This window comes from Urocampus carinirostris, chromosome 3 (assembly GCF_059441175.1).
Source record: "Urocampus carinirostris isolate Australia breed hairy pipefish chromosome 3, RoL_Ucar_1.0, whole genome shotgun sequence".
Classification (NCBI taxonomy): domain Eukaryota; kingdom Metazoa; phylum Chordata; class Actinopteri; order Syngnathiformes; family Syngnathidae; genus Urocampus; species Urocampus carinirostris.
Genome location: NC_142351.1, coordinates 52196131 through 52439923, shown reverse-complemented (window position 1 = coordinate 52439923; position 243793 = coordinate 52196131). Strand labels below are relative to the sequence as shown.

General features: G+C 40.5%; 10 protein-coding genes, 1 long non-coding RNA gene and 3 pseudogenes across 15 annotated transcripts in view; 5 read left to right on the top strand and 9 right to left on the bottom strand.

The window, feature by feature from the left end:
- The first annotated feature begins 939 nt into the window (after window positions 1-939).
- pkig (protein kinase (cAMP-dependent, catalytic) inhibitor gamma) lies at window positions 940-30212 on the top strand. Its single transcript, XM_088332378.1, has 3 exons — window positions 940-1314; window positions 24733-24914; window positions 29712-30212. The coding sequence occupies exons 2-3, from the start codon at window positions 24761-24763 to the stop codon at window positions 29792-29794; spliced, it is 237 nt and encodes a 78-aa protein (XP_088188504.1). The 5' UTR covers window positions 940-1314; window positions 24733-24760; the 3' UTR covers window positions 29795-30212.
- A 1361-nt stretch (window positions 30213-31573) lies between these two features.
- On the bottom strand, window positions 31574-62423 carry ada (adenosine deaminase). 2 transcript variants are annotated; one of them, XM_088332376.1, is made up of 11 exons: window positions 62260-62423; window positions 55699-55760; window positions 52714-52836; window positions 42902-43045; window positions 42714-42829; window positions 38546-38670; window positions 37374-37445; window positions 35714-35815; window positions 34356-34423; window positions 34150-34279; window positions 31574-32127 (listed from the first exon to the last, which is right to left on the bottom strand). In XM_088332376.1, exons 1-11 carry the CDS (start codon window positions 62302-62304, stop codon window positions 32023-32025), a joined length of 1092 nt encoding a protein of 363 aa, XP_088188502.1. In that variant the 5' UTR covers window positions 62305-62423; the 3' UTR covers window positions 31574-32022. The 2 variants fall into 2 exon arrangements, with proteins under 2 accessions (XP_088188502.1, XP_088188503.1); XM_088332377.1 differs by lacking the exon at window positions 31574-32127 and adding an exon at window positions 33642-33826.
- Window positions 46015-47177, bottom strand: LOC148370061 (uncharacterized). The gene is made up of 2 exons (XR_015849901.1): window positions 46797-47177; window positions 46015-46378 (listed from the first exon to the last, which is right to left on the bottom strand). It is a non-coding gene; the product is annotated as an uncharacterized LOC148370061 (long non-coding RNA).
- Window positions 62424-68980: 6557 nt separating the features above from the next.
- Window positions 68981-69101, bottom strand: LOC148370059 (U2 spliceosomal RNA; annotated as a pseudogene).
- Window positions 69102-69683: 582 nt separating this feature from the next.
- Window positions 69684-79405, bottom strand: LOC148370057 (UDP-glucuronosyltransferase 2A2 pseudogene; annotated as a pseudogene). 2 transcript variants are annotated; one of them, XR_015850080.1, is made up of 2 exons: window positions 79355-79405; window positions 69684-72989 (listed from the first exon to the last, which is right to left on the bottom strand). The product of XR_015850080.1 is annotated as a UDP-glucuronosyltransferase 2A2 pseudogene, transcript variant X2 (transcript). The 2 variants fall into 2 exon arrangements; XR_015850079.1 differs by lacking the exon at window positions 79355-79405 and adding an exon at window positions 74434-74545.
- On the bottom strand, window positions 76403-77891 carry LOC148370058 (UDP-glucuronosyltransferase 2A2 pseudogene; annotated as a pseudogene).
- A 1594-nt stretch (window positions 79406-80999) lies between the features above and the next one.
- Window positions 81000-94491, top strand: LOC148370056 (6-phosphofructo-2-kinase/fructose-2,6-bisphosphatase-like). The gene is made up of 14 exons (XM_088332374.1): window positions 81000-81057; window positions 88254-88379; window positions 88443-88539; window positions 88606-88672; window positions 89600-89674; window positions 89761-89817; window positions 90031-90152; window positions 90226-90433; window positions 91000-91146; window positions 91469-91573; window positions 92040-92169; window positions 92236-92298; window positions 92363-92427; window positions 92567-94491. Exons 1-14 carry the CDS (start codon window positions 81000-81002, stop codon window positions 92624-92626), a joined length of 1380 nt encoding a protein of 459 aa, XP_088188500.1. The 3' UTR covers window positions 92627-94491.
- On the top strand, window positions 94484-119996 carry itih6 (inter-alpha-trypsin inhibitor heavy chain family member 6). The gene is made up of 17 exons (XM_088332372.1): window positions 94484-95846; window positions 98580-98621; window positions 101043-101197; window positions 105410-105520; window positions 106812-107062; window positions 108072-108241; window positions 108316-108432; window positions 110299-110470; window positions 111309-112724; window positions 112825-112857; window positions 112940-112957; window positions 113029-113076; window positions 113147-113176; window positions 113311-113352; window positions 113747-113860; window positions 115443-115811; window positions 116287-119996. Exons 1-17 carry the CDS (start codon window positions 95742-95744, stop codon window positions 116562-116564), a joined length of 3471 nt encoding a protein of 1156 aa, XP_088188498.1. The 5' UTR covers window positions 94484-95741; the 3' UTR covers window positions 116565-119996.
- gdi1 (GDP dissociation inhibitor 1) lies at window positions 117304-133901 on the bottom strand. Its single transcript, XM_088332375.1, has 11 exons — window positions 133591-133901; window positions 129800-129907; window positions 129622-129721; window positions 126923-127057; window positions 126646-126844; window positions 122507-122638; window positions 122336-122435; window positions 121843-122014; window positions 120863-121007; window positions 120748-120802; window positions 117304-119795 (listed from the first exon to the last, which is right to left on the bottom strand). Exons 1-11 carry the CDS (start codon window positions 133633-133635, stop codon window positions 119643-119645), a joined length of 1344 nt encoding a protein of 447 aa, XP_088188501.1. The 5' UTR covers window positions 133636-133901; the 3' UTR covers window positions 117304-119642.
- Window positions 133902-141790: 7889 nt separating this feature from the next.
- On the top strand, window positions 141791-153600 carry LOC148370053 (V-type proton ATPase subunit S1-like). The gene is made up of 10 exons (XM_088332370.1): window positions 141791-141953; window positions 143621-143741; window positions 148794-148868; window positions 148946-149139; window positions 149216-149253; window positions 151556-151641; window positions 151701-151933; window positions 152003-152038; window positions 152119-152356; window positions 152849-153600. Exons 1-10 carry the CDS (start codon window positions 141844-141846, stop codon window positions 153059-153061), a joined length of 1344 nt encoding a protein of 447 aa, XP_088188496.1. The 5' UTR covers window positions 141791-141843; the 3' UTR covers window positions 153062-153600.
- taf8 (TAF8 RNA polymerase II, TATA box binding protein (TBP)-associated factor) lies at window positions 153334-163101 on the bottom strand. Its single transcript, XM_088332371.1, has 8 exons — window positions 162934-163101; window positions 160408-160567; window positions 160227-160325; window positions 160100-160162; window positions 159906-160030; window positions 156810-156957; window positions 155845-155987; window positions 153334-153870 (listed from the first exon to the last, which is right to left on the bottom strand). Exons 1-8 carry the CDS (start codon window positions 162979-162981, stop codon window positions 153730-153732), a joined length of 927 nt encoding a protein of 308 aa, XP_088188497.1. The 5' UTR covers window positions 162982-163101; the 3' UTR covers window positions 153334-153729.
- Window positions 163102-172660: 9559 nt separating this feature from the next.
- On the bottom strand, window positions 172661-190255 carry camk1gb (calcium/calmodulin-dependent protein kinase IGb). The gene is made up of 13 exons (XM_088332369.1): window positions 190120-190255; window positions 188114-188234; window positions 185405-185530; window positions 183997-184071; window positions 183755-183893; window positions 181706-181829; window positions 180740-180815; window positions 180168-180280; window positions 180019-180097; window positions 179083-179170; window positions 176794-177134; window positions 176620-176713; window positions 172661-174311 (listed from the first exon to the last, which is right to left on the bottom strand). The coding sequence occupies exons 2-12, from the start codon at window positions 188197-188199 to the stop codon at window positions 176656-176658; spliced, it is 1305 nt and encodes a 434-aa protein (XP_088188495.1). The 5' UTR covers window positions 188200-188234; window positions 190120-190255; the 3' UTR covers window positions 172661-174311; window positions 176620-176655.
- A 3879-nt stretch (window positions 190256-194134) lies between these two features.
- Window positions 194135-231380, bottom strand: mical1 (microtubule associated monooxygenase, calponin and LIM domain containing 1). Of its 2 annotated transcripts, none has more exons than XM_088332368.1 (24): window positions 231289-231380; window positions 225907-226183; window positions 222945-223152; window positions 221716-221823; window positions 221534-221629; window positions 221269-221424; window positions 219640-219740; window positions 219326-219583; window positions 216152-216267; window positions 215949-216075; window positions 214208-214289; window positions 213995-214142; window positions 213751-213929; window positions 210771-210883; window positions 210569-210619; window positions 209637-209850; window positions 208831-208895; window positions 208032-208704; window positions 198847-198926; window positions 198667-198774; window positions 198138-198231; window positions 197576-197669; window positions 197025-197098; window positions 194135-194595 (listed from the first exon to the last, which is right to left on the bottom strand). In XM_088332368.1, exons 2-24 carry the CDS (start codon window positions 226162-226164, stop codon window positions 194402-194404), a joined length of 3597 nt encoding a protein of 1198 aa, XP_088188494.1. In that variant the 5' UTR covers window positions 226165-226183; window positions 231289-231380; the 3' UTR covers window positions 194135-194401. The 2 variants fall into 2 exon arrangements, with proteins under 2 accessions (XP_088188494.1, XP_088188493.1); XM_088332367.1 differs by having other exon boundaries at window positions 231172-231336.
- An 11156-nt stretch (window positions 231381-242536) lies between these two features.
- The window catches only part of LOC148370049 (LIM domain and actin-binding protein 1-like), a 15863-nt gene continuing 14606 nt past the window's right edge, over window positions 242537-243793 (top strand). The window contains exon 1 of the mRNA XM_088332360.1: window positions 242537-242606. The gene's annotated coding sequence lies outside the window, so the exon portion shown is untranslated. The remainder of the gene's footprint in view (window positions 242607-243793) is intronic.

Here is a 243793-nt window from a genome sequence, read left to right as displayed (position 1 = left end):
ATTATTCTACATGGGCAGCACGGTGGAGCAGTGGTTAACGCATGTGCGGCACAGTTCATGTCTTGGGAACCTCCTGCGTGGGTTGAAATCCAGCTCCAGACTTCCTGTGCGGAGTTTGTATGTTCTCCCCGTGCTTGCGTGTGTTTCCTCCGGGCACTCCGGTTTCCTCCCACATTCCAAAAACATCCATTTCAGGTGAATTGGCCGGTGCAAATTGTCCCTAGGTGTGAATGAGCGAGTGAGTTGTCTGTCCCCGAGTGCCCTGCGATTGGCTGGTAACCAGTTCAGGGTGTCCCCTGCTCACTGCCCGATGATTGCTGGGATGGGCTCCAGCACCCCTGCGACCCTACTGAGGATAAGCGGTGTAGCTAATGAGATGAGATAAGATGAGATTATTCTACATAATTATATTTGCATGTATTTTTTCATTCTACAATGAACGTTTAAGCTACTTCATTTTAGCCTAGATGGTAAGGCGCCCGCTTTGAGACTGGGCTGCGGCTGCATCGGCTCGCTACAACGGGTCAGGTGCAATTGACATTTCGTTCTGTGTACATTGTTACACAGAATGACAATACAAGGAAATTATTATTATTATTATTATTATTTTTAACTTTTTTTATAATAAACCTCATTCATGTCGAGCAACTCCGTATCTCACAACAAAATGTTAATTAACAATATATGTGATATAACTAAACACATGTACAATATAACATGTTGAACTACATAAATAAACACGTTTGAGAAAAAATATGGTGTTAGATTATTTTGTATTCTGTAAGGGAAAATACAACATTGTAAGGGCATGGAGCCCTGGAGGTTGACGGGTATGCAGAAATCTTGATGATCACTTGCCGGAAAGGTTCAAACTCGAGACCCCCTATGGGCCAACGGGCTTCCACGCCCCCCAGTTTGTAAACCGTCCCCATTTCCCCGCAGACATTTGCTAGACGAAGACTTGTCACGTGCTCAACATTTTTTAAGGAAGGGGAAAGAAGGGATAAGCTTTCAGGGTGCGGAGCGGGGTAAGCGCCAGCCCACGGAGGAGATGAGTTGTTTCACTTGACGTGGCGTGGGAGCCGCCTCGCTCCATTTTGGAACAAGAAGAGGCGAGGTGTTTGTGGCAAGCTTTTGTTTGGCCGCTGAGATACGCGCTGTTAGCGCTCTATTACGGCGCATCTCACCTATTTGTTCCGCTCTTTTTCCCCTTCACCTCGTTTTTGTTTGCGAGTATCCGGGAAACTCGCTCGAGACTCTATGAAGTCGGCTTTCCTTCGTAACAAGTGGCTAAGAGAAGGCGTGCGGATCAAGGTTAGTGCCATCTCACTTCATGTTGTGTATTTTAAGGCGTCGAACGACGGGGCAACATGTTGGTTCACCTTGCCGCCTCCTTGGTTTGGTCTCTTCATCACACTCGAAATGTACCAGCGCCGTTTAACTGGCAAGAATCTTTTAATGGTCGAATAAAAAGATAAAAGCGTTTGCGTCGCCGTGCTAGCTGGCGTTAGCTTATTTTGTCGGCGCACATCTCGAAAGCGCTTCGACAGCTTTTATTATTGTTGTGATTGTCGTCGCGCTCATCTTCTCTGCAGAGGCGGGTTTGGACGCGCCTCCAAGTGTGGCATGAAATCGGCATTCACACTGTTGTTGGCCTTCGGAAGCGTTTGAGGGGAGACCCCCACTTTGCCTTTCCCTTGCTGGCTCAGTGAAGGAGAAGCTTAAGCGGTTGCAAACGCGGCCTGGCGTCTCGCCTGCCCTGATGCTCTCCGCTGGCCTTCTTTCCTTAGCACCCCCTTTTTTCTTAAGCCCTACCGTTGCCTACCGACGTGAGCGCAAGTTCGACGTAAAATAGAAAAAAATGATATTGTTATAGCAGTTCACGACTTGGTTGATCAATATCTAATTGAAGAAAAATAGGGCACATGCTGCCCATTTGTAGTCGTCTCGACGCTTGTGCAGCTGAAAGGGTGACATCAAGGACATCAAGTGCTCAATCTGTTGCTTCAACCCTCCCGAACAAGAGAAAGGCCTCCCATTTTTAGCATTGGGTAGGGGTGTGCGATCCTGGGAATTTTAGTATTGAGCGATAATGATTCAATACCAATACTTTTTGCTTGGAGATGTCATGATCAGGAAAGATACAGCAGCAGGCCAGGTAGGGAGAGTTGCTATAAGTGTCTGTCAGTCACACAAACAGGCATAGACTTGGAGAGTGGCTGAGGGCGCTGGGTTTGTGAGAGGAAAGTGCTATCTACATGTAGAAGCAGTGCTTTGAAGAATTTTTGTGTATGGGTGAAGTATAGATACAATAAAGTTCTTGCTTCGTATCGATTATGATATTTGGATCGATCCAACCATCCTCAACATTTAGCCAACTGTGGGATTTGACATGCGTTCCACGACATCAACCCATTCGCTCGTCTTTATTCCTCCTTGAAAGCCAAGTGGCGAACTGTCAGTCAGTCCTCCTCTGCGGTGGTATTGGCAAAACCCAAATGGGCCACGTTAAAGAAAAAAACTTTTTATGTCCTGGGCTTGAACAGAACTGTTTAGGAGGTGCATAGTTAGGTCCAAGAAGTGTACGCTTCCCTTCTTCTGACTCATACTGGACCACAAGAATGCTACTCAAGTAGTCCTTGATCGCAAGTAAAGTTTCCTCAAATGTGTTTCCTTCACGTGACTCCCCCCACTCAATGATAAATCTCTTAAACAATGGACACTGTGCAGTATCCCAATGTAGAATGTTCCCTAGAGAAACATAAAATTGTTTGTAACATCGCCACATGACAGCAGCCAATACCAGTATTTGCAGGTGCTATGCCTTCAATCCAAGACCGATTCATCCCACTTTTTGTGAACTGATGTCATTTCGTTCTTATTCTTCAAGCCTTTGTATCATATTATAAAGCATCTGATTGCAAATTCTCAATACTTAAGAGCTTCTGGACATTAACCTTTTATGTCATGATGGGGTTTTAGTTCTGCTGCTCAGGGTAAAAACATGAATAAATGAATCCCTATAAAACTTAAACATTGCATGTTGTGTTTCTAGTACTTGTTAAATGTTGTCGGTGAACATCTGAAATATTTTAATGTCACATGACCAACCCCAGAGAAGGAGCTTGCTTTACTTACTCCCTTTGGGCTTTCATGACAAGATGACCTGAACATAATGAGGTGGTACTGCACGCTCACAACCTGTAATTGTGCTGTTTGGTGTACTTTAGCAGGTGCAGAAGGCCTACCAATGTGAAGTAATTGGTTGCACAATTACCGTATTTTCCGCACTATAAGGCGCACCTAAAAGTCTTAAGTCTTAATTTTTTTCAAAAGCTGACCATGCGCCTTATAATATAGTGCGCCTTATATATATGGCTCAATATTAAATCGCAAGGTCTCGCAACTTACGCAACAGCTGCCGACTCGATTTTCCCCCGAACGTGGAGTAGTCCGCGGTGTATGCTGGGATTTATATACCGGCGTTTCATTGGCTAACCAATGTGTCAATCATCATTTGAATCGATCGCTATTGGCTAAAGTTACTCGGAGCCTCGGATAGGCTAGAGGGCCGAAACAAACCCTGCAATTGGCCGAAAAAGATGTCTCAATCATCAGTTAAATTGATCGTTTTTGGCTGAAGTTATTCGGAGCCTCGGATAGGCTGGAGGGCCAAAACAAACCCTGCAATTGGCCGAAAAAGATTTGTCAATCATCAGTTAAATCGATCGCTATCGGCTGAAGTTATCCGGAGCCTCGGATAGGCTAGGCTAGAGGCCCAAAACAAACCCTGCAATTGGCCGAAAAAGATGTGTCAATCATCAGTTAAATCGATCGCTATTGGCTGAAGTTATTCAGAGCCTCGGATAGGTTAGAGGCCCAAAACAAACCCTGCAATTGGCCGAAAAAGATGTGTCAATCATCAGTTAAATCGATCGCTATTGGCTGAAGTTATTCAGAGCCTCGGATAGGTTAGAGGCCCAAAACAAACCCTGCAATTGGCCGAAAAAGATGTGTCAATCATCAGTCAAATCGATCGCTATCGGCTGAAGTTATTCGGAGCCTCGGATAGGCTAGCAGGGGTGGCCAACCCGGTCCTCAAGAGCCGCATGTCCTGCATGTTTTTGGAGTTTCTCTGTTCAAATACAGACGATCCCAATCACCTGGGTCATTATCAAGCTCCCGCACAGCTTGCAAACAATCTTAAAATTTGCATCACCTGAGAAACCTCCAAAACATGCAGGACATGCGGCTCTTGAGGACCGGGTTGGCCACCCCTGGGCTAGAGGCCCAAAACAAACCCTGCAATTGGCCGAAAAAGATGTGTCAATCATCAGTTAAATCTATCGCTATTGGCTGAAGTTATTCAGAGCCTCGGATAGGCTAGAGGGCCAAAACAAACCCTGCAATTAGCCGAAAAAGATGAGTGAATAGCAAGCTTGCTAAACTACGCCATAAAGAAACATGTTTCATTAGTCTGTATTTGTAAATATTTTACTCTCCTGGATTTACTACACTCACCGTTGTAAAAAGACCATGGTTGCGTATCATTATTGAACGTGAGAACTTACAGTGCGTCCGGAAAGTATTCACAGCACCTCACTTTTTCCACATTTTGTTATGTTACAGCCTCATTTTAAATTGTATTAATTTAATCTCTTATCTCAAAATTCTACACAAAACAGTCCATTATGACAATGTGAAAAAGTTTTTTTTTTTACTTTTTTTGAATTTATTAAAAATAGAAAACCAAGAAATCACATTTACATAAGTATTCACAGCCTTTGCTTAATACTTTGTTGATCCACCTTTGGCAGCAAATACAGCCTCAAGTCTTTTTGAATATGACCCCACAAATGTAGCACACCTATCTTTAGGCAGTTTTGCCCATTCTTCTTTGCAATAAGTCTCAAGCTCAATCAGGTTGGATGGGAGACGTTTGTGCACAGCCATTTTCAGATCTCTCCAGAGATGTTCGATCGGATTCAAGTCTGGACTCTGGCTGGGCCACTCCAGGACATTCACGGAGTGGTTCTGAAGCCAATCTTTTGAGATCTTGGCTGTGTGCTTTGGGTCGTTGTCCTGCTGAAAAATGAACCTTTGCCCCAGCCTGAGGTCAAGAGCGCTCTGGTGCAGGTTTTCATCCAGGATATCTCTATATATTGCTGCATTCATTTTTCCTTCTATCCTGACTAGTCTGCCAGTTCCTGCTGCTGAAAAACATCCCTACAGCATGATGCTGCCACCACCATGCGTCACTGTAGGGATGGTATTGGCCTGGTGATGAGCGGTGCCTGGTTTCCTCCAAACATGGTGCCTGGCATTCACACCAAAGAGTTCAATCTTTATCTCATCAGACCAGAGAATTTTGTTTCTCATGCTCTGAGAGTCATTCAGGTGCTTTTTGGCAAATTCCAGACGGGCTTCCATGTTCCTTTTACTAAGGAGTGGCTTTAGTCTGGCCACTCTACCATACAGGCCTTATTGGTGGATTGCTGCAGAGATGGTTGTCCTTCTGGAAGGCTCTCCTCTCTCCACAGAGGAACGCTGGAGCTCTGACAGAGTGACCATCGGGTTCTTGGTCACCTCCCTGACCAAGGCCCTTCTTCCCCGATTGCTCAGTTTAGAAGGCCGGCCAGCTCTAGGAAGAGTCCTGGTGGTTTCAAATGTCTTCCATTTACGAATAATGGAGGCCACTGTGCTCATTGGGACATTCAAAGCAGCAGAAATGTTTCTGTATCCTTCCCCAGATTTGTGCCTCAAGACAATCCTGTCTCGCAGGTCTACAGACAGTTGTTTTGACTTCTTGCTTGGTGTTTGTGCTCTGACATGCACACTCAACTGTGGGACCTTATATAGACAGGTGTGTGCCTTTCCAAATTATGTCCAATCAACTGAATTTACTGCAGGTGGACTCCAATTAAGCTGTAGAAAGATCTCAAGGATGATCAGTGGAAAAAAGATGCACCTCAGCTCAATTTTGAGCTTAATGGCAAAGGCTGTGAATACTTATGTAAATGTGATTTCTTAGTTTTCTATTTTTAATAAATTCAAAAAAAAGTAAAAAAAAACTTTTTCACATTGTCATAATAGAGTATTTTGTGTAGAATTTTGAGACAAGAGATTAAATTGATACAATTTGGATTGAGGCTGTAACATAACAAAATGTGGAAAAAGTGAAGCGCTGTGAATACTTTCCGGATGCACTGTAGGTGAGCTATGTGGCTTTATATTTTCCCGGTATCTTGTTTTAGAACGATCCTGATGTTTCTGTGATGAGTTGAGTGAATTAAACTCAATTCCAAGTGTTTATTGTCATATGCACAGTAAAGTTGCGAGCGAAAAAGAAAATAGAAACTAAGGAATCGTTGGCATTTCTTGAATCCCAAGACTTTTACCTTCCGAATGATATTTGAAATGATGCATTTAAGTGACATCGTACGGACACCACATCAGCTCGTGTCTACGACACGTATTTGCTTCTTTGCAAGCTTTGGGAATGTTAAGGGGTAATCAGTTTGACTGAATCATCTGACTGTTTTGTCGACGTTCCCATTGTAGCGCCTTATAATCCGGTGCGCCTTATCTATGGAAGATAAAGGACCAAAAACTATTTTTTGGGGGTCCGCCCTATAACCCGGTGCGCCCTATAGTGCGGAAAATACGGTACGCTTACTATTACTGTCAAGTCAACTACTTTTCAAGATTAGTATAGCCACCTAACGAAGGCTTTTCTTCCAGTAGTCAGTCAACCATTAATGGGCAAACGGGAGGTGGAAGCATCCTTACAATGCTGCAAAGAACAACAATGTTACTAATTTTTGTTTTTTTGTACTGTATTAACTGTAGCTTGAATGTAGTGGTTGTCCCAGAATCTGTAGCAACTCTCAACTGAGTAGTTAGCGTCTGTAGGAGCCTTGATTCACTTCAGTGAACTGAGGATATGAGTGACTCATGCAGAAAATGAAATTGTTACATGTTTGAGGGAGGCACTCTATGTTACTAGAATCTCCCTTTGCCGAATCTGCACTTAAATAGGCCCACATTCTGAGGGCAGGTTTTGTAAGTTCAATGGAGCTGACCTCCAAATGCATTCTTTGCAGCGCGCGGCGAGGACTTAAGCTTTTCTGTTTTTTTGCAGCCAGACCTATTACGCCGACCATGAGAGCCTCGTTCGATGACTCAAGCCAGCCAAGCTCAGGCCTTGTTAGACATTCCCTGCTTTTCTATAATTTATGAAGAATGAGTGTTATCCACGCGTTATTCGGGACATCATATGTGAGATCTGCCCGAGGCTGTCTTTGATCGAACTTGTTTTGAGAAATACAGAAGACAAGCAGTGTTTCTTCTCAATGGGAACAAAACAAGCTGCAGGAGTGGATCACATTTGTGTCAATGAAGAAATTAAAAGTAATTGCGTTGAAGACTTGATGAATCATGTCTTCCTTTTTTAATTTAGTTACAATTAGATTTTCAGATTCATTTTTTTAGAGTTATAATAATTTATTTGGGGATTACAAGATTTGTTTAATATTCTTATCCTAAGGTTTGTAGTTGCCATACATTCTTGTCGAAAAGCAACAACTTCCAAATAAAAACATTAAAGGAGGCTTTTAACAAAAAGGCGTGCATTTCAACTGCTGGTGTTAATGTGGAATTCTTACTCATTGACACAATTTTAGAGACATACAATAGCACACCATTTTGTTCAAAAGTTTGGATCCCACTTCCTCCAACCTACTCAAATTTCTCATTGTCTGCTTTTTTGATGACAGACTTTATATGTGTCGGCTGAAAATGGCTTTAGCCCGTCTTCGGTTTGCTAGCCAAACATGAGTTCAGCTTTGAATGGCTGACTGCCCTTTTATCACAAGTAACAAAATGCCTAGTAAGATGTATTGCTTCCCATCAATGACTTGATGCACTTGTGGCTTTGTTAGCATGGATAAAAACAAAGGCTTTGTTTCAGAGTAAAATTTGAAACTCTTTGAATCTGTGTGACTGTGTGATACTGTACTTAAAGTTACAATTGACTGGACTGCCACCTGAGCTCGGGCAGTAGACCACTTTGACAGTTAAATCTTGAAAACTAGGTAAGCAGAAACTCACAACTTTATACGTCTGAATCACAACATTTCACTGCATGTCTAAGACCGTTTGACCCAAAGTGGGTTGTGGGCCCGTTTTTAGTGTGTAGCGAGGATCTACCTTGGTAAGATATTGCTCATAAAAGTGTGTAATTTAAACTTCTTAACAGTAAATGGTGATAAATCAAAGCAATTGCGACTTGACAAACATCATTTCACATCGCAAATAAAGACCGATAAAGTTGGTTTACCACTTTGAGTACGGCCAAACATAGATGCAGTGGAGAAAATATAAGATGGATTTTATTATCTTAAAGACAAAGAAGTGAAGCACTTTGGATTTCATTGGAAATGCGGGTATTGGATCATTATATTATTAGTTGAAGTCGTTTTTTCTGGTATTTTTCTTTTTAATTTGAATTTAATCTATGTATGGTTTAAACTGCACAATCCTTTTATTCTATTTTGTAAATTTGAGAATAGTATTTTTTTTTCTTGATTTGGGTCGCAGCTTTTAATTAGGGTGGGAAAAGTAGTTCCTCAAGTTGAACCAGTTGAGAACCACGGCATAAAATTACCTTTTTCCAGTCCACATTGCCATCTAAAATAGTCAAGTCAAGTCACATTTTTTTTTTGTATAGTCCTTAATCACAAAAACGTCTCAAAGGACTGCACAGGATTACAATTACACAATCACCTGATCTTAAACCAACATGCGGGCAAGGAAAAACTCAAAACCTCAGCGTGAGGAAGAAAGAAACCTTGAGAAGTAGCCTCACAAGTGGTAATCCCCCTTCCAGGATGACCAGGGTGGGATAGATTTAGCATTGGGTCACAGTACACAAACATAGTAAACATAAATAAAAGAGAACACTAGGTAACCTGTTGAAATTTGTCCGGAAAGTGTGCCTCAAGCCTGTAAAATGATAGGGCATGTGAAGAAAAATGTAGATAAAGCAAAAGGCCTCTTGTTCCTATTACTGGATTTTTTTTTTGTCACCCCAAAGGCTCCACCACGACAGGCGTTTGGTGAGCTGGCACGTCTTTTTCTGATTTGCGGCTAGCCGCCAAGTTGGTCTGTGCTCTTGCCAAGCCAACACATTCGCATACATTTCACATGCAGTTTCCACCAGGAGTTGCGTAAACACAGCTTGCCATCTCTTTGGTTTTTAATCAAAGCGGATTATGCTAATGACTGATTCATGGGAACCGGTTTGTAAATCGAAGGTGATGTGTCCGTTTTCTGGCCTGCTATGCTAATCGCAAGAGGGGTGGATCTTTTGTTAACTTTCTAAAGGTGATGTGAGTCAAGTGTTGACGAAGGATTTAAAGTGATGAGATGGGAAAATGATCTAAGGAAGACGTGTGACTGTGAGTAATTGGCTTGTGATCTGCTCTCTGCTTTAAGTGCACCTTGGGAATTTTTGGGATTGATCTGCTTTGAAGTGTGTCAGCACTCTCATAGATTCTCTTTCTTGAGGCTTTTTGTGAAACTGTTTTTTTTCCGTGTCAATTACATATAATTTTGAAACACAGTACATATATGCGAGTATACTTCAAACAATGACAGAGGAACTGATGCCAGAATAAAATGGTAGCAAATTTAAGGCTTTAGTATGGAAAAGGCATCTCTTGGCAAGCTGATGCCCCCATGATTCATTTCCGTTTTTAGTTTTATTTAAAGACTATGCCACGGGCAATAACAGAACGGCAGCTGTGGTGTGTATTGCATCACTCACCTTTGACTAAACTTGAGCCACTGTCGAGTTATGATGTTGTTTTAGTTTCATTGATTTAACGCAATGACTGAAATAGTTTCTGACCTGACTGTGAGGAGAAAAAAATGCTGCATCCGTTTTGAGTGGAGCAAATCGAATCACACAATGCCTCAGTCTTCCACGACATCAGGCTGCAAAGTGTGATTTTCAAATGACTTTGGAACAGCTAACAAATGGGAGGGGGTTAGACTAAGCGAGTTTTCAGCTAGATGCCTTTTTTGCCTCCTTGTGTGCATTAATTAGGCCGCCAAATGAAGGATCTTAGAGTCTGATCTTCGATGAAACACCGCTTTGTGCAGAAAGCAAACAGACTAAAGCTTTTTGGCATTTTCTTGTCGTGCCCTTTTTTATGCGGTTATCTATTCCCTTTGCAGTCCTTGTCCTCCTCACACTCATCAAATTATCCTCCCGTTCTGCAGCCTAATCAGGCCATGGCACCCTGCTCAGCCACGTGTTTGTGTTTGTGTGGATGTGTGTGCATATGCGTGCATATGCGTGTGTCAATGAAGGATTGGGCATAAACAACCCGACAAACAAGCCACCTGCTTCCTGCTGAGCGCTCTTGTTATTTAATGTGTGGATGGAAATAGAACTGGGCAACCTTGCTATCCATTTAAGTGCATTGGGTTGCCAACTGGGAGAAAATCCCTTATGACCTCCCTTTTTTTTTACAACTAAATTCCTTCTTAGATTACAATTTTACTTGAAGCACATTATAATTCAAAATTTCCTTTTTATCAGTGATTTCAATAGAATTTTAAGTGTAGACCATGCATCTCAAATCCTACAAGATGTGGAATTAACACTTTGCCCCAACAGCCATTTTAAATTCTGCTTTTCCTAATGACTGGAACAGAATTCCATCACACAACAAATTCAGCCAAGACATGAGACGGTCTTCATTGACTTTTAATGTATTTTTAAGTTTAGTATTGTCTTTAAATCGTCCTTGTCTTTGCATCACAATAATGAGAACAGTAGCAAGGGACATTTTGATTTATATTTTGTTTTGTTTATACTAAATTGATTTTTTTTCAACTTTGGTTTCCATGGGAAAAGCAGAAGGAAATGAAGCTAATTAAATTGAGCTATTTCAGAGAGGGTTTTATAACAAAAGCTACACAACACCGGTTCTTTCATGGTTTTTTACCTCCAAAGTAAAGAGGAACAACTTTTTTAGGATTAAAAAAGTGCCATGACGAATAAGTTATAAAGTCACGTCATTAAGATCTTTATAGAGGAACAATGGGTAGCTCATGGTAAGCTAGCATGTTTGACAAATATGGTTGTCACCAAAAATGGCAGTGGGGCTAAACACGACACCCACTTGGTCAGTCAATTACAAGATGGCCTGCTGAGGCTCAGAACACGCTCACTTCCGAACCATGCTGATATGGTTCTGGACTCCCAAACATAAAACGGACCTATTAACATCCTGAGGCGTGTTCAGGAGAGTGAGCGATTGCTATCGCTAGCTATCGCTAGCTTCTGAACGGCCAGTGATTATTGAGCGCTCGCGTGCCCGAGTAATCACGGGAGAAAGACCGCTTACTTTGATTTCCAACATGGCGTCGACAGTGCTGAACATGGAGGATCTCACCCTGACGAGTGCTGTTGGCGATGTAATATATCGTCTTACATTGCCTGGTAATGTTTGTGAACAATGCAAGACAGGTATGACCCTTCCACTGCGTTTAGGATAACCTTAACTGTGTCAATATGCGAACTGTCGCTCATATCAGCCAACTCGCTCAAAGCAAGCTGTAGAACGAAATCCATTGTACTGTCGTCGGCCATTTTGGATCAGTAAGGCAATCACAGTGAGCGATTACAAAACGTTCAGCAGTGCGCGGCAAGCGATTAACAAGCGACTACATGTCTGATTACTCTCCTGAACACGCCTCTGGTCTCAACAAGTGTGTCCAGGTGCAAGTCACTATTGTGGAAAAGTAGCAAAATTGTCTGAGCAAGACAACACGTGCAAATCCACTCTGTGTGGTAGGGCTCCACAATTACTCCAAATCTAAATGAAATTGTGATGGTAGGTGGTGCGATTGTGTAATGATAAAACACTGCGTATTTTTTCATGGATTTATAGTTTGTGATTTGAGTAATAGACTGTTTAGCGAAGTGGAATTGCCACAATTCGGGTTGTAACAGCGCTATACAATAGAGAGAACGCGCTGGTGTGCTACTTACAGCCTTTCTTTTTTGTCCACTCACTCGTCAATTGGCTTATTGGCTAATTAACATATTTTTGACTCCCTGCCCAGCTCCTGTTAGTACAGAGCGGGTGGGCGGGGATGATGTGGTCTAATGCCCGCAATCCCCATGCCGGTGTTTGTCAATCTACAGTGAACCTTTACCCAATTTAAACTTTCAAATTGTTAAGACTAAGTAACTTCTTAATGTCCGAATCCCTGAAAAACAAACGACACAAGAAAATGTAAAGTAAAATATTTACTTCTCAGTGCAACAACTAATGCAGTATACAATATAAGAATAAACTGTTAGCTTTTTTTTTTTTTTTTTTTTTTACACAACTTGAAAGAGAAATAAAGATTCCCCAGGCCGCATGTTTGATACTGCTGTCAAAGACTGTCCACCCACTGGGTTCTCACCAAATTCTATGATTTTGCTCACTATGATTAAGTACTCACAAAAAAACAAAACCAGCACTTTTATTTTAAAATCGAATATAGCATTAAAATTGCAAATAGGTCTAAAATATCGCAATAAGTTTTTTTCCAAAACCGTTCACCCCCACTGTGTAAGAAACAAAGGTGTGTCTAAATAAGTAGATTTCAAAGTGGTTGGAGAGATGTATGGTGTAGAAAATTTCTAAAACTAGAACCCAGCTTATTGTTAAAGGTCAACAATTCAACATGGTAGACAACTACTTCCTCGTGCAGCAGCCACTCTGCGTGTCTGACTTGACAATGACCATTTTAACAATATCACTAATCAATCATAATTGTGGATATCCATTTTCTTCGCCCCCTTCCTAGAGGCCTGTAGCACCTGTTGCACACTTGATAATAATGCCAGCGGGTGGTGTTTTGCTTACTGAGCATAGTCTGGCACATTGAACTTCCAGACGTCTGGCCTGTGTTATTTTTTGATCAAATTTGTAGTTTAGTGTATGTCATGAAACCAGTGTTGGGTTTGTTTATACTTCAGGCAACTTAGGACAGTCTCCAAACACTACCTTGTAGCTGCTTATTTATCCTTTAGCAAATATTTTCCCCTTATTTATTTTACGACATGTTTATCCTAATGAGCCACTACTAGTATCATTATTCACTAAATTGTTATCCCTAACAATTCTGATTCAAATGTGATCCAATTTGAACAAAGCCCTAGAAAGAGGGCGAGATTCATAGCTTCAGCGGCACGATGAAGGCACGGGAGACATTTTTGTCAGCGAGATGCAGAAGAACACAGAACAGGAGTCCGCTCACAATACAGTATGAATGATTCTAATATGACTTTGCATCAAATATCTCAAGTCAAGGGTTGCTGGCCGATCAGTGTGATTCTTTGCTAAGTATCCCCTCTACCCTCTTCCGATCAGTTGAGGGAGCAAGCAGACAAAGCGAGGGTCATTTCACGAGAGCAGTGCTGTGTCTGTGTGGGAAGCATTCGTTTGTTTTTTTGTTTGGCCGTTCACTCAAAAAAAAAATCTGCATGAATTGTACTTTTTGCGTCGCTTATCCTCGCAAGGGTCGCGGGAACCACAATGGTCAATCTGTCGTCTTCCATTGTTATGTTTTTGTTTTGTTTTTTACCCCAAAGCTGCATGTTTGTGATTGCGATTCTGACCTAAGTGGTTAACCTTTATCCCTTTACTAAACCGATTGGCTTTCGCCTCAAGTGAAATGAAAACTAAACTTATTTCAACCCTACAGCCTCCTGGTAGCACCTATAAGATTGACTTCAATTTAAACGCACTACCTTAATTCCTCCGATCGTGTACGGTGTGTCCATAGCATGAGGGTATATTGCAACAGGTTGACAGTTTGAAAAATAAACACAATTTTTTTTAATATTTCTTCAGTGTGAGAGTGTGTTTTGTTCATTGAGCGTCAGTGTTTTCTCTGCAGCAAAAAAATAGAATTTGACATTTTCCTGAAAATAGGACAAATATTTGTGGCCACTTCTCCTAAACGCTGATGTCAGCTGAGGATTTTATATGGACTACCTTACATCTTGTGTAAAAAATGGGACATGGTAGAAGAAATGGGCTGGGTTTATCAAGCATTACCTCGAGGTGGCCTCCTCAAGGACCCGCTGGGGACTGACCTGCACATAGTCCAGAGCCTGACATATGTGGGGGCTTCCCAGACGCCTGAGGCCTCTGCTGTGCTGTAAACGGAAGAACATTTTGACCGTAAAAGCTCAGGCTGCCAGCACTTCTTCAAGCTCTTGAAAACCCGCCCTCAATCTCTGAGCACCTCTTGTTTCTTTTTCTTTAGCTTTTGTTATAATTGTACCATGCGCTGAAAGTTACCTTGTTCTTCCCTTTGGGACTAGCACAACTGAGTACATGTATTTATTGCTGGTGGATTACTTTTGGCCCTTGTTTTACGCAGGAAGTTCTTCCCACCGGTTGATGTGGATTTGAGAGCAGAGCTGAGGATCTCGAGAGACTGTTTTGTATCTCCGTGCCCTGTCTTAGACCCCATGTTAGCTCTTTTAACTTTTTTGGACGGACCGATTGCAAATGAACATCCGAGGTGATTATACAGTGGACGCAGTCTGGCGCCGGAAAGCACTGCACTAAAATTGGTGATTAAAGTGAGTGTTTTGTTTAACTCTAGAATCTGTGACATTTGATTGAGCAAATACCTTTTTTCTATTTGACTTACCAGGTTGTTTTTAAACGACAAAAACCTCCATGTTTACTCTGAGATATAGTCTGTTCACTATTTGTTTGCTTAGTTAAATATGATGTTGTAATAAATGCACCATTGTGCAAATCCTTCTTTTGTTTAATCCCAAACTTGTTCCCCCAGGCTAAATAAAAAACTGTGGGCATGAAAGGATTCTTTGGTGAGCAGGGCTCGCTTTATACTCCTCCCACTCATGCTCTATATTGAAATTAAGTAAATAAAACAAAATACAAGTACAGCTCATCTCTTTTAATGTAATCAAAGTACAAATTGGTGACTAACATGTGTTACACATGACTCTCACTTCCTTTCGATGCAAGAATTCTAGACCCAAACCGAAATCTAAACTAAGCCTGTTACTTCCTGTTGGCCGCCTGTTGTATACTGGGAAAACAAAGAAGATTGTCAAGTCATGTTGCATCACATTTATTTGTACAGCCCCTAATCCTAGAGTCTCAAAGGGCTGTAATGGCTAATTTTGATAGTTATAACATCGCCTGAACTCAAACCTACATGAGGACTGTTGCCGACCTAGTGGTGTGGCCAGCTGCGATGCGGAAAAGGTATTGTGGAAAGAAGGCATAAGTGGACTAATTTAGACCTGAGTCAATGTATCTGTGCATTTTCATGAGTGCCAGGCCTTCACAGTCTGCATCGACTCCAAAGGATCGGGTGCAAATGTATGCAGCACCTTTGAATGGAAAAGACATTAAATAATTTATTGAAGGCACATCAGTAAGCTGCAACTATTCCAATAAGGAACCGGAGCTACCTTGTGTTTGTTAGCAACCAGGCAGCTGCAGACATGTGAATAGCCACCACCTTCCACTTGAGGGGATAAACGTCTTGCATGCCAACTTTGACCATAGGAGACATACAGCTTTGTTAAAATAATAGCAGTGCGATTTGACTAAACAGAATATCCCTGTTTTTTATTGTCACATGCCAGAAGGTGCAGTAGTTTCTCAGAAAACAAACAAGATCCAGCATTCATAATGGGCACGCTCTAAAAACTGCAATTGGGCAAATAGTTCATGGTTGTGTTCAGAAAAATAGCAGTATGGCAACCAATCTCTGAATTCATCAATTTTGGGGATGAAAAAAAACGGGAGTGAATCGGGTGGCACGGATTTAAGCATGATGAAGCCAGCACAGATTGAACATGCATTTGAGGAAAACAGGTCGTCTTAGCAAAGATTCACGCTGATTGCTGCCTCATTGTTATGTTTAGATGTAATAAGTTTCCACCTGCAAAAGGATGAATGGATGTTCCTAATAAAACTCAAGTAAAGAAGTAAAACGGTACAAGCATGCATTATTGCCATCAAATACAACCACTCAGATTACCACATTTCCTCTCTGTTTTGGTCCTGACAATAGTTAACCATCTCAAAAAAATCTTAAATAATCCAGACAAAGATAGCATTGCCAAATGTGAAGCGCATTAGTTAAAGTATCTTTTGTGTCTGTTTGTGGCTAGTATTGGCACAAAACGTTTGCCTCTAGCCAACTGATAATGACTCCAAGCAGCATGCCATCCGTCAAACCAGTGCACAATTGTCTGTGTGGGATTATTTTATCCCCACGCCGGAAATATCTTGCTATCAACATGTGCCACATAAGGGGAATGACTTAAGGTCGAGCCCTATTCCTTCCCCTCGTTTTCCATCTTCTATCGATACACTTAAGGGATACTCCCTTTGTCGTAGGGGACTAGAGTCAAGAACACACACAGACTAATCATACATTTATTCCCCTTTGCTCTTCCCAACCTGACACCGAAAATTAAGCCCATATAAAAACAAGGGGCGAGTTGCTCTGCAATGCAACCCTTCATCTGCACAGGGACCCGACAGCATACACTGGTTTACCCCCTCAGCATCATATGCGTCTATCATTCTTAACTGTCATTCGCCATTCACATCTATCCCTAGCACACACACTTGATTAACCAACCTTACCTCCAAAACACGTTTCACCCCATCCATCAAACCATATTTGAAAGGAAGGCCCATTCTATTGCCCACCAACTCTGCCCCACCAACTTTTAGTCAAACTGCCTTCATCCATTCTTTCCATATGTCCAAAACATTTTTATCATTATTTTCATCTTGGATTAAAAACAAATAAATTGACCTAAGTCGCAAAGACTTCATCATGGCGATCACCGGTTCATGGAAACCGCTATCAAGCAAATAGAAGCATTTGTTACACATGAGCAGGGAGGGTAACTAATTGCCATTAGCTGGCTATTCCCATAAACTGCGTCCACAGGAAAAGACAAAACTGGTCGGTGGACTGTGTCACCAACACAACAAAACATCTCGGTCACGTGAAGTCGATGTCACAATCCCACTTGGCTCTTAGACAGGAAGCTCTGTTAGGAAACTTGTGCCTCAGAGTCTCCGTGAGGAATTTTTTCAGCTGGTGACTCTTGCTGTGAACAAGCTTGTACTTACCATCTGTCACGCTAACACTAGCATTAGCAGATGCCATCAATATGATCATTTGTGGCCTGGGAAGATTGTAATGAGTGCCAAACACCCACATACCTGCTCGCTCAGCCCCGGCTTCTACCGTATTTTCTGCACCATAAGGGGCACCCCCCAAGAAAGTCTTTTGTTGCATTTGCTTCCATGTATAAGACACACCGGACTGTAAGGCTCTTGGAATAAAACTGTAAGGCCTAAGCTTGCACAAAAAAGTGGCCTTAAATGTGCACCAGTTGAAACACATCAGTGATCATATTTACATGTAGATTCACCAGGAATCGTACCCATATAGCGGCGTCGAGTGCGCCGGATCCGATCCATTATACCCATGGATCCTTAGATGATGCATACAGTGCATAGGCCTAGGGTCTTACCTATTTAAAATGCACTGAATTATGTGGTGAACATGACATTACATCAATTTTCTCAGCTTGAGTCTTTTTTTGTGCAGCTAGAGATCCAGTAAGCCAACGGCAACGGTCAAACTGAGGGTGTTTTTACATATAGATTCACATTTGCTTTGATTGCTACCAGACAACACCAGAAGAAGTCTGCATTGATTGTGTATTGTTTGCGTATAAATGTGCATGGGCCTAATGAATCGAATTATGATATGAACAATAATTGATTAAAAATACATTGACAGCCCGAAATGTAGTCATAGCTAATCCCAACATTACTTTTTCCATGATATGAGCTTTGTTATAAGATAACAATGACTTTGTGGAGGGATTGGTGTTGTAGTAAAAAGTTGGCGATACATTAGAAAGTACAATGGAAAAACAAAAAATCTAATTCCAACATTTTGAAAGGCAGCATGCTGTTTGTCGTCCTATTAGTTGCTGCAGCACCCATATACATATTTTTATGGGGTTCGAGATGTGCTGCTTCTAATTTTATTGCCTGACGACGATAAGACTGAAACATCAGTACACTGTTCAATCTGTTTTTAGGGCCTGATCTGGCCTGTGGCAGAGAAAATCATTTACAGTTAATTTTCAATAAACAAAATTGATTTTGTTTTCCATTTATATTCCACAGAAGAGCAAACTGACAATGTCTTCCTTTGATGTACTCATGAAAGCCAAAGAATCCAAGTAACTACATTATCTATGTCCATTCCTGGTGGTGCGCTGAGATGGTTAAACAATGCCCAATTATGGTCTGTTGCCGCTCAACTGCAGTTCACAATTTATTTATTTTTTTCATAACCCAAAGCACTGTGGGACTTGTACAACATGGATAAATCATACACGCAAACTCTTTCTTGCTTGCAAAAAAAGCCTTGTATTTTCTCTGGGACATACAGTGACTTGTGAAACTATTTGGCCCCCTTGAACTTTGATCTTTTGCCACATTTCAGACTTCAAACATAAAGATATAAAACTGTAATATGGGACAAAATCATGAAGTGGAACACATTTCATTGAATATTTTAAACTTTTTTAACAAAAAAAAAAAAAACGAAAAAGTGGGTGTGCAAAATGATTAAGCCCCATTATTGAGTTAATACTTCGTAGCGCCACCTTTTGCTGCGATTACAGCTGCAAGTCGCTTGGGGTATTGCACATCGAGAAACAGATATTTTTACCCATTCATCCTTGCAAAACAGCTCGAGCTCAGTGCGGTTGGATGGAAAGAGTTCGTGAACAGCAGTTTTCAGTTCTTTCCACAGATTCTCAATTGGATTGAGGTCTGGACTTTGACTTGGCCATTGTAACACCTTGATATGTTTTTGGCGAACCATACCATTGTAGCTTTTGCCTTATGTTTTGGATCATTGTCTTTTTGGAAGACAAATCTCCGTCCCAGTCTCAAGTCTCTTATGGACTCCATCAGGTTTTCTTCCAGAGTGGTCATGTATTTGGCTCCATTCATTATCCCATCAATTTTAACCATCTTCCCTGTCCCTGCTGAAGAAACACAGGCCTAAACCATGATGCTGCCACCACCATGTTTGACTGTGGGGATGGTGTGTTGAGGATGATGAGCTGTGCTGCTTTTAGGCCAAACATAACGTCTTGCATTGTTGCCAAAACGTTCGATTTTGGTCTCATCTATCCAGAGCACCTTCTTCCACATGTTTGGTGCGTCTCCCAGGTTTCTTGTGGCAAGCTTTAAACGACACTTTTTATGGATATCTTTAAAAAATGGCTTCCTTCGTTCCACTCTTTCATAAAGGCCAGATTTGTACAGTATATGACTGATTGTTGTCCTATGGACATATTCTCCTACCTCTGCAGTTCATCCAGAGTGATCGTTGGCTTCTTGGCTGCATCTCTGGTCAGTTTTCTCCGTGTATGAGCTGAAAGTTTAGGGTGACCGCCCGACCTTGGTAGATTTGCAGTGTCCATTTCAGTATTATTGCTTGCATAGTGCTCCTTGGGATGTTTAAAGCTTAGGAAGTCTTTTTGTATCCAAATCCAGCTTTAAACTTCTCCACAACAGTTTCTCGGACCTGTCTGGTGTGTTCCTCGTTCTTCATGATGCTCTCTGCACTTTAAACAGACCTCTGAGACTATCACAGTCAGGTGCATCTATACAGAGACTTGATTACTCACAGGTGGATTCCATTTATCATCGTTAGTTATTTAGATCAACATTGAATCATTAAGAGATCCTCACTGAACCTCTGGACAGTTTGCTGCACTGAAAGTAAAGGGGCTGAAAAATTTTGCACATCCACTTTTCTCGTTTGTTAAAGTTAAAAATATCTAATAAATTGTGTTCCATCTTATGATTCTGTCCCACTTATTGTCGATGCATCACAAGAAACTACAGTTTTAGATGTTTATGTTTGAAGTCTCAAATGTGGCAAATGGTCACAAAGTTCAAGCGGGCCAAATAGTTTTGTTAGCCACTGTATGTATGTGCTTTATTTTCTGCCTCCATGGTGTAAATGCTGCTGTTACAGATATCCATATTGAGTGGATGCAACCATTGTATCCATCGATATATACATAACTTTAGCCTTGGCCTTAGTGGAATTTGGAAAGTGACTGACTGATTTTACACACATATATATTTACAATCAACGTTTCTTCAGCTACAGTGGAAGTAGCCCATATTGTCCAAAAAATAGAAAGTAAAACTTCAACTGATTAAAAGTAATGATAAACACCGATTTCCATGCTACTAGCCCAATTTTTTCGAAATGTTAGAAAAGCTTTTTAAATCAAGACTAGAAAAATTCCTTGAAAAACATCAATAAGAGTAGATCAGTATAGATTCCAAAGGCTAAAAACCATTGAATGGCGATAATTGTGGCAGTAGAGGAAATCACAAATGCCCTCGACCAGAAAATGTATGCCGTTGGTAGTTTTGGGGATCCTAAGTAGGCATTCGACATGATCAATAGCATTTAAGTGTGCTAGGTAAGTTAGAAAAATTATGGAATTCGAGGCAAAGCTCAAAATTGGTTACAAAGCCGAACAGAACAATATGTTCGCATGCGGCATTACAGCTTAAACAATCTTGGTATCTTGATTGGGGTTCCATAGGGATCCAAAACTTTTCAATGTGTACAAAAATGATATTTATGCAGTGTCTCAAGTACTCTGTCATTCTGTTCGCAGACGACACAAACATATTTTTTAGTGACAATGATCATATTGAACTAGTAACAACTGTTAATAAGGAATTTAAATTTATCAAAAAAATGGATGGTTATAAATAATTTATCCATCCATCTGCACCGCTTATGCTCAGTAGGGTCGCGGGGGACTGGAGCCCATTCCAGCTGTCTTGGGGGAGTGGGCACACAGTGCCAGACAACTCACATCGCTCATTCAAACCTAGAGACAATTTGGACTGGCCAATTAACCTGACATGCATGTTTTTTGAATGTGGGTGCGAACCGGAGCGACTGGAGGAAACCCTCGCAAGCATGGGGAGAATGTGCAAACTGCACAGGAAGGCTGGTAGCTGGATTTGATCCCATGACCTCGGAACTGTGCCGCCGGCGCACTAACCACTCATCCGCCGTGCCGCCCTAAACAACTTATCATGAAATGTAAATAAGACCAAAGAAGTGTTTTTGGCCATTTTAAACAGAACCTACAATTTCCTTTATGATTGTATCAATTGAAAATGTAAGTGAAAATAAATTTCTGGGAGTCATAATTGATAACAAATTTCTTTGGAAACCGCACATCACATAAAAAGGAAAATCTCCAAAAGCCCTGAAGTTTTGAACAAGGTAAAACCATTCCTCTAGAACTGGGGTCAGCAAACTTTTTGGTGTGGAGTGCCTCATTCAAACTTCCTTGTAAATCGTGTGCCGCACCAAGATTAATGACTCGCACAATACTTTTTTAATATTCAACAGAACTGTCATTTTACTCCAATCCAAATATACAACATGGATATACATTTTATCGTATAACTCAGTGTTTTTTAATCCTTTTTGAACCAAGATACATTTTTACTTATAAAAAAGTTCCGAGGCACACCGTCTGTCGAAAATGTTTGAAAATAAAGTTATGTCAAATATTTCACTGTACTAGTCAAGTCAAGTCATTTTTATTTGTATAGCCCTAAATCACGAAGAGTCTCAAAGGGCTTCACGGATTATTACACAGACTATTTTTCAGCCGACAAGAAGAGTAGGTTATTCATATGCTATGGAGCAGAAGTGAGTTTTAAGTTTAGATTTAAACATTTCCACTGAGGTTGCAGATCGGATCTCAGGGGGAAGAGCATTCCACAGCACCGGTGCCCGGATGGAGAACGCTCTCGAACCAGCAGAACACTTCTTTGCTCTTGGGATCACCAGAAGACCGGCACTCTCAGATCGTAGGCTTCGGACCGGGACGTAGGGGCAAATCAGATCTGAAAGATAAGAGGGAGCAAGTCCGAGTATGATTTTGTATAATACTAAGAGAACCTTGAAATCACATCTATGGCTAACTGGGAGCCAATGCAGGTTAGCCAAAATCGGTGTTATGTGATCGTACTTTTTGTCCTAGTTAAAAGCCTCGCTGCGGCATTTTGTACCAGCTGAAGTGACTTGATTCTAGACTTCGGGAGACCAGAGAGTAGTGCATTACAGTAATCGAGACGGGAGGTAACAAACGCATGAATTATAATTTCCGCATCAGACTGAGACAGTATTGAACGGATTTTAGCAATGTTACGAAGATGGAAGAAAGCGGTTCTAGTAATTATCTTTACATGCATTTCAAAGGATAGATCAGGGTCAAATATGACACCTAAATTTTTAACTGAGTCACTCTGTGTGATGTGACATTTGTCAATGTTCACAGCAGTTTTTGAGAATATATCACGGCATTTAGATGGACCAATGACTAACATTTCGGTCTTTTCAGAGTTCAGACGCAAGAAATTAAGTGACATCCACTCTTTTATCTCAATGAGGCAGGCCTCCAAATTTCCACAGTTTAGTGTGGGAGATTCCTCCAACGGAAGATATAGTTGAGTGTCGTCTGCGTAGCAGTGGAAGCTGATATTGTACTTGCGAATAATATCACCTAATGGAAGCATGTAAATGCTGAAAAGAAGGGGGCCAAGCACTGAGCCCTGCGGAACACCGCAGGTAACATTAAAGGGCTCAGATGTCATTTCACCATATTTAACACAGTGCGTCCTATCTGAGAGGTAGGATCTGAACCACGAGAGGACGGTTCCTGAGAGACCAATCCATTTTTCCAACCGTTCTAGTAGGAAATTGTGGTGCACTGTGTCAAAAGCAGCACTAAGATCCAGCAGCAGCAAAAGTGATGAAGCGCCAGAAACCTTTGCCAGTAGGAGATCATTTGTTACCTTGATCAGAGCTGTCTCAGAAGAGTGGTTAGCCCTGAATCCTGATTGCATGGATTCAAAAAGGTTATTCTCGGATATGAAAACATTTAGCTGCTGTGCCACTACTTGTTCAAGTACTTTAGAGAGGAAAGGTAGGTTTGACACAGGTCTATAATTACTTAAGATTTCTGGATCAAGGTTGGGTCGTTTCAGTGTGGGTTTAATAACGGCGGACTAAAAGCTGCTGGAACTACACCTGAGGAGAGTGATATGTTTATAATATTTAGAACTGAAGGTCCAAGGACGCCAAAAAGACTTTTAATAAGTGAACCTGGGAGCGGGTCAAACTGGCAAGTTGTCGGTTTGGCCGCATTCACCACCTGTTTGAGATCATCAAGTGACAGTTCACTAAAACCGGACAATTTCCCAGGACAGCCACCCTGTCGTGCATCTGTAGATTTCAGCCCTTTAGTATGTGTGGTATTAATAATTTCTTTAGCAATTTTTTCCTGTAGACATTGAATCTTCTTAGTAAAGAAGACCATTAAGTCATGAGCAGAGTGCGTCGAACTATCTGCAGTAGTCTGTTGCCTTGTAAGCGATGCTACAGTGTCAAAAAGGGCTTTGGGATTGTTCTTTTGAGACGCAATCACCTTCGGAAGATAGGCCGATTTTGCAGAGGCAAGGGCCGCTTTATACTTTAACAAGCTGTCACACCATGTTTGATGGAAAACCTCAAGCTTGGTAGCGCGCCATTTTCTTTCCAATTTCCTGCATTCTTGTTTAAGGGTTCTAGTTTCATCAGTAAACCAAGGCGTGCGTCTTTTAGGACGTGATTTTAGCTTCATGGGCGCTATTGAATCCAGGACACTAGTCAGGGTGGTATTGAACTCATTCATGAGTGAGTCAATCGAGCCATCATATGAAGGAAAGGACGCATAAAAAGAAAATAATACTTAAAAAAGACTGATGTGCTTTGTTTTTATTTTTTACAGTGCAATCTTAAACTGCTTCGTTAAAAACATTAAGTTATTAAATATACTGCACTACCTCGAGAGCAGATAATTAGTATATAAAAATCTACTGCCACCTACTGATGTGGATGACTATTACAGTTCCTCGTCTGAAGAGTGCAAAAATACTGAGTAATGGCCATGAATTTTTTGAAAGATAAAATTAGGCAAATTCCAGCGGCATACTAGAAAAGGTCTCACGGCACACTAGTGTGCCCCGTCACACTGTTTGAAAAACACTGGTATAACTGAGCAATTTACCTTCACTATTCTTGTTCATCAATCAACTAAAAAATTAATGTGAATAACAAGTGGAAAGGCCTGTAGCCATCCATGACTTCAACCCTTTGCCACAAGAATTAACCAGAATCAACCATTCTTCATTAACAATGAACTACAATCAAAAAACAAGTGTTATGGACAGCTACCGTACCATTCATCAATGATATCTTGTTGCAGAAAATATCAGAACTTGAAATAACAGCAGCAAAGCAGAAGGCACGCGCGCGCATACACTGACACATGCGCACACACACGTTTCTTTAGAATATTCGCCATCAGTAAATGGTTTTCTGTGCTTTGCTATGTGGTGAGCAATGTGATAGCTTGCTTCAGTGGTGGTGTTTTTAGCAGTGGCAATGGTTTTCAGGGTCTTTTTTTTTTAAATCAAAATGTGTGACTTGAGTGGGGAAAATGTTTTTACTGTGCAGGTGTAATGCGAGTGCTGGTCATGGACAGATGATGGACGTGGAGACGTCGTACTCGGACTTCATCAACTGTGATCGTACCGGCCGCAGAAATGCCGTGCCCGACATTGTGGGCCAGGGCAAAACCGAGGCCGGCGCAAGCGACGTCGCCAAAGATTTGGCCCAAATGGACTTGAAAGATGCCGGTCAGTGCACAACTTCACTCATATGACTAACTTTGGCTCCATACAAGGTGGTTTCAAAAAGTAATCCTGTCACTGTCACGAAATGAAGAATTCATAATATTGTAGATAAAAATTGGTTAGACCAGGTATGTCAAACTCCGTTTGGCTTTGGGGTCGGTCCCACACTTTCTATTCTCAAGCAGATCAGTAAAATAATTTCAACTCCACATTTTTAGCTTTGTTTTTCAGTGTTAAGCCTCATCATTCAGCCTACCTTAGTAACCTACCCTACGTATTATAAACACTGATGACGAGAGATATTTTTTACACTCAACCTATTCAATCCCACACATGAATTTTTTTTCCCCCTATTGTTTGTGTATAAATGTCCCTAACTTGTTTGTTTTATTTACAGTTGAAGGAATGCACTGTTACTAGAACCAACTCACCACGCTGTACAAACTCAACACTTCCCGGAAAGAGCATTTTGTTAGCATTTATTAAAAAAAACATAACTTAATAGTAAAGACCTATAGACACGCTTTTTTGTTAAAGTCCTCTAAAATTTAAGGCAGGCCATATTAAATCATCCAACGGGATGGTTCCGCCAAACGGACCATGTTTGACATTCCTGGGTTACATAGTTTCAAGCTATTTCTTATATTTTGTAAAAGTTTTTTTTTTTAATGATGTTTTGTTTAAAGTATTGACAATATCCAAATGTCACAATAATGTACTAATGTGATATTGCCCTTGTGGTATGATAATTATCGCGGGATGGTTTGGGTGTGGCAAGAATATAAAAAAAGCTCATGATAATGTACTAGATCAAAAGATAATACTGTATAGGCATTTTTCTACATGACAGGTACAAGAGGTAAGCTTGGCCTGTCATTTTATTTTGATATAAGGATTTCAGGAATACCCTGATCTAAAAACCTACACGAGGGCAAGGAAAAACTGAAACCCTAAGTTGCACTACACAATACATAGACATTTAGTGGTCAAATAATATGCACTGTCCCCATCAAGGGGATTCAAAGTACACTCAAGGCAGACTACAAGTGCTTTATTGTTTTTTTTTTTTTGTTGTTTTCTAAACAGACCAAAAACTTGCAGAACATCTCAGAGAGATACATAAGGCAGCATAGAAATCGTGAAGAATTCTAGTTCAGTCAAGCTTAAAGGATGAGCCAGTAATGGATCACATAAACAACATTTTCCTTTTCAGGTGAAATGTTGAAGATAAATCGGGGAAGCAACTGTCAATTCAATGCAAATTTGACCAGTAACCTCCTAAATTGTGTGCCTCTATTTGTAAAAAAATCACTGGAAATCAGTCACTTTGTCGTTTACTGCAGTAGCTTGTTATTGAGTCTTTGTGTTCTTGTGAAGCGGCGTTATTAAAGACAATGTTTGCAGAGGGTTCTTTTGCGGCTCATGATACTTTTTGAGATGTTTAAATGACAAATTACTTCTGATGTAACTTGCATATTCTCATTGTATTACGTTTGAATGTGAAGCGCTCCGTGGGCTTGTGTGTCTTGGGTGGAAAATCGTTTTAGAAATGGAGTGCCCTTCACCTTGCCCTTTCCCTTACAAAACTGAAATGATTCCGTTAATGAGATTTCAGTTTCAAACGCATCTGCAAAATCGATGTCTATAAATTTGCAGATCTCTGCCATCTTTATCACCATAGTGCACCAAATTATCCCAATGCTACGGTGATACAAAACATCCTGTTCTATGGTCCTTGTCTAATTTAAAAAGATGCGTTCAACAGGCAGGCAGAAAGTCAGTTTTCTATTAACATCAAAATATGACGACAACATGATGTCCAGGGCAGCACGGCGGCGCAGTGTTTAGCGCGTGTGCGGCGCAGTGTTTAGCGCGTGTGCGGCACAGTTCTAAGGTCTTGGGAACATCCTGTGTGGGTTCAAATCCAGCTACCGGACTTCCTGTGCGGAGTTTGTATGTTCTTCCCGTGCTTGCGTGGGTTTCCTCCGGGCACTCCGGTTTCCTCCCAAATTCCAGGTGGATTGGCCGGTCCAAATTGTCCCTAGGTGTGAATGAGCGAGCGAGTTGTCTGTCCCTGTGTGCCCTGCGATTGGCTGGCAACCAGTTCAGGGTGTCCCCTGCCCACTGCCCGATGGTTGCTGGGATGGGCTCCAGCACCCCCGTGACCCTACTGAGGATAAGCGGTTAAGCTAATGAGATGAGATGAGACATGATGTCCATTTAAATTTTGATTTTGCCAATGGTGTCTCTTTTATGAAAAGCCATCTTTATATGCAGGAAAAAAAATCATTATAATTAGGGTTTGTGTAACAATCTGTTTCTGACATGTGAGAAGAGTTCACCCTGTATACATTGCGTTTGGGAATACCCTGATCAGAGGGGGGACTATGTATAAGTGACATCATTTTTGGGGTCAACTTCTGACATTGATTAAAATATTTTATTTATGTATATCATATTCATGCACAATCAAAGAAGTATCTTAGTTGTTTTATCCGCGTCCTATAAGTGTGTTTCATTGCTTTGTCTTGTCTGTTTCTCAAGTTTAAATTCATTCATCAAGCAAAAATACAATACAGATTAATACATCTATGACATCCATGGTATAATGACAGAAAATAAAAATATTGCAGAGAATAGAGTGCTTATATGTTTATGAACAAAGTAACACAACCCTCTTAGTAGGGCAATAATTATTTAGAACAAAAACAGTCTGATTACAGCAGTGTGTGCGTTTGTATGGCCTTACAAAACCCCAATAATGTTAGTATTCTCATTTTATTCCGAATATTTGAAATGTAACTGAATTCAATGAAAAACAATCCAATTGACTGTAAATGATGATCAGCAAATTATCAGCTTTAGAGAATATATTTAGCTCATTATAAAGATGAGTGCAACTGAGTGCTGCCGCCTCTTTGGTTCCGAGTGCTCGTTGGAAACCACTTAATTGCTCCAGCAAATGCAATCAGCCAGGCGGGTGTTTGTCACAAAATCAGCCGATTCCGTAAAAAGGAAAACCATGACAATTAACTTTGGTAATGTTAATGACGTTGAAACGTCAGCTAGACAGCCCTTTGTATCGTAAGCAATCGGGCCAGCAGCAGTTACAGATGCGATTTAGCCCAGTTTGGGATGTAGAGATACTTGGGGTTAGACGTGCATCTGAGCTCTATTTAGGGGTCGAAAACAAATGGCGCGAAAGCCAGGTGTGGTTCCTGTCATGAGAACATCTGACTTTGAGATAAAATTTACTTTTTTAATGCATGTAGAAGAAGAAGAATTTACTTTTAATGTAATTCTTGTACCCATGCACATAAAACGAAATGTCGATACATCTGACCCGCACAGATAAACTGTAGCGAGTCGATGTAGCCACAGCCGAACAGGGTGCCGCCATTTTAGACCCAACTGCTGTGTTGGGAGTCATTAGTTGACCAAACCCCCCAATTCCAACCCTTAATCCCGAGCGCCAAGCAGAGTACTAATGTTGTAAGTGGGTATGACTCGGCCGAGGCTTGAACCGGCGACCCATTGTAGGCCAAAAGTGCAACACACTAGCGTGGGAGAGCTGTCGTGCTTTTCTACCTTTTTAAGGCTGGGAAGAAGAAATGTCATTAAGATTTTCCCCGTGTCTTTAACCAATAAGATGCCACAGAATACACATGAGTGTAACCTCTGCCTTTTATTTTTCTGGAAAAAAAATTCGAGCGCATACTATAATTTCTGGACTGAAAGCTGCAGTTTTATTACTCAATTTCAACCCTGCAACATATGCTGAGTGCAGCTAATTTATTTTTTTCCAATGTCCGCCAGGGGCGCTCAAGTGGTGTTAAGGAAGATGCAAGTCAAACATGCCAATAAACAACATAAATGAAGTTTAACGTAAGGGAATACAGTTTTTACTTGAACAAAATTGGCATAAACTGACCCTCACCATGGAAAATGCAAAGAGAAAAGCATTTTATGCAGCTTTCAAGGTAAAAACAATAGAGCTGACTGATGCTGATGCATTGAATCTTTGCATTGGTGAATTAGCGGTCAAAACGTTGGAAACGGCAGTAAAAATAACTAAAGCATTATCAAAAGTAAAAAAAAAAAAAAAAAAAGCTTTCAGGTGTAAGAAAAGTTTGGTGGTCTAAACACATTCACAAGAACTGTGACCATGCCACATAGCTAAAGGTCAAACATCTGTATCCTTCTCGTTTGCAGTATTAGGTGTCATTCTTACATAAGAACTCTCCTCGCACCTTGTTTTGAGACCATTCTTGACAACAATAAGACGGTCAAAATGAACCTTAACAATCTGTAGGGACACTGTGCAGTATTTCACCACTAATTGTCGTTGTATTTTGTATTGCAGGGGTTGAAAACCCAAAATATTGAACTAGACATTTATGACTAAAAAAAACAGCATATGTTTGGAGGCACAAAAAATTAAATATAAGCCTTCTAAAGAAGGCAACACATACTGTGTATATCTATACTGTATATATCTAAAGTCATTGGAAAACGTTAAGAATGTTTGTTCTCCTACAGAAAAATATATACTTTTCGCTTTTCAAATATTTTTGAAAAAGAGCCACGTGCTGCTCCAGAGATGCTTGTTGCTGACCTCCGTTGTAGTGCAACCTTAAAACAAGTACTACAGAGCATAAGGAATAACATAAACTGCGAAGATTCAAGTGACAAAACTTAACACATTTTTGAAACGTTTTAAAAAGCAAAACGATTCAAAAGGAACAAAGTCCGCCAGACCCTACCGAGACGTAACTTAATTGTGTCCCTTTTTCCCATCAGCCGAGCCTGGGGCGTCGCCGGCCCCCGAGGCGGACTCCTCCACAAGTCAAGACGGCGAGGGAGCAGGAGGAGGCCCGTCCTAAGTGACCGGCGCTTTAAAATGGACGTAGACAAAGATGGATACGGTGACATATGGGTCGGATGTTTGGAAGTCTATTGTGTGGACACAAGACTCTTGCCTTCCGCATCAGACTCCATTTAGTCCCTTCATATTCCCAATGGGTCGTGGAGGTAGAGACGCCTTGCATTTATGTGAAAACGTTTGAATAGTCCAAACACTTTCCAGTGACGGAGAAGGGAACATCTTTCTGTGAGTGTGTGTGTATGTGTGTGTTTGTAATCCCCTTTACTTGGCCAACTTTCAAGTGTTGTCCTTTTTTCCTGTATCCAAGGTAGTCTCCATTCAACCACCATGTATGGACTCCGTATTTATTGCTAATTGTTCAGTGATAACTTTGTGATAGCGATTTCCTTTGTGTAATTAAAGAAAACAAATCTGAATCTCGGGTTCTGTGGCCGTTTTCATTCTTCTGTGAAGTGAATTAGCCAGTTTGCAGTGAAGATACCAAAAAGCCTTTGCTGTCACATGACTGAATTTTGTTTTCAGGATACCGGTGACCTGTGGCCATAAACAAACCATATTTATTTGTGTATAACGCGGAGTATATTACCGTGTTTGTGCGATGATTAAGCAGTCAAAAAATATTGCTCTCCACAAACGCAAAACATTCTACACAACGGCAATCAAACCCGAATCCCTGCGGTAAGCGTGATAAATCCTAAACCCTAGATCATCTGTGACACAGATTACATGCAAAAAGAAACCTATACTGTCAAAAATAAAAATTCATCAAACCACGAGGAGGAAAACCACTCTTGTATCTGATAATGATTTGGACTTTAAAGGACATTAAATATTTTAAATTTGATGTCGGTATTGTGTTCATAGTCTATTTTGTCAAATCATTTTTATCACAGCCGCACATATTCAGCAAAGTTTGTCACAATGCTTTGTTTGAGATGAGAAAAAGTCAAACACATTTTTATTTTAAAGGAATAAATACGGTAATCAGTATTTTACTCTGACATCAAAAGTAAATATGTTGCAAATGGAGGCAAAATCACTAATTGGTGACATGCAGTGTTTGAACTGAGGAACACAATTACTTCTCTGTGACAGTACTGTCATGCTTTATAAAAAAAAATTGTGATTCTATGGTAGTTACAACTTAACTACGTTACTCCATTACTTTGTAAATGCATTATTTATGGCGTCATCGGATTGATAAGTACTCTTGCTTCAGATACGCTGTCACATACAACTCAAACCGGTAGGTGCCACCTCTGAAGGGTGTCTAAAGGTATATGCAAAATACAACTGATTACTGTTATGGTGGGGTCGTCTCAAGCACACAGTACGAGGGCGCGGAATTTTTCATGCAGATATTCTCCCTACTGTATATACTCTAAGCCGAATTTACAACTAGAAAAGAGAATACTGAAATCACCGAGTCAGCTTTTACAAGCATCTGGTTGTGTGTCACTACTAGCAGATGGTAGCCAGCACATGCGTACGGGATCGTGTCATATAAAGGATGAACAAATAAAAAAATGAAAAAAATCGATGAGGCAAACAAGAAGGCAGAATTTATTGTCACAGTGTTAATTTTGGTTAGATTTTTGCAATACACCATGCCTGGAGAAAAAAAACCCAATATCTTAGACAGTGCCCACAAATGGAGAAGGAGATTTGAGTGGATTAAAGCCCAGAGACAAAATGGATACGAGTGTCTCAGCTAAGTGTTCATTTGCAAGCACAAAAAAATGCCCATTAGGGGCAAAGAGGTCAAGAAATAGGAATATAAACCACAAGTTGAGCTTTTATTGTGTATTGTAAATGACAGGTTGTACCAAGTATGCCGCGAGTCATTTGCTTTCAGACTTTTTCCACCTGATACAAAAAAAATCCTGAGGTTATTTTGTCCGGATCCCTTCAACAGTGAATGTTAACTCCCACACACACCCCTTCCCACGTTGTGGTTGCATGGCAACGTTCTGATTCGAAATTGCTCGCCGCTTCTGTACAAAGCTCAGAGAAAGCTGCGCATCACCGGAATCCCTGAAACATCTCGCCGTGTCAACGCAAGAACACCGGTTTGCTGCTCTGGTGTCAAAAGAAGCGACGAGATCTGCAACAGGGGCAGCAGCATGGCTTGTCTAAGGAGAGGCAAGAAGATGGCGCTTGCAGGAACGAGCATGGCTGTCGATATTATCTCTTGCAGAGGTCCAAGGTGGCGGGCCGCTGCAGAATTCAGAAGGCCGTGCTCTGGATCATCCCGTAGGCCTCGTAGAGTTGATTCAGGAGCTCGCTTTTCTCCGCCTCGGGTAAAAAGCAAGATGCGGCCGAGCAGAGGTTCTGCACACATGTCGTACGCAAACTTTCTTCAGTTAAGAACTCGTATGAGTAAAAAGAAACACTTTTTGGGCATCACTCTAAAATTTGATAACAGATTCAGTGACCTATTGGAGAAAGGAGAAACTGTGCCCCATCTGTCAAGATGGAAATAAAAAATATATTAAATGTTTATATTTATTCAGTATCAAAAATGTATTTAAAAATTAGGGAATTTTCTTTTCAAAATCGTTTACTTTTCACATTGTTAATATAATTGGTATGATAGGTACTGTATTAGTGTGCAGATGCAGAGTGAGGCATGCAATTCTCTTGCCTCATGGCAGAGGCTGATTGTGGGACCAAGGAATCTGATTAGGCACTCACCTTGGCCCTAAACAATGAAATCAGTGGTTGCATGAGCAAACTAACATCAAGTACTGATTAAATAAAACTTTTAATTTTCGATGCTACAGTTTATATTTTGCATTCTCGATCTGGCAATCAAAGGATGAATAAGGCATATTGACTTGAGACTCTGACTGAGCCTCACCAGACACAAACCTCACCTTACTTTACTGTAAATAAATAAATAAATTCAATCTTTTTTAAAGTACTCGTTAGAAAACGCAACCCTGTCGATCGATTTAAATCATGAGTACACTAAAAACGTACGAGTGGAAATTGATTGGGCTTCTCGCTATCCACCAGCTCTTGAATTTTGCCTTTCAGTTTGTAGGATAAATTTGTTGGCGCCCTCTACTGGTGCGTTTAATGTATTGAATAAAATTCGCTGACTTTGCATCAAATCCTTTGATTTTTTAGCTCAATGGTATTAAACGCGTGCAAGATGTTTAAACTTCAGATTGGGACTTACACACTACATAGGAACGCGTTTCCAGAATTCGATTTTCTTGGGAAAGAATACTGTAATGCGTTGTTATTCAAAATATGTGACTCAATTATTCTTACTGTATTGTGTGTTGCTGCAATATTACACTGCCAAATAAATGAGCACCATGAGTTATGGCATCTTCTCATTTCTGAATGCTTCTGGCACAATCACGTTGTCACATACAACCCTCATCCAGCAGCACCACTCAATTAAGGTTGGGAGAAGGCCTATAATATTTACCTACAGAATACAACTAAGTTGTACCTACAACATTACATCAGTTTGTGTAGATCTCATTTTCCCGACCGTGTATACTGTCATCCAAGATGGATTTACAGTTATTAAATACTGAAATTAAGGATCAGGTAATACGCGCATATTTGGTTGTGTGTCACCAGTAGTGAATGGTAAGCAGCACGTGGGGAGGGGAGGCATGGCCTTTATGCTAAGCGCAGAATTTGCTGTAAAAGTATGCTACATTTTGGTCTTACATTTGTAAAACTATTTTTGCAATACACCAAACCAGGAGAAAAATACACTTCTTGGAAAATACCTGGAAAAAGAGAAGCAAATCATCGAGTGATTCGAAGTCCAAAGACAAAATGGATACAGAATGTCTGTGCTAAGTGTACTTTTTTGCAAGCTGTCAAGATTCCACATAGTATAAAAGAGGAAGGGTTCACCGCTTCCATACGTTGGTGTAAATGTTTTCCTCTATCCATTATCTGCACCGCTTATCGTCAGTGGGGTTGCGGCAGCCCATCCAAGCCATCTTCAGGCTGTTTGCAGGGGACACCCTGAACTGGTTGCCAGCCAGTCGCAGGGCACCTAGAAATAGACAACTCACTCGCTTATTCATACCTAGGGACACTTTATACCGGCCAATTAACCTGACATGGAATGTGGGAGAAAACCCACGTAAGAACTGGGAGAACATGCAAACTCCATAGAGGAAAGCTGATAGCTGGATTTGAACACATGACCTCAGAACTGTGCTGCAGGGGTAACTCAATTACTTTTAGAATGCAGTAACTACTCTAACCAATTCCTTTTTTCCTAGTAACGCGCCCAACACTGTTAAAGGCAATAGTGCAATTCGATTCAGGTGTATCTCACCTGAAATTTGGTCACAATTTTTGGTAAAAACTCACCAATCTTATGAACTCCTCCTGAGTGAAGCCCATATCCTGCTGCGCCACCAAATAGTCCAACTGCAAGCTGGAGTCGAAGATCAGCGGGTCATCCGTGTTCAGTGAGTAGTTGGCTTTGTCCTTTCGGAACCTGCGCGCACATTCAGATTTGTTCACGTTTCTTTTCGTGCACTCATTTTGTATCCGGGCAGCAACGGCAAGCTCACGTGACAACTGGATGTTTACTGAAATCGGAATCGCAGGCACCGGTCAGCTTACTGGAAATGGGACACACCTGCGGGGGATGCATGATGCAAGTAAGATAACCATTGACTCGAGCAAGGGGTAGTGTTGGCTTGGATGAAGGTGTGTCCCCTCCAATGACGAGCAATTATTGTCTTGTCCCCACCAATATGCACACGATGACGGAACCTACGTCCTTAAACGCGAGCACTAAAAATTGCTACATAGGTTTTTTTTTTTGTTTTTGGGGTTTTTTTTTTTTTTACATAAGTGTTTGAAAAGACTATTTAGGATTGTACTACAGAAAAATAGAACACAAAGAAGTAAAAAGATTGGCCAATGATTTTGTTAATTTTAATTATTTTTCTATTTTATATTACTGCCAGATATATTACAGGCCTTCATTGATTGCTGGGCGGCTTGGCTGCTTGGAGTGGTCTGCAGGAGCTGTACCCAATTTGTCTAGGATTGCATTGCAAAAAATAATAAATCATCCATCCATTACACCGGGAGGGGACACCCTGAACTGGTTGCCAACCAGTCGCAGGGCACACAGAGGCAGACTACTCACTTGCTCATTCACACGTAGGGACAATTTGGACCGGCCAATTAACCTGACTTGCATGTTTTTGGAATGTGGGAGGAAATCGGAGTGCCCGGAGGAAACGCACACAAGCACGGGGAAAACAAACTCCACAAAGGAAGGGTGTTAGCTGGATTGGATCCTATGACCTCAGAACTGAACTGCAGACGGGTTAACCACTCAACCACTGTGCTGCCCTGTAATAAATTATATAAGGTAAAAATATTGAAAATGATTGTGCAAATTTAGATGATTATTTACTTATTTTACAAAAAAATATACATGGAAAAAATATTTTGTTTCCACAGGTAGATACTTTTGTGCATTTTAATTATTTTTTTAAAAACAAGATGAAATTATATTAGAACCTAAAAATCCAAAGTTACAGCCAAAATGAATACCCTGTATTACCTCTTTAGCCACAGTAACCACAAATGATAAAAACTGCTTAATAGTTCAGACAACATGATAGTTTAAGCTTAAAAAAAATGACAAATTCATAAATTAAACTAGCACCTGGAATTGATTATAAGAAAAATTTGATGAACACTGATATTTTTTAATGCAAAGCCCTTTTTAGGCCACAGTCAAAGCGGACTTTATTTTCCACTTAGTTTTTAGATTTCCATTATATAATTTCTTATCTGTACTTTCATTTTCACATGCAATAAATTAGTTCTTCCCTGAAAAAATACGAGCAACTAGAGCGTAACATATGAAGCCCTTTGAGTGGATTTGGCATCTTGTCTCCGCGCTCACCTCAAAGTGCATGTTTTGTGCCAGCAGTTGTGCATAAAGACTGGGGTCTTCCAGGGTCCGGTAGCCGTGGCCTACGCGTTCCGCCTTCAGCACTTCCACTGCCTGAAATCCCAGACCACAGCAGTCAGCGAGCTGTCCTCACATGTTTGTTTTGCGACCAAAATAAGAAATCAATAGATATTGTATGGCGTGAATTTGAACAAAACAGGCCTACTCAAATGAGTTTCTCCCCGGTGAATCAGGATCTGGTTTCAGTATTGTCACACCGATACCAGATGGCTTTGCAGACAAAGTGCGCTGCAACCGACTGCCACTGGGGCTGTCGCCTGTCAATGCCAGGTCTGGTGTTCTGCCGAAATGTTTTACCCTGTTAAGACGTCTAACTAAAGGCTGACCTGACAAGCAGCAATTTTGTTATCTTTACAATTAAGTAGAACTAGCAACACAGAAATTGTTGCAAACAGAACTTTTATTGATTGTTGGCATGCATACATACACTGCGTTTTTACCGTCGTTAACAAACACCGTGCTATAAAGCTACCACAACAAAACACCTGGGTAAAAAGCTACGCCAGGAAATTTTGAAATCAAATAAGACAAAATAAAAACAAAAATCATAAGTACTCACTGCTGTCAACTAAATGTACCATCACTCCAAAAGGCACGTATGATAGATAGGATTAAAATGCAGATTTCCTGGGAAATCACTATCAGCGCATGAGCACACTGAGCATTGGTAGGACGTCTCGATAGGTAGGAAGGAGTTTCAGAACACCGAGCGGGAAGACGCTTTACTTTGACAACAACAACAATAAGATGATGAAGTCAGATCTACCGGTAACCATGGAAACCAGTAATATCGGTCTTATGTAGGGGAACAGACCCTATCCACAAAAAACTGTTATAAGAGGGATGGGTGTTGCCAGGCTGTAGTTGCCCTGATGACCCAGACGGATAAGAGATATGTAAACCAAGCTCAATATTTGAGGATTTGACAATGAATCAAAATTCAGAATCTTGTCAAAATCAGTTTTGTAATACAGTACTGTACATCCACGTCAGTTCTATCAGGTTGGTGAATAAACAGTAAATTCCGGACTACGGAGTTGACCTGATCAAAAGCCGCATCCTAGAATTTAGGAATGCTACTCAATTTTTCTTTGTAGGAGCCGTACCTGATTTATAGCCTCAGTTTTACACAGCAATAAAAAGAACTAATTCACATTCATTCCTTACATTTAAAGCCCGCCGCACACATGGCACAAATTACGTGGGGAATTTGGCGACGACGCCATTGGCTGCAGTATGCCAACGGTCCCGTGCACCCATACACCTGAAGCAGTTTTCAGCTGCGCCATTTTTAAGTTCTGCTCCGAGTTGTTTTCGTCAAATGTTTTTAAATCATGAAATCATTCAATATTACTAATTGGCCATTACAAAGACAAGCACACATTTTCTACTGCCCCAAAAGGAAACGCAAATGAGGGCTGCATCACGTAAAGTGTGATCCCAATGTTTTTAGACGGCTGCACCAGGGCAATCAAAATGTAGAGGCTAGTGCCAGATTTCAACATGGACGTGGAAATCATCTTTATGTTGTAATTGGTGGTTGCTGAGCTGATTTGAGCATGCGAAAACTTGTGAGTAACCACTGGCGTACCTCCCTGACCACGCAGGGTGCGCCCACTTCGCCCGCGTGGACCGTCCGGTGGATACCGCAGCGCAGTGCCTCCTGTTAAAGAAACAAACCAGACTGGCGTCACCTCAAACTCGTTAAAACACGTTCGGGCATGTCTTGCCTTTTTTCTTGACTATTTTAAAAGCATTTCTAGTTCAGTCATTTGACATGGCTCACTTATTTTGCAATGTTATTTCTGCCCAGTGCTCTGGACGTCCTGGTAAACGGAGGGAGTAACTTCTTAACAATCGTTACAAATATTTTCTTTCAAAGTATTCTTTGAGTCAGAGAGTGGGATTGTTACAATATTTAAAGAGTTAGAGGTAGGATCTTAAGTCAAGCTCTGAACAGAAATTCGGGTTGGGAGCAAAATCTCAATCATTACATTCGCCTTTGAGCTGGGCTAGGCTAGGGCTCTCCTTTACTGATCAATTTTGAATTATCCACCTAGCATTGTTCTTTGTTTCTTTTTTCTTGAGACGCTCGGATTTGATTTTCTTTGGGTTCGTCCCTTTAAAACAATTTGATGGCTAAACTTAGGCTGGATCTGTGTTGAATATCTGCGGGATTTTTTTTTAGCCCGAACTTACCTCTACACTGCAACTAGTCATAATTGAGCAAGTTATGTACTTGCAGTGTTCACTTGACGCCACAATACATCCATTTATCAAGTCGTTATCACAGTCTCTACAGTCATATCAAACCACCTGCAGGATTCTGTATGGATGAAGGACACTTGTGAAACTAGTGCCTTTGGAATTTTCCACTAACTTCTTTGTTCTGCCCCTTTTGTAGATATATTATTGTCAGCCATCTTGAAAAGGCACCCGTGAAGCCATCACAGCATTGTCTGTACTCACAAGCCCAAAATACACAGTGTATTTATTTCACTGCAATAAAAACCTCAAATGTCTTAATCCAGTGCATGCTTTTATCTGTCTTCCCTCGCACTGGATGTTGATTCGCACACGTGGAGGAAGAAAAAGTCTGTCTCCCTTCGTTACCACGCTTGACTTTATTTCAGCTGCACTCATATTTGACTATTAACTCTGACCTCAGTTAATAAACATCAAAACGAGCTAATCGTGTGCAACAAAATAATTAGCAGTGCCAAGGCCTGTGTCCGGCGTCGGTATTGAGAGCATCCGTCTAACCTGGTAGGCTGAGGTGTGTTCCAAGTTGGCTTCGCAGTCCAGCGATTCGTCACCCGCCAGGTCGATGGCCACCACACCTTCATGTTGATATTTCTTGCACAGCTCCACAACCTCTGCAGACCAACCTGCGTGGCACGTTGAAACCACTTGCAGACATAACTTTGCACACATGACCTACGAGTACTTAAAAAACGTGTGTTTGCATGATAGTTCATGGATTTTTGCATATTATCCAAATCAATATTGTTTTCTTACCATTAGGAGGCGCTAAGTAAAACACAAGGTTCCCTTTAAATACCAGTGGCAGATAGAATTATAACCTTGGAAACAAATATCGACTATTGCCACAGGTGGGTAGAGTAGGCAAAAATTTTACTCAAGTAAAAGTACTATTACTTCAGAAAAATAGAAAAAGTAGTCATGCTAATAATTGCCTGAGTAAAAGTATAAAAATACTTGTGTTAAAACTATTCTAGTACTGAATAACTGTAGCAATGTCTTATTTATCTCTCTTTTAAAAAAAAAAAACATTCAGTCCAGATCAACAATACATTACAAGTCAGTGTGCTCCGATAGTATGTTTATTTTTTTAAAATAAAGAAGCACTTTACTATTTTAATTCGAAAGAAAATTATATAATGGTACTTATAAAAATGAAAACATATTTACCCATGTAGAGTCATTTGAAATCCAAATTGCATTTGCCTTCCCAACAGATTTTTAGACTTTCCACTAAACTCATAACTTTTATGAAGTCACTTCACTACACTAATTTGAAGTAGGCTACCTAAAACATGAAAATCCTTCCAAGCAAAGCGCTGGTCTCTGCAACTTTGTTGATGACAATGTCATTGTCTATAGACAATGTTTTCAGAGAGGGACAAAATCACCGTTCCCCCCTAAAATAAAAGGAGAAAATTCAGGTTAACTTTACTCTGGGTCCCTCCATCAAGTTAATTGATAGGGCACGGACTGGTTTGGGCTTTTATACCCTTGGGCTGGGTCAGGTCAGTTTAGCTTTTTTTAGGCCCGATCTTACCTCTACTACGGGCTTATTTGAGTGAGAAGAGCTGTAATAATCACTTGATTAGGATATAAAAGTAAATAAGTAATCGTAACCTGCTGCCACCTAATGATATGGATGAATTTTGCAGGTATTCAACTGATCACGAGAAGTAAGCAAAAATATCGAACAATGGCGCGTTTTTTTGCAAATATAAAATTGAACAATTTCTTGTGGGATGCTAGACAAGGTCTCAAGGCAAACTAGCATGCTTAAGAGTCAGCATACTGGTTGAAAAACACTGAGTTTTTTGTTTTGATTCCGTTGAGCATTAAAGTTGTATTATTTATGGTTAAGGGCGCCATGCCCTACATTGTTATCACTGGCTGTTAAAACAAAAATTCATAAACTTTAATGCCCCTCTGACGTAGTGACAAAAAAGAAATCAAGTTTTCAAGTAATTATTGGGGAAATTATAGCAATTTTCTGATGAAATTAAAAATTGAATTAAATGTTTATTTCGTCCAACTCAAGTATTTTACTGTCATGATTACCTAAGTGGAGCCACCTGGGGTAATCATCTGGCGCGCTGGAATGCGCTTCCTGATTGGATGGCGTTCCCCACTTAAGCTGTCAGCGTCCAGAGATGGACGTTCGAGTGTACTCCTCGTATCTCTGAGTGTGACTCCAACATACAAGGTACCCACGAATTCCCTTGTCTGATTCATGCCTGCTTCTCGTTGCCTGACCTATTTCTGTTACAAGTTTTACGATCTACTCTCTCGCCCCAGCCACCGACTTACCCGCTACGTTGCACCTTACGCTTTTCATCACGGAGCTGCCGTTCCGCCCGAAGAGGCTTGCGACCAGCAAGAGCCGACGTCCCAAGCCTGTTCCAACGATTCTTGTCAATAAAAACTCTAAAACTGACGCAATTGGATGCGAGTGTCCGTTCTGGTTCATGACATTTACTGTATAATAAGAGATGACCAAAAAGTTAATTTTTTTTGTACTTTGCTAGACCTTTTCAACCACTTTGCCACAGCAGTGTGCTGCGAGATATTGTCAGGTGTGCCATGGGAAATTATCCAATTTGTGTGCCTGTGCGGTCTAGCGCCTGGCATCCAAACAGGTATGACACAGAGAGAGTATAAATACAAAAGATTAAAAAACAAAGTATCATTTATGTTTATTTGTTTTGTTCAAGAATCTAACACTATTCTTCAATGTTAAAAAAAACACTCACCAGTACAGTATATTGTTAAAATAAACTTTTTTCTCAGTTTCCGCTGGTGGTGTCCCGCGAGTTTTTTTTGAATGAAAGAAATGTGACTTGGCTTAAAAAAGGATGAAAAACACTGTGCTAGAGCATATGCTATCTTACTGTGCTCATTGCTATACTAACATTAAAGGGACTTCATCCCATTTATGCGTCCAACGGCCAATATTAGTGACAGGGCTGTAGGACTGTTGATAAGCAAAGCGATGTCTTTTGGGGACTCCTAATAGTCACTTTTGGAAATGCCTAAATCTTGGAAAAATGTGTAAAATACAATGTTTAGTTTTTGTGATCAACTTTGACCTGGGACCAGGTAAGGCTTTATGCTTATGTTTTCCAGCCAAGGTGCCTATGTAACACTCACCTGCAGGCATGTGATCGCAAAATAATTCAGGCAAGGCTAAAAATCTTCAATTCATGTGTGTTCCAACTTCAATTACTCAAAATTACCAGATGGGGACAAAAACCTCAGGGTGTCACCTTTCAAAAGAGACCAAAACATTCTGATTCTCCAAACAGTTCAACAACAGCATTCAATTCCCCTTGGATACGTCTTGGATGGGGATTTTAGGTGAATTTTATTGGATTGTTAAAAGGTTAAATTTAAGTGAACAGCGCCCTCTTCTGGGGAGTTTTGCTTGGGTTGCTGTCTAAAAAAAACCCTGGGGGAAAAACGCAGCGGCTTGCGATTACACAATCGCACTACGTCACACCGAAATATCTTTTAGATTTTGGTTAATCATACAGTCCTACTTTGTATCAATAAAATGAGCACAATGAAGTAAGACAAATCTGTAGAAGCAGTTTTTTTGTGCATGGATAAAGTTAAAAAAGCTCTTCCAATTCTGAAAAGATACGACCAATTCTGGAATGATACGAGGGCTGCTCGCTTGTGATATGACAAGACATCCTGCTTGGGAAATTTTGACAGGCAGGAAACAGCAGCTGTTGAACTTCCCTCGAGTTGCGACACAAGGTGGTCACTCAACTTTCGAGTTCACACAAATGAATCATGGTCACACACTACTAGGGCTGGGCAATTATATCAAAATAATAAGAAAAGTTTGTTATTTCCTTGATTTTAAAAATTTGAAGAATTTTGAATTCGATAGTTAGACTTTATGACTTGATGTGGAATTACCTGAAGATAGTGTTGATTATCAAACAGTTGTACAGTTTTACTATTATCACAGTTTACAGTAGAACAGATATGAAGTAGTTCTTCTCTGGAAACGTTTAACTAGACATATTTTTAATCAACGAGCTTCTTTAAAGGGACAGTGTGTGTTACATAGTGCCTCCTAGAGCTAAAAAAACTTCATTTAAAACAATAATGATTTGATAAAAAGCAAAAATACAGTAAATGGACTAACATATAAACATGCATTTTTAAAAATACTTGTAGGATAAACAATTATTTTATGTAAAATATATAAAATATGTATATTGAAAAATATAAAAAAGTACAGGCTAGCAACCAGTTCAGGGTTGTCCCTGCCCACTGCCCGAAGATAGCTGGGATGGGCTCCAGCATCCCCGCAACCTTACTGAGGATAAGCAGCACAGATAATGGATAAATGGATATAAAAAATATATAGAATACGTTTTTATGATTTGCCTGTATCGCCCTACATAGTACAAGTTCCCTTAACACCCAGGTCATAGGGGCACCACTTTTTAAGGTGTGTCTTGGGCAAGCACAGCCTGGCGGTGCCCATCCCTCTCCAGGCTGACAGTACAAGTAAATATCCCCAAAAAGTGTACTATGTGACAGTCCTGTAACTGAGTATTTTTATCGTATTGGTCTGACTTGAATCAAAAGGTTAGCATAGTTCTTGTTTTTTTCTTTTGTTGGAAAGCTGCATGGAGTGTGAGCATGGGATTACCTGGCATGTGACGCATGCAGCAGAGAATGGACCTGACTTTGACACGGAAGGCCCTCTCGCCCTCCCTCAGGCCCTGGTTTACCAGTTGGACCACCTCATCCGGGCTCAGGTTCCCCCTGAACGCATCGAACAGACGAAGAGTGAAACTGCTGCCACGCTTGTTGCGGCTGGCGGCAGCCGCTACTTACTCCTCCTGATCCCATGGGATGGGCTTCACACCCTTGTTGGCGAGGTAGTGTGGACTGTATCGGACCTCCACGTAAATCAGGCCTTCCTTCGCTTTGTCCTCCACAAACTCATAGGCGATCCGCTTAATGGCCTCGCGGTCTCCACTTGGAAGGAAAAGAAACATGCGCTTAATGACGTTAGCCTTGAGTGCTGATGATAAACCTTATCGTCGAAATGACTCGCGCACCAGTGTCAGCTACTGCCTCGCTTGAGATACAGGAGCTTGTAGAGGAGCCAACAATATTATAAAGGACTCTTATCACTCAAATAAACACCTCTTTGACATACTTCCCTCTTAGACCTAAGATTTATGGCCTGAGCCCAAGCCCGAACCCGAGGCAATTTCGGGCCGAGTCGGGCCTGAAATGTCAGTCATACGGTCGGGTCGGGTCGGGTTCGGTCCTGCTTTTTTTTTTTTTTTTTTTTTTTTTTTTTTTTTTAAATTAATTAATGATTATAAATATATGTTCATTAAAAATATATACTTAAACTATGTATGGATACTAGACCAAGGAATACTTGTTATAAAATAAATAATTTGGATAAAACGGAGAAGGAGCTGTAATTGCTATTTAACGGAGCCAGAGCATGCTCTGTGCACGTGACGTGAATGCTGTCCTTGTAGTGGGTTGTACATAATTCACCCACGGAACCATTGTTTAGTTAGCGAGTTCCTAGGGGGACTCTTAATTCGGCCGGTTCTAGCGACTCCCGTGTTTGTTTTGTTATTGCAAGTTTACATGTCATTAAAGCAGCTCCCGTTGGCACCTTTGTTTGGCACTCCGCCTACGACTCCCGTCTCTGCTCGCTACATCCTCTTAATAATCTTCCCCTCCGCAAATTCGCATGATTTTGGCCTGGTATCCCCGATATGGAGTCGGACCAACAAGAAGTGAAAGATGAACTAAAGAGAGGAGAACTGACAAGGAAAACACACTCTGGTAAGAGTGAACTGTGGAGCACTTTCAAATTGATCGTCGAAAATGATACAGACACTTGCGTTGGCTTCGCTGTGTGTCAATTTGACACTCAGCGAAGCCAACGCTAGAATCTTAAGGACGTACTGCTGCTGTGGATTATGGCCCAATGATCAAGTCGTCAAAATGACGGACGCTCTTAAATGTTTACGCCGCCTCTAAAAAAAAACCGTCAATGACAGATTGTCGCTTAATGTAACATCTGCAGTGCAGACACAGAAATATAAAAGATGTAAATGTTTATACAGTTTTATTTAACTAAGGCCTAGATGATGTAACAAAAGGCAGAGTTTAATTTGTTATCATAAATCACCCCTCCTTATAAATAAAATATGTAATTTCGGGCTCCCCTCGGGCCGGGCCAGCAAATCCAGTTAATTAGTCGGGCTCGGTCCGGGTCGGGTTTAATACCCCTCGGGCCTGCGTCGGGCTCGGGTGCTTTTTTTGGCCCGATCTTACCTCTATTCCCTCTGCTAGGTGCTTCAAGGCTCTTAAAGTAAGGACTACCAGGCTGAGAGCAAGTTTCTTCCCAAAGACCATGGCTGCGTCCCATTCTTCGCACTTTCACTCGCTATGTGCCCTAGTCACTCGGTTTGCGCGTTCACGTGAAAATGGGGTGTGTCCCGATACTCTCAAGACCGAGGCAGAAGTGCCCTCAAACCATGTCGTAACCACTTCAAGACCGAGGGGGCTCTCGACCTCACTTGGCAGCGAAGTGACTACCCAGAAGGCTTTACGAATTCTCAATATCAACAAACATGCCCGAAAAGGAACCGCACAAATGTAAGTAGTTTTCCACAACTACGCATGTATTTGCAACAAAATGTATTGAGATATCTTAGTTAGACGTAAATGCAATAGAAAATCGTATTTTCGCGTTAAAACACGAACATTGCAAAATCGCTACTTTACGAAGTGCACTAATCTACCAAGGGAGCTGGCAAAAAAAATCTTCACGCTACAAACTGTAAAGTAGGATAACTGTGCAGAAAATCACGGTTCAGCCCATCCCTGTTTTTATCTTAAACAAGTCGTGCTATTACATCTACTGTACATGGCCAGTCGCTAAAGGAGCATAGTCAGAATACCGTTCTGGACATAAGCGCTTGTTTACTGCACACAATTTCGGGTGTCGTGTTTTATTTACAATATGATTCTTTCATGTGAGATCAGAATGCATTAGTTTTCATCATGCATTATGAGTAATGTCTCCGAATTTCACGTGGAAATACAGTTGAAACAAACTACTATCACATAGTCCACTGCCTTCTCTGTAAACACATATTAAGTAAACTAATTACCTTCTCAAAATGTTGTCCAAATGTGGAGACAATTCTAAAGCATATGTGATGCTGGCCAATAGAAGGCTCATACAGCCATAAGAATAACATGTCAATTTTGTGTATCTATTCACTATCAAATAATTATCCAGAACACGTCCTATAATTTCCTGTCTCACATCAACTTGTTGAGCATCCTATACACAGTTGTTTTTGTACAATACATCAGCAATAAGTAATTCTTGTTTTTTCCACCCAACCTAAAGGCCACTGTAGAACGTCCCGTGGAAGAGCTGGTCACCATCACAGCTACCACGCCATCCACACCACCGGGCACGTCGTTGGCACCTTCTAATCCGGCGCCAAACCCCAAATCACCCAGAAAAAAAAGGAAGCATGATACACTCCTTGACTTTTTGAAAGTGGAGTCTGCCGGAGTGAGGAAAAGGCTCGAAGAAACTGTGGCCAAAACTGAGCGGTTCCTGTCCCTTTTGGGAAGCTCGTGGACAAATTTCCAGAACAGTGACATCTCTGCAATGTTTCCCTTTGTTTTATAAAAGGAAAATATTTTTTTTTATTAAGAACTCAATGAAGTTCCAGTTTGTGTTTTCCAGCTTCATGGAAGTATTGGTATATTTTTGTTAAAATTTGTGACACATTATTTATTTACTATTATGTATTTTGGCCCAATGTGAGTTTGTTTTTCTGATAGTAAACTATTATTTAAGCTGGAGTGATTTGTAGTTGTTTTCTGTCCAACAGTCACATAGTTCACACACAGTATCTCACATCATTATGAAATAAACCACCAAGGTGTTACTCAAAATGAAGATGTTTATTGAATAGTAATGCAGAAAAGCACATAATGCAAATGTGGGTCTGACTTAAAGAGCCTAAAATATGGCTTTTGGGCAATTTATTCCATATTAACTGTGGACAATTCTTTGTACGGTGGACCTGGGAACCCTGAAGACCCGTGACACCACACGGTAGGACAGAGCGTGGGCCAGCCAGTACACGTAGATCAGGACCTCCAGCCACGGCCCTGTTCCCTCTTTAGCAGCTCCTGCAGGGCCCACATAACCTTGCTCAACCTTAAGTCCTGAATGAGTTCTGACTCCACATCCAACCATAAGCACAGGATGGGAACATTCCTGTCCACGCTTATGGGACAGCCACTCTGGAACACAATCGATAACAAACAATTTAGACATAAATGTGGGCATAGAAAAGAAAAAGACCGCTTTAACTGTGATGTAAGCATCATGAAAACATGTTGAAATGACCTTTTTTATATCCAATGACAACTCTTTTGAATTAAATTCCTTATGAACTAAGGTTTTGGGGTCGTACAGGGAAGTTTGGTGACAATATTATGTCAGCTTAAGGGTCAGGTGGACTGTTCTTGTGTTTGTTTACTTTTCGTCATGTCACACATTCAAGACCCCTACTATATGTCATAAAATGGCATTAAGATACTAATAAGTAGATTGCCATTTATGTCTACACAAACATAGGGTATTATGTGAACGTGCATTGTATGTTAACTCTTACTGTATTTGACCGAACGGGTCATTTTTTTAAATGAGTGTACGTACCTTGTAAAGATGAATCAGCACTACATAGCGCCGAAGCTGTCTTCAGTATAGCACATTTCTCCTCCGTTGATTGAAGACACGGAAAAGATGATGAGCTTTCAGGCAATCGGTAATAACACAGCTGTAGCGGGCATTTTTAACGTTGCACGAACTCTCCAACTGACACACTACAGGTTGAGACTCGAGTTGTTCACATGTGACGTAGGCCTATACGTCACTAAGGTCTACAGCCAATTAATATTACCGCCATCTCCTGGACAGGGGTGGAACCTTGCAAGTCTTGTCCAAACTATCTCCACTTTGCACTCCACTCGCGGAGGGCACTCCTCTATCGAGGGACCTCACTGGAGGGTTCTCAGGGCCGAGTGAGAGAAATGGGATTGGGCCCATCTCTACTGTAAAAGGCAGAAGATGACCAAAAACATACAACACGCTTGTGTTTAAAAAAATGGGTATCTATATTTTCTTTATGGATTCATTTTGGAATATTGTTGCTGCCAAATGGTATTGCACTGCTTTTACTGCACTATACTGTAGTTACGATGCACTTACAACTCAGGCCAGGCTATAAGCACTAGCTTGTTAATATTTTGTCCTATTTCACCTGGCATTTTTTATTCTATTTCTTCTTTAACTTAGAGTGTCGTGTCTAATCTCACCGGAAAAAAATGTTCACTACGTTGTTTGCAATGATAATAAAGACAATTGTAATTCTTGAAATCACCACATGTCACTCAGAAGGTGGACCTGGAGCACTGGCCTTCCAGTCTGGGAGATCAGGGTATGGACGGAACTCAGTCTGACGACTCCAACCGTCCGCTGAGCTCCCCCTTTTGACAGGCAGGATGATACCCGGTGTCCTTGCCCACCACAGTACAGACAAAGCCCTGACGCTCTTCTACGGACAGCGACGCGCGATCCACTTCTATAGCCTCGGGTGGGTCTAGTAGGATCGCGGGTGGTTGCGGGAAATCCGAAGTGCCTTGTCGAGACTGGTAGGCGGAGAGTGGGACACTAATTCGTCCTTTATGTAGTCTGCCAGGCTGTGTAGGTAGGCGTCCACTAACGCCTCAGAGTTCCAGGTACTCGGACTAGCTAATGTCCAAAAATCGATCGAGTAATCGGCGATCATGCGCTTTCCCTGCCGTATACTCATCAAGGACCTCGACGCGTCGGACGATGAGGACCCCGTGTCAAACACCTTGAGTAACTCCTGAGCCAGTTGATCGATGGATGAGCAGGCCGAAGACCCTCGTTTGAACTCTGCCGTTCCCCAGAGTTGAGCCCTCCCGGAAAGATGATTGATCATAAATGCCACCTTAGCCGCCTCTGAGGCGAACTTTCGGTGTTGCAGAAAATGAGTCGGCAGTTCACAATAAACGCGCGCACATGAGCGGGATCGCCACAAAATTTCTCCGGAGCGCCCACTTGTGGTTTCGCCGTTTTGATGGCGGGAGAGTTCGTGAACGGGACGGGTGGGGCATGCGATGGCACGGCAGGAGGAGAATTACCGGGGTGGCGGGGCCGACGCGTGCAGCTGACGAGCAAGAACCTTCGGGAGGGCATCCAACCATTGTTGCTGGCGCTGAAGCAACTGTTGTTGCTGCTGAACAAGTCGAAGGATGGCGGACACGTCACCCAACATCCGTCGGACCTCCCCCTCAGTCCGATGTGAGCGCTGCATGTCTCTCTCCGATCGGCGCTTGTGAGAAACGTTCGCTTGGTCTTTTTCTGGTCAGTCAGTACTGTCAGGACCAGAATGGAGACAGGACCCACTTGCGCTACGTTTCTCTCAGTTATATTGGGAAGAAAGGAAAGGATGGCACACACCATCCGGTGATCGCTGGACGCGGGAAGAAGGTCGCTCTGAACGCCGAAGTTGCTTTTCGGTGGCGATCGATGGCGGTGTCGGGAAAGGAAAAAACGGGTCAGTAGCTGGGACAGGAGAGCAAAAAATGTGGTACGGAACAGCAACAAGTCGAAAGCCAGGAGAGGAGAGTAGACGTGGTCGAGATCAAAAAACGGGTCGAAGCCGGGAAACAGACTGGAGCAAAACAGGAGAGAGTCAGGGTCGGAAAGCTTGCCTAGAGTAAACTGATGTTCGCAGACGGACTGACACAGGTGACAGAAAGGAGTGGGTTTGAACAGAGACAGGGAGCCAATCAGAGTCCGAGGCAGTTGGCGCCAAACGAGCAGGCACAGGTGCTTCACATAAGTAATCATGACAATTATTATCATTGATATAATCATGTTGGATATTTGGATTTTATGTAAACCAAGTTACATATTTCTTTTTTCCATATTTTGCTAAAAATATTCCCGTTCCCACAAAAATATTTTATACAGCTGATATATAGCTGTTATATTTTACTACTTATTTTTGTTGTTGTTGTTTTGCTCTGTACGGCCGTTTGAGACTTTTTGTGATAAAGGGCTATACAAATAAATATGACTTGACTTGACTAGAGGAACTTTTCAATGGAAAGAACTGTCATCATAACTGGCAAGGCAAAGAAAACAGCCTAAAAACATCCCTCAAACGGCAAAGTTACACTTTTCTTTGCAACATTTTGGCAAAACTCCAAATATTCAAGATTGCCATTAACAATTTCTTTGCAACCCTGGTGAACAAAGTTTATTAGCGAAGTTCAAAACAAGGATGCGATAAAATCAATTCTGTGTATACAAAAAGGTAAAGACTATGTACATATATTCTCAAGGTGCGGCTGAGTAATAAAGTGTGTTGTCCTGTGGCTCAGAGCCTATGAGTTATTGTGCAGCAGTTAGGGGTTTGGTGGGGGATGGTCTCTCTTTTTTTTTTTTTGATGGCGTCCTCGCATGAAAAAGCAGAAGCGGCACAGTTGTCACCAGGCGGTTTGAGGAAAACATTTGAACGCGCTCGATTGAAGTGAAAGTCGCAAGCCAACGACTCACTGAAACTGTTAAGATTCTGTGGTGGACCCAAACATAGGAAGCAGGAAGAAAGGCAATGTTCTCAAAAACGATGGTATTTAATTACAAACTAATCAACAAAGTAACAAACAAATGGTCGATAAACTACTAAGCTCTCCAAAACAAAAATAGAAAACCAAGCCTCAGAAACAAAGATAAAATTGGGATAAGGTGATAGCGGTATGAATGCTGAAAGATAGATGATGACCCAGCCACTGGCTCTGTCCAATATGTCCTTATGAAGTTTTGTGGTAATTAGGTGTTTGGTTACTGAACACACGTCCCATTTACAAACCCATTAGGCGCCCTCTGGTGGAATGAGTCGCACAAGACCCTAACAAAAACGCCGTTAGCCAGCTTCTTTGGCACAAGCTCAACAAAGACGGACGAACGCAAACCCAAAAGCTAGGTGGTCTGACGAGACCACATTTCAAATTGGGGGGTAAAAAATATGCAGGAAATTCAAAAACGGGATACACCGCCTGTGCACCTTGTGCGTACTGGAGCCTGCTGGCGGCTTCCATACATTGTCAAAGGTCTGCAGAGGACCCCCGGGGGACCGGCGGCTTGCCATTGTTGCATCCTCCCGCATGTAAATGGATGTTGGTTGCCACGGTGACGGAATGAATAATGAGTCGCCTACCCCACGCCACCTCACACGTGTGGGACAAACCCACGGCACGTGTAAACTTTGAACACTGACTTTGCCCTTTGAACAGTTTTTTTTATCGCCCAGGACTCTTTTAAGCATTTTTATTCCTATTGAATTAATTTCCCTGTGATGTTTCCAAAAATCTAACCCTTTTAATACAATAAGCTTTTACAAAAGAGTATAATATCACCAGTATGTTTTCAAGTGATTATTGAACCTTTAGAGGGGCAGTGTGTATTTTTTAACCCCTCGATATTCTTTGTTGTATGGTGCAACCAAAAATGAGTGCTAAAAGGCACAGTTAAGAATACAAACTATGGAGACTCAAAGTGACCAAACCGCAGTTTCCTTCTCTGTTTGCCAAGCCTTTGACTAGAGTTTTCATTTTCAGGTACCCATAGCAGCAAGATGTCGGACAATCATGTCAGCTCCCTTTAGGTGAGGCTCATGATGTGTAAAGGAAATGCAAATTTATCAGCCTTTGAGTATTTTTTTAAAATGCATGTTTATTTGATAGTTTTTTTATTTAAATCAATAGTGTTTTTCTTAATGAATGAAAGTTCTTTTTACCATTAAGAGGCTAAATAAGACACACTGTCCCTTTAGATTTTACAAATGCCGATTTTGGATATCTGTAATCCATAAAATATCACCAGTATCACCAGTAGCAATTGATAGTACAACTTTGGTTTTACATATTTATGATTATTTTCTTTTTGTCCTATACGTCCTTATAAGTAGTTCAAGATAGACACCAATATATATGAAGCCTAATTCTTGATAGAGAGAATATTAAACCTTTTGTTTGAGTATTCTAATTCTCAAAACCCCGACAAAAAAAGAAAACTCATAATGCTAATTATTCGGCTAAAAAAAGAACACAGAAACCACTAACAAAAAGACAAAAATTCAGCACAACATTAGAAACCACAACCAAACAACAGTGCCCGTGGCCCAGCCATATCATTTTGTCTGGTTTGACTCTATCAAGAAGAAAATAATAATAATAATAATAATAATAATTTCCTTTGTATTGTCATTCTTTGTAACAATGTACACAGAACGAAATGTCGATACACCTGACCCGTTGTAGCGAGCCGATGCAGCCGCAGCCAACAGAGGGCGCCGCCATATTACCAATTAGGTATGAGTCGGCCGAGGCGCGAACCAGCGACCTCCCAGTCTCAAAGCGGGCACACTACCATCTGCAACCGGTTCGTAATTTCCTCTGTACAAAAAAAAAAAAACGTGCTAATTAAAGGGACACTGTGTAATATTTGACCACAACATGTCACTATATAGTGTCATGCAACCGAAGGAAGATTACAAACTATGGAGACTCAAGTCACAAAACCGCACCATTCTACTTACTTTTGTTTGCTCATTAAATTTTTATTTCTTTTAAGTACCCATAGCAGCAAGTTGGCGGTCATTCATATCTGCACCCTTTTGGTAAGCCTCATGTTAAGTTAAGTAAAACCAATTTCTCAACATATGAGTACTTAAAAAAAATTGTCTTTCTATGACAGTTCATGTTTTTTTTTTGCATATTATTCAAATCAATATTGCTTTTTTTTTTAAATTAATGAAGTTTTCTTACTATTAGGAGGCACAAAATAAATCACAGTGTCCTTTTAAATACCAGTCACAGACAGAATTATAACTTTGGAAACCAATATCAACCACTGCCAGAGATGGGTAGAGTAGGCAAGTGTGTGTGTGTGTGTGTGTGTGTGTGTGTGTGTGTATGTGTGTGGCAACAGCTATACAAACTGCGCATACAGTCCAGTAAAAATAACCCAACCCTTTCTCACCCTGCTCACAAGTGCCACCTGATGTTTTTTGGGTCACTGGTCAAATATAAATAAAAGAAACAAGGTCTGTGACAAAATAAATGCGCTTTAGCAGAGACAGACGCTTCCTTAGGTGGAGGGGATTTAAATAACGGGTTCAATGTAGCCTAAATGTAGCGGAATAAGAGTACAGGTTCATATTTACAAATCTACTCAAGTAATTTAATTTAAAAATACTCTTGAAGGCGTAATATGTCCCGAAATGTTCTCGAGTAAATGTAACGGAATAACTTGTTACTGCCCACCTCTGGCCATTACCTATCCTCCAATAAATATTCTCATTCTCCTCTTGTCGTGAAACAGCGCAATTATTAAAACTGTCATCTAAAGAAGCAGAAGGACACCAAGAGAATCGGCAATGCCAGCTCGCCCACTTGGTGGACCGTGCACCCGCCAATGACTATTACAGATAAGCAAAGTTGTGCATTGTGCGTTTTTGTCGAGGAAAGGAAGCACTTACGCGATGACGTGCATGTACTCTGCAAACTTGCCCAGGAATTCGGTTAGCGTGGCCGGCTCCTGGAGAGCGACGAGGCGCCTCAACTCTTCGGCGGTGGCTGCCGGTAGGCGGATGCTGCGTTTCCTGCAAATGCAAAGTAAATCTTCACGAGCAAAAATTACAAAGCCAAGGGTAAAGCCGATAAAAGGCTTGATTTGTGCAACTTAAGACTTGGGCGTTGTTTGGTCCGTAATGCCAATGTGACGGCATGAAGAGTGGTGATTAGAAATCATTTTAGTATGCAATAGATTTCTTCTTATTTTATTTTTATTTTTTGGTTTGAACAAATTTATTGACACTAATAACAGAAAACAATCATGACAATCTTCTTCTTATACTGTAGTCTCCAGTGTAAACATGTCAAGTAATGGAAATATAAAGAATTAAAACATGATAGATGAAACCTTTTGCAATGTCATTTGTCATCGTTTCCGCGGATACAAGGTAGGCATCATACACAACATACTTTCAATACCACATATAACACTCGTGCATCGTACGGATTCTTTAAAATAACATAAAACATTCTTCAACAGGGAAGTCAAACATACAGCTGGCAGGCCGGACCCTGCCCATTGCATAACTTAATCAGTTTGTCCAAAAAAGCAAGTTGCTAGGTCCTTTATATCAAAAGTTATGATTTTATAAATAAATGCTAAGAACATTATCGGGGACCCCTCTCACCCCCATCATGGACTGTTCACTCTGCTAGCCTCTGGGAAGAGGTACTGCAGTGTGCGGTGCAGGACCACCAGGTTCCGCAGTAGTCTAGTCCCCCTGGCCATTAGACTGTTAAATGGTCAATCTAACATATAGTTACCCTAAATCTAAACGGCTGCTAATCTGACTTTTTGCACTACTGGCAGTTCTTTATAGCTTGCCACTCCTTGCACATTTGCTCTCTGCACTATTGTACTTACAGCGTTATTGTTACAGTGTTAATGTTACTGTTGACCTGACTTGTTAACCTGACTGCCCATTTTGCACATCTGGTTAGCTACTCCTCTTGCACTATTGGCACTATGGTAAAATACTATACGTAGCCATAATTCAATACAACTTTTACTTATATCTGTACATTCAAGGAAACTGTGCGGGTCAGATGTATCAACATTTCGTTCTGTATACATGTGTACTAGAATGACAATAAAGTAGATCTGAATCTGAATCTAAATACAAACCAATTGCTACTGTACAGTAAAGGATATACGCTCAGCTTTAGTAGGCCCAGTCTAGTAATTTGAACTGGTGTAGTGGAATCTTATTGTCCATGCACTGCTAAAACTTCTTTTGTATTAATTTCAAACCCATACAACAATGAAGACAATATTTTTATTGTTTTTAACACCTTCCACTTGAGCTTATTAAGCGTGGTGAGTTGGTTCAGGTGTAAAACTCCATTCACTCAACTGTTAAAATAAACCATTTAACACAATCAATGCTTAACGTGAAAATGATTGTCCACCCATTGTTGTGAATAAATGTGGTACGCTTCAAAAATATCCCTCGTTATCCATGATTATAATATGTGTGGTAGGCTATTAAATTGGCCTGAATAATAAAGTATAATATTGGAAAACTACGGTAAGCTTAAATATTTAAGTAGTCATTCTTCTACTGATCCGACCCACTTGAGAACAAAAAGTCAGGATCCAACCCTAGAGGCCAACTGAGTTGGACATCCTTGCTCTTGAACAAGCATTAAGCAATTTCCCTGAAAATAAAATTCCCCATAGAAAAATACTTAATCTCTGAATTAATTTTGTTTCCTTCCAAAAAAGCTTCTCTAAGAAACTGTGCATATACTTTTTGTAACCTTTCCTCATAAGAAACATGCCAATCGTATCCTTTGGTAACCATATTACACAGTCAGAGAAAACAGGTGATGTTGTGCCTTATATGTAATCGTGGAAATATTAAATTAGAAATACATTAAATGGTTATATTTATTCCATGTAAAATTTCTGTCAGGACCAGAACGGAAGGAGGACCCACTTGCGTGACGTTTACCACAAGTTTTATTGAAAGATGGAGGAGGGCTGCGCCCACAATCCGGTGTTCGCTGGGCGCAGGAAGCAAGTCGCTCTCGTACTCGGATTGTGTTTCGAACGCGGAAGTGGATCTTCCGTAGCGAGCGATGGCAGTGTCAGGGGCGGAAAACTGGTCGGTGGCCGGGACTGGGAGGCCAGAACGAGACAGGAACAATAAGGGGTCGTAAGCCAGAACAGGAGAGCATACGTGGTTGCGATCAAAACGGGTCGTAGCCGGAGACAAACGGGAGCAAAAACTGGACAGGCGGTCGAAAAAGGCTTGCCTTGAAAAACAGAGGTTCGCAGACGGACTGACAACAGGGGATTGACAGCACTGTGTGCAAATAGTGACAGGGAGCCAATCAGAACCCGCGGCGATTGGCGCCAAATGAGCGGGGACAGGTGATTCACATCGTAATCATGACAATTTCTTTCTTATTTAACTACACAAGTTTTGGATTTTATTTTTCAAAATCGCTGAATTTTCACATATTATTAGAACAGTTAGTATGTATTATATTTCTGTGCTGAGTGGCTGCAGATGCAGAGTAAGGCACATAATTCTCTTGCCTCACGGTAGAGGGCAATGATGAGATCAAACAATAGAATTAGCAAGCTAGTAGCAAGTCAAGCCACCCAGTATTTCTTTTCTAATTGCGTGTACTTTTTCACTATAGAGGATTAAATACATCCTTTTAATAGGAAGTAGCGCAAAGACTTTATCTATAAATTAAGGTAAGACAATAAAGTTTATTTATTTGTAAATCTGACTGTGCCTCACCAGATATGAATCTCACCGCACCTCACTGGTTTCAGTAAATGTTGATGGTTCTCGTGCACTTCTGGTTGTAATACGTTTCAAAATGTCTGGCGGTGCAAAGATATGTTCACGAAATAATGTGTATGGGTTCCTTACCGAGCTACGTCAAGGATGGTTTGCAGTCGTATGGCTCCATCCAGGTGCACATGGAGCTCCACCTGTGAGGGCAGAGTCACTAGTTAGCAGTAACTAACAAACACTTTTTATCGCCAGGCTGTCGTCTCTTCAAGTTTACATTCTCAAATAGTAACAAATTCCTCAGATATGTTATTCTTCTTCGTTATGAAGCCTCTGATTTCAAGTCCACTGGTGTTTGGTGGACTTAAAGAAGGGTGAATTTATTGATGTGTCCTTAAAAATGTTAAAAGTTGGATCATTTCTTTGATGTGTGTTAACAATGCCCGACTGAGTTCTGCCTTTTTCTGAGGTGCCTGTCTGCTTTTAACTTATAGCAAAGCTGTTTGGGGAGGAACAAATTAGGTAGAGGAATGGAAGGTGGGAGAAGTGCTGCAGAGTACTGTCATGCTGATCCACACATTTCTTTTTTCTTTTTATCAGTGTAGCATGAAAATGCTGAAAGTAAGAAGCGGCCTCCTTCAAGTACAAAATCTATCCCCGATCAAGCATTTATCAAGCACTTGCCACAGGCAATGTTCCCTCTAAGCAGCGCGCGTGTGCAATCGCGCACTGCCCGCACAGCGCATAAGAAAATTAGAGGGAATATTGGCCACAGGTAACTACATTTGTTGACTTGAATTACATCAACGGTTTGAATTTGTATTGTTAACATGTTCAATTGATCATAAAAACATTTAAAATCGTTTTTCATTATTATGTACTTTATGTGTTAAATCCAGCCGAAATTGGGTTTTAGGTGAGAATTCTGCTGTCATAAAACCTGTGTGCATTGGCCTCAATATCCCACAAGGGAAATCCTGCATATGGGTCTTCGGCTGCCAACACTTTACCAGTTGCGGGACAAACTGAAAAGGTTGGCGTCATCTTGCAAAATATGTACACCTCTTGATCAAGCTATTCAGTAAGGGATACAAAAACGTTTGGTGGATGTCATGAAGGAGCCTGAGCTGATTGGGCAGCAATACTCCTTCCAAGATCCAGAACCTCTTGGACTACAGAGAAGAACACCTTAAATGCTAGGAAATATACTTTATCTTCAAGTATAAATGACTAATATACATTTAGGATTACTGTCATTTAGTACAATAATGGGTCAGATACAAACCACAGTGTGGCAATATAGTTAAAGGTGACTTAATGTCAAACATCACCAGCTTGACAGCCTATACAGTAGAAGAGTTAGAATGATAGGTAAACCTAATTATTTTGAAAACAATTTATCTTGCCGCAGGCCTTGACTAGATCAGAAGTCACCTGGACAACGGCTTAGATGTTGTCACCAGCACCAACAGCAGCCAATCTTTTGAAGATGACTTCTTTGCATCCATGAAGACAGGAATATCAGACGTAGGAGAGTTGGAGATGTATCTTTCCTGTCTGTGTCCTACAGGTATGGATTTACTCCGCACCTTGCCTCTCACCAAGATGCCGTGAATCAAACTCAACACAGGTCTTTCAGAAGCCTGTGAGAGACTTTTCAGGAACGTGGTGTGCATTGGGCAAGTGCAGCCTGGCTGCACCCTTCCGTCTTGAGGCCACCATATGTTGCCAACCGGTCTCGAACCGGGGACCTTTCGCGTTTAGGCGAATATAATAACCACTGTTTATGCTTAATATATTTGATTTTGATTTTTTTGTGTATATTGGATGGACTTTGATAATTTGATGATCTGATTGAATGGTTGTTAAAAAACTATAAGACTTAGCTACAGTTACTCAGTACTAGAGTATTTTTTCACCAGGTATTTTTCACTTTACTCAAACAATTACTTGGAAGACTACTTTTACCTCTACTTGAAGTAACAGTACTTTTCCTCAAACACATTTTTCAGCTACTCTACCCACCTCTGCCTATGTCTATAAAGCTACATAACTAATATTCTGTAGGCCTTTAACCATGTATCAAAATGCAAATATTATCTGGCACTGATTCTCCCAATTTGAAAAAAAAAAAACATCTGGCAATGAATGAGTTAACATGTTTTAGCTTTTTGTATATTTTTTCTTATTACCATAAATTCCGGACTGTAAGCCGCTACTTTTTTCCCATACTTTCAACCCTGCGGCTTATTCAGTGATGCGGCCAATTTATGTAATTTTTTTAACGGCCGCCAGCGGCGCTCGAGTACAAAAGGTAAGATTTAGACTGCAACTTCTTAGCCTGTGCACAAATTAAATTAGCGTAGACATATCCTCGTCATGCAATTTTTTTTTTTTGGTTTGAACAAATTTATTGACACTAATAAGAGAAAACAATCATGACAATCTCAACGGCAATTAAGCACATTCACAATATTATATTTCAATATGACAAATTGCAAAAAGAAACGCACATGACGCAACTTTCTAGCTAAACGCAGTCCGATAAATGACTTACTTTGCGAGCGTGATGCTATGTTTTTAAATAAGGGAGCGTGGGACCACTTGTGTATGACAAAGTCTCTTTCCCACATCGAAGGAAGACGCCTCTGATGACATCAGCTATAAGGAGGAAGATGAGGACGGTTTACCGTGCAGGGGGGTTTTGGGGTTTTTAAGGGTTATTGATCTATCTTCGTTATTCATTATCCATTATCCGTTATCGGTCAGTTCATAATACGCTACAAAGCCTAGGAGCTCAGCCAAAAGGCCAAGCTAAGGTCCTAGCCCTAAAGCCTTGCCAGAAGTTTCTGGCCGTGAAGCAGATGCCGTGCTTACTACAAGTACAGTACATTTTTTTAACAGAGCTGTTTACTGTGTTGCGAGCATGTTTCTAGTAGCGTTTTGCTACTCTTCACAGGCACGGTTTGGGATGAAAGTTATAATGTTATTATTAAAGCTTTGAAAACTCTCTCGGTGTACCGTCTTTCATTGTAAATATATGTAACCATGTATAATATGTTTTTGCAACTGTATATTTTTGTAATGTATTTATTTTAGAAACTTATTATGGTATGTTTTGTACAAGCAAATGAAAAAGAAGGGGCGGGGCAAACGCGGGCTGACGGGAAGTGGAGTAAAGGTGAGACGTGTTTGTGGACGCGGCCGACAATAGTGGATATATATTTTTCCCACCCTTACCTTTGGAAATGTACACTTTTTTCCTTGGATTACTTTCAACGGGCACCTGGACTCTGCAGGTCTGCATTAAATCTTAAGTACCGGTATCATTTTCAGTTAATTAGGCCGGCTGTGTTTTTTAGACTGTATCGGGTAAGGGTTTATTTCGTGATTGTATTGCGTTTTTTCATTTTGGGCGCATGGGGCTAATATACAGGTGCGGCTTGTGTATGTACTAAATCGGTTATAATCAGGTGCGCTCTATAGTCCAGAATTTACGGTAATTTGTTTTACTTGCACTGAAAGGACAAGTCCTCCGATTTCATTATACTTGCATAATGACAATGAAATGTCATTCATTCCTTATAATTGTTATTATGGATTTGGATCTTTTGTGCCCAACATTGAGATTATATGTCGATTGGAAACAACAGCAGAGACACATTTATCAGCATGCAGGCTCTTGTCCTCCTGAGATTGCCAAATTCAGTGTGGTCCTGTTGCTATTATTTCGCCTCAGGCGCTCCAGCTTGGCAGCCGGGAGCTCATCATCCAATAATCGGATGACAACCAGAAGGCTAAGTCACATTTAATGAGTTTGTTGTTCAGTCACACCTCTCTGCCTGTTGTATGGCCTTTGGCATCATCTATCTTAACAATGGCGGCCTGCCAAGCATTCGCAAGGTATACACATGCGCTCACGCACAACCCAACCCAGATGGCACGTCTCATGAACAAAGTCTAACCCCAAAACACTTAAAATTAGGATTGGAGTTTGCCTTTAACGCATAATTTTGTAAGAAACGAAAAAGAAAGTCGTAAAAGAAGTCCTGTAATTTGACCTTTGTCTACATGTACGCGTGGCCGTAAGCAATTGTCACCCTAAAACTTGCTTTTGCTTTTTGTTTGGCTGCCACACACTTAAAGGGACACTGTGTATGTAATATGTGACCACTAGATGTCGCTGTATTGTGTGGTGCGATTGAAAAATGAGCGCTACAAAGCACGAGGAAGGATAAAGACTACGGAGGCTTAAAGTGACCCAAAAGCACTATTTCTTTCCAAATTATTTTGCCCATTATTTTTCTTTTCTTTTTTGCCCAGCCTCTCACAATGTTTTTGGTTTTTGAGGGTACCCTTAGCAGCAAAAAATTGACTTAAGAGTATTTTAAAAATGCACATTTTTATGATAGTTCATGTATTTTTGCTGATCAAATCAATGTTTTTTTTTAAAGAATATACAGTAGTTTGTTTTACCAATAGGAGGCACTAAATTATACACAATGTCCTTAAGTGGAAGTTTTTATATCTAGATTTAAGACACATTTCTATTCTATACCAAAATGTTAGTTATTGGTCCATCTAAATGTCGTGACTTATTCTCAAAAACTGCTGTGAACATTGACAAATGTCACATCACACAGAGTGACTAAGTTAAAAATTTAGGTGTCATATTTGACCCCGATCTGTCCTTTCAAACACATGTGAAGAAAATTACTAGAACCGCTTTCTTCCATCTTCGCACTATTGCTAAAATTCGCCCTATGCTGTCTAAGTCGGATGTGGACACTATAATTCATGCGTTTGTTGCCTCCCGTCTCGATTACTGTAATGCACTACTCTCCGTTTTCCCAAAGTCCACAATCAAGAGCCTTCAGCTTGTACAAAATGCTGCAGCGAGGCTTTTAACTAAGACAAGAAAGTTTGATCACATTACCCCGATTTTAGCTAACCTGCATTGGCTCCCTGTTAGCTTAAGATGTGATTTTAAGGTTCTCTTGGTATTATACAAAATCATGCGTGGACTTGCTCCCTCATATCTTTTCAGATTTAATTTCCCCCTATGTTCCGGCCCGGAGCCTTTGCTCTGAAAATGCTGGTCTACTAGTGATCCCAAGAGCCAAGAAGAGATCAGCAGGTTCGAGAGCGTTCTCCATTCGATCCCCAGTGCTGTGGAATGCTCTTCCCCCTGAGATTCGATCTGCAACCTCAGTGTAAATGTTTGAATCTAAGCTTAAAACACACTTCCATTTGATAGCATATGAATAATCTATATTTTATGTTGACAATATCTGTGTATTTTTTGTTATTGCAACATCATTTGCAGCCTGGTCATCCTGACAGATTGCTCTTTGTGATTATTTAACCGCTGTCCTGTGAGACGACTTTGGTCGGAGCGTTTGCGAAACTGTTTGACACGTCATGCCCTGGGAATCTCCGTTTTTCCTATGTTTTTGCTCTTGTTTTGCCAAGCCCTGTGAATTTCCATTTTTCCTGTGTTTTGCTCTTGTTTTGCCCTTGCCACGATCTGATTGTTAGCATCATGGGCGTAACCCCCGCCTCCCCTTCCATCCATGGAGTAGAGGGGGTGGGGTGGGGCGGCTGACTACAAAAGATAACTATATGACCAAAAAAGTTGCAAAACTAACAGAAAAGTGCAATGTAGTTAAAGTGCAACGTAGTTAAAGTGCAACTAACGAGACAACATCAACAAACAAGTATGGACCAATGAAACACCACGAAATGAAATGATGATTGCAATTTAATGCCTGCGAGCACATCCTTCGTAGCATCCATTCATTCACTTCATGCACTCATTCCCATGTATCTTACATTTACATGTATATACATAATGCGCTCATAAATGAATCATAATTTCAATCCCTGAGACTTGAAAGACACAAAAAGAGGACAAGAAGACCCAGAGTATGTTGGAAATTTAGAAAGTGAACAGTTTTTGCCTTGAAAACCATATTGGGTTCATCTCTTACCCGCCATGTGGAAGAGAAAGTATTATTTTTGCTCAATACACTTTACTAGGTAGTGTAAATGTGAGCAGTTTGTGTTGGACTACAAGCATCTACCTGATCTTGGTTTCCTCCTTTTCTTTTTCAATGTTACTTTTTAAATTTATCTTAAATTAAATCTGGTAATTTTATTTTCAGTTAGTTTTAGTTTTTTTTTTCATTTTATTAGAATATTTGGTATTGGGGTAATCCTAAGTAATCGAGTTACATTACTTTAAAATGATAGTATTCGCATGACTTTCCTGATTACACTTTTCAACTGGTAATTAGTAACCGTATCGGATTACATGTGTAATCTAATATATTTGTATGTGATTACCAGCGCAACCCAGTGGATGAGTTTGAAGTGTAATGTAATGTTCACAAATGGGAAATGATATTCCTGAATAGTGCTGAATAATCCTTTATCACTTAAAGTAAAATGAAAGACTCAAATAGACTCTCTGGGTGCTCAGCATCCCCCAAAATCAGAAACCTAAAATCGCCCCTTGCTTTGCATTATTAAAAATAAATCTCATTGCACTGTGTACTTTTTCTTACCGGAAAGTAACACTACCTTTTTTTACCTATTCCAAATCAGTTTCATCGATTTGGATTTTGTAAATCAGAGCACAGCACAATGTGTGTCATGATTGCCGTTTTGTGCGCGGGGCGCGGCTGGACTTGCACGTACCTTTGGCTTGGCGAACACATCGTGCGGCCCGCGGGATTCGGACATGTTGCTGGAGAAGGTGAGGGATGGAATATACCATGAGCGTCAAGTTCGCGAGTACTAGCGCGCGCGCACGAGTACACGCCGCACACCTGAGCGGGTGTTCACGTGCAAACCAAGCACTTGAGTGGACACTGGACTGGTGGGAATTACAGTTATCTTTAGAGGACCGGCTCGTTCGGCTAGGCTTACTAAGAAGAGCCGGCTTTTTCGGCTCCCAAACGGCTCTTCAGATTGTTGGTGTTGCTTTAATACACGTATGACAAACTATTATGTACTATAATGCAAGAATGACTACAAAAAAGGCAAACATTGCAGAAAAGAAGAAAAAGCAAAAAAAGGAAAAACAAAACCGAAGAAGAAAACAATAAAAAAAGAGATTATAGATAGATAGATAGATAGATAGATAGATAGATAGATAGATAGATAGATAGATAGATAGATAAACACAAAACATGGACAAATATGAACATTACAAAACAGAGGACATCACAAATGCAGATGCTGAGATAATATCATTAAAACAGTTAAGTTCAGCAATAGGAGGAAGAAGAAAAAAGAAATGAAAAGAGAGGGAGAAAAAAGAAGAAAAGTACAAGCCCAATAAGCAAGCAAAAAACGCAAGAAAAATGAAGTAAAAGCAAGGCGGTAACAAAAGAAGCATGAAGAAGAAAAAGGGAAAGAAGGGTAAAACGAAAAAAAAGCAAAAAGAAGAAGCCTAGAGCTAGGAAGGAAGAAAGAAAAGACGAAAAATAAAATAAAAAAGGAAAAAAGATGCTGGGAGAAAAAAAAGTGAGAAAAATATAAGTTCAGCCATGAAAAATACAAAAGAAGAAAGAGTTAAAGTAAAAAGGAGAAGAAAAAGAAAAACAGAAAAAAACTGCTTTTATTAATTGGAAATCAACAATAACAAAATGTCGTTATGCACAAAATGGATAAATCGTGAAAAAAATGTAAACTATTAAATTAATAAAATATTTATTTATTCACTCTGCAGTGAACTATCATTTAAACTTTTCGTACTAAGCAACTTTCAAGTCAAGCAACTCAGAATCTCAATGCCATTTTGAAATTAATAATTCATCTATTTTGTGCAGAGTGTTTTATTATTATTGGTAATATATAAATTACATAACAATTTTAAATTGAAGATATTGACGCTTCAGTGCAGCAACAAATGAACAATGAAATACAAGAATAACCCTTATATTCTGTTGTTTTTTATTGTTTTAAAAATAATCCTGAAAAAATATTATCCCTGAACAACACAAGAAAAACGAATACAAATATTTACAGATCCACAATAACATGCAATACAATTTTCACCTTTAAAGTGCACAGCAAATTTCAAATCAGCAACACGGAATCCATGAAAAAAATGCATATTGACCAATCCCAGAGCCGGCTCTCTTGGCAATAGATCAAGAGATCGCAGTTCGAATCCCGGCTCTTCCGTGTTACAAGTCGAAGTGTCCTTGGGTAAGACACTGATCCCCAAATGCCCCCAATAAGCAGGTTGGCGCCTTGCATGGCTGCACGTTCGCTATTGGTGTGTGAGTGTGTGTGAATGGGTAAATGTGAAGCACATTGTAAAGCGCTTTGGGAAGTCTTCATTGATTTGAAAAGCGCTATATAAAATCAGATCATTTCATTTCACTTCAACGAGTCGGCTTGTAAAGCCATTTCGTTCGCAAACTACATATCAATACACTAGACACGCCTTTGTGATTCAGGCTTCTACAGGGCGGTGACGTCACGCCTACTTCCGGGTGGCCGAATCCCAGCGGTCGGCAAGTAAAATAGCAAGCAGTGAAGCCTGACAAATGTTGCAGGCTTTCGGGGGAGGGGGGGGGACAGTGAATAAAATTTATATTTTATCAGAAAAGGTGATTGCTTGACGCCGTGGATGACGTTCAAATGTGCGTGAGGGTTGGTGGAGATAAATTATGTGGCGTCATCAAATTCTTATCAGCAGCGGGGCGGCCAAATACTTAGGCTTATGATTGTAAAATGCCAACGTCAGCAATTTTAACCCTTTATTGACCAAATATCAAACAAGCCGCTTGGAACTGCTATTTGGCCCATTAAAGAGTCTGAAATCATGTTAAGAGTAATTACTTTTGTTCTGTTTTTTAGAACAACCAAAACTTTCAATATACCAGCTCAGTAGCCTAGATGGTAAGGCGCCCGCTTTGAGACTGGGAGGTCGGTGGTTCGCGCCCCGGCCGAGTCATTCCTAAGACTTAAAAAGTGGTCGGCGGCGCCCTCTGTTGGCTGCGGCTGCATCGGCTCGCTTCAACGGGTCAGGTGCAATCGACATTTCGTTCTGTGTACATTGTTACACAGAATGACAATACAAGGAAATTATTATTATTATTATTATAATATCTGGCAATTGACCCTTTGAATACACGTGACCTAACCATGTGACAACACCATGACGGACGGCGGTAACCCGTCATTAACAATGGACGAGGCGGGTAAACAGTTGACAACAACGACAAAAGCTATACTATTCAACACTATTGCATATGGCTAGTTAAACGAATATTGTGCAGCTGTCGGTGAGCCACCTTGTCCGAGAGCACAAAGAGCACTATTTAGAGAAACTGAGCAGGGCTAGCTACCGACACATACTGTCATCTTCATGTCATATTCTCATATCTGACCAAATCTTCCAGTCTGCTTAAGACTTAAGCCCACATGATCTGTATCCTATGTTGTAAATGGAGTATCTCCATACACCGGTGCTGATCTAAAAACCTATAAAAGTCTGGGTGCTTACCGGTCCATATCGGTGTTGTGCTGAAAAATGCACGTGCTGGCGGTTTTCTTTTATTCTACAACGAAAATGGTGAAAGTAAGAAAAGAACTGTTTCAAATACAGGTCAAATGGCAACCCAAACTCCCCCCAAAAATCAAAAGAGAAGTTGATTTGAGTGCGTCTAAGTATTTCACCATACTTGCATGCGCAAGAAAAGGTCATGACAGACGCTGTATTGATGATTAAAGAGGATGTCTGTAACTTCAAAATATTCTGCTTGCTGATTCCATCTTCTGGATGAAATCATCATTGACCTCTGTCAATCTTATTTTGTTGCTCATGCAACTTCTATGATTATTTCTCTTGTGTGAAGATGAGCTGTGATTTATGTTATTCAAAACGCATTTTGTAAAATTCTGATTACATGAAGAGAATAATGGGAAAAGTGTTTTGGTTGTCAAGGGCACAGGACCAAGATAAGCCAACTTTTTCCTGCCTTCCCTTTTTTTCCTTCTGTTTTGTCAACTGTTTATCAAAGATGTTGATTTTCAACTTATGATAACCTTGTATATAATGACCATTGGAATTAAATAGGAAATGTCAATCAATCAATCAATTGATCGATCGACTGACTGACCGATCAATCAATCAAATATGGTGAAATTCTTAGACCCACTTGAAAAAACTTCCTTTTTCATCTTTTTTGTAATGGATCATCATGGAAATGAGTTCGACCAAAAAGTTGCTGAGACAATGTGGTACCAAGAGTAAAAGTAACGTGACATCTCACTGTCGTAATCTGGGTTCAATTCCCGTTGCACCCAATGTTGAGCAAATGTGATCTGTATTTGTCACAGTACAGTAGACCCCTAAGAATTGTGTACAGTATCAGAGAAAAACAAAGGCAACGTTTCTTCTTTATCTGCAGACCGGGACCAAACGGCCTGGTACCGGTACGCAGCCTTGTGGTTGCCGACCAGTTGACGCATTGGACTCTAATCCTTAAAGCGGTGGAGTTGAAATACTAGTCTCGAGTTAAGATTTTTTATTGTTGTGCGTAGTAAGAGGTCTACTTAAAATGTTTAAAATTAAATAATGAGCCTCTATATATTTTCTCCACCACGCCTATATGCTTTTATCTTACTTTTGCCCTCTGCCATGAAGCGCATTACTCTGGGGGACAGAGGGGAAGGAAAGTGATCTCCCGCAAGTGCTCGCCATTTTCTTTTATTCTAGGATGAAAATGGTGAGAGTAAGAAAAGGCCTGTTGCAAATACAGTCCAAACGCATATCCAAACCCCCAAAAAGATGAAAAAGATAGTTTATCGGAGTGCGTCCAACAATTCCACCGTACTTGATTGATTCATTGACATTTTTTTTCCAATGGTCAAGATGTACAAGGTTACAACAAGTTGAACATCAACAGCTTTGAAGAACAGGTGACAAAGCAGAAGAAAAAAAAGGAAAGACAGGAAAAAGACAGAGCTTGTCCTGTCCCCTTGACAACCTAAACACTTTTCATATTATTCTTGTCAATAAATCCGATTTTTACAACAAGCATTTTGAATAACACATCTCATCATCACACAAGCAAAATAGTCATAGACCTTCCATGCACAACAAAATAAGATTGACAGAGGCTGAAATGATGTATTTGAAACAGTCCCTTTCTTACTTTCGCCATTTTCATTATAGAATAAAAGGAAACCGCAAACTGGCGTGTAAAATCACCCTCATCCCCCCTCCTGCCTCCTTTACCCCAGTGTGATGCACTCTGTGGCCAGAACAGCGATGATAAAAGTAAGATAAAAGCAGATAGGCGCAGTGTAAAAAGTTGTAAAGAGGCTCTTTAAACTCACTTGGGTATTGTTAACACATACTTAATGGAAAATTCTACTTTGAACTTTGTGAGGAGAGGTCAAACTACACAACCCACCTTTATTTTCCCCCCATTTTATTAACACTCCACTTATTGAAACATGAATATTTTGTTTGTTTGTTTGTTTGTACATGATTCAATTGTTTGTTTGTTTGTACATGATTCAAATTGAATCTTTTCTTCCGGCGCCGTCACGAATGGCAGCCACTCCAGCAGCTCCGTGTTATTTTCGATTGTTCTCGATTGTTCTCAGCTCAGGGATGCTGCTGGAAATGTGAATTTCCCTTCGGGGATGAACAAAGTATCTATCTATCTATCTATCTTTTAATTGGAAAAAACTGTAGATTTTTTTGTGGAGGGGAATTGGCGTCTTTAAGGAAAAAAAGCCATAGTCTGACACAATGGTTCCCAAACTTTTTGCAGGCTGGCGCCCCCTTGGCTCCCCAGTGTATTACTAGTGTATTACTGGACCTAGCGACTACGCGAAAGTAAATTATGCAACAGGTGTTTTCTCCTGTTCCACGTCCGCTTCGTCAAAACCAAAATAAGTCCAAACAAGTGATGTACCGCCTCTTCTTTGGTGCAAGCTTCGTTTCCTTCTCGTTCGTTGACTCTGGGACTATGTTTACGGAGTCCGCCATGACACTCGGTGGGTTTGGCATAGTGTGGTGCTTGCAAACTTTGAATCACGTTTATTGGTTTGTGCCGTTCTTAAAACTTGCGTCTGATTGGTGGGCGCTTTTAAAACTCGAACAGTAACAATTGTGGTTGTCCAAAACTCCATCATTCACTACAAAACCTTGAAAAAAAACACAGTGCTTTGCGGTTTCACATCTGCACTTCATTTAAACTCCTGACTTCGACTTCGGACTTCCGCCCGCCTCTTGCACTTTTGGTTATTTCAATCCCATTCTATTTTCAAAAATATCTGAGCTGAGTGAATGATAGAAAATTGCTATTATTATTTTTTAAAGGTTACTATGGTGTTTGAACAATACTGGCTTATTTTAATCAACAGTCATGTTATGTTAATATTTATACAAGATAAATTCCTGTTTTTGGGCTGTTCAAAATGAAAGATTACTGACAGAGTTATCTATAAATATTGCTTTATTTATCTGATCATATTGGAAAAAAATATATTAGCTTAATGTGGGTGATTGTGATTTTCTATGAAATAGACATTTAAGAAATGCATATCAAACTGGTAGGCTAAATTAGCAAACACAGAGTAGTTATCAGCTTTAAAAAGCTTGTAGTCCCCTGCACTAGGCAATATACGTCATTTTAAAAAACGTAAACATTTGTTCAGACCGGCCCTCGACTTGTGGCCATTTTTTTTCAATTCGCCCACTGTTCGTTTAACTTTGACATCCCTGATATAAGGCAACAAAATGGTGTTTTTTCAGTGGGACAGTGTTTAATATTTAGTGCCTCGTCGAGAAATTTGTGTTCCTTTTACGTAGTGGAATCCATGCCCAGTAGTGGCTGCCATGCTTGTCTAGCATCTTGCTGCTACGCTGTGCTCTTGGCACTGGTTTTCGTTTGTATTAGACGATACAGTCTCATCTAATGGTCAAATATTACACCATACACCTTGAATACTGTAATAGGAAATATTTAACATGTAGTAGTGATAAAATACGACCACTAGATGGCACTCTGACCTATTTAATAACGTGGGAGGGATTCGTGTTTTACTGTGTTCTTTATTTTTGAGGTATGCATAGTAGTCAGAAAGGGAAATAATTTCTTTTAAAGCTAAAATTCTGACATGGTGTCTTATACGTGGTGAAAGTATTTTAAACTTTGTTGGTGTGACTTAAATGATGGTGTATTTACTCCTAGTAAACAGCTACTTTTAATCTAAAGTTGGGGTTTTGGGGTTTTTAAGGGTTATTGTTCTATCTTCGTTATTCAGTATCCATTATCCGTTATCGGTCAGTTCATAATACGCTACAAAGCCTAGGAGCCGGGACACTTACTCTTAGCCAAAAGGCCAAGCTAAGGTCCTAGCCCTAAAGCCTTGCTGCGATCATTGCGAATGCACCGTTCCCGGAGGTACTGCAATACCGGGCCGATGCGTGGAGCGGACAGAGCAAGCTCCTATTCCATCTCCAGATTGCAAAAATCAAAGATCATGGCAAAAGGCCAAGCTAAGGCCAAGCTAAGGACCTAGCAGGCCAAGGCCAAGCTAAGGACCTAGCATTAAGGCCAAATTAAGGTCCTGGCATCAAAGCTAAGGACCTAGCATCAATTCCATCGTTCCCGGTGGTAAAAGTTATGACATGTTTGCACTTGAGAACAGTTTTTTTTTGAGTGCAGCTAATGAGCATTGCTGCTACCTGAATGTTGGATTGCCTTCAAATAGCCTCGTCATGATTGTGTCTCAGGGTACGTTGCTGCAATGGCGTCACTTTTGGGAAGTTCCACTCGGCAAACGTGGAGTCAGCAAATGTTATAAAATCAGTTGTCCGCAAAGACGCTTTTTAGCATTTTATGCAAAATTCCTCATCCATTGCTACACAAATACATTTAGAAGGTGTCTTAAGAGAAAAACTTGCTATCTCAGGGCAGACATTGACAAAGGGCGGAAGTTTGAATCCAGCCAATCAATGACCATTTTATATATACAGTATGTCAAAAGGCAGGGTGTGTTGTTTCAGGTGTCCTTAAAAAAAGTATTCTAAAGAACCCTGATGCTTGCTTCAAGTAGAGTCCAAACGCCAACCAAATCCCAAAGAGGAATGAACAAAAAAAAGTTTATTTGAGCGTGTTTAAGAAATTCACATGCATCATGAACGAGCTGGGCCAGGATATGGCAGCAGCAAGTCAAAACGTTACAAATTCGGTTCAGCTCCTTTAAAGATTTCCAAGGGTAGGTTTTCATTTTTATGGATTCGTTAATGATGTTTAATACGGTATGTCACAAAAATGAGTACACCCCACATTTCTGCAGAGATTTGATTATAATGTGTAATAGAACATCACTAAAGTAACATCGTTTGGACACAATGAATAGAAGTACGTAAACAAAGGTCATGGCTTACTGGAAAGATATCCTCTGGTCTGATGAGACAAAGATAGCAATTTTTTATTGAACCCAAATACACTTCTAAGATGACCAAGGCTTTTCTAAAGGGTCTAAGGATAAAGGAGCTCGACTGGCCAAGCATGTCTCCAGGTCTAAATTCAATAGAACATTCTTGGGGCATCCTCAATCGGAAGGTGGAGAAGCACAAAATCGTGAATGTTCTCAGTGATGTTGTCGTGGAAGAGCTTTTCAGTGCTAATTTTTGAGACTCTGGTGAAATCCATGGCCAGGTGGATTAAGGTTGTTTTGCAAATTCATATTGGCCACACAAAATATTGAACTTCAAGAACTTTTACGTTAGGGTTTCAGGGGTGTAGCTACTATTGGCTATATTTTGAGTTTTCTAGGGGGAAAATTAATATACAGTGCTATATAAGCTTTACACAGACTACCTTTTATTTTGTCAAAGTGATGTTTCTTTAGTGTGCTTCAATTAAGCATATTTATGACATCTCTGCAGAAATGTAAATTTGATACCATATCAGATGTTCTTTAAACATCATATCAGAATGAGTCAGCATGACAACAAACTTCAGGAATGAGAGAAGTAAGGAAAACATATTCAAGTCATGCCGTTCTTAGGTACATGAGTCAATCACATATTTTCTCTATCCTTCCACATGCAAAATGTGCAGAATTGAGCATGTATTAAATTTATACATTTGCTTCTTCAGACCATTTAAAAAGGACAATGACTCATTTTCCGTCAGACATTTTTCTAGTTATCTATTTCTTGCCACCAGTCTTAGACAGACAGGCCAAAAATAGATTTCTAAATAGGATTGGAAATAAAATCCTAATTAGAAATCCCACATGTAATTTTTTTTTAGTCATTGTCTTCTCACCTAATTTGAATAATCTTAAACCCAAGGGTGAGTGTTTGGTCTTGGCATTGGTGGAGGCATTTTTTAAAGTAATCACATAATATTGGTGGGGACAAAACAATGATTCCTCAATATTTGTAGGGAAAACGTCTCCGTCATCCATGCAAAAACTATGTCCTTGCTTGATCCCCACTCTACATTTCTAAACCTGTTTTAACGTCACGTAACCCACTCTACTAGGGTAGAGAGACTACTAGCTTTCACATTGTCTACGTCCTTGTCTTGTGACAGCTAAATCCTGATTTATTTTCTAAAAATTGATAGGCAGCCTCACTTATCTGCTAGGCTAGACCGAATCAGAAGCACTCCATCTGCACAACATATGGAAAAAAATATTGGTGTTCCAAAAAGTGCCAATGCAATATATTCCAGAGACATCCAGGTATGTGCCATATCGAATTGAATGTGTCTGTATTTCTTGGTCAGAAGTCTCCGTGGGAGTGCTTAAAAAAGAGGTTAGCTTGTGATTCTATTCTCTCTTTAATTTAAAAGTGAAATGCGTGCTCCTCACCAAGGTCCTATAAATACAACCACAGGAAAACCACATGGCTGCAATGACTAGAAAGCAGAGGATCGCAAGGACAGCCATAACATCTAGACAGTGATAGGCATACCATGGCAATTTATAAGACTCGGTTCGCAAATGTGCTGCACCTCTGTGCCTCATGACGTACTCTATCCAGAAGACAGCGGTGTCGATGGGTTTCATGGGTTTGTCGCGATGAAGTTCAGAAAGTTTGATCATGTTCTGCTTGTAAGGCTTCTGGGGATCAAGAATGTTCTTCAAAGAAGCAGTGAAAGACACGACGTCGAGTGTTGCCACGTCCACACTCTCAGCACCTCCACTGGATTTCATCCGCACCATGTTGTCATGCTGGTCAAAGATGAGTGGAATTCCCAGAATCGGAATGGCGTGGTATATGGCTTCGTAGATGCCGTTAGTACCCCCGTGAGTTATAAAGACTCTGGTCTTGGGATGGCCAAGTATATCATTCTGAGGCAACCAGTCCACCAATCGGGTGTTGTTCCCCAGAGTTGAAGGCCTTTTTCCAATATGTCTCCAAACAACCTTCTGAGGGAGACTGGCAAAAGCAGAGGCGATGATCTCCGATATGTCAGGGCCGAGGTCACCCAGCATAGTTCCTAAAGTCATAACCACCACTCCATGCTCTCCAGAACTCTGCATAAAGTCCTCCAAATCTGCTGGCAGTGGCTTGACTGGTTTGCCCTGAAATCCTCCAATGTAGACCACATTGGGCATTGTGGGACGAGGAAACTCCAAAGTAAAGTCCACCCTCATGAGCCAGATATCGGCCTTCTGCATGAGAGACATTACACTGACGTCACTGCCGAAATAGCGATCGCACACAACTTGGTAAGGTGGATTGGAAACAAAGTGGTACATGTAAATAAGAATACTGTGATAGATTACGTTGTGAAATCTTTGGGAGAAGTCCATTTTGTCTGAGAAATGGGAGAACAATTGAGGAACGTAGGAAAGAGGAGACGGCGCAATGGCAAAGTGCGCGTCTCCGTTGAAAATCCAACGCACGTTAAAAACCATGGGGAGGTCAAGGTAGTGAGCTAACAGAACCCCACCTGGAAAAGCTGGGTCAGTCAAAAAAAGATCATACCCACTTTTTTTAAGGTCCTCAATTAGAGTATGATTTTCAAACAGGCTGGTCACCATGTTGGCCACAACTATCTGGTTCTCCGAAATCAAGCTGAAAATGTTCCTGTAAAACTCCCAAAAACTCCAGGGCGAGCCTCTGTGGCGGATGATGTCGATGGACCTCTGCATGAAAGATGTCATATAATTCTGGCTCTCGATGTGCTGGGACTGCTCTAAGGTGATTGTGATAGAGCTGTAGTGGGGCGACTTCTCTGATACGTACCAACTGGTTGAAGTTCGCAACACAGTGATTTGATGTCCTTGAAAATGAAGCGCCTCGACCAGAATTTTCATGTTGAGCCAGTGGCTTCCATCAATGGGATAGACCAGGATTTTCCCGCCCCAACATGTGGCGGAACACAGCAGCAGGAGTGCCAGCCTGGGATATGATGCCATAGCTAAAGAGGAAGCACACACATATGTTTGGTAAAAATAATGGTTGCTTCATCTTTGAGTTCTTTCTTTTTGTCCCTCTTCAGTGGACATTTATAAATTGCAGTGATTCCTCTTGAGACACTTTCTTAAACGCTCGCAAACACTTCAGTTTTTGTGGTATTGATCAAAGACATAGCAGCTCTCCATCATGCACGGCAGACACATCTATTATTGTTCCCACAAAGGGTTTGGAACTGTTTGTTCAGCTCAGAGGCCATTTGGGCAGAAACTGATTGAGTTTATCTTCTTACAAAGATTAACACAGTTTTTCACCTTTTTCTACTTTGGGCTTTACTGGTATTAAGCTCATTAAACGCAACTTGCACACCACACTTCATCCCCGGCTGTGCTACACACCTGCTGTGGGATATAATAGGTAGTGAAATATCTTTCAAATTCAGGTTAGGAAGAGTTCCAAGGAAAATATTCTGTTTAAGGTTTTGATCTCAACTGTTGGACTTTCAACCCTGAACTCTCTCTTAAGTTTTTTGCTGACATCTGCTAGTGGATGCGAGTGACTGGCAAGACTCAGAGCCTCTGATTTGCTTAAAAGCATTTCTATGTCATCCGAAACCAAATATTTTCCTGCACAATTCAGAGATATTGTTTTGCCTGGAACAAATAATTTTTTTTAGCTCAAAAAGTTATGAAAAACTAAATGATGAATATGTTCAAGATGTTTATTTGGATCCAGCAGGCTTCTAGTCAAAGACACAGATGTGAGCACATGCTGTATCCTCCTTTTTACATACGTATGTGGTGAATGAGCCTAAATTCAAATCAATTCATGATAAAACCTTATAAGGCTATTGGTTTGTTGTTTTTATTTATTTCAAAATTTTTTATCAGAGCAGTATTTTTACACATACATCAGTCATTTTCGGGTAGGGTTACTTTAACTGGATTACTTTCAATTACTTTTGGATTACTCCAATACCAAATATGCTAATAAAAGACAAAATAAACTAAATATGAATAAAATGACTAAATTTTGTGCAGGCTTGGGGAGTAACGGAATACATGGAATGGCAAAAATGATGTTGGCAAGCTGTTTGGATTTATTTTCATTTTGTTTCTGTCGCATTTTATGTTAGTTTTGTCCGAGATCAAAGAGATTAAAGCCAGGAGAGAAAGCTTACCACATGTTGTGAGTCATCATCTTATTCATATTTAGTTTCTTTTGTCTTTTATTAGCATATTTGGTACTGGAGTAAACCAAAAGTAATTGAAAGTAATCAAGTTAAAGTAACCCTACCCAACCCTGGTCATTCTTCCGAAAACAAGCATCCTTGTTAATTACCTAAACTCTACATCATGTAAGCCAATTAAAAAAACAAAAGATTCCCATAAAACACTCTAATGTTGAATGTTTTTACCAGATATTTTGGCAGTAGAACAGTTGCTCACCTAGGGTCTTGTAAGCCAGTGCGAGGGAAAAGATGCCTGCTCGCGTCTGCCGTTGTCTTGTATTGCTTGTGCTCGGTTGTCCTCCAAGTGCAAGTCAATATGTAACTGCTCCAATCTCATCTGGGTTTCTTTAAATCCCTCCTTCTGGTTTTATTTCACAGTTTCCCTTTTCATGAAAACAACATCTGGAAATCATTGTCATAAAACCCCATCTGAAGACAAAAAAATCCTTTCCCCCGTAGGTTTACACCGATTCGTTTGCAGTGATGTGATCCAACATTTGGTTTGTCAGTGTTTTGTTTTGTTTTTTTTAATTTTTTTTGCTAATCTGTAGTGACTTTTCTTATAGATAAACTGTTTGTCCCTCCTATTTTTGTGATACTCAAAAGTTAGTCAGGATACTCAATAATGAGTGAGTCTGGTTTCTTCTAAAATTGTCTAGAACAGGTATTTTCTTGTTAACGAACTAAAGACCTAGCTCCAATTTCTAATCTAGTTAGCAATTCTTGAACATGAATGGACTTTTGACACACTTAAATCAGTTTTACAATGTGATAGCCATAGAAAATCAGATCTTATCAGAGTGTAAATTATGTTGGACAATGACTTTACTTACATATATATCATACATATATATCCATACGTATATTCATGAACAAAAGACAAAAACTTTTTATACAACATTAGAGGTGGACTGTTTTCACAATTCTATATTCAAAGTGCATTCATTTGGCTCCACTTACGTATTAGATTAGGCTTTTTCCCAAAGGAACATCATCAAGTCCAAGCAACGTTTTGCTATGACTGATATACATTTGGATCCATGCTTGCATCTCAAAGATATCAGCTGCTGGGCAGACAATGCATTCTCAGCTAGTTCAAATAAAAATAAACATATGTAGGGAAATATGTTTTTGTCTCTGTATGCCACACATGGCAACCTTTGACAATCCCTAACCCATTGAAAGTTAAAGTAAACTCATAATGAAAAGTAGCAGATGATATGGTGTAGTGCAATTTTAAATCACATGGAAACATGCAGATCTCTTTAACGCATGTGACACTCTTTCCATTGGGAAGTCATTTTATCGTTCCCTCAATGGAATAGTAATCAAAAACAATGATGAATATTTTGTTTATGTTCTATTTTCGCTACAGGTCAATAACTGAGAAAAAAATATCAACTATTTTGAAAGATATGACATTCGAAAACACTTCCCCTAGGTTTCATAAATACATAAAGGGGGAAAGTAACAAAAACAGCTATTAAAGTTCAATATTTCAGAATTCAGAAGTTTATTCATGTGTATTTATATGAATATATGCTAAAAATGTCTTTCATCCAATCTATTTCGTTTTCTACATGTATACAAATGCCTTTGTTGAAACTGAACTTTAAAATTAGACTATTCCTTTAACTGTACGAACATTAGAATGACATCACACCGAAAAAAAGCCAAGAACATTTTTAACGTGATTTTCTCATTTTTTTTATCAGAAAAAAGTTGATGGATGGAAGGCCATACTTCAAATGGCCACATCTTCAAAATATGTCATTATAAAGTTTTTGACTATGATATATTTTTAAAGGTCATTTCTTATACTTTCCATTTATACCAAAACCCCGATTGTGATATTTGGCTCACTGTGAATATTTTTGGTAGATTAGGTCACATAGGGTGCTGCCATAACCACCAAAGTTATTAAGTGTTTTTTAAGTAGAAGAATCAAGAGTTCATAGTTTTAAAGAAGTAAATTGTGTTTTTTTTTTTCATTTGCATTTGTCATCCAATTTCAAATCTACTGGATTATTGCTTGAATAGTAAAGATGAAATATGTATTTTTTACTCTTATTAAGGAATTAAAACACAAAAAAGTTAAAATGAAAAGGTGGAATTTTAAACCATTCCTGTATAACTACTTTACAGGAGACTGTGAACCTAATCTCTCTCTGATTTATTTTGAAAATTTGTGACCCTCATCAATCAGCCACTTACAAAAGCATTTACAGATAAACCACAGGGTTGCAATGACAGAGTAGCGTAAGAAAAGCCATAACATCTAGACAGTGATAGGCATACCATGGCAACTTATAGGACTCAGTTCACAGATGTGCTGCACCTCTGTGCCTCATGACGTACTCTATCCAGAAGACTTCAGTGTCGATGGGTTTCATGGGTTTGTCGCAATGAAGTTCAGACAGTTTGATCATATTCTGCTTGTAAGGCTTCTGGGGATCAAGAATGTTCTTTAAAGAAGCAGTGAAAGACGCCACGTCAAGTGTTGCCACATTCACAATCTCTGCGCCTCCACAAGCCTCCATCTGCACCATGTTGTCATGCTGTTCAAAGATGAGTGGAATCCCCAGAATTGGAACACCGTGGTATATGGCTTCATAGATGCCGTTAGTACCCCCGTGAGTTACAAATACTCTGGTCTTGGGATGGCCCAGTTTGTCATTCTGAGGCAACCAGTCCACCAATCGGTGTTCTTCCCCAAAGTCGAAGGTCTCTTTCCAATATGTCTCCAAACGACCTTCTGAGGGAGGTTGGCGAAAGCAGAGGCGAGGATTGTCAATATGTCTGGGCCGAGGTCACCCAGCAAAGTTCCTAATGTCATAACCACCACTCCGTGCTCTCCAGAACTCTGCATAATGTCCTCCAAATCTGCTGGCAGCGGCTTTGCTGGTTTCCCCTGGAGTCCTCCAATGTAAACCACATTCGGCATGGCTGGACCAGGGTGCTCAAAAGAAAAGTCCACCCTCATCAGCCAGATATCGGCCTTCTGCATGAGGGACATAATGCTGACTTCAGCGCCAAATATTGATCACACACAGCCTGATAAGTTGGATTGGGTACATAGTGGTACATGTAAAGCAGCATGCTATGGTAGATATAATTGTGAATTCTTTGCGAGAAGTCCATTTTGTCTGAGTAGTGGGAGAACAGTTGAACGTAGGAAAGAGGAGATGGTGCAATGGCAAAGTGTGCGTCTCCATTGAAAATCCAGCACACATTGAAGACCACGGGGAGGCCCAGAAAGTGTGCTAGTACCACCCCACCTGAAAAAGCTGGAAAAGCTGTCGAACAAAGATCATACCCACTTTCTTTCAGGTCATTGATTGTTCTTGTAAAACTCCACAAAAGCCCAAAGAGAGCCTTCGTGGCGGATTATTTTGATGGACCTTTCCAAGAAGGAGGTCATGTAGTTCTGGCTCTCAATATTCTGGGACTGCTCCTGCTCAATTGTGATGTGGTGTAGTGGGGCGACTTCTCAGATACGTACCAGCTGGTGGAGGTTCGCAGCACTGTAATTTCGTGGCCTTTAGAGTGGAGCGCCTCTACTAAAATTTTCATGTTTAGCCGGTGGCTTCCATCAGCGAGATATACCAATATTTTTCCACTCCAACAAATTGTAGAAATCAGTAGCAGGAGTGCCTGCCTTAAATAAGGTGCCATGACCAAAGGAGGAAGAGAGAACCACACGTTCAGTTATGATGATGTTTAGTTTCCTCACTTATTAGTTTTATGGTTTTTAGGCTATTTTCCCTACAATTACTTACACAAAGAAATACTTGCCATGCCTAAATTTGTATTTGCAGCAACTACAACCTGACATGTTGTGCTTTGCATCTAACATACAGTAGTGTTTGACTGAGATGTTCATTGGTGCATGGCATATGAACAGTATCAGAAAAAGGGGTGTAGCATTACTTCTATCAAATAAAAAAGCTAAGAACCATCTAAATCTAAGTAACTTTGGAGGACAGATCACTTGGTCCTGCTTTAGTTGGTCGGCCCACAAGTGGAACATTTAACAGGAATTTTTCCACCTTCTCTCGGGAGCTGGTGTAAATCTCAAATGTCATAATGTAACAAAAGGCTGAGCTGTGCCAGACTCACCTTGCAATCTGCAGGGTACGATCAGGACAGTAATAATGATGTGTTAGCTATAAACGGTAAATCGACTGCATTTCTATAGTGCTTTTAACCAGTCACTGAAGACCCCCCAAAAGTGCTGTACAATGTACTTCACACTCACCCATTCACCCACACACAGATAGCAGAGTCAGCATGCTAGGCGCCTACCTGCTTATTGAGAGTATTGGTGTTAAGTGTCTTGCCAAAGGACACTTCCACATTTCACTCTGAGGAGCCAAGAATCGAACCTGCGACCTATCGGTCCCAAGACGAGTGCTCTACAATGTATTTCACACTTAACATTTCACACGCACTCACACACCGAAAGGCGCCTATCTGCATATCGGGGGAATTAGGGGTTATGTTTCTTACCTGCTTAATCTGGAGGAGCCAGGAATCGAACCTGCGACAGCAACTTCTTTATAGTGCATACAATATTCATTTACTCATGCTTTTAGTTGCTGGATGTAGGTACCTAACCACAGCTACCCTTCGGGCAGGAAGTTTGTGTCAGTTTACTCCTAGGGGCCCTCCAATCAGAATTTGACTTATCACTCGTGAGTCTAGTGATATGATATATTGTCTAATGATTTGTGTGTGTGTGTGTGTGTGTGTGTTCGTTTCTGTGTTTGTGCGTGTGTGTGTGTGTGTGTGCGTGTGTGTGTGTGTGTGTGTGTGTGTGTGTGTGAGTGCGTGTGTGTGTGTGAATATCAGCGCACAGCTTTATCAAAAACTGTGCGGGCTACCCACACTTTACTGCACACAGAGGAATGTATGATCAATTCAATCAATGAAATGTCCCAATTTTCTATATTATCTAATGTAGGTTGCTGAATGTTAACAATGAAAGTCAAACAACGATGCCCGAACAACTGACGTCTGCTGTATATAGGTCAGTCTGTTTTTTTTTTTTCTACTGATTGTCACTTAAATAACATTAAATTTCAATGATCATAGATTTGGCATTTGACATTTTTTCAATGAAGCAAGAAAATTCTCACCTCAGGTCCTGTCAGCACCCCCAAGACAGCGGACTCTAGTTTCTGCCGCTGACACACAACCGTTCAGGATGAGCTTGTGTCCCAAGGTTAAGTCAATATATAACTGCTCCAATCCCCTGCTTGTTTGCTCAAATCCCTGCCCTCCATTCCCTGTGCAGTGTCTTATATTATTAAAGCTCAGTGGAGGTTTACCAGCCCAAAGTAGGGAAATTAGGTCCTGGTTTTGCAAGTTTATCTACCTTCTTATTTCCATGGACTCTTTGATTATAATGCTATCTATGTAATAAAAAAAACATCTCTCCCAGATTTTCTTTACGGCAAAATACACTGCATTTCATCACCTTAACAGCTCACTGAGTTTCAGAAAGGAATATAATTTGGATCCCTTTCTCAAGCAGTGTACTTGCTGCCTGTCAGATGGCTAAGGCTTTTGGCTTGACTACAGTTCTCACGTCTCAGTTGGCCCAAATGTAGAGAGACTGAGTACTGTCAGGATACCCGATTCGGGCACAAGCTCTGATTCTTCTTCACACCCAGATACATTACCCACCAGGTTATAGTTACATTCTGTTGCAACTTTTTTTTATTATTTTGTATTTGACATATAAATTGTGGGTATTTTTGTGTCAAAGGTTATTTTACACATTCACACGACTCGTTTTTTCAGAGGGTCCCAGGGTTTTATCTGACCACGGTCATATCCCATCAATACGATAGAAACCAGTCAGCTACCGCCCCCCAAAAAAGTGTTTGTATTGCTATGATATTCAACAACAACTCCCCCATATTCATAAGCTCGCTTGTTGACACTGAGTCAAGCTAACTGATTTATCGACTTATCTTTTACTTATGTTGCTGCTAAATGTTATTGCACTCATTTTCATTGCACAATTGTTACAATCCATTATTCATTCCACTATTGATCTGATATACTTACAAATTAGGCCAGTCTATAAAGCACTACTATGTAAATTTGTTTGCCGGATTATCCAGATCTACGTGTAATCTTATTTTTCTCTTTTATGTCTTTATTACATGTTTATCCTGGAGTGCCATGTCAAATGACGTTGTAAAAATGTTCACTGTGTTGTTATCAATGAAATTAAAGAATTCTAATACTAATTGATTCTGGAGTGATTTCCTCAGATTCCATTTTTTAATACCACCGATTCACACACATACGTCAAGAAAGGACTTACCAACAGTTTTCACTTCCATTCCATTATCTGTTTTGATTCCTCATATTGGCATTGCTTAAGGATTGTCATGCACGTCTAGCTGAAAACCCCCATCAAACTGCTGCAGCATATTACCAAATCTATGGCACGGTTTCTGACAATGACAAAACCAATCAATGGCTGGCCAACTGACAATCCCAAAAAAGTATTATTTGTCTACATGCATGTAAGAACACTTCTCTTTTTCTACGTAACCTTTGCACTCACTCTGACACGCCCTTTGCTTGTTTGTGTGTTATGAACTCCAATCATGGCAAATGTTAAAGGGCATCAGCCGTGGGCCACTATCGTATGTCAATGGGTGGGGGCAACGACGCTGGTTGTCAAATAACTTGGGCACGAGGGGTTAGATGTCTTTGAAAAGGAGGTCACTTCTGCTCCATGAGCTCAGCTGATGTCTGCACACGATGGAGCCTCCCCAGCTGGAACTTGCGGTGAGACGCAGACGTTGCGACAGCAGCACAGGTGAGAAAGTGATGTTAAACTTTCGTTCTACCGTTTCTGATGGGGTGAAGTAATGAAGTTTTTGCAAGTCGGGACCTGGATCTGGCCTTTGGGTCAACCCTGTGGTCTTTGTCTATCTGCCCTCGTCTTCTGCCAGTCAAGTCAAGTCACATTTATTCTTAAAGCTCTTAGATCCGGGGTTAGCAACAAGCGGCTCAGGATCGGCAGGTGTCTCTCTGGCACTCCCTAGTGTCTCCCTGGCGCTTTTGTAAAATGTTTGGATAATGGATAATGATATGGTTTCTGTGGGACAGGAGTCGGGAACTCTTTTGACCCAAATAGCCATAAAACCTCGAATATTTTTAATTTTCCCGGAGAGATAGAGCCACGTCATATATTTTAAGAAAAAATTCAACAAAACTGAAGAACCTGGAAAAAAGCAAATTCTTCAGTAGATCTTATTTCACTGTTTGACGATTTGCTAAAATTCATAAAACAACAATAATACTTTAGCCTGTGTCCCATATCAAAATAAATACACTTTTTATTCCTCTCCCTTACGCAGTTACTTAAGTGTGTTGAGGCTCATTTTAACTGTAATTTTTGTCCTAAATAATGGTTTCAAAACAAGATGTGAACAAAGTTCTATTGCAAAAATCTCACAAAATACGGGAAACAAGGCTACCAACATATTTACCTTCAGTGCAGACGGGCTAGGAAGAAAAGGTGTGCGTGTGCCCTGTATATAGCTACACCTGTACCTACAGCTCACCCAAATAAATTGCTCTTGGTGCTTTGCTAGAGCTTTTCCGTATTTAAAATGTGTTCTGTCTCAACAATGAACATAGATTGTTTAATTAGCTTCCATATAGGATTATTTAGCTGTTTGTTGGTGTGACACGAAATCATGTCCTAAATATACTGGACTGAACCCTTTGTCAGTATTGTCTCAGCTTCACACGTGTGACAATCGGCTCCGCAAGTAATACTATATTGAATAATTGCTCTATTTTTATTTTATCTCTAAGCTATGTGTACTCATGAAAAAAGCCACATATGACACACGAGGACAAACATGACACAAACACTTAAACTTTTTCCAATGAATAGAGAAAATGAATATATATAAATATATATATATATATATATATATAAATAATATACATGTTTAGATATATCCATCTATCTATTTCCTGCACAACATTAAGGTCGCGGGGGTGCTGGAGCGCATCCCAGGTATCCCTGAGCTGTGGCCAGGTGACACTCTGAACTGGTTGCCAGGCAGTTGCAGGACACACAAACACATAGATACAACCATTCACATGCTCATTCGTACAATCTGGACTCTCAAGTTGACTTGCCATGCATGTCTTTTATATGTGGGAGGAAACCGAAGTGCCCACAGACAGCAGGAGAAACTTCTAATTCTGCACAGAAAGGCTGGTTTTTGAATTTGAACTTTGGACCGCTGAACTGCAGGGCTGACGAGCTAACCACTCAGCAGCCTTGTCGCCATTGATTTAGATCTATACAATTATGTAAATAGTACAAGCAAAATGGTCCGGTAGTACCCAATTTGGCCGCCAAAGGGCGTTAGAAACCCCACGACAGCAGACCACACGAAAGCAGATGTTTATCGATTTTGCTGGCATTTACTTTTTTTGCGGGTGCCTTGACACAAAACCTAAGAAGCCACACACAGAGGCCCAATAAACAACTGTTTAAATTTTCACATTGTGTTGCATTCCTTATGAGGCTTACATAAATCTTATTTTTTTGCAGCTCCAAATATATGTTGTTTGTTTTTTGCCAACATGGCTTTTTCAACATTTTGGGTTGCCATCCTGTGCCTTAACCCAGCATTTACCAAGGGTAGGCTCCGAGCTGGACCATCGGACACAATCAGATCGAAAAGACAGGAGAGATCGAGTCCATGCAAGCTATTGCACGTTAGCAGCAGAACCTTAAAGGTTGGTTGCATCATTTGAGGTGTCCTTGAAAAGTTGAAAGTTTAATATTTTCTCCTTTAAGTATGTGTTTACAATGCCTTACTTTGTTCGAAGAGCCCTTATGCTTGTTTTTCCCGGTGCTTCTATCTGCTTTCGTTTTAGATTTATCAGAGCTGTTCAAGGCGAAACAGATTAGATTCGAGGAAAGGGGGTTGGCAAAGTGCTGGAGAGTGACGTCATGCTCGTCCCTGCAGTTTGTGTTTCTGTCAGTGTAGCATGAAAATAGTGAAAGTTTAAAAAAAAAGCCCTCTTCCAGTGAAGTCCAAATGACAACCTAAACTCCAAGAAAAAAAAAAAAAGAGTTCATTTAAGAGCTCTAAGAAATGCACATACTTGCACGTGCATCAAGAACCAGATAAAGCTGCAATCATGACTTTAAGCCATGAGATGGCGGCAACGAGTACGAAAGTCTCAAATTCTATACAGCTCCTTTAAAGTCCCAACTTAAACGGAGAGGTTGCCAGTGCAAGTCATTTCAAATTGGGCTAATATGAACAAACTTTCTTGTCCTGGTCAAAAACAGCTGAAGACCGAAAATGTGCAAGAACAATGTTTGACCTGTTGCTAAAAATCTGTTCCCCAAAACAAAGCAATTCAGAAAGAGGACAGCTCAATCACAATGTTGGGAGCACAATATGGTGTAAATAAAATGCTCCTTTTTTGACACACTGGTAGGCCCAAGTTGTCTTTAATCGTTTGTCCGTTGCATAACAACAAGCAGGAGCATTGCTTCTAGAATGGGGTGTTGATAAAAGCTCAGTCTGACTATATTTATGACAAACCTAACTTACTCAGTTTCATGTGAGTAACCAGCAAAAAAAACAAAACAAAAAACTGAAGAATGTTGGAGATCATTTAACAGTTTGGCGATTGCGCCATTTAGTCAAGATCCACAGGTCGGCTTTCTGCAGGTGCAAAGTGCGGCAACAACTCCACTTCATCAGTTGGAGAGTCAGACTCACATAGACTTGTTGCTCGGGCTCCATCTATCAGCTGAGCTGTAACAACCAAGAAAGGAGATAAGGCCGGACACGATATTCACTCCACAACCTTTTGCTACGGTCCTGTGCAACACATTCTGTTTATCTCTTCTCTCGGTCTGTGCCAAGCGCAACGCCATCACTCTTAGTGCTCACAAAAGCAGTTTCTTCCTTTGTGCGCTGATCATGTAGTTTTGGTACATGTTCCCATAGTAACAAAGAAAATACATCAAAAAACACAAACCAAATTAAGATAGCAGAAAACGACTTGGTAGACTGATACATCCGTTTTCAGATGAGAAATTATGGAAGCAATTGATTCTTCATTTAGGGCTTTCCTTGGAAACTGTAAATCCTTCTTGCAGCCAAGCGTTTGAAATGTTTTTAAGGAGTCGGCAAATGGGGACACTTGTTTCTCAAATTCTCATCTCATTCCGGTTCACAGTCCTTCTTGTTGGCTCTCGTTATGTTAATTTACACGCATGATTTCAATTATTTCTCTTAAGACCTCAGAAAAGTTTCCCATAACTACCCTCTTGTGTTTTTAAAATTTTTGTTTATATTTGGACATTCTGAACACTATCAACGTCTGCGTCGACCAAAAGGCAGAGATGGGAAGCTGCGTCGTTGCTGTTATGGACTTTTTGGACTATGTTACAGGCTTGAGGGATCGTTGCTGTCATGCACTTCCTGGACAAATTTCAACATGTTATCTATTGTTCTCTTTTATTGTTGTTTGCCATGTTTGTGTATTGTTACCCAAAGCTAAATTAATTGCAACCTAGTCATCCTGGAAGGGGAAATACCACTTTTGAGGCCCCTTCTCAAGGATTCTTTTTTCCTCATGCCAGGGTTTTGAGTTTTCCCTTGCCCATATGTTGGTTTAAGATCAGGTGATGGTGTAATTGTAAACATGAAGAGTCCTTTAAGCTATTTTGTGATTAAGGGCTATACGAATAAATGTGACTTGACTTGACTATTTTAGATGGCAACGTGGACTGGAAAAAGGTAAACATTGCGGTACAATTGCCAACAAAATGTAAGTTGAGTTTGTTTGCACCTGCATATCTCCCATCAAATCAAGTCAAGTCAAGTCATATTTATTTATATAACCCTTAATCACAAAAATGTCTCAAAGGACTGCACAGGATTACAATTACACAGATACCTGATCTTAAACCAACATGCCGGCAAGGAACAACTCAAAACCTCAGCGTGAGGAAAAAGAGAAACCTTGTGAAGGGACCTCAAAAGGGGTAATTCCCCTTTCAGGACGACCAGGGTGAATTACATTTAGCATATCTGCTAAGAACTCATTGTCATTAGCAATAGCTTGTAGCAAGTACCAACCCCCCTTTGAAGTAGGCTCCAGGTAGGTTTACTCTCTGTCAAATGCATGCTGGTTATGCACTCCAAAATTTTTAAAAAATACGTAGTGCTGAAAAAAAAACAGTACGCTATAAGAACGCATGCACACATTCCATTTAAATATGTGTATTGCGCAGCTTGCAATTTTTAGGTATTGATTTGAGAAATGTGTAAGAATAGATCAATTACAAAATACCAGTAAGAGATTAATGCTTTCTTTTTCTTGCAAACCACGAAGGCAGTGAGGGCCCCAAACAGCTGCTGCTCCCAAACTTGATATGTGCACGTGGAAAATGTTCTCATCAGCTTCTGCATTTAAGCTAACCCAATTGGACCGAGTGCTGGCCCCTTGCATGCATTTCATCTCTACGGGCAAGAAGCGTCTCTTTTGACTTGAGCTTTCCATAGAGTTGGACCATAAGTGTTCCTTGGCAAATCAAGTTAGCAAAGCAACTAGCACTCGTTGTGTGCTGTTCATTTTTTTTGTTAATGCAAAACAGCTACCCATTTATTTGCTAGGAAATGCTCAAACTAAAAATAGGGGAAACTATTTTTCAGGCCTTTGTGTGGTTTTTCAGATAAGATGGACAATTTTGGTCACCTTAGAAATTGAATAAATGAATAATTAGAATGATTGTGCACCAATAGAGCATTACATGCGTTGAGGGGAAAAAACATTTTTGGGTAGCATTTATCTTATTAACCAATGAGAATGGAAAACCCAAAGAGTGGGTCCAGATTGAGGGTGAAATCATTAAATGTGGATATAAAAGTTTTAAGTTAGTTGTTTTGGAGGGGAATTTTTCTCATCGAGGGTAACTAAATTGACTGCCTGTAAAAGATGTTGGTCATATAAGGGTGGATAGACAGGCAAACAGACAATGAAAACAAACAGTTATGTTCAATATATATATATATATATATATATATATATGTATATATATATATATATATATGTGTGTATATATATATTGGGAATCGATTAAAATAAATTAACTAATTCATTAGTCTCAGTTTTGAAATAAATGGCAGCAAATATGAAAAGAATATGCATACAAAAATAAGATTACATTTATTATGCCAAATGGTACAGGGCTATACAAAGTACAGTAAGAGTGCATGCAGACTGTTATGTCAAAGATAACTTTCATAACAAAGATTTTCAAGTACTTTATGTCAACACTGTTGAACTGTAAATTTGCTGTCAAGCTGTCGTATCTTCAGCTCTCGCTGGAGCGATTCACAGCCGAGTGTGAAGCGGCCGGGATGAGGATCGGCACCTCTAAGTCCGAGACCATGGTACTCAGCCGGAAAAGGGTGACATAAAAGGGTGGCATGCTCCTTCCGGGTTGGGGATGAGATCTTGCACCAAGTGTAGGATTTCAAGTATCTTGAGGTCTTGTTCACGAATGAGGGTAGGATGGAACAGGAAATCGACAGATGGGTCGGTGCAGCGTCTGCCGTCATTTGGATTCTGTACCGGTCCATCGTGGTGAAGAGGGAGCTCTCGATCTACCGGTCGATCTATGTTCCTACCCTGACCGACGGTCATGAACTATGGATTATGACCAATGGAACACGATCCTCGATACTAGTGTGGCTGAAATGAGTTTCCTCCGCAGGGTGTCTGGGTACTCCGTTAGAGATAGGGTGAGAAGCTCTGTCATCCGGGAGGGACTCTGTGTGGAGCCACTGTTCCTCCACATTGAGAGGAGCCAGTTGAGGTGGCTCGGGCATCTGATAAGGATGCCTCCTGGACGCCTCCCTCGGGAAGTGTTCAGGACATGTACCACCAGCAGGAGGTCCCAGGGGCGACCCAGGACACGCTGGAGAGACTGTGTCTCTAGGCTGGCCTGGGAACGCATCGGGATCCCGTCAGATGAACTCGAGGAGGTGGCTGGGGAAAGGGACATCTGGGCTTCCCTTTTAAGGTTGCTGCCCCCGCGACCTGACCCTGGATAAGCAGAAGACAATGGATGGCCGTCGTATATATTTTAACAAAAAATGCATAGCAAGTCAAGGAAAAGCGCATAAAGTTTGTGGTGTCAAAGACAAATCTTCCATAAATGAAATATTCAAGTTCCTTATGTAAACATTGTAGCACACCCATCTCTTGCAACAAATCCAAAGTTGTTTGACGAGGTCCGCTGTCTGGGGGTGCTTAGCTTACGAGTGATACATCAGCGAAGAAGTGCTCCGATGGTAATTTAATTCAGCTTTGCAACGCATACATATCACTTTCGCCTTGTCGAGATTCCTATCGGGCAATGTTTTTAAGCGTAACGGTCCGCCTAAACGTGTTTCCTTTTTCTTTCCCATCACTAGCATGCTATGCCGCATTAGCCTTGGTAAACAAAAGTGACTGCTCTTCGTTTGTTGGAGTTGCCAGCCTTGACACTCGGGGGCGTGAACAGGGAGGAATTGTAATTGTTATGTTAATATTTTTTGACGCGTTAAATTGAAAATTATAACGCAAATCGTTAGATAGATAGATAGATAGATAGATAGATAGATAGATAGATAGATAGATAGATAGATAGATAGATAGATAGATAGATAGATAGATAGATAGATAGATAGATAGATAAATAGATAGATAGATAGATAGATAGATAGATAGATAGATAGATAGATAGATAGATAGATAGATAGATAGATAGATAGATAGATAGATAGATAGATAGATAGATAGATAGATAGATAGATAGATAGATAGATAGATAGATAGATAGATAGATAGATAGATAGATAGAAAACATAAAAGTCTGTGTCCATTGTGGACTTTGCGACAGGTCAGAGGAGAGTCTATCCCAAAATTATGGCGCTACGCCACCAACCAATTGTACCTTTGCTTTTCTAGCGTCGGTGCCACAGCTGTGCAACTCTCCCACCCTCATCGTTATGGTGGGCCTGCCGGCCAGGGGCAAGACTTACATCTCCAAGAAGCTCACTCGCTACCTAAACTGGATTGGCGTAGCCACAAAAAGTTGGTTCCAAGGCCGATAAGCGACGCCAGCTGACATGACCGCTCTTCTTTCCCTCTTCGCAGGCTTCAACCTGGGCCAGTATCGCCGACAGGCCGTCAAGACGTACGACAACTTTGAATTTTTCAAACCGGACAACGAAGAGGCTATGAAAATCCGCAAGTGAGGAGTTTAAAGCGATATCGCGATGCTGTGACAGAGGTTTCACAGGCGATTTTTTTCTTGCAGGGCATGTGCAGACGCTGCTCTCAAAGACGTTGCCACCTACCTCACCAAAGAGGAAGGACAAGTAGCGGTCAGGACTGTCCATACTACGCAATGCCTTTAATGAGACCGGGCACATTTTCTCTTTTGCTAATGAGTAACTTTCTCACTTCTGATACGCAGACACACACTACTGTACCATTCCCATTTTAAAACCTCAAACGATTACATTCACTTAGAAACTGTGCTCTCACATACAATTTCCTTCATTCAAACACACAAGAAAATGGATCAAACCTCTTAACACACTGCACAAAATACATGCCACAGCAAAAGTCTTGAAGAAACCTTTAATTTTAACTTCGAAAAGCTTGCACAGTTTAGTGTTCTTTGACTCTTGCATGAAACTCAAGTGTCCTCTTAGTTATTCATATTTGAAATTTGATTTGAATTCTACAGAAAAGTACTAAAGCAGAGTCATATAATGGGATAAAAATACAGCCTCACACTTCTGTTCACACCAATGCAGTACTGAAAAGCATTTTTCTGAGCCAGCACACAGATAATCCTAAATAGCCTTAATATTAAAGAATCCATACTTATACAACATTAGAGGGTTATCTGCACATGAGTCTGAGACGGACACAAGAAGAGGGAGAGAGCCTTGCCCCGGTTCTCAGGGTCCTCTCATATGTTTAAAGCGGTGAGCAAAGATTCTCAATTCCAATTTATGAACTGGTTCTAATTCACTGCTGTCTGCAGCACCTTTTCAAGGCCAAACAGTGGAATTTTACTTCCTACAGTGACACCTTGAGGCCAAACACTATAATTTTACACGCCTCATGCTAATCCTTACGTAGCAAAGATTCACCATTGTGTTAGACAACTCTAGTAATCTTTGAAGTCATGTCAATTTCCTCTTGTTTCGATTAGATGTATGTAGGTACCTTACTGTAGGTAAGGAAAGCTATTTGAAAGCAGTAAGCACAACAACATGTGTGCGTCTGATTCTGTGCAGGTTTTTGATGCCACCAACACGACAAGAGAGCGAAGGACCGTCATCCTGGCCTTTGCCAAGGAGCGAGGCTACAAGGCAAGCAAGCAAGCCCCAGTCTACGGCAAAAAGGATCTGCCACGCTCTGTTACAATCTGTGTGCACGCCTGTGCATTTTTGCCCAGGTTTTCTTTGTGGAGTCGATCTGCGACGACCCAGAAATAATTGCTGAAAATGTCAAGGTGAGAGTGAGATGTGTCTCAACTCTAAGCGTAGATTGTGCCTGAGCTGCATTTTTATGCAGTCAAGTCTTGGAAACCTTAGGCAAACAACAAAGCATTTCTGCTTCTTTGAGAAACGGAACTGGTTGTAGCACATTTTATGATCTATGGCACAAGTTGCTCAGAGCAGCGTTTGTCTCCTCCATTAACGCTTTAATCACTCATTATTTGCAGCAAGTCAAATTTGGGAGTCCAGATTACGTAGACCGCAGCATGGAGGAGGCCTTGAAAGACTTTGAGCAGCGCATTGAGTGTTACAAATCTAGCTATGCGCCAATCGAAGATCTGAAGGACAGGTGCCCGTTCAGTGCGAGAGTGTGGCGGCCAGTGGGACTCAACATGTCTTTTAATTCTGCTTTGCTCCAACAGGAAGCTCTCCTACATCAAAATATTTGAAGTAGGGAAGCGGTACTTGGTCAATCTGGTCCTGGACCATATCCAGAGCAGAATCGTCTACTACCTTATGAACATCCATGTGACACCGAGGTCCATCTATTTGAGCCGCCACGGGGAAAGCGAACTCAATCTCTTAGGTCGCATTGGTGGGGATTCATCTTTGTCGGCAAGAGGTCACCAAGTGAGTGTTCGAATCAAATATTTTATCTTGATAATGAAATCTTCTGTGATTGCAAACTATCTCCCAGTTATGACGAAATCCAAGACAGGCTAAGGTACAAAGACTGGCCTGCATGCTTTCTGGACGCTACATGCTGTTCAACAAAGCTACAAGAAACTGAAGCTATTGTTTAAAACCTTCCTTATGCCTTGTTTTCTGAGACAGATTCAGCGGGTGTTCTAAACATTGTGTTTGTTTCTCAAGGGACACATAAATATGAAGCCTTAAACTGTTATTATTACATTGTATGAGGCATTCTCTGATTGTCGCAACAGCTGTTGTTATGCCGATTGCGCTATTATCCTCAATGCTGTTGAATGACTCTCCATTCTTCTGCTGTTTCTGAAACTGGCCTATGACGGAGGCTCCTTTTATTCCAGGGAAACTGGAACTGACTAAGTTTTGCCTGTGTCAGTTTTGGTCACTTGACTTGTGTATCTACACAGATGAGCAGCGTGAGATAAATTGCGTTTAAGATGAAATGGTACTTGATTATAAATCAAAATATCCACATTCCTTTCCTATAGTATGCTTCTGCATTGAAGACTTTTATCCAGAGTCAGAAAATACACAAGCTGAAGGTGTGGACGAGCCACATGAAGAGAACTATCCAGACCGCACAAGATCTGGGGGTCTCGTACGAGCAGTGGAAAGCTCTCAACGAAATTGACGCGGTAAGTTAACAATGCCAAGACTCTCATGTCATATGCTCACGTAGGCTAAGAGGTTCTTCGATTTTCGACCTGCAATGATGCAATGAATAAGACTTCAAAGCCACGCAATCTCAAAATCGCAACCTGAGAAATGGAAACCCTGTCAAATATTGGCTCTGTTTCAGCCGCTTGTCACCAATAATTACACAGTTATTTAAGCTTTATAGTCAATTCAGATCTTGCTATTTTATTTTTACAATGCAAGTCCAAGAACTTGTTCAAAAAAGTTTTTTTCTCCTGTTTTTTTTTGTTAAATTATGTCTTTTTTTCTTTGTCGTGCAAGGGCGTCTGTGAGGAGTTGACCTATGAGGAGATTCAGGAAAAATTCCCTGAAGAGTTTGCACTGAGGGACCAGGACAAGTTTCGTTACCGCTACCCAAAGGGTGAGGTGAGTGTCCCACTCCACAGACTCCAGTCTTTTTCCACAAGAGAAACCTGTGACCGAAATCTTTTTGACTGAAGAATGGTGCAACATCCCCCACCAACGTAAGCAGTAATGTCGTTGACCATTTTGTACAGTTCGTTGGCTGTATTTCCAGTCACATGTAAAAAGTTAAACTTGCAACTGTGTTTTGATTTTGTTAATTCTCTATTTTTTTTTTTAACTCTGAGATTTCAACTCCTGTAAGTCCTTGTGTCTTTTGTGTCCTGAAGATCGTTCTTGCCAATTTTTCAAGAGAACAAGTTCCTTCCTCTTCTGTCCTCAATTTTTTGAGGATCAATTTTGGATTAGAATTTTTGACCAACCATTTCTTCTGGTCAGGATCTATTCCAGGTCCTGGGTCACAGCCCAGTTTAGTTGACTTCGGTTTAAACAAAAGCAGAGAGGTGATGGCAGGTTCTGTATGTGGCAGTCCTATGAAGACCTGGTCCATCGCTTAGAGCCTGTGATTATGGAGCTCGAACGTCAGGAAAACGTTCTCGTCATCTGCCACCAAGCAGTTATGCGCTGTCTTCTGGCCTACTTCCTGGACAAGGCCGCAGGTACCCCTATAATCCTACGATCGTTGCGTCCTCGTTCTAACGGCTGTGCGTCTGCTCGATTTAAAGACCAGCTGCCGTATCTGAAATGTCCCCTGCATACCGTGCTCAAGCTCACGCCTATCGCGTATGGTAAGTTCTGGCCATTTTCTTCTTGACTGTATGTGCACCAGTTTGACGCACTTTTCCCTGGAAGGCTGCCAAGTTGAATCCTTCTACCTTAATGTTGAAGCAGTCAACACACACAGGGACAAGCCCACAGTAAGGACAACAATCTTTACAGCATGTTCATGAAAAGGGCGGGCACGTTTGCCAAGTTGTGTTTGAGACAACCTGTAGATTTCTTTTTGCCTTGTTTTTGATAACTTTTTTATGACTGGTGCTCGTTGATGTATTTCAGAACGTGGACATCAATAGGAACCCTGAAGAAGCACTGCTGACAGCTCCGGATCATATTTGAGTGCAGAAACGGCAAAGACAGGCGGGATTCCCAAGTCAAGCCACGATTGTCCCAGCATCACCACCGGCTCCTTGGCACCCGGGGAAAGGAGTGGATAACAATTTCCACATTTGGCCATTGAAGGCCAAACAGCATCTGGCAGGGGGCACACTTCCTGCCACTTTTTTGGCATGACTTGCACCGCATTGGATGGGCGTGGGCAGCCGTCACCCTGCAGCTCCATTGTTGCTTTATTAAGCAAAGTCTGTTGCTCAGAAGAATGACGTACTCTGGGGGAAAAGGGGCACGAAATTAATAGCAATTTGATATGATTGTTAAATGACTGTTTGCCATGAAATTAATTTTACAACACAAATTACTTTTTAATGAACATTTAGGTAATGAGAAAGAAATCCCAAACATGCAAATCGTCTTCCTTAAGAATTTAGTGAACCACAAATAATTTAATGCAATGCAACAGTGCTTCATTTGGGATGATCTAACCAGATTCAATCTCATTCATAATTTTATCTAGATATCAACTGCGGACTCTTTGCAGACAAGGGACTATGGGCAGTATATGATGTAACTAGATAATTCTTCTCTGAAAAAGGCAATCCATGGAAAAGGAAATGTGTGTGATGTAGTCATATAAAAGTTATAAAAGTGGGCTATTTTGTGGATTATAAAAAATCTTATGTCATACTTTCAACTAAAACACTGATTACAGTATGTACTGTTGTGATTATCACTAATGCACAGTGTTGGGGCTAACATGTTACAAAGGAACGTGTTCCTGCAAGACAATTAATTTTCACGGTAATGAGGATTGTAGGCGCTATTAATGAAAGCTGGTAACTCAACTGTCATTATGACATGTGGCGCAGCTGTGTTGTGGAGCGTAACTGCGTTACTCATTAAATGTGGCTATTGTTGTCTTCTCCAACAGCCAATTGATTCTGCACCACGCATATTGTCATAAAAAACCTTCAATCTGTCAGCAACCAAGACTGGACATGTTTATGTGTGGCTATAAAATACAATTCAATACTTATCGTAACGCCATCCCAAGCACAAAGTAGGAGAACGCTGAATTTCTCTATCAGATATTCTCCCTACCGTAAACACACAAATACTTAAATCAAGGAGTCAGTTTATATCTGCATATTTGGTTGTGTGTCTCCAGTAGCAAATGGTAGGCAGTGCATGGAGAGCTGTTCGTGGCTTATACAGTAACAACAAACCAGGGGAAATCAATGGGGCAAATGTCAGCACCGAATTTACGATAAATGTGTGCTGACTTTTGGTCTTTTTCTTAAATTTTTCTTGCAATATACCATTCCTATTAAAAAAAAAATCTCGGACATTACCCATAGATAGAGATGGAGATTTTCAAGTGGTATGAAGCCAAGAGAAAAATGGATATGGTGTACCTCGGCTAGGTGTTTGTTTCCAAACTCTCAAGATTACACAAGCCAAGAAATATGAAGGGTTCACTGTTTCCACAGGTTGGTGTACACATTATCTTCTATTTTAAATCTCGACTGAAGACCCACTTCTAAGTCAGCGTCTGGACCTGGACTATGTTACAGGCTTGAGGCGTCGTTGCTGCCATGCACTTTCTGGACAAATTTCAACATGTTAACTGGTGTTCTCTTTTATTGATGTTTACTATGTTTGTGTACTGTAACCCAATGCTAAATCTATTCCACGCTGGTCATCCTGGAGGGGGGGGATTACCACTTGTGAGGCCCCCTTCTCTGTCAGAACCAGAACAGACACTAGACCCAAACGCGTAACGTCTCACACCAAGCTTTATTGATGAAGCGGAGAAGTCAGGCGCGGGAAAACAAACGCCAGCGATTCGGTGATCGCTGGGCAAGAGAAGTAGGAAGCCCACAAGATCGGAGCGTGATCGGAGGACGGAAACGAGTTGAGCAGCCGGGACGGGAGATGGGAGCTTGGTCGGTAGACATAAACAAGTCGGGCAGCCAGAACGGGAGATCGGAGCGTGGTCGGAGGAAGGAATCAAGTCAGGTAGCCGGAGACGATCGGGAAACCAGGGGCAGACGAGTAGGATACTGAATAGAACGGGACAGACGGGAGCCAGAGTTAAAAAAGGTTTGCTGACGGACTGACAAGGAGTGAATGAGAGTGCTGAGTTCAAATAGGAGTGGAACTAATCAGGAAACAAGCAGCAGCTGGAGCGAAACGAGCAAGCACAGATGAGGGCAATGGGCAAATCATGACATTCTCAAGGTTTCTTTTTTCCTCACGCTGAGGTTTTGAGTTTTTCCTTGCCCGCATGTTGGTTTAAGAACAGGCAACAGGCAATGGTGTAATTGTAATCCTGTGCAGTCCTTTGAGACATCTTGTGATTAAGGGCTATACAGATAAATGTGAATTGACTTGACTTGACTATTTCTTTTATTACGTGAAAATTATAAAGCACCCTTATGGGGTTGGCTTCTATTCGAGCATATATGGTCATTTGTGAGTCACTTTCGGAGTAACGTGCTACCTTTTTGGTGACAGTATTTTGGGAGGTTTCTGAATTACATTTAAAGTGAAATAACTTGTATCTTTACGTCCTGTTTTACAGTAATGTACCCAACAAGGATCATGCAGTGCTTGGTATTCTATTTGAGAAGTTTTTTCTGTCCTGGCATTATTTTTCGCCTCTGGTAAAGCCCGTGTGTGTGCTTTTGCACCAGTGAAAGGGCTCCAGTGTAATGGGTGCCCCACAACATCGAGGCCTGAGATTTCCCCCCCTCTCGTATAGCATGCAGGTTGGTAATCCCTCATTCTACTTGAAAACGCGAGTAGCAGTAGAGCGTGGAATTTCCACGGAGTTTAAAAAGCTGTTCTCTGCCCAACTTGGACTTCCTCCCCCAATTCCTGGTCATAATTTTGCTCACTGGCCTTTACTGAGGGCTCGCCTATATTTGGCCTGTTTTCTGTTTTTCTTTCGTGGACGTGAGGGAGGGAGCAGGGTAAGAGTGGGAGTGGGAGTCCCTCTCACGCAAAAAGGAAAGCAGGCTGGCATTGCGCGTGCACATTGCAGTTGGAAGTTAAAATGTGAATTGAAGTCACACGCGCGGACATCTACTGACTCGAAAGTGCTGCGATCGCCGAAATGTCACTTGGGAGCATCACCTGGATTTTGCTTTTCTTCCTGTTTCACATTCAAGAAGGATTATCTCGGGATTATTTGGATCATCTGGGAAAAAATCTTGCAAGGGTGAGGTTTTTTTTTGTTTTGTTTCTCACTTGATTTCAAAATACAGAATGTTGAAGTCTATCACTTTGGACCAACTTTCAACCTTTTTGAAGCCGAGAGCTACTGACAACGGTATTGGGAATAACACCATTAAGAATAACGTCGTTAAGTAACGCAGTTATTTTTTCAGTAACGGGGTAATCTAACTAAATATTATTTCTGCCGTAACCGTTACTGACGATCTAAAGCGATGTTTTACTTTTAAAAAAGTGGTTTCTTGCTCTGCCCCGAGTTGTTTATGTCACAACTTGCCGCATCATGTCACCATTTAGAATAGCGACGACCGTATAGTTAGATAGCGCTTAAGAATACAGTATTTACCAAGCGCGGAAAGAAAAGGCGAATGAAGACTGGTTCGACCACCAGTGCTCTCTTGGTGGATGTGGTAGCAACTCACCCGTGCCGTTCGCAAATGGCTCTTGGAAGTGGACAAAGGGAGCCGGCTCCCCACCAATCAAAAGCTGGTTCTCATTGAGACGTCTTTTTTCTCTTGTAAATGGTCAACATCCATTTTCGGGTGTATTCTGTGTTGTTGACTTTAAATTTGAGCACAAAAAAAAGATTAAAATAGTTTGGGATTTTATCTTTAAAAAAAATATATACATATATATATTTTTCTTATAATGCTCTTTTTCCTTTTGTTATTGTATTTTCTTTCTTTTTTCCCCCATTTTTCTCCTTTTTTCCTCATTTTTCCCCTATTCTAACTCATTCCGGTCATATTGTTACCTAATAATTAATAATGTATAGATTAAAGTAACAAAAACAACCGAATAGCTGTTTAGGACCCGAAAGAGCCCGCTCGCTTTAGTAAGCCTAGCCAAAAAAGCCGGTTCTCTGAAAATAGTAAAAATTCCCATCTCTACAAATACACTCCGTTCAAACATTATATTGTTTATTGCTGATTGTTATTTACTGTTTATTTTTGTTACACTTCAAATGTAAGATATATCTGTTGTTGGTGAGGTGCAATAAATATTACAAGATTACATAACACAACTACCTGTCTTGTCTTCTCTATTCGACTGACTTAAATATTGCTCAGAAAATTTCAAATTCTTTGACATACAACAACATATTTTTAAAGTAACTCAAATAGTTACTTTCCCTGGTAACTAGTTACTTTTATCATAGACTAATTCAGTTACTAACTCAGTAGTGTGTCTGTATAACTACCGGTAAACACTAAACGTGCCCAACACAGGTAATGAGCACACAGAGTACCCAGTTTATTTGCAATTTCTAAAATAACATATCATGTTATTACTATTCTGTTAATACTGTATGTTATTACCAGGATAATCATTACAAATTGGGTTAAATAGACTTAGTCAACAACTAAAAATATAATTTTACACACGGTGACCCAGCACTAGTCATCTATTTTCAGAACAGGTCAGCAGGCCCCTCAGCTGTCCTTGGTTGGCACCCAAATGCCTGCGGGCACCAACTTGGAAACCCCTGTTTTAGACTTTGCTTACCATTGAAATTAATTGGCCTTTCCTTTCTATTTGCGATGCTTGGAAAAAATGGTAATTTGGATAAACTGCTCAAATCCATGCCAACCAGTGGTGGGTAGTCAGGGCTAGCAAGGCCTTCTCTTCCAGCCTAACAGAACCAGGCATTATCATCATTATGTAACAAAAGTAAATTTCATATAAAATGTATTTTTCCAATGTGTGTAAATGTTTGTGAGTATTCTACATGTTTTATGTTTTTCGTGATATATTTTATCAATTTGGTTGCACAGAGGTCACAATTTTAAATCTAATCATAACTCAGCTAGCTTGTGTCGTCAACCTGTATGAAATCCGCCCAAGGTCTTCAGAATTATTGATGCTGGCGTCTGAGCACTTTAAATGAACGGCACATGTAGCTGATAGAGAGTTGCAATAGCTACAGTAAGATGGATACAGTAAAGCCAGCTAGAAGGCCTCATGTTGAACGTGACAAGTGACGCAATGCAGAAAAAAGATGGTGCCAACCGTCGTTACATTTGGGGACAGTAAAAAGTGACATGTGCATGTCAGGCTTGAAAACTCCCTTAAGTAAAGTGAATGCAGAGCTACGCAGATCAACCAAGCAACATTCTAGATTTTGTTTTTAGTTAAAAATGAAACAAAGCTTGTAATCATAAAAAATTGAACCCAATATGGCTTAAGGAGATGACAACAAAAATATTTGCAAAGCCTTTTTCAAGATGGAACTTCCAAGAGAAGCAAGAAGAGGTAAAACTTTATGAACAATTAACTTTGAATTATCTCATTTTAAAATGTTTACATTATTATGAATAGTGATCCATTTTAATTGCTGACTCCGGTTTATTAATATCTAAAAAATCTGTATTCTGTGCTTCTGTGTAGGATTTCTTGAACCGTGATGCCATTAATAATGACCATAATTGTTCAACCCGGACTAAGTAGGACATCACTAACGGCCTAGGTTTCATGTGCACGTACCCCCACTGGTGATAGTTTAACATTTGAGGGCAAGTCTGGCTCTGCCATATTTTAATATGCCTTCCTTGGGTCAAAGGTCACTTTTGATCCTTTACCCCTGGTCCAAATACAGCCTGCAAACCAAATTCAGACCTGTGAGATGCATTTTCTGTAGTCAATTTTTAAATGAACAGCGTGTGGATGACCTTTTTTATTGTGACTCAACAGTGCCACACGGCTCTTTTGTCTGTTTCAGAGAGTCAAACGGCAAAGCCAAAGCAAAGAGACCAGACTGGCGGTGAGTCCCTCGCCCGAATGCATGCTGCAGTCCACTATTTTTTCCGTTCAACAGGTCAAAAATCTCGTAAGCGTAAGAAGATTTACATACATGCCAACCTTTTGACATTATAAATCGGAAGTTGTTATGGCAAACTCTATTTCTATATGTGAAACAAATTTCAACAAAATAAAAGAAAAACGACATAATGTAATTGTTAAAACCGGAAGTGGCCAAAACGGAAATCGAATGCGATTGAAGAGCAGTTCATGCATACACACTTAGTCTCACTTCAGGATAAATCATCTGTAGACTAAAATACTATTCATGAGACAATATATTTAGTGGTTGTTTAAATTTAAAATAAAAAGCAGTAGATATTTATCTTTTAAATCAGTAGGTGTTTTTAACTCATTCTGTGCCATAAAGTTTAAATATCTTTTCAGAGGCATTGTCCTTGAGTCCCAATAACGCAAAAATACGTTTTCGTTTTGTTTTTTTCTAACTATTCTAAAGGCTTTTTCACTGCTGATCAGTAAGTATCAAGACTCTGGAAAGTATCCAAATATGATAAATCACCACTAGATGGCTGGAGTGGCTTTGATTAGATCTTTGTCAACACACTTTAAGCCGTGTTTTGTTTCCTTCGTCCACCATGTTACACCGTATGGCAGGGGCCCATATGGCCTGTACATAAGTACAGACAGTTTAAGATATTAAAAAGATGTCAAAGTCCCTTTGTCATTGATAGTTCATCGAGGGAAGACGTTTCGTGCATGCCATGACGATTGCGGTCGTGCAGTCATATGATCGCGTCACCAGAAACATCGGGCCTTAAAGGTTCTTGCAATGTTTATGCATTGTTCATGCATTAGTTCAGTGTTCTTGCAATAACACAAGGGGCCTTGTGTTTATGGAAAGCATTATTCAGATATTGCAGGTGTAACAAATGCAAAAAAGCACCAAATTGAAAGTTCCACTTGAAATGAGTCCTTTCATACAAATCTGTTTCTTCTAAAATGTTCTCAGAAACAGGTGTTTTCAAGAAATGGTTAACTGTTGGTTACTACACAGTGGTAAAAGCTAGAAGCATACATTTTCTTATCTAATGAAAGATAAGAGTTCAGGCTTTTCTATGATAGTTCCTATGCATATCTAGCTACAGAGCTAAAGTTTTTGTAGGCCTTATGCCCAGGATAAAGTAAGATAAAAGCAAATAGGCACATTGGAAAAAATAAAATGAAGGCTCTTTGAACTTAGTTGGGCATTGTCAACAGTACTTAATAGAGAAAGTATTTAATTTTAAACTAAGAACACTTCAAACGACCCACCCAACATTTAAATAAATAGAAGGCTCGATTGCTCAAACAGAATACTGTATTAAAGGAACAACGTGTGATATTTAGCGCCAAAAACAATATCAGTACAATAGAAAGTATGTTTTGCATGTCATTGATATAGAAAGATTACTGTATATGAGTTTACCACTAGGAAACTCTACATTCCACAGTCTCTTGAGACTACTGAAAACATTCTGTTGAGACTTAATTTGAACAGTTGAAAATAAAAACCCTGTACCTCAAAATTTATTTGTTTCATTGTAAAATTTTATTTGCACTCATATTAACAAAGTTACCAGTAATCCCTCATTTTTCCCAGGGGCCTGCGTTCCGAAAAGCACCGGCAATAATAAAAATCTGCAATGTAGAAACCTTGATTTATGTATTTAGCAAATACACTATGATACGTTGAAACAAAAGAATAAACTCTATATATAGGCTCAAGCATTTGGCTAACAAATAAAAGTACTGTACCCTATTAACTTTTTTTTTTTTTTTTTTTTACAATATACCTCTGGACTGTCAAATTATAATTTTAAAAATCATCTTGCTGCTATATTGCCCGACTGATTCTGAAAAGGTGTGGACATGATTTCAGGACACCACTTTTTTACATCAGATGAGAACGATTTGTGTGTATGTAATGAATATTTGACAAGCTGTTTTACATACGTATACAATTTATTGACGCACAAGCAGACACAGGGAGAAAAGGGGTGGGGTAACTGTTTAGCCAATCAGAATACAGAATACAATGCACGATGAAATTCCACAAAGTAGAGATTTTTCTTTGGGGGACCCTGTGATGGTTATTGTAATCCTTAAATAATACCCAGTTTACCTTCATAAACTTTGTTCTCCGTTCTTTATTCAGTTGAAATGCGCTTGTCCCAAAAGTACAGAGGGAAACTTGAAAACATCTTTTTTTTCACACTCATACTAGTAAGAGTGCATAAATATGAATTAGTTACTGATACCGACCACAACTACTTGAGTGCCATAAAATCCTGTAGACAAGTCCCTGCATATGCTGAAAAGTACCTTCCCCCCCAAAGGATGCCGCACAAACCTTTGCAGCTAACAGCCTTGCTTTGCACCACAGCTGAAGGTGACGGATTACCACGTGGAGTGCCGGGTGGTGTCCCGCTATGTTCTCACCAGCGTGCAGAGTAGCGTCTGGAACCAGATGGCTGTCACCAAGGAAGCTGCCTTCGAGGTGGACCTGCCCGCCTCCGCTTTCATCTCAAACTTCTCCATGTAGGTCCACGTTGCCATCCGCTGTCAGGGATGCGTAGCGAGCCCCCTCAACAGTTTAGGTCGTATAACAAAATGTGTCAGGGTTGTTACCAACGTTTGTGGTTTGCCTTAGCTCTTTTTGCTTTTTAGAGACTTTAATTGGCAACTATTTGAATATAAGAAATATTTCTTGTAAGACACGGTCCGTCATAACATAAAAAAGTTGAAAGAATCCATGAAGGACCAAAGTTAAAATATGGTCCTCCTTGACCCTGGATATGCAGCACTTCAAATACCTCCTTGATACTATTGAATAGCTTTTATTCCTCTGCCTATATGTTTTTATATACAGATTATGATATAAGAAGTAGTTCAAAATAAGACCTGGCGATGAGCAGTTGATTCAAAGATTTTATTTTACAGAATATTCTGGGCATTAATGAGCTACAGTCAATAGCTGTAGAAATTCAAATGCAAAGCCGCGGGAGATGGTTTAGTCTATAATCTGATGGTAAATATATCACTAGGGTAAACAATAGAATTAAAGGGGTCCCACTTATAAATAGAGCATTGTTCTTCTGAGAATTGTATTCTCATCACTGGGGCAATCTTGCTCAAACCGCTCAACATTCGCCTGAGGAAATCAATTACCTTTTGTTAACAGTTTTGTGAAGCTGATAACTTTGTGCATATTGGGCGCTAGGCGGCGAAGTTGCTCGCTTAAGGAACATTTACTAAATTATATCTTCTTTTAGTATTTCGAGGGTAATTGTTCAAAATTCACTATCTGGTTAGTGTATTGTTGTTGAGAGAATAATCAACTTAGCCTAGTAAATATGAATACTTTCAAGAGGTTTGGCATCCCCACTTCAAACAAGGAAAAAGTGTGTTTGAAATATGGAAAATAAACAATTGGTGCGTTTCAAACAATATTGGGTTCTTAAAGTCCTCTTCATGTAAACTAAAACAGAGCAAATCTTGTTTCACAAGTGAAAAATAAAATTGTATTTTTACTACGCGGTTAAAATTTGAGCACCTGATCGTAGAACTACAAGCAACCACCTAACCTTGGTTTTCTCCAATCCTTTTTTTTAAGGTTACAGATTTTGTATATTTATTCATATTGTTTCTGTCGTACAATACGGTATTGGAGTAATGCAAAAGTAATCCAAATTCCTTAAATATTATTTTATATTATGGATAGCAAAACTGATTACCCCGGCGACCCTAATAAGGATAAGCGGTACAGCAAATGAGATGAGATGAGAAAACTGATTACATTTTTCAACAGGTAACCAGTAACTGTACCGGATAACATTTCTAAAGTAACTCTGCTAACCCTGTCCTTCTGCCTCCTTGGAATGTGCCCTGGAGAATGAGTTTGGTCAGCCCTGATGATCCTGTGAAGTGACAATACCACAGAAGTTTCCGTCTGCACACAGTTGACAGCCGTTCTTTGTAGGGTCTGATGTGTCCACTGATGGTGTTGCACACTATTTTGTTTGGGTTATGTAGCTGATGGCTAGATATTTCCTTTAGCATTGCCTCTCCATGGCCTGGATATTTCTTTATAGCTTTGCTGTGAGAGACAATGTCTCGCAATTCTAGATGGAAGTAACCAGCGCTTGCATGAGTATGAGCTTTGATTTCACTGCTATGTTGTCAGCCGCTGTACTCCGATTATTTTTCCTATTCTTTGTTTTCGCACACAATGTAAAGCGTCGTTTCCATAAACCGTTTCCTTTAAGCTAAGTGATGATCATTGAGAAGTAACAGACAGCGTACAGCACTCAAGATTTGCTCTCGAGTCTGAGGGAGAAAGAGCCACCAGAGTCAGGGCGCCAAAAATCCACAATTCTACATTCTGAATAGCTCAGTGAGTCTAAATGTTTTCCTTCACCTTGGGACTCAAGAACATTCGTTTTGAGAGCAAATATAAAATCTGCAGAGAAGCTGTGAGGAATTACAAGGCGTAGGCGTGGGTGGGTCTTCTCTGGATGACGAAGGGTGTAGGGAATCGCACTGGTTTCCAGCTGCTAAATTTAAAGGCCGCAAACAGGAGGCCGGCACTTGCCTGCAGCCACAACGGCGCTCAGAAGCGGCAACCCAAAAGAGTACGTCAATGGCGCCTTTTGTGCCTTTGCCACTCCCCCCTTGGAGGCCCTGTTGACCCAGGCCCTTCGCCAAGTATGCGCAAGCGCCCTGCACTTTCGAACAACTTGCTGGTCCGCGGACGTCGATATTATTTTGTTGTTGTTTTGCAACTTTTCTATTTTGGCACAACTGAGCGCGTAACACTGGCCAATAGCCAGGAGCAATTGAAAGTTTGCTACTGTGAAACTGAGGTGGCTTTGTCAGTGCCCTTTCAAAAAACGGCAGTGCCTTGCGCTCAAATTTCCGCTGAGACCTTCGCACGCACAAAACAGGACGCCTTTCATGGCCTCGCGTTTATTTGAGTTGCTGCTTGAAAGGCCAGCACGGAATCTATTTATTGAAAGGATTTGACCCCAATTTAGCACTGTGTCATGTGACTTGGCGGTCTACCTGAAAGAGGAAGTAGCCTGTGAGACCTTGGAGTTGTTTGAAAATTATTTTGTCACAAGCCTTTTTTGGAGCACACCAAGAAGCTGGATTTAACTACATGTGGCCCCAACAATAACGGAGAGGCCCGTAAGTTATGGAACGTTGTCAAGCTGTGCGGTCTGGCCTAATTCAGGCAATCAGTACGTTTATATGCAGGGAATATTCAGATTCATATAAAAATATTACCGCTTTTAAAGGTCCAATGTGTAATATTTGACCAGTAGATGGCACCTTGTTGCATGGTACAGGAGCAGGCCCTTGACACAGCAGAGCGCAGCGGCAGGTTGCCGGAAGAACATGGCAGGGAAATATCGCCATCTGCAGTGTTGTGCACGTTACTTTAAAAAAGTAACTATAGTTACTGACTACTTCTTCCATAAACTAAATAAGTTAGTAACTGAGTTACAGTTACTCTGTAGTAAAAGTAATTAGTTACCAGGGAAAGAATCTATTTCCATTGTTTTAAAAAGAATATTTATTGCACACTTGAAGTGCAACAAAAATTAACAGTTAACAATATGATAAAATAACAATCAGCAGTAAACAATATAATGTGAGTTTGATAAATTCAATCTAACTCAAATGGCCCGTTGTAGAGTTGGGAATTCCGTCTTTTTCGGCTTGGCTCACTAAAAAGATGTCATGAACCAAGAGTGGTTGGAGCTGGCTTGGGACGTCGGCGCTTGTTGGTCGTCAGCCTCTTCAGGCGGAATGGCAGCTCCCTGACAGATAGACGGAAGGTGCAGCTTAGCGGGTAAGTCGATAGCCGGGGCGGGAGAGTAGGTCGCAAAACGTGGAACGGAAACAGGTCAAAAACGGGAGGCAGGCATGAATCAGGCAAGAGAAATCGTGGGTACCTAGTAGTCTGGAGAAACACTCGAACGTCATATCTGGATGCAGACCGCTTAAGTGGAGAACGTCAGCCAATCAGGAAGTGCGCTCCAGCTCGCCAAACGATTGCCCCAGGTGACTTCACTTAGGCAATCATGACAAAAGAGCCAGCTGTTTTTGGTACCAAATGGCTCTTCAGGTTGTTTTTGTTGTTTAATCAATTTTTTACCATTTATTATGTATTATTAAGTATGACCTAAAAAGGGTAAAAATAAAGCAAAATCAACACTTAAATGTCAACACTGAAAAAGACGGGAAAATTCCATTAAAAATGTATAAATCTATTAAGAAAAAGATAAAATTCAACAGCACAGAGTCCATCAATAAAATGCATTTTGAACAATCACAAAAGAAAAATTGTGTCTCGAAAGGAACTAGATCTTGTAATTGAGTTCCCTAATTTAGGATCATGAATACAAAGAAACCCTAAATTCCTTGTCATTTTCTTTAAAAGTTTCCAAATTGTTCAGTCTCTTAAAAGACTGAACATCTTCTAGTTGTAGCCCCGCTTGTGAACACAAGTCACAAACAATGATTTCTTTTAAATGAAACCATGCGCAATTTAATGTTGGGTTCCTGCTTTTCACCACTGGACAAGTGATTCGGAATCTTTGATTTTGGTAACGTAACCAAGTGAGCTAATAATCGAATCGAAAAGGCATTTTGGGGGTATATGGTGGCCCCATAAAATGTACCATTTGCCAAACTGGGACAATGTGAGTCGAGTTCAACCGGGTGGTCTGTGTTTCTACTTATCAGCACGTCGGGCGGCAAGGAGTACGCGGCCCAAGTGAAGGAACGAGCCACAGCCAAGAAAATTTACGACGCTGCAAAAAAGCACGGAAAAACTGCGGGATTACTCGCTACCAAGTAAGTTCTACACACAGTTTACTGGACATTTGTCTTGCCACAATCTTTGAGCTTGTGGATTCTCAACACTGTACTGATGGACTTTGCCAGAATGTCCCCATTATGAGGATACAGTAAATAAGCCACTCTGGTTAAAGAGCCATTGTTTTAGCAGAATTGAGCAGAAAGTCCAGCAGGGACCAACATAGCTTTTCTTCCACCTTCTTATTAGTGATCATTAAACACATACTATTCAATAGGTCCTTTCATATTTTCAAGAAGTACACAATAAAAAAACACTTTCTTTTGAAAGTGGAAGTAATGGACTCTGTCAAAGACAGGGGTGTCAGACGTATCAGACACACATGTTGGATTGGGCCTACCAACAGATTTAATCCGGCCCGTGAGACAATGCTGAGAGATGCACAAGAAAAAAGTCAGCCGCATCATGTCCTGCAGTTCTTAATACGTATGTCCAATGGATATATCCAAAGTCAGGAACCACACAAGTACTTCCTAACCATTATTTATCAACCAGAGAAAGTTTGAGGAAACACCCAGCCAAATGATATTTACTTTACTGACCCTTAAAATAGAAGTCACATATATGCTTTTTAGGGCAACACGATTTCACTCATCTGCGGTGCATGGATGTTTCTTTTAACCTTAATATTTGCGACTTAATCACACTTTTTGTCCCCAGTGTTTGAAAATTATTGGTTAGCCCCTGGATTCAAAAATACAAGTACAAGTTTTCAGTTTTAGAAGTTAAGAGAAGCTTCAGCTATCCTCTATAAATTATGTGAAATCCAAGAGCAAATTTTCCAAGTTTCATAAAAAAATAAAAATTAAAAAATCACTTTACAGTTTGCATGGAGTTTCACTGAGTTAAATAAACTGTTGATTAAAATAATTTAATTGGGTTGTTTTTTCTTGCTTCTTCTTCCTGTTTTATTATTTACGAATGCTCAGATGATAATCACAAGAGATTAAATCTTAGTGAATAAAAACCTCGATATTTGTTTTAAATTTGAATCTTACACCCCTAAATCACAACCACTATTTAAATGTGAGACTCTGAAAGATCCCCATCTCTCCAGTTAAGGCCATTAATTTATTAGTGTGGCCCCCTTGAAAGTAGTGGTCCCTAAGCTAAAATAAAATCTGATACCCCTGGTCAATGACCTTCGGAAAATTGCAATTGTAAGAGTAAATCGACACTTGATTTACAGAGCGTTAGAGCACTGGTGGCAATCAGAAAGCTACAACTTAAGCTGAAATCTTTACGACCATGCTGATTTCTGTCCATCAGAGAGCGTGAAACGGAGAAGTTTCGCGTGGCGGTGAGCTTGCCGGCGGGAGCTCGCGTTTCCTTCCGTCTGACATATGAGGAACTGCTTCCCCGCCGCCTTGGCCGTTACCGGCTTAGCATCGGCCTACTACCTGGCCAGCCTGTTACAAACCTCACACTGGACGTCAGCATAGCCGAGCCGACCGGCATCGCTTTCGTCAAGGTCCTTCCCCTTCGTACCAGCCAACCACTGCCCGATGGCAGTGCTCAAGGTTGGTGAGCCGCATCGTCTGAAATATATCGTCAGATGATATAGCCCTAAATCACAGAGGAGTCTCATTGGGCTCTATAAACCCACAGTTCACAATGGGTTAAAATCTCCCCTGTTCTTAAACCTAAATGAGGGCAAGGACACAAAATTAAAAACCTTGCGGTTAACCCTCTTCCAGGGGGAACAAGCTGCAGTGCCTGTTGAGTGGGCACCATTGGACTACACGAGTTAATCATAAACATTTACAACTGGAATTGGGGAAGTTCGGATGGGAACACCAGATGTCTAAAAAGACGGCTTGTCTGAGTATGTGATCAAATCAGTGTCAAGAATAGCAGTGTTTAGCGATTTGTAGTGATTCCTATCTAGTGAGGCACAAACATTTACAAATAAACAAGCTTATTCATCATTTGATTGGCAGAGGAAAGCAATATACAAAATAAAAAATGAAGTCAACGCAACTTGAAAAATATTGCTAGATGGCTTGACTTGCTGTGTGTGTCAAATCAGAATCCTCGGTCTCACTATTGCCCTCGGCCATTAGGCAGGAGAATTGCGTGCGTCACTCTGCATCTGCAGACGCTCAGCTCAGTAATACATTACATACGCATTCTATTGATAATATTCATAGTGTAATGTGAAAATTCAGCGATTTTGAAGATTATCTGAAATTTATGGAGTTATATAAGACACCCCTTTAACACTGAATCAATGTAACCTTGTATTTATATTTTCATTTTTTTATCTCCATGATGACAGGTGAGGCTGTGCCTCACCTGCCTCCCCTGACTGCATGTCGCTGGCACTGTTGTATTTACAAAAAATAGTAATAAAAGCTACCCTACACTAATTATTTGAGGGGAAATAGTCGAACAGATTGCCATATTTTGTCTATTGTGTTCTCCTACACGGAGTAACTCGTGATCTGGGCCAAAGATGAAACATCTGAGCCTGGATTTCATCAGCAGCATTACAAGCAAATGTGAAATGAGGCCTCTGACTCCTTTCAGATGAAGGCGAACCTCCCTCATTGGCAGAACTGGACCAGGGTGGTTGCTGCGCTCGAGTTCGTTACGCTCCAACGATCCAGCAGCAGCTCAAAGTTTCCCACAAGGGTCTAAACGTCGACTTTGTGATGGAGTATGATGTGAACCTCACAGACCCGATGGGTGATGTCCAGGTGAGTCCATGAACACTGGAACTACAGATGTGTGCGTACACACAACTAACAGGTATTTACTGTCTACCTCTCAGGTGATTGACGGCTATTTTGTGCACTATTTTGCCCCACGAGGACTTCCCGTGGTTCCCAAGGAGGTGATTTTTGTCTTGGATGTCAGCGGCTCCATGATTGGCACCAAAATTAAACAGGTCAGGTTGCAATACCACATATATTTACATAGATGGTTTGCTCAGATTATCAAATACAGAGCAATTTGCTAAACCCATTCGACTTTTGAATGGGTTTACTTTGGATTGTCTTGCACGTCAAACATTTCGCCAATATCTATGAATGTGCCTTTGGCATTTAATATTTTTGATTATTTTTGATAACAAATCGAACCAGACTTGCACAACGCACTGTATATGTTAGGTTTGTTTCTTAATACGCCAAATGGCTAAAGGGGCATTGTGTATAAATTAGCAATTTCTAGCGTTAAAAAGGAATTTATTTTAAAAAAACAATATGCATTTGAATGATAAGCGAAAATACACAAACTAGCATATGAACGTGCATTTTAAAATACTCATAGTTTGAGAAATGTGTATGTATTATACAAAAAATGAGCCTCGCATAGAAGGAACTGACATGAATTTACGGCATATTCCTGCTACGGGTACCCAAAGACACACACAAAAAAAAATCTATGCTTACTTGCATGAGAGTTGGGCAAGTAAATGAGAAGTAAAATGGTGCAGTTTGAGTCTCTGTGGTCTGTCTTCTTTGTGCTTCGTAGCACTTGTTTTATTGGTTGCACTACACAATACGGCAACATATAGTGATCCAATATTACAGTGTCTCTTTCAGAGTTAAGTTGACTATGATGCGGAAGGTCTTTTACGTGCATTAAAGAACTGCTGGTCAAAACGGACCGCAGCATCTGGTTGTGGTGGCAATTGAAAGATATGTGTGTTGACCAAGTGTAACACCAAAAACGTATTGCAACCTTCAAGGTCACGCGTCACAGGTTAATCCCTAGAGCAGGGGTGTCAAACATGCGGCCCGGGGGCCAGATCAGGCCCACTAAGGGTTGATTCCGGCCCGCGAGACAACGCTCGGAGAAGCGCAAGAGAAAAACGAGCTGCAGGTCGAAATATGTCCACTTGATGTTGCCAAAGCCAGGTGCCTCGAACAAAGACACTGTACTTGTATGTGTTTCTCTCCCTCTCTCTCTCTCTCTCTTCCTCCCTTTTCCTCTCTCTCTGTCTTTTCCTCTCTCTCTCACTATCCCTTTTCCTCTCTCTCTCTCTTTTCCTCCCTTTTTCTCTCTCTCTCTCTCTCTCTCTCTTTTCCTCCCTCTCTCTTTTTCTCTTTCATTGTCCCACCCACTCTCTTTTTCTCTCCGCTTTGTCTTATTTCTTTCTCTCTTTTTCTTTCTCTCTAATATACTAGTCCGGCCCCCGACAGAATGTTTGTTCTATCGTGTGGCCCCCGAGCTAAAATGAGTTTGACACCCCTGCCCTAGAGAGTAGGGTAGGATTACAAAGTGTTGAATAGAATGCAACATTGTCTAATAGGCACCATACTTCTTCTTCTATATGTGTATGTGTGTGTGTAGGTATTCTATTGAAAGAAAATGAGTAAAAACTGGGATTCGTGAAGTAATAGTGTTTCTGCTAAACACAAAGTATAGTGTGATGTTCACAAATGAGAAGTGACACTCCTGAACAGTGTTAAATGATCCTTAATCTCTCTGAAAGATTTTTTTTAACCAGCCAGACACTCTGGGTGCTCAGCACCCCCGAAGCTCTGTACCTAAGTTCGCCCATGTGCAAGGATTATGTCCTCTGATTGTCTGTTTTTTTGATATGGAACAGCCTATGTTACGTTTGTTTTTGATGATCTCTAAAGCAGATATCTCAAATAAAACACATTTGGTGAAATTAATATTTTGTTGTCAAATTTATGCCTAATACAGCTGCAATTGGTCTCAGGACATCAATCATTTCCACAGCAAGTGCATGTGTGTGCGCTTAGTTGTAAAATACATTAAGGCCTTCTTTGTACATTTTCAGACCAAGCAGGCAATGAGCACCATCCTGAGTGACCTTCGAGAAGGTGACCACTTTAACATCGTCACATTCTCAGACAAAGTCCACACGTGGAAGCAAGGATGCACAGTGCGTGCCACGCGACAGAACGTCCGAGATGCCAAAGAATTTATCAAGAGCATTATCGCCCAAGGATGTGAGTCCACGTCGTTACCTCAGGATTTGTTTCGCAGATTAAAATCCGGCTCTCAATTGAGATTACATTAAAGACTTTATTATATAATACTGTATATAATATTAATAATAATGATAATACATACATTATAATTCTTTATTTCCATCTAGTTTATATTCCACTGTACATTTTTGTGTGTTTCAAACTCTGGAATTATTCATTTGCCTTAACTCAAACCTCTTATCAATGTTCAAAGCTGCAGTTAGGCATTGCTGTTATATAAGCATTATGAGTCAACTTTAGCATATCAAATTGAGAATTTGAAATAGTCTTCAAAAAGGGCTGAAAATTGCAAAAGGATCTCGGTTTCAAATTGGGGTTTTAAATTACAGTTTTCAATAAAGACATAACATTTAGTTTGAGGATTTTAAATGAGGTCAACAAGGTCCCTCTGTTACCAGAGCACGCTGACTTGAGAACCTAACTGGCCTTATAAGCTTTCAGGATTTCTAATCATTTTACCACCATTAGTAGATTTGTCAAGGAACCATTAAAAAGTCTTTGCATAGCGGGTTTGTCGTTTGGTAAGAACCTATGCTGAGTGAGTGTATTAAAAGGAGTCCAGTCAGAAGAACTATAGAATTATCCGATCAATGGAGGCATGAAAGGGTAACTTTGATCTAGGGATCTCAAGTTGGGGTTCCATGCCTACATTTGGTTTCAAACAAGATTGCAGATTTTCAATGATAGTTTGAATGCAAGGTTAAGGTTTGCAGTCTGCATGTGTGGCCACAAGTGGTTCCCTTTTTGCCTGCATGTCTTTTGACATTTTGCTCTCGCTATCTCTGCCTCTTTCCAGGGACTGACATCAATGCAGCACTGCTGTCCGCTGCTCGGCTGCTCAAAACTCGACCCACCGCCTCCAGCCGTGTCCCGCTAGTGCTTTTCCTGACGGACGGTGAAGCTACAACAGGAGTCACTGCGGGTGAGGCCATTCTGAGTAACGCCAAGAAGGCACTAGGCCCGGCTTCACTCTTGGGGCTGGCCTTCGGGGATGATGCGGACTTCCCTCTTCTGAGGCGGCTAGCTCTGGACAACCGTGGTGTGGCTCGGATGGTGTACGAGGACGCTGATGCCGCCCTGCAGCTCAAAGGTTTCTACGATGAGGTGGCCAGTCCTTTGCTGTGGGACGTTCAGCTAGATTATTTGAGGCATCAGGCCTTTGATGTCACCCGCTCCATTTTTCCAAACTACTTCAGAGGGTCTGAGTTGGTGGTGGCCGGGAGGCTCCGAGCAGGGTTACAGGACTTGAAGGTGTCTCTTTCGGCCAGCGATTCCAAACAGCGCCTGAAGCTGGAGAACCACGTCCGGCTCAACAGGACCCGGCAATGGCCAGAATGTAACGGTCCTACCAAAAGTATGTCCAGCTTTGTGCAACGCCTTTGGGCCTATTTCACCATTAAGGAGTTGCTCCTGGCCAAAGTCAACACCACAGATGCAGTCACCCAGAAACTTCTCATGGACAAGGCCACCAACCTGTCCTTGGAGTACAACTTTGTCACACCTGTTACATCTTTAGTTGTCGTGAAGCCTGACAGGGTGGCCCAGAGCACTGGTAAACCTGTCACAGTAACCACCACAGTGGCAGCCAAAGCGACGACTGCAGAGAGACAATTGCACCCCTCCAACCCGAGAATAAACAAGCCAAACCCTCCAAGACCATCCCACAAAGCTTCAGTAGCGGCTCCCAGCACAAAAAAAACACTGAAGACTATGTCAAAGTTGAGCCTTGCCACTCAACCTTCTCCAGTTGCCATCTTGAGCCAAAAGAACAATTCCAAAGGTGCTTCTGTACTGCCTGCTGGCCAAATATCCAACTCCCAGCTCGCTTTCCTCAAGCCAGCCCAACCTCCTGCACCTGCAAAAATCTCTTCACCCTTCCCACCCGCCGCTGCTCCAACATCGGTGAGTGGCAGCACACTTCCTCCCTACCCTGAAAGAACTGCAACACCAGCACCCGCTACCAAGCACATGGAACCCGAGCGCCAGACCGCGTCACCTCACTTGGGTGTCTCAGGAGCTCAACCGCAACCCCCGTCGGGGCTCAACCTGCCTACTCCTGCTTCACTGCCTTCTCCAGATTCGGGAGGCAACGCCACAAAGGCCGCTGCTGAAAATGATGCCTTCAGTGTCGCCACCCTGGTAGTGGCTACCTTTGCGCCTATGCCCGGTGTGACCAACGAGCCAAGGCTGTGGGAAGCAGCAGGTCTTCTCGGTGAAATTCTTTATTATATGAAGGAAACATCTCAGACTGATATCAGCATGAAACGTCCCAAAAAGCTTTCTGTAAATGTTTTTCTTTATTTCTCAATTAGATGTTTCTACCTCCATTCAAATCCAGAGAAAAGGTGACGACTAAAGTTTTTATTTTATCCGTCACCAATGTAAATCCTCTGACTCATTTTGATACATGTATATTTTATGGAACAGATCTTGACCTAGTGAAAGGTGAGTTGGCTTGATCCTAGTGAGCAATGAGTGCTTTGGTACTGCTGACTTGAGCTGTGTGCTTTGCACAGACTACGAGCCCACATACGACTACGACTATGATGTCAACTACGACGCTTGTGAGTTGAAAATGCAAGCATGAGTGAATATCTGCTCTCTGAAAGCATTGTTGTTTCTTTGTCCTTGTAGGGAGCAATCCTGCTGACACAGAGACCTTTGGTAGGTTGCAAGCGATTTCCTGCCGATGCCTAGCCAATGTGATGACGGTGTCTGTACATGTGCTATCTTAACGTGGTTTGCAGTGCTTGGGAGCGACGGGGATTGCCCTTCAGTTGAATGTCTTTTGCTTTTAGAACCTCCGTCCAGACTCAGTGCAGAGCACTTCTCCTCATCAGGTGACAGACTCATTTCCAGTTAGTATCAGTGCATGCATGTCTACCTGAAATTATAAACGAGGTATTTCATTACATTTCTGGATTTATTCTTTTCTTGAATAAGTTTTGAACAACCGAATTCGAAAGGTTTGCCCAATGTTAGATATTTTCTGGATACCTGTCTAGGAATGTGGGATTTCATGCATGCAATTATTGCAAGAAATATAAAATGTGAGCATAGCGACTTGTTTGGGAGTCATCTGACATTTGGCTTCTGCAATAAACCTTTAGATTCTCCAAAGTCAAAAGTTGGACAATGTTCTATCTAAACGAGTGGTGGGCAACGTGGTCCTCGGGGCTGTATATAAGCATGTTTTGGAGGTTTCTCTTCTTTACCAACGTTTTTTTTTTGTAGCCGACGGAGATCCTCACTTTGTGCTACAGTTGCCAAAGCAGCAGCAAAATTTGTGCTTCACTGTCGATGGCAGAGCAGATGACGTTCTCAGGCTAGTGGAAGATCCACACACAGGTTTGTTTGTTCCTTAGGGGCCGGTCACACAGACATTTGCGGCTGAATCACGGCCAGAAAGCGGACGCTAATGGACGCTTTGAGATCGCCATACAGACGAGATACAGCAGTGCTTAACACGCAGTCGGAAATTCGCGCGCGGGTGGCAGCGCGAAAAAGTTTTGCGCTGCTCAATTCTTCAGAGCGCGGGTACACAGCCTTTCACGAGCGTATCGAGGCTGAACCACGGTCAGATATTTCTGGCCGTGAAGCAGACACTGTTGGGCGCTGTTGGACGTTTTGAGACCGCCATATAGACGAGATACAGCAGTGCTTTACTCGCGGTCGGAAATTCACACGCGGTTGGCCGCGCGAAAAAGTTTTGAGCTGCTCAAAAGTTTGAGCACGTGTTAAACCGCGTGCCGCACACGTGGTCAACACGAGGTAATGACGCGGAAATGACGCGGAACGACGTGCTCTGGCCGCGGCCAGGGCGTGGTTACACATGGGTAGGACGGGAAATTTCAGCGGGTAATCGTGGGTGGAGCATGGTAATAGCATGTTCTGCGCCTGTATCGCGGTGTTATTACGTGAAATTAGCGTGTTACGCGTGTGACAGTCAAACGCCTTTCTCCGCGTATATACAGCGCGATTTGCCGAGCACACGTCAGTTGTGCTCGAGACGTCAAGGGGGTGAACATGGATCCCCGTCAGAGTAGTGACGTCGTCTTAATCCATTTTTATTTCTTGACATTTCTTTTCAAGATAATAAAATAAAAATGATGCCATAGCTTGAAATCTTGATCTTCACGGGACTGTCTTGAGCGGTTATGATTTCTACAGCCCGGTGTTATCCGAGAAATGCATCCTGCCGAGATTTGCATCCCCTCGCTACTACAACCACTTTTACCTCGTTTTATCTCACTTTTAGGGAATGTAATGGCGAACATATAACCAAAACCACTTTGTCTTGCATTTGTTGGGAATGTAATACAACTTAAACCATTCCGTCTTTGTTTTTGTTGTGAACGTAATCGAACGGTAAATCCTCCCCCCCTCGCGTGAACGCGCATTCTGCTGCGCTTCCAACTAAAGCGATCGTATTCTATATAAAACGCTTATTAAAACAATAAAGCGAGCTATGTATAACAATTGGGAGATCCTAGTCTATATAACGCGTTTATTTAAACAATAAAGTGCGATCGTATTCTACAAAATGCGTTTGTTAACGCGGATGAAAAAGTCAAAAGCGATCGCAGCAGAATGCCTGTTCACGCGAGGGGGTGGGGGTGTTGCGTAGGAGTTGGATTTGGGCACAACACCGGCTCGGGAGCTTTTATACCCGTGGTCCACACGAGAAAATGACGCCGAAATGACGCGATGAGGAAGCGGAACAGTCGCCGGCGTCTGTTTTGCGGGCATACCACCGATGAACAGCTGGTTGGCCAATTTTGCGCATTTTCCGTCGCGGGCAACCACGGGCAAAAAAAAAAACGCAAAATTTTAGCCGTGATTCAGCCGCAAACGGCTGTGTGACCGGCCCCTTACTTCTACAAAATATTTTGTTGAAGTAAAACTGAACTTACGCTTCCCCTCCTTGCAGGACTGGTGGTGAAGGGCCATCTGAGCGCAGCCCCCCCAAAATTGGGCCACGAAAACCGCCTGCGAACGTACTTTGACAAATTGAGTATCTCAGTGGGCCCAATCGCCATTGGCGTGTCACTGTACGAAGTGACAGTGGAAGGCGAAGGGCGGGATAATTTGGGCCTTAACCAATCGGCATCAGTGAGCAGAGGAGGCGTAACTGTGGCAGTTGATGGCCACCGGGGTTGCTGGATCCGGCTGGCCCAGGACGTGCAATTCCTGGTCCTCTTCCACTACTACAAGCATCCCAGCTACCTGCAAATGCCGCACTTGGGCCTCTACATCACGCATGGACATGGACTGTCAGCCTCCACTCGGGGCCTGCTGGGTAAGCCATCACAACCATATATGAACATATAAACTGACCCCCTGATTTTAGTATTTTATTTTCTTGTTATAAATACGCTTCAGATGTGAGTATATACGGAAGGGAGAATATCTCCCTGAGAGATATACAGCGCTCCTGTACCCTGTGCTTGAGACAGTGCAACTGTAACTGTATTATGTTGTACTTAATAGGTAAATAAAAACACACCCACCCTTCACAAGCATTGCTAGTGGATGAAGGGGTTGTATGTTACATGATGAGCAAAGAAGGAAGATTTAGCGCCCTGCTTTATTCCTGGACCCTGGCTATTTCAGCTGAAAATGAAAATCTCCATTCTGATCCCTGTTAATGTGATCCTATTATTTTCACAATTTTGTTGTGTGGAAAATATATGCAATTTAGAATAGGCAGAGTAAATCTTCAAATAATGTTTGCGATGAGCAAAAATAATTGCAAGATTTTTTTGTGTCTTCAGGCCAATTCCAGCATTCTGCCATGAGCGTAGCAGCAGTGAGCGATCTTCACCATCATCTTCATCCTCCGCTTCCCCCGCACGGCGGAAATGACAAGGGAACACTGGGCTGGGGGGTCTTGAAGCGAGGTTCCCAGTTGTTACCTGTCACCCTGCAGGACAAGATGCTGAAGGACTCGCCCCTGCGCCGACACACTGAGCTGTGCTGGGTTGTGCCCAAATCAGAAGTGGAGAAACTGCTCGGTCAGCCGTACACCAGCTACGTGGTTGCTGCCACCTAATCCCAATTTGCTGCTTTCATCTGGTACCCAGGAGACATTACAGCCATCGGATATTGCTAGTGGACAAACAAGCAAACTGGCTCTGGGTCGCAGCCTTTTTGGGTGTGTGTTGCAGCGCTGAAGAGAAAACAATAGGCTGCATCACTATCAATAGGAAGTAAAAATCAGTGCAAGTGCCTTAACCGTTGTTTACTCCCACGGAGCATCACATGAGTGATGTGGACGGGTCCAGCATATTTGCAAAGCTAAACTAACAAATATTGCAATCCCACTCACTTTTTTGGTGCAAGTTTATCCTAAAAAAATTGACCATCTTATTCAGTTGCTGCAAATGATGAAATCTGTCTTAAATTTATTTTCTTCATTAATCTTTTTATTCAATTACGCATCCTTTTTTTCTAAAAACAAGAAAAAAATCGAAAATGTCTTGAATTTATTTGAATTAGGGATGCCATTACCACTCTTTATGAGTGGTATCATTTTGTGTACTTCACACAAGTATTTGCAGATTTTGCCTCCCAATAGCAAAATATAAACAGCCACAAGGTAACGATATAGATGTTTTTTTGCATTGATAACCTTTGCAATAGGGATGTCATAAGCCTGAAATGAATACCTGGTGTCAGACTCTCCCATTCCCTAACTGCCGTGTTTTTTTTTATTATCATATACATCCATTTTGAGACAATGCCGCCCACGGCCAAAGAAAACATGCACACAGACAAAAAGGCAGACCATCTTTCCAGATTTTGCCATGTGCTTATTTTTTTTTTAATTTTTTGATCATATTTAATAGTTCAATTCAATGTATTTGTTACACAAGACTTTAGGCATTGTTCACATACTAGTGATCAGACAAGGACATTAAGCTTTCTAGTACTTGGCCTATTTCCAAAGTCAATTCAAAGGGAAAATGTCAGAAATGACTCTTATAGGGCAAACAAATGGAATAGTTTGCTGTACGTCCAGATGAAGGGGGTTTTGTTTTTATTAAATAACAAATCATATGCTGAGGAGGGTGGGGCTATATGATAATGAGCGAAGCATAATCCAGTTATTTTGAGGTTACATTTCTCCATACACAAACAATGCCAAGTTAAACAATAAGTGTAATGAAGGCAAATACACAAAAACCTTTCACATTTGGGCTTCCTAAAACCATATTTTTCAAAGTGCTACACACACCAATCGGAAGAAAGCAAGGATGGTAGAACTGAACAACGTGTTACTCGCTAGAATCTTGAATTGAGAACATCCCAGTGACACGTACGTCTGTTCAGGCTAGCTGTGTAAACGGACGCCAAAGGAAACAATCGGAGAGGGTGGAAGGTTAAGCAGGCAGTTGTATCAGCCCGCCAAAGACCAAAAAAACTAAATTAAGGCCTCCAGCGAATAACAGCGAGTTAGTAGGGTTCCTGTAGGGGCACCTCTGTCGCCAAACCGGCACTTTCATTGCAGTCATCTCCAGAAATTATTGGGACCCACTCAACTGTAATTTTTGCTCTAAACATTCCCACAATGGATAGAAAAATTAAAACCGGCAATAATATGTGCTCAAATGCATGAAGTGCAAAATGTTTGAAAATTTCCAAAGCTGTTGCCACTCAAACAATAGCTTTGCTTTATAATTCCCCAAAAATATTGATGGACCACTGCAGAACCTTAGAACTAATACTTGAAGGAACCGTAACTATTACAACATTTTTGTGAATTACAAATTAGCTCCATCAAGTGAACCAACAAATGCTACCAATGAAACTAAACCATAAAAACTCCTTAATTGTGTTTGCCATGGTTCATTTCAATATATGTCCACAGAGAAGCATGAAATCTGTTGAAGTTTAATCCCATAGAACTGTAAATAACTATTGGTACAGTGAGAATGGCCTCAAATAGACAAAAAAAGGTCATACTCCTTTCTTGCAGTGTTTGAAGATCTGATTAGTACCTATATATTTGATAACCAGTTCAACTCCCATGCAAATTTCTCAATTCCTCAAAATCAAAAAGTATTACAGGGCACCTGCAATGAAAAACATATTGACAAAAACCTGAGATGCCGAATGTTCCCTGGTTCCCTTTCAATCATACCTTCAAGTGAACACGATTTCAGGTAAATCTATTGGTATGAGTCAAAGTCAAAAGCTTGCTTGACTATCCAAAGCCAAAAATTAGTCCTGTTGTCATTCCTCCAATTTTATTAAACCTCAAACTCAAGATGAAATTCCTATCCAATCGTGTTGCTTTCATTTCAATTCCCCTGTGATGGTGATTAGAGACAAAAAGAAGGCAGTTGTGTCCCAATATCCGAACAACCATCCCCTCACTCGATATCCAAGCGACAGAATTTCAGAAAGCTGGGCATGAGCCAGAACAACTGAGACACCATTCGCTTACTTTCATTCTTCATTCAATTGAATGGCACTTTCCAAAAGGACTAATGCTACTTCCTTGAACTCACTTTTCACTTCCATTTTCAAAACAAAATCAGGTCTCTATGGCCTTGTTTCCTCGTGTGTTCTCAGCACTGTTTGAGTCTCACCTCTGTTAACATCCTAACTTAAGTCAAACGCGTACTGAAGTTCCGGCTCCTTTGAAATGTTAAAATGACGGCACTTGTCAACGCGACTAACTGTGGGATTGATGAAAGAGATCCAAGCTTGGAGTAGCAAAGCGCGTGGGTAATCGTGCCCGAGGTTGGAGTGGAGTGTGTGATAGGAGGAAAAGCAGGACTGACAAGGGCCAGGGGCCTTCCTTGCACTCAAAATTGTGAGACAAGGATGCATGCACGAGAACATTCTGTGAGATTCTACACCGAGAGAAAAGATAGTGGAGAAAGGATGAAACCTGCATTTAAGTGAAGTTTATGGATTCTAGATTCAACAATGAAATAAAGGACCGCGTCAGCCCTGCTTTTGGGTGCCGACGGCGTGTGTATGTTTGTGTGCATTTCTGGAAACGGGGGTCATAAAAGGAAACTGGGGCAAAAGGCCGGCAGAGTCGGCACCTTTTTCACGCCACTGCCATTACAATTCAGCCGTCGGGCCCCCCTTTGCCCCTTTCTTCCTTCCCCGCCCTCTACTGCTGGTCTTCGCCAAACACGTCGTTCTGTTTGCGCTTCATGTTCTCAAAGTCAAAGTCGCTGCCCGTCATGCGCTTGTAGATGTCCTTGATGTCGTTGCAGGTGGTTTCGAAGTGAGTGGTCGCGTCATAGGAACTGGAAGCGAAAATCTGGCGAGACACAAGAACTTGTTGTGGTTCTCACGAGCCAGATGAGCCACAATTCATTGAGCAATCCGCAACAACAGTAAAGATTTGGAGTTCTTTTTTAAACTCCAGTTGTCCTTAACATAGGAATTTATTATATGAGTTTCACAATGATAAGCACGTTTGATTTTCTGATGGCTGTAACAAAGAAATAATAAACAATTTACGAAAGACAGGGTTCCTACACCTTTTTCATTGCCTAATTCAAGCACTCTTTAAGGACTTCCAAAGACAATTTTTTTCTACTACTTCAGTACCATTAAAAGAACGAATCCAGTGTGATTCATGTATTTGGCAAATCCACAAATTTACATGAGTGAATTTTAGTCTTGCACCTGCATTGATAATTGTTAGATCTTGAGTAAATCGTGAATATATTTTTGGATCTGAAAAATGCAAGTGTAAATAAATTTGAAACAATTCTTTCCTCATATAAGTGTTGGGTAAAAGGTTATATGTAGCCTACATTTTCAGTTGCTGGAAGTTCTTCCCATTACAATTTACCGCTGAGAAACGTTACCTTAATTTTTTGCCTTGCCCATAAAAAAGGTCCAAAACTGATATGTATTCCTTGCACTAATATACACATTTTACAGCACACTCGGTTACAAAGCGTACTTTTGAATTTCTGGGAATTTTGGGGTTTTGTAGGTGCGCCTTACAGTCCAGAAAAATAAGTAATTACACCATATAAACTTCGAATATGGCTATATTTAAATAAGCATTTAATCTGAATAGACTAATAAACTTTACTACCTGGATACAAGTTAGTCATCTCCAGTATATTACTCTATGCATTTATGCAGTTTGATACGCTATTCTTCCTGTTAATTTTGTTTTGATTTTGCTTTATCTAAAGCAAGTAAAAATCGATTGTAGTACCAACGTTAAGTGAAAATGCTCATGCTAATCTCACCTGGCTCTCTGTGCCGTCATCGGTGGGCTCGTAGAGGTCACTGATAGCCACGAACCTACAAAAGAGAGGAAGCCCTCAAGATAAGCGAGTCGGGTGGCGATATGAAAACACTTACTTTTGGTCAATGGGCTCCAGCAGCTCAAAGGCGGGCTGTATCTCTGACTCGGGGTCGCTGGTTTCCACCGTGGTGCTGACGATGGCGATATACTTCCCTTGGGCCGCTACGTTGTGGGCGTATGAGATCATGCAAACGTAGATGTCTGCAAAAATCAAAGTGTTAATATTGACCTGCACACTCAAATTTGTACATGGACTGTATTTCACCCTTCTAGGCTGAAAGTTTGTTTGGACTTTTCTACCACTGTTTGAGAGTTTACAGCTTCAGCGTTTTTAAAATGCAGTAGTAGGGAACCTTGGGACTCATTTTGTGTGTCCTTTGTTCAATAAAGCTGCAGTTAATTAGAAAGCTTCGTAAAAACCCGGTAAACATTCTGTTTATCAAATAAGCTGGGTTTGGGAGCCGGAGAAAAGCAAAACAGGCTGTTTCCTGAAAGGATCAGGCTTCTTTACCCCTTCTGATGAAACGAATATATTTCAGAAGCAAGTCACCAATATTCACATTAGTAATTCAAATAAATCAAACAAAATAATATGTGTATAATAAGGACTTTTCACTCTGCGACTTGATATTTTATTTATTTTATTGTGTGGTTGTAATATTGTGTCACTGGGTGTATAGTCAGAATTGCGTGAATTTTACAGTTATTATTCTAATCATGTAATTATTCAATTGTAATTAATGCACCTTCTGATTATTATTCAAATGTAATTTTTAGTTAGTGTTGGGAGGGGGGTACTTGAGTCTAATCAATCTGCAGGATTCAGTGTGGAAAAAGTACTTGTGATTTTGGACTGACTTATGTTTAGTTTTTGTCATAGGCAGCTGAGATTTGGTATAAAAATCATTGTCAGGAAATTTTGAACACGAACTTGTAAAACCATAACACCATTGTTCTGTACTCACAAGCCCAGAATATTCAGTTTTATTTGTTTTGATCTTTTTAGTATGAACTTTTTAATTGTATTGTTGCTCACCGGAATTGCGGTTGACCTGATTCTGAGGGATGATGATCTGGCAGGAGTTGGCGTCGTTGGTGTTTTTGATGGGGTGGCTGAGGACGCAAATGACTCGGATCACCTGGCCCGCCTTGCGCACTCGATCGGGGATGTAGCTTGGGTCGCAGATCAGCTGCTTGCAGCGAGCCACCTGCAGCAGAGAGGCCGATTGGTTATCCCCAAAGGTCAGACAAATGCCAACTTTGTCAAATATTTTAAACAAAAGGCTAGGATGAACCTCTTTTAAATGATATCTCGATGAAAATAAACTTTAACCAGTGTGTTTAATATCAATAGCTTAGAGGTGCTAACTAGAATGTGACAGTTTTGATGATGGACCAATCTAATTTAAATACCTTTACAATGAAAGTCTGCCACCTTTTAAATAACTTTGGTAATTCTAGGAGCTTTTATGTGGCCTATGGGGAAATTTTGGAAATTATCCACCTCATCGATGTCAGTGTGGCCATACCTCGCCTTCAGACTTGACGCCAATCACACGGCCGCCTTCGATCACTATTTCATCCACTGGCTTGTTGAGCATGTAGGTGCCTCCATAGATGGCGCTCAACCTACATGGAAAGAGAGAGACTGTCTGCGCTACCCTCGCTAAACAGAAGCTGAACAAGCAAAGTCAACATACCTGGCAAATCCCTGCGGAAGCTCGCCAAGGCCATACAACGGGTAGAGGTAGGGGCTCCTTCCATAACGTGCAAGCGACTCGCTGTATAATTTTATTCGGTTGATGGTGTCCAGGCAGGGCAAGTCCAGGTAACTGGCCAAGAACACACAAATCGATTTATTTTACATTTCATGTTGCTGAGTATATTTACTAAGGCTGCAACGATTAATCGACAATGTCAACAAACATTGATAATATAAATAGCCGATAATTAATTCCATTGTCGACTACTGAAGCCAGACATGTTTTTCCAACAGGGTGAGGCATCTTACATGGTTGTTATTGCTGCAAAGAGTCACTCCTGCACAATAAGTCTCAAGCCGTATCTTACACCTAAAATTTTTGAGACTTGTAGCCTGAAAACAGCTAATAAAAAGACTACTTGCAGAGCATGAAAAGAAGACCTTGTGTATCATGCCAGTACCTGGACGATTCACGAATGATTAAAACGAAAGCATGTCGGAAGGTTGAACGAAAAGGAGTCTGACTCGCCTCAGTGAGATTCAAGTAACATTGTAGCCAAAAAGGCTTTGACGACAAGCACTGTACATTTTTACAGGTATATTTTGCTACAAAAGAGAGCTTGAGCGTTATTCCAGACTGTGCCTAAAACAACAAATTTGAAATTAAATGCATGCAATCGGAACAACAAACATCTTAAAATGTAAAAATGACACAATTCAGTAGTCAAAACTGTTTGACTTCAAACTGTAGCGAAGCATTAAGTTATTTTGTTACAGATTTGCAATACACCACTGACTGCATTTCAGAAAATGCACATATTTGTTTTATTTACTGTCCTACTGCTGCTTTGTCTGTTCAAGAAAAGATGTATTTTTCATTGTACCCATTTTTCATGTGTTTATTACCAAGTGCCACAAAATCAAATCAACCTCATGCTAAATTTGAGGAAAGAAATAAAAATGAACCAATTAGTTGACCAGTCGACTATTAAAATAAGTCGTTGGTTGCGGGGTCTAGTGTTTATAACCATCGACTCGCCCTGCAGGTAGGTTTCTTAACAGCTTTGTTTGAAGCAGTTTACTTTTTTACTGTGCGGAAGCACACTTGTGTGTGTTAAAATCTTTTAAAAGTAACAAAAATAAATACTTAAAGTGGGCTGAATTCTTTTCCATACAAGACAATGTTGCTTATTATCTATTACAATATCCTTAGCAGGTAATTAATGATGACAACAAAAAAAATCACAAAATATTTGCCAATTCTATATACATATATATTTTTATATACATTTTTTCACCAGCAAAATAATTTTGTATTTATTTTATATTTAATGTTAGAATTCATGTCTTGATGATTCAATGTTAAATTCTGAATTACCATGGTTTTTAATACATTTAAATAAAATAATTTACCGGTAAATGTATTAAATAAAGATAAAAACATTTTCTACTGGCAGTATTCCTCAAGACATATTCATTGAAAAAATGTGTAATTCCCTGCTGAGAAAAGTTAAAAATAAAGATTTGGAAGAAGTTCTAGTAAAAATGCACACATAATATCAAGGTGTAAAGTAGAATGAGCGTGCTTTGTTTTGGTATAATCAGGTCATCCTAAAAACGTTGTGCATTGCTGCTATCTGCTGGCCGTTATGCCAAGCACCCCATACAAATATGGATGGGTAAAACCATGCCAGTCCTTTTCTCATTCATAGCAAAAAATGTTATTAATGAGGGAAATGGGTAACAAGCTGTCATCAAGCATATTAACTTTCTCAAATCCAGGAGGTCGAATCTCGGATTCAGGAGGAACAGTGTGGTTTTTGTCCCGGCCATGGAACACTGGACCAGCTCTTTACCCTCTGCAGGGTCCTTGAGGGTGCATGGGAGTTTGCCTATCCGGACTATAAGTGTTTTGTGGACTTGGAGAAGGCATTCGACCGTGTTCCTCGGGCGGCCCTGTAGGGGGGTGCTTCGGGAGTATGGGGTACCGCACAGTCTTATCCGGGCTGTGCGGTCCCTGTACAACGGGTGCCAGAGTCTGGTCCGCATTGCAGGCAGTCATTCGGATTTGTTCCCGGTGAGCGTTGAACTCCGCCAGGGCTGCCTTTTGTCACCGATTCTGTTCATAACTTTTATGGACGGAATTTCTAGGCGCAGCCTTGGTGGGGATCGAGTCCGGTTTGGGGGCCTCAGCATTGCGTCAGTGCTTTTTGCAGACGACGTGGTACTGTTGGCTTCCTCAGGCCGTGATCTTCAGCTCTCGCTGGAGCGATTCGCAGCCGAGTGTGAAGCGCCCGGGATGAGGATCAGCACCTCTAAGTCCGAGACCATGGTACTCAGCCGGAAAAGGGTGGCATGCTCCCTCGAGGTTGGGGATGAGATCTTGCCCCAAGAAAAGGAGTTCAAGTATCTTGGGGTCTTGTTCACGAGTGAGGGTAGGATGGAATGGGAGATCGACAGACGGGTCAGTGCAGCGTCTGCAGTCATTCGAACCCTGTACCGGTCCGTCGTGGTGAAGAGGGAGCTGAGCCGAAAGGCAAAGCTCTCGATCTACCGGTCGATCTACGTTCCTACCCTTACCTATGGTCATGAACTGTGGGTTATGACCGAAAGAACACGATCCTGGATACAAGTGGCTGAAATGAGTTTCCTCCGCAGGGTGTCTGGGTTCTCCCTTAGAGATAAGGTGAGAAGCTCAGTCATCCGGGAGGGATGTGTAGAGCCACTGTTCCTCCGCATTGAGAGGAGCCAGTCTAGGTGGCTCGGGCATCTGATAAGGATGCCTCTTGGACGCCTCCCTCGGGAAGTGTTCAGGACATGTCACACCAGCAAGAGGCCCCGGGGGCGACCCAGGACACGCTGGAGAGGCTATGTCTCTAGGCTGGCCTGGGAACGCCTCGGGATCCCGTCGGATGGGCTAGGGGATGTGGCTGGGGATAGGGACCTCTGGGATGGATAGATGGATTTGGTCCTAACTAATGCCAAGCCCAAATCGACGTCCTTGGTGCCCATTGCGACTCCTACATCAGTAAACCAGCGAGCAAATGCAGAGATTTGCTAGGTCCTGCTCCAAAAAGCTGTGTTTTTCCAAATTGTGGCGATTGATTCATATCATCTTTGATGAAAAACAGAATCAGCACTAATTGTTTTGAATATTTTGTTTTCCGTTTTTTATTATTGTGCTCTGGAGTAAATGGTGGTGATCAGTTTGAATGCATTATTATTTATAGATTTTATGTGATTTAATTTTTTAGAGTATTATTTGATGTTCAGCCAAAAATGCTTACAGTTGAAAGATTTCTATGTTATTTTTCAATTTCGGATTTACTTTCATATTTCTGTTACGGTTAATAAAGCTATTTTTTTGTAAGTTGGTCCATATTTCTTCCTTTTTTATTCTTGTATATGCTAAGTATTATTATTTAGAATAATAAAAATAAATAAATAAATAAATAAGGCGCGTGAGAGGATTTCTTCTTCCAAGGGGGGCGTGACAGAAAATAATTGAGCAGCACTGCTTTAATAACACTTGCCTCACACATTTCTGTAACTGTTTTTTTTTCAAATTACCTCTGGGAAGTGAAATAGTTGCGAATCCAGCTAAAACAGCAAAAGAAAGTGATGACTAAAAACTGAAACAGGTAAAGGGAAAAAAAAGTACCATAACAAAATGTGTGTTTTTACATAAATTTAAAGTTACTGTACGTTTAATCTTAAGTGTAAAGTAAGTGCTTACATATCATCAAAAGTGGTGCGTTGTCACTCCTCCTGCAACCCCCTACGAATCCCCCACTCTCGCACCGTCTTCTTTATGGCGACTCGAGTCCCTCCATGGTAAGTGCTCATATTAAGCGTGCACGTTTTTCGAAAATATCATCTTATTTGTCTTTTTACTTTATTTCTTTTATGTTTTATTGGTATTTGAATGTGTTTTAGTGATTGGGAAGATGTGTTTTATTGCTATTTAGGGTTAACTTTGATCATTTTGTTTGGTCGGAAACAAGCCAATTAGTTTTTAATTATTTCATATCGGGAAAATTAGATTGTTAGAATTCGGGCTACAAAGAGGATCCTGGAACGAATGAAGCTGGTATATAGAGATACCATTGTATTTAACATGTGGGCAAATGCTCATACTCGTCTGTCCTGTAGAGAGCGAGGGCGTGGCCGGTAAAGTCGATGACGTCCTGGCCCAGGTCAAATTTTTTGTAAACTTCCCTCATGGTGGTGGTCTTGGGATCCATGGCCTCGAAGGTCTTGGGATCGTTCTCGTCAAAGTTGGCCACGTAGACCAAGAACTTGCGGAAGCGCCGCTTCTCAAACATTCCCATCAAATCTGAAGACGCGAGTGCAGGCGTTACTTCGTAAGAGATGGTGGCAGTGGCAGGAATTTAAAGGAGGGAATTTGGCTTACTGGAAGCTAACGCCTCGGTCTCAGTGGACGGCACCTTGTATATCTTTCCTCCCTTGTAGACGAAGCTTCCCTCGACCACCTTGAAGTCCAGGTAGCGAGTCACTTCTGTGTAAAGCAGCATCTTCACCAGCTGACCTGCGCTCACAGACCAAAACCGACGCTCAAGTGAAGACAAACGAGAACAACATCTGCATTGTCTGTGCCATCGTTTTGGTTTGAATTATCAGATATTTTGGGCAGCACGGCAGAGAAGTGGTTAGTGCGTGTGTGGAGTTTGCATGTTCTCCCCGTGCTTGCGTTGGTTTCCTCCGGGCACTCCGGTTTCCTCCCACATTCCAAAAACATGCATGTCAGGTTAATTGGCTGATCCAAATTGTCGTGTGAATGAGCAAGTAAGTTGTCTATGTGCCCTGCGACTGGCTGGAAAACGGTACAGAGTGTCCCCTGCCCACTGCCCGAAGATAGCGGGGATGGGCTCCAGCACCGACCCTAATGAGGATAAGCAGTGCAGATAATGGAAGGATGGATGGATATCGGATATTTCCAACCACCGTTATTATCATTTATCAAAACTAATCAAATTCCTAATGCCATCATATTTTTCTTAAGAACTGAGTTATTACAAAACAAAAACATAACTTTCTACATTTTGAACGACAATTAAGTATGGTTATAGCAAGAAATGTACTTGTTTTGGTTTGTCAATCTCTTAGAATAATCTATATGGTTTATCATTTATCCATTTATTTCAACGTTGTTTTCAGTTGTCGTCTAACAACTCTGGCCTAAAGCAGAATGACAGCATCCAATCTAGCTTTACAACAAGTATTATTTTTGAATAGGGGTCTCCAACATGGTGCCCATGGGCCCAAGGTAGACCCCTAAGAACACCTGAGTAGCCCGCAGGCAGGTTCTTAAAATAGCTCAACAGTGATGCGTCAAATTGATTTTCCAAGAAACTTGATTTCTAACTTGCATGATGTTTTGGTGGTTGCCTGAGCCGATTTTAAATAAGCTCCCAAAAATTACAACCTGGTATAAAAAAGTTTCAACATAGTAATAACAGGATACATTTTAATTTTAGAAATGCACTGCATGCAACTGTTAGCCCGTCTACAAAAAGTAGCTTTCATATAGCTAGTGAAGATGAAGTCTGCAAAATCGTGCACTGCTATGTTTAATAAGCACCGCTAAATCTAGAGCAAGTGAGGAAAGCACAAAAAAAAGATGCTGTAAGAATGATTTGTGTTGTTTATTTTGGTAAACAAATGATATTTTACACAAATTATTATATAGTATGTCTTGCTGTGAGTAAGGTTCTGCATAGTGTTTGTAAGGTTTGTTATCGATTGATAAGGGGAATTGCAATCATTAATAAGGGGACCCCTGTTCTAGAAACTGTTCAGCCCAATAAGAGATAGGTACACAATGGCAGTGAAGAGAGGCAGGTGAGGATGTGTATCACCTCTTATCATGGATATCCATCCATCCATCCATCCATTATCTGTACCGCTTATCCTCAGTAGGGTTGCCGGGGTGCTGGAGCCCATCCCAGCTACCTTTGGGCAGTGGGCAGGGGACACCCTGAACTGGTTGCCAGTCAGTCGCAGGGCACACAGAGACAGACAACTCACTTGCTCATTCATACCTAGAAACAATTTCAACCGGCCAATTAACCTGACATGTATGTTTTTGGAATGTGGGAGGAAACTAGAGTGCCCGGAGGAAACCCACACAAACACTGGGAGAACATGTAAACTCCACGCAGGAAGGTTTGATCTCATGACCTCAGAACTGTGCCGCACACGCGCTAACCACTGCGCCGCCGTGCTGCCCTTTATCATGGATTTATCCAATAAAAACTATATAAAATTGCATCATTTATTTAGTGTTATCTATCATTTAACTTCACAATTTTTTTATTTAGTTTGTCAAAATCCCAGAACTTTCGAATTGCAGTATGAATCATATTTTTAAATGTATTATGTGACATGCTACTGTGCCGAGCATCCGCAGGTGTAGAGTGAGGCATATAATCCTCCTGCCTCATGGCAGAGGGTAATAGGGAGACCAAAAATTTGGATTCAGCGCACACGTCATCTCCAAACAACGGAATTCGGGATGGTATTAGCTAGCTTAAAGCAAGTTAAGCCATTCAGTATTTCTTGTTCCATGGCCTTTTCTTTCATAATAATGTTTTTATTCAGAAGAAGCAACACAAAGACTTCATTTATAAGTTAAGGCAAGACGATAAGATTTTATTTTCTATGCTAAAATGAATATATTGCTTTATTGATTTGCCAATCAAATGAGATGTCGGTTTAATTGTTTGTAAATCTGTGCCTCACCAGACTCGAACCTCACCTCAAATAACTGCTCTGTGGTGAAGCAACGTACTTGTCCCACACATTTAAAGCCTGTTCCTAATAAAATGGCGGCCCAAATAACACTTAGGTTCAAGATTTAACTCTACGTGGTTGATTTGAAAGCACTCCAGCAGATATGAAGTGAGCACTGCAAAGACAAGGGTGTTCATCACGCATGGGATAAGGAAGGCATTTTTCAACAGCGCCTATGCACTGCAAGCAATCATTGCAGAATTGCGTCACGCGAAACCAATCCGTGCAAGATGCAAGTATTTTGAGTTGAAGGTTTACGTCAAATAAAAGTATCTTAATTATATGCACATCTAAACTAACCATTGGCCATGAGGAACTTGGGGATGAGGTCCACGTTCCAGTCGCGTCCTCGGCCCATGGATTCAGGCGGACTGTTTGGGAGGTTGAAACGCTTGTACAGCTGCAAGAAAACACAAAGTGGCAGTAAACACACTGTGGGAAGACCGCAGTCACTCCATGATGGTGAAGAACTCGTTACCTCTTCCAGGGGAGTGATGGAGGAGCTCTCGCCGCCATAGTACGGATTCCGGTCCATGTGTAGAACCTTCTTGCCATTCACAGACATGATTCCAGACAAAATGCATTCCTACAAATATACAGTGCAGAAAAACAAGCAAGACACATTTAGTAAATTGTAATTTGCATTAATTGAATATTGGAGTGTGTTGTTTAAGGTGTCCCTTTAAAAATAAAAAGTTACATATTTTCTCTATTAAGTATGTGTGAGCAATGCCCAACAGAGTTCAAAGAGCCCTCATTGTTTTTTGTCATTGCACCTATCTGCTTTCATTTTACTATCATCAGACCTGTTTGGGGCGGAACACATTTGGTTCGGGGAAAAGGGGCTGGAGGTGTGCTGGAGAGACACCTCATGCTCTTCCTTTCAGTTTTTTTTCTACTTGTAAATAAGGAAAGGCTCGCTTACAGTAAAGTCCAAATGTCTAAAAATATGAAAAAAAAAGAAGAGCGCGTCTAAGAAATGAATGTACGTGCACTTGAATCATGAACAGGCTGCCCGAGGCTGCAATAATGACTTAAAACCAGGAGATGGTGGCAGAGACTAAAAAACTTTCCAAATCCCGTATTCCACATTTAGAGACTCAGTTGAATAATACTAATGTCTTGGAAATAGATGCAGCACAATTCGTGAGTTTATTCCGTATTTAAAGAATAAATACTTTACATATTCTGGAATCGGAATTAATATGATCAACATTAGACATCTGAATCTGTTTTTACTTTGTAACATCATCGGAATTTTAATGAATTTGATATAACAAACCAGGAATTAAATCATCATCCTATTATACATTTTTGCACTGTCAATGTGTAATTATGTCTGGGATTATTTTTAGTTATTGATAAAAATTAGACCAACAAATGATAGTTTTCATATTTGTGTTTATAACCTGAATATTTAAAGAGGAAGTCAAGCATCCGTTTGGAGAGTGGTGTCGAGGGATGATGACATCAAAAGGCTGCGGCTTAAGTTAACAACCAATCACAGTTTATCTGCTTTCTCAAGCAGGGCATCGATTGCTCATTAGCCGAAGCCTTAGCAGTTACGAGATCATCAACGCCAACTCTCAAAATGGCTGCTCTCATTGATCATGTCAGGTGGATGATGCTTTTTAGCTCATATTATAAAACACAAAATGCTGTGTTTAAACTGGTACAGTAGGGCTCGCTTGAATAAGCTCTTTCTTCCTTTTACAGTGCTTTAGGTTGTAACCGACCTCACCCGATGACACCGCGAAGTATTGATTAAAATTAAACCGGAAGTTCAAATCCTGAACAGCATTTTGAAGGAAATACCCATTGTGATTATGCACATATTTATTATACTTTATATTATCAATATATTATTGCTAACATTTTTATCCCTTTGCACATGTTTATCCATTTACTTGCACTAAAAGGAGCCCTCCAATTCAATCAAACTTGTGTAATGACAAAACAAGTCCATTCATTGAGTCGTTCATGACAGAAGAGATTCCATTGATTCTGTTCTTGCAGAATGAACAGCCATTACCTTTTTAAAAAATAATGAATAAAAATAAACAACTGAGCCTAACAACATGATGCCAGTTGTTTGTCCTTTATGTGATTTTATCCGTTAAAGTATTTTAAAGGGTGTGTTGACTTTCCCAAGCATACAGTATTTCAATGGTGCTGTCTCCGATCGTATCGCAGAGATCCCCTCGGAGTGAAGCGCAATGTGATCTGGCTACTGCCAGTTTGCTTCAAGCACAAGCAAGTGCTGTAATTTTCAGACAATGTAGAATTAGAGGAAAATACCACTTTATGTGTTTGAAGGTTAAGAAATGAGCGTTTCAGGTAGCTAAAGACAGAAACAAGTTGAATCAGCAAAATTTGAGGTATATGTGGCCCCTGAAAGAATGAGCACCCCAGAACACCCCCCCCAAAATACAGTGGAATTGATTCCCGCTGAACAAAGAAAACAGAGAGAAAGGCAGGCTCCAATGCGTGTGACCCAACTCAGGCTTCACTGTCGATTTTGACTCTTGGGAAAAAAAATGAAAAGAAAAATGTTCCGCCACAGAGTGTGTGACATGATGACGTGTTCACAGCTGACAGTATGAAGACAGCAGATTGACAAACAAGAGTTGAATAAACAAATGTCTTGAATTTAATTACCTACTTCAATATGCTGTGTAAGGAACATTTTTACTCCCTGATGCCATCTTCTGGTTTGTGTCATCATTGCAGCGTTTGTCAAGCTCCTTATGTTGCGCGTGCAAGTACGTGCGTTTCTAAGACGCTCTCGAATAAACACCCCTTTTTTATTTTTATTGGGGTTTGGGATGGCATTTGGACTTTACTCGAAACAGGCCTCTTCTCACTTTCTCCATATCCAGGCTACACTAAGTATAAAAATAACTATAGAAACAAAAAACAACAACAACAGAGAAGAGCAAGAAGTCACTCTTCAGCGCTCTCCAAACCCTTGTTCCCAGTATCCAATGTGTTCCGCCCTGAATAGCTTTGCTAAAAATAAAATAAAAGCAGATAAGTGCGGTGATAAAAAGTGTTAAGGGTTTTTTTTTTAATTCATTTGGGCATTTTTGGAATATACTTGATAGAGAAAATATTCTATACAAACGTTTTAAAGACACTGGAAAGGATAAACACTACCTAAAAATAATTAATAATGTCTAAATTCTGAAAGCTGAATGTATATAATCAAAATCAGACATCTGCTTTTACTTTGGAACAATCAACATTTGAATCAAGTCAAGTCCCGTTTGTTTGTATAGCCCTGAATGATAACATGTCTCAACTGCACAGGCCACAATTTCACCATCCCCCGATCTTAACCCAACAATTTAATTACTTTGATATTGCAAACGAGGAACTAAATTATCGTCCAATTATTAATTTCATGCACTGTCATTGAGTAATTCTGTCTGTTTGTTTTTAGTTTATTGACATAAAATACAGAAACAAGCAAGTGCTATATTTTTCAGACCAGAGTGATTGGAGAAAAAGACCGTTTATTTGTTTTATGTTGAGAAACGGGTATCTAATGTAACTGAATGCTGAAACAAGTTGAATCACCAAGATTTGTCTCCTTAGTCTGGGGTTAGTGTGGCCCCTGAATGAATGGGCACCACCGCCCAATACAGCGGAAGTGATCCCCGCTAATCAGAAGACAGGGAGAGGCAGGCTGTAATGCGCATGCGTCAACTCTGGCTTTACTAATTGTTGACTTTGATTCTTGGAGAGAAAAAAATGAAAAGGAATATATTCTTCCACTGCCTGCGTGACATGATGACGTGTTCACAACAGACAGCATGAAGAAAGCAGAATGACAAACGGACGCGTGTCCTGCAACTACTGCCTTCCACTTTTCCGATCGTGAGAAAATGTGGTGTGTCGAAATATGCAAAATGACACGTTTATTGCAAAAAGTGAAGTCGAGTGGAGTAATGCAAGCTGGGCTGAGTTCAGCTTCGGCCTGCAGAAGGCGAAAGCCAGGGAGCAGCAGCAGGCGGCGGCGGTGGGTGACGCCTAAAAGATGCTACATGCAGAATGCAACACTACACCCCAACGAACACCACAGAATGTCCCTGCACCATTGCACTCTAGTGACACGGACTCGAGTGTACAACCAAAGGCGTAAAAATGCACGTTTTCCATCACGATGTCCTCATGTGATGGATGCGCCGGCAAAATGATTTTTGTGCTTGGGGCCTCAAAATTCATAATCGGACACGGGGAGTAAAAACGCAAAGCTGGGCGGCTTACTGTGAGTCCGGTGCCCAAAACGATCACATCATATTCTTCATCCATGTTGTCGTCTTGCAGACTCTCCTGTTTCGCCTTTTTCCCCTGTGACAAACGCAGTAACGGGTCCCGCAGAAAAAGCTCAGTGAGTATCCTGCTGTGAGCGCAGCTGCCCCAGACGCCTGCTAGGCCCTTTAAATATGTTTTGTAATCATGCAGTAAAGCCAAACGGAAGAATGTGTAAAATCTACGGCGGATGCTACTGGCGAGGACGAGCAAAGATGGCCTGGACCGTGGAGCGCCCTGGAACAGCGTGGCTATCCGCTTGTCTGGCTGACTGCGCGTCGGCAAATAGTGCGCACCCTCCCTGCGTCCTCTGAGCCGGTCTAAAAACGAAAACGACTGAGGACGCGATCAAATTCAAAGATTACATTGTCCTTGAAAAGGAAGCAGTGCTTAGTGTGGGCTTTCCTTCAACAAATAGCCTCGGACTTTTTCTTTCCTGTCGTTCTTTTCCAGTTGTAGGCGCAGTATTGCGTGTACCAGTGTAAGTATCCTTCCGCCGCCACAGCTGTGGCCGCTTCTACACGCTTCCGTGCAGAAAATGGCGACAGATGGATCAAAACTTGTATTTTGCTCAAAGGGTTTTTGATCACAATGCATGTGTGTGGTCCACACTGAGGCGTGTGTGGATGATGATGATCTTATGGCTTTTTGATCCAAACTGACAAGTGCAGCACCTTGGACAGTCGCCAGGTGCACCTGCACGTCGCCACTCCAGCACAAGTTACACAACATTCAAATTATTTAAGTGAGATTTAAATGTTCACCAACACAGGAAAAAACTAAGTGAAAAACATAACAACGTGACTACAAGCCGAGCCGGGACTTTTGGATGTTTTTTCTGCAACCTGTTGCCACTGTCAAGACATGAAAACACCATTTCATACCTGTCAACCTTAGACAATGGCTCATTTTATAATGATTACAATTTCCCTTATCAATCGATAACAAACCTTACAAACACTATGGAGAACATATTTACTTACAGCAAGATAAACTAGATGTACACTAAAAACCAAGATAATTTTATTTACCATACAAACAAAACAAATAAGTTTTGCAGCATCCTTTTTAATTCTTTCCCCACTTGCACTAGATTTAGTGGTGCTTATTATACTTAGCAGAGAGCGATTTTGCAGACTTCATCTTCATTAGCAATCGACAACAACGTTAACGTTATCGTCTGCTACCGGTTATCGAGACGATACGGATAAGAGCCAAATTGGGCAAGACAAGATCGGTCTTTAAAAAAAGTGTTATGAAGCTGTTAAAGATTGCATTACAAAAAAATAATAAAGTAAATCAAAAAGTACAATTATTTCACATAATCCTGCTTTTTAAAAAAATCTTATTTCACAAAAAAGGTAAAAAAAGTTAGAACCTAGTAAAACTTGTTTTTTCCTACATAATATCTGCTCAATTCGAGTAATATTCTTGTTATTTTTGTAGAAAAAGAACACGATGAAAATATATCAAAACTTGAAAAACAGGTTAAAAATGTAATAAAATCTTAAATAACAGCAAGTTGGGTTTACAAAGAGAATATCCAAGAGGCCCTGATTCAAACATTCCACTGCTCTCAAATGTTTTTAAAAAGAATGCTGTAAAAATAATATCTAAAATTGAACAAAACACTTCTAAAGTTATTATGAAAATAAATTAATTAAAAGGTAATAACGTATCCAAATTTCGCATGGGCTGCACTAACATTACAGGTACAGTGTGTACTATTTGAAAACTAGATGTTGTGCAACTGAAAACGAGTGCTAAACAGCACAAGGAAGAATACAAAGTACAGAATTTCGAAGTGACCAAATTACACATTTTTTGTTCAAATTGTTTGCCCAGTCGATTGCAAGTCTTTATTATATTTTGGGGTACTAAGCAAGATGGTGGTAAATCAGCTTGTCTTATGTCAAATAAATGCAAATTTTCGACCTACAAGTATTTTGAAATTGCATGTTCAGATCACAGTTCTTGTATTTTTGCTCAGTCTTTCAATTAATATTGTATTTTTTTAATAAATTATTTTTATGACACTATTAGGATGCGTTAAATAATACGCTCTGTTCCTTTTAACTTTCTCATTAAGGCGGAGACTTCCACCTCTCACACATTGGGCGGCAATTGGCCCCTGGGTCGCGAGTTTGAGACCAGGGGCGTAGACGGATGAAGCCATGCGGGGAAGTTTGTGTGTGTGTGTGTGTGTGTGTATGTGTGTGTGTGTGTGTGTGTGTGTGTGTGTGTGTGTGTGTGTGTGTGTGTGTGTGTTTAGGAGTGGGGGAGCGGGTTTCTGCTCTATTTGCCTCACTGTCTCAGCAGAGGGGGCAATGAAATTGAGGTACAGAGCAGAACAACAGGAGAGGCAGGTGAGGCAAAGTCAAATCATCGAAATACAAAACTAAAAATAAATTCAATTCTTTATGTTCAATTTCATTTAACTTCATATTTTGGGATTTTTTTCAATTCAAAGTTGTTGAATTTTCACTTTAAACTATGAATCTCATTAAAACAAATAGCACATAATGCATTAGTGTGCTGAGCATCTGCAGATGCAGAGTGAGGCATGCAATTCTCTTGCCTCATGGCAGTGTGGGATAATGAGACCAAAGTTTCTGATTTAGCGCACAAAACAATATCCCCAAACAATGTTGGCCTGTGGAGGGATGGGCGCCACCATGATGTACTTGCCCAAGACACAACACAAGAGATGGTGCCCCTACGATGCTAATAGTTGAGGGATCCAACCAACCAACCAACCAACCAACCAACCAACCAACCAACCAACCAACCAACCAACCAACCAACTAACTATTAGCAAGGTAACAGCACGTCAAGTCATCCAGTATTTTTTCCCTATGCATGGACTTTTTTCATAATGGATGATTGCCAATTTATTGATACAACATGGCGGCGCGCATGGATGCTGCGGCTAGTTGCTCTCCAGCTAATCTTCTATTTATTACCGTTCTCTTGTCTTTTTTGCTTTTTTTTTTGGACACATGCGTGGCCAAAAATACTTACAGTAGGGACGAACTTGGGTGGGCGTCTAAATTTCGACTTTTCGGGCACTTTTTACACCGCTTATGATATACCGAACGAGCTTCAAAGAGATCCGGCATCCTTGTGGACAACTATTCCTCCTACTAAACGACGACAATGGTGCCGTAAAGACAGAAAACAGAAGCGTGGTTGCCGTGCGGGTAAATGTGTGAAGCGTGCGAAGTTGAAGGAGCAAGAAGGACGCGAGGATGTGACTAATTCCACCATTCATTCCTCGCCGGACAACCGACGCTTTAAACTCAATGCTCACGAACGGCAACATCTTGTGACAATCTCTACAAAGACCACAAAGACTTCAGCTAAGTCAAATGATTCAGCAAAGCTAAAATTTGGTCTTTTAAATATTAGATCGCTTGCTCCTAAAGCTTTACTTGTTGATAACATTTTTCGTGATTATAAACTTAACTGTATCGGTCTTTGTGAAACTTGGTTACGCCCGGATGAGTATTTAGCGCTAAATTATGCTTCTCCCCCAGACTACGTGAATAGCCATGTAGCACGCACGTTGAAAAAAGGGTGGCGGTGTCGCGCTCATTTCTGAAAAAACGCTCAAATTTAATCCTCGTACCTCTAATAATTACAAGGCGTTTGAGGCTCTTGTGATGCGGTCCTCTCTATTTTCAATTTATGTAATAACTATCTATCGCGCACCTGGGCCATACACAACTTCCTTAGGCGAATTTGCTGAACTTTTGTCTGAACTAGTAATCTATGCAGACAAAATTATAATTATGGGGGACTTTAACATTCATATGAACTCCCCACTCAGTTCACTTACTGTTGCGTTTCGGTCTCTAATTGATGCATTTGATTTTAATCAACTGGTTGATTTGCCAACCCATAAAGATGGAAAAACGCTTGACTTGGTTCTGACTCGAGGAGTTTTAACCTCAAACATTATGGTGTTGCCGTGTACTACCGTTATCTCGGATCATTACTTAGTTACATTTGAGGTGCTAGCTAAATGTAGTACTAAAAAAGCTGAAGGATTTAGCGGACACAATATAAGCACTGGCACAGTTTCTGAGCTCTTTGAACTCCTTCCTGGAGCAGTTGCGTCCTTTCCTTCATACAATGGCTCGATTGACTCACTCATGAATGAGTTCAATACTATCCTGGCTAGTGTCCTGGATTCAATAGCGCCCATAAAGCTTAAATCACTTCCTAAGCCTTGGTTTACTGATGAAACTAGAACCCTTAAACAAGAATGCAGGAAATTGGAAAGATAATGGCGCGCTACCAAGCTTGAGGTTTTCCATCAAACCTGGTGTGACAGCTTGTTAAAGTATAAAGTGGCCCTTGCCTCTGCAAAATCGACCTACCTTTCGAAGGTGATTGTGTCACAAAAGAACAATCCCAAAGTCCTTTTTGACACTGTAGCATCGCTTACAAGGCAACAGACTGTCGCAGATAGTTCGACCCACTCTGCTCATGACTTAATGGTCTTCTTTATTAAGAAGATTCAATGCATACAGGAAGAAATTGCTAAAGACATTATTAATACCACACATATTAAAGGGCTGAAATCTACAGATGCACGACAGGGTGGCTGTCCAGGGAATTTGTCCAGTTTTAGTGAACTGTCACTTGATGATCTCAAACAGGTGGTGAATGCGGCCAAACCGACAACTTGCCAGTTCGACCCGCTCCCAGGTTCACTTATTAAAGGTCTTTTTGGCGTCCTTGGACCTTCAGTTCTAAATATTATAAACATATCACTCTCCTCAGGTGTAGTTCCAGCAGCTTTTAAGTCCGCCGTTATTAAACCCACACTGAAACGATCCAACCTTGATCCAGAAATCTTAAGTAATTATAGACCTGTGTCAAACCTACCTTTCCTTTCTAAAGTACTTGAAAAAGTAGTGGCACAGCAGCTGAATGATTTCATATCCGAGAATAACCTTTTTGAATCCATGCAATCAGGATTCAGGGCTAACCACTCTACTGAGACAGCTCTGATCAAGGTAACAAATGATCTCCTACTGGCAATGGATTCTGGCGCTTCATCACTTTTGCTGCTGCTGGATCTTAGTGCTGCTTTTGACACAGTGCACCACAATTTCCTACTAGAACGGTTGGAAAAATGGATTGGTCTCTCAGGAACCGTCCTCTCGTGGTTCAGATCCTACCTCTCAGATAGGACGCACTGTGTTAAATATGGCGAAATGACATCTGAGCCCTTTAATGTTACCTGTGGTGTTCCGCAGGGTTCAGTGCTTGGACCCCTTCTTTTCAGCATTTACATGCTTCCATTAGGTGATATTATTCGCAAGTACAATATCAGCTTCCACTGCTACGCAGACGGCACTCCACTATATCTTCCCTTGGAGGAATCTCCCACACTAAACTGTGGAAATTTGGAGGCCTGCCTCATTGAGATAAAAGAGTGGATGTCACTCAATTTCTTGCATCTTAACTCTGAAAAGACCGAAATGTTAGTCATTGGTCCATCTAAATGCCGTGACTTATTCTCAAAAACTGCTGTGAACATTGACAAATGTCACATCACACAGAGTTAAAAATTTAGGTGTCATATTTGACCCTGATCTATCCTTTGAAACGCATGTAAAGAATATTACTAGAACCGCTTGGTTCCATCTTCGTAACATTGCTAAGATCCGTTCAATACTGTCTCAGTCGGATGCCGAAATTATAATTCATGCGTTTGTTACCTCCCGTCTCGATTACTGTAATGCACTACTCTCTGGTCTCCCGAAGTCTAGAATCAAGTCTCTTCAGCTGGTACAAAATGCCGCAGGGAGGCTTTTAACTAGGACAAAAAAGTCAGATTACATAACACCGATTTTGGCTAACCTGCATTGGCTCCCAATTAGCCTTAGATGTGATTTCAAGGTTCTCTTAGTATTATACAAAATCATACATGGACTTGCTCCCTCTTATCTTTCAGATCTGATTTCCCCCTATGTCCCGGTCTGAAGCCTACGATCTGAGAGTGCCGGTCTTCTGGTGATCCCGAGAGCAAAGAAGTGTTCTGCTGGTTGGAGAGCGTTCTCCATCCGTGCACCGGTGCTGTGGAATGCTCTTCCCCCTGAGATCCGATCTGCAACCTCAGTGGAAATGTTTAAATCTAAAACTCACTTCTACTCCATAGCATATAAATAACCTACTCTTCTCGTCGGCTGAAAAATAGTCTGTGTAATATAGTGTAATAATCTGTGAAGCCCTTTGAGACTCTTCGTGATTTAGTGCTATACAAATAAAAATGACTTGACTTAGGTAGGGATTACTCTATGAAAAAGAAATACAAATTTCACAACCTGTGCTTTTTTTAAAATAAAAATATTTTTGGTAGGATAGTTAAGGTTAAGTCATGGGCCGAGACTGGGAGGTGGCTGGTTCAAGACTTACAACATTGGTACTCATTGCCTCCCTGCTTGGCGCTCGGCTTTGGGGGTTGGAATCGGGCGTTTGGTCACCAAATGACTCCCATCACATCAGTTGGGTTGAGCGAGGGGGCTGGGAACTTCTCCTCTGTATTAACCTCCCAGAAAGAGTCAAGAATGTAAGAATATGTACTTGACTCTAGCCACCTCCCACTAAGGGGATATGGCACCGGTATATATATATATATATATATAGGGTTAGGCACTAAATATGACACTGTCGCTTTAAATCGTTTTTTTTCTTTTTATTAAGGTTTTTGACATTAATAGGTGCATAATGATATGGTCCCTTGAAGATAAAACAATTAAACGTGCAATAGTTTATAAATTCCATTCCAATCCGATGTGGAATTAGACGTATATTAATTTGTTTGTAAATCTTACTGCACCTTACCAGACACGTCAAAACGATAGAGAAAAAGAAAGCCAACCGGCAGTAGAAAAAACTCTAAGGAGTAAGTTAAAGCCAAACGAAACCTTTATTGTCAATTGTATCATCATCATGAAACCTATTTTGTCATCTTAGCTTGGCCTTTTGGCTGAGAGTAAGTGTCCGGGCTCCTAGGCTTTGTAGCGTATTATGAACTGACCGATAACGGATAATGAATAATGAATAACGAAGATAGATAAATAACCCTTAAAAACCCCAAACCCCATCATCATAACAAAATTCTACATTCACAAATGTAAATTCACCACTGGACACAGTTAAACAATACATACTATCCAGTAAGTCGGTCGAAAAGGTCACAGAACGACTTTGCCAAGGACTGCCTCACTCTCGCCGCCATCGAAGACGCCATCTGGACCTCCACAAGCCTGCTTGTAAGGAGGTGCAGGCAGATCCCCCCCCGTGGCTGTGCTCCGAATGGCTGTACTGTAGATACGATATAATCTGCGAGCGGCAAGCCTAGGAAGCAGCCATAAAGAAGAATTGTCTGCACCCACCCGGAGGAGGGAACCGGGGGTCCCGGCAGCAACGGCCTGGTTATTCAGGTGGTTGTGGAAGGTAGAAGTCAGAAGGGAGAGGACCCATCTGAGCATCCCGGGCAGAGAACTGGAGGATGCTGCTTGGGAGGGTGGGATGGAATGGGATGGAATCCCACTTGAGAAGACAGAGCTATGCCCCTGCACAATAGTATTGCCCTTTACACATTGGTTAACTGCTGTTAAAAGTGTTGATAAAAAAATGTTCAAAACTCATATTGTTTGAATATGATATAATGAAATTGTGAATGTATTCAATTGCTGTTAAAAGTGTCGATAAAACCTCATATTGTTGGAATATGATATAATGAAATTGTGAATGTGTTTAATTGCTGATTAAATGTCGACACAAATTGTTCAAACGTCATATTGTTAGAAAAAGATATAACGGAATTGTGAATATGCATAATTACTGTTAAAAGTGTCGAGAAAAATTGTTCAAACCTCACATTGTTTATTTTCTGTTAAAAGTGTCAATAAAATTGTTCAAACCAATACATACTATCCATAAAGCTTTCCCAGAACCAGAAAGCCATTAAAACCAATAATACTTGCAAACATTTTGGCATCGTTATGTATACTTATTTTCCCACCGGCATGTTTATTTTGTTGTTGTTGTGTTTACTATGAAACTGGACGTGCGTTTGTTCAATAAAGCTTTTAAAAAAAAAAAACATCTGAGGAGGAAGTGTTGCCATCTTGTTAGTCACGTGACCGTCAGCTGACAGCTGTCACGTGCCATTAACAAAGTGTCAAGATGGCAGCCGGCATGTTCCTGCTTTTTCTAAAGGCTTTCTTTTTCTTGTCCTCTCTTGGAACGACGAGTTCTGCTACACAAGTGCCGCTCCTCATCTGGTCCACACGCGGGTAAGAAGTCATCTTGGGCATCGTGACCATGCTAACTACGACTACTACTGCTGCTAGCTCAGCCAGCTATTTTCTTATTTTTTGACCAGTCAAATGTGATGCAACTATTCTGAAATTGCCGAAGAAATGATGGAATCCAAGCTTTTACGTTTTAATAATAGTAAAAGTATTCTCTACTATCACGCCCTCTGAGATTGAAGAGCTATTTCGTCTATGTATTGTTTCACAGTTTAGCCTTAAAGAAACTCTGTGTATTTTTCCCCTGCATACATCTATCCTCATAAGAGTGCGAGGGTGCTGTAGCGCCTTGCAGCTATTATCTGGCAGGGGAAGCCCTGAAATGTTTGCCTGCCAGGGGCGGATTCAGATTTATTTTAGTCGTGGGGGTGCAACAGATATACTTTGGGGTCAAGTTATCATAAAAAATAAACTGCTACCAACCTCTCACTTTTACAAATTGATTTTCATATTATGGTCTCCATAACTTCGTAGGAAAGCTATGTATGACCTTTTAATTTTGGACTGGTAACATTCAAATTATGAAGGACATGTATCGTTGTTTATGTGAATTACAGAATTATCAGCTGCAGCATCTGCCTATTATGTCAAGATGGTAGCTGAACGACCAGATCTGAGGGCAATTAAGTGTATTCTACAAGAACGGCACTTTTCACAATCTTGTCAATTTTTATTTCTTCAAATGTTTAGTGAAAATTATCACCCCCAAAATAAATAATCTGTACTTTTAGCAACTAGTTATCAGGTAAACCTTGAACATCATATGGTATTGTATGCTATTGGTGTGTAAGTGTGAAGCACATGTAAAGCGCTTTGGGATGTCTTCAACGACTTGAAAAGCGTTGTATAAATGCAGTTCATTGACCATTTAATCAGTCTAAATTAAAAATGAGTACAATGCATTACAAAGTACACACCTTAACAATCTATGCCCTTGATCTGTGTTAAAGTAATCTGAAATGTTCTGTGCTGTAATGTAAAGTTTAAGTTACAATAGAATACAACAAATAGTCTATTTATTTAATAGTAAATCTGGTCAAATGAACAGTAACAGTATAACAACAGTAATCATATTCCTAAATCAAATAAAATGAGTAACACTCAATGCATTTAACAGTAAACCTGAAACAATAGTAAAGAGTAATAGCCTTCCAAATTCTTAACTCATTTAAGAGCTCGGCAAAAAAGCCGTGTTCTTGGTCAATGGGGGTTAGGTTTGGTGTTTGGACACTATTTGAAACGAGCCTTTTCCTCTTTTTTTTACAATTTTCGACAAAAAACTGCAATTACGAGCATGAAGTCACCCTCTCCCTGCCACCACTGCTACCCTGTTTCCTGCTTTCTAATGTGTTGCACGTCCTGAAACAGTGAGCAGATAGGCATGGTGGAAAGCTTTTTGAGAAAATGTTCTACGTTCAATTTTTTGCAGACACCCCAACTCACCCCTCCATTATGAATGTTTGTTTAGTGTTTTTCTACAAGAACCAGATTTGACCACTATCTAAATCAACACATTAGAAGCACACATTTCATTTGAGGTCCCATTGAACGCCTCCTAGTTTGCAGTTCCCGAACAGCTGCACGTTTTATCTTGTACAAGTACTGCTTGTTGACCGCTTGATGATGCCTGTTTTTTTGCTTTCTGTCAGTTTGCCCCATGAGGCCTTGTCATGGGACGGCCATGTCATGTCCAGCGAAGATCTGGCCTACTACATCGGGTCTGCCTTCAGTTCCGGCACCCACACCCTGCTGCTCTTCCTGCAGGACAGGGTCAGTAAGGACCGGACAGCTAATGTCACATGTGACGTTGCTCTAGTCTCGATGTTTCCGGCGTCATGTGATTTTTAGCTGGAGCATGACTTCCTTTTTTGAAATTGCTATTCTGTTGTCCAGAGGAAGCATATTTTCTATTGATGCCTACTCATTTGTGTTATGGAAAATAAAATAAGTACCGTATTTTCCGCACTATAATGCGCACCTAAAAGTCTTAATTTTTTTTCAAAAGCTGACCATGCGCCTTATAATACAGTGCGCCTTATTTATGGATCAATATCAAATCGCAAAGTCTTCCAACTAACTTGCAGCCGCCAACTAGATTTTCCCCCCAATGCCAAGTAGTCAGCGGTGTATGCTGGGATTTATTTACCAGCGTTTCATTGGCTAACCAATGTGTCAATCATCATTTGAATCGATCACTATTGGCTAAAGTTATTCGGAGGTCAAGGGGCGGATCCTTTTTATCATTTACAGGCTGGCATTGGCTGAAGCGGCAAAACAAAGCCTGCAATTGGCCGAAAAAGATGAATGCGTATAGCACATGGTTGACGGCATACAGAAAGCATTTTTTTACTATTCTGTTTTTGTAAATATTTTATTCTCCTGGATTTACTAAACTCACAGATATAAGAGGACCATGGCTGCACATTATTGTTGAACACGACGACTTCGGTGAGCTACTTCGGCTATATATTTTCCCTGTATCTTGTTTCAGACTGAACTCGATGTTTCTGTGATAAGCGGTGCAGATAATGGATGGAATGGAGTGTCTATTTTTAAAGTAAACTCAATTCAAAGTGTTTATTGTCATATGCACAGTAAAGTTGCGAGCGAAAATAGAAACTAAGGAATGGTTGGCATTTCTTGAATCCCAAGACTTTAACCTTCCGAATGATGGAACGATGCATTTGAGTGACATCGTACGGACACCGCATCCGCACGTGTTCTCGACACGTATTTGCGTCTTTGCAAGCTTTGGGAATGTTAAGGGGGTAATAAGTTTGACTGAACTATCTGACTGTTTTGTCGACGTTCCCATTGTAGCGCCTTATAATCTGGTGCGTCTTATGTATGTCAAATATAGGACCAAAAACTATTTTTTCGGGGTGCGCCTTATAACCCGGTGCGCCTTATAGTGCGGAAAATACGGTTATATATATATATATATATATATATATATATATACACATACCATATGTTTTGCCACAGCTCGTATATTCTGTAATCACTGTGTCCTTAAGAGATTTTAGACCAGGGGATGTCAAATTCATCTAAGCCCAGGGGCCTATTGCGCCAGACTAGTAAATTAATGGCATAAAAAGTATGGTTTAGCTTATCAATTTTAGTGTTGAATAACTGAGCATTTGTAACGAAGAAAAACAAGAATTAATTCATCAATATCCACTACCATTTATTTACCTAAAGGAAAGACATTCAAACCAGGAAGTCACAAAATGTCACGGACTCGGCACAAATAAGATCTTCAGTACCTGAAGCTTCATCGGCCCGGTATTGCAGTACCTCCGGGAACGGTGCATTCGCAATGATCGCAACAAGGGTTTAGGGCTAGGACCTTAGCTTGGCCTTTTGGCCGAGAGTAAGTGTCCCGGCTCCTAGGCTTTGTAGCATATTATGAACTGACCGATAATGAATAACGAAGATAGAACAATAACCCTTAAAAACCCCAAACCCCACCTGAAGCTAAACAAGTGTTTATTTTTATCATTATTGTTTAATGAAAATGTTAACCTGAATTGAGGAATTTCACTGTCTGTTATAGATTGAAGCTAAAGCATATTTAGAACTGCCATTTATTTGATTGTGTTGCTCCGTTTTAGTCTCGCCGGCTGGATTAAATCCATTGGTGGGCCTGATCATCCCCGTTTTGGACCGTGCTGTTAAAAGTATCGCTTCCCCTTATATTTGTCTTGTATTTTTTTCTCTCAAGCTCAAGATAGCCCAAGGAAGCAACAACTGTAGTTTTTAGTGGTGATTTGGTTTCAGAAAGGAAAGGTGCTGTGTGTTTTAAGTACTCGGCCTCTGACCCCTGTCTAAGATTTAAATAAACCACTCTGAGCCAGGCCGACAGTATTGTCTGCATCTGCTTTTCAGGTTTTTTTTTTTTAATAGCAAAATGTCAGCCTTCGCTCTTACACAACTGTCTCGATTTTTTTTTTTCCAACATGAAGGAGCTTAGTGATGTCACGATAGTGCCTTGCTCCTTCAATCCGATTAATATCCAGACTTTGACCAAGGTTAAAGTAGGTCAAAACCTTTGTTTGCTGTGACATCGTTAGCGATTCAGAAGTTAACTTGCTGGTGAATTTTGGATCTTCTGATGCAGCAGGCACAGCAACACAGACGCACCCAAAAACAAATTCTGCACATATAAATTGTCCCTATAATTTTCCAAAATGTGTCAAAATTGTAAAAAAATGAAGACACAAAACCATCTGTCAAGTGTCTTAATATATGTGTGTAACTTACGCAGGACCAGCCCAAGCCCTTATGGGGCCCTAAGCAAGCTTCGATTCAGGGGTCTCTATTACTTGATCATTTGGGAGGTCGCTGGTTCGCTCCTCGGCCGAGTCATACCTAAGACTTATAACATTGGTAAAATGGCGGCGCCCTCTGTTGGCTGCGGCTGCATCGGCTCGCTACAACGGGTCAGGTGTATCGACATTTCGTTCTGTGTACATTGTTACAAAGAATGACAATACAAAGGAAATTATTATTATTATTATTATTCATACTAGAACTTATTCCATGTTTTACTCCAGGAGTGGGCAACTATTTGGAGTCAGGGGGCCACATGTGACATGTTATACTTCCTTTTAAAAGGATTAGTTTCATCAAATTGGTTTTGAAACAACCACAATTAGGGCAAAATAGTATATTAGGGCCCTGTTTTAAGTACTTCACTTGTTATTTAGTTTTGAAGTATTACTTTAGGTTTTTTTAGGTTTTTTTTTTTTTAGTATTTGTGAAGTCGGATTTTTATTGAAGTTTTGTAGTTGTTTGTTGTGTTACTGTAGTTTTTTTTTTTTACTATTTTTGTAGTATTTACATAGTCATATTTTCTTAGTATTTCCTGTAGTACTTTAGTATTTCTAAAGTACATTTTTTGTGTTGTAAATCTGTGGTATTTTCGTAGTATTTTTGTATTATTACACTAGTTTTATGATTACAGTATTTTTGTAGTATTACTGTAGGATTATTTTTAAGTATTTTTGTACTATATCTGTGTAACTGTAGTTTTGTTTTTGTGATATTTCCATTGGAGAATTTTTGTAGTATCGCTATAGGTGTAATTTGCAGTATTTCTGTTGTAAACCTCTTGTAGTGCTATTTTTGTAGTTCTTTATATTATAGTATTATGTTTTTGTATTTATTTAGTATTTCAGCAGAAATATGATTGATATTTTAGTAGTATTTTTTTTTTTTTTTAGTTTTTGTAGTATTTCCACATTAGTATTTTGTCATATTCAATTAGAATGTTTGTAATATTAATGTACTGGGAGGTCGGTGGTTCGCGCCCCGGCCGAGTCATTCCTAAGACTTAAAAAGTGGTCGGCGGCGCCCTCTGTTGGCTGCGGCTGCATCGGCTCGCTACAACGGGTCAGGTGCAATCGACATTTCGTTCTGTGTACATTGTTACACAGAATGACAATACAAGGAAATTATTATTATTATTATTAGTTGTCTTTTTGTAATATTTTTGGAGTAAATAATTCTGTAGTAGCATTTTGTCATACAGTATTACTGTAGTAGTATTTCTGTAGTAATTCTATTCAATGTTTTTATTTTCAGAATGAAAGCAAAATAATATGAGGTCCATGTTCTTAAGCACTATATTTAATATTTAGTTTTGTAGTTATTGTGTAGTATTTTTGTTGCATTTCTGTAGAAGTATTTTTGAGTGGACACACAAAGTGACAATGTTGGCACAAAAAAGTGAACCACTCTTGGGGGGCCCCCCTAGTTGTTGCAGGCCTTAAGCAGCCGCGTAGCTCGCTTATGCCTCAGGTCGGCTCTGAACTTATGTAACGAAAAGATCAAATGGGTTGCACTCTTTGGCATAAATCGAACATAAGATGTGCACTCACTCACCTCTACGCTTAAACTCCAAATATGATTTAACACCGCAACCCTCATGAGGATGAGCAACTGAACAACGAAGTATTGTATCAAATGGTTAAACCAAAGAATATGATGTGGACGTAGATACATTTTGATGCAGACAGATTGAATTCAACATTTTTTTACAGAATAATTTCCAATTAAATAAGCCGCACCTGACTATAAGCCACATGTGCCGACTTCAAAACATCAGATATTTACGAAGAAAGACGGTACACAGAAAGAGTTTTAATAATATAGGGTACCTTAACCCCTTAACGTTCCAACAGCTGCTGGTGGGCCGCCGGACTTTTGATTAACAAATATGGGTCTGGAAAGCTTTAACTCTTGGGATTCAAGATATGACCATTTCAAAATTTACTCATCGGAAAAATTTCACCATCAGTCTAAAACAAGATATCTGAAAACGATAAAGCCAAGGTAACTCACCCTTTTGTCCCCAACTTCTTTGAATGTCCGCAAAAAGGCCTTTGCTACATCAAAGACAATCCATAGAATCCAACCATGTAAGATATTGGCTCCAAAACCCACGATAAGTTACCTTAACTTGCGTCTTCGACACACGTATATTTACGTGTCTCACTCTTACCTTTACTGCTCAGGCGCACCTGACTGCCGTTGGAAAAAAGGCATGAATTAGATGCATCATTGTTGTATTAGCAGCAGGGTTGAAAGCTTGGGAAAAAAAGTTGCGGCTTATAGTTTGAATTTTACTGTAGATTTTAGAGTGCTTCAAGTGTAGCATTTCATCTGCAGGCAATCTGTTCCCCTCATTCAACTCCCAAGTTAGTCCTTTTTCAAAAAACGGCATTCAGTGCAATAGAAAGAAGCAAAACGTCTCCCAAAATTCCATATTGGTTGAATTGGTTCTTTCTCGACCTGAAACAAATGCTTGTTTGTGGGCAGCTGAGCAAAGAGGACTTCACTGTGTTTGCCGGCGTGTTTGGAAACAAGCAGGACAGCGCCTTGCCCAACCTGGAGGTATTTTTCTGTCTTTATCTCACGTTTTCCTCCTCTCGCCACCATCGCAGCTCACGCACTCCGTTATATACGTGCAGGCATTGATGAAGTCATCTGCGTCAGCGGTGACGTTTGCCGCCGTGGCATGGTCGCCCTCTGTCTCGCCGCTGACTCTTCTGGAGGAGCAACTTGGGGTGTCGCCCGTTCCAGTGGATGCTAACAATTGGACAGGTGCTGACCTCAACACTTCGGTCAACAATCTGCTGCTCATCCGTCTGCCTTATTGCACAAGGTACAACTGAAGCAATTTCACTCTCTTCTTTTTCATTCACCATGTGGAGATAATCGTTTTTTTCCTTGCTTTGTAGCTTGCAGACGTCTTGCAGAGAAGTGCTTCGTGAAAATGGTAAGATGATTGAATAAATTCCATTTTTAGGTTTCAAATGCTTTTGTTCCACAGGAAGTAATTCCTGCAGCAATAGGTTTTGCCAACATGTCAGCTTTTTGAAGTGCTTATTTTATGTTATCAGACCCTTCTGACCAAGCCCAATAACAGGCTTTTGCCTCTGGGCTTTTACTTCGTCTTGAAATGCCCATTATAGGAATTGACTTTCCATACCACAGCAAAACATAAACATAATCGGTTGACTCTCTCCCACAATCGTTTCCAACTGGTTAGTAATGCAGAGGGGAGAAGTTAGCCTAACTTTGTTTAAAATGGGGCCTTTTCCTCACTCTTCCACCTCCCTCTTCACTAGGTGTTTCAAAGTCAAAATGGACAGAGGGTCAACAAAAACAAAGGGCTACAAACTGAGGGCCGGACTCATCAAATGTTCAAAGTGTTAAAATGACTATATGTTCATACTGAAAACCGAACAAATACATTCCAATATGATCTGATAAAACAATATGTTGTTTTGCCGCTGTCAGTCATCTTTAATTTGAAACGGGTACAGGAAACAAACTTCTTTTATACAAAAATCACCATTATATTTAATGAAAAACGCCAGTATTATTCAGATGTCCATAGTTTCTATTGAGCAAAAGTGGGCTTATTTTATTAAAAATAACAAAATTATACACCACATATCCAGCCATCCATCAATCCATTATCTGCACCGCTTATCCTCAGTAGGGTCGCGGGGGTGCTGGAGCCCATCCCAGCTATCTTCGGGCAGTGGGCAGGGGACACCCTGAACTGGTTGCCAGCCAGTCGCAGGGCACACATAGACATATAACTCACTCGCTCACTTACACCTAGGGACAATCTGAACCGGCCAATTAACCTGTCATGCATGTTTTTGAAATGTGGGAGGTAACCGGAGTACCCCGGGGAAACTTGCGCAAGCACGGGGAGAACATGCAAACTCCACACGAGGTTTGATCTTGTGACCTCAGAACTGTGCCGCACATGCGCTAACCACTGCTCCATCGTGCTACAACACACACACAGACATATATATTAGTCTATTATCCAATCATCTTAAATATGTTTTAAATATAATTGGTTTTTATATACTACAAAAATAAAGTGCAAACATTTATTTTTTTATTCTTTAACTTATTTGGTACTTCTATGGCTCTCTTTTTATGAGTACATTTGCCTTGGAGACAAAATTTTACTCTTAAAACATTTCTTTCTGCGTCCCAAAGTCAGATGGTTAGATGCCGGTCTTGGTACAGGCAAAGCCAAGGCAAAACTAAGTTAACAACAGGTTCAGTCCAGAATACATGAAGCACATTCTTAAACAGGGCCGCATGGCGGCGCAGTGGTTAGCGCGTGTGCGGAACAGTTCTAAGGTCTTGGGAACCTCCTGTGTGGGTTTAAATCCAGCTACACCGACTCATCTATACGCGATGACATGCAGTGCTTGGCTGTCATTGGCTGCAGATGATCATGTCATGTGACATCGCTTGGCCAATCAGTCCCACACGGAATCAAGCGCACTCAGGAGTGATCCAACATGTAAATATGGTAGTATGATGTGTAATGACTTCATATTTCAATCCATTCTTTGTCTAGCACAAAAAACGTATTATATGGATTCTCATGTCTCAACATTATTTGCAATGCCAAGTTTTGCAATTCTAGCCTCCCGATGACAAAACTTTAGGAACACTTTAAGTTGCTGTGTTGGGATGGGGAATATAAAAACCCAATTCTCTCTTAACTTGAGGTGAAGGCAGCCAGATTCAGTAAGTCCACCCTGCATGTTCTTAGAGTTGGTCCCATTAGTACAGCAATCCTCAATGATCACAAAGCACGGCAAGACACACAACATTGCTGAAACACCTGTAAAGCCAGCTAGTATCGGGAGTCAGATACTGCGACCGAAGGTAAATTGGCACAAACTCCTTTTTGTCATTAAATGACATCATCAACAACAGAATAGAGGACATGATTCTCAAGCAGTCGCATATCTGAGAGAATGACCTTGTTTTTAATTTTTTAAAAAAAAATCATATTTTGTTAGACACTATCATAGGGTTTGGTGAATGTGCATACGCAACTGGTGGGTTTCAGTCGCTCTAACAGGGTTCAGAACCACTGATTTGGATGCTTCCTTAGATGAGTGGCATATTTTGGTTGCATAATTGGCTGGAATTAAAACAAATGAATAATCATCACTTTAAAAGAGGAACATGAAAGCTTTTCAATCACATTTTGTTCTGCCATTCTTTGGCCAACGAACCTTTCGTAACTTCAGACGCGGTGATGGCCAAGGTGGCGAGGACCATGCAAGAGAAAAACGTGCCCTACACGGCTATATACACGGGAGCCCAACCGTTGCAGGTGAGTTGCCGTTTACACTGCTTGGGAGGCCAATTTTGTACCACTTTGACATTTCTCAGGCCAAGTCCTGGACAACAGTGACTATGGGGGAGGCCGCCTTGGGCCGGTCGCTGCTCCAGGCCGCCGTCGATGATGTGAAAGCGCCTTTGATGTTCAATGGCTCTGCCGGGCCTTGCATTATGCTGTGGGCGCAAAACCTCAATGTCAGCGTCTCACCTGATGCCGGTTGGACCGACCTTGCAACAGACACGCCCTCCTTGGAAGGCTCCATGTGTAATGCCACCAACTCCCTGTGAGAGACGCCTCCGAATTTTGTTCTATCCTTGGCTTCAAAATCTAATATTTCTTTTCGTTCTTCTAGGCTAGTGCTCAGCTACCCGTCAGGTTTTACCCTAAGGTAAGTAACGCCAGCAAGGGAGGATAATGAAGTAACACAAAAGAAACCGTCGTTTAGCACATTTCTCCTCCTCTGGGCAGCTTTTCCTTGAGCCAGCGCTTTTATCCGGTGTCTGCCCGAAACTGGTTCACGTTGGACCGGGTGCAACTGCGCAGCACCAATTTAACGGCGTCCTTCGTGGGGAGTCGGGTGGTTTCAGCGCCTGCTGAGTATTCCTTCCGCTGCGGTGAGCTCAGCAGCTTCGGCGCCGCTCTGTTGCTGCCCAACTCCACTGATCCCACTGTGGCCGGCTGGAGGCTAAAGTTCATCGACTTTCAGGTAATTGCAGCATACTTTCAACTATTTCTGGTTTTAGATACAACCTTGCAAAAATTGCCACCAGCAGAATCTTACATGTTCCACCTACATATAGTCACTTGTCCTCCTACAGAAACCATATTAAGACATATAGTTCCCTCTTCCAATGTTTTTCAAATTGTGAACATTTTTTAAAAAGTGCCTGGTAGCCACTCCGCAGCACTAAAGAGCCGCATGTGGCTCCTGAGCTGCAGGGTGCTGACTGAAGCATATACTTAAAAGGGACCAAGTACTGAGCCTTGGGGAATTCCACAGGTAACAAACACCAAAAGGCTCAGATGTCATATCACTGCATCTAACACAATACGTCATATCTGAGAGGTAGGATCTGCACCATGAGAGGAACTTTCCTGAGAGACTAATACATTACTCTAGCTGTCAATGGCAGAATGCTCGGTACCGCTTGGCATTTGCTTACAAATGGCACAATGATGGCCTTTGTTGGCTTTGCAGATCCAGGGCTTCGGCTTGTCCAACGGGACAGACTTTTCTTACGCCAGCGACTGCGCGGGCTTCTTCACGGCGGGCATTTGGATGGGGCTGCTGTCGTCGTTTCTGCTGCTGTTCATCTTCGTGTACGGTCTGCACATGATCATGCAACTCCACACCATGGACCGATTCGACGATCCGAAAGGCCCGGGAATTTCTGTGCCCCAGTCTGAGTGAAAGGGGGGGGTTATGCGAGTTCTACTTCATCTCCAAGACACCAAATCCTGTAACCGTCAGGTGCCTTCTCTTATTTGCTGAATTTGTGTGTGAACGTTTGCTATTGTTGCCATCTAATGTGTTTTTCTAATTGATTCCTAATGTTTGCGTGAAGAACCTTTACTTGTGATCCTTGTTTCCAAGCTCGTGTGCCATTTTCCTTTTCAACATGTTATTTGAAGGGTGCGTGCGAATGTGACTTGAGATTTAACCATTCTTTGCTGTTCAAATAGTGCAGCTGTTGTCTTAGATTTATTTATTTGAAAAAAAAAGAAGTCTTGGAAGTGTTTTGAGGTGCCTTCTACAATGCAACAGATGTGCTGTCAACTTAATCCTGTTGCCAACGGATTCAATTCAAAATGAGTCTTTTAATCCAATTCGTGCTTGCCTGCTTCACCATGACTGACGAATCCTTTTCAATGAAGTCCTAGTTGCCATGGCAACAATGAGTCTTGAAAGTTTGAATGCCAAATAAACACCTTTTTGCCTCGTTGGCCAAACATCTTGAACATTTAATTCACAAAGTGACAAACACGAAACTTCTAAAAATTGAAAAATAATAGTATGCGTTTCAAGTCTGGTTAAGGTACAAAAGTTAGCATTGCGTGAAGAAGAAAAAGTTGCTTTGTTCATTTCTTCCTTCGAACTTTGGGCTTTTTGACGGGTCGCAAGTACGGGTTGTCAATCACGTTGTCCTCGCTGCCTTTGGTGGGAGCCATGACACCTCCCGTTGGAAGCATAACGTTCTCTTTGTCCACCGTCGTCTCATCCTGCCAAAGGAGCACAACTTTAACATGCGTCTTTACTTGGGAACTTCAGATCGGTTTTATTGCCCTCAATCTGGACATTGGGTGGTTCACCATAAATCCCTGTATGTTCTGATATCATTTTCCCAGAATTTAAAAACTTGAGTGTGCAGTTAGGTTTATTGTGTGTCAAATTTAGACCTAATAAAGGAATAACATTTGTCCTCAATAGAATAATACTTTTTAGTAAATTGCTTGAATTTTTTCATGTTTTCCATTTTATATTTGGAGAGTTTTAGCATAGAAAAAGGCAACCACAACTCTGAAAGAGATGATATTCTTATTATCCTGCTGGAAAGGCCCATTTTAGACTGACTTTGTCATTTTGATAAAGCCTATTTGGATTTTAAAATGTTGCCTTCTGATTAGCTTAACAGTTGTCCTGCCCCTTTTCTTTCTGTGCTTTTGGGTCTGTAAGGTTGCAAACGTACATAATAGATTGTCAAACCTTCAATTTTGGCTTTTTCTAAAAGCAAATATGGACGACAAAGTTGCATTTCTTGACATGCCAAAGGCATACATGCCAAACTTTTTGACTTTTAAATAAAACTGATTTATCGTGCACTGTATTTTTATGCGCAAATGACAATCAGGCTCCAAAACCATCAAATGTGATTTGTTAACATAGGAAGTGGTCATTTATTTTTTACCAAAACAAAAATCTAATGTGAATGCGTTGAATGGTTTATAAACACACAAAGATTTAGTCACGCTTCAAAATAATTAGCCATGGACTGGAATACTAGTCTGACATTCGAGATTTTTTTTGTTTAAAATTGGAAATGTGACGTTTTTTTAATTGTTAAAGCGGTGGGCATTTTTAAAGGGTGAAAAAGCAGTAGCGTTGGCAGGTTGGGCTAAAGGAAAGTTTTTTTTACGCCACATTTCTTAATAATGTCCATTCAATACATTATCTGATATATAAAAGTGGATTGTGTTTGTGAGCCAGTGAAAATATTTTTTAATCATAACAGTGCAGAAGTTATTCATAAAAAATAAAGTTTTTAAAGTACAGTACATTTTTCTGTTAAGCAAATGCTTGAGCCTTTAATAGGGGTTGTCCTTTGTTTTCAAAGTATATTAGATTATTAAATAAATAAATAAAGGTTTCTTCAGTACGGATTTTGACTCGGGGTTCATACACCTTTTAATGGCAATATTCAAGCACTTTTTAGAGACTTCAAATGCCAATTTTCCAATTTCTCCAGCACTACTAAAAGAAAAAAAATCTGGTGTGAATCTTGTATTTTGCAGGAGCACAAATATACCTCCGATTAACATATGTGATTTTTAATATTGCGTGTGCATTTATCAGGACATGATTTTTAGATCTTGAGTCCTTTTGGGGATATATTTGTTTTTCTAACAAATCTCTCCCCATACATGTATAGGTGATAGCTAAAAATGACAGTAATATGTAGCTTATATTTTTAGTTACAGGAAGTTCTTCCCATTACAATGTACCACTGGAATACACTATCTTCATTTATGCATTGGCCATGATAATGAGTGTCTATAATAAATACATAACCCTCTCACTCATTCACAATTCAAGTGCTCTGTTTAGGTGCAGCATTCACCTGTCCTCGAGGGCGCAGACGCTTAATAGGATTGCGTACAAACTAATTCCAGCTGCAATTAATTATGAGGGAAGAATGATAAAGCAGTGGCAGTTTTAAACAGACTTGTTGATTAACATCACTAAAGATTAATGCGATTACAAGCACCCCAAATTCAAGCACTTTTCAATCCTTGAAGAAAACAGCATCGAAATTCATGCAATTTCAAAGATTTCAAGCACCCGTACAAACTGACTCTCAGGTCTTTTTTGGAACGCAATACCCGCAAAAAAAAAAAAAAATTACTGAATTTTTTTAGACAAACGGATTTAGAATGAAGGCAGAAGGACGATAGCTCTAATTGCTGGTGGCATCTTACAGTCAAAACATTCCCGGCGACGTTGTCTCCGTCTGTCTGCTCATCCTGTTCCGACGAGTCCGTTTCCTCCAGACTTTGCAGCTCCAGTTCGGACGGAAGGAGGGCGCTCAGGTAGGGCACGGCGCTCGGCTGCGCCGCAATCACTGTCCACATGAGATAACACAAACTCAAGGCTTTTGAAAGTCAACATTCAAGGTGCATTGCTAGATAATCGTTAGCTATTAGCATGTCCTGACCAGTGGGCACGTTACTTTAAAAACGTAATAAGTTATAGTTACTCACTATTTCCTTCAAAAAGTAGTTGAGTTAGTAACTAAATTACTCTATAGTAAAAATAATTACTTACCAGAGAAAGTAACTAACTTTAAAAAAGTTGTATGTGAAAGAATTTGAAATTTTCTAAGCAAATACGAAACACTACAGTGACGTCTTTGACCAGAGTTTACTTGAAGAGATGGGAATTCCGACTATTTTTACGAGAACTGTTTTTTTCCTGACCGGGCTCACTAAAGAGCTCTTTTGGGTCCCAGACGCCTCTTAGGGTTGGTTTGTTGCTTTAATCCCCACATGACCAATTATCATGTAACATGCGTGGAATAACTTAAAAAGGGATAAAAAAAAAAATAAGAGAGTAAACTTTACATTTTCATATAAAAACACTCACACCGAAAAACACAGAAAATATGAAATATTTAAAAAAACAAATACAAAACATTTCTAACCTTTTTTTATGCTCAACAAATTGAAATTCAACACAAAATTTCCCCCAAAATACATATCGACCAATCACAAGAGAAAAAAGGTGTCTTGGAGGGAACCAGCAGTTGATTGATGGGGAGCCGGCTTCCTACGTTTACTTCAAAAAACCCGCTCTAGAGATGTTTTGTCCAGGAATGACAAGTCCGGGTGCTGTCAAATATCAAGCTCATATTTTCAGCGACTCTCTCAGCCCTCATTTGACTTACGCGGGAAGGAAGAGACGTCATCTTTAAATAGACTTTGCGTTTTGCTTGTCTTGGCCATGAATCGCGTAAGCGCTCGCTCCACGTCGCGCTTCTGCGTGGCCGCTTTCTCACGCACCACCTGGTAGTCCGACACGGGCTCCCGAAAAGTCTGCAAGGACGACAGATGGACGGCCGAATCAGTTGAGGACAAATCGAAAGATTAAGGAACACGACTACAACTTCAACCTTCGTAGAAATGTCCACCAAGCTAAAGTTTTGTCTTATAAGCCTGATTATTAATGCGTTGGTTGCAATCAACGGGTCGATCTACAGAGTGGGTAGCTCGTGGGGCAATAAAGGACTCGCCATATGTTTGGTTTAAATGAAGGTTTATTCATTAGGTGATCATCATGCGGTCAAAACACGACACATTTTGCTCCTCCTGAGAACAATATGGCTACCGCCTGACTGCAGCAATGCAAGAGCAGTGCGACACAATAATCGGTGACTTATGTGCGCCTTATGGTCGTGAAATTACAGCAAGTCCAAATACTGTTCCACCATGACAGATGGTCATTTGGAAGGGGGCATGAAGCTGGCTATCAGCAGCTATTGTCCACATTACACATCCCCAGCTAATTCCATGCAGTGCAAGTCTTCAGAATAAGGTATGACCAAAAAATGGGTTGTACTGCAAAATATGGGCTTATTCAGTAGAGCTAAATACATCAGCATATATGGTACAGATAAAAAAATACTTAATATATTTATAAATAAACATTTTTGCACTTTTATATAAGGTAGAGCATTTCTTCATGGCCATTTTATAAGTAGCAGTTTCATTGCGAAAAAAAAAGTGTGGGCAAAAAGGCGAATTACATAATCAACTAGAGATTATCTTGGTCCTCTTTCCTTGACCCTCTCAACACTTTTAAGTATTAGACTTGTTTATAATTTAATTGACGGAGCTCTTTGGAACACAAAGAACGAGTTTGATCCGCAGTGGTAGTCAGTATTGAATATCAGACATGAATTGTTTTTTGGGCCTGGGGAATCTAAACAGGGCTCAAGTTCTCAATCTTGCAAGCAGAGAGGGAATGGTTAAAAAATGTACACACGAAAAAAGCAATTAATGTTATTGGCATGTTAATTGTCTTTTTTGCTGTCTTGATTGAACTACATTCTTTAAAAGATGTGCCTGGAAGGTAATGGGTAGAAAAGTGGAGTAAAAATGAAGTCTCATTTACTAGATAGCATGGACAAGCCGCTAGCGGTATAACAGCAGACCTGAAATGTCATTTCTTTTTTTCTTATTTTCCATTTGCGGGGTAGTGTTGCTTTCTTGTTTTGATTTTAAGAAATTGAATAGGTATTCATGGATCCCTTATCCCCATATTTTGTCGAGGAAGCAACTCTAGACCCCCCTCTTCACTTTTGACAGTCCCTGGCCTGTTTTTGGGTTGAGGCAAGGTTGGCACAAGTCCATTCCTTAATGTTAGCAGCCCTGTTCTTTTACAATCTTTTTCTCCTCCTGCCCTTTTGGTCTGTGCCCTTGAGAATTATCTTGGTCAGTCCTGATAATCTTGTGACGTGATAATACCACTGAAGCTTCCGTCTGCGCACAGTTGACAACAGTTCTTTTTAGGGTGCCCTCTGATGGTGTTGCACACCGTTTCGTTTGTCACATAGCCTAAGTAGCTGATGCCTAGAAATTTCGTGCAGCATCGCATCTTCATGGCCTGGATTTTTTTTCCAGTTTCCTGTGAGAGTCCATGTTTTGCAAGCAATGAGAAAGATGGAAGTAACCAGGGCTTGCATGAGTCTGATCTTTGATTTCACTGCTATGTTCTTGTCCCTCCAAATGGGTATAAGTCTGGCAAGTGCGGCTGTGGTTTGAGCTATGCTGGCTGAGATTTCTGATTCCGACCCCTCTTCTGATAAGACAGCTCCAATATATTTAAATTTGGTGAAAGGTCCTCGCTCTCTGTGGTTGATGGTAATGTTTGTGGTGATACCTTAGGGATTTTTGATGATTAATTTTTCTTTTTTTTTCCTGTGATAATTTCCACCCCATACGGGGTTGATGCTTTGTCCAGGCAATTCACCAGATCTCCGAGTTCCTGTTCGTCTCCTGCATATCCGGCAACATCATCAGCCAAATGGAGGTTAGTGATGTTTTATCCCCAAATACTGCCTGTACCTTGTTGCTCGAGAGCTTTGGACACGATCCTCTCCAGGAAGATGTTGAATAAAGTTGTAGAGAGAATGCAGCCTTGTCTCACATCGACTCTGGTTTGAAAACACGCTCTAATGGTACCATTTATGAGTATCACACTGTTGGCATTGGCATACAGTTGCTCTGAACTAGTTTCTGACCCATGTTTTACTTCCGTGGCCCATAAAGCAGCTCGTCATACTCTGTCAAACGCCTTCTTGAAATCAACAAAAACGTGATAGAGGTTTCCATGGTGTTGTTGAAACTTCTAAAATAGTATGCGCGGATTGAAAGTTTTGTGGTGCTCTTTCCCTCCCTGAAAATACCTGTTCTTCAGCTAGAATGTTTTCAGCCTGTGGTTTCAGTTAGTTCATTAGGACCTTTAGAAAAACTGCTTGGCTAATGAGACTGGTGGTTCTGCAGTTGGAGCATGGTTGAGGGTTTCCTTTCTTTGGTAGCATAATTACTAGAGATTTTATCCACGCAGATGGCCACTGTTTTGGCAGATCTTTCAGCAAATCTTAGTCAAAATGTCTAAAGTTTGCTCACCACCATTTAGTATGAGTTCTGATGGAATTTTGTTGATTCCTGGAGACTAGGTATAGGTAGTTAAATATTCTGCCTATGGCTATTTCCTTTGGGCACGTGTTTGCGTTTCATTTCACTGTATCATGAAGCTATTTTTGTTCTCCTATTTTGTTGTTTATTTTTGTTAATGATTGATGTTGTTTTTTTGTGCCATGTCTAAATAAAACGTCACGAAAAAAAGAACGGTAGTTTAAGAGCTGTAACTCCAACACTATGATACCATAACTTTTTTTCCTGATTGTCACAACAGAATGTTGGCACAGGTCCACAGTTATAATTCCAGTAAAAAACAAAAAAAAAAAAAAACAGCTCACAGGGGTTTTTATGTAAGTGTGCGGGTCTGGAAACTCTGGGTAGTGGCTGGGGATGTAAGGCGGGTGCGTACGCTTCTGTCCGGCCGACAGTGCCTTGGGGGTCATCGGCTGGTTGGTAACCGGAGCTGAAAGTCCACAAAGGTGACACATTTGCGTTCATCAAGACCAAAGTGGTCACAGTGGAGGTGGCTTACGTGCAGTGATGACCATCCTTTGCAAGCGTTTAGCGTAAATGGGCAGCGTATCAACGTTGAAACCTCAAAAAAGACAAACGGGATTTCAGTCCGACTATTCGGCACGACGTGATGCGGCGCAACTCACCCATTTCAATAAGCGTCAACATAGTGTCCGATAAGGTCGGGACACTTCTGGCAGTGTGCTCACAGTACAACTTGGTGCAGCGTCCAATTTCACTGATATCTGACAACAGACACAAAGGAAACTTGTTGCTTGCATTGTTTCCAAAGTTGCAGATGTTTGGAAAAATAGAATGAAGACCTACAACTCTGCATCATCTCAGTGAGCGTTTCCACAACAGCTTTCTCGGCGCAGTCGAAGCCACACTCCGTCAGTAGGGCGCTGACTACCACTTGCAGGGTTCGCCGACGAGCTAGCTGGTAGTTCTCCACTGGGCTGGTGGCCGCTTTGCTGCTTGAACCACGCTGGGAAGGCAAAATGTAAATAAATAGTAATTCGGTGCATTTTTCACTGATACAACTCACATTTGAGAGCTTTTTTTTTACAGAAAAAGACCTGGCCAGTACAAGGGTGTGGAACTCATTTTAGCTAGGATGCAAAAACCCACTCTCATGGGGCTGGACTAGTAAATTTGTGGCACAAAAAAATGTGCCTAAACTGTAGGGTACAGGATCTTTCAGATCCTCTCAATTAAATTACGATTATGATTCAGGAGTATAAGACTTGAAACAATTAAGTAACATAACATGGGTGTTTCCTCTAATGTTCTCTGGTTGATAAACAATAGTTAGCTTCAGTGGATGGATTACTTTTTGGAGTGGCGCTAACCTTTGACTTGTGAGGTCCCTTCTCAAGGTTTTTCTTTTTCCTCACGCTGAGGTTTTGAGTTCTTCCTTGCCCGCATGTTGGTTTAAGATCAGGTAATTGTATCATTGTAATCCTGTGTAGTCTTTTGAGACATTTTTGTGATTAAAGGCTATATAAAGAAATTTGACTTGACTTGACAGCCTGCCTTTTTGTGACAGGTCACAAATACAAAGAACACAATTGTTTCAATTTGCTGGCTATGAATGAACACCTTTAACAAGAAACACCTGCATTTGTTTTGCAGATATTAAAACAGGTGCCCCTACACCGTAAACAGCTGCCAGGAAACAACGACGAGCAGTGAGGGGCTGTGTCTCATCGGTCATTGTGGAAATATAAAAGTTGCGTCAATCAGCATCAAAAGATATTCAATGGTGAAATTTATTCCGTGAGTTTCACTTTATCGATATATTTAGTAGGTAACGTGTTACTAAGCTGAGCGTCTGCTGATGCAGAGTGAGGCACGCAATTATCTAGTCTCATGTTATAGGGCGTTACTGAGACCAAGGATTCTGTTTTGGCCAACACCTCAGCCCCAAACAATATAACTAGTGACAGTATTAGCAAGCTAACAGCAAGTCAAGCCATTCAGTAATGTATTTCTTGTTGCATGGCCTTATTTCACAATAGAAGATTACCATAAATGTATGATCGAGTTTATTCAAAGGGAACAGTGGGTATAATTCATTTATTTTAAAAAAGTCAAGACAATAAAATGTTTTTCTCTGGTAAAGTAATATTGCTTTAGTTAATAAGATGTAAGTTTAGTCATTTGTAAACCTGATTGTGTCCCTGCACGTCACTGCCAGGAAACAGACAAAAACTGCTACTATTTTTCATGCAATAACTATCTATCCATCTGCCCTGGTCATATCCCTCAAGAGGGGTGACCAACAGCAAAATAAACGCATACACAAAAACAAAGGAAAAAAAGTTAAAGTAGGAAAAAACACAAAGAATTTGACCATGGCCAACCCAAATGCCCAAACACCCAAACAAGATATGCACCTCGGCATCCAAGTTGGATGATGAAACGGGACACAAAAAAGCGGCCTTGTCACTCGGGTCAGGAGACAAAACACACTCTTCTGTTTAACAGCAGGGCCCGACAGATTTCACTGGTTTACCCCTGCCGCATCATACAGGTGCCCTACCCATCCCTCAGAACACGTCCAAGCATCTCACTATCCTTTCACAACACCTCTCCACTCTTTCTTATCACCAACGAGAGCTCCAGCTTGCACTTCATTGAAACCACTTTGCTGCAGTGCACTCATAACACCTTCCATCCTCATCAATCACGGCCTTCTTCTTGGTCTCCTTCCATTTACTTCTGGCCTGTTCAGCCATTTGAGACTCCTTGTGATTAAGGGCTTTACAAATAAACATCACATGACTCTGTAGATCCTCTTCACCATTCGCTCCTCATCCCTCCTCTCCATGTGTCCAAACCAATCAAGTATTCTCTCATCCACACGCTTGCTCAGTTCAGCTACGACTCCAGTTTTGTCTCGCACAATTGCATTTCTCATTTCCAATATTGTCACTCCTAATATACCCCTCGAATACTTTATCTCAAAAACTTTTAATTTCCTTCTCAAATCTGCATTCAGGGTCCAAGTTTCTGCACCATACAATACAGTCGGCAAAATCACACTTTCATACAGTCCTCTCCTAAAATCTGTACACCTACACAAGAACTAAATGTAAAAAATGTACGCCGGGAAATTCGAACCGCCTTGATGCCAAGTGGAAAGTCAGATATGCAGGTTTTGGGTTCAAGGTTCTATGTAGTGCAGTAATTGTGACCCGAGCAGTCTTTTGACACTTTTTGTGATTAAGTACCATACAAATAAAGGCGACTTGACTTGACTGGCGAACATAGTTAGCTTAGCTTAATTTAGCTTAGCTCAATTTAACTTCAAGCTCACTGATGTGTCGGCCGCATTCAAGCGCTACTCACCCCGCTGGCAGCCAGTGAGGCTCCTGTGGCCGCCGAAGGATCCGCCATCACGCCTCTCGACAAGCGCAGTTCGTTTTGTCTCCTCACGCGCACATCTCCATTGGCTTTTGGGACAAATTTCAGCTGGTAAACATTATTGTAGTGACGCCACTTCCTGAATGGGGCGGAAGTTCATTTGTTGACGAGATCAAACTCACAACTAGTAATGAGAATTTCCGTTCTTTTTTGAGAAACGGCTTTTCAGCCCAACTCTCTAAATGAGCCGTTTCTTTTGGTTTCCAAGCGACTTTTTTTTGTTGAGCACTTCAAACCATGGGTTTCAGCCTCAAGGGTAAGGTCAGGGTAGGGGTGGGCTTTATCTGGGTTTTCTACAAGTAAACCTCGGATATAATCTATTGTTCTCACATGTATTTTTGAATTTTTTTAGGCAAAATAAGATCTAAAAATAAAAAAAACCTTCACCCCTCGGAAGAAGAAATCCTCTCGCCCCCATAGAAGTCAGTCTCCTTATCAGGGTTAATTATTTTTTTTCACGCGGTCACTTCATACAGTTGGAAATTAATATCAAAATGTACCGTTTACCAAATTGTTCTAATTAGTTATCTGACTCCATTAACCAAACACAACCTACATTCACCCAACAATTTATGCACGCTCGTTTCTTGATGGAAAAGATGAACAAGTAAGCCGACATTTTCACACGGGGGCAGATTTAATTTCATTAACAATTGAACTAAGTGAACTCCATGGAATACGGCCGAATTAGTGTCGTTAGAGTCTCTGGGAAGCCTTCTTCTGAAGTCCATTACCTCTCTCCTTATTGGCCCACGTCTTCCCGCAAGATGGTGTGACGGCTCCTCCCATGGGCGTGCCAAGGAAGCCCAACGTGGGCTCCACCACCTCGTCACGGTGTCTGGAAAACTCAAAACAAATCCAAGCGTTTCTACGTCATCAGGGCTTTGTTCTCAAAACATCGCCTGCCGTCGTCCGTCAGAGTTCTGTTCTCAAAATTCCCTTGTCAAAATATTCTGCATTTGGAACAGCATGACCTGTCATTGAACTACAGCCCAGTCAGTAAATATCTTGCATTAAATTCAATAAATCTAACTTGTATTCAATCATATAAAATCCTTTATAGTCAAATGTATAAAATCCTTCAATACTCAATGCTGATACTCACGGCGTGGAGGTTAAATGTAAACAAAACACTGCTATTGAGAGCAACACTGCTCCTTAGTGTAGTGGAGGTACTATTGCATGCGATTGTTTGGAAAGTTAAAAAAAAAGGTCCCTAAGGTCAAACTATCCGTCTGTATAATCTGATTTGGTTTTATTAATCTAATCTATCTATTATTTATAAATCCCAATTTGTGTAAGTGTCTGTGTGTGTGTGTGTTTGCGTGTGTATGCGACTTATAGGCTCCGAAACGGCCTAACTGTTTCTTGTGAAAATGTACACAGTTGTACTTTGGTCCCCTGGGAGTGTCTTTAGCAATGTTTTATGTCAAAAAGAATAAATAAACTTGTACCTTCGTGTACAAGCGGCTCTGGAGCTGCATGCAGCCATGTGGCTATTTGGTACTCTCTAGTGGTTCCCTTGTGCCTTTTCAACAAACCACAGCCCCAAGAATATCAGCCGTTGCCTGGCAACTCCAAGCCAGGCAACACGAAGCCTGGCAACACCAAGCTCAACAACGCTAGGCCATTATGCTTGTGTAATTTAATTCATTACATGCATTACGTTTGTATTAAGTGTAAATGTCGCTAAACATACATATTGTGACCTAAATACATCAAAGTCTTGGACATTTTTGGGATAATTTCTTTCTCAATCCCACTCATTTGCATCAAAATAAAAATACTGACACGTAATGGCCCTGAGCGGTCATTTTGCGGGCATCATAGTCATCAGGCATTGTGGGAAATGTAGTTGTTGGTCAAAGCACTCATTTATTTCTAGACGCTCAAACACTTTAAGCCCTCGAGAGCCAAATAAAATGATGATAAAATGACATTTGGTCCTTGGGTACAGGGTTTTTCTACTGCTTCTGTCTGCAAGAAAAATGATGTTCTATTAAAAATGGCCATTTGATTTACAGTAGTCATTCAATGTTTTTTTCTGTCCAACCAACATCTGTTTTTGAAGAACAGAAGCGCAACCTGGCAAACGCATCAAGACCAGACTCAGAGATAATTGATTATCTACAGCACATGAGGATTAAAAACCTTAAAGAAAAAAATATGACATACATCATGATGCTTGATGGTAAGCTAACTAGCTGTGTGGCTTGTAAAGCATTAGTAACAAAGTCAATAATCAAGTATGCACACTTGCAAAAAGTACACAAGAAGGTATGTTTCCATGATCGCAATAAGGGCACATTTGACATGAGTTGACTTATTAGTGAGCACAGCAGATAGGGCCAAGATTCGGGACAGGTTTTTTTTTACAGGAGGCAGCGTCCTGCTTTCTTCACAAGGTCCATCGGCAGATGTCGGGAGCACAGAGCGAAGAAGATTGTTTCGCAACCCGGTCGGTCTGGCTCGGTGAGGGCGGCCAGGCCGATTCCAGCAGGCCCCCCAGCAGGCCCAGGGCTATTAGAGCCCACCCTGTCGCGTAGACCTTCATCAGGCCCCTCGCAGGACTCCTCGGTCGCATCTCATCCCTCATCACCACAACGCAACTGTAACTGACATTAAAAAAAAAACATGAAATTCATTTGTAAAACAATTTTCAGCCAATGAATTACAACTCAAAACTATATTATATTATATACCGGAGCCATATCCCCCTAGTGGGAGGTGGCTAGAGTCAAGAACACATTCCTGACTCTTTCTGGAAGATTGATACAGAGGAGGGGATTCCCAGCCCCCTCACTCAACCCAACTGATGTGTTGGGAGTCATTAGTTGACCAAACCCCCCAATTCCAACCCCTAATGCCGAGCGCCAAGCAGGGAGGCAATGAGTACCAATGTTCTAAGTCCGAGGCTTGAACCGGCAACCTCCCAGTCTCGGAGCGGGCGCCCTACCCCCAAGGCCACCGAGATATACCAAAAATCAGCGAAGATAGATAGATAGATGGATAGATAGATAGATAGATAGATAGATAGGAAGATAGATAGATAGATTGATAGTTTATTCATCCCCGTACGGCATATTTCCAGCAGTATATTTGTGTTAACAAATAAAATAAGAGATATAAAATACAAAAATACCCAATATAACCTGTTTATAAATAGCATTTAAATAATGTTCCGAAAAATAGGCACTGTAATAAAAATAGGGTAATATGCAAATGTGGGGTTGGGGTTTAATGTGGGCTTTTACTCCCCCGGGTGGAGTTAGAGAGGCTCATGGCATGAGGGAGAAATGATCTCAGTCTATGCGTGGAACAAGACTGTGACAGCAGTCTGTCACTGAAGCTGCTCTTCAGACAATCAAATCCCCTTCTTTTGCCCTACCCAACAACCCGGAACACCTACTACACCGACACACACAATGGTTGAAATACAATTAAAAATGATAAAAATGAAATATAATTATGGCAAGGTAAGGACTAACTATGTGAAAAAGGTACGTCAGGGAGGCTCATCCACACTGATAGCAGCAGAATAGGATTTTCAGCCGTTGGACCACAGCCTACCAGTGTGGTCCAACAACTGCAGAAGGAAAACGTAAAAATGTGAAATGAAATGATCTGCATTTATATAGCGCTTTTCAAGTCAAGACTTCCCAAAGCGCTTTACAGTGTGCTTCACATTTTCCAATAGCGGCCGTGCAGCCATGTAAGGCGCTAACCTGCTTATTGGGGGTATTAGGGGTTCAGTGTCTTACCCAAGGACATGCGACATGTAACACGGAGGCGGGATTCAAACTGCGATCTCTTGATCCCAAGACGAGCGCTCTACCTCTTGAGCCACTGCCGTAAAATATGTTACAGCAAAACCGGTGTCGAGAGCTTAGGGGCCACATAGTGAAAAAAACTAATAAGTCAGTTAGCTGTAAGGCTGGGTATCTTTCAGAGGCTCACAATTGAATTAATTGTTTTTTATTTCCTTTATTAAGATTTAATGTCTTCTAGTGGTTATTAATGTAAATTTGTAAAAAAAAAAAAAAAAAAAAAAAAACTGAAAAGCAACTTAAATTGTACACAAACTCTAATTTAATTGTACACGATTCATATTTGACTTCAAGATTTACCTCTCTTTTTCTTTTAATTAAAAAAAAAATTGAAAATATTGACCTGAATTCAGGAACTTTGCTGTTAGATTTTATATCAATTATAGAAAGGAGCTAAATCTCATTTTAATGTTTGCAAAGAGACCCAGGTGCTATTTTTAATTTTTTAAATTTTTTAATCTAGGTGCTAACTGATCATTTTCAATCACTGGGGATAAAATGTCGCGTTTCCTCTTAAAAATATATAAGGTCCCTGCAGATGATTCCATAGGCAAGGACCAAAGTGGCGGAATGCTGCTTCACCGTGTAAATGTAATCACATTTATATCGCTCTTTTCAAGTCACTGAAGACCTCCCAAAGCGCTTTGCAATGTGCTTCACACTTACCCATTCACACACACTCACTCATTGATAGCAGTGTCGGGATTTTTTTTCATCCAGTGTTTTTTTTTACAATTACGCTAAAACACGACACACGATCAAAAAAACAAATCTTGAGATAATAAAATACGGATATGACACACGCATTGTTATTGTCACATTGCTAACGAATATGTCTGTGACTAATTCTCCTCCTGTGCATCCACCCTCCACGACACTGTACCAGCTCAAGGCACATGAAACCAAAAGGTAAAAACAATTAAATCATTCATAAATAAGCTTAGCCTAGTAGTTTACTTTTAAACGATATTCCAATATTTCGAGATTGAATATTTAGTTGTTGCCATGATCAACCATAGGTTTTGTTCCTCACTCTTGGAACATTTAACAAACAGCTGCCAGAAGGCTGATATAATAAAACCATATCAAACATATTAAAACTAGTAAAAGCACCTTAACAGCAATCTTGAAACACACTGGTGTAATGTGATCCCTTCCCTCTGCCCCCTTAAGCCCCTTTGAGAGCACACAAGAGACACGATTGACACTCTGGGCCGATACATACAGCGATACCGCACACCAGAAGGATGCCGATTATAATTTGAGATAATAACTGAGAAGAGCATGAGAAACGTGTGAAAAAGAGAGCGCATTTGGAAGTAAAAGTAGCTAATCAATCATGAAAATCAAGGTTAAATTGAACTCCGACCAGTGGAATAATTGTTTTTTTACAAGATAATATACAATAGGCATCCAAATTTTGATAATGGGATTATCTTTAAAGACGTGGTGTTGTTTTGGATGAATAAAGTGTCATGTTAGTTTGCCAATGTCCACTTACAATAGAGCGCCTTCCCCGGGCCGGATCTGGAGTATATGGTGTTCGGACTTGATCAGGGTGACAGTGGACGGCGTAATTGTGCTCTTTAAGCAAAGAGAGGAGTGGGCCACTCCCACCGGGCCCCCAAATGCATATTCAAGAGTGGTCCTTGTTGGACATTTGTGGTGAAAGGTCAGCGTGTGGCGGGACAAAGAAAGTTTGCGACTGCTTACTCAAATACAGATTAATATTGCTAAAACATCCATTTATTTATTGGGCCATGATACCGTTGCGTTTTTATCAGGGAACATTTTGCCATGTGTAAAAATAAATGTATAAAGACCTATACAACAAATAAATTTATGCAATGTGAATAAATGAACACATAAATAAATAAACCATGTAATATTTAAACATGGGCAGCACGGCGGCGCAGTGGTTAGCGCTTGTGCGGCACAGTTCATGTCATGGGAACCTGTCGTGGGTTCAAATCCAGCTCCAGACTTCCTGTGCGGAGTTTGTATGTTCTCCCCGTGCTTGCGTGGGTTTCCTCCGGGCACTCCGGTTTCCTCCCACATTCCAAAAACATGCATTTCAGGTGGATTGGCCGGTCCAAATTGTCCCTAGGTGTGAATGAGCGAATGAGTTGTCTGTCCCTCTGTGCCCTGTGATTGGCTGGCAACCAGTTCAGGGTGTCCCCTGCCCACTGCCCGGAGATGGCTGGGATGGGCTCCGGCCCCCCCGCGACCCTAATGAGGATAAGCGGTACAGCTAATGAGATGAGATGAGATATTTAAACATGCATGTCAGGTTAATTGGCCAGTCCAAATTGTCTCTAGGGTGTGGATGAGCGAGCGGATTGTCTGTCCCTGTGTGCCCTGCGATTGGCCGGAAACCAGTTCAGGGTGTCCCCTGCCCACTGCTCGGAGATGGCTGGGATGGGCTCCAGCACCCCCGCGACACTACTGAGGATAAGCAGTGCAGATAATTGATGGATGGATATGTGGTGTATAATTTTGTTATTTTTAGTAAATTATATTATATATCTATTCTATCAACCTTGGTCATATCCCTCAAGAGGGGTGACCGACAGCAAGACACACACATATGAAAGGGAAATAAGTAGCAAAAAAAACACAACTAGGGTTTGCGAGACCTTTCTGTCTTTGCCTTGCTGTCTCTTAGGGAGTATAGATAGAGAGGAGAGGATCCCCAGTCCCCTCGCTCCCTCCACTTTAGTCGCCTCCTACGACACACAGAGGACCATGGTAACAGAATTCTCTTACCTCTCACAAGGAGAGGGCCCCTCACCACAGGGCTAACAGGTGGATTGGCCGGTCCAAATTGTCCCTAGGTGTGAATGAGCGAGCGAGTTGTCTGTCCTTGTGTGCCCTGCGATTGGCTGGCAACCAGTTCAGGGTGTCCCCTGTCCACTGCCTGATGATTGCTGGGATGGGCTCCAGCACCCCTACGACCCTAAGCGGTGCAGCAAATGAGATTATATATATATATATATATATATATATATATATATATATATATATATATATATATATATATAATTATATTTTAGAGGTAAGATCTTAATCCCCACCTCAATTGTGTGGTGGGAGTCAGCCAAAATCCCCCAGTCAAATATTAAAATTTGGGTTCAAAACGAGTTCAAGAATTTCTACTGCTTTTTCAAATACAAAGAAACATTGTGTATTATTTTGCGCCTCCTGGTGGTAAAAAAAGCAACAACTTCATTTAACTTAAATCAAATATTCAAAAATATATCATACAGCATGTATTTGACATCAGAAGAAGGAAGCTGACATGACTGGCAACCATCTTGCTGCCAAAGCTACCCTCAAAACTTGTGTTTTTTTCTTTTGCACATAATTTTATTTTATCTTTTTCACACAAAAAAAAACTAAACAAAAATGTAGAGCATAGTGATAAAGATGAGATTTCAAGTACATGTTGTTGTATTTTAAATATTCTGCATACGTTTTTCACGCGTAAAAATGGAGTGCACAACATCTACCGCTTTTTGATGTCAAAAGTTTGGCATATATGCAACTGCAATTCCCTAATCAATGTGAAAAGTTTAGCCAGATTTACCTGCCCCATCATTCGGATAAAATTTTCTTGGGACAAAATACATGACAAAATAAATATTGAAATAATAACAAATTGCACAAATAAATGAATAAATGGTATTGCATGATTTATTGATTGTCTTATTTATTTTTACATGTATTTCCATATATGGCAGTATTTGTACTCAATACATTCCCATAACTGGGCCTTTTTCACAAAGTATTGATAATGTCAAACAAAGCAATCTAAGGTGCAAACTCACACCTTGGACTTCCTTCATTAAACTTTTACGAAACGCGAGTGATCATTGACGCGGACCACAGACGACGTCACCTCACGCCACTGCGCACGCCTGGTGGCGGGGCTGGAGTCCACGTCCACATGTGCACCATACCTTTCAGCAGACGCATGGAAGTCCACATGGACCCCAAGTGCCTCCCCCAATGAACAAACGCTTCCTCATTGAATCAAGCAGCTGTGACGTGTTAGGTTGCTCCTGGCCCCGTATGTCAAAATGAAGGGCCACATCAGGCCCAGGAGAAGGTTTTCTTTGGCCACTGAGATCATCTTGATCCATCATTGTATCATACAGCAAGAATAATCCTGTAGTGTAGTGTTACCTCTTTATATAAGCTCCTTTAGACACCAGAATTTCAGTATACGGGTTTTATTTGCAACTAAACTCTTGCTCCCAATACGAAGGAAAACCCAGTTCACGAGTAGTCCCAGAGGCTACCACTTGAGACCGCCCGATACAGCTCACTGCTCAAGATCGCTCACCGCTTGTGACTGCTTACCACCAGCATCAGCTTGTGCGGTTTGTGCATGCAAACTAGTACAAGAAAATTGTGCTGTAAAAAAAATCTATGTGCACGTTCATGCCAATTTTGTTGGCAATGAAGTGATGTTCGATAAAAAAAAATCCCCAAAAATGTAAGATAACTTTTTTATAAACCGGAGAACATTAGAGGAAACACCCATGTTGTATTACTTAATTGTTTCAAAGGGCAGCACAGCGGCGCAGTGGTTAGCGCGTGTGTGGCACAGTTCTGAGGTCATGAGATCGAGCCTCCTACGTGGAGTTTGCTTGTTCTCCCAGTGCTTGCATGGGTTTCCTCCCTCATTCCAAAAACATGCATGTTAGGTTAATTGGCTGGTCCAAATTGCCCCTAGGTGTGAATGAGTGAGTGAGTCGTCCCTGGGTGCCCTGCAACTGGCTGGCAACCAGTTCAGAGTGTCCCCTGCCCACTTCCCGAAGATAGCTGAGATGGGCCCCAGCACCCCGTGACCCTGCTGAGGATAATGGATGGATGGGTCTTGGTGCTCTCTGCCGGACAAAAGTAGAAAAACTAAAACTCTTAGCGTCACAATAAAAACGTGGGCTCTTATCATTGCATTGATTTAACATGCTTAGTGGCTCAACGGATCGATGATCTAATTAGTTGCCAAGGCTTTTATCATAGATTTTTATCGATTCGTTGTTACAGCCCTCGATGTTGGGTCCTCAAGTCAGACCAGTTGAGAATCACTGCTATGGACTATATGCATATTTTTAAATTTCTCAATATTTGATCAGTGGCCCTTAGCTTGTAATTTTTTTATTTGTTCCTTCCATCCGTTTCTATCCTTTGACACCCGTGATCCCTGCGGTCAGTGGTACTATGAAGATCCTCATGTTGTTCGGTTACATTTTAAAGGTTATATATACTGTCATTATAAGTCCCCTAATACTAAATTATAGGCATTAATACCATTATTTGGTTTTGTCAGTTGTGTTGGTCCTATAAGAGTGTCTCAGTCGGTGTTGTCAGTCTTCTGAGACGTTGGCCTTGATATTTTCACGTGAACCTGAGGGGATTTCAACGCAATGGCAAAACGCAAGTAGCCTCATAAAAGGCTGTCAACTTTAATTCCTTATTTTGCAATTTAAGAGGAGACCAAATGCAGTCCAAGTGTGTACCGAGACAACCCGCCGCAGCACACAGACATCAACAAGTCCGGGAAAGGGATCATTCTTGGCAACTGTCAACCCAAAAGCCTTTTTTGTCAGCACTTGATCAGCCCCAGTTGGAAAATGTTGCACTTGTCTGGAGACCTTTGCTCTATTTTTGGCCTCCAGGAGCCTGACCAAATGACTGTGCCTCATCAACCAGTTTTATATTTTCTTATTACAACGCACCACTGTGAAAAATGAGACCTCACCCCGAAAAATCGAGTGGTAAGGAAGAAGACACACCAAAAGAAAGTTGAGTCATAGAAATAGTGTTATTGCCACCAGACTTTATTTGTTCTTTTTGCGAGTTACATGACCTTTTAATTGCAAGCACATACACAATTTAGCTTTTTGAACGTTTAAAGAAAAAAAGTCCTAAGACAAACAACGATTGAAGTCAACAACCCGAAAAAACAAACTGAACCGATTGACTAGTGAGATAGGCAAGGAGAGCCATTTTTCTGCATAGAGGTCTGCCTACGTCAAACAGTTTTATTTTATTTATGATCGAAGTCAACGACTACTTCACATTTTGTTAGCAAAATCTATTTCGAGTTTTACTTTAAAAATCCCCTCTTTCAATTTTAGAAAGGTTTGGACATGGTCAACATTTGGAAGCAGCTGAACCGAATCTCAACAATGCACTTGTTCTCATACTGAAGGGTGACATGTTTATATATACCTACAAAGTACAACAGAATACAGATATGGCGGCCCTGTCTAAAGCACAGATTTCTCCTCATTGAGATATTCTCCCTACCCTATATACTCACATCGAAGCTGGGTGTACAACTGTAAAATAAAATAAGAAAATCAGTTGGTCACCATATAGGCGTTTATGGGTTGAGTCACCAGTAGTGAATGAAAGGCAGCACGTGGGGAAGCAACCATGACTTATACAGGAACAACAAACCCACGGGAAATCAGTAGGGCAAACGTGAAGACGGAATTTAAGGTAAAACCGTGCTGATTTTTGGTATTTTCATTTATAAATTTAAAATACACTGTGACTGGGAAAAGAAAGGAAAAAAACGTCTGGGAAAGTACCCAGAAATGGAGAAGGGAATCTTTGAATGGTTGGAAACCAAGAGACAAAACGGATATGGAGTGTCTCAGCAAAGAGTTTGTTTGGAAGCTTTAAAGAATGCACAAGCCAAGAAATATGAAGGGTTAACTGCTTCCACAGGTTGGTGTTTTCTTCAATTTCATTTCATATATGGCTAGTTCAAATCCGTTTTTGTTTTCTTCTATGCAGGTAGATATGGTAATTTGTAAGTAGTCAGTTACTTCCGAGCGTAAGGCCCAAACGAGCATAGTGAGGGATAGATGCTTCCCCAAAGCTATGAACACAGTAAACCACAATTCTGGAACACAGTAAAAGTGCAATATCTCGTTTTAAGTGCAATATAACGATTAAAAGTGCAATATAACGGTTGTGTGTAGTTTTTATTTTAGAGGTGAATACTTTATATATTTCCATTTATTATTTTTTTGTACTGTATACCTTTTGAACTGGAGTGTAACCCTAATTTCATTGTAGTGACACAAAGATAATAAAGGTGATTCAGATTCTGAGTAACACCCTACTTTTGGGTGTCAGTAAATTATGGGGGGTTCCTGAGTTTATTTTTAAATGGAGTAATTGTAGGTAATTGTTATTTTTTTTGTATTTGAGAGTACTATGCATGTTTTTTCCTTAGGCTTGTGCAAATGTGTGCTTCGGCACTCTTCTTTTGTTTGTTTTCTTGGGGGTGTCATAATGCACTTAAAACAACTATAAAACATGACCACATCTGATGCATCAAGGGATTGCTTCTCTCCCACAGGCTGCGAGAAGACAATTCCGAAGACTGACCTCCGTACGCCATTCTTTGCAGCGAGGGACGCTATTGGCAGGAAAGAGCTAAACGATGCAGACCTGAAGGGGGCGCAAAGAAGCTCAGTGTCATTCGTCACATCATGGCGCCCCCAACTGGGACATTCTATCAAATGCAAGGATCAACTTGTTTTTGACATATGTCATTTATAAGTTTCACTTTTTGTCTACATTTTTCCCAAGGATTAATTTTGTCATGCAACAAAAAAAAAAAGAAATTAGACCGGACACTAAACTTTGACAACAGATTGTGTGACGCGCCGGACCAGAGGCGTTACCATGGACAAGCTCTGCCAGAACCAAAAGAAAAGTGGATGAAATAGTGACGCCATTCTGGGCATACATTATTTATTTAAAAGGGCGAATGTGGGCTAAGTTTTGACCCGACTCGTGTCGTTCACAAACGAAACGTCTCTAAGGAAGTGAATGAAGGGAGCCAGTTTCCTACAAATCTTATGATTGGCCCATATGCGTTTTTGGGGAATTATGTGTTGACTTTAAATTTGTTGAGCATAGAAAGGTTAAAATTCTTCTGTATTTTATCCTATTTGGTCGATTTATGAATATTTTGTTTATATTTCCTGTGTTCAGAGTTAATGTGTTTATATAAAATGTTTGTTTATTTCTTCTTTCATCTCTCTTTTTCCTTTTGTTATTGTATTATTCTTTGTTTTTTTTGTTTTTCATTTTATTGGTATTGTAGGGAATAAAGCAACCAAAACAACTTGAAGAGCCGTTTGGGACCAAATCTTTTTAGTGACCCACGCAAAAAATGAAAACCTCTCTACAAATAGTCGAAATTCCCATACCCTTCAAGTAAACTCTGGTCAAAGACATGACTGCGATGTTTTGTATTCGCAAAGAGAATTTCAAATTCTTTGACATACAACTTCTTTTTAAAGTAACGGAAGTAGTTAAATAGCTACTCTACCTGGTGACTGGTTACTTTTATTATAGAAAAATTCAGTTACTAACTCAGTTACTTTTTGGAAGAAGTAGTGAGTAACTATAACCAATTACTTTTGAAAGTAATGTGCACAACACTGTTGACCAATCACAAAAGGCACAAAAGCTAGCCGTCTATTGTTTTTAATGTAGCCTGGTAAGCTGTTGCTGGATGTGCTGTGCAAAAATGTTTGGGAAGGTAATAATATATTATTTGGCCCATGAGACAATGCTGAGAGAATCACAAGAGAAAAAATTGCTGAATGGAGTCAAATAATTATTTGCAATTTTAAATATGTCCACTGGACGTTGCCAAAGCCAGGCGCCACTCACAAAGCTCCCACTATATTTATATTTGCTGACTACCATTAATTGACCAGCAAATATTAAGGAAACCCAGCCAGTTGTTATTTTACTTCAATAAAAGTCATGAACGCGCTGTTTAAGGCAATATGAAAAATACTTTTTTTTTTAAATGTAGCACCTGGGTGTCATTTCAGATAAAGCTGTAGCCCCAACAGAGTAGTTCCCATGTTTAGGTTAACATCTCATCTCACCAGCTGCACCGCTTATCCTCAGTAGGGTCGCGGGGGTGCTGGAGCCCATCCCAGCAATAATCAGGCAGTGGGCAGGGGACACCCTGAACTGGTTGCCAGCCAATCGCAGGGCACACAGGGACAGACAACTCGCTCGTTAGGTTAACATACTCATTATAAAAAATAATTCCCCAAAAAATGAATAAAAACACTTAAATCATTTAAAAGAGTGTTTGCTATTTTTGTCACTTTCCATTCTGTATAAGTGTCCCTGAATTAAATAAACTGTAGTGGAAATCATTGAAATTGTTTTGCTTTCATTTGCCAATTGCACAGTTGATAGACACTACAAGAGATCAATTCTTGGTGAAGGAAAACACAATTTTATAATATCAACCCTATGACCCTCGCTGATTAAAACTGTTTTTGGTGTCTTTGGACCTTCAAATTTAAATATTATCAACATACCCTGTCCACAGGTTTTGTTCCAGCAGTTTTTAAGTCCACTGTCACTAAACCTGTACTTAAAGGACCTAACCTTGACCCAGAAAGCCTATGTCATTACAGACCTATTTCAAACCTGCTCTTTCCTTCTGAAGAACCTGTAAAAGTTGTGGCACAGCAGCTGAATGATTTTCTGACTGAAAATAATCTTTTTAAATGTATGCAGCCGGGAATCAGGGCTTACCACAGCCCTGTTTAAGGTAACCAACGATCTTGTCCTGGCAATGTGAACAGCATTGAGAATGGTTTTCCTACCATGTGGCCCCCTGAGCTAAAACGAGTTTGACAGAAATGAAGGATTTGTACCCCAGCACAGTGTTAAGGAATAAGTGTAGGGAAGGGCATTAAAACAACTCAACACCTACCCCAAAAAGTGTACACAAGGAAAGGTCTTTCTGGCTTCACATGACAGCGCATACGTTGGTCTGGAGACTCCTTCCATTTCTGGTTTTGCCATACCTGGAAAGAAGCAAGGAGACGTAGGGTCAGGTGAGCTCACACCAGGCAGGAGGCCAGACAGGCAGGTAGCCTACGCGCACCCGTTGAGGTTGGCCGGCTCCGAGTGGTAGACGGACTTCCCCGTCTGGGCGATGGAGGGCGCATGTGCCGCGCTGTGGCTGTGAGCGGCCTTCAGCGGGTGGGAATGGCATCTGAGATCCACTTGGCTTGCTGGTAGGCTCATGATGTGCTTGCCCAACGCAGCTTCTACGCCTGTACCCGGTTTCTCGAGACGTGCCTCGGGATGCTGAGACTCAGCCCGGACCTGGATTACGTTGATGTCGGGGATGCTTGTATCAACCTCTGGTGCACGGAGGGCGACGGAGTGCGCCAATTGCAGCTTCCTCAAGTGGTGGACGGCTGCAGCCGCGTGGAATGCTTGCTAGCAACACAGAATGCATTTCATTTTCAAGTTTCACACTCCTTGTCATGGCATATCTCCACTAGTATTTCTGCCATTGCTGAATACAGTCATTTTCAGAACACAATTATGTTTAGAACCGCTGGATTTTGATGTTTCTGTTGCTCTTACTTAATTGGTTTAGCCTGGTCACAGGGCATGTATATATTGACCCTTTGCACATACATAACCTGACCAATTGATAACACCATGACGGACGGCAAGTAGTAAACAGAGGGTGAGGCCAGTAAACGGTAGACAACAACAACAAAAGCTATGCTATTCAACACCATTGCCAATGACGAGACAAACGAATTTTGTGCAACTGTCAAATAAGGTTGGAAATCACAAAGTGCTGTTAGCGGGGCAAGCTACCGACCTTTACGGTCTTCCCAATGACATATTCACACATCAAATTGTCCATTAAGCCTAACTTCAGTCCACACGATCTGCAGCACTATATTGTTAATGGCGTTACCCCATACACCGGTGCTGATCTTAAAGCTTATAAAAGTCTGGATGCTTACCAGTTCTTTGTAGGTGGTTGGATTACCTGTACGCATTGCTCATTGGAAGGCATGTCATTATTGCAACTGTAAAACACTTAGATTAGCTTTGTATGCTAATGTATTTTATACAGGGTTCCATCAAATCTCAAATCAACTCTGACCAAAAGCTACTCAAGTTGATTATCATTTTTATTTTAGATACAGTAGCGACATCGAGTGTATTTGGCTACTCTCGTTGTTGATTTCTACTTCCCTTTGGGATCTCGCCCCCCTTTGCGTGAATGTGAACTCGTTTTTGTTTTGTTATAATCCCGACAATCAATATTCTTTGTTAAACGCAGAATACAGACTACAATCGTGATTCTCATTCTGTCGGAAATGCATTGCTGAGAATAATTTGAGGGCTGTGTCCCTCCGTGTGATTTGCCAGGAAATCTGGGGAAGAGCTTGCCTTCCTTTTCTCCATTCCTTTCACTCGACAGTGACGCATTGTACCTTTTGTGTTACAAAGTTTCACTTTCCTTACTGCTCACAAGCCATCTAGCGACCAGCATTATTTGCTTCATTTAAACATGTGATTTTTGTCTAAACAAATGAGATTTGTTTCTTGTATTATAGTGATCTTGCTTAGGCCAATCAGATATGTTGTTTTATGCCTGTGTTTTCAATAAATGAGTCTCCAGCCATTGGGGTTGGGCGATTCCTTCCTGAACCGATCTTGGAAGCAGATCCAGGAGAAAATCTCAGGTGGGACGCGCCTCCGATGGAAGGGCTATCAAAAACCTAATCTCCGTGTGTGTTCTTTCTTCATCCTAATACAATCACAAGTTTTAACCTTAACAATGACAATGTAGCGGAAAATTGACTTTATATATTTTTTTTCAGTTTCACAACGTCAACAAAGATTGCATTTGTATGGAGGGTAAAAAACAATAAAGAATCAACCTTACTTTAACGTACGAAAGCTCATTTTATTATTATATATCCGCTAATTGTGAAAAACACACTGCTACGTGTGTTGTGACCATAATGCTCCTTTGTCATGTTTTCTGACATCAATGTCTAAAATCCAGTATAAAGTTTACAGCAATGACATCGTAAAAATCTTTTGCCATTGTCGTAAACGTTCTCAAGAAAACAACTATGTTATCCTAGACTTAGGCATCACAACCAATTGTCTTATCCAACAAAAATCCAACCTAAACTCGAATATCAAGACTGAACTGGCTTCTAGAAATGAACAAGAACTACTGGTCCTCACACTGATAGAAAAAATCCTAGAAAATTAAAAAGATAATAATACACACACACCCTCAAGAAAAAATCTTATATAAGATCAGTGACATTGAGTAAAGTGTTGATGCCAGAGAACTGCCCAAAGGAGAGCAGGTGCGATCAAGAACTTCAAAGAAGACACCGACCTTCCACTTGGTCTTGGCAAAGTTCTTTTGAATCTGCACGCTGACCGAAGAGTAGATGTCGTGGCAACGGGCCGTCTTTCCCACGATCCTGGGAAAGGACAAAGGCATTGTGGGTAAGTTTCAGGACACAAACAAGACTTTGGATACAGACCCTGCCCGACTTGCGAATGAGATAGGTTCCGGACAATCGTTCGTAAGTTGCCTCAGTGCTATAATTTGTATGTTTAAGGTTTATAGAAATAGGTTTAAGGCTTGTATGAGTAACCTGTATTGTTTTATATTATATAATTAACATTTCATAAAATAATATGCTCTATAAAGATAAATAAAGTTAAGTTTAACTTACTTTTGGAAGATGAGCTTTAAGAGGTCCATTGTGGTAGTGTGGAAGAAAAAGAAGCGATCCAACCATTTTCTCAACCGCATCAAGCTTTCTTATTCCACTTTAATTTCAAAACAAATGGCTTGCCTCTTCTTTACACTTTACACCAACTTTATTGAATGGATACATGAGATGTTAAACAATCAAAATGTCAAAGTTGTTAGCGGGCTGGAGATACAGTATTAAATGTTTATACACGAACTAGGAAGAGGAGGGCGGATTTCTTTTTTCGGGGTGGATGCTGGGTGATCTCTCACAGCGCCACACGCCGTTAGCGGCAGAAAGAAGCACTACTCTTAAAAAGGTGCACACAATAACTAACTTACAGCAATGTTCGGATATTTTTTGACATCCTGAAAAAAGATGTTCGTATCCACCGTTTTACGGAAGTGAATGGTCCTAAGTAGGGGAGCGTCTGTATTGTCGAAAAAGGATAATAATTTCTGTGAGCTTTAAGAAAAACATCGGCCACGACGGGAAAAACATTTGACATGCAGTTTTTTTGTTCGGGTCAGCGGTTTTCAATTGGAGTGATAGGAAGCTTGTGCACTCACCAGGGGTGCCTGAGCGCCTGTTCAGCCGTGTACCGTGCTAAGGGATCCTTCTGCATCATGTTTTGGATGAAGTCTTTGGCTGTGTCCAGAGAAAGTACCGGGTTCACGCAAGGCACACGTGACAGTCAGCTCTACCCGGCTCAGCTTACCCGATTGGGAGATGTCGTCCCAGAAGGGCGAGTCGAATTCGTATTGCGCTCGGATGATCCTGGAGAAGAGCCGCTCTTCGCTCTCTTCGTAGAACGGAGGATAGCCGCATAGTCTGAAAATTCAAACGTTCGAAGCATTTTTTGGAGCAAATCCGTCAGAACGAAATCGTTGAGACGTCCGCAACTCGTTTGACTCAGATTACGTTTTTTTAACAAGTCAAGCCCAAGTTCCACGATTAGTCTTGTTGTAAACAATCTTCATTGAATTGTTATCAATGACAATAGAGACAATTTTATCTCTAAAAAAGGTAAAATTGTATCATAAATTATCTTATCATTAATGAGATAAAACTGTGCTATTGAAATCAGCACCATAATTGACTAGAAATAAAATCGTCATCCGACTCACGTCAACAATGTCTTTTTTCATCGCCAACCAGCATGTTTGCATATAACAAGGTTTTACCAAGCATCACAAGACACTACAAAAAATTGCCCGAGCTCACCAACGCATTACTGTACAAATAGAGTTGGCGCAAATCATGGCAATTAGAGAACATGCCCACACTCACAATATGTACGTGATGACGCCGATGGACCAGCAGTCAACTGCTTTGCTGTATGGCTTCTGGGCCAACACCTCAGGAGCTGCAAGCAGGGAAATGCATACGAATTATACTAATGACATATTCATTCATTCATATGCAGTAAAAGGAAGAAACTTAAAGGGACAGTGTGGAATTTTTTTTCATTAAATGTCGCTGTATTGTGTGGTGCAAATGAAAATGAATGCTTAAAAGCACAAGTAAGAATACAAGACTCTTAGTGACCGAACTCCACAATCTTTCTTAGTTTTATTCCCAGACTTCCATGTAGAAAGTAAAAAGAAAGGAAAAAAGATGAAAATAGTGGAGAAGGAAACAAAAATAAGAAAAGAAAAAAGGGGAAAAACTTTAGAGGAAAAAAGAAAGACAAAGAGAAAGGGAAAATAGACAAAAGCAAGAAAAATAAGAAGGGAAATGAAGAAAAATATAAAAAAGAAATAAGTTAAAAAGGAAAAAAGATTAGGAATGAACAGAAAAAGAATAAAGATGCAAAAAAAAAGAAAAAGAGAAAAAGGGGAAATATTAAGGAAGAAAGAAAAAAATAATAAAATAGAAAACATTTAAAAGGGAAAAAAACCGCAGAAAAAAGGAAGGGGAAAAAACGAGAAGAAAAGGAGAAGAAGCACAAAATAATACATACTTCCCTTTGAAGTTAAGTGCTGCAAGTACATGTCTAAGAAATATTGACAATGCAGGAATCTGAAGAACCATCAAGATATTTTCATTTACAGGGAGGCTACAGGCCGCAGGTCCCATTTTTAAGTGTTTCAACTAAATACTGAACATAATCAGTCGTGATTTTCTTTGTAGGATTCATGTCAGTGCTAAAATCGATTTTACACAAAGACCATGTAGACAAATTTGCTGTCCCAAAGTCATTTTTTGTTCAAATACTTTGACTTTTCCTCGACTATAAGGTTGAGTTTTTCATACCAACGTATCCTGGTGTGCCGCAGGCAGTGGACATGATCCCCTCGTCCACCAACTTGGACAGGCCAAAATCGCTAATCATGACCTTGGAGTTCTCCTCCGGGCTGAAGTACAAAATGTTCTCCGGCTACACAGAAACAAAAAACGGCGTCAAATTCTATTGACTGCATTATTTGTGAAATGCAGATTGCGAGTTGCGAGCTTTTACCACTGCTGAATAATTCTAAGGTCACATGTTTGTGGGCATGTTTCTATTTACTCACAAAGCACAACTGAGTAGAGTTGTGGGTGGTGCTGTCTCAAGCACAGAGTATGAGAAGGATGAATTTCTCCTTATGCAGATATTCTCCCTAGCATATATAAACCGTATTTTCCCCATTTCAAGGCGCACCTAAAAGCCTGAAATATTTTTAAAAGCTGATGCGCCTTTGAATACAGTGCGCCTTATAAATGAATCAATATTGCAACAGATCTCCCAACTACGGTAAGCATTCGCCAACTCGATAATTCCCCGTAAAAGAGGAAGTGTGCGGTGCATGCGAGGGCTGTATATACGGGCGTTTCATTTCCTAAGCAATGTGTCAATCATCATTTGAATCGGTCAATATTGGCTCAAGTTAAAGGAGGCGGGTCCTTTTTAGCATTTACGGGCTCCTATTGGCTAAAGCGGGGTAAAACAAAACTGTAGTTGGCTGAAAAAGATGTGAATAACAAGTAAGGTTGCCTAGAGAAAATAATTTTACTAATCTGTTGATTTGTAAACATGATTTTTGGGGTTAAGCAGACAGCTAGCAACAAGCAACCTCCATCAAAGCAGATATGCTTTTTGGCGGATTTTTCAATATTTGTCAGCTATTTCACATGTTTTGGATACATAAATATTTTACACTGTTGGATTCACTACACTTACGGACGTAAGGGGACCATGGTTGCATTTTATTATCGAATGTGTTGGCTGCAAGACGACGTCTTTGGTGAAGTATCCCGGCTTTATATATTTTGCTATCTGTTTCAGACTGATCGGGATGTTTATGTGATGAATATATTTTAATTTCCAAGAATTTAAGCTTCCTAATGATATGTTGCATGACATATTTCAGTGGCTGGGGACATCGTACAGACACCGTGTCAGTACGTGTCTGAGACACATATTTGCTTCATAATGTATTCAGGCTTAATAAAGTTTGACTGACCTATCTGACTGTTTTGTTGACGTTCCTACTGTAGCACCTTATAGTCCGGTGCGCCTTATATATGCAAAATATATGACAAAACACAATTTTTGGGGGGAACGCCTTATAATCCAGTGCGCCGAACATACGGTACTTGCATCTAAGCCAAATTTACAACTAGACAATAAAATACTCAAATCAGAGGGTCAGCTTGTATACGCATATTTGGTTTTATGTCACCAGTAGCGAATGTGAGGGGGCTTGGCTTATACAGAAACAATAAACTAATGGGAGATCAATGGGAAGAACATGAGCACAGAATTTACAGTCCCAAAAAAATTATTTCATTTGTAAAATTATTTTTAAAATCACACCAAAAAAAGAAAATGTCTTGGGCAGAAAAAGACAAAAGACAAAAAATGGAGGACATCTTCGATTGTTTGAAGCCCAGAAGCAAAATGGATATGGAGTATCTCAGCTAAGTGTTCGTTTGCAAGCTCCTAGGATTGCACAAACCAAGAAATATGAAGGGTTTACTGCTTCCACTGGTTGGTGTCGACGTTTCCTACTATTGATGGCTATTTTAAAGCAGTTTAGGGGGTCGGCTTCCTTGGAGTATACTGTATACAGTGGTGTTAGTAATCTGGGGCGTAACAGAGTTACATTTTAAATGAAGTAACTAGTAACTGTAATTGATTACTATTTTTCAGTACCATGCCCAACACTGGGGTTTAACGTGGTAACGTTCATTTAAGCATTGAGCCGAGAGACACGATTAAGAACTTTAACTGTTGAGTTGGATGGTAATTTCAGTACCGTCCAGCATATCACATGAATAAATGTAAAATCCTAAATTTACAAGTGAAGAGGTTTCGGTTACCTTGAGGTCGCGGTGCACGACATCGTTGGCGTGCAAGTAGCGGACGGCTTCCAGAACCTGACGGATAACGTCACTGGCGTCCCGTTCCGAGTACACGCCGCGATCCAGGATGCGGTCAAACAGCTCGCCGCCGGACACGCTGGACACAAAAACACGTACGAATACACAAACATGCACATGAACATACTTAAAACATGGATGTCAGTCAACGTCTGCGACCATTGGAGCATGTTTCAACTCACAGTTGCATGACCAGGTAAAAATGTGTGTCACTTTCGTAAAAATCCTCCATCCCCACGACGTTCTCATGCTGGATTCTGTTCAGCAACAGAACAATAAAAACGTTATATTTTCAGACTGAGGAAGATTCCTAGACATTAATTAACAGAATTGCTCAACTATAGCACTTTATTTTACCCGTCCCGTTTTGCGAACCAGGTCTTGATTCAAACACGTAGGAAAAAGTAATTTCTGTTTAAACAATTTTAAGATGAATAATTCTTATCAAAATAGATGAACTATAAAATTAATAACTTATAACTAAAATAAAAATGTATGTACCGAATTCTGCCCCCCAGAAAGACTTGAGAATTTGACATAAAAAACAAGACCAATACCTGTCGCCCAAAAAAAAAGACCAAAAAAAATTGTGGTGGACCTCTGGCATCCTCTGTTGGTCAATACAATAACTGGAAAAACGTAGTTTCCACCCCGACCCAACATGTTTTAAAATTCAGCAAAAACCCATACCTGTCAACCTGTATGTTTTTGTCGTACAAAGTACGTTTATTAGGCATTTTAAGACTTGTATGACGAACAAGAAAATCTGTACGGAAAAACGCAAATTTGTCAATTATGGGTACCGGCAAATCAATCAAGTCAAGCGAGTTTGCCGCGGTAGCCTCTATCTCGTTTTTTTCCCCGTTGCAAACCAAGCTACTGTGCTTATGCGTCTGCCGCCTGGGGATTTCCCATCATGCATTATTCCGTGGTAGTTGTGTAGTGAAAGGAAGTCCGTCTCTTTTTAGATAACCGGCTTTTTCGGCTCAACTCATTAAAGAGTTGAGCCGGCTTTCAAACGGCTCACTTGCTTTGATGCATTATATTACGAATTATTATGTTGTATAAAGAAGTTAAGAAAAAAAGGAAGTATAAAAGGAGAAAATGAAAAAAGGTTGCCGTTATCCCTTTAATCAGTATATTACCAACAATAATTTAATCCAGAATATAAATTAATAATTTGAATAAGAAAATTCTACTTAATTATGTTTGCATGTATTTTTCCTACTACAGTGAATGTCCAAGATACTTAATTTTTGAACTTTTTTTATAGTGAACCTCATTCATGTCGAGCAACTCAGTATCTCACAACAAAATGTTAATGAACAATATATATGATATCACGAAACACATGTACAATATAACATGTTAAACTTCATAAATAAACACGTTTAAAAAAAATATGGTGTAAGATTTTTTTGTATTTTGTAAGGGAAAATACGACAGTTTGTAAGGGCATGGAGCCCTGGAGCTTGACAGGTATGAAAAGCCCTACATAGGGTAAAATGATAGACCAAAATATTTTTGTGTAACAGTCCAATTTGCCAACACAGAAGTGGACCATGACCAGGCGGGTAGCAGGCCACCCACCTCTTGAGCACAGCGATCTCGTTCTCCAGGGAGGCGTCCACGCTTTGCTTCTTCTTCATGCACTTCATTGCGAACGTTCGCCCCGTTTTCTTCTCCCTCACCATGAAAACCTCAGAGAAGGCCCCCCTGGAACACAAAAGGGAAACTTAAAATTAGAATTGTCTCTGTCATTGACATTAGATGTGGCAACTGTTAGATTATTACCCATAACATGAGTTTTCCAGCTCTATTCCGTTTGTTATTTAACAATCACAGCATTACTTCAATAATAACAGTATTCATTTGGTCTTTATAAATTCACTTATTTTCATAGACATATTTGAAAAGAGATTTACTACTTGCTGTATCCTTTCATATGAGTATTTTCCCAGCAAAGGCCTTCTTCTCATGCGTCAGCCTCGTCTTATCAAATAACCTTCAAAATCCAGCTGTGTGCAGTTTTAAACTAAGTCTCTTGTTCATTGAGATCCTTACTTTTATCTGATAATGTGAGTTCCCAGGAGAGCTTGTGAGAGTTTCTTCTTTTCTATCTTTCCTTCTCCCTTCATTCCTTTCTTGTTACTATCTCCCTACTCACTTTTATCCCTTTTCTGTTTACAACTTTCCTTCCTTAGTTCCCTCATCATTCTTTGCTTCCTTCCCTTTTCCTTCCTTCCCTCCCTCATTCTTTTTTGGCTTCCTTCATTTCTAACTTCCCTTCTCCCTCCGTAACCTCCTTTCTTTCTTCCTCCTTGCTCCCCTTTCTTTCTTTTACACGTTTTATTCTCTTCTTTTACACTTTTCCTTCCTTCCTTTTATGCTTCTTTGTTTGTTTCCATTGTTCCTCCTTTTCACTTCATATCTTTCTTGCCATCTTTCCTTTTCCACTTTCTCTTACTCCTTTCCTTGCATCCTTCATTGCTTCCTTCTTTTCATCCCTTTCTTTTTCCACCTTTCCTTCCTTAGTTCCTTTCTAACTTAGTTTCCTTGTAATCCCTTTTCCTTCCTTCCCTCCTCCCTTCTTTATTTTTTTGCTTCCTTATTTATTAACTTTGCTACTCCCTCCGTACCCTTCTTACTTTCTTCCTTCTGCACATTTTCTTTTCTTCTTTTCCACCTTTCCTTCCTTCCTTTTATTCGAATGTTTTTTCTTCTTTTTGCTTCATATATTTCTTGCAACTTGCTTTTTCTTTTCTTTTTCCACTTTTGCTTACTGCTATGCTTTCAACCTTTCCTTTCTTCTTTTCATACATTTTCTGTCCTTGCCTTTCTCACTTTTCTTTTTCCACCTTTCCTACCTTAGTTTTGGTAGTCTTTCTTTACTTCCTTCGTTTTTCCTTCCCCCCTAATTTCTTGCTTCCTTCTTTTCCAGCTTTCTTTCTCCCTTTAAACCTTCTTTCTTCTTCTTTTCTACTTCTTTCCATTTCCACATTTTCTTCCTTCCTTCCTTGTATCCCTCTGTTTGCTTCCTTTTTTCCTCATTCTCCCTTTTCTTGCTACTTGCTTTTCCTTTTCCACTTTTTCTTGCTCCTTTCCTTTCATCCTTCTTTGCCTCCTTCTTTTCACCCCTTTTCTGTCATTCATTTCTGCCTTCTGTTCATCCCTCCTTCCCTCTTTCTTTCATACGCTCACATGCAAGGACGCGAGCAAGGAGGCTCAGAGAGCATGTTGAGCCGCGTGTGGAAAGCGCCGTCCCAGACAACGGATTAGGGCCTCTTCCGTCACCGACGTCACGGAAAAGGGGGTCACTTGCAGGTGAACTTCAGATGTAACAAGCTCCGTTTGCTCCTGGCTTCTCATCTTCAGAATTGGGCTAAACGGGAGACCGCGGGAACAGCAGCTGTGCTACAATGTCATTTCCACGAGGAGGACAAAACGAATGAAGTTGAGGTTTCTGTGACATGTTTGCCTCTTACAAGCAGTGGCTCCATCAATGATTTTTCATAGTGGTGGCCAGATGGGGCTACTTTAAATCTTGGGGTGGAACATCAAAACTATAAGCCACGATTTAATGTAATTGAACTGAGTCAGGGGTAAACTGTTTAAGGACACTGCTACTGATATACTTTTTTGTAGTGTCATGATTTAATGTGCGTACTCCATAATTGTCCAGTCAACATTTTGAGTTCCACAACAATTCAAGTCAGGTTTATTTGTATAGCCCTTAAACACAAGAAGTCTCAAAGGGCTGTACAGACTATTAAATAAACCCTCCCCTGATCTAAAACCTACACGAGGGCGAGGAAAAACTCAGAACTTCAGCATGAGGAATATGAAGAAACCTTGAGAAGGGACCGCAAATGAAGTATTATTGTATTATGTATATATTAGGAATAAGGTGTACATTATATCATATTACATTATCATATATCAACAGGATATTTCCCAACACAAAGTTGATGTGACACAAAAAAACTTGGTTGGGGGGAAAAAAAATTACCCGGGCAGATAGGGGGGACTACTGTGAAGGTGAGGAGGAATGACTAGGCTGTCTGTACGTTTGGGATGAAATGCATAACTGGTGCTATAACCATACACTGGCATGCGGGGTGGCCAACAAATTTATAGGATGGGGCGTGGCCACCCCTGGTTGCCCCCTGGTGCAGCTACTGACTGGAAGTGTATGTTTTTAACAACTTGCTAGGGAATTTGACAGAAAATTGAGAGCATTATTACTGCATGTGTGACATATGTCTTGGTTTGTTCTCTGTGTGAGTTGCTTGCACTTACGATCCCAACTCTTCCAGGAAATCAAAAATCTGGCGGATGTCTTGCGTCTGCTTTTTGCACAAGTCATGAGCCTCCTGGCGGCCCATGATGCCGTCAAGCCGCACAAATGCTTACTCTTCTCCTGCCACAAAGACACAAACGCACACACACTTTTACATGACTCGGCCCAGACCCGGCAATCAGGTGGTCGTTTCGGGACCACACAGAAGATGTTGGCGGATGTTAACAGGAGCTTCAAAATTTGTAAAGGCCACCTGCCAATTTACTCGTGAATTAGAGTAAGTCAATTGCACGTACAATTGCTATGTACAGTCAGGGGAGGCAGCTGAGGATGCGCCTCACCAAGCAACATGGAAATATAAAATATATTAGTTTTATTTATACAGTGTTAAAAGTTCTTATGCATTTAACTCTCCTTTGGTCGAGTCAAAATGACCCGCCACTGAGTTGTTGGAAACCCGAAGAAAAATCCAATAAAAGACAATTGATTATCTTTAAATGTTGTGAATTTTCCTGGATAAGTCCCAACCGTATGAAAAAATTATATGCAGTTTTTATTTACATTTGCGTATAAGTTGTATACAAAAGTTTATTTTTTTTAAACAAGGTCCTCAAAATAGGAACAACACGAGGGTTAACCTCACAATTTTACGGATTTTTTTGTCCAAAATTGCGGAATTTCACATTACAAATATCATTAATATGAATAATATGTAACCTATTACTGAGCTGAGCGTCTGTAGATGCAGAGAGGCATACAATTCTCTAGCCTCATGTTAGGGGGCAATAGTGAGACCAGGGATTCTGATTTGGCGCATACCTCAGCCCCAAACAATATAATTTGTGGTAGTATCAGCAAGCTAACAGCAAGTCAAGCCATTTAGTCTTTTCTTTCGAATTGCATGGACTTTCTTCTAAAACGGAGGATTACCTGTCTGTTGATGCTTTTATTCAAAAGGAGTAACCGCATTTATTTAATTTATATTTTAAGATACAAGACAAGAAAACGTTTTTTTTTTGAGTCATTCTTTTACCAGAGGGACCCTATGAGATCAGTACAAGCTTCACGTTTCAAAGTAATATTTTTGACCTTTTAATATTTTTTAATCCATTTGATCTGCATTTTTATATAGCGGTTTTCAAGTCAAGACTTCCCAAAGCGCTTTACAGTGTGCTTCACATTTCCCAATAGGGGCCGTCGCAGCCATGTGAAGCGCTAACCTGCTTATTGGGGGTATTAGGGGTTCAGTGTCTTACCCAAGGACACTTCGACATGTAACACGGAGGAGCCGGGATTCGAACTGCAACCCCTTGATTCCAAGACGAGCGCTCTACCTCCTGAGCCACTGCCGCCCCCAATCAGGAAAAAAAAAAACAATGGAGATTCCCTAACGTTTTAAACCCAATGCAAAGCTCGCATGAAAATTATCCAAAATGCCATGGAAGCTTTGGTTTTTAAAACAAAACTGTCATTTTAGGTGGAGTGGAAGTGTTTGGAACATTTGACAAATTCAACACCATGATCAGCCTGCTTTCATCTGCCTGGTGACAATGATTATGAGAAAAGCGCCCTTGGTATGGGCCCTAATTGGAGACGTCCCACCAGGATGCGAATTAGGGGCGGATTAGGAAGAGGATGAGCCAGCAAGCACTTGTTTGCGCCGCTGGCCTCTTTTGTCTTACATAAGGGATGGATTAGAAAGTCTTGCTGCTTTCACAAGCCTCCCACGCCACTTTGTCAAAATGTCCCTTTAAAATCCATTGCAGGAAGTATCCCGTCTTTATTAATGTCGATAATAATACAATGCTCATTAAGTTGTAGCAAACTTCAAAAACGCTAATGTATCTCGGCAAAGACATCAAAGTCAGCATTCTATTGTCACCCTCGATGTGCACTTCAGTCTTTAGGAGGCAGAACATCTCCCGCATGTGTTTGAAATGTAGCATTTTTATGTGCAATTTTACTCTTGTTTTAATGGTCTGCGGATGTGAGTGAGAGAACTCACCTGGAGACTTGACAATGGAGCTGCACGCGCTTGTACGTCTGCAATGTTGTGGGTCCCTCAGAGAAAAGGAGGGGCAAGATAAAAATGAAGGAGTGGGAGGAGTTGAAGGGGGCAGGGCTTCTTTATTGCAACCATTGCCCTGCATCAACAAACCTTGATAAATGTGGAAGTTGGAACATGACCTGTACAACATATACAGAAAAAAATCCCATACTAAATTGGATTCCTCATTAACACCCCATAATAGCATTGGGGTTCCACTACTGCCAAAATGTTTTCCAATGACACGTCTTCTGCCCAAGTGATGATACCTGTCAACTAAATACCCTTTTTTAAGATTAAATCCCATTTTTAAAGGAATAATGTGTAGTATTTGGTGCCTGTGGTACAAAATACATAAACTATAACCCATCAATCTTTTTTTTGCGCCACTTATCCTCAGTAGGTTTACAGGGGGTGCAGGAGCCCATCCCAGCTGTCTTCAGGCAGTGGACATGGGACACCCCTAAAAGATTTTATACATTTTGACTATAAAAGGATTTTATACGATTCACTACGAAATATTCAGTTTAATGTAATACTGTGCTTTAGTTCAATGTACAAGGTCAGGGCAGGCTGGTGGAAGATGTTGTTTACAGGAACGACAGGAACGAGACGTACTGCTGATCACACACATCAGCACATCCAGACGTTGTTGACGCAGGCGTCGTTTTGGGAAACGAGGCATCAAGGCGCGCAAACAATTCCTTGGCACGCCCATGAGACGCCATCTTGCGGGGAGACGTGGGCCAAGAAGAGAGAGCTAAAGGACTTCAGAAGAAGGCTTCCCACAGACTCCAACGTCACTTCGGCAGTCTTAGATGGAGTACACTTAGTTAAATTGTTAGGGAAAATAAATCTGCCCCGGTGTGCAAATGTCGACTTTCCTGTTCATTTTACCCTCAAGAAACGAGCGCGCATACATTGTTAGGTGAATGTAGGTTGTGTTTGGTTAATGGAGTCAGATAACTCATTCGAACAATTAGGTAAACGGTAAATTTTGATATTTAATTCCAACACCCCGAAATGGTTGCCAGACACAGAAACAGACAACTCACTCACTCATTCTCATTTAGGGACAATTAAGATCAGTCAATAAACCTAACATGCAAGTTTTGGAATGTGGAAGAAAACCGGAGTGCCCTGAGGGAATCCGCGCAGACACAGGGAGAACATGCAAACGCTGCCAGAGAGGCTGCCGAAGCTGTAATTGAACCCTAGGACTCCAACCACCTAGTCACCATGCCGCTATATATACTATACTAATGTTAAATTTATGAAATATAAAATATTCTTTATAAAAAAAGATCCTGAGAAATGTGTTTTTTTTTTTTTAATACTGCGGAGTCCCTACTTATGTCCGTGCTGTTTGTCTGGCATCCTCCACACTCTGCCGTGGATCACTGGCGCACTCTGCCGTGGATCACAGTGCTATCTAGTGGTCGAATATTACACATTGGGGCTTTAAGCGATAATAAACCATTCATACACAGTGTGGCAACTATTTATTCACAAAAAGACTAGGTAGAATAAAAACAAAATAATTTATGTAAACTAATCTATTTACCAAACAAATAACAATTCTAGCAGCATCTTTCTTAGTTCCCTCCATCATTCCCAATTAACCTAATGTTGCTTAATATACGTAGCACGTCAGGATTTCACAGACCTCATCTTCATTAGAAATCTACGAGGAAATAATTGTCTGCTACCAGTGACCGAGTCGATCCGGATAAGAGCCTAACTGGGCAAGAAGAGAGTCTTTTTTTGTACAAAAATGGTTATATACGGTGCCCGCTTTGAGACTGGGAGGTCGCTGGTTCGCGCCTCGGCCGAGTCATACCTAAGACTTATAACATTGGTAAAAATGGCGGCGCCCTCTGTTGGCTGCGGCTGCATCGGCTCGCTACAACGGGTCAGGTGTATCGACATTTCGTTCTGTGTACATTGTTACAAAGAATGACAATACAAAGGAAATTATAATTATAATTAATTTAAAAAGATTGCTGTGTCCATATGATAAATATTTTGCATGTATCGATGTCATCTGCCACTGGAGGCCTACTCTATATGGGCATGTGTATGGTATGCACTTGTGCCAAAATAATGTCAACGTATAAAACGGCGATGTGCAGTTTGACGATGTCATTCAGCGTTCATTGGTGTCAAGTATGGTTGCTGTGTGCATATGTCAGGTGATTTTTTTTATGTCGATGCTATCTATATTGTTAGAACATGATACAAGGAAATTGTGAATGTTAAAAGTGTCGATAATAACTCTGAAATTGCTTAATTGATGTTGAAAATGTCAGAAAAAAATGTTAAAACGTCATATTGTCAGGAATAACAAAATTGTGAATATGCTTGATTGCTGTTAGGATTGTCGAGAGGGGTTGTTCAAACTAACACTGTTTGTTTGCTGTTATTAGTGTCAATAAATTTGTTCAAACCACGGACAGATCTATTGACACTAACAAAGATGTTAAAAATGTCAGAAAAAATTTTTAAAACGTCATATTGCCAGACATAACGAAATTGTGAATATGCTTGATTGCTGTTAAGATTGTCGAGAAGGGTTGTTCAGACCTCACATTGTTTGTTTGCTGTTATTAGTGTCAATAAATTTGTTCAAACCAAAAAAAAAACTTTCATCTGAGCATCCCGGGCAGAGGACTGGAGGATGCTGCTTGGGAGGGTGGGATGGAATCCCACTTGAGAAGACAGAGCTATGCCCTTGCACAACAGTATTGCCATTTACGCATTGGTTAACTGCTGTTAAAAGTGTCGATAAAAATTGTTCAAACCTCACATTGTTTATTTGCTGTTAAGTGTCAATAAAATTGTTCAAACCAAAAAAACCTTTCAACCTCAGGCGATTTCTCGTCCTTTTGATGATTGCAACTCGCAGCAAATATTTACAGCATGACAGACTATGTAAATACCGCGACAATATACGCAATCTACGATGACGTTGTCGTCTGCTTCCAACGATCTGGTGAGAACTTAAATGGGTGAGACGAGATTTACTATTAAAAAGGTCTTAAATATGGGGAAAACGTATGAGTTGATAGGTACGACATTCGTTGTTTTCTGCGCATCTTGCACTCAACTGTATTTCAATTTCCAAACAAATGTGCCAATTTGCCCTAATTGCCGCTCACGTGTTCCTCACTTCTTACATCGCACTTTGCAAGCATCCAATTAGCACCAATCAGGGCCTACACAGACGATTGGCACACAACGCACGTCATTTAAGTAGTGCACGGTTGCGTAAAATGGCGCTACGTAAGCAAACGCGTGTTAATGACAAATAATCATGAGCTAATCCTTCACATTACATCATCAGGGTGTAGAAAATGCCGAAAAATACAAATGTTTTGCATAAAGGCTCTTATTTTCTAGCAATGTCATCTCACTTTCTCAAAAGAAAGCAATTGCAAAACTTAAGCGAGATGAAAGGTTTGTGAGATCCAAAAAAGTGTGTGGTACTGATCCTAAAGAGCAGCCATGATCTAGGCCAGTCATTTTCAACCAGTGTGCCGCGACACACTAGTGTGCCGTGAGAAATGATCCAATGTCACTTTTTAAAATTTAAAATGTTTATGAATTCATTCATCAATCATTTTCTGGAAATATGTAATTGTCAAGTGTGCTGTAAAAACTGGGGGTATTATAAATTATTATATTGTAATTAAACATACTGTTCAGTGTCATTTTATAACATTTTTGGTTAGTGGTGTGCCGCACAATTTTTCCAATGTAAAAAAAAAAAAAAAAACATGCCCTGGCTCAAAAAAGGTTGAAAAACACTGATCTATGCCATCAATCGTAAACAGACAAGATAGCGGCGTTCGCGTTGGACTGGTTTGAATTGTTTCTGTTGGAGGTGTCAAAATCGCTTTGACAAAAAGTTACAGGCTACTCTTTTTGTTGTATTTTTGTTAAATGAGAAAAACATAAGCAAATCAAACAGAAGTAATGACTGGAACCTTTTATTAAGTGTACAAAAATTGACATAACGAGTAGGCCGCAAATGTCCGCCCGCAAATGTCCGTCCGCCTTGTTGGCGAATTGCATGGGAAGCCCCTTCTTCAGACGAATGAAGGTCGGTTTCCTCATTAGCTGCCGTCAAGTGCATCTGGCGTTTATGGAAACCACATCATTCCACTCCACAGCGTCCAACCTTCTTTGGCTTTGCAGCTTTTTGTGTTTAAAGTGTGAACCAAGCCGGTGGGTAGGATGGCTACTGCCAGCCAATCTGCCCTTCTGCCTTGGACATGCGCTTTCCCTCCATAACAGAGAGGACGTCTCGCTCCTCTTGCATCTCCTTGAGCCGCTTGTCCTCCAGGAAGGACACCAGCGAGTCGCGCATATCCACCACATCGATCATCTGCTGCAAGATGCGCTCCTCCTCAGCCTGCTGCTCGGTCGTTTTGTCTGAAGCACGCAAGACAGATAGCAGTTACACCACTTATGTCAAACCTTTTTGTACGTCACGTTCGGATCGTACCAAGGCTGTAAGATCACACGAGCCACAAATTAAGTTAGAATGAGAGATAAATCCGGTATTACATTATACCTTTGCTGTATCGCGATCTACTTTTAGCGGTTTTTCATTATGCATTATGTTCTGCATTCTGATCGGCTAAACAGTCACCCTGCTCCTCTTTTTTGCCTGTGTCTGCATGTGTGACAATAACGTTGTGGTCCAAGTTGTACACGTATGTGAAACAGCTTGACGAACCTACATTACATGCTCACAAATCTTTTTATAGGCATATGCAAATGGGTCAGGGCTCAAAAGAAGGAAATACCGTAATTGTGTATAACGCGCATCCGTAAATTCTTACTAAAAATCGGTATAAAATCTTGCTTGCATTATTCTTATATCTTAACAGCCAGGGTCACCACTTCCTGTGGTGTGTCTTAGGCAAGTATAGCCTGGCAGCGCCCTACCCCCTCCAATACTTTTATTTGTTAACCAAATGCTTGAGCCTCTATATTGGGATTGTTTTATGAATTAAATGAAGAATAGGGTATTTGCGGGGACAGTTGGACTGTATTTGAAACAGTCCTATGCTTACTTTCACCTTTTCCATTAAAAAAAAACCAATGGCCACGCGCGAAATATCACTCCAACCATGCCGCCTCCTTCCCTTCAGCATAATGTGCTTTGAGGCTGGAACACCGATGATAAAAGCAGATAAGCAAGGTGAACAAAAATATATAAAGGCTCTTTCATCTCAGTTGGGCATTGTTAACACATACCGTAAATTCCGGACTATAAGCCGCTACTTTTCCCCGAAATTTTCAACCCTGCGGCTTATTCAGTGATGCAGCCAATTTATGTAATTTTTCCAACGGCCGCCAGCGGCGCTCGAGTAGCGTAGACATATCCTCATCATGCAAATTGCAAAAAGAAAGGCACATGACGCAACTTTCAAGCTAAACGAAATCGAGCAGTCCGATAATGAAGGAAACAGAGCTACTGCACGTAAACTTTACTTTGCGAGTGTGTTGCTAGCGTGTTTTTTAATAAGGGAGCGTGGGACGACGTCTATATTACAAAGTCTCTAACCCATACTGAAGGAAGACGACTTTGATGAGGTCAGTAATAAGGAGGAAGATGAGGACGGTTTACCGTGGTTTCTACATGTACGATAAGTTTTTTTTAACAGACCAGCTTACTGTGTTGCAAGCGTGTTGCTAGTAGCGTTTTGCTACCCTTCACAGGCACGGTTTGGGATGAAAGTTATAATATTATTATTAAAGCTTTGAAAACTCTCAGTGTACCGTCTTTCTTAGTAAATATTTGTAACCATGTATAATATTTATTTGCAACTGTATATTTTTGTAATGTATTTATTTTAGAAACTTATTCTGATATGTTTTGCACGAGCAAATGAGATAGAAGGGGCGGGGCAAACACGGGCTGGCGGCAAGTGGAGTAAAGGTGAGACGTGTTTGTGGACGCGGCCGACAATAGTGGATATATATTTTTCCCACCCTTACCTTTGGGAATATACACTTTTTTTCTTGGATTACTTTCAACGGGCACCCGGACTCTGCAGGTCTGCATCAAACCTTAAGTACCGGTATCATTTTCCATTCATTTTGCCGGCTGTGATTTTTGGACTGTGTCGGGTATGGGTCAATTTTGTGTTTGTGTTGCATTTTATCAATGTGGGCGTATGCGGCTAATATACAGGTGCGGCTTGTGTATGTACAAAATCGGTTTTCCTCCCGAAATGTGGTGGGTACGGCTTATAATCAGGTGCGCTCTATAGTCCGGAATTTACGGTACATAAGAGAAAATATTTAGTCTCAAACTTTTTAAGGAAACCTCAAACCATGCACCCTACCCTAAAGGGACATCTGTGGTAACGTGGTATGGTGGGCTGAGATTTTTGGATGCGCGCGGCGTAGCATACAACCTCAATCTAAATTGGTAATAGCCGTGAATACGATGTTAAAAGTAAGGAGGGAGGCCTAATACTGTACTTTATATAATAATGATTAAGATTACAAACAAAATATTCATTTTGACCATCATTGAAGCAGTCCTCAATTAAAAGTGTTTTTATTTGACCTTCACATAATTTATATAACAACTCCCACAATGCCTTCCAAACGGTTATGCCAAAGCACACAAATGCTAAAAATAAACTAAATATACACTGAATTATGCCATTGCATACACCATAAAAGACGCCAGGTTTGCTTTCTTTTTGCGTCATCTGCTCACTACATGATATCAAAAATAAGAGCAAGTGGGATACTCATGAATGTTTCATTTGCTAATTTTTCAGAATTGTCCTAGTACGGAACCAAGCAACGCTGAATCCCAGGAGCAACAGAGAAATTACCAGTCAAATCCATGTATGTTCTCAGCTCCAACTCTAGCAGGCTTTGTTTGTCTTCAAGCTCTAGTTGTCGTGACCTGCAACAAGAAATCACATAAAAAGGAGCAAAGAGGAAGTAATACCTGCCTAAAATGAACAGTAGCCATGGGTCCGCGATCTGTTATTCTCATTCAACTATTGCACAAAATGGATTGATGGGATGGAGACGGCTGTTCTTTGCAGATTGTCGCATGTCGTGGGGGGTTCTGGTCCCCATTGATCCCAATAAACCAGGGTTTACAGTCTCACTTCCTGAAAAGAAGTTAGCTCCTGGCAATCAGCAGGGAGTATGAACCCTGATTTTTGCTTAATATTCAAATCAATATTGCTTGTTAGTGACGTTTTTATCCACTAAGAGGCACTAAATACTGTACTATCTTCCTCTAAGAATAAATTTCTACTCGACAAATAATTTAGACATCTCAATTTAGGAAAATTTGCCTTAAAAGGACAACTTTTATGCTAACGGGTAAGATTTTCTTTGCATGAACAACATAAGCAAGATGCACACTTACGCCACCATCAGGTCGGACTCCTCACAGACCAAAGCGTTCTTCTCGTGGACCAGCTGGATCCACTGCTCGATCATGTCGGAGGAATCGTCCATCTCTGAAAGCAAAGATTGGAATGGAAAAGGCGAGCTGACGATGGCACAGAATGCAGTTCTGGTTAGGTTGCAGACAGGCGCTCGTTGCTTTACAGGATTTTGTCAGCAACAGGTTGCCAAATTTTGCAGAATTGGTGCCAAAAATTCAAATTGCTTTTTGTGTTGATCCAAAACATAGTAGTGTCAAAACAGTGTCTAAAATAAACTGTTTCTTTGATCAATTAATCAAAGAAAAGGAGGAAACGCTTGATTTGGGGGATTCATTCGCAAGAATAACATCTTCAACGCAAATCCTTTGCGACTTAGAAGGCTCCGGCCTCAAGCCAGCGATATTCTTTGGAAGCTTCTATTTTGACGAGTTCAGAGTATTTTTCTTTCGGGTGGACAAAGTCACTGCAGCAGTGGATGTGCTACCATTGCATGATGCACACAGCTAAATAAAAGCATGCTTGAGCCAGACGGATTCTTACGTGCTTCTCCTCTGAGACTTCGTTCGAGCGCCACACCTTTCTGCTCCAAATCCTGGAAGGTCACCTCTATCTCTTCGAGCCGTCTCTGGATAGTCTGAACACAAATAAAAACCCTTTAACATAATTGTGTTGCACATCGATTTAAAAAGCCCTCTCGAAAACAACAAGAAAATGTCGCAGTTAGCAAATTGCAACAAAGGTAAATGGTTCTCTGAACGATTTAGGTTCAAATTTAGTTTGCACAAGATTGTTTCACCACAACATGTTGACACAATCCGGTGATTCTCAATTACTTCCTGTCTTTCTTTTATAATTATTGTATTGTTAAAATATGGATATAGTTTTTCATACGTGCATCATGAACGAGCCGACTAAGGCTGCAATGGTGACCTTCAGTCGGGAGATGCCAGCTGAAAATTAAAACGTTCCAAATTCCGTACAGCTCCAAAACTAATGTTTGAAATTTTGTCTTTGTAAATGTAGCCGTGTTCATTTGGAACCTGTGAGAGGTCCTTTGCATTTTACTTACTTGCGCTTGTCGGAGCCGCTGCAACTCACTGATCTTGGCTCGGCGCTCTAGCGTCCTCATCTTCATCAATTCCAACTTCTCGGCCTCCGCCAGGTCTCCCGCTGGTATCTGAAATCATAATGTGATCGTGCTAAGTATACATAGCAGCATGGCGTATCACAGATCAAATGCTCTGCTTGCCTTCTCCGTGGACAGGTCCATGTCAACCCTGTCCAACATCTCGTCCTCGTCTCCGTCTGACGAGTGTGCGGAGGTCAGGTCTTGGTAGGAAGACGACAAAAAGTTGTCAGAGTGGTGTAGGTAAATGAATGTCTGGTGAGCTATTGCTAATGTCTACCGCAGTGGTCTTGGTTTGAGATAATGAATTCCACCAGTTTCATATGCACAATCACAGAACCTTACTTTAGTGTACATTTGATGGAGTTGTATTTATCCTACAGTTGACATTTAATATGTTATATGTGTTCTCAGCCATTTTTGAAGAGTTCTCAGCCTGCAAGGCCATGAGTTGTGTTTCGATGTACAGACTGTGTTTTGTTCTCACATACCAACGGATGTATGTTGACCTATGACCTCTTCATGCCATAACTCAAGATTGTTTTTCACCAAAGAGCCTGGGAAAAAGGAGTTTCCCAGGACCAAGGTCACCTGTCATCATTGGATGGAAAGCAGACCTTCGAAAGAAGACTAATCAACTCTACGTAGCAAAGGCAAAAACTGAATATTAGAAGGGAGGTTTTTCGAGGAGATCCTCAGAGCCAGAGCCGAGCCGAGCCAGAGCGCAGCAAGCAGGGCAGAGCGAGCGAAAAGATGTCTAACAACGGAATGTCGGCGGCTTTCAATATGATGATTAATAAAGTAACTAATTATAAAGAACCGATTCTCTTTGTCCTATATTGCAGAGCGTTTTATTAAAAATGTTGGGGACGTGAACCTAACATTTAATTGGTCCTTCGAAACCGGATTCCAAGATACCAGATGATTCCAGGACGCGAGAGGAAAATCCAGGAAAGACTGTGGCCACAGCATAAAGACCCTTTTTCCGGGACTGGACCTTCCCTCGCGGGCTGGGATCTGACGGTTGACGGAAAGCCAAGGACTTAGAGAATCGTGAGTAAAATTTATTCGTAATATTGTGTGCATGTAGATAACCGGTAAAAGAAATTGACTCGCGAGCGCGGGGGGTAGATTCTTAAGGTTTAAGAATCCTCCGTCGAAAAGATTAAGAATAAAATCTTAACAGAGACAAAGATTAAAGAATCCTCCGTTGAAAACGAAAATTACGGTGGGCAGATTCTTAACAGAAAAACCCTGACAATTCTAGACTCTATCAGGTAAATAGTTTTCAGACAGTTAAAATTCCGCGGGAGGTGTGGACTCCCCTAACCCAGCGCTTTAAAGTTAGTTAAATTTCACAAGGATGTGCGGAGTCCTCTGTCAACTGAAAATAAGTGGAAAAAGAACAAGCGATGTAAGAACGTGATCACGATAAAAAACAAGACGTCTGTGTGATTGAGAAAGAGCGAATGAAATATAAAGTTGCCCCTGGGCAATTGTATTTTATAAAAAAATATAAATGAGCTATTTAGATGCGTTAAATCAAAATAATGCCAGAATAATACCAAAAAAGATAAAATATTCCTGCTTTCAGTTCAAAAAATTGGTAAAAAAAAGGACTGGGAAGAATAGGAAAAATCTAATTGAGTGAATTGAAATACACTAATTTGAGATAAGGGCATTTTTATACCAAAAAATATTGAAAAAATTGTTTATAAATACTTTTTTTCTCTTTCAATTAAAATGGAAAAAATGGATTGAGTGAAATTTAAATGAGTAAGATAACTCATAAATAAATAGATGCCATTTTCACATTAAATAGGTGAAGCTAAAATAGTAGATTTAATTGGTTTAAAAAAAAAAAAAAAAAAAAAGGGAGAGAGAAACATAAAGGGGAAAGTTAATTAAATATTAAGAGAGATAATTTGGTGAAAATTAAGTGAGACTAACCTTAATACAATAGATTGGGAAAAAAAACTTACTTTTTCAACATTGAACTGTTTTAAATCTAGAGTAAGTAAATGGGTAGAGTGGAGCACATTATAGAGTGCTTTTGAAGATCTTCATTGACTTGAAATGCGTTGTTTAGATGTAAACCATTTGCGATTTATGGCATTACCTTTGTGGAAATACCGTAATGTATCCTAAAAAGGAGGATAACGAATATACAGGGCCATATAGTGAAACAATATTTACACAGAAATATTTGCATGTAAGATGTTACATACAGTTGAGATTTGTGTAATATGCATTTGGTGAAAAATAGTCAAAACATGTGACAGTAATTTTATAGATAAGCTATAAAAATAAAAGAAAATTATATAAAGGATGAAAATCTATTTGAAGGCAAATGAACATAGACATAACATATTGTTTTGCTTTAGAACAAGAAATGAGAGAATTGCCAAGTATTACAATAATAAATTCGACTACAAAAATACTGTAGTGATACAAAAACTACACTATTTTGTTGCCATAATGAGAAATATTATAGACTAAAAAATATATATATATATATATATATATATATATATATATATTAGTGAACTATCGTGAAAACACTGCAAAGGAAGGAAACGTTTGATTTTACAGCAAAAGTGTTGCTCTAACGATGTTTTTGAGTTTCAGAATTTTGGTTCTTGTCTCATTTGGACTCAAAAATCCGCTGAGGAGAAAATGGAGGAACGGTGAGGAAAAAAAAGTAGCATTACTAACGATGATGAAGATATTTGAATGGGATGAACGATGGAATTTTTATGATATTAAAGGAATATGTCAACAATAAAGGCGTTACAGGTGAGAACCAGAAAAGTTTTGTGTTCATATTCGGCCGGTATGAACCGTAACTATGATAAGTAGATCTCATCTTGTTGGAATCCATCACAGCGATCATCGAGCAGCGATTGGAGGACACCCTGAACTGGTTGCAAGCCAATTGCAGGGCACACAAAGATAGACAATTCACTAGCTCATTCACACATAGGGACAATTTGGACCAGTCAGTCCACTTGAAATGCATGTTTTTTGAAAGAGGAAAGTAAACCGTAACAATGAGAGCATGCAGGCTGGCTTGGAACACACACACCTGTTCCCAGGTCCTTAGTAATGCCGCACACGTGCTGGCCACTGCGCCACCGTGCTGCACACACATATATAATATATATCTCATCTCATCTCAGCAGCTGCACCGCTTATCCTCAGTAGGGTCGCGGGGGTGCTGGAGCCCATCCCAGCAATCATCAGGCAGTGGGCAGGGGACACCCTGATATATATGATTTTTTTTTTTTTTAACTGAACTATCAATAATGATAATATGATAGGAATTTTGAATTCCGTGTACTAGCTTGCTAAAAGATTTATAGATCTTGGCAGAACCCCTGAAATTTAGTGATACAAAGATCGAACTTATAAATCGGTGACAAATATAGTAGATATCTGCGTATTCATTCAGTTTTGATCATCGAATTATTAATTTATTTTCTGCATTTGTTGACGGTAATTGCGAATAACAGGCTTGTCTTTTTCCATTTTTCTACTTTCTGTACTTCTTTCTTTAACATCTTAGTACAACATAATTCGTGATATCAATCATCAAAACAAATGAGCCGTTTGAAAGCAAGCTCTCTTTGATGAATTGAACAAGGAAAAAAGCCGTTTGTCTAATAAAAAGACTGACCTTCGCTCGACAAGAATTACCAACAACAATGACGTAATCTCGAAGCGACGAGATCTCATTAGCTAAGATCGGCGTGCAGGAAAATAAAAACTCGTACAGCAAATTCAAAAATGCGTTAAATCTTTGTTAAAGAGTAAACTAAATGATAATGACAATTTAAAGGAAAAAAGTTGCGTACCCAGCATAAATGATGCGTTTAAGACAGGTAGGTGGGAAAATGAAAACACTGAGTGTATAATACAAGATAATTATACAGAATAGTATAAAAAGAAAGAATATTTGAGTGAACAACTAATCATTTTTCGTTGAAAATGCGAATAGCAAAGGGTAATAACTTTAAGACGTGTAGTTTTGCTCTTAATAAAGAAAGGACGATTAAAGCAATGAAGCTGACTAAAAATGGTCCATAATTTTAGTGTCAATCTTCTTGTTCGTAAATGAACAAATTCAAAAGAGGCGTAAGACGTAAAAAGATTATTTCCTTAGTTGTTCTCGTATTACAGAAAAGAAAATTCGAGACTAGAAATAATTAATAACGTAGCTGAAGCTATTTCAGTCAATGAATGAAATGATTCTTTTAAACAAAGGAAAAAAAAAGAAAAGTATTAATAGTCGGACCAGATCATGTTGATCTGTATAGCCTTGATCACAAGGGATCTCGAAGGGCTGCATAGAACATAGACTAATGCGTAGAAGCAAAGATTGTTGCGCAGAATAAAAGATATGAATGAACAAAATAAATACACTCAACAAAATGGTTCATGAGTGACGGGTATGTATTGCTCTATATTGAATCAATAACAAAAGATTGATTATGATTACAGAGAGAAGAAAATACAATTAGAAAAGTTATGACATTAAGTTCGATTTGGCATTTTTAGAGATTTTTTTAGATCTTTTGAGATTTTTGATGTTTAGATAGTGTGTGGGTTTGGAATTTTGACAAGTTTAGCCCAAAGGACAATTGGGAGGACAATTGATTACACACTGAATTTTTTTAGAATGAGTGTTACGATTGACAAGTGATAAACAAATGTGTAACAAATACTGACTTATGGTTTGGTTAAGTTAATAAGGGAACGGTTTCTATGGAAGAGCATTTTTAGAAGACAATGAGAAACTGATCAATCTTGAAGAGGGCCATAGGAAAAAACGGATTAGTTGATTTTGAGACATATCGGGCTAATTTAAGAATAATTGCATGGGAAATAAATGAATAGAAATTAATTAAACTAAGATAATGTCTACTAGTAGTTAAATTGAGAAAAATTTGAATAATCCGGTTAATTTACAAAAAATCCCACTACGTAAGCACAATGGAATTAGCGAGACTCTTAAATGCCAGTGAATTCCACAAAAAGACTCTTTCTTTTTGAAAGTCCATTTACTCTTCAAAGGACATACCAACCTGTCAAAAAGAAATCATGGACAAAAATCATTTGCTGAAAGAGCCAAAGACATCAGTCATCCATTATCTGCGCCGCTTATCAACAGCGAGGCCAAGGGAGTGAGATGGAGCACATCCCAGCTGCGCTCATCAACAACGAAATCAAGGGGGTGATGGGGCACATCCCAGCTGCTTTTCAGACAGCTAACAGGAGATTCCTGCAGTCGTTGCCAGTGGAATTGACAGAAAAGTCAATAAAGTCATTTTGTGTTTGACATGGACACATTTTTGAAAAAGTATTTTTGATGGGCCAAAAGCAACATTCAAATGGTGAATGTAATGTGGAATAAGCAAATCAAAAGACTGAAAGACAACAACATTCAAGAATACGTCTGCTTGAAGTTATATAGAGTCTTGTTAATACAAAGTGTAAATGTACTGAGGAGGATTGTTTAATTAATCTTGCAAATTTATAAATGCTGTCTTATTTCACTCGTATTCATAGATAGTGAACTTAGGTTTTAACTCAGGGGGGAAATTTTGAGACATTCAGTAAAAAATAAGTTAAAACCTAGTTATGTCTGCAATTGATGAAAAATTGTCTTCTGAATAAGCTCTCCATATAACTTTTTTGAGATTCAAATTACGAAATTTGGACGGATAGAAAAAATATTACACAAAAGAAATGTTGTAATATACAAAATTATAATGTTTGTCAAATTGATTTAGAAAAATCAATTAAAATAACCATTCACCATTAGAAAATCGCCCACATTGAGAACATTTTTGGATAGTATTTTTGATTTTTGGCAAAATCATTCACTTTGAGCGTGAATTACCTGCTTTCTTTGCAAAATACTGTTATTTTGAACAAATTTACTTACTGAAAAGATAATATATAGGTTATGATTTTTACAAAAGGCAAAACAAAGAGTGAATCATAACAATAAGAACGATTCTTTTTGCTAAATTGATAATTTAACAATCTATCCTGGTCATCTGCCTCGAGGGGAATGGCCAGCAGCAAGATAACGCATTGAAAACCAAAAGAAAATGCAATTAAAAAGTGCATACAAATTTTTTTTTTTTTTTTCGAATATGATCAATCTGCAAAAGAGAAAACACTCAATCACTCAAATCAGGGTAAACGATTCTGACAAGGATAGTGGTTAAACTGATTCAGTGACTGAATTTAGTGAAAAAGCAAAATTTGAGATTTAGAACTAACAATTTAAAAAATAAATTGTTTATCTTCGAGTTGGAGTTTTGGGATAGAATGCTCAAAATTGATAGGGCAACTTATAGTGGGGATTTTGATTTTCACGTATAATAAATATAAAGACAACTTAAGAAAATATACAAATCTATAAATGAATTTATTGTTTTGTTTTTTTAATTTGTTTTGAGCCATGGAAGTCTCAACAAGGGGGAAAGAAGGCATAGAATAAACTATTAAAAAAATATATATTTTTAAGTCTGTTCTTTTTTCCCTCTATAGCTTTCCCTGCTGATCAGATGACGGAGTTCTGTCAGCCCAGGGAGCGTCAAACTTAACTTTTCTTTAGCTTTTCTCATCCATACAGGAGATGGTGACCCCTGCTGATCAGATGACGGAGTTCTGTCAGCCCAGGGAGCGTCAAACTTAACTTTTCTTTAGCTTTTCTCATCCATACAGGAGATGGTGACCCCTGCTGAACAGATGACGGACTTCTGTCAGCCCAGGGAGCTTCAAACTTAACTTTTCTTTGCAAGGGCAGCGGTCAGGACTCTGGGGAGGCTGCTATCTCATGGAAGAAGTTAGCTTGCCACATCCGAAAAGAGGTGCAGTCCAATGTGGACAACTGGATGGTGTCACCTCATCTACAAGCAACACATCATCACGCCAGGAGGCGTCGGGGTGCCTAACGGTGGCCATGCTCATGAAAAACGGCATCAAAGCCGCCAATGATGTCCTAATCTATTCTCCCGAAAGAATAGGAAAGCCAGTTAGTTGAACCAGGAGATTGGGTCTTGATAAAAAGGAGAAAGAAGAAAAACTGGCATTCACCTAAGTGGGAAGAGCCCTACCAGGTGTTGTTAACCACAGGCACAGCAGTAAAGATTGCGGAACGAAGCATATGGGTTCATTTGACACATTGGAAGAAAGTAATTAAATACGACTAAAATAACTATTTCTATCTTAGCATACGCCGTAACCGTTCTCATTTGCGTCATTGTAATAGCATTGTGGTACTTGCTGTAGAGCTGTAGTTCCTCAACAAACTTTCAGAGGTAGTCTGGCTACAAAGGGGGCTGTAATTATAGTTTGCAGTCATCTCAAACCAGTGAAGATTGTCCACAACTCTTGAAGTATTAGGAGGAATTGCAGATCTACAGGTAGAATGCTCATTTTAACGCATATACAGCTGTCTTAACCATAAAAATGACATGGTGAAAATTGTAATGACACAAATGTTGATGATGATTTCCTGTCTCTGCATTTTCCTTATATTTACTCAGATCCTGGTGATTATGACGGCAACCTCTGTTGTTTTATTCATGATTTCTCTGTTGAAAATCGTATTGCGAAGTGACAGTTGAATGAAGTATTAAATCACCGATAGGATAAGAGGAGGGAATGATGGAGTTGTATTTATCCTACAGTTGACATTTAATGTTATATGTGTTCTCAGCCATTTTTGAAGAGTTCTCAGCCTGCAAGGCCATGAGTTGTGTTTCGATGTACAGACTGTGTTTTGTTCTCACATACCAACGGATGTATGTTGACCTATGACCTCTTCATGCCATAACTCAAGATTGTTTTTCACCAAAGAGCCTGGGAAAAAGGAGTTTCCCAGGACCAAGGTCACCTGTCATCATTGGATGGAAAGCAGACCTTCGAAAGAAGACTAATCAACTCTACGTAGCAAAGGCAAAAACTGAATATTAGAAGGGAGGTTTTTCGAGGAGATCCTCAGAGCCAGAGCCGAGCCGAGCCAGAGCGCAGCAAGCAGGGCAGAGCGAGCGAAAAGATGTCTAACAACGGAATGTCGGCGGCTTTCAATATGATGATTAATAAAGTAACTAATTATAAAGAACCGATTCTCTTTGTCCTATATTGCAGAGCGTTTTATTAAAAATGTTGGGGACGTGAACCTAACAACATTAAATGCAGGGATCAGAATGGAGATTTTCATTTTCAGCTGAAATAGCCAGGGTCCAGGAATAAAGCAGGGCGGACCCCCCCCCAACAATGCGGCCAATTTTTCTAACGGCCGCCAGGGTGCGCCAGAGCAATAAAGGAAAGAGTGAGACAGTCGGATTTTGAATTTCTTTGCTACGCAAGAGAAAAAGTGAAAAAGTCGGAATGCCTTTGGGGTTCAAAAACAGCGGAAATCCGCGGATCCGCGGAAAATTCTGATCCCTGTAAATGGTTTTGGGGGGTTTTCAAGACTCAAAATACTTTTTCAACTGAACCAAACCAAAAGAGTGCATGAACTCACAATAAACTAAAAAAAAAAAAAAACTAAAATCACTGTGACCTCTTCTGTTAGCTTCGAGAAAAGACTTCAGGTATGTGTGGCTTCAACTTGACAAGTGCTAATTTCATGTCACATTTTTTTTAATGTCCAGCTTCCTCAAAAAAAAAAGATTGCTGACAAATAAATATAATAAAAATGGTATTGAAAAACTCTTATTTATTATGAAAATAAGTGAATTGTTTCACCAATAGTGTGTGGCTTGCTCTGCTTTGTAGCTTCATACAATACTGTGTGGATCAGTTTGTTAATGGGTACAAATCCAAGAGCTCTCTGGTGTTCTTATATCCCCCGTCTCAATGCAACTTCTCAAAGGGTTCCATTAATTTTGCCAATGCGAGGCTAAAATTCCTCAAATTGGCATTACAAATCATGTCGATAGGTTGCTGGCTCCCATCCTGTTACATGGGAATCCAAATCGTAGATATTCGTCCGACTAGTGTTTTTTGCTCAACATAGTATTGATTGCACTGATTGCTCAAACAATATCAAGATCATCCGCAGCCAAAAATGGCCAAGCATACAGACAAGCTGAGCTGGTGCGTTTTGACCTCCGCAGCGGAGGCTCTTGACCCCCAGGGTTTGGTCAAACACAGGTTAAAAAACACTAGTCTAGACTGTTTTTATTATGCTTCTGGATTGGCACTGTGATTCGAACACCAACAATTCTGAGGGAATTGCAAAATGACAACGATGCTGTGGTGCAGATACGACTGCTGACACTGACCTGCTCGTTCGGGCCGATGAACGCTGAGGCGCACTTCCCTGCCGATCCGGGGCGAGGAAAGATTCCAGGGGGAGAACTTGGAACGAACCCTGGGCTGGCTTGTAGGCACCTCTTTCCTGCGGAAGCATCGCCTATTCCGCTTCTGGCGAACCTGCCCGGCCGTGCTACTGCTCCAGTAACCTTCCTCTTCTTGGCCCTCGTCCGCCTTGGGTGGACTCCCGCCCGGTGCCGCGGCTGAGGACGAGGAGCAGGACGACGAGCCACCACGAGTCTCTAAGTCAGAGTCTGCAGTGAAAGTCAAGAGATCCACCAGCTGGCTTTTCTCCTCCTCGCTCAGCTTCAGTTTGCGCAGCGATGGCTTGGGCTGTGCGTCAAAAGCCAATCTGCCAGTCTTTTCCGGCGCCGATTCACATTGGACAAAAACGAGCGCCTTGCGTGGTTTGGCCACCGGAAGGCAGGGGGCAGGGACAGTCTGCAGCGAGAGGCGTGGTTTGGGGATTGGGGGGCGGCTCTCCGTCGGCTTGGTGCACAAAGGTGGTTCTTCGGGGTCGGCTTGCATGCTAGAAGCGGGTGATGGTTGTGAAGGGTTGTGGAGCACGACCTCATCGTCGTCGGATGGCGACAAGGTGTCGCCATCACTAGAAAATCCGTTCGTCTCCCTCTCTCTTGAGCCCTACAAATACACAAAAAGTTGCAAAAGAGCAATTCTATCAAGACTGTTTAGTAAAAGTTTGTCAATGCCGACAAATGGCCTTCATGCAAAGGTGGCAAACGTCAAGCCTTTTGTGCAGGGACTCACCTTCATCGACAATGTCACAGCTTCATCTTGCAGCTCTTCAGCATGAAACTCGCAATAAAATCCCCCTACGCAGGAAGGGGACATCAGGTTATATAATCCTGCCTTCTTCACAATGTATCTCATTTCTTCGTTTGTCGATGCCAGCAGAAACAAAAGGCCAAACTCGGCTTTAGCTTAACTCTTTTATTTTTAAAAAACAAAAGCTATCCACAACGCAAACATCTATGTATCAAGTACAGATTCAGAAAATGTATTGTCATGGTCAAAGAGGAACTAAACTTTATTTGGAGCGTCAAGTCCTTCAGTCACAGTGAAAAGAAAACGCAAAGATCCACAGAATAAATATTAATAAAAACATCCCTGAGAAATACAGAAATTTAATCAGCACTGTAAAACCTGCATCATACCATCTCCATGCGGTTTTCCTAATGGAGTGATGATTCAAGAATAATTAAGAATGGGTATTGGGTAGTTTTAACCAACTAAAGAAATCTTTGAATTGAAGTTATTTTGAACTCTCATTGCAGCTCCCCAAGTTGTGAAAGAATATTCCACAGAAGAAACACATCTCTGTATAGGCCAATACTTCTCAATTATTTTCTGCAATCGAAACAAACCACTATCAGATTTAGCAAAGGATAAAATGCAACCACCACGTTGTGTTGATGGCAGTGTGGTTGCATTGTATTATTGCAGAACGTTCAAACCTGTGATTTCCAAACCATCCAGATGTTATCTTTAAGACGTTAACAACAAACTTTTATCAGCTGCAAAATGAGCCATTGAGTATTAGCAGAGCTCCTCACCTGTATCCTGATGGAAGGCATAGTCTCCAAGGCGAAGCGTGCCCCCGCAGCGCTGGCAGGCAAAGCAGCCGCGGTGGAAGAACTTTCCCTCTGCGCTGATTCTTTCCAGTACGTAGACACGGCCGCCACAAAAGTAGCAGGCTTCGCTGTTAGCTGGCTCGGGCTCAACAGGTGGCGGAGGAGGACTTGGCTCCCGAGGGGCCGGAAGTGCCGCCTGAAGAGGAGGAACGGTATTAATGTCGAAGGTCAAAACCAAGTAACGGGAAAAAATAAATTTGAAATTTGTAAAGTTCCGTTTGTGAGCTTGTAAAAAAAAAAAAGAAGCATTTGTTACATTAGGCCAACAATGATTTTCAATCCTGGATAACCCTCCGAGACCCAGACATACAAAAAAAATGTTACATTTTATGTGAACATTGCAATATTACATTATCGGGTTAATAGGGTAGCAGAACCGGGTAGTTGTATTTATCGTCAGAACAGAAATGTGCCAACATTTAAACCCCAGTAAAAAAAAACACAAATGCAAGATTGATCGCTTGTTACAGTAAATAACACTAATAATAATTTCAAAAGTGCTGTTGCTGAGCCATAGTTTGGCAGATTGTGAAAGTTCTAAACCTGTGGGCCAGGCGTATACACAAAAGTCGCAACCAGAATCATTTTGGTCTGAACAATAGCAACCAATGACTACAGTGCCGTGAAAAAGTTTTTTCCCCCCATTATGAATTCTGTGTTTTTACATATGTATCATTCACAAAGGTTTCAGATCATTGAACCAATTTTAATATCACACAGAGACTACCCAAGCAAATACAAAATTAGGTTTTTAAATGTTGGTTCCATTCATTAAGGCACAAAAAATCTAGAACTATTTAGCCCTATAAGAAAAATGTTTGGTGGCAGGAAATGAAAAACTAAAAGAAACTTACAGGCAGGTCCTCGCCCATTCTCGTCTGCTCCTTCTCGGCCGACAGTTTCTCCTGCACATAAAATGGACCACACTATTTGAAAGGCAAAGTGATTGCCAATCCCTTCACACATAGTCTCTTTCACCACTGCAAGCCGGAAAAATTCGAATTTGTGGCGTTGTTTCCTCTCCCAATTAAATGTTGGCGGCATTTGCATGCGTACCTTGCGTCTCTGCAGGGAGTTGTGCTTCAGCCTGCTGAGGAAGAAAACGGCCGATTGCGTCTGGGAGAGCGTCAGCGGCTTGGAAGAAGGCAGGAAACCTTGGGGCTCGACAGCTGGATGGAAGAAAAAGAAGAAGAGGAAGATGTTGATTAGGTAAGCACTGCCCCTACTTGATGGTTTCAACACCCTTTATTGCCCGCAGCAAGCTTTCCTCAGCGTGGTGACGCATAGGATCATAAACATTTTTTTTAGAAAAACATAAGATAGTGTGTTTGACATTTTTTGCAAAGGTTGCGTACGATGTGCACAAAGGGTGCACACGGCAAAGGCCTATCAGATGTTTGAACTAAGAACATCATAATTTTTGTGTGGTGTACCTTAAATGTCGTAATGTGAAGTTTTCGAAAAACGAGTTCTCCAAGGCACAAAGAATACAAACTACGGACACTCAGTGACTATACGACACAATTTTCATTCAGATTTTTATGTTCAGTTTTTCACAAGGTTTTGGGGTAAACTCATAGCAAAAAGATTAAAATCATGTCAGCTTCCTCAAAGTAAGCCTCATATTATGTAAAATAAATACAAATTTCTCGAACTACGAGTATTTAAAAATGTATTTTTATGCGATAGTTAATGTATTTTTGGTTATCATTCAAATCAAGTTTTTTTTTTAAATTAAGTTTGCTTCTTACCACTAAGAGGTTGTAAAAAATAAACATTGTTCTTTTAAGGCATTTAACTTAGTATGTTCAATATTAGGATCTGGAGGGGACATATAATACAAATAACTATCAAATTATACACTGGCAATGTGAAGCATTGGGTGAGCTAACATGCATTTTTGTTTTTTATTATTCTTAGGAAGTTCCTTTCATAAAATTGTTTGAAAATATGAGCAACAAAAAAAAATCACAATCCATTTTACAAAAAAGATTTCTAAGTCACATTAAAGAGAATCCTGCATTGTTACACTCAAAAAAAGAGCCTTATACGGGAGTAGGTAAACTATAAAACAGCACTGATAATGTTTAGACTATATTATAACTAACTTCTTATTTCTATTGAAAATATTGTTAAGAACCAACATTTTGTAACAGGATAATCCAAAACAAAATGAAAAATCTGCAAGAAAGGCAAAAACAAGCCTGTGCTTTAAACTATGCCTTTTGGTCTAGTTTATTGTTCAGTGTATACTTGTAATTTTCTGTGACTGATTGAAAAAAATATCAAAATTTGAAAGCGGCTACATTTTGTGAATAAAGCTGCCACATATTTGAAGTTTCAACACACCAAAAACACACCGACACACCAGATCATCCAAATTACAGCTTAATGTTGAAAAGCTTGGTTGCAGCTCCATCTACCACTCTTCCAAACAGACTCTCAAATAGTCAAGTATGAGCAAAAACAAACCAGACTGTAAATCTTAGCACTGCATGTTTGCCTACTTGAAGCACGGATTGCTCTCTTCAGCTCATCGGTGAAGCACTCATCCCAACGGATGCTGGCAACCACGTCGAGGTGTCATCCCGCTTGCCAACTGAAGGCACCTCGTCCGACGAGATTGAGGGCAATTAACGGCTGCCCGTCGACTAATCTGAGTTGTAGCCAAACATCGCCTATTTTATGGTTCGCCAGACTTCAAATATGTCGTGCACATTCATCCCCAGACACCCAAAGCAAAACACACAAAAAATGCTGCATCAGCAAACTGGCATCCCCCCTTAAAGCAGCGGAGAGCTCCTCGACCAACCCCGAGCAGAAGCAGCTGCAGCAGATGACAAGACGGCACTTGAGCTCAAAGAATTGTGGGTAATGAGCTCTTAAAGAAACAGCGCATGTTTCAATGGAATAAGAGAAGCAGTTTTGAATTCCAGTTTTGTAATATTGGTCTGACTAAGCAAGACAAAAACATAATTCAATTTTTCAAAGGTAAGATTCACCAATACAGATTTCAGAAATGCAAAATCTGAATGCAACCATTGGACAGAAAGAGTCAAATTACATGTGTTTTAGTGGCATGAGTTGCTTCCTTCTCTTTTTGCTTTGCATAAAGGTATGGTTTGTAAACATTGAAGATATTTAAATGTATAGGTTGTAAAAATTTAGGGAGCTTACGTTTTTGTTTAGGATATGAATGTGAAACGGAACAGTATCTGCACCAGCAATCATAACATCTTAAAAGTATTTGTTTTATAAAACGAAAAAAAGTGTTTTACTGCAGTTCAATTTTTAAAAGAAATAATTTGTGCTTGATATATCCATTTAGTCAGCAAAATTAAATTCATGCATTGACATGTTACATTTAAACATGTGGAAAATGTAATTCAAACATTTACACTGAAAAAGAGACATGGCTTGTATTTTAATAGTCTTTTTTTAAGACCCACGCACTCAATGTAATAATATAGGGTAGTTGTGTAGTAATAGTAGTGTTTTTTACGATCTCTGCTAGCCTGAAAGAAAAATAAAATACGGCTATTACACTCTTATCCTGGTCACCACCTCTTTAACATGTTGCCCTCTAGTAGGTCCTACAAATCCCTTAAAACAATCGCTAGCATGCTCAAAAACAGCTTCTTCCCAAGGGCCATTAGCATCCTAAACATGTGCCAAGACTACGAAATATATATATCTTACAAGTTGTACTGAAAAGGCATTCCATGGAAAAAAGGGTATTCATATGTCATGTAGCTACTTATTTGGGAATTTTGTTGCTACTAAATGTTACTGCACTATTGTTAATTTCACTATTATTACGATGCACTAAAACTTAGGCGAATCTCCAAGCACTACCTTGTAAATATGTTTGCTCATTTTTATCCCGACATTCTTTTTATTCTTTTTTTCCCTTTTAAGTCTTTGTTACGTTTTTATTCTGGAGTGCTATATCTAATCTCCTCGGACTCCATGTTCACACGTTGTTATCGATGACAAAAAAATACAATTCTAATTATTATTTTGAAAAACTGTTCACCTGGCATGGGCATAGTAAAGGCGTCTTTAATCTGTGTGAGGTAGAGAACCATGGAGAGTCTGTCGATGTGGCCGCCGTCAGCCGAAATAACTGGCAGGATGCCCAGCTCCTTCTCTAAGAGGCTGAAGGCCAACTGCTGATTGCTGACACAGTCGGATGCTTTTAGGGCCTTCATGTTGCTGCAAGAAAAAGCCAAAGAAGTGTCAGCATTGCCAACTCAAGTACGGCGAGCAACTGAACTTACATGAGCTGAGGATGGAAGTGGTGGATCAATGCACAAAGCGCCAGCCCTGACCGCCATGAAGAGGTGAAATTTTTTACTTCAACGCCGCTGTAGCCTGCCGTGTATTTCTGGCACCATTTCAACAAGTCTTCGAAACCGCCACCGGAATCTAAATGGTGGCATGGTATGATCAGTTTGACTGTGAGATTACACTGTTGGTTGACGCATGCACACCTTGGCGGGAATACGAACGCTGGATGCTGTTATGCTTGCGGCTTGATGTATTGGAGGAATCGACGATGTAAAGGTGCTGCACCTGTAAAGAGCCACAGCACCATTAAGAAGCTGCAAAACTGGAAACATCAACAGCACTTCTTAATGATTGCGTAGAGAAACTTCGGTACGGAACGCTTTTTTTTTTAATTGTATTTTGTATAATAGCAGATAAATTCAATTTTGTAAATAAATTTGTAATTTATAATAAAACGTGAGCAAAAATTTAATTCTACATAGAGCTGAACAATATGAGCAAAAGTGTAGATATCAGGTTTTTTTTTTTAGTCTATCTTGACCAGCGGTGTCCAAACTTTTCCGAAAGTTGTCCAGATTTAGTTCACTGAAAATGATTTAGGGCCAATTATTCAGCCTGGCATTCTTTGAACAGTCTTTAATAAATTCACACTCTGTAAAAGGTTTGCAGTGCTTGGCGATCAGCGTCATGACCTCGTAGCTCGCCTTTGTAGCATTTTCATTTGACAGACTCGCGGGGTCTCTTGAAAAAGCCCTGTTATGCTGTAAAACGGCTTCCAGTTGCTTCACCTTTTCACACCTTTTGTTTACAGTTGCTTTTAGTAATCAGCCTGTGTTGTCTGGCAGTCCCTTTTGATAATATATTCATTGAAAACAGCCATAGTCTCTTGGCAAATTAGGCACACACAGTTGTTTTGGATTTCTGTGAAATAATGCTCCAATTTTAACTTGTCCTGGTAATGGTGGCCTTAACAGTCAACTTTTCTTTATATACTTTTCTTTCTTTTAATTTACAGTCGCCATGTCGGAAATGGGGTGGGCTAAAATTTCCACAGAAATCCAAGGGCAAGGGGGCCAAAGAGCGACTGCCATCAACTGGTGAAATGGTGAATTTCTTTCAGGTACAAATTTAGTTTATACTGCAATCAACATTACTGGCGGGCCACATATTGTTAATTTTATGACAGAGGTTGCAGCCAGTAAAAATGTGATCACGGCCCATAATCTGGCCCCATCCCGGACTTTGGACAAGGCTGATCCAGACGGTTTCTGGTATTTAGATCTGAATTCCAGAATGTCCTGTGATTCTATAGTATTAACAAAAACTAAAAACTATAAGCAGTAAAAGATTAGATTTAATATTTGAGGCAATACAAAATATCTTATAAAATAATTCTTATTTTGTGGGAGACACATATTATCAAGAAAAACTATGCCTTATTCAAGTCCTACCAGCTAAGAGCCCACTGCTGGATTGGAACTTTCCAATAATCTGTGCCATCTCCAATTATGTTCTAGATGTATGACGTCCACCATCTACTACTTTTTTTAAATGTGTTTTACATGATCAACACCGTTCGCATCACAACACTATTTCATGAGATGGGAAAGGGGGCTCTTTCCAATACAAGTTTGTGCTGGAATTCCCATAAACGAGTAATTGGAACAAAACACAATATTGAAAGTGATTTTAGTGAGAACATAAAATTACAAAATGGCCAAAAGCTCTAAACTGTGGATCGAACAGTTATTTCCTTTATTTATCGAAGAACATTTTTTTCACAAATTTTCAAACTCTGGTTGTCATGGAGTGATTATTAAATTTTTTGTAACAAGTATGACCTCAAAAACCTCTTGAAATATCCACAGCGAGAAGATATACGAAAGCCTAAGGAATAACAGATTTCAGCGTTAGAGTAAAACTGTAAGTACAAAAAAATGTGACCTGGTTGGTGTGGATAGCAGCCATGTTGATTCTGACATAACGTGTTTTGGGGTCGATGCTGTAAGCGGCATAGTCTTTGCTGGTGTTCTCCGGTGTGGTCTGGGACAGGGCCTGGTAGACGCTCTCCCTACGAGGACAACGCAGGACAAGCATCACTCAAGCTTTGTCTTTAGATTTTGTGTTTTAAGTTGCCTGGCACTCACCGCTCAGCCAAAATCTTGAGAATGGGTGACCCTGAGCCCCAACTCCTTACCATCCAAGCAGTATCCAAAGATGCCAGGAATCCGCGAGCAATACCCGTGCCCAGCGGCCAGAAGGGCTGCATGGGACAACAAAAGTTACATTCTAATGTGCAAATAAACGACTTGGCCCTTTTCTTTTACCATTGCAAGTAAAAGGATGCTAGCTCATTTTGTTAGCAAGTAGACAGTATAAAAAGTGAGAGATGTGGAGCGCAGCTGGCAGTTTGCAATAAGCAATTTCCAACACGCCACAAAAAAAATGGAACGCATTTTCTCATCGGGAAACACCGACATCGTTCTCTAAATGGTACCTCAAAAGGTTTATTAAAAAGTTATTGTTTTTAAATGTATTTTTACTTCCGTGTATAAAAAAAATATATCAACAAAATTCATATTTTGGCAGAATATTAGTTTTTTTTGTAATCATACTGGGGAAAAAAAATTCTGACATGACAGCAGTAAAGCGCATCAAGTTGCATGTTGCCTTACAACAGCTAAAATTGCCCATTGCGGCTGACCACTGACCTGCTAGCTAAGCTTACTAAGCACACTTATTTGTAAAAGTCAGCTGAGCCATGCACACCTTTTGTGGCAGCTAGAGCGCATAAGCACATATTAGAATGTCAAACATAAGAATATTGAAATTACATTGTGAAATATGTGCAACTTTGTAGTGTGAGTTTGGCTGAGTTGCATCCAAATTTTGCGTTAGTCAAGCTAGCCACCACTACGGTTACTGATAGCCTGTGTGAAATGCCTCGAGAGTTAAATTTACATTTTAATCCATTGGCTGATAATAAACAATTTTCAATTCTACATTTTTTTTCAAAGTTTCTCCAATTTATAAAAGTTAAATACAATTATCACAATAATTTGATGTGGCTGATAATCTTGGGTCATACATTTTGAATAAATAAAAAATATATGTTATCAAAATACTAGACTTAAAATGAGCAAAACAAATTCCATAATAACTTATCTTAATAGAAAAATATCAAAAAATAAATAAAAGCTGACTCTATGGGACATGATTCATAAAATTTATGAAATTATCTTTTAATTTAAGCAAATACACTTCCCATTGAAATAACACTTAAAATGAATAAAATTATTTTGTATATTAGCTTCTTAACAGGAAAAACAAAAACAAAATTACTATCAGAAAAACGTTAACAACTCATGTGTTATTGTCGGATGCAGATTTTAAGTAGTCCTAGACAATTCCCGCGGCAATTGTAAGAGTTGTGATTGATCTGGCAGATGTTGATAGAGAACCGGTAGCGTTGAGTTGTTAGCATTATGAGTTAGCATAAAGTTTTTAACTCAGAGAGATGTATTTGTATTTTTTACTTGGTTCTGTGGGGGGACTCCGCGCCCCCCCCCCCCCCCCCATTAGTCCATTAGCATAATTTGTAAATGTGAAGTCATTAATATATTGCCATTTCAGAATTTTTTTAGCATTAAGAAGTTAGCATTTAGCCGTTAGCATCACTTTTTAGCATGTACCCAATAGCATAACTCATTAACATGAGTCCATTAGCATAATTTGTAAATATGAAGTCGTAACAATATTGCCATTACCAAAATTATTTAGCATGAAAAAGTTAGCATTTAGCTGTTAACATCACTTTTTAGCATGTATCTGTTAGGATAACTCATCAACATGTACCCATTATCATACATTGTAAATATGAAGTCGTTAAAATATATCCATTACCAAAATTTTTTAGCATAAAGAAGTTAGCATTTAGCCGTTAGCATCACTTTTTAGTATGTACCCATTAGCATAACTCATCGACATGATACATTAGCATAATTTGCAAATATGAAGAAGTTACAATAGAGCCATTCCCAAGATTTTTGGGCATGAAGAAGTTAGCATTGCCCACAGTGTTTACAGCTAGCTTGCGCTAATACTTGGGCTGGCTGTGCCAGCCCAACCCATTGCGGACAGTGTTTACAGCCAGCTTGCGCTAATACTTGGGCTGGCGTCACCAATAGTTTCTAGAGCTAGCATGAGAAGGCATAGCTTCAACCTCTCATCGCTAATACTTGAGCTGGCTGCGCCAGCCCAACTCGTCACCAATAGTTTCTAGAGCTAGCATGAGTAAGCATAGCTTCAACCTCTCATCGCTAATACTCAAAACCCATTATTCCGGATGGGGACTCGTATCGCTTATCCGTATCGTCGCAGGGAAGTCCTGATCGGGCTGGAATTTTTGGTATATGAATCGTTGGGCTACTCCAAAAGCTCTGGGACAACTAAATGTTACTTACAGCACTTGGCAATGTAGTTGTGCCTTGCTGAAGCAATCACAACTAATTAGTTGTTGTTTTTCCATAGGTGCTTAGTGAGGCACTGGACAGGGAGGGGGTTACCAGGCTGACAATAATATTTCACAGTACATAAATGGAAAAAGGTCAAGAACAGAGACTGTGTCTTCTTGGAGACAGAACTGTGATGCCCGACATGGACACATCTTATTTCAAAATACTAAAGACTGGACTCATGACCTGTCCATGAAATATTTTGAGACACAAGCTTTGGGGTAGCCCAGTAATTAATGTTCGGCAAACACTGATGATAGCATGTTAAAAAATGCCGGAGTTAAAACGGGTTGAATGTAAATAATGACTGATGGGATGACTTTGGTAACTTTTTATCCTAAGCAGAATCTGTAATGCTTTTGTATTTATAATACTTTGCAGCGCACTCCTAGGTAAGTATGCTGCTTTTAAACTGCGCTTTTCCCCTGTCTGTTTTGAGTTTGTTTGGGAAGAGATTTTATTTTATTTTTGTATAGAAAAACAGTTTAAAAAAAAAAGAAAGAAGAGCTTCAACGGCTATTACGAGCTGAGCTGTCAATTTTGTTTGATGATGATGATGTAAAGCAAACAGGGTTGAGCTCAGTGTCACCACCGTGGAAGGCTCTGACACTTTTCATAAGCTAACAAATATTCGCATGACGGCTCCTATGTCAAAAAACCAGAGTGTCTTGTCCCTGTAAAGTCGTCCATGACGTGTAGTAACAATTTAGACGAGGGCATTTGCGGTCGTTAGATGATGTCAAGATACAAGAAGATAAGCAGGCACAAACATCGACAAAAGCCACATCAAAAAAATGAGTGTGTCACCTCCACCAGGCAATCTCCGACCAGCCCCGTCAGCAGCCGGCGTCCTCTGCGTTCACGGACCAAAGAGGCGTTCTCTGCCCGCTGCATGCACGTGAAGTCAAAGACTGCCACGTCCGGCAGGCGGGCGTGGTTGAGGGCAAACTCCAGCTCAGGCAGTTGCCCACCCGTGGAAAAGCGGGCAGCTTCACGGGCAAAGCGCCGCAGCAACTCTTGGTCCACATTGGCCGGTGCCAGCAGATCAGTTGCGTCGTTCAAGTCCTAATACAGGGTAACATGTCAAAGTGTCCGCAAAGAAGCGAGAATGGAGGTGGCACCTGCTTGATAACGCCTTTCTTCAGCAAGCTGCTCTTTTTGGCGGTCATGACAAAATAGTGGGTGTCGTCTTTGTAATATACAATGTTCTCCAAATCGATCCCTGGAGAAAGAACAGCACAGTGAGTGGAATACCATTCCAAGCGTTGAGGAGTTGCGACTGCGACATCCTTTTAGGTCACAGATGTCTAAGTCAAGGCCAGAGGGAAAAGGTTTTCAAAAGCCCCTGAGATGATAATGAGATTTGTTGCTTTAGTTAGCTCATCCTATTGGAATATATTTGTTGGGTTTTTGGTAGCTTCAATTAGGTTCATGAGACTGTATGTGTAATTTGAAAAACATATCTCAGTCCAGCCCTAGGCCCTCATTCCAATTGACTTTGGATAGGTTCACACAGAGTTTAATGCTCAATCGCGATTTTTGGGTGAAATTCGATGTTTTTGTGAGATCGTTAACATTTCCAAATAAATGCCACTTTTATACGACTTGATCTCCTGCGTGAACACCACAACTGGTCCGCATGCGCAGAAGAGGACACGTGATGTCACACGGAATGTGGTCATGTTTCCCGTCGTGCTCATGGATGTTAATAGAATAACGTTGTCCCCCCCAAGTATTCATTCAAATCCAAACCACGCTTTCCCCCCATTGAATGCTCGAGGTTTGGTGTGATTTAAATGTAAGTGTTGTTAACTACCACTAAAGGATACTATCGCTTTATCAATGAGCACCAATGTTGTAACAGCAGTGACGTTGAGAAACATGTTGTGAATCAAGTTGTATGAGATGAAATGTTGTCTGTTCCAAAAGTTACAAAATAAACAAGTGTGCATTTTCCACAAATGAGTGAATTCATCCGCGTTTTTGCCCGCCTAGTTGCAGGCAGAATGGTGACGTCTGCCGCCTCATCGGAAAACACCTCAAATGACACAGCCAACCTTGAGGGAGAACCATCAGGCAGATTTAACATTCTAAAACTTTTAAACCTTTTTAACATTACAATTCCCGATGAAAAACAGTCAATGTAGCGAGTATTTTTTTAAAATATATGATAATGTCAGTTTTTTTTGCATATCATTCGAACCAATTCTGTTTCTTTTTTATAAAAGAAGTTTTTACTAGTAGGAGGCGCTTTATAATACACAATTTCCGCTTAAGGCCTTAGTGTGCAATAGTTGACCATTTGAAGGCACTGAAGACTTCCGCAAGCGAAAACCAATGTCACATAGCACAGTGTACCTCTAGGTAGGGATACCATTATGTAAAATACATTTTTAAAAATGTACCTACGGTTTTTATTTTTGAAAATTAACATTGGTATTATAGTTCATGTATTTTGCCTAATATTCAAATCAATGTTTTTTCACTGAATGACAGTTTTTTTGGACCACTAGGAGACACTAAATATTACACACTGTCCCAAAGAAAAGGGCTACCAATTGCATCAAAGAGAAATTATATTCATTTTATGCCAGTAGTTCATTCTCAAAAAGCTTAAAATCGCAGGATATTTCTCTTTTTGAAGTTTTTTAGTTGCGTACACTTGAGGTTAGGAGTACCAAGATTGAAGACTGCACTTACTAATCACGACTTCTATCAACAATGCCATTTTTTCCTCCTTTCGTCCATACCAGTTTCAGTCAGCAGGTCCTGGAAAAACTTCTGATTGTAGATGCGGGCAACACCGCTGATCTCAGCCACTTGGGCCTCTGCTGCTGTGTTCCCGTTGACGAAATTGGCCGTAATACCGATGGCTAGCTTGCCCCTCAGCTCCTTGTGCTTGAAGCCTGCCCGGCCCAGTGTGAGCCAAAAACACGATTAGCGAGCAGGACCGTGACCACGACGATTTGGGGTATGGACAGTTAATAGGGGACCGCAGCGTATGGATGAGCTCACCGTCAGGAACAAACTTCCCTCCGCCGGCAGAAATGAAAACATCAAACTGAAAGTTTGAAGAGGGGTGAGAGTCGGGCAGTAGCTTGGCCGTCCATCCTGTCAAGTTGAATTCAAAGGAAAAATAAGCTAAGTAGGCCTTTAGTACAGCTAATGCTGTTAAGTCAACGAAAAGGTGAGGGTACCTTTGTCTTCAGAAGGTTCCAGCAGACCCTGGAACTCCACTCCGGTGTGAACCTCCACCCCAAGCACGAGTGCCACTTTTAAAAGAATCAACTGCAGCTGACGAATGCCTACAGAACAAACGGTCTTTATGATCTTGAAAGAATGTGAAAATTATCAGAAACTGCCCCGAAGATGGGCTCCAGCGCCCCCACGACCTTACGGAGGATAAGCAGTGAAGGTAATGGATGGATGGCTGTTTTGGTACAATCGAAAGTGAGCCTCATCTTATTCTGGGTAGGTTCAGCTACAGTCAATTGAAATTTTGGTGGCTATAGTTGGTAACGTATGAGTTAAAGAAAATGAATTGGCTCGGAACGCATAAAAACCTTTATAAATTGTACTGCCCAAAAAATTCAAGAGAAAACAGAATATGACATCAAATGAAAACACTGAACCAGGGGTATCCAAACTACTGCCAAGGGAAGTTCTTAGTCCGCCGACCACAATCCCGCAGCCTGCGACATGTAAAGAAAATGAAACGTTTTACAATGTAAAGTTTTACTTATTATAAAAATAAGCAAATTTAATATCTCAAGGAATTCGAGTAAAAATGCATTTCATTAGATGAATAATTCTTACGATTATACTGTATGTCTAAAGAGAAAACTAAAAATACGAATTTTGGTTTGATTGATAAATTACAAAAAAAGAAAAAAAAAAGAAAAGTCACAATTTGACTGCTAAATGACGTTCTGTTGTGTAGTACGACCAAAATCGAGTGCTATATAGCACAAGGGGGAAAAAAACTACAGAGGCTCAAAATTACCAAATCTTACCAGTATCTTTTATTTGTTTATCCAAGCCTTTCACGAGAAATTCGTTTTATTTGGGTATCCATAGCAGTAATATGGCAGACAACTCTCAGCTCCCTCTAGGTGAGGTATGTGTTATGTACAAGAAACGCAAATTTCTTAAGCTACAAGTATTTACCAAAAAACATGTATACATGAGACAGTCATTCATGCATTGTTGTTTATGATTCAAATCAATATTGTTATTTTCATAAATGGATGTTTTTTTGTTTTTTGTTTTTTACTGGTAAACGATGCCAAATATTACACACTGTCCCTTTAAGGGCCTGAATGCTTATTTATCTCGAGCTTTATAGGTTCTCCTTGAAAATAACTAATTGTATTAACTATTTCCTCCCCAGTTAGAGTATATCAGCCCTACACCAGCGGCAACTCACTGATGTGATCCAGAGAGCCGGTGCAGAATTTTCCGTAGAATTTCTTGGCGCCGAGGCCGCGGAGGTCATAGATGGTGAAGGGCCAGAGATGGACGACATTGTTTCTGGACAAAGATTGGCGCTTTTCTAACACAATAACCTGAGCACCCAGCAACGTCAGTTCGATGGCCGTCCTCAGCCCGCACGGCCCGGCGCCCACAATCAGGCACTGCGACAGACAAATAATCAAAACTTAGCTGCTGACATCTGGTTAGATTTAAAATATTATACAACAACAATTGTAGCAAAACACAATTGTGCTTCATGCTACAAATTAGGTCCCATTTATTTGTATAGACCTCAAACGCTCTCGAGCCAGCGGATATTCTTCTCAGATATCGGAATCAGAAGTAAACCAGCATTTTCCAAGCGGAGGCTCTGAGCAGGAACATAGGCAAAATCAAATCACTCCAACTTTCACGTTGTCCTCTTACCATGGATCTTGTTTGCTTTTAGGTGTTTTTTCTTACTCGCACAAGAGAGGGCGCTAAATCCAAATTGTGAGAGTAAGTGTGTTGCTCTTTTTGGGGAAAGTTTGAAACAAGTAAATCAACTAAAATTCCTTGATATCATGTACTCAAGAAAGCGTCCACATTTTCTGTTTGAATTATTGCACCCGTTTCTACCGGTTTGAGGTAAAGAAACATAAACCCTAGCAATCAGAATGTTGGCAGAGCTGGCGGCAGCCAAGTGGCGTCAGTGGCCTGTGTATCATATCTCACCAGTGCATTCTTTCCTGCTGCCTTCCTCTTTGTATTCGTAAGTGTGGTATTGACCAAGATTCTGTAATACAAACACCATCGTTTCCAGTTTTGTTTTTTTTAATTTATTCTCGTTTCTGATTAAATATAAGCTCATATCTCGCCTTTGTCAACCAACTTAACCAGGGGTTGGTAAACTTCCATAGCATCCAATGTTATGCGACTGTGATAAGTGACATATGACACATACGCTGCTAAACAGAGACACGAAAATCGGGGAGAATCGGAGAGGAGGCGGACTTGCTAACACGAGGTGGTGTATCCCTGGATTTTCACAAAGAAAAGTTTTCCATCTGCCGCAGGGATGTCGAAATTTTGGACTGGCGTGACGTCATCCACTTCGCTACAAGCACCCCAAGGGCATCATGTTCATCTGTTAATAAACAACAGGGTAGACTGCTGGAAGTGTGAATTTCCCTACGGGGATGAATAAAGTATCTATCTATCTATATTCAGACTGATCAATCAATACACAAATACGGTATTTTTTTATTTTTACTCTAATTTCAATTCCATGCGCCTCATAGTCTGATGCATCAAACATATGAAAGAAATTTCACAAGACTATTTTTGGTACATCTGCCTTACAGTGCGGAAAATACTTCACAGCAAATGATTTATGGATAAATATAAAAACGAAACATGTAAAAATTAATGTCTTCATGTATGCTTATTAATCAAGACTCAGGTCCGTCACGCCATCGACCAACTGCAATTTGCTTACCAGGAGAAGGTGGGAGTGGAGGATGCTATAGTATACATGTTACACCGATCCCTCTCTCACCTGGATAGGGCGAAGGGGGCTGTGAGGATTACATTTTTGGACTTCTCCAGTGCCTTCAATACCATACAGCCTCTGCTACTGAGTAGGAAACTGACAGAGATGGGAGTTAGCTCACACCTTGTAGAATGGATTACTGACTACCTGACAGGCAGACCCCAGTATGTGAAACAGGGGGGCTGTACATCGGACACTGTGGTTAGCAGCACAGGATCTCCGCAGGGGACCGTTCTCTCTCCGTTCCTATTCACTCTATATACATCGGACTTTAAGTACAACTCTGAGTCCTGCCATGTGCAAAAGTTTGCCGACGACACTGCGATCGTGGGATGTATCAGAAACGGGCAGGAGGAGGAGTACAGGAAATTGATTCAGGACTTTGTCTGATGGAGCGACGCAAACCACCTGCACCTAAACACCACCAAGACCAGAGAGATGGTGGTGGACTTCAGGAGAACCAGAACTCACCCGGTTCCTGTAACCATCAAGGGAGAATGTGTAGAATTTGTCCAGACCTACAAATACCTGGGTGTGCAGCTGGACAACAAACTGGACTGGACTGCCAACACAGAAGCTCTATGTAGGAAAGGGCAAAGCCAACTTTACTTCCTCAGAAGGCTGGCCTCCTTCAACATCTGCAAAAAGCTCCTGAAAATATTCTATGAGACAGTAGTGGCAAGCGCCCTCTTCTATGCGGCAGCGTGTTGGGGAGGCAGCGTCAAGAAGAAGGATGCCTCTCGTCTCAATAAACTGGCTAGGAAAGCGAGCTCTGTTGTGGGCAAAGAGCTGGACAGCCTAACAACAGTAGCTGAGAGACGAAAAAGCTGAGGTCAATCATGGACCATCCATCGCATCCACTACACAGCATTATCTCCAGACAGAAGAGCAGTCTCAGCGACAGACTGCTGTCACTGTCTTGTACTACGGACAGATTGAAGAGATCTTTTCTTCCTCATGCCATGAGGCTCTTTAACTCCACCCAGCAGAGTAAAGGCCCACATTAAACCACACCACCTACATTAGATATTACCGAATCTTACTGCAATATGTATTTTGTGTAGCACTATTTAGTTACTCTATATAACACGCTACAGTGGGCATTTGCACGTCACACTGGGTATTTGTATATTGTATTCTTTTGTCTTTATTATTGTACTGTTCTCAGCTCTGGGATGCTGCTGGAAATGTGAATTTCCCTTCGGGGATGAATAAAGTATCTATCTATCTATCTATCTCAGTATTGGCAGATACACAAAAAACAAACCAATCTTTTTTTTCATTCCAGACTGAACTCAGCAAACAAGGCCATGAAGTGTTAGCCATCGCGGCTTCAGAAAGTTGTCCAGGTTGTACCTGCCGTTCGTGGCAGAGAAGTCCTCACCTTGTTGCCAGCGCACACCTTCCCCTGCTGGTAGTCCGGGTGCGAAGCCCTCTTGTCCAGCTTGGCCCACAAGGCTTTGGCCCGCCAGTAGTTGAGCCGCTCCTTTAGCTGGCGGTAGAAGCCGGCAGAGTCCTTCCGACGGACGTCCAGCAGCTGACAGAGCTCCCGAAAGCGCCGCTGGACGTCTTTGAAATCTTGCGCTTGGACGAAGCCTTCAAAAGCGGCGTGTGAAGGGTTGACGGGATCCCGGCTAGCCATGGCAAAACTGTACGCCTGCCTGCCGCAAAAAATGATTCAATGGAAGAAAAGAACTGAAGATCAGAAGCCATAGTCGCTTTTATAGGGGTGTATACATCATCTTGTGTTACGGCTCCCGCGTGACAGGAAGTTCCAGCCTGCTAGGAGCTCCTAATGATAGGCCAAAGCTGATGATTCAATCAAGTCTACACACAGCGGCTGACTCATTAACAACTTCCTCCTACTTGATGTTTTTATGGAACTTCTTGTCAGACTTCTAGAGCCAAGCTTACGTATGGGCCTACGGTTATAAGCACCTTTCTTGCTTTCAGTTTTGATGGGTTCACTTATTTTACTCTAAACTTGTTGCAGATGTTTTCGCCTTTTTATAACCAATTGTCTTCAATTAAGACTCCCCCAAAGAAACTGTTCATAAAGCCAATGCCAAAGGCACTCAGCAGGAATCCACAAATCTTAAAAAAACGTGACTATTTTAATGTACTGATTCATGTCAAGTCAATTGACATTCATTTGTATAGCTCTTTATTACAAATAAATCTCAATGGGCTCGACAAATGTTTTTGGTGAAGCTATCGGTTTCAAATCAATAAACCAAAAAGCGTTACACGAAACATTCTTCAGAAAATAAGACCAAGTCAACGTCAGATTGAGGCAATTAATCAAATAAATTTAATTAATCAGTCATTCTAAAAATCCTTAATCTGAACTTTTTCGAATTCATGAAATCGTGGGTGGGTATGTTTAACTACTCAAAAACAGTGCCGAATATCAAACCATAGCGTCTAACAAGTAATTGAGAAATTTAAGCAAGTTATTCAAAGCTATGAATAGGTTTGGTGTACAAAGTTTCACTTCTCAAAATAACTTATTATCGTATGATTTTTTTGGCGTAGAGTGCATTCATTTTTAAATCAGTACAATTTTTTTTTAAATCAATGCATACAAATAAGTCAGTTGGGACAACTTCAAATAAACCCTATCCAAAATATTTTATTTTTAGGCTGTATTGCCGAGGCCTATGTTTAATTTTAGAAAATGACATTTAACATTGTTGCCGGTTTGCTGAGACACTAAATAAGGAAGTGTATCTTAAAAACGCAATTGCTTTGCCTGGCTGAATTCAATTTCTGATTTTGAATACAGTAATTGTTGAAAACTGTTTTTCCACAGATCATTTATTAAAGACCAAAACATAGATTTGTGATTATAATAATTGACATTATCCTCAGTATTAGAACTATATAGTAGCACAAATGAAGTTCATGACAACCCATTAAAATAGGCAACATGAGAATCAAGTGTGATTTAGAACCAAGTAATGAGCTGTTCAGGAGTAGCTCACACCAAGTCAAACAATGAGTGGCGTACACACATAACCTGCCGTACGTGTTGTAGGTGACATTTCCGCAGAGTAACCCAGGCAACAAATACGGAAGATCCGTATTTGCTTGGTGCTCTGGCTTGCACCTATGCCTCACAATCACACTCACGTGAAAGTCAACTCAACGTTTATGTTGAAGCACGAATGTCACTTTCGTTTCATGACTTGCCACAAACAGTGAAGTGATGTAACCACTATATGCTGCCAATGTGCACATTTTCAGCAATATAAGAAAAAGTAAACTACTGTTAAGATATTCATTCAGTTTCTAGTGCGGTCACAGGCCCACATGCAACAGTCACCTCTTTTTTAGTCTCCTTTTTAGTCCGGGACGACAGAAAAGAAAACAGACTTGCAAATGTAGTTCATATTTTCATCCAAGTAGTTTAGTTGAGAAAGAATGTTTTGATTTCCAATTGACAAAATTATATGAGGTCTGCTGCCTGCAGCATCAGAAATATACATCCAACCTAAGTTGCATTGCGCCTGATTTCAGTGAAATGCAAATGAGGACCAAAAGTCCCTTGGGATAAACTTTCGACTTTGGACCTCCATAAAAGACGCCTTGACAAACAGAATTATCCCAATTAACTTATCTGTATTTTATGGGATGGCCCCTTCGGTAATGATTTTCGATTTGAATTTCTGTTCGACAGCTCGTGTGTAGTGCGCCTCTTCCTGGAAATCAGGCCTGTGAAACCCTTCTATCTTTGAAGGCATTACCCTTGAACAAAGATATGCACCAAAAACTGGATGAAAGGTAATATATAAAAATATTTTTGGCAATAGTTTGGAAAGAAAGGGCCCATGAATAGCAAGATAAGTGTACTTTCAGATCAAAGCAAAGTAAACCACTTGAAGACATTGGCTGCTATTTTAAAGCCTGCCAAGAGCTAAAAATACAAGTGCTGAACACAAGTTTTTCTCTTATCTCAAACTCTTTGGAAAGATAAATGTCCTCTTTTGGGCTCTATGCTAAAAATACAAAGATCACTACGAGACATTTCCCAAAATAGCAAAAATGCTTCCACGTAGACAGCCACATAAAGAGCTGCAGTATCCGATTGCAGAAGTTTCTAAGGGGGAAAAATCCAAGCAGTTCTTTACACCCCAAAAAAATGGGTGCATAACCCAGCAGACATCTGTAGGCTCTCTTTATTATCTGCATTTCTCAAGTGATTCTGGTCCTTTAAGTCAGTGTTCCCTTACCGCCAAGCCGCAGACTGGTATAGGGCCGCGGGTCATTTGTCACTGGGCCGCACGGAAAGAAAATTAAAGTTTTTACAGACACCGCTACTGACATAATTTATATTTTTTATTACTGAGCACGCGGAGCGACATGACATTTTGCGTTTAACACCATGATAACGACTTTAGTGTGGTGCAGTGACTTTGTGCAGAGTTGCTTACCCATATCATGGGGTTTTAGTGTGATGTTAGGACTTGGCCCTTGGGCCATGGTGTTAACCTATTGTCAGATATTCAACCAGTCCGTGGTTAAAAAAAAGGTTAGGGGGCACTGATCTAAGGCAATGAGAGCCCTGCGAAGCTGGCTTTATCTTTGGGACAAGTTTGCGCACGACGCGGCTGCCTCTTCTACAAGTCTAACACAGGAAGGAAGTAGATGAAAAAGGCTGTCAAAACGGGGGCTTTACCAAGTTTTTAACAACAGACATGTACGAAAGAGTTTGGGTCCCTCTGCCTTAACATTTTTGTTACCCTCTCACTCGACTTTGGGTAATGTTTACATGCCAACGAGACAGAGCTAACCTACTACTTTGGACTCCTTTGTCTCATTGGATTGCAATAACTACCGCACCAATATCATTATCATCATCAATTCCCACCCATTCATGTGTTCTAGTCAAGATTCACTTCCCTGTCCATTAAAAGCTTAAACGACTGAGTACTATGGCAGCTACAAGAGATTTTTTGTCATTATTACGAGCCAGTTCGCTCAAAGTGCTACGCGCAGCACGGTGGTTGGCTAGTTAACTTGTCTGCCTCAGTTCAGAGATGACCAGTTTGGCCACCCTGTGCAGAGTTTTTATGTTTTCCTTGTACCGGCGTGTTTTTTTTTCTGAACACTCCAGTTTCCTCCCACATTCTGAAAATGTGCATGGCAGGGTGATTGGTGACTCCAAATTGTCCCTTGATATGGATGCATACTGGTTTCTAGTAATATGCTTTTGGTAATCTAGTAATTCTGTTGTTTGGTAGTGTACTTTTTTAGCAAGTCAGTGCAAAATAAATTCTAATTAAAATTTCTTTTTGTTCTATTTTTTCCCCAGTGTTTCAATTTCAGTTTTCGGCCCCAATTTTTACTTTTGGTGGCTTCCTAATGGAGAGAGGCCTGCAAGCAACAAGCTCTTTGGTGGGAATGGGTTGCCCCTTGGGACTTAGTTGGTTGAGGGAGTGTGAGGGAATGTGGCCCCGTCAGGGTCTTACACCCTTTTGATATGGGTTTGTTGCATGGTAAAATATTCCACCACACCAGCACCTACCATCATTTGGTAGTATTAACCCCCCCCCCAAGATTATTAAGGGTAACAATGTTCTAAACGTTATATGACAGACTCACGAGACGAGTGCATCTTTTCAAGCTCCTTCGCATCTCACAACATATTTTCCCCCCATTTTATTAACACTCCACTTATTGAAACATAAATATTTTGTTTGTTTGTTGTACATGATTCAATTGTTTGTTTGTTTGTACATGATTCAGATTGAATCGTTTCTTGTACATGATTCAATTGTTTGTTTGTTTGTACATGATTCAAATTCAATCGTTTCTCCGGCGCCGTCACGAATGGCAGCCACTCCAGCAGCTCCCGTGTTATTTTCGATTGTTCAGTTATTTTCGATTGTTCTCAGCTTAGGGATGCTGCTGGAAAAGTGAATTTCCCTTCGGGGATGAATAAAGTATCTATCTATCTATCTATCTATCTATCTATCTAACATACAGCTTCAAGGAATGGGCGTTTTAGATGATACCGGTGTCTGTGAATAACACTCTGCTTGTGATAATCTCGTTCTCATTTTTTTTAGTTTCTGAAGAGAGCCACGGACCTCAGTGAAACGTGGACTGGCAAGGTAGGGGAAAACCTCATGCATGCCAGACCCACCACCTCCGCCTCCTTTTTTTCTTTCAGAACATTGGGTTGATGAAGATGGACCCTGGAAGTATCACACTACTAAATCTGCATTTCACCAGTGCTGGTTTCCTGACTATTTTAGTCAGATAGGAGTCCAAAATACGCAAGAATGCCCAAGGTCTAATAATATTCTTACACCAAGGAGTACAAATCCACAGGGTAAAAAACGGTATCAACGATTCTATGAAAGATGATGACGGAAAAGATACACAGAGCACCTAGACCGAATGCAGCAAAAAAGACGACTTTGTGAAATAGCAAAGCCTTTCTCGTCAGAATTAGGCTGTAAAAATTGTAAATTCAAGTTTTGGTAGAAACACGCAACATATCGTCATATCAACTAAGGGACTTCATATGACTGCGCAAGCCCCCATTGTTTGCAACATAAGACTCACTAGACAGGAAAAAGTCAACACAAGCAGGCAACAAAAGATAACCCAAGTCAATCCGAATTAGGCACGTTCCACTTACTTCGTGACCGCTCACAGTTTGGCTCTGGCGTCTCCGTTTTAGCAACTGCTAGTTCGTTTTTCCTTTTTGACACTTTTTTTCTTTCGAGTGTCAAATAAGGAGTGTGCACGAACTTACCTGTTTAAGTCGCGCTCCTGAGCGCGCTGCGCGCCGCCGAGCACTTCCGGGACAGTGAGGAGGCGCGCGCACGTGATGTGCGTTCAAAGGCTGTCATCACATGGTACTCAACACTCAACGATAGAAACATTTTCAATTGTTTCCATAGTAGTATCTTTTTATTTCTGTAGTACTATTGTTGTATTTCGAAAGTAATTTTTTTCTTGTATGTCTGTAGTATTTTTGTTAGTATATTTTATTATTACAGTAGTTTAATAATTATAGTATGTTTGTAGAATTACTGTAGTATTATTTTTGTCGTATTTTTGTACCATCTCTCTTGTATTTTGTAGTATTTCATTATTAGAATGTTTATTGCATATCTGTAGTATTTCTGTATAATATTTGTAATATAGTGTTACTGTAGTTTTCTTTTTGTAGTATTTTTGTGAGATTTCCATAGGAGAATTTCTGTAGTATCGCTATAGGTATAATTTGCACTATTTCTTCTTGCTAGTATTATAGTAATATTTCTCTAGTAGTTTTTTATATTATAGTATTCTGTTTTGCTATTTTGTAGTATTTCACTAGAAGTATAATTGATGCACTTCCAAAGCAGTATTTTAGTAGTATTTTAGTAAAATGTTTGTTGTTTTTCAACAGTACTACTTTTGTCATATTTCTTTCGTATTTTTATAATAGGAATGTAGTTGTCTTTTTGTAGCAATTCTATACTGTTTTTATATTCTCAGAATGAAAGCAAAATGATACATGTGGTCCCTGTTTCAAGCACCATATTTGATATTTAGTTTTGTAGTTATTGTGTAGTATTTTTCTTGTATTTCTGTAGCTGTATTTTTAAGTAGACAATGGGGACCCAAAAAGTTAACCACTCTTGGGGGCCCCCTAGTGGTTGCGGGGCCCTAGGCAACCGCTTCGCTCTCTTATGCCTTGAGCCTGTTGATGATAACAAAGTAAGGGTATATATAATAGCTGTTCAACATAATCACTATATACCATACTCTTTCAGTAATATACCGGAGCCTTCACAGACTCCGCCATTATGCCGCAAGGGACATGAGCTAACCAAAAGAAGAGCGGGTCAGGGGCGAGAGCGGTTCTGAAATTGACTCAATCATTTCAAGGCAGTAGAGTAATTCCGACGCTGCGTTGTTCACATTTTTGTTTTGTTTTATTTATTTATTTTAATGTAGCGTTTTTCAAGATATTTAAGCCTATTCTGTCCTTTATTAAGAAAAAGAGTTTTAAAAATACTATACATTGGTTCTGCCCATCGTTTAAATGCTGCCTTCAAAGAAAGTCAATCAAGACAAAAATAATCAACTTGAGTTGTACTTTATTCATAACTCACATGTAAATGTACTTCATGTCACTGTTGCCATGGCGCCCAATTGGCTCGCCTATGTGGCGCCAGCTGCGGCTCATTGACGGATTGGCTTTTCGTCTGTTTAAGCTCAGTGCTCTCATTTTTTTCTGTGTCAGTTCATCAACGAACCTCTGCCCCGCAACATGTGGGTTCTGACTCGGTCCTGTTTTCCTGTTGGTAATTCCTGTCCGATATTGTTCCCGTTTCTTTTGTCCTGCTTAATATTAGTTTCAAGTTTTGTCACCGTCTATTTTTTTTATTCTCTCCAGTTTATTATTCTCTCTAGTTTTCATTCCCGTCTAGTTTGTCCTGTTTCATTTCGATATCCTGTTTCATTATCAATCCTGTCTGTCCCGTCCTGTCAAGTATCGACCCAATCTGTCCGATATCTACTCGGGCAATTAGTATCGTTCTCGTCGGTCTCTGGCTTTCTGTCTTTCCACGCCAGACCGCTGCCTAACATGCATGTCTCCCCATTTCCTGTCAAATAAAAGGCTTGTGTGAGATACGTCATGCGTTTCGGTCCTGATCCTGTTCTGGTTTTTGACACTTTATTCATGCACCCTATACAACAATCCTTTCGGTTTACCAAAGTGTTTTACAATAATAACAGTGAAAACCAAAAAAATAATACGAAGATATAAAAACAGTAGAAGAATACGAATAATAAGAATAATAAATGCAACAGTATCATATAGTATTAAAATAAAAGTGTCCTCAAACTACTGAGTATGAAAGCCATCCTGAAGAATTGGGGTTTAAGCATGAATTTAAAGCGGCCCAGGTTCCGAAATAAGACACAACTCGACTGGGAGCTGCTTGCAGATACTGGGGGCGGCAACAGTCAAGGCTCGGTCACCCCTGGGCACTCCCCGCACAAGTTGGTCCTTGGACCTCAAAATTCTACCAGGATCGCAAAAAGTTAAAAGCTCAGAAAAAATAAGATGGGGCAAAACTGTAAAAGCTTTAAAAACAAACATTAAAAGTTTTAAATCAGTTCTAAAATGGGCGGGGAGCCAATGAAGAGATTTAGGAATGGGAGAGATATGCGCATGTCTGCTGGTGTTGGTTAAAAGACGGGCAGCAGCGTTCTGCAAAAAATGAAGGCGACTGATAGACGACTGGGAGACGCCATCATTAAGTGCATTGCAATAATTTAACCCTGAGCTAATTAAGGCATATATAGATTTCTCTAGGTCAGGACATCTTAAAAACAATTTTAACTTTTGCTAGAAGACGCATCTGAAAGAAGTTTGTCCTGACAACAGTGTTAATATGTTTGTCAAACCTGAGGTGATCGTCAAAAGTCACACCAAAGTTTCTGACGGTTCAACTCAACTCAGGAGACAGGGTGCTGAGGCAGGCCGCCACAGTATCCCTAGACACCATATAATGAGTTTTGTCTTTGTTTAAATAAAAAATAAATTGGGCAAACCACAGCTTAAAATCAACAATATAATCAAACAAAGCACATTGATTTTACTGTTTGGTTTACTCACAGATTTGTATGTCGTCTGCATAACAATTAAAAGAAAGGTCGTCTCTGGCAATAATTAACCCTAGTGTTAGCATATACAACGAGAAGAGCATAGGGCTAAGAATAGATCACCACAGGAGAGAGGGCCAGTGTCAAGTCAAGTCACATTTATTTGTATAGCCCTTAATCACAAAAATGTCTCAAATGACTGCACAGGTCACAACTACACCATCCCCTGATCTTTTACAGGCATGGGAGCAAGGAAAAACTAAAAACTTCAACACGTGGAAAATAAGAAACCGTGAGAAGCTACCTTACAAGTGGTAATCCCCTTCCAGGATGACCAGAGTGCACTTAAATTCGAGTAAAAGTACACAAAACATTAATTAAAAAAACATACAGTAGGTAATGTGTAGAAATTTGTCCAGCAAGTCCATGACAGCAACAACGCACCTTCCTCTCTCTGCCGGCTGGTTGATGTAGGCGTTGACACGCTTTTCAGGTCCAGATGCAGTGGAAGAAGACAGGTCACCAAGCGTGACAGAGGAGGTCCTATCGGATAAATATGATTTAGACCACTTCAATACAGTGTCATGGATGCAGACATGACTTAAAGGTGACATGGTCCAAAATCTGCTGTGAGGTCCAGAAGCACATATGTTGCACTTTCAGATCTTTGACACCTAAATTGCATATGCAATATTGTTACTCGCCCAACAGTCCCCACAATATACTTTTTACTCTGTATTCATAACATAACTGCCAACACCTACCGCTTTTTTGCCCCTTAAAAAAGCTTCTCAATTAAAAAAGAATGTATATATTTTTTTCATATTTAACCCTCCTGTTGTCTTCGGGACAAAATGACCCTCCCTATATTGTTAAAAACCCAGAAAAAAATCCCCTAAATGTAAATTTTATGACTTTCCAAGATTGATCCCAGAAGTAGAAAAAATATCAAATGTTGTTTTATTCATTTCCATGTAAGCTGTATAAAAAAAGTACAAAGATGGTCCTTAAAATGACGACCATAGGAGGGTTAAATGATAAAGAGACTAGTATTTTAGTGAGTCTAAATCTTTGCGCGTAAATTAACTGCTCTAATATCAGCATTAGATTTTCCGTTTTGGTCAACATTTGCCAGTTTTAAACAAGTCCATATTTTTTTTAAACATTTTGACGTTTCGTGCGTGGATATAAAGTGAGCGATAAAATCTACCGCATGGGTCGGCATGTGGCAGCACGGCGGAGCAGTGGTTAGCGCGTGTGCGGCACAGTTCTGAGGTCGTGAAATCAAACCCCCTGTGTGGAGTTTGCATGTTCTCCCCGTGCTTGCGTGGGTTTCCTCCAGGCACTCCGGTTTCCTCCCACATTCCAAAAACATGCTTGTCAGGTTAATTGACCAGTCCAAATTGTCCCTGGGAGTGAATGAGCTGTCTGTCCCTGTGTGCCTTGCGATTGGCTGGCAACCAGTTCAGGGTGTCCCCTGCCCACTGCCCGAAGATAGCTGGGATGGCCTTCAGCACCCCCGCGACCCTACTGAGGATAAGCGGTGCAGATAATGGATGGATGGATGGTTGGCATGTATGTTATAAATGTTTCAAACAATTCTGTTTTAAAATAAACATCTACCGGCCAAGATTCCCAATTTAATTTTTTCAAAAGTTTAAATAAAAGCGTGTTTACTCTATTCGCAACCGTTTACTCCAGGAAACTTGTTGAAATCAGGAAACATACACCGATCGAGGGCCTGAAAATGGAAACTTAAATTCAAACATTTACTCCGTTACATTTAATTGAGTAAATTTAGGGAAATTTTGTACTTCTAGGAGTATTTTTGAATCCCTTTACTTTTACTTTGACTTGAGTAAGTTTGTGAAGAAATAAATCAGTACTTTTACTCAAATTAAAGTTAACTATGTAAATACGCTTCCGTCTTTATTATGACGCAGAACTCCGCCAGGCTCTACCATGTTTAACCAATCAAACGTAGCGGTATCGTCACGCGACCTCATTCAATATCAGCGGGGGAAATTATGTTTACGGATGAAACAGGTGGAACATTTTGCTTAGCAATAGCGATTATGAAAACACTCCTGTGCGGGGGCTTGCGTTTCGCGAACCTACTACGGTTTGGAGCAACGTAAATCATCCTGCCCTCCCAAACAGACTACGAGACTTGTCATGGATGGTGGCTCATGAGGTTCTCCCAGTCAGAGCCGTAATGCACCACCGAGGAATGTCAGCGACTTCGACATGCCCTCGACCAGGCTGTGGCGCCCAGGAGTTGGTGAGGCACCTTTTTTTGTGAGTGCAGCGCTGCCGAGGACTTGTGGACAATGGCCGACCAACTAGGAAAATTTTGGGACTGGCCAGCAGGGGAGGTCCCTGAAGCACAGTACATGCTTTACGGGGTGAGTCGGTCGTGGAGGTCACGGAACGACTTTGCCAGGGACTGGCTTACCCTCGCCGCCATCAAGGACGCCATCTGGACCTCCAGAAACCTGCTGGTATGGAGGTGCAGGCAGATCCCCCCCGTGGCTGTGTTCCAAATGGCTGCAGATACCATACAATCTGCGACCGGCGGGCCTAGGACGCAGCCATATAGAAGAATCGTCTGCACCCACCCGGAGGGGGGAACCGGAGCTACACTGTGGGGGTCCCGGCAGCAACAGCCTGGTTGTGGAAAGTAGAAGTAAGAAGGGAGAGGACCCACACAGAGGACTGGAGGATGCTGCTTGGGAGGGTGGGATGGCAGAGCTATGCCCTTGCACAATAGTATTGCCCTTTACACGTTGGTTAACTACTGCTAAAAGATAATAACTCTGAAATTGTTTAATTGATGTTGAAAATGTCAGGAAAAAGATGTTAAAACGTCATATTGTCAGATATAACAAAATTGTGAATATGCTTGTTTGCTGTTGAGTTTGTCGTGTTTGTTTTGCTGCTGTTGGTGTCGGTGGATTTGTTCAGACCAAAAACAATCGACTTTGGCCTGGACGGATCAATTGACACTAACAAAGATGTTATATAACGAAATTGTGAATATGCTTGATTGCTATTAAGATTTTCGAGAAGGGTTGTTCAAACCTCACATTGTGTTTGCTGTTAAACGTCATATTGAAATATAATATTGTGAATGTGCTTGACTGCTGTTGAGATTGTCAAGAGGGGTTGTTCAAACCTCACACTGTTTGTTTTCTGTTATTAGTGTCAATAAATTTGTTCAAAGCCCAAAAAAAAATCATGGCAAATTGCCTTCAACATCCTCATCATAAATACAGCTACCAAGAGCATCTTCCTCCTTATCGGAACATATCTTGACTTTACAGAAAGTATATGCTTAGACATGGAGGTTACAGTCTTTTTTGGCGCACATATTCTACTGGTCTTAATCTTACCATTTTTACTCCAGCGCAACTGGTGGCCATCAGAAAAATTCCATAAATAAGCCGCTTCACTGTATAAGCCGCAGGGCTGAACATTTGGGGGAAAAGTAGCGGCTTATAGTCCGGAATTTACGGTATATATATATATATATATATATATATATATATATAAAATCATAAACAATAAAGGAGATTGCTGGAAATGTGAATTTCCCTACAGGGATGAATAAAGTATTTATCTATCTAAAAAAAAACAAGAGGAGGAGCATTCCTGACTTCATATCAAAAGCATGTTCCTCTTAAAAGGGTGCAAAAAAAACAGCTACAATATGCAACGTCTCCTTTGTTCAAGTTCATGGGCTAGCTTGTTCTGCTTGCAGAGCCTGTTAAGATAAGTATTGGGGCTTTAAATGTGCTACTTGGTGCTACATGTGCTACATTTATTTATTTGATTTATACTATTTTGTTGTATTGCTTATTAAAGCACTTGAATTTGTGTTGATTATTTTAATCTACTTTTAAATACATTTTATTTTATTTTTTTGTCTATTGGATGAACTTTGATAATTTGATGATCTGATTGGTTGTTTAAAAAATCAATTAATACGATGTCCCGACAGTTACTCGGTACTCAGTAATTTTTTTCACCAAGTACTTTTTTCTCTTACTCAAGAAATCACTGCATCTGGATGACTACTTTTACTTCTACTTGAGCAATATAATTCTGAAGTAACAGTACTTTTACTTCAGTACATTTTTTGGCTACTCTATCCAACTCTGGGGAAACTACTGCTGGGTTTTCCAAGCGAAAACCCCATCAAGCATCTGGTCTTTGGTGATAATGGGATGTTTCATATTTAACATTAACTGATTGAATTCTTTCTTTCCCCATAACAGGCTAGTAGAAGAGGGCTGTACAAATAGTTTTGGGCTATGTAGTTGTCGCTTCCTTTTGATTGACTTTTAAACAATGGAAAGGTTATCAAACTATGCAATGGGGAAAATACCTTGCACGTCATTTCCAAAACGCGGAAGATTCAAAAGCGAAGTTGCACTCTCCCACCTGGTGGATACTTGCCATTATTGCACATTACTGCAAATGGCTTCAAGCTTTTAAATCAGGGGTGCCAATTCAAATGGACAGAGGGGAAAAGAAAACATTTGACTGCAAGCTGAGGGCCGGACCGATCAAATTTTGATTTTCTTTTTTCATGTGAGTCTTGTGAACCTATTATATGAGATCCAGTACAATCCGTTAAATAAAACAATATGTTCTTACTGCTCTATCAGTAATTTTTCGATTCATAAAACACAAGGACACTTTGTTTGTAGAAAAATCCCCATAACGTGACATTATTCATGCGCCATCAGAAACCTATACTTTATATTTTAGCAAAAGAGGGTGAAAGGTACTTCAAATTAATAATAATATCCCAATTTTTCTATCAAGTTGAATCCAACTGAAATATTTTTAATCTAATTAGATTGAAAACAACCAAAAAGTGTAAAAATCTACTAACCATAAATAACACTTTCTCGGCACTCATCTCCGAGACGGAAGTGGAGACGCTGACAACGTCTTGTATGATAAATAAACTAATACTCCACAAAATCCAAGGAAGTCACACTTCAGGAGGGCAAGCACAGCCCCAGCCCCACTCAACATAAATGGAGACTGTTTGGAGAGAGTCCAACCCTTCAAACTCGTGGGCGTGCACATTTCCAACGACCTCTCCTGGTCTGCCAACACCATGGCTGCGGTGGGGAAGGCCCAGCAGCGCGTCCACTTCCTAAGGGTTCTTGTGAGGAAAAACCTGGAACAGAGGTTGCTAGTGTCCTTCTACCATGCCAAAGTGTTCCGGCATTCTGTGTGGTATGCAGGCAGCACAGTAGCGAGGAATAGCATACAGAGTAACCAGCAGTAGGGACTATGCCCCCAGCTGACCCCCACTGCCGAACAGCCATACACAGGAAGAGACCACGTGTTTATTAAAAATTTGAAACCCCAAAGTGTTCATATGTAATGAAAAGATGAATTATTTCAATGTGTTTTATGTTCATGCCAGGAATTAGTTCACTGCGTCTTAAATGAAATGTTGCCCATGATAAACAATTGTAATTATCACAATTATAACCAGTTAGAGAACTTTATTTTGAAAAGCAGGAACTCACCAGTCACAGGACTCTCCTCCGTGACATGATCCCTTTGAAAAGCGCGCACACACAGCCTTCTCACCCTCTTCTCTTCCAGTGGCCCTCAAAAGTTCTCGAATGGGTAAGGCTTCGCAAACCTAGCTCGTGTAACAGAGTTGAAATTTGATTGTTTTGAGATTTTTTTGAATTCTCACCAAATCTGTGTTTTTGTTGCATTACTTTTAAAATTCTGGTACTGCATTCATTTGTTAAGCCATGGGCATGTGCGAGTGTCTTTTTCGTTTGGCACTTTATGGGCTTCTGCGCTTGCCATACCTTCAGTTCAATAACCTCGTGCTGAAAGTAAGCTGTGCCCAATATCTGTTTGGGTAAAAATGCATATTTTGCTCAATATAGGAGCTGATTTCACAAACTATTTTTTATATAAATGGATATAAGTTGTGCTAAATGATGCATAAAAAATCACTAATTAAAAGTAAAGCAATGTAGCTTGAAACGATGATTACTGTGATGCAACATGTTTCAATGCAACCACGCCACAATGTGTGGCATGTTGAGTGATGTCCCGTTTTTGTATTTTTGTTTCTATTAGACATATTCAGTCGTGCACAGACGCCCTGACTTCTTCGTATTGTTTTGTTTACTGAATGCAGGTAATAAACCAAGTGACTGGGAACCACTGTGTTGCGCATGATTGAGGGTCGTTACACTCGCCCGGGGACAGTGGCGGCCAACAAAGCAAAAAAACACAGCCTCGTCTCCCCAGCTAGGAAATATGGCAAAACAAAGCAATGGTTCTCCTTTTACCTATCCCTCAGCTGAGGAGTTTAACAAAAAAGATTGAGAGACTTGTCTGAGGAGGTGTTTTTTTGTTTTGTTTTTTGCTATGCGGCATTCTTATTCTTTAATGTGATTCAATTTTCCTTGTCATGTAAATAAATGTAGTTTGTTAATATTAAACACCCGCATCATTTATTTGTGTGTCTCTACTATTCTTCTGGACTGATCAATCATTATGCATATCAATGAACTGAAATTTCAATCACTTAAAGCTGAAATTAAAATATGTTTAGAGTACAGTAAGACATCGGTTATTGCGGTTAATGGGGACCAAAACCACCCGCGATAAGTGAAAATCCGCGAAGTAGCGGCGCACCTTCAAAAACAAAAAAAACAAAAAAAAAATTATTTTTTTTTTGGGGCGATTATTATTTTTTAGACCCGGTTAATGGGGAGCAAAACCACCCGCAAAAAGTGAAGATCTGCGAAGTAGCGACGCCCCTTCAAAAAAAAAAAAAATCTCATTTCATCTCATTATCTGCACCGCTTATCCTTATTAGGGTCGCGAGCAGGCCCCTAACCCGCGGCGCGGGTACTTTCGGGCGCGGTACGCACGACACCGCGACAAGCCGAGCGGTTCGGGTGCTCCGCGCGGAGGCCGGCCTGTAGTGCTAGGGTCGTCGGCCGAGGGGGATTCCCGCAAAAAGTGAAAATCTGCAAAGTAGCGACGCCCCTTCAAAAAAAAAAAGTTTTTTTTTTTTTTTTTTTTTACCATTACAGACCGCGAAGCTCTGAATCCGCAAACGTCGAACCGCGAAGTAGCAAGGTCCCACTGTATTGCTTCCTTCATTATAAATGCTAGATCGCATATGAGGCTTTCAAATTAATTCAGCTGGGATACCATGAGTACTACATATAATATATAATCTACCTTGTGAATTAGATTGTTTTTCAAATTACTGCTTCTAAATGTTATTGCACTTATTTTCATTGGTCTATTTTTTTCATTACATTATTATTGTAACTTGGGCCAGTTTTTCTATGCTCTACAATGTAACTATTTAAAATTTTTCCTATTTATCCTGATAGTTTTTTTTCTCTTTAAAGTCTTGTATTATCTTTATTACACGTTTTAGCCTGGGGTGCCATGTTTAAACTTGTTGCAAGCAATGTTTCACAAGGTTGATATCAATGACTCAAAGACAATTCTATTCTTTTCTATGGCTCCCTGTAGCAGCAAGATGACAGTCCATCATGTCTTCTCCCTTCAAGTAAAGATTATCCATCCATCTATTTCCTGTGCCTCCAAAGGTCACAGGGTCGCTGGAGCCATCCAAGTTGTCTTTGGGCAGTGGGCAGGGGTCACCCTGAACTGGTTGCCAGTCAGTCACAGGACACGCAGAGACAGACAACTCGCTCACTCATTCACACCAAGAGACAATTTGGACCGTCCAATTAACCTGACATGCATGTTTTTGGAATGCGGGAGGAAACCATCACAGGCACTGGGAGAACATGCAAACTCTTCACGGGGAGGTGGCTGGTATCGAACCCTGGACTTCTGCACCAAGGTTATGTGCGCTCGCCAGCCAACTGCAGGTACGACAGTGAAGTTCATGCTACGGAAAATAAATATGTTAATAAGTTTCTCGATCTACTGGTATTTAAAAACATACACGCTCTTCTGAAAGTCCATGAATATTTTCTTGTTATTCGAAACAAAATTGAGTTTTTACTATCTCCAGGCACTAAATCAGGGGTGTCAACTATACTCTTTCCCTCTTTCTTTCTTGCTATCTCTCTTTCTTTTTTCCTTTCTTTTTTCTTTCTGTTTCTCTCTCTCACTACTCACTTGCTACTCTCTCTCTCTCTCTCTCTCTCTCTCTCTCTCTCTCTCTCTCTCTCTCTTCTCTTTTTTATCTCTCTTATTCTTATTTTGTGGTCAAAATCATTATTCTGTCATATTGAAAAATGACTCCTATTTAAAGATATTTGTAAGCAAAAAGTAATGGGCAGGCAGGTGGAGGTGAGTGTTGTGTCATGATTGGCTGCAAATACTCCAAGTGGGCGGTGCCTTTTCGGCCACGCCAAAGCACTTGGTGCTGCAGCAAACTCCTGCGTGGGACCAAACCAACACACAAGCAGTGTCCATGTAAGTAAATAGCGGAGCTCACGTCCGTCTGATTTTGTCTGTACACTCTGCAGGTACATTTTCACACGCACTTTGTTGTTAGCTTTCCAATGTTTCCGTTTTGTGATGGCGTCTGATGCAGATTTTTTTATTCAAACCGTCTTCTCTCGTGGAGGGTGACGGAAATGGAAAACAGTTTACTCTTGAGGGCCACGCGGCAAATCATCTCAAATGTTGTCAATAGTTTGGAGAAACATGTAGTTGTTGCCTGTAAATCGTAGAAGCACAAGTGTCTCTTCCACATGTGTCAACGCGTGACCTTGCCCTACTTTTGCTTATCTATCAATACAGCAGCAACATCAACCAATATTGACTCTTAAGTCTTTTTTCAAACAGCATTTTGTAGCCCATTAAATGTGCTCTTAAAATGGATTTAAAAGCCTATCCTCTCACTCACACACTTTCAATCCATCCACTCGATTTATCCTTAGCAGTCGTTGCTGTGCTACAAACTGGTTTATTTTGTTGGTACGCGTATTTTGTTTTTGGCCACAAACTTAAGCTTCCAAAAGGTAACCAACCCACATTCAACTTTGGCTGCTTGAAAATTCAACTTAGCAGTGACTTGCCGTGAGGCACAGTCAGATTTATAAAAAACTGAACATACATATCATTTATAATTTGATTGACAAACCAAGAAACCAATATATAAATTATAGAATGGAAAACCATATATTTTCTGGTTTAACTTATAAATAAGGTCTATGCGTGCCTCCTTTCAAATAAAAAAACCATCAATAGATAACATGATGAAAAATGTCATGCATGAAAAGAAAATGTACTGGAAGACTTGACATGCTGTTAGCGTGTTAATACTAGCAGAAAATTCAATTGTTTGGGGCTGAGGTTTGTGCCAAATCAAACTCTTTGATCTCACTTTCGCCGTCTGCAGACGCTCAGCAGAGTAAAACGTTACACGCTAATTGTATTTATGATATTCGTAATATAATTTGAAAAGTCAGCAATTTTTAGGAAAATCCAGAAACTGTGAAGTTAACTTAGAAAAAAAGTTAACACTGGATGAAACCCTTTAATATATTTTTAATGTTATATTTTTTTATGATGACTATTGCGGCACATCCTCACTTGCCTTTCCTTACTGCATATCACTGCAACTTCTTAGTAACGGTAGTTTTCTTCTAGAAGAG

Coding starts and splice junctions, on each gene's coding strand:
- pkig (XM_088332378.1), top strand. CDS start 24,761: ATGATGGACGTGGAGACGTCGTACTCGGACTTCATCAACTGTGATCGT. Junction 24,915..29,711: donor AATGGACTTGAAAGATGCCG/GTCAGTGCACAA, acceptor TTTTCCCATCAG/CCGAGCCTGGGGCGTCGCCG.
- taf8 (XM_088332371.1), bottom strand. CDS start 162,981: ATGGCGGATCCTTCGGCGGCCACAGGAGCCTCACTGGCTGCCAGCGGG. Junction 160,031..160,099: donor AAGGATGGTCATCACTGCAC/GTAAGCCACCTC, acceptor GTGGACTTTCAG/CTCCGGTTACCAACCAGCCG. Junction 153,871..155,844: donor TCGCCGGGAATGTTTTGACT/GTAAGATGCCAC, acceptor CTCCTTTGGCAG/GATGAGACGACGGTGGACAA.
- camk1gb (XM_088332369.1), bottom strand. CDS start 188,199: ATGGGCCGCCAGGAGGCTCATGACTTGTGCAAAAAGCAGACGCAAGAC. Junction 180,281..180,739: donor GGCGTCATCACGTACATATT/GTGAGTGTGGGC, acceptor TTGAATTTTCAG/ACTATGCGGCTATCCTCCGT. Junction 179,171..180,018: donor CAGGCGCTCAGGCACCCCTG/GTGAGTGCACAA, acceptor GTCCTTTCCCAG/GATCGTGGGAAAGACGGCCC.
- mical1 (XM_088332368.1), bottom strand. CDS start 226,164: ATGGCTAGCCGGGATCCCGTCAACCCTTCACACGCCGCTTTTGAAGGC. Junction 223,153..225,906: donor AGGTGTGCGCTGGCAACAAG/GTGAGGACTTCT, acceptor TGTCTGTCGCAG/TGCCTGATTGTGGGCGCCGG. Junction 216,076..216,151: donor CTCAAGATTTTGGCTGAGCG/GTGAGTGCCAGG, acceptor TTGTCCTCGTAG/GGAGAGCGTCTACCAGGCCC.
- ada (XM_088332376.1), bottom strand. CDS start 62,304: ATGTCCGAATCCCGCGGGCCGCACGATGTGTTCGCCAAGCCAAAG. Junction 42,830..42,901: donor ATCCCATGGGATCAGGAGGA/GTAAGTAGCGGC, acceptor CGATGCGTTCAG/GGGGAACCTGAGCCCGGATG. Junction 34,424..35,713: donor CACAAAACATGCACTTTGAG/GTGAGCGCGGAG, acceptor CATCCCCCGCAG/GTGTGTCCCATTTCCAGTAA.
- LOC148370053 (XM_088332370.1), top strand. CDS start 141,844: ATGGCAGCCGGCATGTTCCTGCTTTTTCTAAAGGCTTTCTTTTTCTTG. Junction 141,954..143,620: donor CTCATCTGGTCCACACGCGG/GTAAGAAGTCAT, acceptor GCTTTCTGTCAG/TTTGCCCCATGAGGCCTTGT. Junction 148,869..148,945: donor GCGCCTTGCCCAACCTGGAG/GTATTTTTCTGT, acceptor ATATACGTGCAG/GCATTGATGAAGTCATCTGC.
- gdi1 (XM_088332375.1), bottom strand. CDS start 133,635: ATGGATGAAGAATATGATGTGATCGTTTTGGGCACCGGACTCACA. Junction 121,008..121,842: donor TCAGGTCAACCGCAATTCCG/GTGAGCAACAAT, acceptor TGATTTTTGCAG/ACATCTACGTTTGCATGATC. Junction 120,803..120,862: donor CTGGAGCCCATTGACCAAAA/GTAAGTGTTTTC, acceptor TCTCTTTTGTAG/GTTCGTGGCTATCAGTGACC.
- LOC148370056 (XM_088332374.1), top strand. CDS start 81,000: ATGGAGCCTCCCCAGCTGGAACTTGCGGTGAGACGCAGACGTTGCGAC. Junction 88,380..88,442: donor GATTGGCGTAGCCACAAAAA/GTTGGTTCCAAG, acceptor CCCTCTTCGCAG/GCTTCAACCTGGGCCAGTAT. Junction 88,540..88,605: donor GAGGCTATGAAAATCCGCAA/GTGAGGAGTTTA, acceptor TTTTTCTTGCAG/GGCATGTGCAGACGCTGCTC.
- itih6 (XM_088332372.1), top strand. CDS start 95,742: ATGTCACTTGGGAGCATCACCTGGATTTTGCTTTTCTTCCTGTTTCAC. Junction 101,198..105,409: donor TTCATCTCAAACTTCTCCAT/GTAGGTCCACGT, acceptor TCTACTTATCAG/CACGTCGGGCGGCAAGGAGT. Junction 113,861..115,442: donor AGTGGAAGATCCACACACAG/GTTTGTTTGTTC, acceptor CCCTCCTTGCAG/GACTGGTGGTGAAGGGCCAT.